Below are 288,358 nucleotides of genomic sequence, written 5' to 3'. Positions count from 1 at the left end.
TTTGGCATGTAAAAACTGACTGCGTGGAAGAGATTTTACCATCGCTCTGGAATGGGCACTATCGTAACTCAAAAGAGTATTTTTAGCTGTTGGCTTAACATAAAGATCAGTAGAGAGCTGGCCATCCTTTAAGGTAATGAGTGTATCAAGGAAATGAATCTGTTCCACAGAGTAGTTGAGAGTAAATTTACTGTAATTGTCAATAGTATTCAAAAATTTAAAAAAATTAGGCCAATTGCAGTTCAGTCCCAGTCCAATTTAAAAAAAATGTCATCTATGTATCGCCACCATCTCAACACATGGTCGGAGTGGGGCGACACATAGATGAAACGGTCCCCTTCAACTGTAAATAAAAATAATCACCAAATAAAAAATAAAATACAATACATGTCAATACCATGTGTAATAATGACAGAAAAAAATCCTGACACCCAGATGAAAAATCCGAATGAATCAATGCTTGTTTGACCACATTGATACCAAATTCATGTCTGATAGATGTGTAAAGACTCGCAATGTCAAACGAGGCCATAAATGCCCGAGAAGGAACATTGACTTCAGATAATTTGTTAAGAAAATCTGTAGTATACTGAATATACGACCTTGCAGAAACTGCATATTTAAGCAATATCTTATCTAAAAACACAAAGACATTACTAAGAAGAGAACCTTTCCCAGACACAATAGGCCTGCCAGGAGGGTCACTCAGATTTTTTTAACCCCCTTCCCAGACAATCTGATTGATCTTACGCTGAAAGTCCCATTTTGGATCACCACTCAGTTTTTTTTAAACCGACTCATCAGACAACTGCCTGTGAGCCTCTGTAATGTATTTGGAAGTGTCCATGACCACAACCGCACCACCCTTATCAGCTAATTTGATGGTGAGGCTGGGGTCATGGACAAGATCACTCAACGCTCGCCATTCCAAAGCAGACATATTGGGATGTCGAAATTGATTATGTTCAACAGTGCCAAGAGCATGTATATATATACACAGACTCAGTTAATAAATCAATGGCGGGGGAAGAAACCACAGGATTAAAATCGCTCTTAGCATATAGATCCACATCACATAAACATAATTCAGATGTTTTTAAATAATCACCCTTGCTGGGTTGTGTAGAAAACCATATATTCAACTTAAGACGTCATCATATAGATCAACCTCTACCTGCAGCCAATCAGTCCGAACATTGGGACAAAAACTTAAACCCTTATATAACAATTTTAACTGCAATGGAGTCAATATATGTGAGGAAATATTTACCACGGTATCAGGTGTGGTTAGTTCTTCTGCTTCTGTACTTTCATGCTGCAAGTTTTCTTGTTGTTGTCGGTGTCTTCTACGTCCCCCTCTCCTAGTTGTTTTTTTTCTTCTATCATGTGTGGCAAGACCCCTTGGGTTAAATGTGGATTTCAGACCTGGCATTTTTGCATAGTCCTTCTTTTAGGTTTATTGTTGCCTTTGGTTCACCTCTTTCTGTATATGGTGCTTTATGTACTAATTATCTTTTTCTTGCTTTTTGTTTTTAGTGTATCTGGATGGTGTGCGGAATTGTGAGCTGCCTGACCAGCATGGATAAACTTTATTCTCGAATTATTCTCTATAGGACAGTGTATATATATTTTTGGAGCAGTTGAACATATTGGGCAGTTGATTTCATGCAAAGTTGCTTCACCTATTCATTATTAATATAATGTTACTCTTTCTTTGAGGGCATGGAGATTGTCTTGGGTCTCATCAATACATTATTTTTATTTTTTCTCCTATTTTCTTTATTACTTCTTCAACGTGTTATGGTGGTTCTTGTGCTGTATATAGAGCATGAACACCTATTAGTGGTTTACAGGTGGTTGCTGACATTTTTCCGCATTACATTAATGGGGAATTGTCGGCTAACTTCACTAATACTTTTATTTTATTTATTTCTTATTCATTGATCGGGCTTTATGGATTTACTCTCAGGTTATATATCCCTTGGTGGGGATGTTGACCTTGGGGGGCGATCCTTTACATGGTGGTGCGCTGTTGCGGGAGCCACATTGTTACCGCCTGGTAAGTCTCATATTTGTTGGGGCCTGTGATATTTCCTATCCCTATCTTTATATGGGGTAGATTTACAATTTTTTAGCGTGGGAGGTTATTTGCATTTGATCAACTGCACCATTGTTAATTTGAATTTTTACATATTGCAACAGCGGTTTGTCTGTCTGTATTAATGGGGATCTCTACATGGTGCGCTGGGGGCGGGGCATCCATTTTATGTGGTGTGAGTCCTTTCCTCCTTTGCACGTAGTAGGGTCCCAGTTGTTACCAACGAGGCGATCAGAGCACTGCAGGCGGCGATTCATACTGAATCTCTATATGCTACTCTGCTTTTGTTTTTGTTTGTATGGTCTCTATGGTGATGGCGATCATGTGCTTTTTTTGATCACATGACCGCTCACCTCACTTACCAGGCACTGATGTTTGCGGTGTTGCTGGGGAGTCAGCATCATGTGATCAGGGGTGTATCACGTGATCGCTCTCTCCTTGTTGGACTTCCTGACATGCACAGTCAGGTTGCCGGGACGCCAAGCCACATGTATTACTCCATGCTGGGCAGGTATGGTTCTGATTTGTTTCCACCAATCCAAGATAATTTTTAATCAACACAGACAATTTTACACATATGTATGCTATTTTCGAATTATGTAATATTAGGTCTATGATTTTGTACCCTTTTTATGGATTTATAATATATATATATATATATATATATATATATATATATATATGATTATCTATAGATTTTTTTATCACTGATGTGCAGTATGAATTAACTATCATATTATTTAATTATGTATGTTGGCAGTATTTATACTTCATGAGTACACCACTGTATTTTTGTTGCTTTAAAAAGGTTCCATTGAGAGGACCAAAACGTCGCACCTGGTGTAATAAACACATCAACAGTTTTTTGGAAGTGCCGTGGCTTTTCTTTTTTTATATTTGATTTGGATGTTGGATCACTTCCGTGACCGCTGGGAGTTTACCTCTTATAGGGTGTACTAGGGATTCCACCCAGAAATAGGGATAGGTATCCGGACGGGGACGCTCCTTGCGGGGCAAGTACCTCGTATAGGCAGGTAGGGTGATTTAGTCCCTGCCTCTTAACCAGGGTGTACTAGAGATTTCTTGCTCCCCGTCTCCTGTCTTTGCTGAGGTTTATACGTTGGCATCTTCTCCGTATGGTAACACATCAATGCAGTCTATCGCATGGAAGGTTGCATCTAGCCAAGTGACTACACCATCCACGTCTACAGCATCTGATAGGTGAGAACGTTCCTTTTGTTTGCTTACTACCTTTGTTACCATTTAGTGCTTGTGTGTCTAGGCCCATTAGGGCTGTCTATTTGTTAGTTTGTCCGAGAGGCTCTCTGGGTTAGTTCTTCACGTTTTTAGATATATTATTAAATGTTAGGTTTTACCCCTTTGTCCCCTAGGGGATCAGTATATTTTGTTACTTATTATTGGGAGTAATTTGTCAAGTCCACTCACTTAGCTTTATAAATTTTTGTACATAAACATAAATCCTCTGCCGTCTGGCAACTAACTACACAACAGTTTTCCCTCTCTATTGGGATCTGGGTCTACCACCCAGCTCCCCAAAACACAACTTAGTGCCTACCCCACACCGGGTCAGAGGGTCCTGGCTTCCACAGGCCTTGGCGCAGCCTGCTTTTTCCCTAGACAGGGAGCCCTGATTGAGGACTTCTTGAAACAATCGCATCATTGTTGTGGCAAGTTGCAAGACCCAACAAAGCCCCATTCATTTTCACTAGTTGTGATGCTGCAGCATTACACTGATCCTTGGACATGTGTTGCAACCAAAGTCACTGTGTAGCCCCAGTCTAAAGCACATTAAAGATTTACAGTAGTTTTACCTTTCTTTTGCTTAACTTTGCCATCTGTTGTGTCATCTTTAGGCTCCAAGGTTAAATAGTCCCAAGCAATATAGACTCCAGATATAGGACATATTCCTTTAATCAGTAAAAAAGACATATGTAATTTGTAAAAGGAATAACAGTTAGGGTTTCTAAATAAAACAAGTGGAATATACATTTTAAGTGGCACTGAATAGTAGTTACAGATTGTAGATGCTAAAGAACCCTGTACCCAGCCTGATTCAGCAGGTATCAGGAACAAACATTAATTGCTTCCTCATCAAAGGAAGTGAGAGCTGCATTCATATGCAGAAATTATCTCTTCTGTATGGGAACGAACGATCGCTGTCACATTCGCCTGTCCCCATACAAGTTCATGATTGTATTTGAACTTGTCAGCTGTTGTGCCAGTTTTTCTGTCTCATGTCCTTTGCATGACGCACATTAAAGTGCATCATCTAAAAGTGTTTACAAAGTGTGGCATTGGTAATTTTTTTTAACATGTTTTGTCTAAACATAATTTGCACTTTGTCTCATCCTAGTCTAATCCATGTCAAGTGACATCTGGTTGTCTAAAATTATACTAGCTCCAAGGTGGTGTAAAAATGGTGTCACATCCTGTTAGCAAGAACTGTTGTGCCTTCTGTCCCATTTACAACACCATGTGGTGCAGTTTGTCACATCTTCCTAACAGACTACCTTATAAATATGACACAGCTTCACAATCTTGGGCACATTTAATAAAATAAACACCTTTTGCCTTTCACTCACAATTTCTGACAACAAAAAACACACAATTCATAAATATGGCACAAAATAAAAATGGAGAAGGCAAAAGAAAACACACTGGTGCAAAAAATAAAATAAAAATTATTACACTTAATGGTAATTGGATTTTCCAGACCCCACGATAGCACCACAGTGAAAGGATCCGCCCCCAGGAACAGGAAATCCGCAGAATAAAAAGGTGGAGCCTCTCTCCAACCTCAGTGGTTTACAGAGCATGAGAGCAACTTCGACCCAGGTTAGTTCATCTAATTATGTGTGTGTTTATATATATATATATATATATATATATATATATATATATATACATATCTATCTATATATATATATATATATATATATATCTCTATATATATATATATATATATATATATATATATTTATTTATTTTTTATTATTATTTTTTATTTTATTTTTATTTTTTTACAGAACACAGGCAAAATTTTGCTGGAGCCAATAGTGACGGTAAAGTAGAAGGAGAAGACCACGTGGCAGCCTTACAGGTTTGCACAATAGAAACATTAGCCTTCCCCTCCCAAGAGGTAGACTGCGCGAGTAGAAAAAGTTTCCCTACCATCTCACTATTGCCTTTGCTGAATGAATATCAACATCTATCTTTCACCTATAATCAACTGGTGTTACAAAAAAATTGTTGGACACCAGGTTGGGTCATTTGTGAAATAATACCTCTGATGCCCATCTAAATACTGCATCTATTTCCCCTGATGAGCCAACTTTACACACTGGGGGAAAAGCGTTGGGATTAAAAGGGACCTACTGTATAAATTAATTGCGATGACCTTTGCAAACTGAAGGTTTTTTGTGCTAATCAGGATAGAATTCGATATTGTAGAAATTGTACTGAGCATCTATTCATCGTTATGTATTGAGCAATGACTCAACTTGATGTATTCAGCACTTTTTTACTCTGATGTACTCAGCATCTATCTATTTTGATGTACTTAGCATTTATTTTAATTTTTTTGTGTACTCAGCGTTTATTATTTTTCGTATTTATAGTAGGGTATCTAATAGACCCACCTTAGGGCACCTTATTTAGGTGCCTTGCATATCTTCAGGGCCTTCCGAGGGCTTGTAGGAGGTTCCTGAATACGGCATCGCTCCCATTGGGGCGGCCATTCCGTTCTATAGGCAGTGAGATAGCATAGGTTGAGAATCAGGGAAAGGTCCCCCATAAGATTATCACCATCCTGCCTAGAAATCTGCCCTAGCCTTTCTTTTAAAGTAATATTTATTTTTTGTTTTGCATATTTTGTGTTGGGTAATTTTAGCACTTTGAAAAAAAGGCTATGTTTTAATTAGGGTGGTACTCTGTGTATACTCTATACTTGACTGTATACTGCCTTGGCATACTAACCCTCTGACAGGCTACTGTCTTAGCTGTGATACCAGAAGATATGTAAGCCAGAGAAAAAATGACCTAAGCTATCTGGCTAGTAAACGCTTCGAGGTCGCCTTACCCTTATTTATGCCAAAAAGGAAACAAAAGCGCGGAGGACTTCTCCAATCCTTAGTTACCCCAGGTAACGTATAAGGCATCTCCGAAAAGTCCGGACAGTGGCAACTTATTCCTTTAGATTCCTGGGCTTATCAGAAGTGTTTGAAAAGTAATGAAAGGTAAGGATACCCAGATGGAAGCATAGGGAATCTAAAAGCTAACTAGAGGTCCGAACTTAAAGAAAAAAGGGTTGGATCAATAACATTCTAGGAATTTTTAATACCAGACATTATACTTAAATCTAGCATAATCGTATAAAATAAATCTCAAATGGGTTTCTCATCAAGTGTTTATTAAAATAATCGTAACAGATTTTAATCGTGAAGATGATTGCTAAACACGGATTCCTTTGGTGCAGAATATATTGCTGATCCAAGATCCACTGGCTGCCACAACTACCAGAAGAACTTTAGACATCAAATATCCTTCCTCGCAATCTGGTATCCATGATGGAAAACTACCGTGGCCTCCATTCCCCGGGGAGCTCACAGGTCTGCCGCCAGAGGTCCACGGAGCACACTGGACCCTTCAGTTTTGTAATTCTAGATCAGCGGCAAGTATTTATAGAGTTTTCTGGTGCACCATACTTCCTGTAGGCCTGTAGGCCATCCAGACTAAATGTTCCAGTCCATCTTATTACTTCCCACCAGGAGCCATATAGGGCTCTGTTGATACACCATTCAAGCAATATGGTCCAGCCCATTTTCTCACTCCTCATCAGGAGTATTATAGTGCTTTGTCGGAGTGCTATGCCTATTGTAGACTATTAAACTACAAATTGACAACCAAACATAGGCACAGAACTAGTTCACCCTGCATGCATAGCCACCAAAATAGACCGTCACAAAGGCCTGGCGGCACCCCAGGCACCGCTAGACACATAGATACTCACTCAGAGCCAAGTTCATTCATCCAGACACTGCTGCATGATCCACTATTTAGAAGATGGCAACAGAAGACACCAGCCATGGAGACACGGCCGCCAGTAGCCGTCCCTCAGGCCGACACAGCCGTAGAAGCTGTCGGCCATGTGGAGCTGTCCGCTGATTAACACACTAGATAAACTCAACAGCAGAAGGAGACAGCAAGAGCCATCATCCCAGCAAGCATAAACACAGAAGCAAACAGCTCCCTACATACATGAAGCCAACCAGGCAAAAACCAAAATGTAGCCAGCCTGCCTGGCATGGATTCCAAAGCAGTTAGCCAGACAGTCACAGATTCCAAGGTAATCAGCCAGACAGTCAAAGACTCAAAAAAAGGCAGTCAACCAGCCAAACAGGTAAAGGCTTAAAGGCAGCCCGCCAGACAGGCACAGTCACAAAGGTAGGCAGGTAGTTAGGCGCAAACTCAATGGCAGCCAGCCAGACAGGCACAGGTTTACCTTCAATCAGCCAGACAGGCATAGGCCCAAAGGCAGCCCTCCAGACCGGCACAGGTTCAAAGGCAGCCAACCAAACAGGCACAGGCTCAAAGGCATCCAGCCATACAGGTATAGGCCCAAAGGCAGCCCTGCAGACAGGCACAGGCTCAATGGCAGCCAGACAAGCACAGGCTCAAAGGCAGCCAGCCATACAGGCCCAAATTCTGCACTCCAGACAGGCACTGGCTTAAAGGCAACCAGCTAGACAAGCACAGTCTCACAGGCATTCAGTCGACCAGGCATAGACTCTACAGGCGTTTAGGTGACCAGGCATAAAAGCTACAGGTATTCAGCCGACCAGTCAGATGCTGTAGGTGCAAGCCAAACACGTACAGACGCAACATGCGTTCATCCCACTCACCGACCCGGCAAAAAGAAGCTAAAGGCGTTCAGCCGACCTACAGGAAAAAATTCAAGACATTCCACCAAGCAGGCATATATGGAAAGACCTTTAGCCATGCAGGCATCAGTAATCAGAAAAACCAACATAAAAGAGACATTCAGGCAAGAAGGCCTGAAGACAGTCATTCAGTCCTCCCAAAGCCAAGAGGCAGACAACCAGGCCCTAAAGCCAAGAGGCAGACCTAAAGCCAAGAGGCAGACCTAAAGCCATGAGTTAGACAAACAGGCCCTAAAGCCATGAGTCAGACAAACAGGCCCTAAAGCCATGAGGCAGGCAGACAGTCCCTAAAGCCATGAGGCAGGCAGACAGTCCCTAAAGCCATGAGGCAGACAGACAGTCCCTAAACGCATGAGGCAGGCAGGCAGTCCCTAAAGCCATGAGGCAGGCAGTCCCTAAAGCCATGAGGCAGGCAGGCAGTCCCTAAAGCCATGAGGCAGGCAGGCAGTCCCTAAAGCCATGAGGCAGGCAGGCAGTCCCTAAAGCCATGAGGCAGGCAGGCAGTCCCTAAAGCCATGAGGCAGGCAGGCAGTCCCTAAAGCCATGAGGCAGGCAGGCAGTCCCTAAAGCCATGAGGCAGGCAGGCAGTCCCTAAAGCCATGAGGCAGGCAGGCAGTCCCTAAAACCATGAAGCAGGCAGGCAGTCCCTAAAGCCATGAAGCAGGCAGACAGGCCCTAAAGCCATAAGGCAGGCAGACAGGCCCTAAATAGCTTGCTGCTTTTTCAAGGCTGCTAATCTAGTGCTGGTCTAATCAAGTGCTGATCTGCAAGTGCATTAGAGATATTCAGGAGAAGAACTTAGTCTAACTCAGAGTTTTTCCACTGTAGCAGAACTTCAGTGGTGTTTCGGGTGGATACGCAGACACTGTTTCACAAGAGGAAAGGAATTTGCTAAACACGGTATCTCTATTGTCTGATTGCAAATGAGCATAGGCGGGTAAGGTGTTAATTTGCTGTTGGGGAGGAGCCTTTGTGGGAGGGTGTGTATATATAGCAACATTGCATTAGCTTGCTAATTATAGCTTGCTGCTTTTTCAAGGCTGCTAATCTAGTGCTGGTCTAATCAAGTGCTGATCTGCAAGTGCATTGGAGATATTCAGGAGATACTCAGGAGGTAATCTGGAGGTGGATACAATCTAAACAAGTAAGATTTGTTTGTTTAAATCCCCCCCCCCCCCCCTTTGCAATGGCAGACCTGGTTCTGTGCAGGAATTGTTGTGCTTTTATTTCAGGTTCCACTCTTCAGAGGTTTGGATACTGTCTGATCTGTAGACAGCTCTCCATAATGCAACAGGAAATTACCTTTTTGAAATATGAGATTTGTAAATTAACCATTAAGCAAACTCAGACTGAGAACATTGCAATGCCACTGCCACAGAGCCCCCCTAGAAATGGAAGATGGGTTACTGTAGGTTCTGGTAGACTGAGAGTTGTGGATAGAAGACATGTCCCACAGTTTGTGGCTCTCCATAATTCATGTGCAGCACTTTCAGAGTGCAAGAGCAACATGGCGGATGGCTCAAGCACAGTGGGTGAGAAACAATCATCTCCCATGCCTAAAGTATGCAAGACTGCAGCCAAAGACAAAAAGGAGAAGGTGAGGACTGATAGTAAGCAACTGTTGGTGGACGATTCCATCATAAGAGGTGTGACGTTTGAGGAGAATGGTGTTGTAAGATGTCTCCCTGGTGCTACCGCTAGCAGGGATAGACGACGGATCCTTAATATCGTTAGGCAAGCAAAACAGGAAAGGGAAGTGGATGTTATTGTCCATCTGGGGACAAACGATCTGGCTTGCAATGAGGTTTCAAAGGTGAAAGAAGCTTTTCATACACTTGGAAAGGATATACTGGAGGTTGCATCAACTGTTTCATTCTCTGCAGTTTTGCCTGTGCATAACCTTCAGCATGACAGGAAGATGTGCATTAAGGGATTCAATGTATGGCTTCGTGAATGGTGTCGGAACCAAGGGTTTGGCTTTGTGTCTCATGTTAGCTCTTGTTGGAATGGAAAAGAACTGTACAAGAAAGATGGTTTGCATCTTTCTCTCAAAGGAACGAATGTCCTCGGTGAACAGTTCCAAGTATTTGCTAAGGAGCATTTAAACTAGGAAAGGGGGGCAAAAGAGTGATAATCCAGCAGTCCGACTGCCCCCCGGAACAATGCCAGAAGATGCCAGTAGCACAAAGGTTAAGAAATGACAAGCTCAGATTCTTATCTATAAATGCTCGTAGTTTAGGGAATAAGATCAATGAACTTGAGGCTATAATGGCAAGTTAGCAAGAACAATTTAGAGTCAGTTTGGGTTACCTTGCAGCTTGATAATCATAAGGTAACTCGTGTAGGTGTGATATATAGACCACCTAGCCAAGTCAAAGAATTAGATGATCTACTAGTTCAGGAAATAGCTAAAATGACATTGAAGGGGGAAGTTATCATTATGGGAGACTTCAATCTTCCTGATGTAAACTGGAAAACCAAAATAGCTAGTTCTGCCAGGAGTACAGATATTCTAAATTCCCTACTGGGATTATCTCTACAACAAGTAGTTGAGGAGCCAACCTGGAAGGAGGCCATTTTAGATTTAGTATTCACAAATGGGAATTTGGTATATGATATTACTGTAGGGGAAAGCTTGGGATCTAGTGATCACCAGTCAGTGTGGTTTACTATAAGTACAGTGACTGAGTCACACCACACAAAAACAAAAGTTTTAGATTTTAGAAAAACTGACTTTTCTAAAATTAGATTAGTGGTATACGAGTCCCTATCAGATTGGAACAGTTTCATTGGAGTCCAGGAAAATGGGACTACTTAAAAGAGGCACTATTGAAGGCAACAGAAAATTGCATTAGGCTTGTCAGTAAAAGCAAAAAAAGGAAAAGACCACTGTGGTACTGAGCAGAAGTGGCCAAAATCATTAAAAACAAAAAGATAGCATTTAGGAATTATATTTAAAAAAAAAAAAACGAGGCTGACAGGCTAATTTACAACATTAGGCAGAGAGAGGCCAAACAAGTTATAAGAGCTTCTAAAGCACAGGCAGAAGAGAAATTAGCTCAGTCAGGGAAAAAAGGCGATAAGGCATTCTTCAGATACATAAATGAAAAAAGGAAACTAAAACAAGGAATTACAAAATTAAAAACAAAAGAAGGAAGGTATATGGAAGAAGATAAAGAACTAGCTGACTGCCTCAATGAATACTTCTGTTCAGTCTTTACGAAGGAAAATGAAGGAAAAGGACCTCAGTTAGGAAAGAAGACTAATTAATCTTTTGATGCATGCGTCTTTACAGAGGAAGAGGTTCTAAGTCAGCTGTCTAAAACCAATACAAATAAGTCACAGGGGCCTGATGGGATACACCCAAAGCTATTAAAAGAGCTCAGCGGTGAACTAGCAAAACCATTAACAGATTTATTTAACCAATCACTGGCAACAGGAGTCGTCCCAGAAGATTGGAAATTAGCAAATGTTGTGCCCATTCACAAGAAAGGTAGTAGGGAGGAATCGGGCAACTATAGGCCAGTAAGCCTGACATCAATAGTGGGGAAATTAATGGAAACCATACTTAAGGAGAGGATTGTGGAACATCTAAAATCCCATGGATTGAAAGATGAAAAACAGCATGGGTTTACTTCAGGGAGATCATGTCAAACTAATCTTATTGATTTTTTTGATTGGGTGACTAAAACAATAGATTGCGGAGGTGCAGTAGACATAGCTTATCTAGACTTCAGTAAGGCTTTCGATACTGTCCCACACAGAAGGCTTATCAATAAATTGCAGTCTTTGGGCTTGGACTCCCATATTGTTGAATGGATTAGGCAGTGGCTGAGGGACAGGCAACAGAGTGTTGTAGTCAATGGAGTATATTCAGACCAAGGTCTTGTTACCAGTGGGGTACCTCAGGGATCTGTTCTGGGACCCATATTGTTTAATATCTTTATCAGCAAAATTGCAGAAGGCCTCGATGGTAAGGTGTCTTTTTGCTGATGACACAAAGATTTGTAACAGGGTTGATGTTCCTGGAGGGATACACCAAATGGAAAAGGATTTAGGAAAACTAGAGGAATGGTAAAAAATCTGGCAACTAAAATTTAATGTGGATAAGTGAAAAATAATGCACCTGGGGTGTAAAAACCCAAGAGCAGAATATAAAATCAGTGATACAGTCCTAACCTCAGTATCTGAGGAAAGGGATTTAGGGGTCATTATTTCAGAAGACTTAAAGGTAGGCAGACAATGTCATAGAGCAGCAGGAAATGCTAGCAGAATGCTTGGGTGTATAGGGAGAGGCATTACTAGTAGAAAGAGGGAGGTGCTCATGCCGCTCTACAGAGCACTAGTGTGACCTAATTTGGAGTATTGTGCTCAGTACTGGAGACCATATCTCCAGAAGGATATTGATACTTTGGAGAGAGTTCAGAGAAGAGCTACTAAACTGGTACATGGATTGCAGGATAAAACTTACCATGAAAGATTAAAGGACCTTAACATGTATAGCTCGGAAGAAAGACGAGACAGAGGGGATATGATAGAAACTTTTAAATACATAAAGGGAATCAACAAGGTAAAAGAGGAGAGAATATTTAAAAGAAGAAAAACTGCTACAAGAGGACATAGTTTTAAATTAGCGGGGCAAAGGTTTAAAAGTAATATCAGGAAGTATTACTTTACTGAGAGAGTAGTGGATGCATGGAATAGCCTTCCTGCAGAAGTGGTAGCTGCAAATACAGTGAAGGAGTTTAAGCATACATGGGATAGGAATAAGGCCATCCTTTCATATAAGATAGGGCCAGGGGCTATCCATAGTACTTAGTATATTGGGCAGACTAGATGGGCCAAATGGTTCTTATCTGCCGACACATTCTATGTTTCTATGAGGCAGGCAACCAGGCCCTAAAGACAAGAGGCAGGTGACCAGGCCCTAAAGCCATGAGGCAGGCAACCAGGCCCTAAAGCCATGAGGCAGACAACCAGGCCCTAAAGCAATGAGGCAGACAACCAGGCCCTAAAGCCATGAGGCAGACAACCAGGCCCTAAAGCCATGAAACAGACAACCAGGCCCTAAAACCATGAAGCAGACAACCAGGCCCTAAAACCATGAGGCAGACAACCAGGCCCCAGTGTAACGTAGTCAGAGTCATTATAAGGAGTACAATTTTTCACAGCCATGGGAGCTGCTTGATCTAGGCTTCTTCCTCGTCTGAGCCGCATGCTGGAGAATGCACCGGAATACATGTTCCCTCCATGGATCCATGCTGCATGCGTTGGAATGCAATACCTCTCTGGGCTGCTTCCTCTTACTCATGGATCTAGGCTTCAAACGTCACGTGGCCTTACTCCACTGATGGGCCCACACACCTGCCGAAAGAACCAGACAGAGGGCCTGGACCCTAATTTCAGAATGATATCACAGGTGAAATCCGTTCTTTCCTTACACACTCCAAGGCCTCTTTCACACAGGCCTCCCGGATTTGCTCCGGATGCATCGCGTGTGCATTGCAGGAAACCCACGCGAGTGTGCACGCAATTTCAGTCAGTTTTGACTGTGATTGCGTTGCATTGTTTAGTTTATATCGCACGGGTGCAATGCGCTTTGCATGCGTGTGATAAAAAACTGAATGTTGTACCCAGACCAGAACCTGGACTTCTTCACTGAAGTTCGGGATTGAGTTAGGTGTCCTGTAGATTTTGTGAAAATTTTATTAGGATGTGTATTTAATATATTGTGTATTGTCATCATGTCTCTCATTGCACCCGTGCAGAACTTTCACCCCTGTAAAAGGGGCCTAAGGGTGCTGGCACACAGTGCAGTTCTGACGTGCATTCAGGATGCAGTTTTTTTTTTGTTGTAGCATGCTGAAATTAACTAAATAATTCCCACTATGGAGAACACCAGGGTTTAATGAGGCTGCCAAACTGGCTACATTGAAAACTGCATCCTGAATGCATGTCAGAACTGCACAGTGTGACAGTACCCTAAGCATCTGTACCACCTTAGGCTAGTTTCACATCTGCAGCAGTGATTTCCAACAGGCTATTCCGGTAGAGAACCGCCTGCTGGAGTTCTCCAAATCCACATTTCCGGATACTACTGCCTTCCTGCTGGACCCATATGACTCTAATGGGGTCCAGCAGAGATCCAGCTGCTAGCCGGCAAATATGCAGAGAATTGGCCGGACAAATTTGTCCGGCTAATTCCCAGCATTATCTGCCGGACCTGCCAGCCGGAACACCCGGCCACAGGTGTGAAAGTAGCCTTAACTCTTTCAGGACACAGCCTATTTTAATTTATTAAATTTTTTCCTCCCTTTTTTCCAAGAGCCATGACTTTGTTTACTTCTTCATTCCCATAGCTGTACGAGGATTTTTTGTTTGTTTGCAGGACAAATAGTATTTTTAAATGGCACCATTTAACCCCTTAGTGACCATCCATACGCATTTTTACGGCGGTCACTAAGGGGCCTTCGACTGCGGCCCAGTCTAAGCACTGCATGGGTCACCCGTGCAGTGGAGAGCGGGGGCCCGGCTCTCACATGAGAGCCACACTCCTGCTCTAACAGCCTGGACCGGCAGGAGTGTCTGCCATCTGTCTCCCATTGGCACCCCGCAAATGCGATTGCAGGGTGCCGATGTGTGTATAGGCTGGCTCTTTTTGTATGCAACCAGCAGCCAAGTTCGCCATATGGGCCCAGTCATAATCTTTTTAAATCAGATAAAGCTTTTTTTGTACTTGTTAAATACATTCAGGGTAAAGCTATACATTCCAGCCAGAAATAAGCGGCAGGCCATGCCCACTTGCTGTCACGGGTGGATGTTGCCAGCCATACTGTATGGCCTAACCCTTGAACTGCTACACACCAGATCCTCACCTCCAATCCATTGCCAAAAGACACTACAGAGCTGAGCTTTGAAATCATTTGACTGGAATTGGTGCAATGACTGGGGAAAAGAAAAGCAAAAACTGCAGTATACGGCCTGACTCAGAACAGAAGGGAACACCTGTTTAAAAAAACAAAAAAAACATTTAATGAGCATTTTGTCATTGCAACATAGATAGAAGATACATGCTTTCCACAAGATCTACTACTAGTTTTCTCAGGAGCCAGTAGGCATAAGTTGTCCACCTTTAAAATATGTGCCTGCTGTTACAAAAGTAAGAACATTGTAGTGCCACATCTTACAAAATCCAACACCTGTTGTCTTCCCCTTGTCCCTACAAGTGTCCTCCTCTGACCCCTAACCAATATCTTAATACACAAGTGAATCTGGATTTACAGTGCCTTTCAAAATGATTCACTCCCCTTGACTTTTTCCGTGTTTTGTTACATTACAGCCTTAAGTTCAATGTTTTGTTAATCTGAATTTTATGTGATGGACCAGAACACAATAGTCTAAGTTGGTGAAGTGAAATGAGAAAAATATATAAATAAAACTATTGTTTAGAAACATAAAACAGAAAATTAGCATGTGCCTATGTATTCACCCCCTTTGTTAAGGAGCCCATAAAAAGCTCTGATGCAACCAATTACCTTCAGAAGTCACATAATTAGTGAAATCATGTCCACCTGTGTGCAATCTAAGTGTCACATGATCTGTCATTACATATACACACCTTTTTTGAAAGGCCCCTGAAGACGAAGGAACTCGCCAAACAAGTAAGGGACCATGTTGTTGAGAGGTACAAGTCAGGGTTAGATTCTAAAAAATAAAAAAAATCTTTGATGATCCCCAGGAGCACCATCAAATCTATCATAACCAAATGGAAAGAACATGGCACAACAGCAAACCTGCCAAAAGAAGGCCACCTACCAAAACTCACGGACCGGGCAAGGAGGGCATTAATCAGAGAGGCAGCACAGAGACTTAAGGTAACCCTGGAGGAGCTGCAGAGTTCCACAGCAGAGAATGGAGTATCTGTACATAGGACGACAATAGGCCGTACGCTCCATAGAGTTGGGCTTTATGGCAGAGTGGTCAGAAGAAAGACATTACTTTGAGCTAAAAACAAAAAGGCACGTTGTGAGTTTGCGAAAAGGCACGTGGGAGACTCCCAAAATGTATGGATGAAGGTGCTCTGGTCTGATGAGACTAAAATTGAACTTTTCGTCCATCAAAGAAAACTTTATGTCTGGCGCAAACCCAACCCATCACATCACCTAAAGAACACCATCCCCACAGTAAAACAAGGTGGTGGCAGCATCATGCGGAGGGATGGGACTGAGAAACTGGTCAGAGTTAGGAAAGATGGATGGTGCTAAATACAGGGGGAATGGCCTAGTCAAAGCTCAGATCTCAATTCAATAGAAAATCTGTGGTCAGACTTAAAGATTGCTGTTTACAAGCGCAAACCATCCAACCTGAAGGAGCTGGACAAGTTTTGCAAGGAGGAATGGGCAAAAATCCCAGTGGTAAGATGTGGCAAGCTCATAGAGACTTATCCAAAGCGACTTGGAGCTGTGATTGCCGCAAAAGGTGGCTCCACAGAGTATTGACTTTCGGGGGGTGAATAGTTATTTAGCACATTTACTTTTTCAGTTATTTTGTCCCATTTGTTTGCTTCACAATAAAAAACTTAAAGAAAACTTCAAAGTTGTGGGCATGTTCTGTAAATTAGATGAGGCACTAAAACACGAAAGAAGTCAAGGGGGTGAATACTTTTGCAAGGCACTGTATATGTTCAAGCTGCCACATGCAGCCAAAACCCTGTCCACCCATGGTGACCAATAAATGCACCGTTTTGCAGTGGACACACATGCTCTCTGCCACTCCACTCTACTCTACTGGGCTGCCAGATATAGCCAAGCACTTGTACTCAGCTATCTCCAGCAGTCATGTAGATTTGAACAGAGCAGCAGCATGCATGTATGTACTCCACTTACATCAATTTATGGGAACACTGACCCCCATTCTAGTCAACACCAGGTACCCCAGAGGTGGAATACTGACTGCTGATCAGACACTGAACTCTGACACCTATCCTGTGAATAAGGAATAGGTTGTTGTAATGGGACAAACCCTTTAAGGCTAGTTTCACACCAGCGCTTTATAGCTCTCTACATTCCAGAATTGTTGGAAGCTACAATGTTGGCGTCCGCCCCAACTGATAACTATAATCAGTAATCAGTATTTAAGCAAGACTTAGGCTACATGCACACGACCGTATGTGTTTTGCGGTCTGCAAATTGCGGATCGAGGACGAGGATATGCAATATTCTACCATTGAGATTTTTGCATAGGCTGAGCAGTAAGGGAGAGAGCTAGGGCTCTTACAGGGCTTACCCTCCTGTTCCTTAGTTTTGGATCAAGTCAGTCGAATCTTCATTTGTGTCTTCTAGTTTTCTGTACACCTTCTGTGACAGCAGCCCTAAGGAGAGCCCGGTACATCACAGGATCTCCTGAAAATGCATTTTTCCTGCATGAGTCAGCGCAGGGCAAAGGTGAGCATCGAAGCATTAAATGCTCCGATGCTAACATCAGGGGGGCTGCCTGGGTGAAAATGGGGATAGGTCCGGGTTCAGCTCTGAACCCGTACAACCCCTTTGATTACTGAAATTGTATTTCTATTAGAAAAATAGCCCTGAAGTAGCCCATTTCTTGCATTAGCAGATCTCCTCGTCTTTTATTTACTGAACTGTGGCAGTCCAGGCTGTCTGCTATAGCCCGCACTGCCTCTCACCTATCCTATATAGCCCTAACACTGACTCTGTATATATATATAGATAGATGGATAGATACAACGCTCATAGCATACACAGGACTAAATTATATGTATATATGTACACACACAGTGTTGGACTGGGATGCATAGGGTCCACCAGTAACACTTATTCTGGGGGCCTACTGTACAGGTACACGCAAATATTTCCTGAAACCCCCCCCCCCCTCCATTCTTAAATCTTTAAAATGGTGCCAACACACTTATTTTCAGCCTAGCTTGTCCCTCAGACAGTTCTATCATGGAGACATTCAGTATGGAAGATTTATCAAAACTGATACAGTACAGTAGAACTGGCTTAGTTGCCTACCGCAACCAATCAGATTCCATCTTTCATTTTCCAAAGGCGCTCTGAAAATTAAAGGTGGAATCTGATTTGTTGTTATGGACAATTGAGCCAGTTTTCCTTTATTCAAGTTTTGATAAATCTTCCCCGTTGTACATTTACACGGGGTAATTATTAGGAAAAAGCACTTTATGTTCATAAACACTCTGACCCTGTCCTATCAGTGTTATAGTCTATCCTATATTGTATTATTTATAAGTGAAATGGTAACGCCAAATTGTCAATGTATTCATATATTCTAGGAATATTGACATAAGTATTGTACAATGACAGAATTTTTTTATTTTTTATTTTTTTAACTAAAATACAGATGCCCGGAATGCCGACAGATCCTCCTAAGGCTACTTTCACATCTGCGTTGTGCTCTCTGGTTTTGAGATCCGGCACAGGCTCTCAAAACCACAGCACAATGCTTTACTTTTGTCCCAATTCATTGTCAACGGGGACAAAACTGAACAAACCAGAAGAGCGTGCACCAGAATGCATTCCATTCCGGTTTGTTGCGTTCCCATGCCGGACACAAAACTGCTGCAAGAAGGAAAAAGAGATAAGAAGATACCACGTGGCGTCTGCGCAGTGTGCACTATCTTACAAACTTTGTGTCACGCCCTGTCCTGTGAGAGGCTTGAGAAGATCTGACAGACTTGCTGCACATGAGTCTATCTGACAGATTGTTCTGTTTCTCTTTGTTGTGGTTTTGGGCAGGATCCCACCTCCCCGCAGGTTCTGCTTATTAGCTATTTAGTGGTGCTATTTATACCCGCCTCTCACTATAGCCCTTGCGGTTTATATTTGTTTCTGGAGTTCTCAGCTGGTGTTTGGTGGATCTCCTGCTCCCCGTCCGTCTTAAGCTAAGTCCTACTCCTTCTCTTTTGTTGTGTGTTCTGGCTAGGCCCCAGGAAGATGCTGGTTCCTGCACCTAGCGCTTGGGACCGGTCTTTTCTCCAGCTCCCTAGCTGAGGGTTTGTTACAGTTTCAGCTAGGCTTAAGTTCCAGCGCTTCTACAGTCTATACATCATTTTGTGGGAGAAGTGAGGGGCCTATTGCAGCTTCGATCCCCCGACATTCTCGCTTCAGTGTTGGACAAATAGACAGCTTGAAGCAAAGGGGATAAGGAACAAGCAGCTTAAAGCAACTACATAAGAAAATCAATCTAGTTACATGAAAGAAAGATATTCACACATCTCTATCATCAGTGACCATGTTCTGGATGAAAGCACAGTCAGTTTAAGACAATGGTGCTGATCTGATATGCCACTAATTTCAGATAGGTGCAGGTCCCACCTCTGTCTTATTTTCTGAGCTCCCACAGAATTAGGCTACTTTCACACTAGCGTTCGGGTGTCCGTTTGTGAGTTCCGTTTGAAGGCTCTCACAAGCGGCCCGAACGCATCCGTCCAGCCCTAATGCGTTCTGAGTGGACGCGGATCCGCTCAGAATGCATCAGTCTGGCAGCGTTCAGCCTCCGCTCCGCTCAGCAGGCGGACACCTGAACGCTGCTTGCAGCTACTTACAATGTAAGTCAATGGGGACGGATCCGTTTGAAGATGACACAATATGGCTCAATCTTCAAACGGATCCGTCCTCCATTGACTTTCAATGTAAAGTTTGGACGGACCTGTTCAGGCTACTTTCACACTTAGAATTTTTTTTAACCTATAATGCAGACGGATCCGTTCTGAACAGATCCAAACGTCTGCATTATAGGAGCGGATCCGTCTGTGCAGACATCAGACGGGCCCGCTCTGAACGCTAGTGTGAAAGTAGCCTTAAATAGAGAGCGCGGGGGAGGGGGGGGTTGCGTTCAGGAGATATGTGCAGGTCCCACACCTATCTGACACTAGTGGCATATCCTAGTCCTAGTACTATGCCACCAATGTCTTAGATGAGACAAAACCCTTTTAATATTATACTGTATTAATAAGTGACTTACAATGCTGTTTCCAGAACATTTTGGGAAATGATAAAGTGGTGAACCTCTTTAAAAGGGTATTCCGGTAAAGTAACTTAATTTTTGAAAAACTGCATCATGGCTGTAAGCGTGACCCACTCAGAACCCATACCTATACATATAACCAGAGTTTTAATTTACCTTGCAATCCATTTGTCTAGCTCCTGTTTGAGCCTGATCTTCCCTCACAAAACTTCAAAGACTACAATCCCCACAATCCCTAGCTTCCCTGCTGAGTGTTGATGATTATTGATTGGCTGCCTGATATACAGTGCAGTCACGCCCCCTCCACCCAGTAATCACCAGCACTTCCTTTGTTTCACAAGACATTTAGCTACAGAGTTGATAGTAACACACTGAGCATGCGCGACCTAACAAAGGCTCAGAACTACAGGTCGATGCCATAGTACTTTATTGATGCCATGGTAATTTATTGATGATGTATTAGTCTAAAACATAAGTTATATTTATGGTAGCCGGAATACCCCTTTAAGTGTTACAACAGTAAATTATAGTTATTTGCATCTTAAATAAATTTCTTTTTGACATCATTAGACTAGTGATACACAAAAGCATCAACAACAGCACGCAGACTTACATTAAGGAAAGCATTCCCATGATATGAGCTTTTACACAAGGCAAGCAGCTGGATGTAGTTCTCTGCAACTCGGCCAAACAGCTTATTCTGGCTCTCTGTATCTGGCTACAAAAAAAAGTCTAATCACACCCTGCATGCCTGCAAGATAACACAACGTTTTACTGAAATACAGTAGTTTCTTTATTATGGTGTTTGAGGAGTAAATAGAAACTTGAAACCGAAATCTTCAACTTTTGTCCACAGTAATAGGGGGTCATTTACTAAGCTGAAATACACCTATATTAGGCATATTTCAGGCGCAGATTGTGGCAACAGCTAGTTGCGACGCAATCTGCGACTTCTGCAATAGATTTGTATTCTCTCATATGAGAGTTTGTAAGAAAAAACATTTTGTGACTACTGACTGTATCAAACAAAATGATCATGATTAGCTTTTAGGGTAAGTCACCATGGGTCAGTTTGGCTGCAAATTTGTAGTAATCTGTTAAGAAAACCTATAAGACAAATCTGTGCCAAATCACACAAATTGCCCCTTTTGTATTTCTTACCAAAAAAAAGCTTTCATACAAAACCATTTTCTAAGAATTTTTTGCTGTTTTTATTTTTCATTTTGGCAGTACTATGCCAAATAAAACATATACAGTATATAACAATAAAATACAAAATATTTGTACTGTAGCAGTCAACACAGAGATAAAGCTCATATATAGCTACGTCATCCATTGTTTAGTTTACTATTGCTGCAAGGGAAATATGTTGTCCGTAAAATAGTAAGTTAGTATAATTTGGATAACAGTAAGACAGCACTATTTTTCTCTTGATAGGCCTAAATAACGATACCCACAGAAGAGCACTACATTTATCAGTGTAATGTGTGATGCTCTAATTGAGTCGCTTTCCCTTTCCTGTCTGGAACAGTGAATGGTCTGACTGAGAAAGTCAAGTGAAGCTGTTTGCCATGAGAAAAATCCAAAGAAAAGAAGTTAAAGGGTTTCTGTCATCAGAATTAGGCCTCGGATTGTGGTCCGCATCCGAGCCGCATTTTTTGCAGCTCGGGTGCGGACCCATTCACTTCAATGGGGCCGCAAAAGATGCGGACAGCACTCCGTGTGCTGTCCGCATCCGTTGCACCGTTCCGTGGCCCCGCCCAAAAAATATAGCATGTCCTATTCTTGTCCGTTTTGTGGACAAGAATAGGCATTTCTACAATGGGCCGCAAATTGCAGAAGGCACACGGGCGGCTTCCATTTTTTGTGATCCGCTGTTTGCGGACCGCAAAAAACGGCACGGTTATGTGCATGTAGCCTTAACCCTATTAAATTAGCTGACATTAGCGATGTGCTAATGTCAGCTGAACCTAACTAGCCTATTCCTACTTGTATCTATACCCCTGTTACGCCAGAAATCTAACTTTTATAGTATGCTAATTAGCCCTAGGGTGTTGCCCCTTCTCCTAGAAGTTCCGTTGTCCCACCTCTGGACGCCCCCCGCTGCACTTGATTTACAGGGACAGGCAGCCTTGGTCTCCTCCTGCTGGCCGTGTCTGCCATGTATCTCGCGCTTGCGCCGTCCCGTTTAGTATTCGGCGCAAACGCAGTTAGTGAAGGACCCTCGTCCTTCACTAACTGTGCCTGCACCAAACACTGAATGGGACGGTGCAGGCTCAAGATACATGGCAAACACGGCCGGCAGGAGGAGACCAAAATCAATATCTGAAGTTATCATGTCTCACGAGACTTCGCAAAGTAATAACTTCTGCTCATCGGAGCCAATACATTCTAATACTGTACAGAGCGCTCGTTCCGTACAGTATTGAAACTATGTTTTATGCGAATCAACTACAGATGTTTCATCCAAAGACTATGAGCTCATCCCTAATCACCATATTCTGACCCCATAACTTTTTTAAAGTTATATCTACTCCGGGACAATCTGTAGTTTTTATTGATACCATTTTGGAGTGTGTGCGACTTTTAGATTCAATTGTATTAAAAAAAAATTGGGTAAGAGAAGCCATGGAAAAAATGGCAAATTGGCCATTTTTACCCTTTTTTCGGTGACTCCATTTGCTGTATTGGGAAAAAAATATTATATCTTAATAATATGGGCATTTTCAGACGCGGTGATGCCCATGATGTTTATATTTTTTGTTATTTATGTATTTATTTATTTTTATTCGGTCATAACGGCCAAGGATAGGACTGTTCTATTAGGGGCCAGCTGTTTTGTTCCGCAAAATATGGAATACACACGGGTGTCATCCATATTTTTTGCAGATCCGTGTTTTGCGGACCACAAAATACATAGGGTCGTGCGCATGAGCCCTTATTGTAAGATACCACACTCTGTTCTGCAGCGAATCTTGCAGAAATATGCAGTGGCATATTATGCACCAAATTGTGTGGATTTTGCTGCAGATTTGGATTTGAAAATGCTGCAGATTAATTGCAGATTTCACATTCTACATAGTCAGTGGCATAGCTATCGGGGAAGCAAGGGAAGCGGCTGCTTCGGAGCCCGAGCTGAGGAGGGGCCCGGGAGCAGCAGCAGGGGGAGGCCATCAGGGCCCTATTAAATTCTTTATTTTTTTTATTTGGCTATTCCAGGGCCGTCTTTAATATTGATTGGACCCTAGGCAACCCCACAGATCACCCCCTCCCACCCCTCTTGTACTTGTTCCGCTGTTCCGCTCCGTAGTTGCGGGTGGCATAGGCACAAGTTCAGTCACTTTGGTGCGCAATCACGGGTCTCAATGGAACACGCGCCGCAGGAAGGGATTGCGCACTGAAGTGACCGAACTCATGCTCACGCAGCTGGCAAGTACAGAGCAGATCAGCGGAACAAGTACAAGGGGGTGGGGGAATGATCTGTGTGGTTGCCTAGGGTCCGACTCCAAACATTAAAGACGGCCCTGGTGCTATTCCACTCTTTCCCTGACGGTGGTGGGGGGTTCCTACGGCGCTGAGACACGTTTGTGAGGCTGCCTGCCTTCTTGCTCAGCCACCCTGCACATTTGAATGGCTGCCCGCCCTACCACCCAGCCATATTGCATGGCCGCCAGCCGCACGTTTGTATGCCCACCAAGCTGCAGCTTTGAATTTCCCTCCAACCACCCACCTCTGAGAACCGCTGCTGCCTGTTGCAAGCCAGAGCCAAGAGTTAGGACCCTCCTGCTTCAGACTCACTGCCAGCTTTGGTGAGTCTGATACCCTGGACTGTGCCCCCCTACACTGGACTGTGCCCCACAAACATACACTGTTGGTGGCGCAGTACTAGGGTATAAGGGGATACACCTGTACTGTGCCTTCTAACCTGTACTATGCCCCCTTATACCCTCCATTGTGCCCTCTTACCATACCTTGTAATGTGCCCTCTAATACTCTATACTGTGCCCCCTTATACCCTATATCCAATCACTGTATAGAGTCGTCATCTAGTCACTGTATAGAGGCATTATCCAGTAACTGTATGGAGGTGCTATACAGTGTATGGCGGCGTTATACAGTCACTGTATGGAGGTGTTATTCAGTCACTGTATGCCGGCGTTGTCCAATCACTGTATGCCGGCATTATTCAGTCACTGTATGGCGGTGTTAATCAGTCACTGTATGGTAGCGTCATTCGGTCATTGTATTGCGTTGTTATCCAATATGGTGGTGTTATCTAGTCACTGTATTTAGACATTATCCAGTCATTGTATGGCGGCCTCATCCAGTCACTGTATGGTGGCGTCATCCAGTCACTGTATGGCAGCGTCATCCGGTCCCTGTATGTAGGTGTTATCCGGTCCCTGTATGTAGGCGTTATCAGGTCATTGTATGGCGGTGTTATTATTTGGTTGGAGGGCTAATATATTCACAGTGTATACTGCAGATTCTAGTATATTATGCGGTAGTGTGGCCTGTATTTCCAAGTAGAGTAAATGAGCCTTGTAGAACACAGTCCACACCACTGACCACCAGGACCAGCCTTTTGTAATATATCATATGTTTATAATAGGGATCTGCAGTTATTGGACCTCCTATTGTATAATCTCAGTGGTCTCAAATTAAATATATGCTGAACTGAGAGTGCCTTTTTGCATTTAAGTTAATATTTAGCTTTTATTAGTGTCATCTAAAATAAATGAGACAATAGAGTGTAGTAAACTCCTGCACTATAGTAGGGAAGGGAGCAAAGAGTCTATAGTTGCAGAATAGGCCTAGTTAGCTTCCTAGTATATAGGGGGGGTATTGGGGAGAAGCCTACTAATGAGGCCAGTAACTCACCCTGAGGGCTCACCCGACTTGGCCTAGTCTAATGAGTGTGAATACCTCAATGGCTGTAGTCGGGGCACTCGTCCTTAGAAGTACGACCCCCAGCCTCAGGAACCTCGGGCCTATACTGTAAAGCCCTATGCTCTTACCTCTCTAGTAGATATCTTCTGTACCATCACCCGACGCGTTTCGCCAGGTAGGGACTAGGCTCTTCAGGGATATTGGTTATCAGGGCACCGGAGGCAGTGGCTGTGCATCTGTTTTCATCTCACGGCAGTGGCAATCTAAACATGCTGTTGCGTCTCTTTTAAACGCGCGCCGCTCCTCCCACATTTTGATTGACCAATGGGTCCTGTGTGTGCGCTGCGCGTTGATTACTCACCCCGCAATTACACGCCAGGTCCAGACGGAGACATACGTCACGAGGTACCGCCTCGTTACAAGTCCGGGCTCGCTGTGCTCCATCAATTTCCTTTTGTAAATGGCAGCCTCCCTTTTCTGCCATGTTGCTCCGCTGTGTACTAATGCTTATGTTGGCACACTTAAGCTGGGTACATCACCTTTTTGCCATGCGTTTAAAATATACAAAAATGTATATCTTAACAAATGACTCAGATTTAAGTCATACAGTGGCATATATAGGATTCCATTGCAAAAGAAAGTACACTTTTTTGCCGGACTCTGCAAGATACAAAAGCGTGGTGTGCTGCGTTTTTGTATCCCATTTTTCCAACGTATATGTCAAACAGATAGTAAAAAAGTGATGTGATCCCACTCTTACGTATGCACACATGCAATGCCAGGATGGTCATGAAGAGGGGGCCCCGTGCAAAAATTAGCTGTGGGGCCCAGTCAGTTCTAGCTACGCCCCTGTACATAAGCAAACGGTGAAATGCAGCAGATATGCAACGGTGCAGCAGATGCTATAAACTGATGTGCTGCAGAATTAAAATCTGCCCTGCCTGTGAAGGTACTGTATGTGCAGACAATCTCTCTAGCGTGTGGATGTGATTTTTAAAAAAAAACTTTTTGTCCACTTTGCTGCTACTGTACTATGCTACAGATTCTCTGTATGCAAATTTGCAATGGCAAATCCGCAGCATCCACACCATGTCAGAACATAAAGAAGGTACTGCAGCTTGTACCTCTGTGACAAATTCTCTTTAGGCTAGTTTCACATCTGTGTTCACCCTAGATAGAGGAACAGCATGCCGGAGTTCAGCATAGCTGGATCTTGCCATTTACCGCCGGACCCCATTGACTATAATGGGATCTGGCCAAATCCAGTAAACGCAGATGTGAAAGTAGCCTTATTAAGGCAGTTCTGTTTGCCTATATAACAGAAGAAAGTGCATTTACAGTCCAACAGACCAGTTGGGATGTATTCCTGAATCCTGAATTTATCCATAAATTTCTAGTAGGAATAACAGATGAACAGCACAGCATTGAGATTGAGTAATAAAAAAAAAGATGCAACTGAATTATTTAATAGGGAATTCAATAATTTACTAAAACAGACATGTCAGGAGTGGTGATAGTTCAGTTTTATATACTTGGCAATTACAGAAGAAAATACTAACTGGTATATTGCATGGGAACAGATTCATACTGTACATATTGTTTGAGACTGTTTCGGTTTTTAACCTGTTTATCTGCATTTCAATTCCAAACCTTACTTTATATCTCTGTAGAAAGAACCACCAATAGCAGTCCAGAAGGATCTTCTGAGCAACGGGAGTAATAAGGAATCGGTACAGTTCCTTAGTGGGGCATATCTGCGGATAAGAAGGCAAATAATGTGTTTGAAACCATTTTTTAGCTTCTCTGGGCACTTAAAACAGATTACTGGCTTATTTATAGTAGTAAAGGAAACCTGCTAGTAGATTCATGCTGCCTGTGCTCCTGACTGGCTCCCTCCTTACAGACAGCTTTGTTTCATTCTGAAATTATATGGCATTTTCCAAGAAAACATAGTTTAAAAACTGGGGTGACAATGGGGAACAGATCCCCGACAGTTTTTCCCTGCCTGGCTCGACTTAGGCTCGATTCAGACGTCCGTAGAATGGGTCCGCATCCGTTCCGCAATTATGCGGAATGGGTGCGGACCAGTTCATTCTCTATGGGGCTGTAAGAGATGCGGACAGCACACAGTGTGCTGTCCGCATCCGCATTTCTGGACCGCGGCCCCGGAAAAAAAATAGAGCATGTCCTATTCTTACAAGAATAGGCATTTCTATGTGGGTGCCGGCCGGGTGTATTGCGGATCCGCAATGCACTACGGACGTCTGAATGGAGCCTTAATCTACTTGTCTTTCCCTATTTATGTGTGGGAAGCATTTCAATGTAAAGTCTGTCTATAAAGAGGGAGCCGGTTGGGAATATCCTAACAGGTTCCTTTTTAAGCATATGGTACATGTGTAGAAAGTAACTTGTAAAGGGGGGACGGGGCTGAGTGCTGAGTCCCCCACTGTTTGATAAAACTAGGAGAAAGAAGCGCTCAGCGCATTTTCTCTCCTCGCTGCTGGAGACAAATGTCCCTTGAGGATTCTATAGACTGGTCTTGATCTCCCTGCACTGGCCTGAGATGCACCTAATTTATTAAGAGGCAGATGTCTCTTTCATATGCAGTTCAGAAAATTCCAAGAAGCTTAAAAAGTCGCAAATTATGGTGCAACTTTTTTACGCCACTATAAAAAACCTTGATAGGTTGCTATCACATGTTAAATAAAGTACAGAGACACTTTATGTATCGGCACTGTGGCTGGTACTGTTGCAGAGGCACTGGTACATGTACACGGGCATTATTATTTGGGTACATGTTCTGGTTTTATGCATTCACTGGTCCACATATACTTATTTGAGTGCACCTAGATTTTGGCACACTTAGGGCTGTTTCACACGAGCGGATGCAGTGCGTGACATCCGCTGCGTGAATGACAGCCAAGACCCGCTGCGGACAGAAGAAGCACGGAGCACTAACATGATTGATAATGCTCCGTGCCTCTCTGTGATCTCTTTACTACAAAATCACGGTGACAACTTTATCTCACTGTGATTTCGTAGTAAAGAGATCACAGAGAGGCACAGAGCATTATCAGTCATGTTAATGCTCCGTGCTTCTGCTGTCCGCAGCGGGTCTTGGCTGTCATTCACGCAGCGGATGTCACGCACGGCATCCGCTCGTGTGAAACAGCTCTTAGATGTGGAAAACGTATCTGTGGTTAGCCCGATAAGGGGGTGTAACAGGAAAGAGGCAGGACTTTATGGGAAAGTGGTGTGGCCTAATATGCAACATTTTGTGCCAAGCTTGTGCCACAATTCTGGTGTAAAATTCTGTCTTAAACTATGCCAACCAATAGTTTATATTAAGCTACACAAACGTGTGTAGCCAGAACCACATGTAACTATAGAATTAGTAAATCTGCCCCCATTGTATGCAATCATTTTTTGGACATGGGAAGTCACTATTCAAAAAAATGTATAGGATATAGTATAGCAGTATGGAATATGGTAGGATATACAGTCTTACCTTTGCCCCAGTATTCTTATGGGCTGACACCACTTTTTCAATAATGGTTCTTGGTGATATCTCATGAGGGAGAGACAAAGGGTCCTGATATGAAAATCCTGGGAAGTGGTATAATTCAACTAGTTTAGGTTTTGGTTTTATTTCCTGATGAAACATGTTAAGAGGACATATTATCAAATTAGAATATTTTTTATTGTATGATTTCTTCAATCTAGCTATCTCACGTACAAAACTGTGTATATTCTGTGACAGAATAGCTGTACTAGCCACAATGTAAGGGATGTAACCCAGGAGCTGGCTTCTTGTCGCCATGCTTTAAATGGTTTCTCCACCTATTAGATATTGATGACCCATCCTCCTGATCTCTCCACTGTGTAATAGCCGTGTTGGCGCACTGCAACTCAACTCCCATTCACCTGAATGGGAGCTAAATTGCAGTAGCAAAGCACAACCACTACACAGTGGACAGAGAATTCTACTTCTGGCTCTGTCCATTATGTTCCGAACGACACAAATAGCTGAAAGGTGGAAAACCCCTTTAAGCCTGATTCGTAGAAGCTGCAGTTATTTCTCTGTAAGAGATAGCAACTTCTCTAGAACGTGAAGAAGGCACAGGACAAGTGATGTATTGAAACTTTGGACTTTACTGCCATATATGCCCCTCATCTACACTGCTTAAAAATGAGGTACGGTATTTAAATAAGAAGATTTTAAGTTAATGTACTCCAATAAACTTGAATTGAGAGGGCAATGCCAAAGTCTGGAAAAAGCAGCAGCTGTGGATTGACCATCAAGGGTCACCAGACCCCTGTTCTCCAAAAAGGTAAGGGTCCTGGAGGTGGAACCCACATTTATCAGGAATTTATAGCATATGCTGAATGTATAGCAGAAACGTCTAAGGTGCCAACACCTCTTCATGTGTCTTGTAAGAGTAGAATACTGTACTTGAACACCATTGAAAGTCAATGGGGGACGGATCCGTTTTCTATTGTGCCATATTGTGTCAGTGAAAAAGGATCCGTCCCCCATTGACTTTCAATGGTGTTCAAGACGGATCCGTTTTGGCTATGTTAAAGATAATACAAACTGATCCGTTCTGAACGGATGCATGCGGTTGTATTAACTGAACAGATGCGTTTGTGCAATCCATGACGGATCCGCACCAAACGCGAGTGTGAAAGTAGCCCCAACTCATATACATGCATAATGAGCGTTTTCTTACTTTCGTGGTACTTTCTTTTGCTTTTGGATATTTTGCAAACTCTGTCTTCGTCATAGACCTGCTTATACCTGTGTGTAAATTTCTGCAGCTCTTTCTTATCATATTCTGCCAATCAAATAAAAGCAAATGTATGAAATCATTAAATCAGTATATCACTATGGTTCGGGTTGCCATTGTTCTTAGAACCATTATAAGAACTACATTTGAATTTGATTACTAATATACCCTCTTAATCCCTGTTATAGTTGTGCCTTCTCCTCATTACCCCTGTAAAAGATAACATCATGTACAACATGGGTGTCAAACATGCGGCCCGCAATGAATATTTTTGCGGCCCGGCAAGTATTTCTGAACATGAGCGCGCTGCTATCGGCGCGCTCATGTTCTCTCAGCAGCACGGGGAGAAGGAAGCTGTCCTCCCTCCCCCTGTGCTGCCGCCGCTGCCACCAATGAGAAGAGAGGGGGGGGGAGGAGGGGCGGGCGCACTGCGCCACCAATGAGAATAGAGGGGGGGAGGAGGGGCGGGCGCACTGCGCCACCAATGAGAATAGAGGGGGGGGGGCGCACTGCGCCACCAATGATTGGACTATTTCCACACAGAGCGGCGCCCAGCACTCACCATTAGTCCTGGGTGCCGCTCCGTTCGCCCGCAGTGCCCCATTACTGTCTCCTCTCCTGCTCCACATGCTGCTAACTATCGGAGCGATGGGAGGAGACATCAGCTTCACTAGTGGGCGTTCCTTCTCCCTGCGCTGCGATTGGACAGCGCTACAGCCAGGAAGAAGGAACGCCCACTAGTGAAGCTGATGTCTCCTCCCATCGCTCCGATAGTAATCAGCAGCATGTGGAGCAATAGAGGAGACAGTAATGGAGCACTGCAGTCGAACGAGCGGCGCCCAGGACTAATGGTGAGTGCTGAGACATCGCTGGGCGCCGCTCTGTGTGGCCTGATAGTGAAAGTAGTTTAACACAATACAGGAGGCGGGTGCCGGCAGCAGAATCGCATTGCCGTCACCCTGCCCCTGACAGGGAGCTGCGATCAGAGGCAGTTAACCCCTTAGGTGCCGCACCTGAGGGGTTAACTGCTGATCTGCCAGTACCCGCCTCCTGTATAAAGGGGTAATTTATCATTGGTGGTGCAGTGTGCCCCCCCCCCTCAACCCCCCCATCCCATTAAAATCATTGGTGGCACAGTGTGCCAGCCCCTCTCAACCCCCCCAGTATTGAAATCATTGGTGGCAGTGGCCACAGGGACCTCTCCCCTCCCCCTCATTGGTGGTGCAGTGGCAGCTTCTGATCGGAGCCCCAGCTGTGTAAGCCTGGGGCTCCGATCAGTTACCATGGCAGCCAGGACGCTACAGAAGCCCTGGTTGCCATGGTAACATCCCTGATAGGGACAGTGTGAAGTCCTATTCACCCTGATAGAGCTGAATAGGACAAGGGATGAAAGATCCCAGGTTCTCGCCCCTAAGGCTACTTTCACACTTGCGTTCAGAGCGGATCCGTCTGAGACGGATCCGCTCATATAATGCAGACGGTGGATCCGTTCAGAACGGATCCGTCTGCATTATATTGTAAAAAAAATTCTAACTGTGAAAGTAGCCTGAACGGATCCGTCCAGACTTTTACATTGAAAGTCAATGGGGGACGGATCCGTTTGAAGATTGAGCCATATTGTGTCATCTTCAAACGGATCAGTCCCCATTGACTTCCATTGTAAGTCTGGACGGATCCGCACGCCTCCGCACGGCCAGGCGTTTTTTTTTTATGCGGCCCACATAAACTTAAATTTTGTTTTTTTGGCCCATGTTAGCCTTTGAGTTTGACATGCTTGATGTACAATAATGTGCAAAAGTTTTAGGCAGATGTGGAAACATGCTTTCAAAAAAATAAATGCTTTAAAAAAATAGATGTGTTAGTTTATTTTTTTTATCAATTAATAAAATTAAAAGTAAATGAACAAAAGAGAAATCAAAATCAATATTTAGTATAACCACCCTTTCCCTTGAAAACAGCAACCTTTCTTCTAGGTACACTTCTATATCATCACTTCCAAAACTCCTTGTTTTTTACACTGAAGATAGTTCTTTATGACATAGGCTTTATGTTTGGCAGTGGAGTACCGTCAATGGAGGCACACCAGGCAGTTGCTAACAGGCCTGACCAGGACACTGTAAAGAGTCCCTGCACTTCTCTAAAGAGTCATGGTTCTGAGGCTCTGCTCTTAGTCCCTGCTCGTCTATATAGTGTCCAGGCTCTCACAAACCTCTATGTATTTAAAACTTTCCTTAACTATTTTTCCAGATCATCTGCCAGGTCTTGAACCCAGGACCTGCTGAATTAGAAATAAAAGGCTTAACTATAGTCAGTGGAAGGATTTTCTCTGACTAAAAACCTTGGGCCAGATTTATCATTACACTTACATCTTACTCCACTTTTACATATGTCCAAAGTCACTTTTGGCTAAGTCAGAGTTATTAATGATCCTTTAATACTGTGATAAATGTGGTTTGACGGTAGCAGTTTATCCGTCAGTAAGCGGCTTTACAAAACTCGCACGTCTTTACGAAAAAGTCGCTTGTTCTATTTAAAAGTCGCATAAGATAAGCATGGTCCGCAATGGAGTGAAATTGCTTTTTTGCGACTTTTTAAATTAGAAAATGTGTGAAATTATTAATTGGGAGGCTGCATTATTGTCATGGAACCATGAACCAGACGTACAACAGAGATAGGTGGAATAAGAAGGCTTTATTGAAAATCAAGCCGTAGCTAAAGTCCAAACGGATGGCTAAACCGAAGCAGGGTCTTGCGTAGACGGAGGTCAGGAACCAGGAGGGTAGTCAGACGTAGCCAGGATCAGGAACCAACGGGGTAGTCAGACGAAGCCAGGATCGGGAACCAACGGGGTAGTCAGACGAGGCCAGGATCAGGAACCAGAAGCAGCAGCAGTCTTTGAAGCATGTGCACACAGGAGGACCAAGCAAGGAACTGAAGCCACAGACCTTCTATATATATGAGCTAGGCATCCAGCTCCTCCCAGTGGGAAGGAGGAGCCGCAGGGTGGGAGGCTACAAGAAACCCAGAAACCAAGATGGCCGCCAGCACATGTCAAACGAAGGAGAACAGTGAGAAGGTAAGACCATGACAGTACCTCCCCCTCAAGGGCCCCTCCTCCGCGGAGTAAGGAACGGTTTCAGAGGGAAGCGTGCGTGGAAGGCTCGGAGCAACGCAGGAGCATGGACATCTGTGGAGGGAACCCAGGAACGCTCCTCTGGACCATAACCACGCCAATGGACCAAAAACTGCAACCGACCGCGGACCAGGCGTGAGTCCAGGATATTGCTCACCTCATATTCCTCACGATTGCCCACTTGGACCGGACGGGGCCGAGGAACCGAGGAAGTGAAACGATTACACACCAATGGCTTCAACAGGGAGACATGAAACACGTTGGAGATCCGCATGCCAGGAGGAAGCGCAAGGGCATAGGCTACCGGGTTTACCCTGTGAAGCACTCGGAAGGGACCAACAAAGCGAGGCGCCAGCTTGGGAGTGGGCACTCGAAGGTTGAGGTTGCGGGTGGACAACCATACACGGTCTCCGACCTGGTAGGAAGGAGCGGGCGCTCGTCTGCGATTAGCCTGGAGTCTCTGGCGTTGCGCAGAGACCTCAAGGGACCTCTGGATCTGTACCCAAGAAGTACGTAGGACGGAAAGGTGATCCTCCACAGCCGGAGTATCCTGGGGAGAGAATACCTCCGGTAACACGGCAGGTTGGAACCCATAATTGGCCATGAAGGGAGACGTCCCAGAGGAAGAGTTCACCGCCGTGTTCCTGGCAAACTCAGCCCAAGGCAGGAGGTCAACCCAATTGTCTTGGTGATCGGAGACATAGCAACGAAGGAATTGCTCCAAGGCCTGATTGGATCGTTCTGCGGCCCCATTGGACTGAGGGTGGTAGGCCGAGGAGAAAGAGAGATGAATCCCCAGGTGTGACCATGGACGCTCCCCGGTGGCTATGGGTTGCAAAAGGCCCAACGGAAGGTGCCGAGGGGACTTACTCTGGGCACAAACGGAGCATGCCGCTACATATGCAGCGATGTCGGAACGTAGAGAAGGCCACCAGAACAGACGTGAAACCGCCCAGGACAGCTGATTCTTTCCAGGGTGCCCCGCGGCCTTGGAGTTATGGTAGGTTCGCAACAACCGAGTGCGCAACTCCTCAGGCACAAAACATCTGCCGTTGGGTCTCCCAGAGGGAGCACCAGATTGAGCCGCCAAAATCTGCTCACCCAGAGGAGAGGTCAGGCTGGTGCGAATAGCAGCCAGGATCTGATTCGGGGGTATGACCGTAGTCGGAATCGACTCCTCCCCGGACAGCTCGGAGTACTGCCGTGATAAGGCATCCGCTCTGATGTTCTTGGAGCCGGGTAGGTAGGAGACCACGTAATTAAAACGTGACAAGAACAGAGCCCATCTGGCCTGACGTGGTGTCAATCTCTTGGCCTCAGAGAGGTAGGTCAGATTCTTGTGGTCCGTCAGGATGAGAACCGGAACCACCGAGCCCTCGAGCAAGTGCCTCCATTCTTTAAGGGCCTGCACGATGGCCAATAACTCCCTGTCACCAATCTGATAGTTGCACTCCGCGGAAGACAGTTTCCGGGAGTAAAACCCACAAGGAAGCAGAGGACCCTCTGGTGTTCTACGCTGAGACAGGAGGGCGCCTACTCCCGTCTCAGACGCGTCCACCTCGAGGACAAAAGGCAACCCAGGGTTGGGATGCGACAGAATCGGAGCCGACACAAAGGCGGACTTTAGAGCCTCAAAAGCTCGGATGGCCTCGAGCGACCAGACCTGAGGATTACTGCCCTTCCTGGTCAGATCCGTGAGAGGCTTGGCTAGCATGGAAAAGTCCCTGATGAACTTCCGATAATAATTGGCGAAGCCCAAAAAGCGCTGCAGGGCACGAAGCCCACTGGGCTGGGGCCACTGTAAGACAGCCGAAACCTTCTCAGGATCCATGGAGAACCCCTCAGCGGAAATGATGTAACCTAAGAAGGTTACCTGGGATCGGTGAAATTCGCATTTCTCAAGCTTACCGAACAGCTTGTTCTCTCGTAAGCGTTGCAACACTCGTCTGACATCCAGAATGTGGGCCTCCATGGATGCAGAATATACCAAGATGTCATCCAAATAGACCACCACACACTGCTGCAACAGGTCACGGAAAACATCGTTGATGAATTCCTGGAAGACTGCGGGCGCATTGCACAACCCAAAGGGCATAACCAAGGATTCATAATGACCGGTCCTGGTGTTAAACGCGGTCTTCCACTCATCGCCCGCCTTGATCCTTACCAGGTTATATGCCGCCCTCAGGTCGAGTTTGGTAAAGACCGTGGCCCCTTTGAGGCGATCGAACAGCTCGGAAATCAAGGGTATCGGGTAAGCGTTCTTGATCGTGATGCGATTGAGACCCCTGTAGTCGATGCAAGGCCTCAACTCACCGCCCTTCTTTTTCACAAAGAAAAATCCAGCCCCTGCCGGGGACGAGGATTTGCGAATGTGTCCGCGTGAAAGCGCCTCCCTCACGTACTCCTCCATGGCCTCATTCTCCGCTACCGACAGTGGATAGACTTTGCCACGAGGAGGAACGGCACCAGATTGTAACTCTATGGCACAATCGTATGGGCGGTGCGGAGGTAGGGCAACCGCGCGCACCTTATCGAATACATCCCGGTACTCCTCGTATTCAGGAGGCAACAGAGAGTCCGAGGAAGTACACAGCAACTTGACAGGCCCATGGATGCAACTAGCCCCACACTGCGGTGACCACGAGAGGATCTCGGCCGATCTCCAATCGAAAGTCGGATTATGCTTCTGGAGCCAGGGGTACCCCAAGACCACCGAGTAGTGTGGAGACGAAATAACCTGGAGACAGACCGACTCTCTGTGAACGGCACCAATGGCCATCCCCACTGGAAGGGTCTCCTGAGTCACGTGTGGCGGCAGAAGGGGTCTGCCGTCTATCGCCTCAAGAGCCAGTGGGGAACCTCGAGGCTGCAGAGGAATGGAATTGGCGGCGGCGAACACACTATCAATGAACAAGCCACCAGCACCAGAGTCCACCAACGCCTGGGTCGTCACCGAGCCCCCGACCCAGGAGAGGACAACAGTAATCAGTGGTTTGTCAACACGGGAAACCGGGGACGAGGAGACTCCACCCAAGATCTGCCCCCGACAGGATCTCAGGTGCGAGCGTTTCCCGGACGGTTCGGGCATGCCAACCGAAAATGCCCACCGAGACCACAGTACATGCATCGGCCCTCGCGTCTCCGGAGTACCCTCTCCCCCTCGGACAGGCGAGCAACCCCCAGCTGCATGGGTTGACCCCCAGACCAGTCATCCCCAGGAGGCGTGGGAGGAGAGGGAGGCACGGGTGGGACGGCAAACGTAGGCGCCAATCTGTTAGAAGGCCTCCGCAGGCTCTCCTTAAAGGAAGGTCTCTCCCTGAGTCTGGTGTCAATCAAAATCAGGAAAGAAATAAGGGACTCGAGCTCCACTGGTAGGTCCTTGGCTGCAATCTCATCCTTCAAGGCATCCGAGAGACCATGAGAGAAAGCAGCGACCAGAGCCTCATTATTCCAGCCCACCTCTGCTGCCAGGGTACGAAACTCAATGGCGTATTCAGCTACGGATCGTGAACCCTGTCTGATGGACATAAGGAGCTTCGCAGCAGAGGCAGCACGAGCCGGCACATCGAATACCTTCCGAAGAGAAGCAACAAAACCGGAAAACTCGGCAACCACCGGATTGTTGTTCTCCCATAAAGGGCTGGCCCAGGCCAAGGCCTTGTCCGAGAGCAGCGAGATCAAGAAGCCCACCTTTGATCTCTCAGTAGGAAAGGCATGTGGCAGCAACTCGAAATAAATGGCCACCTGGTTAAGGAAACCTCGGCACTGAGTTGGCTCTCCCCCAAAGCGCTGTGGAAGGGGGGCAGAACCGGTCATACCCCGAAACACCGCAGGTGCAGCAACAGGTGTCGGGGTAGACTCTGGCGCAACAACCGGAGCGGCAGTAGGAGCGGGCCCAGGAGCGACAACCGACCCATCGGCAACGGAAGCTAAATGAGCCGTGCGTTCAAGCAGGGTTTGTAACGCCACAGCGAACCGACCCAACAGGTGATCCTGCTGATCAAGTCTGGCAACCAGCGTAGGTAGCGAGGATGGCCCTGTACCGTCAGAATTCATGGCTTGGTCCTAATGTCATGGAACCATGAACCAGACGTACAACAGAGATAGGTGGAATAAGAAGGCTTTATTGAAAATCAAGCCGTAGCTAAAGTCCAAACGGATGGCTAAACCGAAGCAGGGTCTTGCGTAGACGGAGGTCAGGAACCAGGAGGGTAGTCAGACGTAGCCAGGATCAGGAACCAACGGGGTAGTCAGACGAAGCCAGGATCGGGAACCAACGGGGTAGTCAGACGAGGCCAGGATCAGGAACCAGAAGCAGCAGCAGTCTTTGAAGCATGTGCACACAGGAGGACCAAGCAAGGAACTGAAGCCACAGACCTTCTATATATATGAGCTAGGCATCCAGCTCCTCCCAGTGGGAAGGAGGAGCCGCAGGGTGGGAGGCTACAAGAAACCCAGAAACCAAGATGGCCGCCAGCACATGTCAAACGAAGGAGAACAGTGAGAAGGTAAGACCATGACAATTATTTGGCAGAGGAAACGTTTTTGACCAACATTTTGAAATCCAACACGTTGACTTAAGCTTAGGTTTTTCCAATGGGAACTGGGTCATATTGGCTAGAATTTACTCAGAAACACATTTAAACTGTTAGTTCTGACCTATCTTTACCTTTGGAGTTAAATGAGGTAAAATATTTCTAATGTGCTTTACATGATGTGTTCATTGTGTCCACTATTCTGAAGAACTGCAGGTGATACTTCTTCATAGCACTGTACCATTTGCCATTTCAGATGAGCCATATTCTGTATTTTTCCACATACACAAGGGACTTTAAATGACCCAAGAAGTAAAAGTCCATAGTTAAAGTGGTATTTAACAGATATGCTTATGTAGTTGCTCACCTCATGTACATCTTCTCCATGCTTTTTCTTTTTTTACCTCTTCAAGACCTTGCGATTCATTGTATTTGCCTATGCGTTTTTTACTCCTTGCCTTCCCAGAGCCATAATTTTTTTAAATGTTCTGTTTTTGTGGGACAAGTTGTACTTTGTACTATTACCATATAATATTGCACACAAGGTAATAGGATGCTGGGAAAAAAAATTCCAAATGGGGTGGAATTGGATAAACAAAATAATTCTGCCATAGTTTTATGGGTTTCTTTTAACCGCTATTTCCTATGTGGTAAAACTGACCTGTTACCTTGATTCTCCGTGTCAGTACAACATTTTTTGGGTGTTTTAATGCTAAAGAAAAAAATTTAAAACTTTTTTTTTTGCCTTGCCATATTCTGACCCCCATAACTTTTTTATAGCTACATCTACGGAGCTATGTAGGGGATCATTTTTTGCAGGATGATCTGTATTTGTTATTAATACAGTTTTGGAGTGTGTATGTGTGTCCTTTGCAGCATTCATCGCACAGGATGAATTTATTTACATTTTAATAGTATGGGCATTTTGGGACGTGGCAGTGCTAATGACCTTTCTTTTTTTACTGTTTACTTATTTTTAAAATGGAGAAAAGGGGGTCATTTGAATTTTTATATTTTTAAAAACTTTTTTCACTTTTTTAAATCCCCTTAGATGGGGACTCCTATAGATTGCAATGAGCTACAGGTTCTCCATTGAACTCTTTTTGAGATATATGTCCACCTTGCGGATTAATATCATTTGCATAATTTTTCTTTTGATCCGTATTTGTGTGTGTATATATATATATATATATATATATATATATATATATAGCATTTTCTTTATATATCCGACATAAAATGGAGGTCCCACCGAGATCGCGCTACTTCTTTGTGCAAATAGTAAAACGTTCCATACTTTTCTTGGCTAATCAGATTGTTCATAAATCTGTGTATAACTTTGTTGTAAGAAAATGAGTGCAGCTGGTAGTGAAGCTGGTACTGATGTTGCAACAGGAGATTGTCCATCTAGCCCGGAGCAGTTAATCCATAACGTTGTTGAATATGTCAATTCACATTTAGATTTGGATCATGATGTGGCTGCATGTATAAGTGAGTTGCAGGCAGAAGCCAAGAGAGAATGTGTGGATATATGGACGCCACTTGGCACAGTCAGGAGACATCTAACTTATCTTGATGTGCTTAAAAATACCGCCAGTAAAAACCAACACCTCTTAAAGATGTTGCCATCAATTCTGTATGCATTATTAGAGGTTAGCATTTTCTCAGAGAGTAGACATATGCATATAACGAAAAGGCAAGCATATATATCCCATATGGAAGAAAGATTAGAATCTGCAAAGGCATCGATCGAGGACTTGATCACAGCCATGCTGCCTATCACAAATTAAAAAGTGATGATAAAAGGTTGGATGGTTCTCCAATTGGATAGCATGGGTGTTAGGAGATGGTTCCCAAACCAGATATATGCAATATATAAAGACTCCTGTACTCCACTTGAGTTTCAGTGCAAAGCTTTTATTTAGTGCGGTTCCAGTCAAGAACGTTTAGTCTGGAGACAGGTCAAGGTCAGGACAGCAAGAGTACTAGCGTATCTGTAAGACAAGTCGGAGGTCAGAACAACTGAAGTAGGGCAATTTGAGAAAAAGGCCAAGGTCAGGGCAGGTGGCTAAAATTCTGAGTTGGTAGTCAAGCTGGAGTATGGTACACGGGTAGTCAGACAGAGAAAACAGCTTTGCTGATTATTAGAGGCTAGGATACCTAAAGCTCAGACACCCTCCAACTGGATAAATGCCCAGGGACATTTGGGCATTTATGGGAAAGGATTTGGAATCATGAGCTGGCCTTTTAAGAGGCCAAGAGCAAGCATGCGCTCTAAGGGACCAGGACAGGAAGGCACATGAAGAAGCATGCAGGCCACAGCCTGCAGAGGAGTGGGATAGGGTAGCCTCGGGATAGTGGGACCGTGACAGGCTTGGACTACAGGCATAACAAATCCTACAAAATCCCTGACTTTGTGTAAGTGTACCTAAAAGAAATGGTTCTATTTGAAGGCAAAGGGTGGTCACACCAAATATCGGTTTGATTTAGATTTTTCTTTTGTGCATTCACTTGGGATTTTGTTAATTGTTGAAAATAAGCTAGTAAAAACTTCTATCTTTTAAAGCAAGCATGTCAAACTCAAAGGCTAACATGGGCCAAAAAAACAAAATTTAAGTTTATGTGGGCCGCATAAAAAAAAAACGCCTGGCCGTGCGGAGGCGTGCGGATCCGTCCAGACTTACAATGGAAGTCAATGGGGACGGATCCGTTTGAAGATGACACAATATGGCTCAATCTTCAAACGGATCCGTCCCCCATTGACTTTCAATGTAAAAGTCTGGACGGATCCGTTCAGGCTACTTTCACAGTCAGAATTTTTTTTACAATATAATGCAGACGGATCCGTTCTGAACGGATCCACCGTCTGCATTATATGAGCGGATCCGTCTCAGACGGATCCGCTCTGAACGCAAGTGTGAAAGTAGCCTTAGGGGCGAGAACCTGGGATCTTTCATCCCTTGTCCTATTCAGCTCTATCAGGGTGAATAGGACTTCACACTGTCCCTATCAGGGATGTTACCATGGCAACCAGGGCTTCTGTAGCGTCCTGGCTGCCATGGTAACTGATCGGAGCCCCAGGCTTACACAGCTGGGGCTCCGATCAGAAGCTGCCACTGCACCACCAATGAGGGGGAGGGGAGAGGTCCCTGTGGCCACTGCCACCAATGATTTCAATACTGGGGGGGTTGAGAGGGGCTGGCACACTGTGCCACCAATGATTTTAATGGGATGGGGGGGTTGAGGGGGGGGGCACACTGCACCACCAATGATAAATTACCCCTTTATACAGGAGGCGGGTACTGGCAGATCAGCAGTTAACCCCTCAGGTGCGGCACCTAAGGGGTTAACTGCCTCTGATCGCAGCTCCCTGTCAGGGGCAGGGTGACGGCAATGCGATTCTGCTGCCGGCACCCGCCTCCTGTATTGTGTTAAACTACTTTCACTATCAGGCCACACAGAGCGGCGCCCAGCGATGTCTCAGCACTCACCATTAGTCCTGGGCGCCGCTCGTTCGACTGCAGTGCTCCATTACTGTCTCCTCTATTGCTCCACATGCTGCTGATTACTATCGGAGCGATGGGAGGAGACATCAGCTTCACTAGTGGGCGTTCCTTCTTCCTGGCTGTAGCGCTGTCCAATCGCAGCGCAGGGAGAAGGAACGCCCACTAGTGAAGCTGATGTCTCCTCCCATCGCTCCGATAGTAAGCAGCATGTGGAGCAGGAGAGGAGACAGTAATGGGGCACTGCGGGCGAACGGAGCGGCACCCAGGACTAATGGTGAGTGCTGGGCGCCGCTCTGTGTGGAAATAGTCCAATCATTGGTGGCGCAGTGCGCCCCCCCCCCCTCTATTCTCATTGGTGGCGCAGTGCGCCCGCCCCTCCTCCCCCCCTCTATTCTCATTGGTGGCGCAGTGCGCCCGCCCCTCCTCCCCCCCCCTCTCTTCTCATTGGTGGCAGCGGCGGCAGCACAGGGGGAGGGAGGACAGCTTCCTTCTCCCCGTGCTGCTGAGAGAACATGAGCGCGCCGATAGCAGCGCGCTCATGTTCAGAAATACTTGCCGGGCCGCAAAAATATTCATTGCGGGCCGCATGCGGCCCGCGGGCCGCATGTTTGACACCCATGTTTTAAAGCATTCTTACTTTGCACCATTTTTTTCACAAAAACTTTTGCACATTACTGTACATCCAGCACGTGAATGTATCTCTTAATAGCAACTCCCACAGTATACAGTACATTATCAATCACAAGCTGTGCACTTGGCTACTGAGCTGATGCTCTTGCAGCTGCAACACATTCTGAGTGAGCAGCCCAGTGAAATGCTACATCCAAGCATGTGCTTTAGCTTGAACCTCTGTAGCTCTGACTCACTTCTGAATTGCAGTGTATCTTTATTTATTCCCACATTATAGAAAATGTGTGATGCATTTCGCCTCTCGTCTGAACCTTCCCCAAACATGTGAATCCCATAGTGCACACAAAACATTGAAACAGTCCACCCGGAATCCATTAATGATGTCACATTGTAATGGTAACCTATAAACAATTCATACAGAGTCCTCTAGTAGTCTCTCAGTGTCCATTTTGTATGCATTATGAGAGTCACATGTTTGAAGAAGGCTCAGACTAGAACCGAAACGCGCCTCATGTTTTCTATTATGTGGCAATGAATGAAGATACACTGCAATTCAGAAGTGTGTGCCGGTCTTTTCTTCTCATTGGATACGAGACGCCTCCCCTAGACACTAGCATCACGCTAGCTAAATAACCGGAGTGCCAACTTATCTATATACATACATATAAAACAGTCCAGTGCAATTAGAAGAGCATGGATTTATGTCTAAAAAACTAAAATTATAAAAAGCACTGGATATCACAAGCTTAGAGGGATATTTCCATCTAGGATATTTATGCCAGATCGATAGGATATGTAATAAATGTCTGCTAAGTGTGACACCCCCACATCCTCAACTCTGGGACCTGTCTCAACAACTGGGTCCTAAAGTAAATGGAGAGCAAGCTGCACATGGTGACCAACATTCATGCACTACCATAGGACTTCTAAAAACAGGCAAGCACCAGGGACATACACAGATCACATAGGGCCCCCATCGATATGCGATATATCTCCCAGACAGGATAACCCATTTAATACAGGGTGAGATCTTCCATACCGCACATAAAATACCTTTACTGCACATACAATACCTTTAGACTTTTTATCAAATTGTACCCTTTGTTCCTTAGGATTATACCATGGCGTAAAACATGCAGAATGGGGTAATGTCCCATATATATCTGGAGATTTATTCACCTGCATTATTGAAGTAATGGGAAACATAAAATGGAAAGAAGTTTTGACACATAAAATAATCAACCATTAAACTACTTTTTAAAGTACCTTTATTAGCATCCTTCAGGCGACTTTCACACTCTCGTTTGGTGCAGATCCGGAATGGATCTGCACAGACGGATCCGCACAGATAATACAACCGCATGCATCCGTTCAGAACGGATCTGTTTGTATTATCTTTAACATTGCTGAAACGTTTTCTATTGTGTCAGTGAAAATGGATCCGTCCCCATTGACTTACATTGTGTCTCAGGACAGAACCGTTTGCCTCCGCATCATCAGGCGGACACTAAAACTCTGCAAGCATCTTTTTGGTGTCCACCTCCAGAGCGGCATGGAGGCGGAACGGAGGCAAACTGATGCATTCTGAACGGATCCTTAGCATTAGGGCAAAACTGATCCGTTTTGGACCGCTTGTGAGAGCCCTGAACGGATCTCACAAACGGAAACCAAAACGCGAGTGTGAAAGTAGCCTAAGTTATAAGCCAACAACTGCTGTTTCATGAAACTCGCTTACATTTCACCTACAGATGTAACAGGGTTAACACACAAATATTAACCCAAATTTCGCATTATCTTGAAAAAAAAACCCATTGAAAAGCAATTTAAGTTATTTGCTTAACGCATTTAGTTTACATAACACGTCTCATAAAGCATGTGTGTTAACTCTACTATATCTGTAAATACAGTAAAGGACAAATATTACATTAACAGGTAACTATACTATAGCTTCTTACCTGTGTAGTAGTGAAATCAACAAGCCTGAAATCAACAATCAAAACCCTGTCTTTGGCCTCATGCACATGGCTGTTGCCCAGCCGTGGCCGTATTGCGGCCTGTAAACAGTGGGTCCGCAATATGCGGGCACCGGCCGTGTGCTTCCCGCATCACGAACCATGGACGCGGATCCATTCACTTTAATGGGTTCGCAATCTGGAGTTGCGGGGCGGAACTGAGGCACGGAAACCCACGGAAGCACTACGGAGTGCTTCCATGGTGTTTATGTCCGTGCCTCCGCACCGCAAAAAGATGTTCTATTTTTTTGCAGTGCGGACGGATCACGGAACCATTCAAGTTGAAAGGGTCTCGATCCGTCTTGCCCGCCACACAGACGTTGCACGTGCATTGGGGATCGCAAATTGCGGTCCCCAATGCACAGAAAAACCGCACAAAGGCCGTGTGCATGCAGCCTTAAAGGGGTTGTCTACCATCACCATCTCCCAAGAGCTCCAATGCTGGACTACCACTCCTTCATCCATTTGCCATCATCATTCTGTTCTTGTCATCTCTCAGGGAGTTTATTTCTGTATATTTGTGCAGTGGCCGGGTTTGGGGTGGCCTAAACACTATGCTGTTTCCCCCGGACATCTTCGAGGTGTCACCAATAGAGATGGCCTTGCGGTTCGCCCAGCGGTCGTTTCGCGTCAAACTTTGCGTGTTCGCAATTTGCTGAACATATGGAGAAATTTGCGCCCACCATATTCTTTTACATTATGAAGAACTTTGACCCATGACACATCCATCAGGAGGTACAGGACAGCCAATTGAGACATTTCAGCACATGGACCTACCCCCTACCTTATAAATAAACCTGATCTGGCCGCCATTTTACATTCAGTGTTTTGCCCATGTAGGGAGAGGTTGCTGTGTGGAGCAGGGGCAGGATGTAGGGACACCAAACGCTAGCTAATGGGGTCACAAAAGTCATGTTTAGGACTGGTATAGGTGTGCTATCAATAGGTGTGATACACAGAGGGGTGCGATATACTTTTATAATGAGTCAAAAACACATCGATCTATATAGTGATCACCTGGAAGTCAGAGGGGTAGGGGCTTACTAGCGCCATTTTTATATAGGGTAAGGTTCCGGACAGGTCTGTGGTTAGGCTATCAGGGCCAGAATAGCACCCCCTTGTAGGGCAATATCAGGGTCAGTTCTTTGCCCACCCTGTCCTTCAATACCACATCATCATCTAGCCCAGGGATAGATGGTTTTTGCTTTCCCTCCTGGATTCATGGATGTGCACTGGAACCCCCCGGATTGTGGTAGGACATATGGTTTCTGATTTGGTGCCGCCGAGCACCTGATTTAGTGCCGCTGAGCACTTGTTATTGCCTACCACATCTATGCTTTTTGCTTAAAGGGGTTCTGCACTTTGTTTTAACTGATGATCTATCCTCTGGATAGATCATCAGCATCTGATCGGTGGGGGTCCGACACCTGGGACCCCCGCCGATCAACTGTTTGAGAAGGCAGCGACGCTTTAGCAGCGCCACGGCCTTCTCGCTGTTTACCGCTGGCCCAGTGACGTCACGACTAGTATCAACTAGCGTGGGCGGGGCTAAGCTCTGTTCACTTGAATTGACTGGGCCAGCGGTAAACAGTGAGAAGTCCGCGCCGCTGCTGGAGCGCCGCTGCCTTCTCAAACAGCTGATCAGCAGGGGTCCTGGGTGTCGGACCCCCGCCGATCAGATGCTGATGATCTACGCAATTGCAGACAAGATTAGGCATTTTCTATTATCGTGCCGGCGATGTGCGGTCCACAAATTGCAGAATGCACATTGCCAGTGTCCATGTTTTGCGGATCTGCAAAACACTTACGGACGTGTGAATGGACCCTCATAGTCAAATTATTAAAGGTTACGTTTTATCTATATGTATAGTTTAATGGATTGCCTTCCTTGTACAATGTTATAATATACTTTCTATGTTAGAAAGTATATTATAGTGTATTTGTTTTGTGCGGCAGTTGTGTGCGGTTCTGCTGCGTTACTGCAGGTATATAGAGGGACAAGCGTTATTGTAACAAATATTTTCTACTGGTGTGATATACCAAAAAAACTGATTGAAGCGGAGTGTTATATACTTTCTTTATAGTGCATTTGGGTACTGTATAGTGCATTGGCGCATGCGCGTACACAAAAATTATATTACCGATATTTCGCATTGAAAAAAATAATAAATGGAGATCGCAAATTTGAATAATACATCTGGTATGTCACTGTCCATGTTGTGGGACTATTTGTGCAGTCCCGGCAGATGTTCATCCATCACTAGTCACCAATTAGGGCTGAAATGATTACTCGATTTAATTGAGTAACTCGACACAAAAAAAAAATCCTCAATGCTAATTTTTGGGATCAAGGATTTGCTTGTGTCATATGACCATGGAGCACGAGTGAAGCGTTTGCTACTACTCACCACTTCGTAGTTACCCACCGGCCTATATTCACCAGCCTGTCTGACGTCAGGGCGACAGTGCAGCGCACAGGGAAGAAGATGCTCCTACAGGAGTGGTAAGTATTCTATTTCACTGGACCTGGGGACATGGCAAGGAGGGGGAGATGGTGGCACTGGGGGGAAAGCTGATGGCACTGTAGGGGCAGCTGTTGACACTGAGGGAGAACCTGATGGCACTGGGGGAGAACCTGATGGCACTGGTGGGAAGCTGATGGCACTGGGGGGGGGGGGGCTCATGGCATGGGGGAACCTGATGGCATGGGGGGAGCTAATGGCACGGGGTGAGGGGGGGGGGGCTGATGAGTTTTTATAAAGAAAAATGTTCTTTTAATTAGTTTTTTGTTATTAGAGTACTTGATTAATCGTTCGAGTAATCAATACAATACTCAATTACAAAAATAGTTGATAGCTGCAGCCCTGTCACCAAGTGTTGCTGCTCTCCAGAAGGAATGGTAAGTCATGGTACATCCCAAAAGGAAATAAGTCCAGAGAGTCAGGGTCTGCAGTAAACCAGTGCGCTTCTTTACTGGAGAAATTCAGGTACAGTGGGAGGGGTGGAGTGGAGAAGTTCAGCACAAACAATTATAAAGTTATCATTCCCGTCAGTCATAGACTTACATTAGAGTTCAAATGATACTCAATGGCAATGCCACAGCAGTTTTTCCAGACAAAAACAAGTTTCCAGACATAACAACAGAGCTAAACCAGACATTCAAAAGGTCAGTATGTCTGGTTTTGACTGTAAACAAGTCTGGCTTTTCCCCTCCAAAACATGCTCTTCTTCAATCCGTAGGATACCAGCGTCGTAACTGTACTGCACTGCAGACTGTGACTTAAATCCTGCTGTACAGCTACTGCGCTCTGATCGGGCGGGTGAAGTAGCTGCACCCCCCCCCCCCGATCAGCAGCAGGGGTCCGGCTGTTCCTGTTAGACGTGCCCCTGTTGTATGCGCCAGCATATGTGTTTTCACCGATGCCGGCGCATTAACTCTAGATGTACTGTGGTCAGTGCTGACCATGGCATGTACAATGTGTGTGGAGGGAGGGAGCTCCCTCCCCGTCCCCATCAGGTTCCCGCACTGCAGATGTATTGTAATGGATTGAAGAGGCGATCAGACACCCAAAGATTGAAGTCCCATAGTGGGAAAAATAATAAAGTAAAAAAAAGTTGAAAAAAGTGTTTTACATAATAATAAAAAACGTCTTTTTCCCATTAAAAATAAATTGAAATAAAAATAGGGAAAAATATTAAAAGTAGACATATTAGGTATCGCCGCGTCCGTATCGACCGGCTCTATAAAAATATCACATGACCCACCCTATGTAATACCAAGTGATCAAAAAGTCGTATGTACTCCAAAATTGTAACAATCAAACCGTCATCTCATCCCACAAAAAATGAGACCCTACATAAGACAATTGCTCAAAAAATAAAAATAAAGAACGTGGCTCTCAGAAAATGGCAACACAAAAACAAGATATTTTTCTTTTTAAAAATGTTTTTACTGCCTAAAACTTAAAAAAATAATATTAATAGACACATTGGGTATCGCCGTGTCCATAACAACCTGCTCTATAAAAATATCACATGATATTCCCCCTCAGGCGAATACTGTAAAAAGCTAAAAACACAAGCCAAAACAGCCATTTTTTTTTATCACTTTGCTTCACAAAAAGTTTAATACCAACTGTAGGAAGGCACAAGGGTCCGTCATTGACGGAAGATATGTGTCACCGAGATTCCTGGCCTCGGTGAGGTAAGAGCCGGTAATTTTAAGTGTCAGCGGCAGTTAGTGCTGACTGACACTATTTGTTATTTAGTATGGCTGTAGAGCCGATTTGGGCTGGCTCTTACTGGGAGCAGCCAAAGTGAAGGGCCAGTGGCTGCTCCCCATGTTCCAGGCCGGGTTTTTCTTTGGGATATAAAAACCAAGTCAGCAGTCTCAGCTGAGTGGATTATCCTCCACTTCACAGTGAAGCTGTGGAGACAGTGTGGTTTTGGGATCTGCATGAGGTGTGCAATGCTAAAGGGCTGAGAGCCGCATTGCTGGAAAACAGGCCCCCTAAAGTCTGCAGTGGATGGCTGATGAAAAACTGCTAACCAGGTGAACGTTTGTTTTCTGTGGACTTTCCATGGTGTGAACATACACCAATACTGTGAACTGTTATTTTGTTTTGCCTTTTGTGTGAAAAAAACCCTGAACTATTTAAAGGGGTTGTCCGGGTTCAAAGCTGAACTCGGACATCCCTCCATTTCCCCCCCGGCAGCCCCCCTGACATGAGCATCGGAGTTTATGCAGGGCAAAGGCATTTACGTACCGGGGCTCTCCATGGGGCCGCCAGGAACTCTGGTGACATCACCGGCACTGATGGGCGGGATTTAGCGCTGCACTAGCCAGTAAAACGGCTAGGGCAGCGCTAAAGCCCGCCCATCAGAGCCGGTGACGTCACCGAACACACTGCTGGGTGGAAGTCTCCGCTCGGCAGTGTGTTATTCAAAACAAAAGAGACCTTGCCCTGCACAACCCCTTTAAGTTAAAGACTTTGTGATTGCCTCTATACTGCGTCCGCTAAGCTGCCCACCAGAGCAAATCCCAACACAAGTGATCAAAAAGTTGTATGTACTCCAAAATGGTACCAATCAAACAGTCATCTCATCCCACAAAAAAATGAGACTCTACATAAGAAATTCACTCAAAAAAATAAATAAAAATACCGTGGCTTTTAGAAAATGGCAACACAAAAGCAAGGTATTTTTCTTTTCAAAAATGTTTTTACTGTGTAAAACTTAAAAAATAAAAATAAATAATAGACACATTGGGTATCGCCGTGTCCGTAACAACCTGCTCTATAATAATATCACAGGATATGCCCCCTTAGGTGAATACTGTAAAAAGCTAAAAATAAAAACAGTGCCAAAACAGCCATTTTTTTGCATTTGCTTGACAAAAAGTGTAATACCAAGTGATCAAAAAGTCATATGTACTCCAAAATGAAACCAATAAAACCGTCATGTCATCCCACAAAAAATAAGATCCTACCTAAGACAATCACCAGAAAAATAATTAAAAAATGGCCTTCAGAACATGGCAACACAAAAACAAGATTTTATATGCTATTCAAAAATGCTTTCACTGTGTAAAACTTCACAAAAAATTAAAAATAATAGACACATTGGGTATTGCCGAGTATGTAAGAAACTGCTCTATAAAAATATCGCATGATATGACCCCTCAAGTGAACGCTGTAAAAAAATAAAAGTTAAATCTGTGCCATTTTTTTGTCACCTTGCTTCACAACTAATACCAAGTGATCAAAAAGTTGTATGTACTCCAAAATGGTACCAACCAAACATCATCTCATCACACAAAAAAATTAGACCCTACCTAAGACAATCGCCCCAAAAAATTGGCAGCACAAAAATAAGATTTTATTCTGTTCAAAAATGCTTTTTAAACATAATAGACACATTAGGCATTGCTGCGAATGTAACAACTTGCTCTATAAAAATTATATACTCACATGATATACTCTGTTAGGTGAACACTGTAAAAATAAAATAAATAAAAACTATGCCAGAACAGTCATTTTTTTGTTACCACGCCTTACAAAATGCATAATATCGAGTGATCAAAATTCATATACACCCCAAAATGGCACAAATGAAAACATCACCCCATCCTGCAAAAGATGAACGCCCACATAAGACAATCACTCAAAAAATAAAAACAAATAAACCAATTAACAAACCCATAAACCAATCCATCAAAATCTGCGCTGCAAAAGCCATATGTCACTCCTTCTTTTCTGAGTCCTGCCATGTGCCCCCACAACAGTTTAATACCACATATGGGGTGTTGCCATATTCAGGAGAAAATGTGTAGTAAATTATGGGGTGCTTTTTCTCCTGTTACCCCTTGTGAAAATGAAAAATTTGGGGCTAAAACAAAATTTTATTGGAAGAAATTAAACTTTTCATTTTTACAGCCAAGTGTTTCCAAATTCCGTAAAAAGCTTATGGGGTCAAAGTGCTCAGTGCACCGCTTAAAATATTCTTTGAGGGGTGTAGTTTGCAAAATAGCGTCACTTTATGAGGGTTTTGACTGTAGGGGTACGTCAGGGTCTTTTCAAATACAAAATGGTGCCCAAAAAACATTCTAGCATAATCTACCTCCAAAAACCATATGGTGCTCCTTTCCTTCTGACCATGTGCCCGTACAGCAGTTTACCACAACATATGGGGTATTTCTGTAAACTGCAGAATCAGAGTAATGTATATTGAGGTTTATTTTGCTGTTAACCCTTGCTGTGTTGCAAGAAAAAAAATGAACAGATTTTTTTTATAATTTGAGGGGTGTAGTTTCTAAAATGGAGTCATTGATGGGTGGTTTCCATTATGTAAGCCCCTCTAAATCACTTTATAGCTGAGCTGGTGCTTCTACAATTCTAAGCCTTCTAACATCCTAAAAAATTAAATGACATTTACAAAATGAAGCCAACATAAAAGTAGACATATGGAAAATGTAAAGTAATAACTATTTTGTCTGGTATCACTATCTGCCATAAAAGCAGAGAATGGGACTTCCGGTTCCGATGCGTACATGAAGAGATGAAGAAAGAGAGCGCTCCGGGGCCCACAGCCCTTAAATCTATTAGAAGCTGGTCACAGGGGCGACTAACCCCTTCGATTACACCCCTAAAGCCGACAGGGTGCTATATGGAGAAGTATCTACAGAAATACGGCTCCTCCGACGCGACCCATTCGCTCTCACAGAGAGACGACTGGCAGCTGCAGGGCAAGATGGCGGCGGTACAGGAGAAGTCTCAGAGGCTTACCAGATCAGCCTCGCAACCTCCCCAGAGGCACGAAGAATCGATGAACACCAATGTGCTGTCCGCATCCGTAAGTCCGTAACCCCACCAAAAAAGATAGAACATGTCCTATTCTTGTCCGTTTTGCGGACAAGGATAGGCATTGTTACAATGGATCCGCAAAGAAAACAGATGACATACGGATGTCATCAGTTTTTTTTGCAGATCCGCAATTTGCGGACCGCAAAACACATACGGTCATGTGCATGTAATGTGCATGTAGCCTAAGGCAACATGCACACGGCCGTATGTGCTTTGCGGTTCGCAAAGAAAAACGGATGACATCCGTAGGCACACGGTGTGCTGTCCGCATATTTGGCGGACCCATTGAAATAAATGGGTCCGCATCCTATCCGCAAAAAAAAAAACGGAACGGACATGGAAACAAAAACGTTTGTGTGCATGTAGCCTAAATCGTATTGTAAGAAACAGTTGGCATCCCTGGGGGATCCAAACAGGCTTACATGGTTTGAAGCCTTAGTGGGTAAAGACAAGTCGATATTTTCTTTATCGGACTTGTACCACAGGATCCAAAATATATCCTCCATAAGTTTAGTCAAAGGAGCATTTGTAAAATGGGAAAAAGAACTAAAAGATGGTGATCTGGCCCGTAAGATGAGGGAAGGCCTGGAACATATAAGACAGGCAGTCAGCAGTGAACAATGAACAATGGCGAGAAACACAGTTAAGACTTATGCACAAGGCCACGTATGCATTTGATCTTTTCTATAAAGATGCGCCCGCTCATTATCTAAGGCAATGTCCTAAATGCACTCTTCCAAAGGCAGGTCTTTTGCATGGATTATGGGACAGTCCAAGTCTGAAATCATTCATCAAAAATTATATGCGAGGGCCTGTAGGTGAGCTGACGCTGTAAAAGACTTTAGGTGAGGGCCTGCAAGTGAGCTGACGCTGTAAAAGATTGTAGGTGAAGGCCTGCAGGTGAGCTGACCCTCTAAAACATTATATGTGAGGGCCTGCAGCTGAGCTGACCCTGTAAAAAAGATTGTAGGTGAGGGCCTGCTGGTGAGCTGACCCTCTAAAAAATTATATGCGAGGGCCTGCAGCTGAGCTGGCTCTCTACAAAAATTATATGCGAGGGCCTGCAGCTGAGCTGACTCTCTACAAAAATTATATGCGAGGGCCTGCGGGTGAGCTGACCCTGTAAAAGATTGTAGGTGAGGGACTGCTGGTGAGCTGACCCTCTAAAAAATTATATGCAAAGGCATTCAGGTGAGCTGACCCTGTAAAAGATTTTATGTGCGAGCCTGCTGGTGAGCTGACCCTGTAAAAGATTTTAGGTGCGGGCCTGCTGGTGAGCTGACCCTCTAAAAAATTATATGCGAGGGCCTGCAGCTGAGCTAACGGTCTACAAAAATTATATGCGAGGGCCTGCAGGTGAGCTGACCCTGTAAAAGATTGTAGGTGAAGGACTGCTGGTGAGCTGACCCTCTAAAAAATTATATGCAAAGGCATTCAGGTGAGCTGACCCTGTAAAAGATTGTAGGTGTATGCCTGCTGGTTAGCTGATCCTGTAAAAGATTTTAGGTGCGGGCCTGCTGGTGAGCTGACCCTGTAAAAGATTTTAGGTGCGGGCCTGCTGGTGAGCTGACCCTCTAAAAAATTATATGCGAGGGCCTGCAGCTGAGCTAACGGTCTACAAAAATTATATGCGAGGGGTTGCAGGTGAGCTGACCCTGTAAAAGATTGTAGGTGAGGGCCTGCTGGTGAGCGGATCCTCTAATAAATTATATGCGAGGGCCTGCAGCTGAGCTGACCCTCCTATAATCCTTATATGCAAAGGGCATATATGCGACAAATATGTATGTTGATATGATGAAAGAGGAGGAGGAAGATGAGAAAAGGAAGATTCAACCATGTACCCGTGTTTGTGGTGGAAGGGGTGCATGGGAATACAGTGTATTCAGTACATTATAAACAACACATTTAAAGTGCCTTTATGTTCAGGCGCATTCCTCTGGTGGAGTTGAGAAGTCATGGTCAATCCAGGCCTTGTTCATTTTTATAAGAATCAACCTGTCAGCATTTTCAGTTGACAGGCAGATACGCTTATCTGTTATAATGCCACCACCAGCACTAAATACCCACTCAGACAAAACAGATGGAATTAACCTTGCATGAGTACTAACCTCTGTAGCAGAGGCAACCGTCTCCTGCTCCTCTTCATTGTTCAATTCGCACTGAGAAGACGAACATGCAAAGCGTCTGCCTTAATTGTGAGCAGCGAGCGTTTGAGTAGACACAGAAGTGGGATAATAGCGTTATCGCCGCTCACCATCTGTGTTGATTCCTCAAAGTTTCTTAAAACCTCACAGAGGTCAGACATCCATCCCCACTCCTCGCTTGTGAATAGCGGAAGCTGACTGGAAAGGTGACGACCATGTTGCAGCTAGTATTCCACTACTGCTCTCTGCTGCTCACAAAGCCTGGCCAACATGTAGAACGTGGAGTTCCAGCGCGTGCTCACGTCACACAACAGCCGGTGAGCTGGCAATTTCCAGGCAGGACTGCTGCAGCATTGACAGACCGGCTGAAACTGTTGATGACTTGCAGAAATGTGCACACATGTGGCGCACCTTCACCAGTAGCTTAGGCAAATTGGGGTAGGTTTTGAGAAACCGCTGAACCACTAAGTTTAAGACGTGGGCTAGGCATGGGATGTGTGTGAGCTTGACGAGCTCCAAAGCCGCCACCAAGTTACGGCCATTATCAGACACAACCATGCTTGATTCGAGGTTGAGTGGCGAGAGCCACAGCTCAGTCTGGTCTCTTATCCCCTGCCACAGCTCTGCCGGTGGTGTGCTGTTTGTCACCTAAGCAGATCAGCTTCAGCAAGGCCTGTTGACGCTTCCCCACTGCAGTGCTACACTGCTACCAGCTACCGACTGATGGCTGACTGGTGCTGCAATAGGATAATTCTGAGGTGGAAGTGGAGGAGGAGGTGGAGGAGAAGTGGGGGTTGGAGCCACTAATGTAGGTGGTGGCGGAAACCCTGATGGAATTAGGGCCCGCAATCCTTGGCATCAGTAGCACCTGTGCCATCCCAGGGTACGACTCTCTCCCGGCCTCTACAACGTTCACCCAGTGTGCGGTCTGGGAAATGTAGCGTCCCTGGTCGAATGCACTTCTCCATGTGTCCGTGGTTAAGTGGACCTTCCCAGTAACTGCATTGGTCACGGCACGTGTGATGTTATAGGACACATGTTGGTGTAAGGCGGGCACGACACACCTTCAAAAATAGTGGTGGCTGGGGACTGCTTAATGCAGGACGGCCACCGACATCAGGCTGTGGAAGGCCTCAGTGTCCACAAGCCTAAATGGCAACATTTCCAGGGCCAGTAATTTGGAAAGTTCAAATGCCTGGGGTAAGGACATTTGTACGCTGCACTGGGACACGGAAGTGGATGTGGTCGCGGATGGTGCTTGCGAAGGTCTAGGTGCTGGGTGGGAGGCATTTGGACCTGCGCCTTCGACAGGGGATTGGCCAGAACATAACACAGGGGAAGAGGAGGCAGTGGTTTGACCTGCAGACACAGACTGTGGACCCAGGCGTTCATCCCACTTATTACGGTGCTGGGATGCCATGTGGCGGATAATGCTGGTGGTGGTGAGGTTGCCAGTGTTCACTCCCCGTCTCATTTTGGCACGGAACAGGTTGCAAACGACTATTCTTTTGTCGTCCGCACTTTCCTAAAAAAAGCGCCATACTGCGGAACACCTACCCCTTGGCAAGGGAGATTTCTGCAAGAGGGTGCCCCGTGGAACAGTTGCGGGCCTGTTTGGTGTGGCCCGCCCTCTGCCTTTTGCCACCCCACTGCCTCTTCCAGCCTGTTACGGTGCAGCAGATCCCTCCCCCTCTGTACTGCTGTCCTTGCTCGGCTTTCCATCTTCCCAGGTTGGGTCAGTGACTTCATCGTCCACCACCTCCTCACTCTGCTCATCCTCCTGATTTGTTGCGCTAACCACAACCTCAGTGATTGACAACTGTGTCTCATCCTCTTCATCAACCTCTTGAGCAGGGCCGGCTCCAGGTTCATGTGGGCCCTTGGGCGATAAATCCCAGTGGGCCCCCATGAGGCATTTTTTTACATTGACATGTCCCCCTGTGGCTCCTACACGGTATAATGACCCCCAGTGGCCCCTATACAGTATAATGACTACTAGTGGCCCTTCACACAGTATAATGACTACTAGTGGCCCTTCACACAGTATAATGAACCCCCAATTCCCCCCCCCCCCTGTATTATGACCACCTGTGGCCCTGCATTCAGAATAATAACCCCCAGTCGCACCCATTCAGAATAATGACCCCCCAGTAGCCCCCACTGGAGGAATACTGTATGGAGGGGGCTCTGGGGGTCATTATACTAAATGGGGGACACTGGGGGTCATTATACTATGTAAAGGGCCCTCACAGTATAATGACCCCACAGTGACCCTCCATTCAGAATAATGACCCCCAATCGCCCCCACACTGGGGGTTATACTGTATGGAGGGGGCACGAGGGGTTATTATATTTAATGGGGGCTCTGGTGGTCATTATGCTAAATGGAGGGTCAATGGGGATCATTATACTAAATGGGGGGCACTGGAAGTCATTATACTGTGTAAGGGGCCCTCACAGTGTGGTGAATGACCCCCCAGTGGCCCCCTCACATACCTATCATTGCTGGAGAGCAGGGGAGCTGGTGGTCCTGTCATTCACTAACCGCAGCTCCCTGCGCTCTTTCTCTCCTCCGGCCCACTGCAGCAGTGAGCCAGGCCTGGAGGAGAGAAGGAGATGTGCAGTGATGTAGCTAGAACTGACAGGGCCCCACAGCAAATTTTAGTACGCCCCTCTCCCCCCCCATCACGTTTTTCCTATCGGTTTGATGTATACAAATGTGCAGCACTCCACGTTTTTGTATCCTGCAGAGTCAAGTAAAAAATGCATACGTTAACGTATATGTTTTTTTACAATGGAACTGTATGGTGAACGGACGCCACTGTACGGCATCAGTCTGAGGCATCTGGTAACGCATACATTTTTGGTATACATTAAATGGATGGCACAAATGGGATGTGAACCCAGCCCCAGTGTCAGAATAAGCCCCAGTTCACAGCGGAGCAGCGTGGCGGAGAGGGAGGCCGCCATGTACTGACAGAGCGCTGCCTGGTCCTGGTGGTCAGGGGTGAGGACTGTGTTTCCCAAGGATCATTTTCTACTGGGAAATACAGGGCACAGTATAATACACTAGAATCTATATACTATAAAGATATTAGCCCTACCCCCGAATAATAATACAATTAGGGGGTCATTTATTATATAGAAATACGTCTATGTTAGGCTACTTTCACACTAGCGTTCGGGGCTCCGCTTGTGAGTTCCGTTTGAAGGCTCTCACAAGCGGCCCCAAACGGATCCGTACAGCCCTAATGCATTCTGAGTGAACGCGGATCCGCTCAGAATGCATCAGTCTGGCAGCGTTTGTCCTCAGCCCCACTCAGCAGGCGGACACCCGAACGCTGCTTGAAGCGTTCGGGTGTCCGCCTGGCCGTGCGGAGGCAAACGGATCCGTCCAGACTTACAATGTAAGTCAATGGGGACGGATCCGTTTGAAGTTGACACAATATGGCTCAATTTTCAAATGGATCCGTCCCCCATTGACTTTCAATGTAAAGTCTTAACGGATCCGTTTGCATCATCATGCAAACGTATCCGTTCTGAACGGATGTAAGCGTTTGCATTATAGGTGCGGATCCGTCTGTGCAGATACCAGACGGATCCGCACCTAAACGCAGGTGTGAAAGTAGCCTTAGGCGTATTTCTGACACAGATTGTGGCACAAAGGTCCTTAGCACCACAATCTGTATCTTTTCCCGCTCATGCCAGGTCTAAAAAAGGATGGCGTGGGCAGGGAAGGGGATACAGTTATGGCCATGCAGTTATTGGATACCACCGCCATATAGTGATAACACCGCCATACAATGATAAAACCGGACCGGATAAAAGGGTATAAGAGGGCACAGTACAGGGAATGACTACGGGCACTGCACAGGGTGTGGTAAGAGGGCAGAATGCAGGGTATAAGTGGGCACAGTACGGGGTGGGGGGCACAGTCACATGACCCTGTGACGTTAGAAGGTCCTTATGGTGAATGCTGTTCAGATGCCACCATAATGAGAGGCAGAGGAGTGAGACAGGGGCCCTGGATGGACAGGAGGGGTGGACACAGCAAGTAGGTTGAAGGGGCTCTGAGGGGGATTCATACAAGAAGTAGGGGCAGGAGGTCTGTGCAGGGCAGCAACAGGAGATAGGGGGTGAAACAGGAGCTCTGGATACATGAGGGAGGAAAGGAGACAGCAGGGGCCCCATGAGGATAAGATAGGACAGGATATGGGGGGGGGGGGGGGGCAGGTATCATGGAGGCAAACTGCTTAATGAAACAGTAACACAACTAAATAGAATGAAGCAGCAGCCAATCAAAGAGACCCCCCCCCTTCTGTCCCACAGACAAGAAACAGTCACAGTGCAGACTCACTCACAGCTCCAGCCCTCCAGTCTCTCTCCTCAGGCAGCATGTTTCCTGTGTAGAGGGGGCGTGTTCTGAGTCTCTGCAGCTCAGAGGGCCCCACCAAAGGGGTACTGCGTAACTGAAATGACAGCAGTGAGAGCTCCATCTGTATTGATGGAAGTGCTCATAGCAGCTCAGTGGGCCCCCCCAGGAGCATTGGGCCCCGGCACTTGCCCGGGGATGCCGGGTTATGACGCCGGCCCTGCTCTTGAGACAGTAATTGCCGTTGACTTATTGGCAACTGTGTCTCATCATCATCCACATCATTAAACAGTAATTGCCGTTCCCCACCGTCATCTTCTTGTGATTGGGGATGCTAAAGAGTTTTGGGAATCAGGGCACAAGATCTGTCCCTCTTCAAGCGTGCTTGGCGAGAGGGCCAAATCAAGGAATGGTTCAGAAAATAGCTCCTCGGAATATCCAAGTGTGGGATCACTTGTTTGCCTAGATTCTCCATGGTGAGAGGAAGGAGGATCAGGGTGAGGATTGTGTTGAGCAGACTCTTGGCTACCAGGACTGGACTTGGTGGAAGACAGGGTGGTGCTTAAGCGACTGGAAGCATTATCTGCTGCAATCCAACCGACCACCTGTTCACACTGGTCTGACTTCAAGAGTTGTCCTGCTCTGCCCTGCAAACTGGGATATGAAGCTAGGTATCGTGGATGATCGTTTTTCTTGTGCTCTGGCAGCAGGCACAGTTTCAACGCACCCTCTGCGTGCACCATCAAAATCAGGGCCACTTCCCCGTCCCTTACTGCTCGCCTTCTTCATATTAAATGTTATATATGCTTGAAAGTATGTCACACGTATAGTAGCGTAGGATTTGGAAGTGTATGCACAAAAAAATTTAAAAAGGTATTTGGGATGTGAAAACGTCACACAGGAGATATCCCGCAGAAAATTTCAATGCGGTCACCAGCGGCTAATAAAAAATTACAGGGAATGTCACAGGTATTTGGGATGAGGAAACGTACAGGAGAGGTACCACTGGTAATGTTACTGTCCAAAGCGTCTACATAAAAAGTACACTGCATGTCACAGATAAAAAAAATGTAAGCGCACGTTACACTGGAGATGTGCCACTGGTAATGTCACTGTCAGAAGCGGACACCGTCTATTAAAAAAGTACACTGGATGTCACAGATATTTTTGGGATGCGCACACTTTACACTGGAAATGTGGAGCAGCTAATGTCGCTGTCTGCAGCGGCCTAACTATTGTACGCTATTTAGCGTAGGATGTGCTCAGTGGCGACTCTAGGAACAATATATAGGGGGGGCACAAAGATACCACAGTCAAAAATGGGGGGGCAAAAACAAAATAAGTATATAGAAATAAGATTACAAAATACGAGAGAGTTGCGGTCTGCAGGGATACAGTTATAATAAAACAATTTACTTACAAAAGAAGCTATTGAGTCATCTGCTGTGCCATCCTCTGCTTGCTTCCACGGATTCGTTCCCCTTCTTTCTGTCTCTCGTCAGTGCACAGGCGCACTGTTATGGTGGATCTGTGGAAGACACACTGTTATGGGGGATCTGTGGATGGCACATTATGCCTCTCATTAGCCCTCATTATGCCTCTCATTAGCCCCCATATCAGCCCTTATGCCTCATTAGCCCCCATTATAAGCCCTTATGCCCCATTAGCCCCCATTATGCCTCATTAGCCCCCATTATGCCTCATTAGCCCACATTATGCCTCTAATTAGCCCCATTATGCCTATAATTAGCCCCCATTATGCCTATAATTAGCTCCATATGCCTCCAATTAGCCCCCATATGCCTTCAATTAGCCCCCATATGCCTCCTATTAGCCCCCATATGCCTCCTATTAGCCCCATATGCCTCCTATTAGCCCCCATATGCCTCCAATTAACCCCATATGCCTCCAATTAGCCCCATAGACCCCATATGCCTCCAATTAGCCCCCATATGCCTCCAATTAGCCCCCATATGCCTCCAATTAGCCCCCATATGCCTCCAATTAGCCCCCAATTAGCCCCTATATGCCTCCAATTAGCCCCTATATGCCTCCAATTAGCCCCCATATGCCTCCTATTAGCCCCCATATGCCTCCAATTAACCCCATATGCCTCCAATTGGCCCCATAGACCCCATATGCCTCCAATTAGCCCCCATATGTCTCCATTTAGCCCCCATATGCCTCCAATTAGCCCCCATATGCCTCCTATTAGCCCCCATATGCCTCAAATTAACCCCATATGCCTCCAATTAGCCCCATAGACCCCATATGCCTCCAATTAGCCCCCAAATGCCACCAATTAGCCCCCAATTAGCCCCCATATGCCTTCAACTAGCCCCATAGACCCAATATGCCTCCAATTAGCCCCCATATGCCTCCTATTAGCCCCATATGCCTCCTATTAGCCCCCATATGCCTCCAAATAGCCCCATATGCCTCCAAATAGCCCCATATGCCTCCTATTAGCCCCATATGCCTCCTATTATCCCCATATGCCTCCTATTAGCCCCCAAATATGCCTCCAATTAGCCCCCAAATATGCCTCCAAATGCCCCCATATGCCTCCAATTAGCCCCCAAATATGCCTCCAATTAGCCCCATATGCCTCCAAATGCCCCCATATGCCTCCTATTAGCCCCCATATGCCTCCTATTAGCCCCCATAATGCCCCCAGCAGCCACATTTTTTATAAAATAAAATAAAAAAACACTTACCTCTCCTGCTCCTGGACGGACGCCGCCTGCCATTTTCTCCCTCCTCAGTCGACTGTGCTCTAAACTGGCGCGCACAGCGTGAGGTCACAGAGCGACCTCACGCTGTGCGCAGCCCTGCACAGCCGACAGCCGAGGACCAGGAAGTGGTGAGTACAGAGCGTTCACCACTTCCTGGTCCTTCTGTACTAATGAGCGCTTCCATAATGGAAGCGCTCATTAGTATTCACTCGGGGGAATCAGCGGGGGGGCACCTGGGGGGGCAAGGAACAACATAGGGGGGGCAATTGCCCCCCCTCGCCCCCCTCTAGCGACGCCACTAGATGTGCTAAAAATAGATATTGCTGCAACACACAATAGTCCCTAGAAGGACTTTTGGATCTGTAAAGTTTTAGCTATTTAGCACAGTTTGCGCCAAAAAAAATTGAAGATATTCCTGCTGCCACACACAATAGTCCTTAAAAGGACTTTTGGGTCTCTGAAAAGTTTTGGTGGTAAAAATATTCTTAAATCACTCCTTACACTGTGTGTCCCTTTCTTAGCACAGCTCTCTGACTAAGAATGAACCGAACATGCGTCATATATAGCAACCGATGATACATTCCGGCCAGCCAATCACTGTAATGCCAGCAGCCAACATGGCTACGGCATTACAGTGAGGGCAGTACTTATCTGCACGTTTATTGGCTGAGTAGCAGCCCAAAAACGTGCGGGGCGGAGACTCGAGCATTGCACTCGAGTACATGCGGTATTTGGCCGAATATGCCCAGCATTGAGATGCTCGAGCCGAACTGGTGTTCGGCCGAGCATGCTCGATGACCACTTCTTAGTGTTCATTAACCCTTTCCACATTGCCTCGCAAATATAGTACAAATGAATAATATATATATATCACATGTGGGGATTAGCTCTGGTAGGCAGGGTAAGCGGACGCAGTACAGAGGCAAAAACAAAGTTGTAAAGCAAAGTTCAGTGTTTCACACATAGAAAAAAACAAGCCAAAAGTAACGGTATTCAGTTTTGGTGCCTGTTCACACCACACAAAGTCCACAGTGCAAAAAGCCTTCACCTGGTCAGCAGATTTCCACCCACAGTCCACAGCAGGCTTTAGAGGCCTGTTTCCCCAGCATGCGGCTCTCACACATAGATGGCCTCAGTGTCTCAAGACACAGACTCCACAGCTTCTCTGTCATGGTGTCACCACCAGATCTTTGAGAAGTTCTGATAGACGCTCTTCAGTACCTCCTGCATGATCTTCTTTTGTTTTGCTTTCATTTTGAAATCTCTCCTCCCTCTCCCAGCTGTCATCTATTAGCAGTGATTGCCTCCCTATATATCTCCTCCCCATACTACCTCACCTTGCGGTTTATACAACTTCCTGGAGTGTGCTCATGCTGCAAACTGCAACTGATGCTTCTACAGATAAGTCTGTTAATTTATTTGTGTTTTCCTGTTGCCTTGATCCTAGGTGACCCTGACTCCCTCTGTATTAAGTGTAGGGAGCCGGTGGTCGTGTCCCCTCACTATTATAGGGTGTTCAGGTGTCATACAGTCGAGGCACGAGGGCATGCAATTTTCTATCATAGAGATCTTTGCATGGGCTAACAGCTGAAGTGTCAGACTGCAACTGAAAAACTGACACTTCAGGGAAACACCCTGTTCTTACCTCACTGAGGCCAGGGACCTCGGTGACATGTATCTTCCGTCAATGACGGCCCCTTGTTCCTTCTTACACACAACATACATATAAAACACAGTTAGACAGTATTACACAGTGCACGCTAACCATTTCCAGTGAAATAAATGAAGACGTTTATAACTTTGCATAGGAGAAATGGGCCAATATCCAAACTTCAAAGTACCCCTGCTCCAGGGCACTACATTTGTATCTGCCAGTGTTCATATGTGCCCTATAATATTATTGCAACAGTTTTTGTCCTACAGTTCAGCCCTACGGTAAATCCTGAGGGTATCTGATTAATGGGAGACACAGTTAGTACCCAGATAAGGAGACTTCTGTAGGTAAAATCCAGTTCTGCAATCTTTGGAACAACTAAGGTCATTACACTATTTTAGATTTTATGGCATATACACAGGACATTACATAAATGTCTAATAGATGTGGGTCCCAGAAGTCCCTCCCAGAGAATGAATTAAGGGGTGGCTGTTTTCAGAGTGTGTGGCCTACACTCTCATCTTGAGACCGGGTCGGTAAGACTCCCATTCTGGAGAAAGGTGATAGTCGCAGGCACCCACAATTATCTTGGGGATATGACCTAAATGTGTAAGATGGGAATATCCTTTAATAATACTCTCTAAAGCAGTGGTGCATAACTTTTTTTGGCCCGAAGGCCAAATTTCCATACTAATCCAAGCCAGACTAAAAAAAGAAAGATTTATTATCACCTGAGACATTGAAAGTATAAGCCCCAATTGTATGCAAGGTGGAACTCATGGAAGCAGAACTGGCATTCTGGCAATAATGGGCCCCATTTGAACTCAAAAGTATTGAGTTCAAATGCATAAATGCAGCTCTTTGCATTGTGAGTTTCACTGCTCCAATAAAACTACAATGAAGATAGCCAGATTCAGGCATGATCACCTCTCCACTTCATCTACCCCTTTCTGTAGTGCCACACAAGTTGGTGGTGGTTGAGGGTCACACAGACAGGCATCACGGTTGTGCACCACTACACCAAGGTAAATTAAAGGGGTTGTCTCACCTAAGACATTTGTGACATATCACTAGGATATGCCACCAATGTCAAATAGGTGCGGGTCCCATCTTTGGGACCCACTTCTTTCTCCAGAACTGAACCCCTGAAGTGAATAGAAAGCAGCAGCCCATGCACGCCCACCCTCCGTTGATTTCTATGAGAGTTCCGAAAATAGCCAAGCGATCACTTGGATATTTCTGGCAGTGTCATAAAGAGGAGAATAGAGTGGTGGCTGCGTTTATGCGCTGCCCTCTCCATTAATTTCTATGGGATTTCCGAAAATAGCAGAGTGGGCTCGCTTGGCTATTTCTGGGACTCCCATTGAAATTGCGCATTGTGCGCTCCTTCAGTTCCTCAGACTCATTCTCTAAATAGGTCAATGTCTGAGGTTATACAATCTCTTTAAGAAAAATAAACTGCTGAGTCTTTGTGTTAGGCCTCATGCACACGGCCGTGCTCCATCCCGGCCAGGTTTCCACGGTCCGCTCTCGGCCGCGGAACACGGCCGTGTGCATGAGGCCTTAGTCTACACTATAACCGGTGCCTTAATCAGCCTTACCAGATCATCATTGAAAACATTCTTTAACTGCTGCTCCAGATGTGCAACCTTTTGGCTCACTGATTCCATAGACCCAACAAGAAAAGCTGACAAGTACATTAAGAATAACAAATTCCTTGGATTCTACATTAAAGGGAGTCTGTCACCTCCTTTTCACCAATATATCGAAGATTACTGCCCCACAGAAGATTGCAGACACATTCCACGCATACCTGTGTGCACTTTGTGTCTGTATGCCATGTCCAGGAAAAGCACTTTTAAGGACCATTCACACGTCCGCAAAATGGGTCCGCATCGTTCCGCAATTTTGCGGAATGGGTGCAGACCCATTCATTTTCAATGGGGCCGGAATATGCTGTCCGCATCCGCATTTGCGGATCCGCACTTCAGCATCCTTGCTTCCGTTTCCGCAAAAAAATAGAACATGTCCTATTCTTGTGGACAAGATTAGGCATTTTCTATTATAGCGATGTGCGGTCCGCAAATTGCAGAATGCACATTGTCAGTGTCCGTGTTTTGCGGATCGCAATTTTCACGTACGGTCAGCTCCCAAGTGCCCAAAGCAAACCAGACTTAAGAGGGGAGGGCTGCTTTAGCTGCTTATATCTTAGGATTGGTACTAGCTGACCTTGTTTGAAAGCTGGCATTCCAACCTTTCAAGCGATACCATGCACAGCATTATATCCACTATATCAGAAGATATAGCCATTAGAAATCGAGTCAGGAGTGAAAGCCGTTTTTACTTTCACTTTCAGTTATGCACTTGGGAGCGTTTTTCAGGAGAATAAGGCCTCATGCACACAACAGTTGCGGAATCATTTTTTTTTTGGAGGATCCGTTTTTTCCACAGATCCCTTATAATAAATGCCTATCCTTGTCCGCAAATGTGAAAAGTAGGACATGCACAATTTTTTTTGCTGAAGGGAAACACGGACAACGGACGCGGAACACAAACGGATGAACTATCAGCATTTTTTGCTGACCCATTGAAATGAATGACTCCCCATCCTATCCGCAAAAAAAAAACGGAACGGAGGCTGAGAAAAACAATGGTCGTGTGCATGAGGCCTAAAAGTGCTTTTCCCGGACATGGAATACAGACACAAAGTGCACACAGGTATGCTTGGGATGTGTCTGCAATCTTCTATGGGACAGTGTTGTTAGTTATATTGGTGAAAATGAGGTGACAGACTCCATTTAAAGAGGACCTTTCATGGATCCAGACATTATAAAATAAGTAGCAGGTTATGTAGGGCATAGAGCAGGGATCTAAGAGCGCTTACTATTTTCTGGGTGCCGCTCCGCTCGCCAGCTGTGCCCCTGTTGAATTCTCCCGCCTGGTATGCTGATGAATAGCATCAGTACAGGGAGGAGGAGACTGCCCTGTTTCTCAATGGGCGTCTCCTTCTCCCTGGCTCTAGCGCTGTCCAATCACAAAGGAGAGCGTCGCGGCCAGGGAGAAGGTGAGCTTTATTTTCTTCCTGGCTATGACGCTCTCCTTTGTGATTGGACAGCGCTACAGCCAGGGAGAAAGAGAAGCCCATTGAGAAAACCTGGCGTCTCCTCCTCCCTGTACCGATGCTAATCATCAGCATACCAGGCGGGAGAATTCAAGTGGGCAAACGGAGTGGCACCCAGAAAATAGTAAGTGCTCTTAGATCCCTGCTCTATGCCCTACATAACCTGATACTTATTTTATAATGTCTGGACCCATGAAAGGTCCTCTTTAATGTTTTTTGCCAAGTTGTGGTTCATAAGTATGCAGTATAAGTAATCACACTGCCTGTAGATGCTATCAGTATGAATGAATCAAGATGTTGGTCTGTGGTCTGAATAAAGGGCTGGACTGGGTCCTGGGGTCTGTTCTGTGGTCTATCTTTTATTTATGGGCCTGTCTGTGTTTATTTAGGTATGTGGACTGCGTCTATTTGGAAGGGGGGGGGGGGGTGCTGAACGAGGTCACATGAAATCATGAAATGGAATAGGTTGGGGGAATGTTTGAATCCTACATTTCAAATCATGCCTGGCTTTGCAGAGAAAAAGGGGAGCCATGACAAGTCAGTGACAGACACTGGGTCTCCATGCATTTATATATGATGTAGTATAAGCCTGTCTGCCCTCTCATCTCTCTTTTCCCTGTCAGCTCTTCCATGCAGGAGGCAGGGAGACCAGTGTGAAGCTACATCTCACTGAACTACACTGGAGAGTGAGCACATACAGATAGTACAGGCAATGTGAGTGAGTAAGATTATATAACTGCAGCTAATCACTGTATACACTCGCCTGCTATACATCTGTACTCCTGCTCCTTTAGATAGGGGAGACATTATATCTTTAACAGAATACAGGAATATACAGCGGAGTGAGGGAAACAGCCTGAGAGCTGGCAGAAAGGATTTGAGTGGTGATGGTGTCATCCTGTAGTTCACAGGAAGTCAGACACATTGGGGAGACCTGTTTCACATTAGAGCAAGCAGTCAGGTAATATGACCAGGTATCCTTAATGAAAAGGTGTGGATGACACTGAGTTAGGGTGTAACAAATTAAACTGCTAGAATACTGTTGGTGAGTTAGTAATATATGTGAAATACCAAAAAATTGTGCTTCTTTAAGTTTTAGAATAGTATTGCTCTTTGCTGTTTGAATATTTGGGTTTGGGGTTCTGAGGGTTTGAGACAACAGGGGTTGTCCACTTTGCACAATCTCTCATTTGTTAAACTAGTCATTGACAATATCTTGATCAGAGGGTCTTCTGCTGGTCAGAGCCCCATCACAGCTGTAACATGTGAGGGAACCTGGTAGGGAAAATTAAGTATTATGCAGTTCTAACTGACAGCTCAGCTCCTGCTCTCCTTCAGGCCAGCGCACTGAATGGTGAAGCAGGGAGCCTTTGTGCTCCCTGCTCCACCATTTAGCCTTCAGACACAGATCGCGCTGCTGGCCCGTGTGGGAGGAGCCTGCAGCCCGGGAATCTGCCTGTGCTTCTCCCACAGAGTGCTGCAGAGCGATCTGTGCCTGCAGGGGAGAGCTGGATATCACCTTCAGCAACGGAACAAGGTGAGTAGTTACTGGTTTTTTGTTTTTGTTTTATTAACACAAAGGGGGCACAGAGGGCTTTACTACTATGAAGTGGGCACAGACAGGCTCGGACTGCTCCACAAGGGGAACAGGTGAATCCCCCAGAGGGTCCCTGAGCAAGTTGGGCCCCTAGTCCCCCACCCCATGGACAAGTGGCACATAACACAGTAGACTTAATGCAATACATACATATATTCAATGTACAGCACCTCAACCAGCCTATGTTCATGTAAAAAACTTGATAAATTACTAAAGAAACTCCCCAGTTTATTATTATTAGAGACACGATCAGAGCTGAGATGACTTCTAGGTAAAGAGGAAAGCTAGCCAGTATCCTCTTTTCCCCAGGACCTACCTTCTCAAAATTGCTGCACGGACCCCCATATTCAATCATCTGGTAGCATCTTGCTGATGTGTGAGCAGGTAATATTTGAATGTATCCATACAGTGGGCACCCCAGTCCGACACTGGGCACAGAGGGCAATACTACTTTGAAGGGGGCACAGAGAGAATTACTAGTACAAAGAGGCACAGAGGGTATTACTATTAAGGGGGCTCAATGGGCATTATTACTGTAAAGGGGCACAGAAGGCAATACCACTATAAAGGGGGCACAGAGGGCATTACTACTACAAAGGGACACAGAGGGCATTACTACTACAAAGGGGCACAGAAAGGGCATAACTACTGTGAGGGGGGCACAGAGGACAATACTACTATGAAGGGGGCACGGAGGGCATTACTACTACAAAGGGGCACAGAGAGGGCATAACTACTGTGAATGTTGTATAATGAGGGCATACATATTGTGAGGGAGCACAGTATGGGCATAAATATTGTAAGGGAGAACAATATGGGCATAACTACTGTGAGGGGCATAATGTGGATATTATTAGGGGGCACATATCTGGACATAACTACTGTGAAGGTTGCACAATGAGGGCAATACTACTGTGAGGTGGCACCATTTTTAAAAGTATTGGGGAGGGGGGGGTGCCAGAGAAAGGACTCGCCCGGGTGCCAAACACCTTAGGTACGCCACTGCCGCTGTATGAACAGACCCTCAGGGTGCTACCACAGGTTTTTTTTTTTTTTAAAGCAGTTTTTAAAGCCAAAACCAGGAGTGGATAAAAAAAAAAAAGTGAAGTAGTATATATCCTAATACTTTTTCTTTTTTTATGATCCACTTCTGATTCGGGCTTCAAAAACTGCATGAAGAAACCTGAACGTGTGGCCGTACTCTTAGGCTGAAGGCCTGAATGAGAATAATTTAATAAGGAATGAATGTTGCTACAAGTATCTATTTCTTTTTTTTAAGGATACAAGCCGGGGATTCTCTCACTGTTTTTTGTGCAATTTCCCTTCTTCTCTCCAGCTCCAAAGGATGTTCTGTCAAGTCCTCCACATACAGAGCCATAGGGGAATTCAGACGATTGATGGAATCCATCATTTACCTGAAATATGGATATTAAACAAATATAATGGTTTCATTGTTTAACCACTTCACTACCGAGCTACTTTTCAGCTTCCTTAAATCCCAGGCCGATTTTTGCAAATCTGACATGAGTCACTTTATGTGGTAATAACTTTGGAACACTTTTTCTTATCCAAGCCATTCTGACACTGTTTTCTCATGACACATTGTACTTCATGACAGTGGTAAATTTCAGTGGATATATTTCACTTTTTTTTTTTTTTATTAACCCCTTTGTCACATATTGTACTTCATAACACTGGTAAAATGAAGTTAAAAAAAATGAATTTTAATTTATAAAAAAAGACCAAATTTACCCAATTTTTTAAAAAAATTGCAAATTTCCAAGTTTCAATTTCTCTACTTCTATAATACATAGTAATACCTCCAAAAATAGTTATTACTTTACATTCCCCATATGTCTACTTCATGTTTGAATCATTTTAGGAATTATATTTTATTTTTTGGGGATGTTACAAGGCTTAGAAGTTTAGAAGCAAATCTTGAAATTTTCCAGAAATAAAAAAAATTAAAAAATTTTAGGGACCAGTTCAGGTCTGAAGTCACTTTGCGAGGCTTACATAATAGAAACCACCCAAAAATTACCCCATTATAGAAACTACACCTCTCAAGGTATTCAAAACTGATTTTACAAACGTTGTTAACCCTTTAGGTGTTCCACAAGAATTAATGAATAATAGATATAATTTCAAAATTTCACTTTTTTGGCAGATTTTCCATTTAATTTTTTTTTTATTCCAGTTACAAATCAAGGGTTAACAGCCAAACAAAGCTCAATATTTATGGCCCTGATTCTGTAGTTTACAGAAACACCCCATATGTGGTCATGAACTGCTGTACTGGCACACGGCAGGGTGCAGAAGGAAAGGAATGCCATACGGTTTTTGGAAGGCAGGTTTTGCTGGACAGTTTTTTTTTTTTTTACACCATGTCCCATTTGAAGCCCCCCTGATACACCCCTAGAGTAGAAACTCCATAAAAGTGACCCCATCAAAGAAACTACACCCCTCAAGGTATTCAAAACTGATTTTACAAACTTTTTTAACCCTTTAGGTGTTCCACAAGAATAAATGGAAAATAGAGATACAATTTCAAAATTTCACTTTTTTGGCAGATTTTCCATTTTAATATTTTTTTCCAGCTACAAAGCAAGGGTTAACAGCCAAACAAAACTCAATATTTATGGCCCTGATTCTGTAGTTTACAGAAACACCTCATATGTGTTTGTAAACTGCTGTACGGGCACACAGTAGGGCGCAGAAGGAAAGGAATGCCATACGGTTTTTGGAAGGCAGTTTTTGCTGGACATTTTTTTTTTAAACCATGTCCCATTTGAAGCCCCCCTGATGCACCCCTAGAGTAGAAACTCCATAAAAGTGACCCCATTTTAGAAACTACGGGATAGGGTGGAAGTTTTGTTGGTACTAGATTAGGGTACATATGATTTTTGGTTGCTCTATATTACACTTTTTGTGAGGCAAGGTCACAAGAAATAGCTGTTTTGTCACCGTTTTTATTTTTTGTTATTTACAACATTCATCTGAGATCATGTGGTATTTTTATAGACCAGGTTGTCACGGACACGGCGATACCTAATATGTATAAATTTTTGTAATTTATGTAAGTTTTACACAATGATTTATTTTTTGAAACAAAAATATCATGTTTTAGTGTTTTCATAATTCTTTTCAGTTTTTGGGGGATTACCTTGGGTATGGTATGATTTTTGCAGGGTGAGATGACGGTTTTATTGGCACTATTTTGGGGTGCGTGTGACTTTTTGATCACTTGCTATTACACTTTTTGTGATGTAAGGTGACAAAAAATGGTTCATTTAGAACAGTTTTTATTTTAATTTTTTTTACAGTGTTCATCTGAGGGGTTAAAGTACATATGTATGGCGCTAGGTTTCCACAGGCAGGCTTTTCACTCACAGGAAGATTCTATGGAGATTCCATGATGTTACTGGCACATCTCCAATAACAATCCCGATACCGACCAGAAAAGGTTTTTTCCTCCAATCCCTCCATCTGAGGGGTTAGGTCATGTGATATTTTTATAGAGCCGGTCGATACGGATGCGGCGATACCATATATATATATATATATATATATATATATACTTTTTTTTATTTATGCAAGTTTTACACAATAATATCATTTTTGAAACAAAAAAAATAATCATGTTTTAGTGTCTCCATATTCTGAGAGCCATGTTTTTTTCAGTTTTTGGGCGATTATCTTAGGTAATGCCTTCCTTAGGCATCGCGCTGCCTTCCATGCCATCGGGTCCCCCCCTACAGCCGCATGGGGACCCAATGGCACCGCCGCCAGCCGCCGCAACCACAGGTTAAAGCCGCAAACCGCAGGTCTGAATTGACGGGACCCCCTCGCGCATTTAGCGAAGGTGCCTGTGGTGGTGATCGGAACTATACATGACGTACCGGTACGTCATGTGTCCTTAAGTACCAGGGCAACATGATGTACCGGTACGTCATGTGTCCTGAAGAGGTTAAAAAGCCCCCAAATTACAGAAATTTTGGAAAAATTCACTATTTTCTAAATATGAATTTCTCTGCTTTTATGGCAGAAAGTGATACCTCACAAAGTAGTTATTACTTTACATTTTCCCTATGACTACTTCGTGTTGGCTTCATTTTGTAAATGTCATTTCATTTATTTAGGACGTTAGAAAGCTTACAATTTTAGATGCAATTTTTTCAAGATTTTAACAAAATTTCCATAACCATTTTTTTAAACACCAATTCAATTATAAAGTGATTTTCAGGGGCTTATGTAATGGAAACCACCAACAAATGACCTCATTTTGGAAACCACACCCATAAAATTATTCAAAACGGATATTACAAACTTTGTTAACCCTTAGGCCTCTTTCACACTACAGTATGTTGAATTCAGTGTTTTGCGTTCCGTTTTTCACGGATCCGTTGTTCCGTTTTTTGCTTCCGTTGTGGTTCCGTTTCCGTTCCGTTGTTCCGTTCCGTTTTTCCGTATGGCATATACAGTATACAGTAATTACATAGAAAAAATTGGGCTGGGCATAACATTTTCAATTGATGGTTCCGGATACGGAAGACATACGGATGCATTTCCGTATGTGTTCCGTTTTTTTTGCGAACCCATTGACTTGAATGGAGCCACGGACTGTGATTTGCGGCCAAATATAGGACATGTTCTATCTTTTCAACGGAACGGAAAAACGGAAATACGGAAACGGAATGCATACGGAACACATTCCGTTTTTTTGCGGAACCATTGAAATGAATGGTTCCGTATACGGACCGTATACGGAACGCAAAAAACGGACCGCAAAACGGAAAAAAAACGGTAGTGTGAAAGAGGCCTTAAGGTGTTCCACAAGAATGAACGGGAAATTGAGTTAAAATATCTAAATTTCAATAACAAAAAAATCTGATTTTCCATTTTCTTCCATTTTTGCTGTAACATAGCAAGGGTTAAAAGTAAAATAAACCTCATTATTTATTACCCTGATTGTCCAGTTTACAAACCATCCAAAAAATGCTCAAAAACAGTCGTATGAGCGCATGGCAGAAGGGAAGTAGCGCCATAGGGCTTTTGGAGGACAGATTTTGCAGGATTGGCTTTTAAGAGCTATGTCTCATATGAAGACACCCTGAGGTACCCCTACAGTGGAAACCCCCAAAAAATGACCCTATTTCGGAAACTGGACCCCATAAGGAGTATTTTAAGGTGTATAGTGAGCACTTTGACCCATCAGGCGTTTCACAGAATTAGGAAACACTTGCCTGTGAAAATGAAAAATGAAAAATCTTTTTCAGAAAAAGTTCCCAAGAAGTGACCCCATTTTGGAATGAGCAACCCTATATAAACATTTTAAGGTGTAGGGGGGGGGGGGGGGGGCACTTTTGACCTAACAGGTGTTTCACAGAAATGAATATGTAGTGGTTGGTGAAAAGTGGATATGTAAACCATGCGGACTAAATCAAGGATGAAATTAAATTATTACTCCGTGGATGAGTGGTAGATTCTGAAACAATGCTTGATGCACAGGCCAGGTTTTTCTGGGCAGGTTTCGCAGTTGTAAATTGTGTCTTTCCTTATCCCCCTTTTGGAACATACCCTGCATCTTTTTTGGGTCCTTTTCTTCCTCACTGTTTGGGGGACTTCACCTGGGGTCTCTATTACTTGTTTTGGAAAAATGAGGGCCTTTATCACCATCTCTTGAAATTGTAGGAATGTTCTTGTCTGGCCTCTAGATCTAAATAGCGCGTACGCATTGTACAGCTCCATCTGTACAATGTGCATGGCCAGCTTTTTGTACCACACTTTTGTTTTTCGTGTGACACTGTGGGGCTTCAGAACTTGATCTGAAAGATCAACCCCTCCCATGTGCCTATTGTAGTACAGGATGCAGTCTGGTTTGGGGACGGTGGTAGCAGGACCATGTACAGGGGCAGGGGAGCTGGTGTTACTGTGAATGGTGGTCAGCAAAAGGACATACCTCTTGTCCTTATACTTAACCACCAACATGTTCTCATTGAGGAGAGCACGGCTGTCTCCTTTTCTTAGTGGTTGCCCAACCAGGGATCAAGGAAGGTCTCTGATTTTTGTGCCACACACCACAGTACCTCTGGAACTTAGTGACCGGAACACTGGTAGACTTGTGTAGTAATTATCCACGTATAGTTGGTAACTTTTATCGAGCAGTGGGTGCAGTAAGTCCAACACTATCTTCCCACTAACTCCTAGGATGGGGGGGGCATTCTGGGGGTTCAATCCGGGTGTCCCTCCCTTCATAAACCCGGAACTTGTGAGTGTACCCAGAGCTACTCTCACAGTTTTTATACAGTTTTATGCCATACCTTGCCCGCTTGCTGGGCAGGTACTGGCAAAATCTTACCCTCCCTTTGAAAAGTTATAGTGATTCATCTATGCAGACATTTTGTTCTGCGGTGTACACTTCTGAAAACTTTGCATTGAAGTGGTCAAGGACAGGCCTAATTTTGAACAGAAGGTCAAATGCGGCGTCATTCTGGGGTGGGCACTGTGCATTATCGTTGTAATGCAAAAACTTAAGTATTGATTGGAATCGATTACGGGCCATGGTATTACTGTAAATTGGAGTGTGGTACAAGACATCCACACTCCAATACTGATTAATCTTAGTTTTTTTTAATAACGCCCATATGCAGCAAGAAACCCCAAAAGGTCATCATCTGGGGTCCAACCTTGGGGTCTAGCATATGGCATTGTGGGGTTCTGGGAAATAAATTGCTGGGCGTATAAATTTGTTTGGGTTACCATCAAATTTAAAAAATCTTCAGAGAAAAAGATTTAAAAAAGATCAATTTCTGTAAAGCCCGCACAAGCTATCTGAATTCCTGAGTTGCCCACAAACTCAGGAATTTGGGGCTGATAATTCTCAGGGGGTGGGGTCCATGTGGGCTCACTCTTGGGGGCTGCCTCAGCTGTTATTCTGGGGTGCCTTCTAGAGGGTCCCTCATCAGCGGACGATGATAATAAGGGGGTAGAGGAGTAGAGGAAAGTGGCATCCTCTTCTCCCTCACTGCAGACCCAGTATAGGAGGCAAGCATGGCGTATGCCTCTTCAGCTGAGTATTGGGATGGATGGGCCAATTTCTATTGGGGTGTGATGTGTGAAATGTGTAGACAGGGACAGGGATGGAGGGTGGTTTAGGGATCTGGAACTGCTGCAAATGAAAAAATAAAATAAAATCAGTGCAGCAATTCCAGATGTTCTTCTTTTCTTCTTTCAGCAACAAAAGGTGAAATCGCAGTTGTGGTGCACCACAAGTACCAGCAAGCCAACAAGCAGCACAGAGAAGGAGAGAACATCTCTGCACGCAGTCACCAGCTAGAATGGCTGCCTGCAGACAGGTTCAACCCTTCCCTGTGCTGCTATAGCGCTGCCATTGTTGGTTCTGCTGTCTCTCATCTTCCTCTTGACAATACCCCCCAAATATTCATAGATAGTTTGCTGGCCAGTCAAGAACAGTGATACCATCATTACTAAACCAGGTATTGGTACTTTTGGCAGTGTGGGCAGGTGCCAAGTCCTGCTGAAAAATAAAGCAGGACTTGGCACCTTGAACTTGATGACACTGTGAAAGAAAGACAAATCCTTTCATAATATGAAGGCAGGGTTTCTAGTGAATACCCCCCTAGGTCTGCCATCTTAGTTACTCCTATTAAGCCCTGCCAGGCTACAGGAACAATACTCTGCATAGCATAGCAGTGAATGGAGGGGGGCCGTGCACGCCTGGTGTTCTTTCCTCTCACGGTTATGGGACATCCAAAAATAACGGAGCATGCTTGCCTGTGCTGCAGTGATAATGTCTGGTATATCGCTGCTTCCTTATTGCCAGCCTTAGATTCTGCAGAGAGAGACTTTGCAGAGAGAGATCAAAGTAGTACTACAACCCCCAACCTTGCTTATATGTCTATACATTGCTATATGAGCAATGAGTTGTTTGTAACGGTGTTTTACACCTTTGGATCTACTACAACTCTCATTCTGCACTTTAGTAAAGAGAGATCTAACTATTTTTCAGCACCATTCGCCGGCTACACACTTACATCTCCTGCCTTGTGTCTGTACAAAACTCATAACACCAAGGACACCCCAACAACCATCAGGCAGAAGCCCCAAAATCAGGGTGTGCCTCAAGAGAAGAGAGGGTGCACCCTCCAGTCACTGCCCAGCCCTAGGGATAATCGTGTGACGATTACCACTATGAATAACTGCTGCAGCAGAACCACTACCACTCTCATCCTCCCCTCCTCTGGGGTTTGAGGCACATACAAAACCCAGACATAAATTAGGCGCATCCACTGGCAGCGAAGGGGCTATCAAAGACTGGTGTAAAACACTGGTGTTTGATAAATGACCCCTAGAGTGCACATCGAAATCTGCAGCATGTCAATTTACATTATGGGCATTTGCGGCGGATTTTACTCTTTGCAATGCAGAGGATGAGATCTGTGGCAAACCCGCAACATTTTGCTATTATGGTGCAGAATTAGCCTTTCCAGAATGCTGGGATATTGAGCTGTGGAAAATCTGCAGTGGACGCCCCTGGGGTATAGCTACATGGTATGGCCGTGAAGCCAAGTAGTGCGTGGCCATGCAAGCCGCAGGGAGATCGTATTAACTGATTAGATCTGAATTGAGTTTTTTATATCTATAAATAAATATATATATATATATATATATATATATATATATTTGTGTGAGGCACTTACGGTAGTACAGTGAAGAACCTAGGAAATCAGGGAATAAGCGTAGTCGGTTGTGGTGTGCCGAAACCGAGGATGAGGTAGGCCTGAGAAAGAAGAGGGCCCACCCAAGGAAAGAGATGTGGAAGAAATGAGTTTGTTAAATGAGTGGAGTGGTGGGAGGGTCAAAGTTCAGACCTCGGACGGTGCAGGAGTCAGGTAGAGGGGTGCCCTAAATAGGCTGGAGGCGGACCTCAGCCCCTCCCACAAATCCAGGCCAAAGCCTTCACACTTGTGTGAGGCACTTACGGTAGTACAGTGAAGAACCTAGGAAATCAGGGAATAAGCGTAGTCGGTTGTGGTGTGCCGAAACCGAGGATGAGGTAGGCCTGAGAAAGAAGAGGGCAAAAATGAGATAAACCGTTTATTGTATTCGATATACAGGAAAACTCAACCCGACATGTTTTGGAAAGCATTCCTTAACTCCCGTGTTGGATTGGGGATGTAACGTGCGAAAGCGGACGACTTCCAGCGCCCCAATCTCTTAATGACATGAGCCGGGATGTTGGCACTGGAGGCCGTGGACGCGGCCCCGATCCGAAAGGAGTGCCCAGAGTAGTTGGATGCGTTGAGGCCTAGTTGAGTGAGGGATGACCTGACATAGGTCATGAAGGTGGTGGTGGTGAGTACAGACCCACGCAGTTGAAGTAGTGGCTGACAGGGTAGGAACTTGTGATGCTGTTTGTATGCGTCCAGAACCCCGACTGGGCACCATCTGTTCTGCGTAGGGTAGTATGGAATGTTCACGGGTGAGAGCTGACTGCTTTTGGAGTGAGGTAAGGTTAGGATATAATGATCCCCGTGTTTCGTCAAGTGGGAGGCTAGCAGACAATGTGTAGTTTGGGTCGCCGAGGTCGTGGTGAATTCCCCGGGCCTCAGGAATCCGTAGAAGGCCAGGTACATCGCTGTTTTGATGATGGAGTTGGTATCAGCTTCAAAAGGACTGGAGTCTAATAAGTCGGATAGTGCTTTGAAAATGTGACTGTTAATGGGCAGTCTCTGTGTCGGCCGTGCGGGTTCTGTCTTCTGAATGCCCTTGAGTATGGTTTTGATCTGGTGTGAGGCCATGAAACTGATGTTGTTGGGGTGTATGATTAGCATGTGATGTTGGATACCGGTGAGATAGAGCTTGATGGTGTTGTATGACAGTTTGAGCTTGAGGTGGCAAAAAGAAGCAAATCCTAGCAGGGAAGTCATGACAAATGGGTGCGTGATGCTGTGTTCCAACAGGAATTTGTTAAACAGTGCGAATGCTCTGTTGTATGACCTGCGTGTGTTGTCTGATAGTGCAGAGTGGGATAATGACTGGCTATGGCGCATGATGACATCTAATCCAGAATGAGCTGGTGAAATGACGGGGTGATGGAGGCCGTGGGTGACGCTGACGGGAGAGCCTGATGAAACGCCTGAAATTGGAAACGAGACAGATTGTCAGCTGCCGTATTGCACCTTCCCGGGACGTGGAAGCAGTGTATGAAGAAATTGTTGCAAGCTGCCAACCAAGTAAGCTTGCGCAGGAACCTCATGATTGTGAGGGATTTGGACCGACCCTTGTTAATGATCTGGCAGGTCGCCTGGTTGTCTGAGTAGCATCGGACCGACCTGTTTGCCCATGAATGACCCCACGCCACGGCGGCCGCCACGATAGGGTAGATCTCGAACAGAGCCGAGGTAGTGGAGAATCCTTCCAAACCCTGGACCGCAGGAGGCCAGCTACCCCACAGCCAATCGTTCCCACAAATGGCCGCGAAGCCTGTGGTGGATGCCGCATCCGACCAGACAGATGGGGAAGAGTCCGATAGCTGAGGGAGGAACATGCTCCTGCCGTTCCAGGCGGACAGAAATCTCCTCCACATACCCAGATCTGCAGTGGCGTGGGCATCCAGGGGCAGCCTGTGAGAGTCGTGAAGAAAAAGGGGGAAAAGGTGCAGAAGCCGTGAAATGAACGAGCGACCCTGGGGAATGATGCGCATGGCAAAGTTCAGGGACCCCAATAGGGACTGTAACTCCTTGCGGTTGCAGTTGCCGAGTTGAAGGTAATTGTCTATGTGGTTGAGAATAACCTGGATCTTCCCGAGTGGCAAACTGGCTTGCATGGAGGCCGAATCCAACTGAATGCCCAAGAAGGTGATGAATGTGTCCGGCCCTTCTGTTTTCTTGGAGGAGATGGGTACCCCAAGTTCCCCGAACAGCTTGATGGTGGCCCTGAGGCTGGCGGGAGGGGAGCTGTTTTCCTCCACGAGTAGAAAGTCATCAAGGTAATGCAAGACCATCGGGCATCTTGCTACGTTCAAGAGCAACCAGCATAGTGCCTCCGCGAATGTGTCAAAAATGGCCGGGCTACTCTTGGATCCGAAGGTCAACCGGGAGAAAAAATAATAGTTTCCGGACCACTTGATGCCATGAAGGTGCCACAGTGACGGGTGGATTGGTAGCAATTTGAACGCATTGGCGATGTCGGTTTTGCTGAGCCATGCTCCGACCCCTGCTTGCTTGATGGCGGTGATGGCGTGATCTATGGTGGTGTATTGGAGTGAGAATTCTTCCGATGGAATGAGGGAGTTTAGACTGGGGTCGGCTGAACCGTGTGGTGCCGATAAATCGATGATTAGCCTCTGCTTCTGGGAAGACTTCCCGGTGACGATGCCAATGGGATTGGTGCGCCATGTGGTGAATGGGGGTGTCTTGAATGGTCCTAGCACGAAGCCCTCTGCGACTTCCAGGGCTATGAGGGCGTCAATTGCGGTGGGGTTGCCTTGGGCGGATAGGAGATTTGGACATTCCAGGGTACCTGTCGGCATGTGCAGGATGCCCGTGTGGAAGCCTTCGGTCAGACCTGACACCAGGAAATCCGTGAGATGTCTGGATGGGTGCTGAGACATGAATGCTGTAAAAACCGGCATATTTATGGTCGATAGATACTGTTTGGAAAACATTTTATTTGGACACATTGATTTAGCATGTGCCCGGAAACAATTGGTACAAATGTGCAACAACTTACACCCGCTGTAATTGCAGGATCCCATATTGAAATTGTTGCAGATCTGGGACTTGCCCAGAAACTTGATTGGCCGCCCCAGCTTGTCCCGGGTTGATTTCTCCGTGACCCCGGAGGGGCCGGCCGTTTGAGAGGGGGCTTGTCTGTCCGCCGCATTCGGACAGAAATTGGTGGTGTGGGCCGTGGAGGAGCAGTGCACGCAAGCTGGCGTCCTCAGGCCTGCGAAGTGTCGGCAAAAAATGACGGTGTCGATTCTGGCCCAGTTGGAGCGGACTCCGTACTGGGAGAAAGCCCCCGCCACTTTTGCCGAAAAAGATCTATGGTAGTCATAGAATGCCGACCCTCCATATTTGTTGCCCAGGTCCACCAGCTTGTGCATGTAGAGGTCGAGCTCCTCCCTTCTGTTGGGGTAGACCGTGCAGATGACCTCCCTGTAGATGCCGAAAGCCAACACAAATTCTGGAATAGACAATTTCCTATTGAGGCGGGCATCCCTAGCTTTGACCACAACCGAGACATCGTCGTAGGCATACGTTTTGTTCTCGACAATGTCTTGAGAGGCAATTAGGAGGGAGGCCAGGTTCACACCCTTACCTTCCAGAATGTCCCTTTTCAAGTGCTCCGGTATCATGTGCGCCGGGCTGACTTCTTGGTCATCTGGGTTGATGGATGGCACGGCCACTGGCAACCCGGCTGGTGCCGGTGGCGCCGCCGGTGGTGGCACTGCCAAGGAGAGGGATGTGGTGACCGACTCCAGCTTCTCTAACCTGTCGTTGACCCTGGACATGGACGTCATCAAAGAGGCCAGCATGGCGTGCATGTCCCCCGTGCTGGACTGGCTGGGTCCTTCCCCTGCCTCCGCGTTACTGGCTGACGTGCGCAGTAGACGGAAAAGCTCCGCTTTCCTTGCCGTGGCGGGGAAGGGAATCTGCCGTCTCCTCAATTCTGTCGTGATACGCGGAACTGTCCAGGATCTGATGGCTGCTGGGCTGGAAAGATCGTCTCCCTGGGCTAAGGTGATGGATCTGGCCGGAGTGCCAGGAAGGGAAAAGTTCTCACTTCCTTCCAGAGACATGCTAAAACAGAATAGTTTGTTAGTGTGGGGAAACACAGGATCGTGCTGGCAAGCTAGCTATGCCGGATGGCGAAATAATTAAGCCTAAGATGGTGACAGATGAGGCCCTGCTACTTGCCGAGCGGCTTGAGAGGCACTATCTATGAGTTGGCGCGAGGGGTTGATGAGGCCACTGACGTGGTGGCAGGAGTGTGAGGCCTCTCGGTGACTTGTAAGACAGGACTAGGGAAAGGGAGTGACAGGTGAGGCCCTCTCTATGCAACAGCGAGGCGGCTTACTAACGAGTGGCGCGATGGGTGGCTGCCTCCGAGCGTGTGAGGCGGGGTGTTGGCCTCGCGGACCACTGACTGATGGCGGAGCCAAGAGGGGGATACTCTAGTGGGATTCCGATACCCCTAATGCCAGCACGCTGACCCTAACGGGATGGAGTGAAATGTAGGAAAAATAGACGATTGAGCAGGTGTACGTACCTGGTAGCCAGAAAATCACAGGATACGTGCAGCGTAAATAAGAATGAGCTTGACCGCCTAAAAGAGGGGTAGACAGAAGTGTTATGACGAGAGTTTGACAGCGGTCTGGACGTTAGCATGACCTGAGAGGATTGCGCCGTGAGTTGCCATGGTGACCCGGTATGGTGGATGTGGTGTGAAATGTAGAAAAGAAGCCGGGGGTAGTTTGACTGTGATGATTCCTTTTATTTATTTTCCATATGGCGGGTTTTTTTTTTTTTTTTTTTTTGGCGGGTTTAAAAATTGTGATGATTCCTTTTATTTGTTTTCCATATTGGGTTTTTTTTTTTTTTTTTTTTTTCCCTGTGGCGGGGTTTTGTTTTCCCATATGGCGGGTTTTTTTTATTTTTTTTTTCAAGTGGCGTTTTTTTTTATTTTTTTTTTCCATGTGGCGGTTTTTTTTTTTTTTTTTTTTATGTGGCGGGTTTTCTGTTTTCCATATGGGTTTTTTTTTTTTTTTTTTTGTTATGTGGCGGGTTTCTGTTTTCCCATATGGCGAGTTTATATATTGGTTTTGTTTTTGTTTTCCTCTATTTTCCCATGCGGGTGTTCTGGTGCTTTGTGTGAACGTTTGAGGTTTGAGGATGTGGCGCCCCCCTCCTGAAGGTGCTGGCTGATGGAGGGGAGCGGTAGCCGAATCTTGAGGTGCCTGGTGCAGGGGTGTATGTGCGGCACCCCTCGGCTCCCCCTCCCCCCCGCACAGCGCACGTGCGCGGCATCCGGCCGGCCGCCGGTCACTGCGCATGCGCCGCGGCCGCGCACGCGCCGCGCCCCCGCCGCGCACGCGCAAACCGGGCGTCGGGACGCGGCGGACGCCATTGGCAGCGCGGCAGGAGGACGGAGATGCGGGGAAGAGAGGAACCGCGGCGCTGGTGTGGTGTGTGGAGGGGGAGCATGGAGCGGTCGGGTTGCGGTGAGCCACTGGTGACTGTGGGAGGGCGGGCGTGCCGCTGAGCTGGGCGAGGGGAGCGACTTATCCAGCAAAAGTAACAGAATGGTCCCCGCAAGTGACAGCATGATACATGTACATATTTGTGTGTGAGGGGAAGGAAAGTGTGGGATGATGGTGAGGAGGGGAACGGCGTTGGAGGCTGCCATGGGAGCCCGGTACAACGTGTTTTGGCAGCGCTGGGAGTGGGGATGTGGTGTGGTGACCGTGTGCATGCATGATCGGAAAACGTAGCAAACATGAAACCGTGACTGGAGTGAAACTGTGACATGGTTTGACAATGAAAAGGTGAAATGAACGAGCTGGTACAGGGGCAGCCGTGAGGCCCTGTGCTGTACCGTATGACAAGACTCACAGTTTAACGGGCAAAACGGGACCCGCAAGGAACCAGGTGAAGTCGGACGGATGGAACCGGAAAGCTCCAAATCCTGGACCCGCAAGCAATGAACCTCAGAAGAAAAACAGCAACTCGTAAGCAACTTCTCAGTTAACTCCACAAGTAACTCTCTCTCTCTCTCTCTCAAAGTTCAGACCTCGGACGGTGCAGGAGTCAGGTAGAGGGGTGCCCTAAATAGGCTGGAGGCGGACCTCAGCCCCTCCCACAAATCCAGGCCAAAGCCTTCACACATATATATATATATATACACACACACAGTGATGCCCATAATTATTCATACCCCTGGCAAATTTTGACTTAAAGTTACTTTTATTCAACCAGTAAGTAATTTTTTGACAGAAAATGACATAGGCGTCTCCCAAAAGATAATAAGACGATGTGAGCTGTTGTCACGGGGGGAAATTGGGGAGCTTATGCGCCCGTTCAAGCTGACCAAATGGTACCTGGAAGCGCAACTGGCTAATAAGTTGGGATTACTGGAGGCTTAAACCGGAAAATATGTGATAAGATAGGCTTTTTCATGTAAGGCAATCAAATCAGTGTTTTTGGGGTTGGGGGGATGGGGGGGGGTTCAGGGATGGGGAGGGGAGAAAAGTTAAAATGAGTGGAATGGAAAAATGTTGTGAGACGATCAATGTTTCTTGCTTGTGCAATGTATCTTACTTCTTTGGACATCAACGTCTGTATGATATGTATTGTCTGCATTTTTCCACTTCAATAAAAAGAAGTTTAAAAATAAAAATAAAAATAAAATAAGACGATGTGCAAGAGGCATTATTGTGGGGAAAAAAAACATTTCTCAGCTTTTATTTACATTTGAGCAAATAATGAGGCAGCACTCATTTCAGTTAGTGTCAGTTTAGAATTTTGCACAAATGCACCATCTGCATACGTGCATTTTGCAACCACTGAGCACCGATCACTGGTGTCCATTACTGATCGTGTCTGCTCAGTTTGCACTGCAAGTTATTTTTTTTTTGTGCAGAAAAAAAGTATTTTTGCAGAAAATACTTTTTTTACCACTTTTTTTTCTCTTTTTTTCCTTTTAAATTTAATTTCAAATGTATTACAAGCCCCTTCACATGTGAAAAAACAACATATACACCCCTCACACAAAATAAAGGTTTACACATTTCACACGTCCCAATAAAAAAAAAATGGCCGTCCATCCCAACAATGGCCGTCCATCATTGACCACTTTAACACCAAGTCTGCTGAGGTGTACAACCCCAATAAAAATGTATGTATAGATGAGTCCCTCCTACTAAAATCAGATTCCGCCAGTACCTGCCTAGCAAACAGACAAAGTATGGGATAAAGTTATACAAACTTTGTGAGAGTAGCTCCGGGTACACCCACAAATTCCGCATTTACGAAGGGAAAGATTCCCAGATAGAACCACCAGAATTCGCCCCCATACTAGGAGTTAGGGATCATGCACACGACTGTGTGCTGGCCGGGCTCATGCTGTGGACCGCAATTTGTGGTCCGCAATGCACGGGCATGACCGCAGGGCAGCCACATGCGGATTGCGGACCCATTCACTTGAATGGGGTCCGCGATCCGCATCCGAGTGCATGCACTACTTTTTTCTGGTGCAGAGGCACAGCCAGAAACACCACGGAAGCACTCTGTAGTATTTCCGTGGGGTTCCAATCCGTGCCTCCGTTCCGCATCTCTGTGATTGTGGACCCATTGAAGTGAATAGGTCTGCGATCCGTGGTACCGGGTGCACGCGGCCGATGCCCGTGTATTGCAGACCCCCTGTATGTGGCCCGCAATACGGCCGGGCAACGGTCGTGTGCATGGGGCCCTTAGTGGCAAGATCATGTGAGACTTACTGCACCCACTGCTGGATACGGGTTATCACCTCTATGTGGATAATTATTATATAACAGCATACCCCTATTCATGTCCCTAACTGCCAGAGGTACTGTGGCTTGCAGCACAGTGCGCAAAAATCTGAGAGGCCTCCCTAGATCCCTGGAAGGGCAACCACTCAGAATAGGATGAGAACATGCGGGTGGTTAAGTACAAGGCCAAGCCCAAATTGATAGTGTGGGATACAATGAAAGCTTTCTTGAGAGGGTTATTAATAGCTGACATTAATAAAAAGAAAAATGAATCTAGGTTTACTGTACGTAATTAATGGCAGAAGAGGAGTACATTGTTTCTCCGGATGTAACAATGGAAAAAAAAAATGGCGGGAGGCTCAGCAAAAATTGAATGACAATCTATTACTAACTGCGCAAAACAAAAGTTTTTTTCAGAAACAATCTTACTATGAGGAGGGAGAGAGGGCAGGTAGATTGTTAGCGATAAGTTCTAAAGCCCAACAACAAACAACGTACATAGCGGCCCTTAGAGATAGAGAGGGGAACATACCCACTTCACCGGAGCATATACTGAGACTCATGCACTCATTTTACTCTTCCCTATATGAGGTCAAGACGCGTGCATCAGATGAGGATTTGCAGGGGTTCTTATGCCCGTTACATTTGAATATCCTCTCTGTAGAACAAAGGAACATGCTTGATGGGCCTATAACAATAAAAGAAATGGAACTAGCTCTAAGTGACATGTCCAACAATAAAGCTCCAGGCAAAGATGGGTTACCGGTAGAAATATATAAATCCTATGCTTCAACGCTTCTGCCTCAGTTGTTGGAGGTGTGTGAGGAGGCTAAAGATTCAGGCAGACTACCGCCATCCATGAATGAGGCCATAACTATATTGCTACCAAAACCAGGTAAAGACATTTTAGAAGCTGACTCTTATAGGCCTATATCTTTGCTTCCAGTTGATGTAAAAATATTAGCAAAAGTGCTGGCAAATTGCCTAAATACGGTAATTGCGTCTCTCATACATACTGACCAGGCTGGATTTATGCCAAATATGTCCACAGCAGTGAATGTTAGACGCTTGTTTTTAAATATCCAGGCGGGCCAGGTTCACACCTTGAATGCGGCGATCGCATCTCTTGATGCGGCCAAAGCATTTGACAGTGTGGAATGGCGGTATTTATGGGCTGTACTACGGAAAATGGGCTTTGGCGCTGAGTTCATAAAATGGGTACAATTATTAGATGCTAGTCCCAGGGCATCAGTGAGAGTGAACGGTAATATATCGGACTCATTTCGCATTTATAGGGGGACTAGACAAGGGTGCCCCTTGTCACCATTACTTTTTGCGGTAGCGATAGAGCCACTAGCTGAAGCCCTTAGAATTGAGGACCAAGTACAAGGCTTTAAATATGGGAATCTTATTGAAAAAGTCGCATTGTATGCGGATGACCTACTGTTATTTTTAGAGGATTGGGAAACATCTCTTCCGGAAGCCATTAGGGTTGTAAATGATTTTGGCCAACTGTCTGGATTAACCATAAATTGGTCAAAATCCGTTATAATGCCCCTGTCTAAAATTGAGAATTCTTCTCCGCTAGGGACACCAGAACTCAGAGTTGTTTCTTCTTTTAAGTACTTGGGGGTGACAATATCTACGGATACTCGAGAATGTGGAGATCTGAACCTGGTGCCTTTACTTGAAAAGTTTAGAAGCAAAATGCAAGCGTGGACTAAGTTACCTCTTACGCTGATTGGTAGAGCCAACCTTATTAAAATGATCCTCATGTCTCAACTGTTATATCTTGTCCATAATGCACCAACATGGATCCCACTTCGATTTTTCCATAAGGTTAATGCGATCTTTAGAGATCTGATATGGAAAATGGTTTTCCCATGCATAAAATTAAGTACTCTACAGAGGCCTAAAACGCACGGGGGATTAGCAGTACCGGACCCATGGGTATATTATGTTGCGGCCCAACTGCAGCACATAAGGGGTTGGGGTGATAGTGAAAACCTGAACAAGACGGGGAAAATAGTAAAGCATCTTATAGGAAAACAATGCCTGCTATCAGCCTTAGGCCTCATGCACACGACCGTTTTTTTTTAAGGTCCGCAAAAAAGGGGTCCGTAGGTCCGTGATCTGTGACCGTTTTTCCGTCCGTGGGTCTTCCTTGTTTTTTGGAGGATCCACGGACATGAAAAATGAAAAAAAAATCTAAGTCAAGTTTGCCATTGAAATGATAGGAAAAAACGGACACTGATCACGGACGCGGATGACAATCTTGTGTGCATCCGTGATTTTTCACGGACCCATTGACTTGAATGGGTCCGTGAACCGTTGGCCGTGAAAAAAATAGGACAGGTCCTATTTTTTTCACGGCCAGGAAACACGGATCACGGATGCGGCTGCCAAACAGTGCATTTTCAAAGTCAATGGGTCCGCGAAAAAAAACGGAAAACGGCACAACGGCCACGGATGCACACAACGGTCGTGTGCATGAGGCCTTAGAGGAATGTACTTTTTATGACAGAGGCAAGCAATATCAGTTATTAGGAGTGATACACAAAATTTGGTGGAAAGCCAGGCATATAGCTAAAATAACAGGTTATACAGCATATACACCAATATGGCCAAATTACATGTACAAAGAAATAGGTAAAGTGTCAGAGACGAGGATGTGGGAGAGGTATGGTCTTAATAGAATGACTCAACTATTCTCTAATAATACTCTAAAAGAATTTGCACAGCTGCAACAAGAATTTAATATACCGCATAATTTATTTTATCTTTATTTACAGCTCAGGCATGCAATTCAAACACAAGTAAAACAAGAAAGTATTGCTCAGGCACCAAAACATAGTATTCTAGATCTCACCTCAACACAGGGGAGCACACATGGGGTAATATCTCTTCATTACATGACACTGATGGAAAGGCAATATAAAAATAAACCATTGGAATTGTATGGGAAATGGAAGTCTGATATTGGGGAGTTGACTGAGGAGTTATGGGATGAAGTAATGCAGAACTTTCAAGTAATAGCAGTGAGCGAAGCACAACGGGTATCACAATTGTACTTGATGCACAGGGTGTACAGAACCCCAGTTATTTAAAAAAGGTGGGATATAGAATAGATGACTGCTGCCCGAGATGTAATCGGCATAACGCAGACTTAATCCATTTAATGTGGAATTGCCCGAAACTTAGGAGATATTGGACAGATATTGTGGAATTGATAAATACAGTGTTCCAAACAAATATGGATGCTACGCCAGTAACTTGTGTTTTAGGATGTGTCAAAGTGCAGCCAGGAATGGCTAAGAAAAAAACGGCTATTATGCGTATTTTATATCAGGCTAGAAAAAATATTGCACAACACTGGATAGATTCACAACCGCCAACACTGCAAGAACTAGTAAACAGGGTGAATACCTTGATAAAGCTAGAAAGATACGTGTATCAAAAGAGAGGATCGGTCAAAAAATGTGAGGTGATATGGTTCTCGTGGTTAAGCTATTACAACATTATCTAAAAGTAAAGGGGATAGAAAAAGCTAATAATATTGTTTGCTAGAGTAATCAGTGTCTGTTGGTAACTATAGATGACGTCTTCATGCTTGAGGGGTGGAAGGTGATTATGAGGGCTGTTGTGGATGGAGTGTGACATGGGGATCGCATGAGACGTGGAAGAGGACATGTTGATGGTGTATGGTAGAGTGAAGAACAACGCAGAGTTGTCGCTGGACTTTCATTGGTTGCAGGACTGAGAAAGAGGGGGGGTTGGGAGGGGGGGTGAAAGGGGTTGTTTTATTTTTGAAAAACCTCAATAAAAAATATCTGATGTAGGCCAAGAGAGACGTCCTTGTACTGACCACCATTCACACTAACGCCAGCCCCCCTGCTCCTGTACAAGGTACCACAACCACTACCCCCAATCCAGTTTGTATCCTGGACTACAACAGGCACATGGGAGGGGTGGATCTTTCAGATCAACTTCTGAAGCCCCAGAGTGCCACAGAAACTGAAAGTGTGGTACAAAAAGCTGGCCGTACACATTGTACAGATGGCAATGTGCAATGCGTACGTGCTATTTCAATCTGCAGGCCACACATGAACTTTCCTTCAGTTCCAAGAGGTGGTTATCAAGGCCCAAATTTTTCAAAGCCAGGCCGGGGAGGGTCCCAGTACTTTTGGAAGTCATGGTGCCCGTGTTGTACCAGGGCAAGATTTTCCAAGTCAAGTCCCCCAGAGAGCAATGAAGGGAAGGACCCAGGGGCGGACTGACCGATTGGGTACTTTGGACATGGTCCGAGGGCCCAGCAAGGATGGGGGCCTGCTGCAGCCGTACACATAACATAATGTTAAAGTTATTCACCCGGGCCCGGCTATCGGGGCCCAGCGGCTGGCGCAGTGTTGCTAATCTTACCTATAGTATTCCGGACGCAGGCGGTTGCGATAGCGTCATTACGCGCCTGTGCTGGGACGCAGCACAGTGACGTGCGCCGCGCACCTGCCTATCTACGAGAGAGCGCCAGGACACAGGTAAGTATTGGCTTTTACTTTATTTTTTTGTGTGCCAAGCCAACTGTGGGGGACATTACTGGGGGGCACAGGAGGCAAGGATACATATTACTGAAGGGATAATGGGGGGCAAATTACTACATGGGGAGCAAACTACTACATGGGGTATCTGTAAAGAATAAATCAAGGCAACTGGACTTACTGTAGATTTCTTGAAAACGTTTCACTCGTTCTTCCAACGAGCTTTCTCAATTCTGAGTGATTGTACAAAAAGTCTGGGAATAAATATGTAACTGAATCAACACAATTATACCCAGCATGGGGTCAAAGGTGTTGATTCCATTGTCCTAATTGGAGTCAGTAGGTGATAATGACCTCCCAGAAAAAGGTGTCAAGCAACTTTTTTGTGAAACAAATGCTATATTTCTTTTTCACTCTTTTTTGACCTTTGAGGTAAAAGTGCTCACTACACACCTTAAAAGATTCCTTGAGGGGTGTAGTTTACAACAGTCACTTTTCGGGGATTTCCACTGTAGGGCCACCTCAGGGTGTCTTCATATGCAATATAGCTCCCAATTACCATTCCAGCTAATTCTGCTCTCAAAAAGCCCTATGGTGCTCCTTCCACTCTGAAGCTTGTTGTGTGCCCATGCATCATTTTGTGAGCACACATGGGGTGTTCCCGTATTCGGAAGGAAATGGGGAACAAAATCTGGGGTGCATTTCGTCCTGTTACTCTTTGGGAAAGTAAAAAAAATGTGGGTGTAAAGCAACTTTTTGGGGAAATAAATGCAATTTGTCTTTTTTACTGCCAAGTGTTTCCTAATTCTAAGAAACACCTTTAAGGTCAAAGTGCTCACTACACACCTTGAAAGATTCCTTGAGGGGTGTAGTTTCCAAAATGAGGTCATGTTTTGGGGATTCCCACTGTAGGGTCATCTAAAGGGTTAACAAAGTTTGTAAAATCAGCTTTGAATAGCTTGAGGGGTGTTGTTTCTAAAATGGGGTTGTTTCTACAATGTAAGCCTCACAAAGTGACTTCATAACTGAACTGGTCCTTAAAAAATTGGGTTTTGGAAATTTTCTTCAAAATTTTAAGATTTGCTTCTAAGCCTTCTAACGTCCTTCTAAAATGGAATTTTCTAAATGATCCAAACATGAAGTAGACATATGGGAAATGTAAAGTAATAACTATTTCGGGAATTATTACTATCTATTATAAAAGTAGAGAAATTGAAATTTGGAAATTTGTAAATTTTTCCAAAAATTTTCTTATTATTTTTATAAATAAAAATTTAAAATTTTGACTCAACACTGTCATGAAGTACAATATGTGACGAGAAAACAATCTACGAATGGCCTGGATAAGTAAAAGCGTTTTAAAGTTAACACCACATAAAGTGACACATGTCAGATTTGCTAAAAATGGCCTGGTCCTTAGCGTAGGGCTACACGGCGATAAGTCGCACGACACATAGGGTACAACTACACGGCAACATATGTTGCGCGACAATTTTTGTAATGATAGTCTATGGTGTTGCAAGAAAAATCCATTTTGGATGGGTTTTTTTAGACTGTCATGTCGCAGTCGCAGCATGTCGGATGTCGCAATGCGACACCATAGCCTATCATTATAAAAATTGTGTGACAAAATGTCGGCATCAAATGTCGTCATGTAGCCCTAGCTAAATAGCAGGGCCCTGAAGGGGTTAATGACCTTCGGTTTACGGGGGCTGCAGTGTGTGGCCATACCTTAGGGAAGCAACCAGCAAACAGCCACTGACCTTTGAAGCTTGCTCAGCACCATAGTTGTAGCAGCCCCCAGAACTGTATCAGTACCAGCAGCAGGCAGCCCAGGGGCAGATTGGCCATAGACATTACTGGGAAATTTCCCGGAGGGCCGATGCCCAGGGGGCTGCCTGGGCCCTCCTCACGGCCGGCCAGTGGAAGTTTTTGAAGAAGTATTTTGTGATGGATTCCGGTATAATGTATAACCCTATGGTGTTGCTGGCCTCGCCTTTTATCAATTTAGACCCAACTACAGAACAGGGCCACTGTCAGTATTTTTTCCAGGGCCACTTAAGTTCCCAGTCCGCCCCTGCTGCCCCCTACTGGACAAGGTAATTATCGCGCCTCTAGCACAGAGGAGAGGTCATATTACAGCGTTCTACAGGCGGCATATATGTTCTATCCCAGTAAGACATGGCACCATTACCTACAAGCTGCAGTCCACCCTTGCCATCTGGCGTCCCTGGCTGCCAAGGAGACCTGGTGGACTGTACCATGCATGATAAATACGTTGCAGATTTCAGTCTTAGACCCGTACGTGCACATGGTAACACAGCATTTCCTATCGTGTACATATGCAGAGTAAGTATGTTACAGTCCTTTTCTCAGCATTAGTGTCATCAGTGGTATTAGATGTTGTATCCCTACTTATCTAAAATGGTGTAGTCCAAAGAGAAGGACGGTTGAGCCTAAACACGTTGTTATAGCAACGAAAGCTTGGGATCCAACCATTTATTCAAGGGTGGGTCGAACTACATTCAGCTAAGCGTTCGTATTGTAAGTGAATAAGAATTCTGGGCGTAGAAGCAATTCTTGTACTCTATTGGATGAATGAATGATTGTGAAGTCTGAGAAAGCAGTACCACTAAGCTGCAGTCAGCGTGACAATATTCCGTCCACCCCCATTTTCTACAGTCGTCGGTTCCAGCACCGTGTGCGCGTGCGCAGTGTGTATCCTACAGAACTCTGGTTACAGTAGTCGTTATTGAGAGCTGGGACCCGGAGATCGCGGCTGCTCTGCTCGTGGACAGGTATTCGTGGCATTACTACTGTATCGGGCTGTGTTACTAATGCAGCCTCAACTTGTTCCATTCGGACCTTTTCTATCTGTCTTGACTGCTTTTTGAATGATGCTCGTATGCAATCCAAAATAGTGACAAATATGTTGCTAATTAGTATTATACAACTTTATTTGTAAAGTAATTGTAGACACAAAGGTTTGGACAGAGGCAGACTGTGGCCCTGGAAAAAAATGGCTAAAAGTGGCCCCGTGTTGTAGGCATATCCAAATTGACAGAAGGCAGGGCAGAAATGCCTTAGTGCAGCACAAAATGCCGACCCGGTAGAACCAAATGTTACAGAACATTGCCGCCACCTCCACTGCAGTATTCAACTGTACAACCGTCCTGAGGACGGCAATATGGTCGAATTCCGGATCGCTCCAGCGGCCCCCAGGCAGGTGCATAAGTACCCGATGCTCGAGAGCATCAGATCGTTATGTAACTGGCCGGCGGCCATGATGAGGGCTCAAGCACCCCCATGGGCATCGGCCCACCGCAAAATTTCCCTGTAGGGTCTATGGCCAATCCGCCCCTGGGTTTGGAAGATTGTATGAGGTGGTCCCATAGATTTTGCAGAGGTTCTGTGACCTCTAGGACATGATAACTTTAGCGGTGCAGCATCTAGGCACATGACCAAACATGTATGTGGGACTTGTGGTCGTGGGTCTTTTTCATGGTGCAGTTTGGCTTTGGTTTAGGATTTACAACACCCATTAGACAATATTAAAATGAACTGCAGATATATCGCAAGTGAGCCGCAGTCACACACAACTAAGGCTACTTTTACACTGGCGATATGGCTTTCCATTTGTGAGATCTGTTCAGGGCTCTCACAAGCGGTCCAAAACGGATCAGTTTGCATTCTGAATGGAAAAGGATCCGCTCCGAATGCATCAGTTCCGTCTCCATAAGCAATGGGGAGAATACCCCTGTACATATGGAATCCAATGGCATGCTGCAAATTTGGAGTCCCGTGGAAGTACAGTGAAGAGGACACGCACTTTAGGCTGGGTTCACAAATGACTAAAAATCCAGAAGAATCTTCCGCAGCAAAAACTGCAACTAAACCACATGTATCACGTGCATTTTTTTTCTGCAGAAAAGCCATCAGACTTTAACGTCTCCATTGTAAAGGGTGAAATCCACAATCGGCCGTACAAATTGACATGCTGCGGATTTCAAATGCGCAATTCCGCATCTTTGCCACTTGTTTTTTTATGCAGTGTGTGGATGAGAATTAAGAAATTTTCATCCACTTTGCTGGTATTGTACAACACTGTGGATTTGCAGCAAGGGAAATCCGCCACGTGTGACCCTGGCCTTGAAGAGCATCTGTCACCATGATCAACTCCTTAGAACCAGGCATACCTCCTGGTAGGGTTAATCATGGTAACTGAAATAAACCCTTTCTCCTCACTGCTGCAATGCCTGACCCTCAAATCTTGTGCACGTGCGGGTGCGGGTGCAGTGATGATCTCTTGCATTCGCTCTTCTATAGTCACTTCGCCCATGATACTGCCACCAGTGCATGCACAAGATTTCAGGGCCATGCATTGTGCAATACACTGGCCCTCAGGGAAAGCGTGGCAGTGCTGTTGGAGATGATGATGGTGGTGGTAGTAGTTGTCATGGTGGCTATTCCTGCTCCAGTACTCCCACATGCTGCGCCTGCAGTGAGTGTAGGGCGGAGGGGGGGGGGGGGGGCACCATTCTTACCCACGGGGCACAACCTGGAATTTAGGGTCTCCTGCCTGGTGGTGGCTGGGGTGCCCTTGATGGTGAGCGGGTAACAGAGTGCAAGGCAGGAGGGCAGATACGGGGCTGGCAGATGGTAGTCGCAATGAACCTCTCAATTGACACAAAGGCGGACAAGTCCCTTTTAAAATATATCTGTAGTTATAAACTACAGGGTGCAGTCCTAGAACAGATGGCCAGTCCATCTCAGTAGTGGGGGTGTATCGGGAGCATTTGACAATAACCATGGGCAGTGAAGTCCAAAGCCATATACATGCATTACCTTGCATGGTCCTCAACCATCTGCAGAAGTTCAGTTCTTCCCCTCGAAGAGGTTATTTAGCATAGTACAGGGATGGTGTTTCCCTGGATAAATTCAGCTCACTAGTCAGCAGCCACTACACACATCCTTGCTTTGGCCTGTTAACCAGAAGACTACCTAAGCAGGCGGGCAGACCAGCCCACCACCTGGCAAGTATATCAATCATTAGTACCACTGAAAGAACATAGCATTTATTAAAGGGGTTTTCCAACACTTCAGGATCTGTTTGAGGAGGTCATTGAAGTAAATAGGGCTATGCTGCGATACCAAGCACCGCGTACCCTTACGTTGAAATCACACGTTCAGTTTTTTATATCTTTTTTTTTTTTTTTAAGCAAAATCAAGTGGACTCCAAAAGGAAGGAAAAATATACATAAAAAATTACAGGTTTCCTCTTGTAAACTGCAAGTGTGACTCAAGGCTCAAAGTGGTATTCCAGTATCAAGAAGTTATCTTCTACTCACTGAATAGGGGGATAACTGCGAGCCCCATTGATTACATGGACATGGGCCAGCTTCCAGCATGGGCAGCACTGCTTCATGAGAGTCTGTAGAACCACTGGTGCTGTACTTCGCTGCCTTCTGCCGTCTCATAGACTTGGAATTGGACTCTGATGGAAGTGTGCAAAGAGCCTAAACCCAGTTATGAGGAGGACGTTCCTTTATCAGAACTAATTATTTGTATCTTATTCTCTTGTAGGAAAGTATAGGCTGTAAACATAACCACTCTGGAATCCACGTGGAAACTAGGCAAGATGCCCCTCTTTGGGAACACCTTCAGCCCGAAGAAAACGCCGCCCAGAAAATCGGCATCACTTTCTAACTTGCATGCGGTATGTGTTGTACTGGTTTTCTCTTCTCCTTAGTTGGCCATATATGTTATACAGTGTCTAAGCTTGAATAAATAGGAAGCTGTATAGTTGAGGACATTACCATCAGTCATGTGACATCTTAAAAATGGGGTATTATGTGGTCATTAAATGGTGATATGATTTGAACCCGGTACATCTATGGAGGAGGGTTTATTCCTATTTCAGACATATGACAGAAAAAGATGATCCATATAAACTGAAAATAAAAATGACTCGCACATAAACAACTATTCGGCTAAAGACACACTACTGTAAGTGTTTTTCGGTCCGCAAAACACAGATATCGTATGGGTGCACGCCTCATCACGGCGTGGTCTGCATGTTGCAGCAATATATAGGACATGTCATATCTTTTGCAGCACAGATGCAATTGACACAATTGGTCCTAGCCAGATACTGCCCTTCACTGCTGGACCCCATTGACTATACTGGGATTCGGACGGCTTCCGGCATGAGTGCCAGGTTTCAGCAAGACAAAAACCTAGAGGTCAACTTATTCACACATTACAGGGTGCATGCACACGCCGCGGATATTGTTGCAGAATTTTCTGCAACTGAAACTCAGTTCCATTCACCTGAAGGGGGCTTGCAGAAATCCATTTACTTGTTGCCCCACTGAAAGGAATGGAGCTAAAAGATTCTCTAGGTTCTAAAGTGGAAATCGGTTGTTTCATGGAAAATGCGTTATAGGTGTTAGGGGAGATGACAGGTTCTCTATTATACATATATTTTTTTTTTAATCAGATATTTTTTATTAATACAGTTTTTCCATTGTAAAGCAAATTGCACATCAAAATCATACGACCCAGTACAATTTGGAGCCACAGGAATGTCTCAGAGACAAACCAATCACAGTTAGTCAAACAGTAATTTGTGAGTGCGTTCCCTCAACAGTTCCTTCCCCCTTGAGACGGATAACAGATCATTCTGCATAAGCCCAGACATAAGCAGCAGTAGTACTGAATGGTATTCAGCGATGGCAGACCTTCAACATCACACATCCACCCAGCATTCAACCAATTATACTTCCCAAGCTTCTATGAAGAGCCAGCCAAGGACTGCACACTCCGGATCTATCTGTCCATAGGCCCCAAATAGCCTCAAATTTCGAGAGACCGTTTCTTTTAAGATAAACCCCCTTTTCCAACCGAATCGCTACTTTCAATCTTACAATAAACTCTGCTACGACTGGAGGAAGAGGCTGAATCCGCCTCGCCGCGGTATAGCATTCTATTTATTCCTGTAATAGCAGCTGACTGCAAGTGATCTGTATCAAAAATGCCAAGCAGGCTCATTTTGGGATCAGGAGAGAAATTTGCACCATATACAGTATTTATCTAATGTATTATGTCATGCCAGTAAGCTCTCAAGGCGCTCCAGCTCCATAGCATGTGAAATAGATCGGCCTCCGCCCCCCACACTTCGGACAGCAGAAATATTGGAGTCTTTGTATCATGAACAGCTGAGACAGTCGAGGTTTGGAGTTAGTGCTGACGTTTCTTCCCATTGGGTATCAGTTATTACCCCAACACCCTTTTCCCATTTCATTTTAACCTTAAAGGGAACCTGTCACCTCTACTATGCTCCCCTCACTGAGCGTTTCTAAATGTTCATTGTGTTACCCTAAACATATAAATTACACTTTTAATTTCATTTGCAGACTAATTCAATAAGTATTATGCCTTTTTGTACTTCCCACCTTTTATGCAAATTAACATAAAAGAGTCATATCTCACTTGTGTGACCAGAGAAGAGTCATATTTTCAAGCTCTGACTCATCTCAGGTTAATTTGCATATGCATCAAATAGTTTTTTTTTTTTTACACAATAAAAGCACACAGAGCTATGGGGACTGGGTATTGCGGATGTGCTAGTGACCATCTAGCAACCCATGTCCTCAGCTCTATACAGAAAATCCAGGTGACAGGTTCCCTTTAAAGGGGTTGTCCGGGTTCAGAGCATATCCTTATTTTCACCCAGGCAGCCCCACTGATGTTGGAATCAGAGCATCTCATGCTCCGAAGCGCTCCCTTGCCCTGCGCTACATCGTGCAGGGCACGGGCTCTTTTGTTTGCAATAACACACTGCCAGGCGGAAGCTTCCGCCCGGCAGTGTGTTCGGTGACGTCACCAGCTCAGATGAGCGTGCTTTAGCGCTGTCCTAGACGTTTTACTGGCTAGGGCAGCACTAAAGCCCGCCCATCAGTGCTGGTGATGTCACCGGGCTTACTCGCAGCCTGCTTCATCACCGGAACTCTTGAAAATTCCCTTGCCCTGCGTGATTTAGTGCAGGGCAAAGGAGAGCATCGGACCATGAACTGCTCCAATGCTCAAGTCAGGGGGGCTGCCTGGGTGAAAATGGAGGTATACCCCTTTAATCAGGATTTTTTTCCGGAATTCCTCATGTAATGACCGGTAGACTTTTGCCACCATAGTATCAAGCATCTGATTAGTTGTGTACTTTAGCGACGATAATTTGGATTGTGCATCCAGTGCGCGCCTCACCTGCAAGTATTAATAGAAGTGAGTGGAAGGGAGGTCAGACTCCGAGCACAGCTGCTGACACTGGTTTAGGAGTCCCTGAGAATATAACTGCCCAATATTCCAAATTCCTCTTTTTTCACATTGGGAAAACCCAGTTAATCGGGACAGCTCTGGTAGGGCAGGATTGTTCCATATAGGAGAGATATTTAACAATCCTGAAACATCCAAAACCTCTTTGGCCTTTGCCCACACCCTCCTCATAAAGCCCTACAATCGGTGCAGATTTTATTCCAGAAATCACATCCCCCTCCACAACCGCCAATGGTTTAGAATATCCCGTTGCCCATTTAACCAGCTCTCCCCCCCCACCTTGCTCCATCCCTTGGAGTGTTGCAGCTGGGCTGATAGGAAGTATATTAAGGGGTTAGGCAGTGCAAGGCCGCCCGCATCCTTGCCTCTTTGCAGAGTTTCATATTTGATTCTACGCCTCTTATTTTTCCAGAGCAAAAGTCTAAAGATTTGTTGTACTTTATAGAAGTAGTGCATGGGTATCCATACTGGTGAATTATGGAACACATATAGAAGATGCGGCATTGCCACCATTTTAATCAAATTGCCCCTACCTACCAGGGATATGGGCAGCTTATGCCAGGAGGCAGCCTTAAGTGTGAACATGGCCAGTAACGGTACTATATTGTCTGGTATGTACCTTTTGAGGATCGGTGGATATTTTAACCCCTAGATATTTAAAGGAGGTCACTACCCTAAATTTATTAAATTATAAAGTAATTGCACCCATTTTATAAATACAGGGCTAAAACCCATTTTTGACATGACCCCCCCACAGGTAGTCCCACTCCACGCTGTCAAACGCCTTGGCAGTGTCGAGTGAGATCACAGCCCTGCATCCATCCCCATCCCCCCCCCCATCCAACTGAAGATTCAACTATATTAGTGCCATCTCACTGCCTGAAGCCTTTATTGAGACAAACAAAAAACAAACTTTTATAATATGCTAATTAGCCTCTGGGGGGGTTGCACCTGCTCCTAGAGGCTCTGTTTGCCCTTTCTTCGCCATTCTTCTCTAGATTGACAAGGCCAGGACAGCGCTGCTCTCCTCCTGCCGGCCGTGTCTACTGCGAAAATCCTGCGCCGTTCAGTATTCGGCGCAGGTGCAGTGAGGGAAGGAAGTTCGGCGGCTGCTGGCTTCCTCACCTGCGTCTGTGCCGAATACTGAACGGCGCGAGATTATACCCTGCAGACACGGCCAGCGGGAGGAAAGCAGCGCTGCCCTGGCCCTGTCAATCAGGAACAGAAGGGGCGTGAAAAGAGGTGGGGAAACAGAGCCTCTAGGAGCAGGTGCAACACTCCCCGCTCCTAGAGGCTAATTAGCATATTATAAAAGTTAAAGGGAACCTGTCACCAGGATTTTGTGTATAGAGCTGAGGATATGGGTTGCTAGATGGCCGCTAGCACGTCCGCAATACCCAGTCCCCATAGCTCTCTGTGCTTTTATTGTGCTTTTAACCGTTTTGATCCATATGCAAATGAACCTGATATTAGTCCTGTGTCCGGAGATGAGTCCAATTTTCTGAGCGCAGCACCGCCCCGCGTCCTCCGAATCTCCTCCTTGCTGGCTGACGTCACAAAGCTGGAGCGCCGAAATCTCGCGATGCGCGAGCTAGCATATGCGTAGTTCGTTCCCTGTGCTGATGCCAGCACAGGGAATGAACATGATGCCGACACTGCTCATGCGCTAGCTCGCGCATCGCGAGATTTCGGCGCTTTAGCTCTGTGACATCAGCCAGCAAGGAGGAGATTCGGAGGACGCGGGGTGGTGCTGCGCTCAGAAAATTGGACTCCTCTCCGGACACAGGACTCATATCAGGTTCATTTGCATATAGATCAAATAGGTTTTTTTAACACAATAAAAGCACACAGAGCTATGGGGAACTGGGTATTGCGGATGTGCTAGCGGCGATCTAGCAACCCATGTCCCCAGCTCTATGCACAAAATCCTGGTGACAGGTTCCCTTTCAGTTTTCTCAATAAAGGCTTCAGGCAGTGAGATGGCACTAATATAGTTATGTTCAGCTGACATTGGCACATCGCTAATGTCAGACAGCCTAATACCCATTTTTCAGGTGACAGAAACCCTTTAAACTGTCACGGCCAAGGATCGAAGGGGCACTCTTCAATTAACCCTCCACCCATTCTCATAGCAACGTTAACTCAGCAAGGATATAACTGAGGAGCTAGTACATGTCCCTTTGGTCCTCAGCGACTCAGACGACCTTCAGATACTATGTATATGACAGTCTTTTTTTTTTCAGGTGTTGCCACGTAGATCCTTCTCGTGTGCATCCAGCCATTGACACGCTGCATCTGGATTGTCGAACATATGCGTCTTCCCTTTCGCCACCACTCTCAATCTGGCAGGATATATCATTGAGTAGGGTAGTTGTAGGGCTCTCAGCCGTTTCTTTACGTCTAAGAAATGTGCTCTCCTTTTCTGGACGTCCGCAGAGAAGTCAGGAAACGGGGAAATGAGATTTCCATTTATAGTAAGATCTGCACAGTCTCTTGTGCCTTTTAAAATTGCATCTCGATCTCTAAAATGCAGGATTTTAATCAGCAAAGGCCTTGGCGGTGCCCCTGGTGGTGGCGGGAGGAATGGTACGTTGTGGGCCCTCTTAATAGCGAAAAGCAGAGACAATTTTTCTTTTACCAATTTTCTCAGAAAGCGGACATTATTACGCCTTAGCCTGTTTTCCAGATCATCAGATTTGGATATGATTAATGTGATTTTATGTATTACACGCTGCAGATCCCTCTTCACTGGTGGCATTTGATCCTCCACAGTGCTAATTCGACTTTCCATTTCACCCATACGCTCCTTCACTTGCCTTATAAGTAAAACATCCTCTTTGAGGCTTCCCATGTGGGTATTTAATGAGGTGAGCGCTGTATTGCACTGCGCCACCGCTGAATACACATCCTTAATGGTGGGTCCCGCCTCTGAAGTAGCCCCTCCATCCATTAGTGCACTAACCTCCTTCTCCGCTACTGGTGCCAAGCATGGGCTAACCGTTCTAGAGGCCCCTTGAGAGTCTATGGCTTTGGCATCATCTGGGTCCAGAGCGGTTACTGGGGGAGTTGAAGAGCGGGCAAATTTCTCCAGCCGCACGGCCACATCAGATAGCTTTGCAGCTTGCACAGCGCCATTTTGTGTAACCGGCGTAGCGAGACCACACTCCTTCCCCTCCTTGTTCTTCTGGCACGTCATTCAGCTGCTGAAAGATGGCGATTTGCAAAGGGAACAACTTCTCTCACTGGAATGGTAGGTTGCTCACCAACACAGCAGGGATTTAAGGATATCACAGGAGATTTGGCCAGGAGCTCTGCGCTGCGCGTCTGTTCACATCCCTGGTCAGGCCATGCCCCCTATTATACACATTATTGAGGTAGTACATTTTTATTAACTATAGTTAGTAAAAACTTGATAAATCTGTGTCTTTGTGGTTCAGAGTCCCATCTCTGCAAGTGAACATTGAGCAGGTAAATGTATTGCTGCTGGCGTCTATATCATATTGGGTTTTGTACCGCTTGCTCTAATTCCATTTACAGTTCTCAGCTAACATCCTATGTTCTATATATTAAAATAAATGAAGGAACTTCATGTTCAGTCATAGATAAAGAGGTTCTACGGTTATTTTAAACTGATTATCTATCCTCTGGGTAGATCATCAGCATCTGATCGGCGCGCGGGGGTTCGACACCTATGACAATACACACTATGATATTCAGTCTATTTGCTTACTAGATTTGTCTTCTCACCAGTTTTTTGTTCTTTCTCTTCTAGCTGGACCGGACAACAAAAGAGGTAGAGCTGGGTTTGGAATATGGTGCCCCTAGTATCAGTATTGCAGGACAAAGTCTTAAATTTGAAAATGGCCACTGGATAGCAGGTAGGTTGTTTTGCAGGCCAAAGTACAGACCCCACAGATCTAATAGTTATCCTCCATCCTGTGGATAGGGGTTAAATTTTAACAACCGGAATACCCCTTTAAAGAGGACCTTTCACCGATTATGACACTGTGAACTAAGTATACAGACATGTAGAGCGGCGCCCGGGGATCTCACTGCACTTACTATTATCCCTGGGCGCCGCTCCGTTCTCCTGCTATGCCCTCCGGTATCTCCGCTCACTAAGTTATAGTAGGCGGAGATTTCAGTCACTAAGTTATGGTAGGCGGAGTCTGCCCTTGTTCTTCTCTAGCGCTGGCCAATCGCAGCGCAGAGCTCACAGCCTGGGAGGTTATTTTCTCCCAGGCTGTGAGCTCTGCAATGCGATTGGCCAGCGCTACAGAAGAACAAGGGCAGACTCCGCCTACTATAACTTAGAGAGCGGATATACCGGAGGGCATAGCAGGAGAACGGAGCGGCGCCCAGGGATAATAGTAAGTGCAGTGAGATCCGCGGGCGCCGCTCTACATGTCTGTATACTTAGTTCACAGTGTAATAATCGGTGAAAGGTCCTCTTTAAGTCAAATACTGGATGACAGTAGTGTAAAAAAGACGTATATTATTCTTATGTATGTGTTACATTCTTTATTGTTGTATATTAATTGACATTACTTCTGATAGAATCGGGTGGCACTGGATCTCAGAAGGATCTCCAACGTCTTCGAAAGAGAAATCAGCAGTTGGAGGAGGAGAATAACTTGCTTCGTCTGAAAGTAGAAATCCTGCTGGACATGGTAAAAGACTTGACTTCATTCGTAGTCATAAAGTTGGTGTGACAGTATGAAAGTGGCTGAACCTTTCTTAAAGACTCTGCTCAGTACCTAAAAATGTGGGTGTGACAGTTAAACTCAGTTTTCCGCTCCCTGCGTTACACAAGGGTCCAAGAAGGTGAGAGAGAATTTGGAGTGGTCTGCATTCTGCTGACCTGTTTTATATCAATACAGCTCAAAAAGGTCTGGCTACATTGCAGCACCATTTTACACCGGAAATTTGGCACGGACTCCATGCCAAACAGCTGGCGACAGTTGCACCGTATGCGCCACTCTTGTTGTTTTCAGTAGGAGTCCACATGGCTGAACAGTGGTTTATAGCTGCAACTATGCCAAGCTAGGACACGGCAGTCGCAGCTATAAATCGTTAGTTAATTGAATGGCCATGCGGCCCACGGCAGCTTTGTTGTGTGGAATCTTTGCCAGATTTTCCAGGGTCCAAAGACGCTATGTGAATGGGGCTTTTTAAACATATAATCTACATTAAAGAGGACCTGTCACCGCTCCTGGCACGCCTGCTTTAATAGCTTCATGCATTCTCCATGTAATAAGAATTCTGGAGCATCTATTCGTATGGCTGTATGTTGTGCCATCCCTTTATTATTTTTACTAGAAGTTCTGAATGAATTGCTTGCAGTTTGCAGTAAGGGTACAGAGGGGAGTAACCAGTTGGGGGGGGGGGGGTACCCTGCACAGCCTCAAGAATAAATGATCCAGGATTGTTACTACACTGGGGATGCATGAAGCTATTAAAACAGGTGTGTGAGGAGTGGTGACAGGCCCTCTTTGAAAATTAGCAATTTTTTAATATATTTCATTACTTTTCTGGCACCGGTCATGGGTGACAGTTTTGCCAGTTGTCACTGGAAAACAAGAACATTCAACCGACTGTATTTATGTGGAACGGATGCGGACCCATTCATTTCAATGGGGCCACAAAAGATGCGAACAGCACACTTTGTGTTGTCCGCATCCGTAGTTCCGTTCATCAGCCTTGCAAACAAGATAGAGCATGTCCTATTCTTGTCAGCAATGACAGATCCATGTTAGTATCCATGTTTTGCGGACTTAAAAACGCATACGGTTGTCTGAATGAGCCCCTATTGAGACCCTCCCCTAGTGGCTCACCAGAGCTCCTGTAATACAGTGGCAAAGTTACTGTTAGGTTTAAGGTTAGAGTTCTTTTTTTCCCACGTCCGGTTCCTGTACGATGGGTAAGGTAGACTGCATTTGCTGGAGAGACTGAGCCAGTAAGCAGATTGCAGCTCTTGCAGAATTGTGACCGTAACCCTTAAAGGCTATAGAGATCTTTAGGGGAAGCTATGTTTTTTTTATACATCACTATATATTCTACCCATTTTGGGCTAAAATAATTATTTTCATTTGGCCTATATTAACGTTTTCAACAGCTTTCAGTTTCACAGCATCTGCTGCTCTCACAGCTCCATCTATAGCTCTTTTCTCTGAACTCCTGACAGTTCATAAAGACTTATTATAGCTGAATTATTAGCACTTTCATAAAGAAATTAGCTTAAAAGGGTTGTGTGGTGGCATAATATTGATGCCTTATCCTCAGGGTCGCTCATTAATATCAGATCACTTGAGTGGGACAAGCATTTGTAATTACATTGCACTGCCGCTACAAGTGAGACAACGTGCAGGTAATTATTGAAGAGGATGCATTGTTCGCACTAGCGCCGTGACCCCGTCAAACAGCTGATCAGCGGGACCTACCTATTCAGGTCATCCATATTAGGCCACTGCACAATCTCTTTAAGTTAGTATTTTTGAGAAAGGTGCGCCAATCATACTGTGTATTATATGTGATTTATTTTTATTTATTTTTTCACTCTTCCTTTATAATAATAGCTCTCTGAAGCAACAGCAGAATCCCACCTAAAGGATAAGGAGCTTGAGGAAATGAAGAGCTTGAGTGGGCGAAGAAAATGAACGAAATCTATAAAAAGGAAACCCGGATGAGCCAGGAACAGCTCATGAATTAATACCTGCGTCATACAGAAGACTGATAATGCTCCTCTCCTAATCAAAGCTCATTGAGGCTTTTATCTTCTTATGAACATTTTTTCCCAATTCACTTCCGCAGTGACAGGCAGCAGGGGTGTAGTAGCCGCCCCCGCATCATTCCATAGTGGACTAGATCAGTTATTTATTTGTTACACTTGTAAGACTCACCTTTCATAAGGAGCCTTTTATCAGATATATGTTGGAGGACTTGCAATATATACCTTCAGTGGAAGGGCTACAACATATTCTGCTGTACAGCCAGCAGTGGGATATATCGCCCATGTACAGTTATCACTGAAGCTTCCCCCGGCAGCTGGAGTCCTCCGACAGCTCTCTGAATTCGGATGCTCTGACCATAGACTTGGAGGGAGATGGGGAAGCTGGTAGCATCCACAGTGAAGTAACACTTGGTGAAATTGCAGGTACAATGTAACCCAAACCTCATATTTAGGTTTTGTGACATTTAAATATGAAAACGCTGTTTATAACAAATGCTGAGAATATTACATTTTGTAACACTTTTTTTTTTATATATATATAAATTTGAATAAAACATTACTTGTTTGAAGTACTTTTGCTTTACTTTCTTATATATTGTTGTGTGTTCTTTTTGTAATTGTAGGTGAAAGAACAAACCACGTCCTATTGGATTTCTGGTTTCACACACCGGGTATTTGGTGAAAAATTCCAGTCTGAAGTTTCCCAACAATATACAGTATTGGAGTTTGGCGTATTTATGTTTTAAGATTTTACCCACTGCAACGCAATTTGTGAAATCCGCAGCCTAATTTGCATCAAACTCTGTATATACAACAATCAGCCATACGGCATGTGCCATTCCCCTTTCTTTTTGCGGACCGATTAACTTTAATGGGTCAGTGAACCAGAATAGGGCACGTGCGATAAAAGAACGGACATACGGATGTGAACACACAGACAATTAGGAAATTCATTGCTGCCTAGTCACATTTTTATTGTTTTCTTTTTTGCTCACCCTTGAAAAAGGACAATTGGTGCTCGTTTGCATTGGCCTATTAGGGCTGTTTCACATGAGCGAGTCCATTGCAGGAATCATGCTTCGTGTGTGAGCTTGATCCTCCATTATGGACTTTCAGGAGCGCACAGCTTTAGGCCTCTTTCACACCACTGTATTGGTTCCGTTCCGTGCATTGGGGACTGCAATTTGCTATCCAGCTCTGGTCTCCCTTTATGTTAGATGGTGTAAATGAATGATGGATGTCTGTTATATAGGGATATACGATCAAACCTTACCCACTTACAATGGGAACCCTTATAAAAAGGGCCAAAATGGACACCATCAATTCACCATTAGGGATCACACCACAGTGCATTACACCTAGGGAGCTGTGGCGCTATTACACATCCTTTCGAGGAGTAGTACTATCATTCTCTCAGTGGATCTACAGTATCGTTCACTTGATACCTAACAGATTGCTAGCAAGTGACAGCAACCATATCAAGACATATAGTATTTCACTCAAGCTCAATTTTTAAACCACCTTTCAGTAATGTTCTCTCTGAGTAATAATTTTAAAAAGTAAACAATAAAGTTTGAAATATATATCATTACCCCTAAAAGGATTGGTTGGTTGGTCAGCTGACCGTATTTTGATTTTTGTTAAAGTATGCTGAGAGCCCTATAGGGACAAAACCTGGTTTTATCATGCGGAATGCACACGGCCGGTGCCCCATGTATTACGGAACAGCCGTATGTGGCCCGCTATACAGCCACGGGAGCACTACGGCCGTGTGAAAGAGGCCTTATACTGATTTATATGCCATGTGCCTCTGACCTTACTTCTACAAGATAATAGTGACCTAAAGCTGTCTATAAGATCCTATAGAAGTGAGGTCACACAGGGGCACATAGTATTATAAATCATAATAATGCCGTGTGCTCCTGCAAGTCCAGAATGGAAGATCACGCTCATACACGGAGTGTGATTCCTACAATGGATCTGCTCTTTACACCAACTGATACAAAGTGAATGGGGAGGAATCGTTAATTTCTAGCGATTAATTTGTTTTCCCTTAGTCCTAACAGTGGCACAAATTGGGTATTCTGCCCCTGTGGACTGGTTAGGACAGGTGGAACTTTTAATAAATTAAAACTAAATGAACATACGCCCTCCCTCCCCCAATAAAAGAGGGGGTGTCACCCCCAGGCCCTTGTGTAGTTGCAAGAAGAAAAAAGAGAAAAAAACAACAGCTTTAAAGTATAACTAAGGGGGGGATATTTGTGTGCCACTGTTAGGACTAAGGGAAAACAAATTATTGTTAGAAATTAACGATTCCCTTACGTCCTAACCAGTGGCACAAATGGGGATTAAGCAAGAAGAAACCCCCATAGGAGGGTCCTCAAGCCTCGTGGAAGCTAATACTGTCCAGCCAAATGAGGAATAGCTATGTATTCTACAATCCACTCTATAGTGTGAGATAAAGGTGGAGTGAGAACTCCAAGAAGCTGACTTACAGATCACATCCAATGGAATCGAGCTTCTCTCTGCAAAAGAAGTAGCCACTGCCCATGTAGAGTGGGCCCTTACAAACTCAGGAGGCTCCGAACCCTGAGAGATATAGGACTCCTGAATTGCCTCTTTAATCCATTAACTGATGGAGGGCTTAGAGGCTTTCCTCCCCTTGTGGCTACCGGAAAAGAGGATAAGGAGGTTCTCATCTCTCCTAATACCTTGGAGCGTTCCAGGTAAATCCTAAGACATCTCGAAATGTCGAGGGGAGTGGAGCCAAAGTCAGAAGGGAAATCACCTGGTTAATGTTGTTTAAAAGAAGGCACCTTTGGAATAAAGGTAGGCAAGAATCTAAGTAGCACCCGGTCTTGCAGGAACTTAGTGTATGGCTCAAAAGCGGAAAATGCCTGGAGCTCCCCAACTTGCTTTGCAGAGGTAATTGCCAACAAAAAGGTGATCTTCCAGGTAAGGAACCTGAATCCCACCTTCTCTAGGGGCTCAAAGGGGGGAGATGATAACCCCCTGAGCACGACCGTTAAATCCCAAACAGGGACAGGTCTAATTACTGTTGAGACAGGCTGAAATCGCTGAAACCTGCACTTTGAGGGTAGAAGGTGACAACCCCTTGTCCAGACCATCTTGCCGAAACTGAAGAATGACCGGTATGAAAGCCTCAGTGGATGTGTGATGATGCATAGAACACCAAGATGAATTTTTTTTCAAAATTCTTGAGTAGGACTTGATAGTAGCTTCCGATCTAGAGTGCTCTAAGGTTCTCAAGACAGACCCCGATAGCCCTTCTATCCTTGGAAGGGACTGATCAACCTCCAGGCCGTCAGGTTGAACATTTGAAGATTTGAGGAGATCTGAGTGTCCCCCGACACCAGTACTCTCTTTGGGGGAAGCCTCCAAAATTGACCCCGACTCATCTGGAAGTTGGGTAAACCAAGCTCTCTTTGGCCAGTATGGAATGATGGCGATGACTGAAGCTTAGTCCTGCCTGATTTTCATCAAGACCCTCGGTACCAAGGAAATTGGAGGGAAGATGTAGGCCAGCCTGAACCTCCACGGCATTGACAGTGCATCTATTGCCACCTGGTTGTCTTCCCTGTAAAGGGAGCAATACCTCTCCACCTTGGTGTTGAACCTCGTTGCCATGAGATCGATCTCTGGCATGCCCCACCTGAGCGTTATCTCCTTGAAGACCTCTGGATGAAGTGACCATTCTCTGGTTGGAAGACCTCGGCTTGGACGATCCGTGATCACATTGTGAACTCTGCGAATGTGAACGGCTGATAGGTGGGTGAGGTTCAGTTCTGCCCAATCCAATATCACCCCTATCTCTCTCAGGAGACTTTGTGACCCGTGCATCCCTGCTTGTTGATGTACAGTACAGCGGTCATGCTGTCTGAATGTACCTTCACTGCCTTTCCTCGAATGAAGGGAGCAAAATGAAAAAGAGCGAATATGATCTCTCTGATCTCCAGGAGATTCGATGACAGGAGATTTCTCCTTTGGTGTCCAAGATCCTTGGACTGTCTTGTCCAGAAGATGAGCTCCCCAACCTACTAGGGATGCATCTGAAGTAAGTATGATCAATGAGGGCTGGATCAGGGACTTGCCGTCCTCCAGTTGAGACCACCATCTTAGGGAGGATCGGGCATGGTAAGACAGGGAGTGCATGGCATTGAGTCCCACCGGACTGTGATTCCACTTGACTAGTACCTCCGACTGAAGCGGACACAGATGCCATAATGCCCAAGGCACCGCCTCTGCAGTTGAAGACATTAGTCCCAACATCTTCATCAATGTACAGATCGTTACTTCCCGTGGTATTGAGAGAGAATGGGCTGTCTGCTGAACGGATCGCCTTCTCTCAGGAGTGAGATAATTAGTAATCTTTACTTAATCCACCACGAACCCCAGGAACCTTACCGAGGTGGCTGGCAGAAGTTGGGACTTGTCCCAGTTGATTATCCATCCTAGCTGATGAAGGAAGGCAACAGCCCGTTGAATGTGTTGGGACAGGATCACTTGGGAAGGGGCTCTGAGGAGCCAATCGTCCAGGTAAGGAACTATGCTCAGACCCTGAAGCCTTAGAGCGGCCACCACGGACACCACCACCTTGGTAAAAGTGTGTGGGGCTGAAGAAATCCCAAACAGGAGGGCCACAAACTGGAAATGTTTTAGGACCCCCCCATCTGTGCCGCGATCCTTAAGAATCTTCTGGACCCAGGATGGATAGGAATATGGAGATAAGCATCCTTGAGGTCCAAGGTTGCCAAGAAATCCCCCAGCAAAAGAAGATTGGTCACTGACTGGATAGTTTCCATATGGAACTTCTTTCGTTTGATGAATCGATTGAAGTACCTCAAATCTATAATCATCCTCCACCCTCCGGTACTCTTGGGTAACAGAAAAACTGGGGAATAGATCCCTGCTCCCCTCTCTTGGACAGGGACCTCCTCTAAAGCCCCCTTCTGAAGATATTCTAGAACATAGTTCTCTAGAACTCTTTGCTTGCTGCAGGGAAGTAGCCTTGTCTGGACGATCTTGTGGTAGCCTTGTGAAATGATGCGAAGGACCTATTGGTCCTGGATATAATCCTGCCAAAAATATAGAAAATGTTGTAGGCGACCGCCTACGGGAATGTGGGGAGCAGGGAGCACTGAACATCCAGTCAGACCGGCTAGATACCAAGAGCCTCAATCAGAGCGTCGAGGAATTCTTGGGGGGCTAGATCCCCTAGAGGATCTTCCTCCTCTCTGGGAACCCCAATCTCTCTGGGCTCTGGGTTAAGGTTCCGGCCTGGAACCATACCTTTTGCTCCGACCACGAAAGGACTGTTGAGGAAGGGACTTGCCCTTCTTGTCCGACAGCCCTTCCATTAATTGGTCCAGCTCTGCCCCAAAAATCTTGCCGGGTTCGTAAGCCATAGCGCAAAGGTTGTGCTTGGACATAGTGTCCGCTTCCCAACCGTCGTCCAATGGAATTAAGGTCCTCTTTGACAATTTAGAAATGGCCATGTCCACCTTCGAGACAGGCCCCCAAGATGACACCTGATCCTCTTTCAAAGGAAAAAACGACTTGAACCTCTTGGTCAATACAGGACCCTTCTCCGGTTTCTTCCACTCTGTCTTCATTAATGACAAGTGGGAACTATCTGCTTTAAAGGCCCTGGGCCCCTTAGAGGCAGAAGATGAGGCTTCCCCCGGATCAATGTCCTGGTCCCCCGACCGGATGGATCTAGACAGCCGCTGGGCTTTCTCAGGAGGAAAAAAATAAGAAAAACCATCTTCATCCTCAGAGGAGGAAGAGACTGATCCCTCTCTTAAATCCTGAGCCCCCGACACCTCCATGGCCCGATGAGGAGAGGAATGTCGTCGGCATTTGGACACCAAAGCATGTTTCAATTCTTCTATGGAAGAGTTCATTTGGCTTATGTTCGATTCCATGTAGCCCTTCACCCAGTCTACCACCTCATGGACCATCGGTTCCTGCTGGGGGAGTGCTTTGGCCCTACAGGGCGGGCATCGGGAAAACACATTAGAATCTCGTGATGATCACGGCACTCTATCTTTTACTGACTGGTTCGGGTGCACGTTTCGGTATGTTCCTGGCTCCACCTCTTGGAACGTGTAAATATTCAACAATAATAGACAGCACTCTCATAAAACAGCACTCTAATAAAATCAATTAACCAAATTTGGAGTGCTGTCTAAATTGTTGAATCGGGAAAACACATAGTTGTCTTCCAGCACAATCTGGCAATCATGGCATTGTAGGTGATGTCTTTTGCCAGTATTCTTTCTGCTGGGCTCCCGATCACCGTCCCCGGTAGAAGACATGGCTGCAATACAAGAAAAAATAATCAACCGCAAAATTTGGAGAAAAAAAAACAATTATAAAAAAACCTGAATTGCTAACCGCAAGAAACAAGAACTTGCAAGCAAAACTGCAACTGCAACAAATTCAAGATAAATCTGCGCTCCAGGAGACCGAACTGGGAGAAACCCCAGCTTTAAATAGACCTAACTGGCGCCAAAAGCTCAAGCTCTGCCCCAGAAGGGGCGGGGCTCCATACACAGACCGACATCTACTATCGGCCGGGCAGAAGGGGGAAGTGACATCACGTGACGACACTTCCCCAAGATCGCGGCGCCCAGCTGCACACGCGGGATGCCGCTACCGCATGGGGAAAGCGCCGAGTGAGGCACTCCTGCAGAGGTGAGTGCCTAGAGCAAGAGACCACCCCCGGCCTCAGCACAGTCAGGACGCAACCGAGCGTCCCGACCAGAACGGCGGCAAAGCTCTCTCCCCGCTAAAAGAAGCAAAAGGAAGACAATTATACAAAAAAAATAATAAGCAAAGAAACGGAGGAGAGGGGACCAACCATCCTAGCTGTCCAGAGGACAGAAAAAAAACACAAGAGCCTGGGGGTGATGCCCCCTCTTTTATTGGGGAAGGGGGGGGCATATGTTCATTTAGTTTTAATTTATTAAAAGTTCCACCTGTCCTAACCAGTCCACAGGGGCATACCCCATTTGTGCCACTGGTTAGGACGTAAGACAATGATCACTACTACAGTCTTTCCTCTGTCATTCAGTTCTATTGATTATTGGCAGCACCTCCCTGAGAACAGGGTGATGTGCTGATGAAAGTGGTCAGAGCCCTGTCTGCACAGCCAATGGATTGGGACAAGCCAGGGCTGTGCTCCTTTCTCCAAAATCCTGAGAACCCATAACACCCTCATTGGCTGCCTCTATGTCAGGGATCAGCAACTTTAGGCACTCCAGCTGTTGTGAAAGTACAACTCCCAGCATGCTCCTTCTGTGGGAGTTCCGCAAACAGCCAAGCAAGTGTGCATGATGGGAGATGTGGTATCACAACACCTGGAGTGCCGGAGGTTGCTGACCCTTGCTCTATGTCAGGGTTTCTCAACTCCGGTCCTCGGGACCCACCTACCAGTCTGGATTTGAGACTATCCCACAGAATGAATACCTGTGGTAAGTCCTGATGCATTGACACTAATTATATCACCTGCTCAATACTAAGGAAATCCTGAAAACATGACTGGTAGGTGGGTCCCGAGGACCGGAGTTGAGAAACCCTGCTCTATGTTATGGTCACTCCAGCCTTAAAGGGAACGTCCACCTGAGGACATTGTTTTCTATTACAGCATATGACATTAAAAATGAACAACATATTGTGCCTACAGTTACTATGTATGATTTTGTTTCCATGGTAACGGACTACAACCTGTGTAGTGGGATACCAAAATCATAATCACTTATCTCTTCCCTAATTGTTGCTAACATACATTATAATAAGAAGGAATCTAGTCACTTGGTGAGGCAGTTCCATTTTGCTGCAGTATTGATAGAATTCCTCTGAACCGCACTTCTGAAACACACCACTAGGTGGCACTCGCTATTTTAGCGCTCACACCGCTCCGCTCTATGTTTTTTGCCGGTAGTTTCCGGTTACGGACTTCCGGCGGTGTGACCCCTGAGTGTTCCCGCACGTTGAGAAGACATGTCGTCTCCATCTGAGCTGCCCCTGGAAACCTCTCTCAGCGGAGCCAGGAACCCGGACGAAGAGGAGGACGACGATGACGAGGAGGTGATTGATATGGCGTCCACTGTCCAGGGTGCCCAGCCATAATAACGTGCCAGTCACTGGGCACCTGGTCGCCCTCGTCACGTGACAGCTGGTTGTCTCCATGCCCAGGTGTCACCGGGGCCCTGGAATGATCACTGATCACATCGATGGCTCCATAATGATTCTCTGATTAATCTGCTCCATCCCCCTCATTGCTCCAAAGTGTCACCTGTCATGTGTGTGCCCTCCTGGCACTGATTACTATAGAGACCCGCCCTCTTGGAGCACATATATGGCCATATATATGCAGCATCCTTCTCCAGGCTGTGATAGGGAACTAGGTAGCATTCAGCAGATCAGGGAGCGCAGCACTGGAACCATTGCCCCTCATCTGCCCATAATGCACCTGGCTTCCTAAAGACGTCAATTTACCAACCTGAAGGACACTGCATCGTCCCAAGAGTGGCACCGTATATGTAAAAGAGATGCAAGCAAATCCTAACCAGGGCTCTACTTTATGAATAACTGGTATTGGTGTATGGAGGATCTTCTCTTAACCCCTTCACAAGCGGACAATTTTCCAGTTTTGCGTTTTCATTTTTTTCTCCCAGTTAGGGCAACAGCTATCGATTATTTTAGTAATCAAGTATTCTATCAATTAATCCAACGATTAATTGTGTACTCTAATAAGAAAAAACTAATTAAAATAACATTTTCCTTTATAAAAACTCATCAGTCCTCAGTGCCATCAGTCCTCTCTGCTATCAGCCCCCCCCCCCCCCCCAATGCCAGTCCTCTTTGCCATCAGCCCTCTATGCCCCCCCCCCCCCCCCCCCCCCCCCGTAATACTTACCTTTCCTGCTTTCCTGGAAGGGTGCGCGGCTGTCCGGTATGGAGTCCGCAGGAGAAGGACCGCAGTGTCTTCTTCCCAACATGCACTGGGACCTGACGTCATACAGCGTCAGGCAGTGCATACTGACGGTGTGCACCCCAGGCCCATGTCAGTGCAGCGCAGTGCCGACAGGAGACCACGGAGCGGTGAGTGATAGGCTTCACTTCACTCACGCTTCGTGGTCACGTGATCAAAACGAATCCTTGATGTAGAAAAACTGCATCAAGGATTTTTTGGTGTCGATTACATGGATTAATCTTTGCAGCACTCCTCCCAGCATGCCCAGAGTCATACATTTAGTATTCTTCTGTTCACACAGCCATATGAGAGCCTGTTTTTTTAGAACAAGTTGTACTTTCTGATTTCCTCATTTAATATTGTATACAAAATAGTAGGAAGCTGGAAAACGATTCCAAATGGGGTGGAATTGAGGGGAAAAAAACACATTTCCTCAGTGCGGTAACAGCACAATTACAGCACACCACAGTTATATACCGTATTTTTCGCCCTATGAGACACACTTTGGTTTTAGAGGAAAATAAGAAAAACATATTTTTCATCAGACCTCAGCTCAGACCCCCAATGTTAATAAGTCCCCCAATCAGACAGACCCAGTGTGAATGACCCCCAATCAGAACACCGTTCAGACTCCCATGATCAGAGAAAATAAATAAATCAACTGATCTCTCTTGTTCTGGATGTCACCGCCGCTTCTGAGGCACAGCGCTCCTCCTGGTTTTCCTTCCGTGCTGTGCTGAGACCCAATGTTACAAAGTGCCGCGGTCGTCACGCTGTGCACAGTCCCAGCGTAGCTAGCGGCCAAGGAAGCTGTGAGCACAGAGCCCATGGGGCGCTGCATTCACTGCTTCCCGGTCCAATTGTAATGGAAACAGTCATTATTTGCCCCATAAGACGCACTGACTATAGTAACTTGAATTGTGTAAGGGCCCATTTTTTTATATTTTTTTTTTTGTGTGGGCGATCTATAGTTTTTAAGGCCCCTTTCACACGAGCGCGTATTCAGCGCGGATGCGCTGCGTGAGTTGAACTCATTGCACCCACATGGAATACCGACCCATTCTTTTCTATGGGGCTGTTCACATGAGCGGTGATTTTCACGCATCACTTATGCGTTGCGTGAAAATCGCAGCATGCTTCTCTTAGTGCGTTGCGGTGCAATAATCCACGCAACGCAAGCCCCATTGAAGTGAATGGGGTTGCGTGAAAATTGCAAGCATCCACAAGCAAGTGCGGATGCGGTGCGATTTTCACACACGGTTGCTAGGAGACGATCGGGATGGAGACCCGATCATTATTATTTTCCCTTATAACATAGTTATAAGGGTAAATAATAGCATTCTGAATACAGAATGCATAGTAAAATTCTTCTGTGAAGAAGTTCGGGTTTGGGTACCAAACACGCGTGATTTTTCTCACGCGAGTGCAAAACGCATTACAATGTTTTGCACTCGCGCTGAAAAATCACGGGTGTTCCCGCAACGCACCCGCACATTTTCCCGCAACGCCCGTCTGAAAGGGGCCTTAATGATACCAGTTTGGAGTGTGCATGGCTTTTTCATCAGTTATTTTTCAAATGTTTTTGGGAGTCAAACCCACAATCAAAATGGCCAATTTGAGATGTGTGTGTGTGTGTGTGTGTGTGTTTTTTAAATCTGTGACCTCAACACTTAAACTTGACTTCCTTTACCAACTACAATCCAGTGGCGCTGCTCCATTCTCCTTCCAAGTCTGTGGCCAGTGACATATTGTTGTGGCTGCAGTGGTGATGCTCAGTATACGGCTACAAGCACACGACCGTATGTGTTTTGCGGTCCGTTATATTGTTTTTGCGGGGCTACAGAACGGACATACTGATGCAGACAGCACAGAGTGTGCTGTCCACATTTTTTTGTGGACCCATTGAAATGAATGAGTCCGCATCCTATCCGCAAAAAATAAATAAATGGAATGGACACGGAAACAAAATAAGTTTGTGTGCATGAGGCCTACTACTGCAGCCAATCTCTGGTCTTGTGCCATACACGATAGAGGCCGGTGACAGGCTGCAGGAGTATACAAGATGTCACTGGCTGCAGCAGTGGCAGCACTGGATCTGGAGCGCAGAAAGGTAAGTTTAAGAGTTTGGATTCTTTTACCAGGCTCCCAACAGTGACATAAAAAGTACAATGTACAGTGTAGTGTTAGTGTATGGTGTGTACACACACAGAATATAGGAGAAGCAATCACTGTGACGTTCAACAACCATTCAGAGAGTATTATCATTATCTCTACTTTTTTTGATAAATGAGGCCCACTGTGTATAATTGTTTAAAAGGATTTTCAAATTCTTGGCCTATCCTCAGGATAGGTCATCAGTGTGAGATCGACGGGGGTCTGACATTCAGTACTCCCACCAGTTGGCTGTATGATGAGGCCGTAGAACTCACCAGTCCCCTTGGCCTCCTCACAGCTTACCAAGCACAGCACCAGCAACTGGATAATGACCATTCCTGGTATTACAGCTTGGCCCCATTCACTTGAATGGGACTGAGCTACATCTAGGGCCATGTGGCTGATGAACATTACATCACTGGCCTAGGAAGAGGCCAAAGCACTCATGGACTGCTGCAACCTCTTATAGCTGATCAGCAGGGATGCCAGAAGTTGGACCCCCACCAATCTCCATTGATGACCTGTCCTGATAATAGGCCATCAATAGAAAAATCCTTTAATACATTTCCTAGTAGGTGTGGTTGTTAGAAAAACATTTTTCATTCATGTGTGTTCCTTTATCCAGCTGGATGAGACGTTATCGGAAAGGTTATGGGGTCTGACAGAGATGTTTCCAGACAGTCTACGGAGTGCTGCTGGAGTGACACTTGACTTCTCCGTTGGCGCTGCCAAAAAATGTTATAGGTAGGTGACTTGCCTGGATTCAGTTTTTTCTAAGGTAGATGGTCTTTTTCTCTTGTCAGCTGATCTTTACGCAGATATTTAAGTGTACAACCTTTCTTTCAGCTAGATACCGGTGTAGGCACTCTCTGATGTGAATGGGAAATGCATAAACAGCCTAGTGCACTTAACCCTCCGTTCATAAGATGCACACAGCTTTTAGCTTACACGTTCTGTCTAAGCCCAGGTTCACACAAGTGTAATACAAATGTATTTTACAGTTGCAAGAAAAAGTATGTGAACCCTTTGGAATGATATGGATTTCTGCACAAATTGGTCATAAAATGTGATCTGATCTTCATCTAAGTCACAACAATAGACAATCACAGCCTGCTTAAACTAATAACACACAAAGAATTAAATGTTACCATGTTTTTATTGAACACACCATGTAAACATTTACAGTGCAGGTGGAAAAAGTATGTGAACCCCTAGACTAATTACATCTCCAAGAGCTAATTGGAGTGAGGTGTCAGTCAACTGGAGTCCAATCAATGAGATGAGATTGGAGGTGTTGGTTACAGCTGCTCTGCCCTATAAAAAAACACACACCAGTTCTGGGTTTGCTTTTCACAAGAAGCATTGCCTGATGTGAATGATGCCTCGCACAAAAGAGCTCCCAGAAGACCTACTATTAAGAATTGTTGACTTGAATAAAGCTGGAAAGGGTTATAAAAGTATCTCCAAAAGTCTTGCAGTTCATGAGTCCACGGTAAGACAAATTGTCTATAAATGGAGAAAGTTCAGCTCTGCTGCTACTCTCCCTAGGAGTGGCCGTCCTGTAAAGATGACTGCAAGAGCACAGCACAGACTGCTCAATGAGGTGAAGAAGAATCCTAGAGAGTCAGCTAAAGACTTACAAAAGTCTCTAGCATATGCCAACATCCCTGTTAGAGAATCTACGATACGTAACACACTATACAAGAATGGATTTCATGGGATGATACCACAGAGGAAGCCACTGCTGTCCAAAAAAAAATTGCACGTTTACAGTTTGCACAAGAGCACCTGGATGTTCCACAGCAGTACTGGCAAAATATTCTGTGGACAGATGAAACCAAAGTTGAGTTGTTTGGAAGAAACACACAACACTATGTGTGGAGAAAAAGAGGCACAGCACACCAACATCAAAACCTCATCCCAACTGTGAAGTATGGTGGTGGGGGCATCATGGTTTGGGGCTGCTTTGCTGCATCAGGGCCTGGACGGATTGCTATCATCGAAGGAAAAATGAATTCCCAAGTTTATCAATACATTTTGCAGGAGAATTTAAGGCCTTCTGTCCACCAGCTGAAGCTCAACAGAAGATCGGTGTTGCAACAGGACAACGACCCAAAGCTTAGAAGTAAATCAACAACAGAATGGCTTAAACCAGACATGTCCAAGCTGTGGCCCTCCAGCTGTCCCAAAACTACAACTCCCAGCATGCCTGGATAGCTTACAGCTATTAGAGCATGCTGGGAGTTGTAGTTTTGAAACAGCTGGAGGGCCGCAGTTTGGACATGCCTGGCTTAAACAGAAGAAAATACTCCTTCTGGAGTGGCCCAGTAAGAGTCCTGACCTCAACCCGATTGAGATACTGTGGCATGACCTCAAGAAAGCGATTCACACCAGACATTCCAAGAATATTGCTGAACTGAAACAGTTCTGTAAAGAGGAATGGTCAAGAATTACTCCTGACCGTTGTGCACGTCTGATCTGTAACTACAGGAAACGTTTGGTTGAAGTTATTGCTGCCAAAGGAGGTTCAACCAGTTATTAATTCCAAGGGTTCACATACTTTTTCCACCTGCACTGTGAATGTTTACATGGGGTGTTCAATAAAAACATGGTAACATTTAATTCTTTGTGTGTTATTAGTTTAAGCAGACTGTGATTGTCTATTGTTGTGACTTAGATGAATCATGATCAGATCACATTTTATGACCAATTTGTGCAGAAATCCATATCATTCCAAGGGGTTCACATACTTTTTCTTGCAACTGTACATCTGTATTTTGGACTTGGGAACCTGGCCCAACCGTGGGTTTACGGGCCCAAACAGCAGCATCATAGGGATCTGTAATGCTGTGAGTTTGAGTTAGGTAAACTGCTTATTGGGCCTGGTCACATATCCAAAATAGGCAAACAAGCCCTCGTGTGTGAACCTGGCCTTGGGTTGAAGAACATGGAGATGACAATGCGTTTGGTGGGCTTGTTTGCCTAGTAATTCCTGCGTTCTCTCCACAGCTTTTCACGCTCTGCGCTATGGATAGGAACCACCTCATTCATGATTCTAGTATTACCAGTGGTGTTTGAGATAGAGAAGCTGCAGATGGAGCAGCAGCAACAGCTACAACAGAGACAGGTAAGATATAAAATGGCAAGCTGCAATCGTATCTTCCATTACAACACTTCTGTAATCATTTGTAACATGCTGTGGGTCCGGTGGAAAGGAAAATGCAGGATGCGTATGGCTGATATCGATGTCTTGCGGATCTGCGATTTGTGGACCACAAAAACACATAAGGTTGTGTGCATGAGGCCTTAGGGTTATAATAAGCTACTGCATCAAAAGGCCAAACTCAAATTTTTTGTGCCGGACTATTACTATTGTTCTTCACATGGAATACTGGCAGACTTACACATGAGAAAGAACTGTGGGGGAATTTATCAAACCCTGTCATCAAAAAAAGTTGCAATATGGCTTTGCAACATTTCTGAGTTATTTGCGTAAATATTTTGATGTTATACATTTTTCTCAAGTCGCTCCAGTTTTAAAAACATGGGAAGAAAGGTGGGAGCGGTTTAACCTGCTGAGCTGTTTTAAAGGCGTTGGGGGGGGGGGGGGGGGGGCTGGGGAGGTGGGGTGCAACTTGGCCTTTGGGGAGACCTGTAAAGGGAAGGTTACTTATCTGCTTCCTGACACTGGCTTCCCTCTACCCCTCCTGGGCCTGCAATGCTCTGCTGGACTCCTCCGACACCGCCTGCAGTCAATAACTGGCAGAGAAGGAGCCTTCTCTTTACAGGTGTGGCAAAGGGAGGGGGAATTTGCCAAAACCTCCCATTCTTGCACCAGCGGAGAAAGCGGGGTAACATTACCAGACAGAAGTGTAAAACATTGTGCAACATATGATAGACTTGATGCAAATTACAGCAACTCAGACTCCTGACTTTTGATTCCTCTCATGATAAAACTTGGTCCATGCTTTACAACAAGCTGGGCGCCAGATAGTGCTCCCAGCTCCCCTCTGGCTTCTCCTTGCCTGGCTTGATTCTGCAACATGCCCTTGTTTCCGCACATATTTCTTTACACTATGCGTGGATGGTGTTTTCATAATCTCATCCACACATTTCATTGTGTAAATTTCTGCTGATTTACAGAGTAGAGTGCGTGTTGCAAAGCTGCAGCAATACTGTTAAGTGTAAATATGGTTTGATTCCTTGGGGCACAGGATTTTCTCTGCGTGCATTTTTATCATTTTGTCCTTTGTTCTTCAAAAATTATTTTGTTCTTTGTCCTGAGACTGAAGTTGCTGGGCAGGGGCCTTTTAAGATGCTAAAGAATATAACCAGACAATGTGGAAAGTTTGCCATTACATTTGAACATTTATGTTTTATTTTCACTGTTTTCTAATGTGTTTTTTTATTCTTTTCACTTAGATTCTTCTAGGACCGTCCGCAGGGATGTCTGGTTCTCTCCCACCGCTCCCTGGGAAAGTATAATTTCCACAACTTTAGTCATTTTGAGATTATTATTTTTTTCCCTTTCCTTTTGATAACTGAGAAAAAGAAAGTAAAAGAAGACTGATTTCTCCTCAGCCATCCGCCTCTTTTGGTGCTCTGCATGGCCTCTGTTCACCAGCCTAGAGCGCCATCATCTGAGAAAATGAAGATCTACAGTTCTTGGTCATGCCTGTAATTGAGAAATGTTGGGGGAACTTTTCGTAGCATGACATGCCATACTTGGGGATTTTTTTGTAACTGTTGCACTCCAATGTAGTCATTCCTTTATGCAACATTTATGTCATGAAAGGTCATATGCTGTATATAGATTTTATGAAGGTGCCTTTCACTTCTTCAAGGCGTAAATATTTTATTGTTTTTCCCTCAAATCATCTGTATTAGAATGGAACATAAATGTGAAAAACAATTTGGCAACAGGCAGTGTTGTCCCCGACATACGACTGTACAATGACATGTATTCTGTGCCTGCTGACAACTAAATCTCCCGTGGTTTGTTCTGTCCAAGTGCTTATCCCATCACAACAGGCCCACAAAGAGAGGAGGTTAAAGCCACTAGTGTATAACTGCAGTAACATCTTCAGTCTGCAGGAGTTTTACCTGGAGAGACCATTTTGTTATAATTTCATGCTTTTGTGTTTTCAGTTTTATTTTTGACTATATTAAATCTAAAAAGGATAAGTATATCTTTGTTTTTATTGGAGTTGTAAAATCACTGAAAGAAAGTGGCCTAAAAGGGAGGAAATGCTCAAAAACCCCAAGCACTGTAGCGTGTTTATAACCGGGGGAGCAATTCCTCCGCATGTGATCCGTTGCTAGCGGCAATCCCCAGCAAAAAATGCATCTTGTGTAGGATGCCCTTGTCGTGCATGTGGTCTGCTGCCGACCTCCTCCATTGTATGCATTTTTTTGCTGGGCATTGCTGCTAGCAACAGATCACATGCGGAGGAAATGCTCCCCCGTTTATAAGGCCACTTTATTTTTGTGATTTCTCGTTCTATGTATGGAATGTGCCATTGCGCAATGCTGGTAGCATTCTGTGGCACATGGCCTGTTATAGGTGGGGCTTACAGCCTTGTCTCTCCCACTGCATGAGTGATCTCACTATGGAGGTATGTGAGAGCTTGGCTGTAAGTTGTATCTTGGCACCTCTCAGACCGTGTTCACACACACCATAGGTAGTCTAGTGGTTGGACCCATGCCACACGAGATACCTTGACAGTGGTGCAAAGGGGCTCCGTTGTGTTCCTGACTGGAATACATTGGCTAAAGTCTCAGGTTTTAACATCAGCCTGAGGGATTAGCCAGTATTGTCAGTTGCATATCATTGTGGTGCACCTTTTGCAGTGATTTATATATTGGAGTTGTAGCCTAAAACTATTAAAGGGGTTCTATTGTTACAATTTACGTTAATTTCATAAGAGAGAAGGATTTTGGTGTCCTTGTAGATCAGGGCTCGACAAATCCCAGGTCGCCATGGTGATCAGGAATTTTGTCCTGGCGCCTGGGTATTTGTCCTCACATGCCTGCCCCCCAGTAATCCAGGGCACTCCCAGTTTCCCTACCCTTGTCGCTTTCGGCAGCATCGGACATGACGTGAGGAGGTGTGCCGCGCAGGCGCACAACGACAGGGTAGGGAAATTTCACAGCAGAGTTAGCTGGACACCGGCCGACACTGCACATGTGCTGGGAGCCTCACCAGCGGCTAGGGAAGGGAAAAATTACGGGCCAGTGCTTTTTCCCTACCCTAACTGCTGGTGAGGCTCCCAGCACATGCGCAGTGTCGGCCGGTGTCCAGCTGAGAACATCCATCCGATCACCGCCCCTGCACACTGGCCCGTAATTTTTCCCTACCCTAACTGCTGGTGAGGCTCCCAGCGCATGCGCAGTGTCGGCCGGTGTCCAGCTAACTCTGCTGTGAAATTTCCCTAACCCGTCGTTGTGCGCCTGCGCGGCACGGCACACTTCCTCACGTCTTGTCCAGTGTGGCCAGGGAAATCTAACGGAACACCGGCACTCTGCCGCCTCTACGTAGACTTCTTGGACAGTCTGGCAGGGAAGGAGCGGTGTGACCCGCGGGCGGAGAGCGGGGTGGACAGGTTGGCATCGGGGGAGCGGAGGAGATAGGTAGGACGCAGTGGGTCCGCATCATGTGTCCCAGGGCGACTGACAGTGTGGACGTGTGTGCGACTCTGTACACTGCCACTGTATCTGTTGTTAATGCCCATGTTGTTTGGTTCTAGACTTCTTTATATGTTAATTTAAGAGGGGTTCTTTTTGTCGCTGAAAATAAGGCTTTATAAGGTGAAAAAACTTTTTAGCTGGCTCCTAGATTCCAAGGAAAAATGTCAAGCCCTGTTTTAGATTATAGATTGAATAACAGCAAAAAATGTCAATCGGCTGCTTCTAAGGCCACCCGGATATTGTCATGCACTAAATGAGGCATGGACTCACGCGGCAGGGATGTAATATTACCACTTTACAAAGCGCTGGTGCGGCCTTATCTGGAATACACAGTCCAGTTCTGGGCACCAGTCCATAGAAAGCACACACTGCAACTGAAAAAAGTAGAGTAGAGCGACTAAACTGATAAGGGGCATGGAGGGTCTTAGTTATGAAGAAAGATTAAAATAATTTAATTTATTTATTCTTGAGAAGAGACGTCTAAGGCGATATGATTAAAGGGGTTGTCTGGGTTCAGAGCTGAACCCGGAACTACCCATAATTTCACCCCGGCAGCCTCCCTGACTTGAGCATCGAAGCAGTTCATGCTCCGATGCTCTCCTTTGCCCTGCGCTAGATCGCGCAGGGCAAGGGCTCTTTTGTTTACAATCACACAGTGCCAGGTGGAAGCTTCTGCCCGGCAGTGTATTCGGTGATGTCACAGACTCAGGTGGGTGTGCTTTAGCGCCTTCAAATCTCTGATCAATGGGATAACAGGACTCAGACTCCTGCTAATTTGATATTGAAGACCTATCCTGAGCATAGGTTATCAATATATACCCACTGCACAACCCCTTTAATACAAAATGGAGGTGACATTTAAAAAGTTCACCATGTTTGCAGATAAAAAATTTTCTTCTGTAAAATATCAGGTGTTAAAGAAATGAAATGTATTACCCTGGTCCTGTAATCTTTCGAAATACCCCATATATGGCCCTAGTGTACAGCTAGACTCAAGAAGCACTCCTAGAAAACACCACATTTGGCTTGGAAGGAGGCCTGATTTATCATTTCCTTTTATTTATTTTTTTTTTTTTTTTTTTTAATAATCCATCCTACAGAGGTGAAAGTCTGTAAAATTTAGATCTTGAAGTAGTTGATTCAACAAGGGAGAGAATATGACATTGTTCCAGGTATGAGGAGAGGGCGTTTGCTGAACTCTTGCACCAGGGCCCATGAGCATTTAGCTTCACCCCTGGCTGTGGATGCCACTGTTATAGGGGCTCTGTGGATGGCACTAAGTGATACGGCAGTAACTGCACCATCAGCAACTTGGCCAGGTGGGAGATCAGATTGCTGGGTGAGTCGAGTTGTTTTTTGGCCACACATTACGTTATGGATTACTAACGACAAAGCTGAGGAGGAGTAACTGGCGATGACAAGGACACTGCACTGCATTGAAGGACAGTCCTGTCCAATTGTTAGCCAGTTCTATTTTTTGATGCTGCCTGTAAAAGGAGATATTAATTATTAATATTTTGGGTTAATATCAATAATCATAAAGTTGTCTATTGATGACTCTGCCTATTTATACTATAAATACAATCTACCTGTTGCTATACCTTTCTGTGAACTACGTGCAATGGATTGTTAAGGCGATAAAAGACTATAAACTATTATAACAAAGTTGATTATATATATCAATAGTATATAAATATATACATGCATTATATTGTTAAAATATTTCTAAGTGTGAAAATAGCCTCAGACGGATCCGTCCAGACTTTCAATGTAAAGTCAATGGGGGACGGATCCGTTTGAATCGGATCCGTCCCCATTGACTTACATTGTAAGTCTGGACGGATCCGCACGGCCAGGCAGACACCCGAACGCTGCAAGCAGCGTTCAAGTGTCCGCCTGCTGAGCGGAGCGGAGGCTGAACGCTGCCAGACTGATGCACTCTGAGCGGATCCGCGTCCACTCAGAATACATTAGTGCTGGACGGAAGCGTTCGGGTCCGCTTGTGAGCCCCTTCAAACAGAGCTCACAAGCGGACACCTGAACGCTAGTGTGAAAGTAGCCTAATATATATTTATAAAAAATTATAATTTATATATATACATACACACACAAACAAACGAGCAATCAATATATCAAGTATACATTTTTTCAATAAAAGTGCATAATTTCCTTTTTCAAGTTCAAACCTGAGGGATATCTTGTATTTAGGCCTCATGCACATGACCGTGCCGTTTTTTGGGGTCCGCAAACCGCGGATCCACAAAAAACGGAAGCCGCCCGTGTGCCTTCCGCAATTTGAGGAACAGAACAGGCGGCCCATTGTAGACATGCCTATTCTTGTCTGCAAAACGGACAAGAATAGGACATGCTATTTTTTTTTTTTTTTTTGCGGGGCCTCGGAACGGAGCAACAGATGCGGACAGCACACGGAGTGCTGTCTGCATCTTTTGCGGCCCCATTGAAGTGAATGGGTCCGCACCCGAGTCGCAAAAACTGAGGTTCGGATGCGGACCCCGAAAAACGGTTGTGTGTATGAGGCCTTAATCTAAAAAATCCAGAAGGCTTCTCTTAAAAAGGATACACTTTTTTATGATCCCCCTCCTTTTGGGGGAAGCCTCACCTTTTCTATTCCAAATCCCCGGAACGTTCCTACTGCACGATTATGTGTTTGAATAAAGTGTTTCGCTTCGTTGCAGATATTAGTGAGAGGGATTGACAATATAGTTGAGATGCTCCAAAATCCTATTTTTAAACTTCCTCGATGTGTTGCCCACATACATGATTAGATCACATGCAACACACTAAATGATATACAGTCGTGGCCAAAAGTTTTGAGAATTACATAAATATTGGAAAAGTTGATGCTTAAGTTTTTATAATAGAAATTTGCATATACTCCAGAATGTTATGAAAAGTGATCAGATGAATTGCATAGTCCTTCTTTGCCATGAAAATTAACAATCCCAAAAAAAACCTTTCCACTGCATTTCATTGCTGTCATTAAAGGACCTGCTGAGATCATTTCAGTAATCGTCTTGTTAACTCAGGTGAGAATGTTGACGAGCACAAGGCTGGAGATCATTATGTCAGGCTGATTGGGTTAAAATGGCAGACTTGACCTGTTAAAAGGAGGGTGATGCTTGAAATCATTGTTCTTCCATTGTTAACCATGATGACCTGCAAAGAAACGTGTGCAGCCATAAAAATGGCTTCACAGGCAAGGATATTGTGGCTACTAAAATTGCACCTCAGTCAACAATTTATAGGATCATCAAGAACTTCAAGGAAAGAGGTTCAATTCTTGTTAAGAAGGCTTCAGCGTGTCCAAGAAAGGATTCAGCTGCGGGATCGGAGTGCCACCAGTGCAGAGCTTGCTCAGGAATGGCAGCAGGCAGGTGTGAGCGCATCTGCACGCACAGTGAGGCGAAGACTTTAGGAAGATGGCCTGGTGTCAAGAAGGGCAGCAAAGAAGCCACTTCTCTCCTAAAAAAAAAAAACATCAGGGACAGATTGATCTTCTGCAGAAAATATGGTGAATGGACTGCTGAGGACTGGGGCAAAGTCATATTCTCCGATTAAGCCTCTTTCTGATTGTTTGGGGCATCAGAAAAAAGGCTTGTCAGGAGAAGAAAAGGTGAGCGCTACTATCAGTCCTGTGTCATGCCAACAGTAAATAATCCTGAGACCATTCATGTGTGGGGTTGCTTCTCATCCAAGAGAGTGGGCTCACTCACAATTTTGCCCAAAAACACAGCCATGAATAAAGAATGGTACCAAAACACCCTCCAACAGCAACTTCTTCCAACAACAGTTTGGTGAAAAACAATGCATTTTCCAGCACAATGGAGCACCGTGCCATAAGGCAAAAGTGATAACCAAGTGGCTCGGGGACCAAAACGTTGACATTTTGGATCCATGGCCTGGAAACTCCCCAGATCTTAATCCCATTGAGAACTTGTGGTCAATCCTCAAGAGGCTGGTGGACAAACAAAAACCCACTAATTCTGACCAACTCCAAGAAGTGATTATGAAAGAATGGGTTGCTATCAGTCAGGAATTGGCCCAGAAGTTGATTGAGTGCATGCCCAGTCGAATTGCAGAGGTCCTGAAAAAGAAGGGCCTGTAAATATTGACTCTTTGCATAAATGTCATGTAATTGTCGATAAAAGCCTTTGAAACGTATGAAGTGCGTGTAATTATATTTCACTACATCACAGAAACAACTGAAACAAAGATCTAAAAGCAATTTAGCAGCAAACTTTGTGAAAACTAATATTTGTTTCATTCTCAAAACTTTGACTGTACATGATACCCATAGTGTTGCAGTTAATATAGGTTTTGATAGGAAAAGAAGCAGAGTGGTCCACATTATGAAAGGTCTTAGTACACAACACATAGCTACAGGCTTTATGAGTGGGGGAGAAGAGATCATCTCCAGTCTTCTCCAAAGTCAATTCTGAAAGGTGATAGAAAATCCAAAAAGAGACATAAAACGCAATACAAATCGCAATGAGGGGGCTGAACCGAGAAGTCATGCTTTCTCACTGCTCTGCACCAAGGAACACAATCCATCAGCATCCACTCTGCACCTTGGAGTATTTTGCTACTGTTCCCATCCAATACTATTGGGTATATACCCAGCTACGTTTTAATCCGTCCAGGACGCTTCTAGCACTTACAGGGGCGAAGATACTTTTGGGGCCTACCGACCACGCCAGTCCACGGCCTAAATTTGAGACGCAGACCCAGACAGTCAACAGACTATATTACAACCGACGGCATGACAAGTCAGAGTCTGGCTCTTCACAGAGATCGATGGAGGAGCTGAGCAGCAGGATCGTGCAATCGGACCGCCAGATATCCTGCCCGGGTCGTTCTGCTGACTCCAAATCGGTCCTGTAGCCCGGCCGCATCATTTCGCCGGCTCCACATCAGGGACCAGTCTGGAGTAAACACCGTAGGATCTCCTGCACAGCGCTCTTCAGGACAGTGAGTAATGGCCATTGTCTGTGCAACCCCAGACTGGCAGAGATCTCTGAAATCTGCAGGGGGACTACTGTTCCACCGTGACAGTCCTCATTTACCTAACTGGCCTTCATCACCCCCTCATTCCAGGCACATACTAAAATAAACAGGGATGACACAGGCCCCCAGCACAAAAAGTTTTCAGGTTTGTATCGCTGGTCTACAGTAGACCATTTCTGTGTATTCAGCACTTCTATGTACTCAGCATCTCCTATCAGACATTCGCATTGTACTCATCACCTCCTATCTGTATAATTGCACTTATTAACAATTTTTCCGGACTGCATCGCCGGTCTATTGTAATTATTTTCTCTGTACTCAGCACCTGATGATTTTTAAAAATACAAAAGCCATAAGAGAGAGGTGCACACCTTCTGTATTTAAAATACTGGATTTTAGTCCACTCCCCTCAATATGGTTAAAGTGGGCAAATCAGAAGCATCAACCATTCCAAAGCAGAAGCAATCTCAACAAGACATGGAGAAGTTTATGCACAAGAACTTCTCTCACTCCAGGCCTAATCACCCCAGAGCACTGAGACCCAAACCCAGAGAGGGAGATCCTCCCAGGGACATTATCTGTCGAATTCTCCTTTCACAGCATAGAGATGCAATCCTGAAAGCTGCCAGAGAGACAAGGGAGATCATGTTTGAAGGCGCTAAAATCTACTTTCAAGACCTGTCCCCGGTCACACTAAACAAGAGGAGGCAGTTGAAACCTGTCACTGATGCTCTACGTGCAAAAGGAATAAAGTACAGATGGCCGTTTCCCTTCGGTATTTCCTTTGTACTACAGGGGTCTACCAAATTTATCAGAAGGCCAGATGACCTAATCCCTCTCTGTAAAGCCATTGATCTACCAAGATTCCATCTTGGCTGCAAATTACAGACCTAAAGTATCTCATACCACTTTCAGAGGCCGCACCATAGAAACATACTAAAAGATGCCCTACTGCTGAGGACTGAGTGGATTCTCAATGCTCTTGTCTGTCATGTACTGATAGACAAATCATCATTGCCTACTCCTTAGATAGTATGAACTCTATTGTGGTTTAAATGCATCTAAGGGACTGGTCTCCGCAGTCTACCCCAGATATTATGGTAATCACAAATTTGTGGTTTAGCTTGTTCCATACACTTTAGGGCCTGACACCGGAATGTCTAGGGATCTTTCTTCCATCTTTCTACGATCACTTCAGGCGGAAGTGGTGATCATACAAGAAACACATTTCAAGCTAGGTAAGACCCCTGCCTAGCCTCAGACATACTTCACGCAATGGTTCCACTCCTGTTGTAGTGAATCACGGTCCAGAGGTGTAACCATTGCAATCAAGAAAAATATTCCATTTACACTCCAATCTAGTCTGACAGACCCAGAGGGAAGGTTCATTTTCCTAAAAGGCATGATAGCAAAACACAGCAGTTACTATCGCCGGCCTATATGCTCCGAACCTAGATCAAGGTGCATGGCTCGCCAATGCATTGGGGAAGCTGAAATCCTTTGGGACTGGGGTATATATTGTAGGAGGGGACCTTAAATTTAGTTTTAAAACCCACAATGGACTCCACCTCGAAACGATTAAGGCTACTTTCACACTTGCGTTCGGAGCGGATCCGCCTGGTGTCTGCACAGACGAATCCGCTCCTATAATGCAAACAATGGTATCCGTTCAGAGCAAATCCGTCTGCATAACATTTTTTTTCATATCTGATTTTTCACTTCGTTCCGACAGTATATTCTAACACAGAGGCGTTCCCATGGTGATGAGGACGCTTCAAGTTAGAATATACTAAAAGAACTATGTACATGACTGCCCCCTGCTGCCTGGCAGCACCCGATCTCTTACAGGGGGCTGTGATCCGCACAATTAACCCCTCAGGTGCCGCACCTGAGGGGTTAATTGTGCTCATCATAGCCCCCTGTAAGAGATCAGGTGCTGCCGGGCAGCAGGGGCCAGACCAGGCCCCAGTTTTAAATTCATTGTTGGCCAGTGCGGCCCCCCTCCCCAGTATTATATTCATTGGTGGCCAGTGCGGCCCCCCGCCCCAGTATTATATTCATTGGTGGCCAGTGCGGGGGTCTGCCCCCTGCTGCCTGGCAGTACCTGATCTCTTACAGGGGCTATGATATGCACAATTAACTCCTCAGGTGCGGCACCTGAGGGGTTAATTGTGCTGATCACAGCCCCCTGTAAGAGATCAGGTGCTGCCAGGCAGCAGGGGGCAGTTATTACACAGTTCTCAGTATATTCTAACTTGAAGCGTCCCCATCACTATGGGAACACCTCTGTGTTAGAATATACTGTAGGATCTGAGTTTCACGATCTAACTCAAATCCGATGGTATAGTCTAACATAGAGGCGTTCCCATGGTGATGGGGACGCTTCAAGTTAAAATATACCATCGGATTGGAGAAAACGCCGATCCGATGGTATATTAATAGGGACTCCTAACTTTACATTGAAAGTCAATGGGGGACGGATCAGTTTGCAATTGCACCATATTGTGTCAACGTCAAACGAATCCGTCCCCATTGACTTGCATTGTAAGTCTGGACGGATCAGTGTGGCTCCGCACGGCCAGACGGACACCCGAATGCTGCAAGCTGCGTTCGGGTGTCCGCCTGATGAGCGGAACGAAGGCCAAACGGTGCCAGACTGATGCATTCTGAGCAGATCCGCATCCACTCAGAATGCATTGGGGCTGTACGGATCCGTTCGGGGCCGCTTGTGAGAGTCTTCAAACGGAATTCACAAGCGGAACCCTGAACGCAAGTGTGAAAGTAGCCTAAATATATCACAAAAGAAACTTGCAGCCTTAAGTAAGTCTTTGGCCTTGCTGCGGCTGCAAGATACTCAAGTGTCAAATCACCAACCATCAGCCAGAGCTAGAGAAGGTCCAGTGAGTTATGTGTCAGTATCGGTCTCATCACTAAGTGCAACGGAGAATTCAGAGGAGTGAAGCTATTCAGAGAGAGGACTCCACCTATGGTCAAAGCTATCGCCCTGTTCATGCAAAAGTGCCATCAGTTCTTCCATTCTCAGTAAATACCCAAGTTCCTTGGCCCATTCACAAAGAGAAGGTAATCTGACAGATTTCAAGTGTCTCGGGATCATCATGCGAGCTGCTATGAGGAAGAATCTTAGCGTGTACTGTTTTTCTTTATTTGCGCCAAAGAGTCGGGCACCAGCAAAAGAAGAGTAATTTTAGGAGTATTTTAAACTTCTTTCCCAGAGAAATTCCTGTAAACCCCTAGCACCTTGTCCCAGAATCTCTTGATCATTGGTCAGGCCCACCAAATATGTAACAAAGTGCCTTCCTCTGTCTTGCATCTCCAGCATAAATCGGAGGCGGAAGGAAACATTTTATGAAGGATTGATGGACAATAGTACCATCTAGAAAGTATCTTAAAGTTTTTTTCTGAAGTTGCTATGGACAATCCATTAGAGAACGTACACATTTTGGCAATCTCTTCGGGTAAGGACAGTCGGAGATCCATTTCCCATTTCTGGAAATAAGGCGCTAAATCATCATTGCATCGTTTTAGTAAGATTTTGTAAAGCTGTGAAAGCAGTTTTTAGTGTAGGTCGGGTTTGAGGAAGAAGGAATCAAAATCTGACACTGGACATGAGGAGTGTACAAAAAGTAAAATGCTCAGTTGAAAGCTAAAAATGCTTTCAACTGAGCATATTCGAGCCAGCTACTCCCTTGTCTCACATCAGAGGGCACCAAAGCATCAAACCGAGTTAGTTTAGAGTCAGTCAGGACATCCCTAACTCTCGGGCACGTGGTCTGGGACCATTTCAGAAATGTATTCACTTGACAACTCGGGGGAAAAAGCAGGGTTGCCCATAAGAGGAGTCATTGTACCTGGTCTATGTGATAATTGAGAGTTTTGGAGCCAGCTATCCCATTGAGTGAGGGTATGTCATACTAAAAAGGGCCATTCCTCCATCGGGGGTCTATCTGCAACCCTCACCCAGGGAGCTGTCTAAGTCCAAGAGAGAGATCAAGCTCCATTTGGACCCAGAGCTTCGCACCTGGCCCTTCAGATCAATTCAGGATCTGCATGAGTAATGCCAATGCATGAAAAAGTTTCAGGTCTGGCATACCCATGTCTCCTCTGTGCTTGTCTTTAGACAATGTCCGATTGCTAAATCTACACTTGCTAGAACCCCATACGAAACGTGTCATAGCTTTGGTCAGGGTGGTGAAAAATATCCCAGGTATACAAATGGAAATGGTTTGGAAGAGATAAAGGAATCTTGGAAGTATATCAAATCACTTATTCTACCAAACCACGATAGGGTCCTAAGAGAATATTGTGCAGGGATTTGTAGACCCAAGTATGTAATGCTCGTGGTCTGCCATTTGAAAGAGAAGCTGGACTGTAAAAGTAAGGCCTCGCATTCTGGTAGCGTGATCTTCAACATTTCACTTTTATTGAGATGGAGCTTAAAATTACTAAAACGTCCAAATTGTTGAAATTCTTTTAACACAGATGGGAGAAACATGATGATTCTAAATATACATACAAGTAGATCATCCGCATATAACGCTAACTTGTGCTGATGACCTTTCGTATCGATCCCTAAGATATCCTGGTTATTTCTCAAAGTATTGGCTAAATGTTATATAACCAGAACATAAAGTATGGGGGGCAACCTTGTCGGGTGCCATTTCGGATCTCGAAGGTCGGAGCAAGAATGTCGTTGGTTCTGACCCTAGCTGAGGGATGCGAGTAAAGGGCACAGATCTGATTACCAAGCTGGTGCCTAATCAGACTTACTGCAAGGAAGCTACCATAAAACCCCCAATGTGCCCTATCGAACGCCTTTTCCGTGTCAACCGATAAGAGACATAAGGAAAGCTTAAGGCGTCTGGCTGTTGCTATCAGGTTGATGGTCCTAATGGTATTATCCCTAGCCTCCCTCCCAAGTATAAAGCCCACCTGATCTCCATGAATGATCTCTGGGATCACTGTGTTAAATTGTACTCCGGCCCCATATTTGGGAGTACAATTTAATGTTGCAGCTAATTAATGAAATAGGGCGATAGTTACTGCAGACTGATGCATCTTTGTTGGGTTTCGGGATCAATACGATATGAGCTTCTAAAGCCTGTTTAGGGAAGGGACATGTGGGAGAGATACTAATAAATACCTTCACCAAAAAAGGTACAAAGAGATCTTAAATGTCTTAAAAAAGGGTACTGTGAAGCCATCCGGCCCAGGGCCTAAACCCCCTTTTAGCTTAGATAAGATCTCCCTAATTTCAGTGTCTGAGAACTCGTCCTCCAATTTAGTAGCCGTTGCTGGAGATATCGTTGGGAGTGCCGTGTTTTGTACATATTGATTGATCTGGTTTTCGAGATCAGTCGCCAGCATATCTGCTAGTTGCCCCCTAATGTTATAAAGTGATTCAAAGTAAGTTTTGAAAGTCTCAGCAATCTGGTTGGGATGATGGATCAGGAAACCTGACATATCTTTAATGTTCGGGATGTAACTCGTTTGTAGCCAGGGATAAAAGTAGTCTCGCTAAGGCCCTACCTGATTTGCCAGAATTTTCAAAAAAGGTAGCTATAGAATCTTTCAGTCAGTATCCACTGAAGCTGTACCCTGAGCGAAGCAAGTTCAATGAGGGTTTGTGGATCTAGGGACCTTTTGTGGGACTGTTCTAAAGTAGCCACTTGTGACTATAAACAAGAGATTTTGGCAGCTTTCTCATTTTTAAGCCTGGATCCATGTTTGATCAGAATACCTCATATGACACACTTTAGAGCTTCCCATTGTACAGGGAGAGCTGTGTTGTATGAAGTGTGGATCTCTAGGAATTCTCTTATGCTGGATTCAATGTCTGCCTTACAAACACTATCTCTAAGCAATGCCTCATTTAGTCTCCAAGTCCATTCCTTAGCTATTAAACACGGCAGTTCTAGAGAGAGTAACACCGCAGAATGATCCGACCATATACGGGCAGGGGAGGACATATCGCCGGTGCAGCTGCACAGGGGCCCGGCGTGTGAGGGGGCCCATTCATACTAGTGAGCGCTTCTGGAAGCGTTCACTAGTATCATACTAGCAAGCGCATCCAGAAGCGCTCACTAGTATGCAAGAGATCTGCGCTTGCTTACTTACCCCTCCAGCGCTGGTCTCCTCCAGCCTGACTGCGTACAGCGCGCACTATGACCTGCTGTACGCGGGCTGTTGGAGACAGGACAGGGAGAGCAGGAGAGGTAAGTTTTAATTATTTATTTTAGTCTGATCTGAGGTCCGATATCATGGGGCCCTGGGGTCTGTCACATCATGGGGGCCTGAAATAAGCAAATGGGGGTGCCTGATTCTGGGGGTCCAACTTCTGACTGAGCGGGGCGGGCGGGGGGGGGGCCTAAATGAGCATATGGGGGGGGGCTTAAATAAATAACTGATATTGGGGGGGGGGGGGGTCCTCCTGAGTAACTGATATGGGGGGGGGGGTCCCCGGCAACTCAACTGACATAAGGGAGGGGGGGGGGCTGAATAAATAAACTGATATTGGGGGGGTTCCTCCTGGTCATGTGGGGGGGGGGGGGTCTGAGCAACTGATATGGGGGCGTGAATGGGCATCTGATAGGGAGGGTCCTAAGCAACAAATATAGGGGCCTATCTGAGCAAGTGACATATGGGGGGGGGGGGGCTTGCCTATTTTATATACTGTAATATGCAAAATAATTGTTTTATATACCGGCAAACATGGGGGGGGGCGCACTATGGAGGGGGAGGAGCACTATGGGGGGGGGCGCTATCTTGTATACTGGCACACATGGGGGGCATTATGGAGGGGGGAGCAATAGGGGGCCCTATCTTATATACTGGAACACATGGGGGCACTATGGAGAGGGGGGACACTATGGAGACCCTCCTATATACTGGAACACATGGGGGCACTATGGAGAAGGGGGAAAGGAGCACTATTGGGGCATTTTCTGGGGCCCTATCTTATATACTGGCAGACATGGGGGCACAATGGAGGGGAGGAGCACTTTGAGGACCCTATCTTATATACTAGCACACATGGGGGGCACTAAGGAGAAGGGGGAGCACTATGGGGGCATCTACTGGGGACCCTATCATATACTGGCACACATGGGGGGGCACTATGGAGAGGAGCACTATTGGGGTCATTATATAGGGAAATTATACTGGCACACATTATGGGGGTATTTTATACTGGCACATTGTCAGGCACCATGGGGATAAGGGGAGCCGCACTATTGGGGCACTATATAGGAGTATTTTATACTGGCTCAAATTATAGGGCACTATGGGGGACCTTTTCTCAACTGGGGGCACTAAAAGGTTTTTTGGGCACACAGTAAGGGGCAATGGCACACATTATGAGGGTACTATGGGGAAATTGGCTCTACAGGGGGCACTAAGAGGAGGTATTTTTTTTATACTGCCACACAACAGGGCACTTTTATTTTTACTGTAACACATTATAAAGAGAATTATTACTACCGGGGGCATTATGGTGGGCTTTATTACAGTTGAGGGACATGAATACTAGTATGAGCACTATGGAAGTATTATTACTTCTGGGACACAGTGGGGAAATTATTACTATGTGCTGTCTGGTAGATAATTATTTCTATTGGTGGGACTTTGGGGAGCAGTATTCCAGTGGGGGCGCCCTGGCACAGTATCAGCTTAGCACAATTATTTTTGGGAAACATTATGTTTACACCATTAGTGTCAGGGACACTGTTTCCTGGGCACAGTTTTTTTTAGGACACTGTGTGCCAGTTATTGAAGGGGAACTATCTGTGTGTAACCTGTATAGGGAGCACAGCTGGCACAGTATTGGGGGTGGCAGGATCGGATGTTCAGAAGGTGGGAGGATGATGGAAAAGTAGGAAACTAAGATGTCTGTCTTTCAAACTCTGCAGAGAGAAGAGATGGCTGAAAAATCATCATGGCGGTCTGGTCTGAAAGGAGAAGATGAGGACAGAGAACATCTACATCAAAGGAGACGTCACTGGATGGAAGAGGTATGTGGTGCTGTATTAGGCTACCTTCACATCTGCGTTAGTGATTCTGGCAGGCTGTTCCAGCAGAGAACAGCCGGATGGAATTCACTGGATCCGGCACTGCTGGATGCAGAGAGAATGCCCGCCGCCCCCATTCACTATAATGGGGAACGGCAGAGATCCGGCCACAATCTGGCAAGAATGCAGAGAAGCAGTGGGACCGCATGCTGCGGTTTGTGTCCGGCTGATTTCTTGCATTTTCAGCCGGATCAGGTGGCCGGAACGTAGTGTCGCAGGTGTGAAAGTAGCCTTACCCTGTATGTTTTGTATTGCCCTAAGTAATGTTATGTTTACAGATTCCCGATAGTGTACATTCTCTCACGGATCTTTAACTTCAAGAACAGGAATCTCCCGCGAGGATCCGTCAAAAGAATAAGGGAGAAATTCATGCAATGCAATGGAAATCCCTTTTGATTTTGCTTCCGGGTTGGTGCTATGGGCCCAGTAATTGAAATGCCTGGATGAATTCCCAGGGACATGGCCTGTTCTAAAATGAGTTTCTTGCAAAAGAAGAATCTGTACCCTCTCTCTATGCATATCATACAGGATCTTAGAGCGTGTCTCCGAAACATTAAAACCTCTGACATTCAATGAGGCAAGTTTGACACTAGGTGGTGCCATCGCTCCAGCACTCAATAGGCCTGTAAAGTACTGCAGCCTAGCTAAAAAGGGATGTTAAGCAAAGCACTAAACTGCTGGAAATAGTCAATATATTCCAGGGCAATATAGACACAGATGCTCAGGAGGCAAGGATTTGGGAAAGCTAGTTAGAACAGACCCAGCTACAGTATCTGAAGAGACCCAGACCGAAGTATACTAAAAAGGTAAACAATAGAAGCCTCAGCACAGGTTTGATAGTCTGAAGGGGAGGGAAGAGGGGAGTGAAAGGCACACTAGGGCTAAGGGAACGTATACGTTAAGAAAGGAAAAAAGGCAGAAAAAGAACAAGGTAGGACAATAAAACCCTAAGGTAGCAAACATGCACTTCTACAAGTTAAACAAAGGCCATTTATGAGCAAGGATCAATTTGTCCTAGCAGGGCAGGGCAGAATGCCCCAGCAGGGCCAAGAAGCCACAACAGTCTCTCTTTAATTTGTAAGCAATAGGACCACCCAATCCTAAAAATAACCATCAAGGTGATGGATCCTCTTTAGAACACTCTGATTGCCCAACAAGGGTACACCACAGCTATGAGTTTCATGCATACGACCTAAAATGAACGCATCTTTTCAAGAAATATAGGTACAGATGACTGGGTGGAGCTTCCTCACAGCGCCTCAACCGTCTCCATTTCTTCTGAGTGGAGGACGGGAAGGAAGAGAAGGAATACTGTGCCATTCCAGCAGTTGCAGGAGGCAGTTCTAGAGCTTTAAGGAAGGAATCCAGGTCTTCGTAGTTCAAGGTGACGACCATCTCTGTGCATCAGTTGGAACAGGAACCCCCAGAAAAAAGGGATATTGCTAGCTCTCAGAAGATCCAGCAATGGTTTAAGAGCTCTCCTCTGAGCAAGTGTAGCGAGAGAGAGAGATCATGTATGATTATCAGAGAGGCACCATCAACGTCAATGGGAGGCGAGATTACGGGCTTTCCGCATGATCTCTTCCTTTGCAGAATAGTAGTGAAGAAGACAAATAACCCCAATAATTTTTTTTTATAAAAAAAGTGATCAAAAAGTCACACACACTTCTTCAAATTGGTATTAGTAAAAAGAAACAATCATCCCATAAAAAAAATGAGCCCTCACACAGCCCTGTACACATAATTACCAAAAAGTTATAGGGGGTCAGAATATGGTTATAAAATGTATTTATTTTTTCCCCTCAAAGGTTTAAATTTTTTCCCCAGTAATTAATCGCAAGAAGAATTATACAAGTGTGGCATCGTTGTAACTGTACTGACCTGGAGAATGAAGACAACAGATCAATTTTACTGCAGTGTACAGTGTAAAAAATAAAAACCTTTATCAGAATGGCGTTTTTTCACATTTTTTAATGCAAATTTAATCTGGATTTTAATTCCTGCTCATAATAATGGAAACCGATTCCACACTGAATCTGCATCAAGAATAGACAGGTCACTTATTTTTTTACCGCATTATAGTTTTTAAAACTACAGGCAGAAAAAAAAAAAAAAAAAAGAGGGTGACCTGCATGCGATTTAGGCAAGGAATATGCATATAAAAAATAAAAAAACTCCATGTGAACATAACATAAAATCAATCAAAGGCGCAACAAAAAGTTAGTGTAACTGTAGAATAAAAGGTGCAGAATTTGCACAACGTTGTACTAATGGTTTCAGCAGCACTATAGTGGTCTTGCCACAAAAATCTATGGAAAGGATAAACACGCCAGTGGTAAATTCTTACTTTATTTTATATTTGGATAACAAAATACATTTTCTCTGTAAACAAATAGCACAGAAAATAGCATAAAAAATTTCAACCATTTTATATTTTCTGCTTCTGCTCTCCATTTTCAGACTCCATAGAAAATGAACTTCAGAAAACTTTTACAGTCTAAATCATACATGCTGTAAACCATTTGCCAGTAAGGGCTGGCCTCCATAAAAACTCACAAGAATCGTGCTTTACAATTAAATATTCTGAAGGGACGGGGCATGAAATTGTATGTTTTTTTTATTTTGTGACCACATGTACCCACATAATTATTAAGGATGATAAAGCAGTGTGATCTACCGCAATCACAAAGCGTGATAACTGCTGCAATAAGAAGATAACAACGCAGCCTGGGCCCAAGTCAGTTTTTTTTTAGATCTATTTGGGGGTACATATAAATCAGTGAACTACTCTAACACACCAGTTCCTGCAACAAGAAAACAAAAACGTATCACGGGACCTGGCAGCTTGGAGGTACTTTATTGCAACCTATGCTGCAGCTACAGAATTTCAGCATATAATAACAAACATAAAAGTACAACAAACAAAATGGGTGAGCCACCATTACAATAGTAATGCTATCCCCAATTTAAAAACATTGGCGATAGAGACCTTGCTTCTCAGTAACCACAGCCTGTGGTACAAGGTCAAACGCAATTGTCCAAAATTCATCAACTGTTTCATCAAATCGTTTCCTTTTGCTTGATAAATAGCAGCACTGAAGGGCATCTTTCTAAAATCATGTGTGCCCACAGCATCTTATCAAGTAAACTAACCAATAACTGAATACCATTTTCAGCTATTTTGCAAGAACTGGTGTGTGTGGTAATACAGGGGGAAAGAATACAGAAGCACGGGTGCTGTAACCAGGAAAACCAATTAAAGCCCTTCTGTTTGTTTCAACAGGCAGAAAATTTAGCGTTGACAGCAGTTCCCTCCTCCAAAATGTGATGAGCATACAGCATTAGTCATCAATGAAGATCCCAAATCCTCTTTTCCTTTATTAAAAAAAATATATATAATAAAATTTGCAAATCTTCATAGTGTTTTTTATTACTACTGTTGCCCCAAAGCATCAAAATAAATAAAAAAACGTTATAAGTTTTGTGTGCATAGCTCCTATGCAGACCCATGTATGGTTACAGACTATAGACCAACAGTGATACCGCAGTCATGTGTCGGGGTCCCGTCACACTGTCTGTAATGAGTAGCAATCGATATGCTAGCAAGCTGTTGAGATTTGCATTACTGCCCATTATACGTTACAATAACTGGGCATTTTGTTTGTGGGACCTCTCGTCTTTCCGCCTCTAATGCTTCTTGCATTACACGCGATGCACATTTACAAGAATGGCTGTACAGCAATAAATGCTTATTTCTTGTCAACATAAGGTGCCACAACTTTTTTGGGTGCCATTTTTTAAAATTCCTTTTCCATGCCAAAAAAGCCCAACGTTCATTTCAATGGGAGGCCCAACTTACTATTTTCTTTTACACGGAAAAAAAACTGCATGGAAACAAAGTGGCAGCGCGGAATCTGCACCGATTCTCCTATTGAAATGAATGGGAAGCTGAAAAAAATAAAATAAAAAGCTACAAAAACAGCATAGAAAATAAGTGATTCCACGCTGATGTTTTTCACCGTGTTTTGAAAATCCGTCGTGTGATAATGTCCCACGTGGCAGCCACTGAACGGTTGAGCCACAGATCCATGTGCGTTGCTAACGAAAGAGTTTCTAATTACTTTCTGCAGTATGTTAATGGAGGCACTGATCGCCATGTTTTCGATCACATCGCAGCTATGTCTCTGTCGTGCAGTTACCACTATGTGGGCTAAACTCACTGAAAGGCGCATAAAAAGTGACAGACCTACTGATTTCAATGGTCTATAACTCATGAGCTAATATTAAAAGGGGCTGTGTCACTTCAGCAAATAGCATTTATCATGTAGAGAAAGTTACTACGAGGCACTTACTAATGTATTGTGATTGTCCATATTGCTTCCTTTGCTGGCTGGATTCATTTTTCCATCACATTATACACAGCTCGTTTCCATGGTTATGACCACAATGTAATCCAGCAGCAGGGACTGTGCTTGCATACTATATATAAAATAAAAAGCACCAGTATATGTGAGCTCCCACTGTCCCGGCCACCAGACAGGCATTTTTTTCCATGTGAGTGCAAGCACGGCCACTGCTGCTGGATTGCAGGATGGATGGTCGTAACCATGGAAACGAGCAGTGTATAATTTGATGGAAAAATTAATCCAGCCAGCAAAGGAAGCAATATGGACAATCTTAATAGATTAGTAAGTGCTTTGTATTAACTTCCTCTACATGATAAATGGCACTTGCTTAAGTGACAAAACCCTTTTCATGGTTGACGGGAACTAATGTTATAATCACTGCAGACCGGGCCTGGAAGAGTCAGGGTTATTCACAAGCTGCTAATCTCCTTGTCCACCTGCAGATGACTGGCGTTTTATCTCCCAAGGAGAAATCCGGCAATCATTGGCGACTGGGTGGGGACAGCAGGGGCTAATGAATACCCATGACTCTTATCAGGCAGTACATAACTCTTTTCCAGGACTAGGCTGCAAGGATTAGAATGTTGGTTCTCAAACAACAAATATTACCCCATTAGTGACAAACTTCTGAAAACACCATCTGTCACTACAAGTTGATGACAGGATCCCTTTAACAATTTAATTAACGACAAATGTACAAGTTGTCTCTCTCTATTCAATCACCTAACATTTACACTGGCCAGTGACTGGGAACCATCATTTGGCCGATTATTGCCCAGTGTATACTTTACCCAACAGGTATCAGAAGATGGAAGAAATACACAAATGACTGCAGGATCAGACTACAAACAAGGTTTCTTTGTAGTGTGTGACCAAGACACGTTATGCATATGCACTATATACACAAATCACGAGAAGATTAAGACAAGTTGCAAAGGTACCATATTTTTCGCTTTATAAGATGCAAAATGGTTGTACGTCTTATAAAGCGAATACTAGTGAGCGCTTCCATTATGGAAGCGCTCACTAGTACGCGTTAGGTGCCGGGAGCAGGGAAGAAGCGCTGCAAGCGCTAGACTTCTTTGCTGCGACTGACGCTACACTGTCCTGACCTCAGGTGACAGAGCAGCACGGGCCGGAAAAGACAGGGGAGCGCAACTTCTGCCGGAGATGAAGAGGAGCCGCGGCGCAGGAGTGATGAGGGGTCAGAAATAAAGGGATGATCTGAGGGATGATGGGAGTCTTATGTGATGTCCTGATATTTATGGGGGTCTGATGTAATGTCCTGATATTTATGGGGGTCTGATGTAATGTCCTGATATTTATGGGGGTCTGATGTAATGTCCTGATATTTATGGGGGTCTGATGTAATGTCCTGATATTTATGGGGGTCTGATGTAATGTCCTGATATTTATGGGGGTCTGATGTAATGTCCTGATATTTATGGGGGTCTGATGTAATGTCCTGATATTTATGGGGGTCTGATGTAATGTCCTGATATTTATGGGGGTCTGATGTAATGTCCTGATATTTATGGGGGTCTCATATGAGGTCTGATGAAAAATATTTTCTTCGTATTTTCCTCCTCTAAAATCTGGGGTGCGTCTTATAAAGCGAAAAATACAGTACTTCATTTTCTATATCTTAAAGCCATTGGACCAATTTTTTTTTTTAAAGTAGCAAAAACATATATACACCCCTTAAACTCTGCCAACCCTTACCCACAGAATACTGGTTTCAAAGATGAGCATTGCTTTCTTGTAACAGAACTCGCTTTGGTCAAAATCTCATTTTATGGACAAAATCCAGCCACTCTGAGCTCCAAAGCTTGGATATGTAACACTTAGGCAAAATTTCCTACATATGATATAATACACAGATATGTCAATTAAGTAGGTCTTATAAAAAGGCAGCATACCAAATCACAAGTGATGCGGACTGGCTAGTCATGGTGCAAGCAAAAGCAACAAGTGTCTCTTGATGCAACAACTGTACACAGACAGAACGGAGGACCCCCATATGTTCCACATCTCCCCCTCGTATACAGGACACTAATGCTGGCTTCAATGCACAAGCCGCTGTCATGGAGCAGTTATTAGATGGGTACCTGTAAAAAACAAAAAGCTTACTTTTGTCTTCCGTTACTGTATACCATTTTATTAGGATTTTTATAAAACATGTTTAAGTATCTGGCGTATTTTGGCGGCACATGTAAACTCCTGATTGAAGCAATAATTCTGTCCTGACATGGATAATGTCTGCATATATGGGTCTGTGTACACACCAAGTCATGTCTGCATTTTCATTTTTCTTTAAAAAAAAGAGCACCTAATAGTCAAGAACAACTTAGGCATTTAGATGGCGTGCATACAGTAGGATGGCTCAGCTTCTTTATAGGGTTGTAGAAGTTTCATAGATTCAAAAATATATCATGTTTTCTGCTAGGCCTGTTAACAATTGAGAGCACACCGTTGCCTTGTAAAATGTACAGCATAAATCCATAACGTTGAAAAAATATAATAAAGATTGTACTGTAATGGGCTTATTCTTTGTCATCACACGTTCTTATCTTTTACTATGGGCATGTTGTATTCATTGCACTTTCTTGCTTTAGAAAATACTGAGATGAAACAGCCTCTTCTGGCGCCTGTATAGACAAGTGAATGGAGCCTCTAGGTTACTCCTGGGCAGTACACCGTCACATACAAAAGGAAAATGCCCATAGGCTCATCTGAATCTTTTACTTGAAGGAGACCAAAAACTCCACCCTTAACAGAGATTGTCAACAACAGGTAAGAAAACTGTAGTGAATGCGAGATCAAAATATTGATAATAATATTAACAATTAGAAGGAAAAAAAAGTAGGTCTTTTTTTTTACAGATCAGTCCGCCAACTCTGATGAACTTCAACCTCTTCTGGCACCACCAACAGCAGCTCACAGTTTTTGCCCCTTAGTTGCTGATGTAAAAATTTTCTACAAAAAAGAGAGAGAATCGTTAGTTACATTTTAGTAAAAAGGTGAAAGCTTGTTTATTTAAAGAAATAGATAAAAATTAACAGGGTTGTCCGAGATGTTGACATTGATGACCAATACTCAGAATAGGTCATCAATAACTGATCAGCAGTAGTCTTGGCTCCTCCGCCGATCAGCTGTTTGAAGAGACCACAGTAGCATCTTTCTAGACCAGTGACGTCACATTCGGCGTCACTTGGCCTAGTTGCAACTCAGTTCCATTCAATAAAATGGCTTTGAGCTGCAGTACCAACACAGCCTCTATACAATGTGCTTGCCATGGCGGTCAGAGGTCTCTTTAAACAGGTGATCGGCAGGGATGCGGGGAGTCGGACCCCCGTAGATCATATATTGATCCTATCCAGGGGACAGGCCATCAATATCAACATTTCAGACTACCCCATTAAAGTTGCAGTACATTTCTTCACAGCACTTCACTAAATAAGCTTAAAGGCTATGGACACCTTTGTGCACTAAAAATCAATAACCCCATATCTCACCGTAATGTAGCACATAATAAAATTGCACTTGTTAGTTTACTGGTATCAGCTTTGCTTCACATGCATTCAGAAATGCTCCGATACGAGACAATGGCGGATCCAGAGCCTGGTCTCGGGAGGGGCACTTTCAGATTATTTTCTGTCCGCCGCCACAAAACAATGGTGCTTATAGAACAGACTCCACAGTGTAGGCTATATGTGTATAACAAACATATTTCACATGAAAACTTACAGTTACTTGGCTTGGCCCTTGGGGATCTCGGACACCACTTCCACACTTTGGCCGGGGGCTCGGCGGAGCTGATGTTGTGTTTTATCCTAATGAGAAAGATTTCAAAAAATACCCCCTTGTAATGCCCCCAGTTGAGCTAATGTCCCCATAATGTGCCAGTATAAAATACCCCTATATAGTGCCCATAGTAAATGACCCCATAGTGCTCCACACCCTCCTTCCTCCTAGTGCCCCCCATAATGTACCAGTATAAAATGCTCCAGTAGATGCCCTCAGTGTCCCCCATAATTTGCAAGTATAAAATACCCCTTCTTAGTGCCCCCCGTAGATGACCCCATAGTACTCCTCTCCCCCTTCCCCATAGTACCCACCATAATGTGTCCCAGTATAAAATTGTACTGTACAGAGAGCCCATATAAAATACCTCTTCTTTGTGGCCTCAGTAGATGCCCCTATAGTGCCCCAATCATGTGCCAGTATTAACAGCCCCCCCTTTGCCAGTAATAACAGCCCCCCCCCTTTGCCAGTAATAACAGCCCCCCCCCCCTTGCCAGTAATAACAGCCCCCCCCCCCCTTGCCAGTAATAACAGCCCCCCCCCTTTGCCAGTAATAACAGCCCCCCCCCCTTTGCCAGTAATAACAGCCCCCCCCTTTGCCAGTAATAACAGCCCCCCCCCCTTTGCCAGTAATAACAGCCCCCCCCTTTGCCAGTAATAACAGCCCCCCCCCCTTTGCCAGTAATAACAGCCCCCCCCCCTTTGCCAGTAATAACAGCCCCCCGCCAGGTATTGTATATAATAAAATAAAATAAAAAAAAACACATACTTACCTCCATGTCAGTGATGCGATGCAGGCCTCTTCTGGCCTGTGTCCCACGCTGTGTGTCTCAGGCGGTGTGTGTCTCCTGAGGACGGCGATACAGATGACTGGAGATGAGCGCTTCCACAATGGAAGCGCTCATCTCCCTGTGCCCAGCCGCCACCGCTGCCTGCCGCCCCGTTGCCCCCCCCCCCCCCGGATCCGCCACTGATACGAGATTCACTTCACTGTTTCTCATGATTCCTCAGCATTGTGGGTGTTCCTGTGGATTTCACATGCACCAGCACAAGCTCTGCTGCCCCGCCCCCACATCCTGTTAAATAGTTAATAGCTGCACAGCTAGCAGCCACTTCCATACAGACTGCCTGTAATCAGCAGATCTAGTTCTCACTTTCCATTCTGTAGAAAGTGCAATATTTGTAGACACAATAGAAATGTCTGCTGATAACATTAATGCAACAATCTACAGTCAGAACCATGGTGTTATAAGGCCCCTTGCAGACGAGCGTTTATCATGCTGCGAGTCCGCAGCAGTGTAGCTCTCGGCCTGACCTCCCAGCACTAACGGGGAACGATAGCATTATAAAATCAATATAATGCTATGTAACCCTTACAGTTCTGGAATGCATTGGATAACACCGACATAATGCTGCCAGTGCTATCCAATACATTCCAGAACAGTAAGGGTTACATAGCATCATAAAATCAATATAATGCTATGTGACCAGTCAGTGCTGGGAGGTCAGGCTAGGAGATCCTCTGCGGACTCGCAGCCGTGACAAACGCTCATCTGCAAGGGGCCTAAGCCTGATATAGATCTCCTTACTGACAGCTCTCACTACCATGCACTTTGTTCTGAATACAGTATTGTGTGCAGTCTGAAAAGTGAGCAGTCACTATTCCCACACAGATTTGTACAGTGTGACTACACACAATGCTATGTACACATAGAAGTAGAAGTGTGGCCCCCCCTCCCTCCCCAGTATTAAAAGCATTGGTGGCAGTGGCCACAGGCTAACAACACCCCCCCCCCCCCCCCAATCATTGGTGGCAGCGGAGCAGCATTTCCGATAGGAGTCACAGTTTAATCGCTGTGTCTTCGATCGGTTACCATGGCAGCCAGGATGCTACTGCAGTCCTGGCTTCCATGGTTACCTAGCTTATACTTACCTGCGCTGTCTGTGGCCGCCGGCGCTCCTCCTACTGGTAAGTGACAGGTCTGTGCGGCGCACCGCACAGACCTGTCACTTACCGGTAGAAGGGGCGCCAGCCGGCCACAGACAGCGCAGCTAAGTATAAGGTAAGTAACCATGGCAGCCAGGACTGCAGTAGCGTCCTGGCTGCCATGGTAACCGATCAAAGCCGGAGCCCCAGCGATTAAACTGCAACTCCGATCGGAAATGCCGCTCCGCTGCCACCAATGATGGGGGGGGGGGGGAGCAGGGTTGTTAGGCTGTGGCCACTGCCACCAATGCTTTTAATACTTGGGAGGGAGGGGGGGCCGCACTGACCACCAATGCTTTTAATACTGGGGAGGGACGAGGGGGGGGGGGGGGCGGACTGGACAACAATGCTTTTAATACTGGGGAGGGAAGGGCATCTGGCCCCTGCTGCCTGGCAGCACCCGATCAGGGGGCTGAGATCCGCACAATTAATCCCTCAGGTGAAAGCTCAGATCTGAAAAAGCTGTTATGCAGACGGATCTGCACTGAACGGATACCATAGTTTGCATGTATAGGTGTAAATATTTTTTTCAACAAAGGTGTCCATATCCTTTAAAGGTGTTATCCAGTATATATGACGATGACCTATCCTCAGATCGGCGGGGGGCCAAGTCCCAGCACCCCGCCAATTAGCTGTTACGGGAAGCTGCCTTGCTCACCGGAGCTCTGGTTCCCGGCATCTCTCCGAAGCACAGTGCCGTACATTGTATAGCAGATGTCCTTGGAATTGCAGCCCAGCCCTATTCACTTCAATGGGGCTGAGCTGCTCCTAGGCCATGTGACTGATGTCCAGGTGGTCACATGGCCTAGGAAGAGGCCGCGGCACTCCCAAACACAGGGTCGAAGTGCAAAGACTAAAAACAAAAATGTTTTTTTTCTAAATAGTATAAAACCATTACATGAACCCAAAATGCATTTTTCATACGGTTATGTGTTTCACAGTATACAAGTTTCACCACAAAAAAAACAAACAAAAAACCTTCAGATTTCATTTTCTGTTCCCGTATCAACCAGCCACGTCAAAACAGTACCAGAGAAGCTTGAAATGTAGAAATCATGGGACAGTTAGTAGGCAAAATGTTCCAATTTTATCAGTGATACCAGAAGTCATGACTCAGAGTGTGAAATTGAGCCACTGAGGGAATGTTTGATGACATAATTTCTTTTTTCTTAAGAGGTAACCATGCAGGAACCAGCTCCAGTCAATACACAATGGACAGAACTGTGTAGGTTTGGCACCGGAGCTACTCCACAGCAGCTGATGGAGGGGTGGGGGAGAAGGGATTATCTCCACCTTTCAATTAACGATGGCCTATCCTGAGGATAGGTCATCAATAGTAAAAATCCTGTAATAACTAAGCAATGATTCTTGTTTCTTCGATTATTATTAGTGTTTTAACCCCTTAATGACCAGCCACTTCCATTGCAATTCAGTTCGTGTAGTGCTTTAACGGCTCTCATTTTATTTTTATTCGCTAGGCTACCAAAATAATTTTTGTAACTTTTTTAGTTATGTTTTTAGAGATTTTTTTTTCTTTTTAGTTTCATTAGGAGAAAACTTAATTTTTTTTATTTTTTATTATTGTTTAAAAGGGTGTAAAAGTATCGCCTTGCTTTCAGGGGGTCCCAACCACATACCTCTTCAGGACACCAGGATTTACACGTTCAGGACCTTGGACTAGAATGCTCGTCCTAAGTTGCAGGTACTTGACGCACTAGGACGAGCATTCTCGTCCTAGGGTTAAAGCGCTGCCCCACAACTGCTGCCGCAGCGATCAGCAGAAAGGGGCCCGGCTGATACTGACAGCCGGGCCCCTGCTGTATCTGCCAGCATCGGTGAAAAACACTGATGCCAGCGGATTAACCCCCTGTATGCCGCGGTCACGCTGACCGAAGCATACAGGGAGTTTGCGGCAGCTTGTACATCCCCATCGGGTCCCTGTGCTGCGATGACGGGGAACAGAGGGTTGCTATGGCAGCCCCAATGCCTTGAACAGGCATTGGGACTGCCAGCTACGGAAGCCCAGGAGATCTAGCCCCAGGGCTGGGTCACCTAGGCAACTGTTAGGCCCCTTTCACACGGGCGAGTATTTCGCGCGGGTGCAATGCATGATGTGAACGCATTGCACCCGCACCGAATCTGGACCCATTCATTTCTATGGGGCTGTGCACACGAGCGGTGATTTTCACGCATCACTTATGCGTTGCGTGAAAATCGCAACAAGCTCTATATTGTGTGTTGCGGTGCGATAATCCACGCAACGCAGGCCCCATAGAAGTGAATGGGGTTGCGTGAAAATCACAAGCATCCGCAAGCAAGTGTGGATGCTGTGCGATTTTCACGCACGGTTGCTAGGAGACGATCGGGATGGAGACCCGATCATTATTATTTTCCCTTATAACATGGTTATAAGGGGAAATAATAGCAGTCTGAATACAGAATGCTAAGTAAAAATAGCGCTGGAGGGGTTAAAAAAAAATAGAAAATAATTTAACTCACCTTAATCCACTTGCTCGCATAGCCGGCATCTCTCCTGTCTCTTTCTTTGCTGATTGTAGTCAAAGGACCTGTGGTGACGTCACTCCGGTCATCACATGATCCATCACCATGGTAAAAGATCATGTGACGGACCATGTGATGACCGGAGTGACGTCACCACAGGTCCTTTGACTATAATCAGCAAAGAAAGACAGGAGAGATGCCGGCTACGCGAGCAAGTGGATTAAAGGTGCGTTAAATTATTTTCTATTTTCTTTAACCCCTCCAGCGCTATTTTACTTAGCATTCTGTATTCAGAATGCTATTATTTTCCCTTATAACCATGTTATAAGGGAAAATAATAATGATCGGGTCTCCAGCGCCATTTTACTATGCATTCAGAATGCAATTAGTTTCCCTTATAACCATGTTATAAGGAAAAATTATACAATCTACAGAACACCGATCCCAAACATGCGCGATTTTTCTCACGTGTGTGCAAAACGCATGACACACCTCTTATCCGGACAAAAATATGACGCCCGTGTGAAAGAGGCTGTACAGTGTAAGACACTGACAGTTCAATACAGCACAATACAGATGTATTGTGCTGTATTGAAACAGGGATCAGACCCTAAAAGAAGGTTTTACAAAGAAATAAAAATAGTGCCCTTTTACCAAAATAAAGTATATATTTTTTTAAATTGGGAAAAAAAGAAAAAGTAGACATATTAGGTATAGATGCGTTTGTATCAACCGGCTCTATAAAAATATATGATCTAACCCCTCAGGTGAAGACTGTAATATATATATATATATATATATATATATATATATGTCTGTGCTAAAAAAAAAAAATGTTTTGTCACCTTACATCAGTGCAACACCAAGCGATCAAAAAGTCGTATGACCCCCAAAACAGTACCGATCTAATCATACCTCATCCAGAAAAAAAATTAGCCCTTTTACCTAAGACAATCGCCCCAAAAAATAAAAAATAAACTATGGCTCTCAGCCTGTGGAGACACTAAAACATGATTATTTTTTTCGGTTTCAAAAATGCTTATATTTTGTTAAATGTAAAAATAAATACATTTAAAAAGTAGACATATTAGGTATCGCTGCGTCCGTAACAACCTGCTCTATAAAAATACCACATGACCTAACCCCTAAGGTGAACACCGTAAAAAATTAAAACGGTGTAGAAAAAGCCATTTTTTGTCACCTTACATCATAAAGTGTAATAGCAAGTGGTCAAAGAGTCATACGCACCCCAAAATAGTGCCGATCAAACAGTCATCTCATCCCTCAAAAATGATACCCTACCTAAGACAATCGGCCCCCCCCCCAAAAAATAAATAAATAAATAAATAAATAAATAAATGAATATGGCTCTCAGACTATGGATACACTAAAACATTATTTTCTTTTTTGTTTATTGTGTGTATATATATATATATATATATATATATATATATATATATATATATATATATATATATACATACACACACACATATACATATACATATATATACACACACACACACATACACACACACAGAAAAAAATGTTACTGGCAGCACCACCTTGTGAGCAATTGCAGGTGGGTGCAAAGTCCAAGTACGGTAACTGGATCTTACCCACTTCAAAATAGTAGAGAAAATTGGACTGCACTCCAGACGGTTCCTTTAGTAAAACAAGTGAAGTTTTATTCACACATGTGATAGCAGCAAAGAAGCGACATTTCACTTTTTCAAAAGGCTCATGCTGAGCCGAAACGTCGCTTCTTTGCTATCACATGTGTGAATAAAACTTCACTTGTTTTACTAAAGGAACCGTCTGGAGTGCAGTCCAATTTTCTCTAATATATATATATATATATATATATATATATATATATATATATATATATATATATATATTTATTTATTTATTTTTTAACAACCTGCTCTATAAAAATATCAAATGACCTAACCCCTCAGGTTAACACCATAAAAAAGTAAAATAAAAACTGCAAAAAAAAATTTTTGGGCACTTTACATCACAAAAAGTGCAATAGCAAGCGATCAAAAAGTCATATGCACCCTAAAATAGTACCAGTCATCTCATACCGAAAAAAAATGAGCCCCTACATAAGACAGTCGCCCAAAAAATAAAAAACGATGGCTTTCAGAATATGGAGACACAAATCTAATTACACAATTACAATTATATAAAACTGAAACAAACAACCCAAAAAAGTTGTCATATTTGGTATTGTCGCGTCCGTAACAACCTGCTCTATAAAAATACCACGGCTTCTGGTTCCGGCGCCGACATGACAAGCCGCAAGTGAGCTGAGCTCCGGCTACCCTCACCTGTATCCACGGCAAATCCCCGCTGAATCGACTACTAGCTGGGCGATTATACCCGCGAACATCCTACAAGGTCCTATGGATCGTTTTGTCAGCACTATGGGGAGCAGATCAAAGGCTAAAGCCCAGATGAAAAGTAGAAAAGCGGACGCACAGAATTCAAAGATGGCGGAGGGAGAGAGCGCGCCACCGGAGGAAAACGTACTCACAGACCACTCCAGATTCTCCTGGCTCCGCAACTGGCGAGACCCCTCCGCACATAGATTATGTTAGGCTGGCACTGGAGGTAGCAAATCGCATCTTGCCAGACCTGCAGGTGTCTGACAACCATGGTGTCGGCCTCCTTCATTGCCCTGCAAGGGGAAGTGGCGCGAATATCTGAACGCATGGACATATGCGATAACAAAATGCAAACCATGGAAATTGACATTTCCAATGCCCATGGGCAACTAAAAGGATCTTATAGCCGAAAACAAACGGCTCTGGGACAAAGTAGACGATTTGGAAAATCGCTCAAGACGAAGCAATATGCGAATCGTGGGCCTGTCCGAAAGCATACCGGCCAAAGAGTTGCACATGATATGTGAACGGGAGATTTCGAAAGCACTGGGTCTCCCCCAAGCCTGCAAGGTCGAGCGTGCTCACAGGGTAGGCCCGATGAAACAGATCAACCCCGCACGAATGAGGGAAGCGGATGCAGCCAAGACCCAGACATAATGCGACACTATAAAATCAAATCTACAGCCTTAGTACATCACCAGAAACTTCTCTTGTTCAGTGACTTTTCAGCGGAGGTGACCAGACACCGGAAGGCTTTCGCCCCGTTATGTACATCGTTGCATAATCAAAATGTAAAATTATTCCTGATGTACCCAGCCACGCTGAAAATATTCTGCCCGGATGGGACCTTCACAGACCCAGCAGAAGTGGAGGCCTCTCAAACATCAGCGGATGGAGAACACAGCATAATACCTGCCTGAGACAGGAAACGTTCATCGTCTCCAATACTGCCAGCAGATGGGCTCGAGAAAAGAGACCAATACAGGGGACAAAGAGGACTCTCGCATTCACAAAAGGACACTTGATCGCTCCACATCACCAGGAGGGCAAGTAACTGGTTTGCCATTTTTAAAAAATGCTTTGCTGGCGGGTGACGGAATACACCAGACCATAACCCACTGAAAACAAGCCGGGTCTATAACATGCAATGTCCGGGCACGAGTTCCACCTTTCTCTTTTCCCTTTTCCTTTCCTTTTATCGTATATTGTAGCCTGTTATAGCTCTGATTATTATATGTGGGGGCATTACATTGCGATAGCTTTGGGACTTATCTAAAATATCTCGTCAATGCCTACACGACCTGATGTTATGTTGGGAAGAAGTGAAGCACGGAATTCAGACTTAAGTTTCCACTGTTGGCCTTATGTTCAGCCATATTCATTGGCTGGAGATTTGAAGTTGAAGCACATGTCCGACAAAACACTGCTACAGGGTTAATCCTCATTGGTGACTTATCCCGTCGATCTCTAACCGTACAGGCTATTATATATAGGTCTGATCCATATAAAGCCGCATTAAGATCTCCTTAATGGTACGAGTAATATCATGGAACATCAAGGGGCTCAGATCTCCCCAGAAACGGTCAATGATATTACATCACCTAGCTAGGTTGCATGCAGATCTATCGCTCCTCTAGGAGAAACACTTGGAGGAGAAGGATTTCCCCAGAATGAGGAAGTTTTGGGTAGGAGAGGTGCATGGCTCCCCATCATTAGGTAGTAAAGCGGGAGTGTTAATCCTGATGAAGAAAAAAAACATACCCTATTCCTTAGTCTCTTGCTCTAAAGATGAGGGAAGAATGGTACACCTGATACTTCAACACCAAGGGAAACAACTGAGTATATACAATCTTTATGGCCCGAATGATGCAAATGATCGCCTCTTCCAGACAGCGACAACTGCCATATTGGCAGACACAATACAGGACAAAGTAGTTGGGGGAGACATGAATACGGTTATAGATGAGGCAGAAGACCGCAAATCAGATGATAAACATTCACGTTCCACAACCACAAAACGTTCCACCAGTGTCCTCGGTGACTTTATGGCAGCAACTCAATTGATCGATATATGGAGAATGTGTAATCCAGAGGAACGGGAATTTACTTTTTATTCCCAGCCCCATAAATCCTGGTCTCGCATTGACTACTTGTTGATTACTCGCTCCCTCTTCAATAGATGCCTAGATATTGACATTGAGGACTTTTTCATATCGGATCATTCACCAATAGCATTAACGTTGCGTGACATGGCCCCCCGCGGGTCGGATTACTTATGGCAATTCTCCTCGAACTTGAATGAGAACGACGAGTTTTGTGACTTGCTGAGAGGGTGGTGGGACGAATATATAAACCTAAATAACATGCCAGATAATGTCCAATTAACGTGGAGTGCAGGGAAGGCAACGATAAGGGGCAATCTGATCTCATATAAAGCGGGCCTAAAAAGGAAGACTCAAGAGCAGCTTGACAAATTTAGCACAACACTGAGACTAACATACAAGGCCTTCAAAGATAATCCCACAATAATCTCCGAAATGGCGTGGAAGACAGCTAAACAAAATTATTAACAATGGGCACAAAAAAAAAGGAGCAAATGTTTCGTTCAAGGTCGGATGCGCATTTTTATAAACATGGCAACAAAGCAGGTAAACTTCTAGGGAACCTAGCGAGAGGCTTCAAACCAGGGTCCCCCACTCTAGCCCTGCGAGATGCTATGGGTATAATACAGCATGATCCGATAGCTGTATGCCTCCCTTTACGCGAGAGACAGGTCTCAAAATGGGTCGGACGAGACCTGCCCCGAAAACATGGGCATCCCACAGATACCCATAGATGATCTAAATAGACTTGACGCAACGATAGCCAATTTTGAAGTTCAAGCGGCCATAGCTGGCTTGTCACTGGGAAAGGCCCCTGGCCCAGACGGATATACGGGGGAGTTCTATAAAATACTGGGAGACAGAGTGTCAACACTCCTTACTCCACTCTATAACCAATACCTAGCAGGCACCCCCCTTCCCCAGGAGTCAAAAGTGGCATACATAAAAGTGTTACCTAAGAAAGATAAAGACCCTCATCAAGCATCGTCGTACCGGCCTATATCTTTAATAGATGTTGATGTCAAATTGATATAAAAAAATATAATGACAGATAGATTAGGGACCATCATGCCCAAATGAATAGCCAACCCACAAGTAGGATTCATAAAAGGCAGATCTGCAGTGTTAGACGTCAAAATGAGACCAAACCTCCACCCAGCTCCAGCTCTCATTAGCATCGATGCTGAAAAAGCTTTCGACAATGAGCTGGGGATGGCTGGAAAAAGTGCTTGACAAATTGGGACTACAGGGACAATTCAGACATTTTATTTCTGTGCTATATGATAAACCAACTGCAAAAATTAGCACACCTGGCTTCTTGTCTCATCACTTTGAGCTGTTTAAAGGGACCAGGCAAGGCTGCCCCTTGTCACCCTTATTATTTAACCTAACCTTAGAACCTCTGTCGCGCTTTTTAACGTCCACGTCAAATGTAGAGGGGATAAGAGTAGGTGCAGCGGAAATAAAACATGCATTATTCGCGGATGACCTTTAAATCTTCCTTGAAAGCCCACATAGGGACCTAAAGCCTCTCCTACAACACTTACAAACCTTTGGTAAATGGTCGGGATTTAAGATTAACATGGACAAGAGCGAACTACTACTAAAAATAAGCAACACTATACCTCAATGCTGACACAGAACATTCCAGTTAAAGGTCTCCTTCACAAGCATAAAATATCTAGGAATTAATATAGGACAAACCCCTGAGTCAATATATAACCTAAACTATCCACCGCTGATCAAAAAGCTTCTAAAAGAGAGAGATTGACAATTGGATTAACTTGCCGCTGTCCTTAATGGGTCGTAGTCATCTGTTAACCAGTACAGGACCGCGTCTTTGCGGCGGCCCTGTTATTCCTCCTGGACTCGCCGGGGCGTTATCTCGCGAGACGCGAGATTTCCTGTGAAGCGCGCACACAGGCGCGCGCGTTCACAGGAACTGCAGGTAAACTAGCTGATCTACAGCCTGCCAGCGGAGATCGTTCGCTGGCAGGCTGTAGATGCGATTTTTTTAACCCCTAAAAAGGTATATTAGATGCCGTTTTGATAACAGCGTCTAATATAACTGCTACCTGGTCCTCTGGTGGTCCCTTTTGCTTGGATCGACCACCAGAGGACACCGGCAGCTCTGTAAAGTAGCACCAAACTCCACTACACTACACCCCCCCCCCCCGTCACTTATTAACCCCTTATTAACCCCCTGATCACCCCATATAGACTCCCCGATCACCCCCCTGTCATTTATTACCCCCCTGGAAGGCTCCATTCAGATGTCTGTATGTGTTTTGTGGATCTGCGGTGTCCGTGTTTTGCAGATCCACAAAACACATACGGACCTCTGAATGGAGCCTTACAGGGGGGTAATCACCCCTCCTGTCATTGATCATCTCCCTGTAAGGCTCCATTCAGAGGTCCGTATGTGTTTTGCGGATCCGCAAAACACGGACACCGGCAATGTGCTTTCCGCATTTTGCGGATCCGCACATTGCCAGAACTATATAGAAAATGCCTTTTCTTGTTTTCTTGTTTTCTTCGGAAAAGAATAGGACATGTTCTATAGGCTCTACAAAAAAAACACTTGCGTTCAGTCCGCCCCACCGCAGTGATAGAAATATTTATTTTTCTGATCACTGCAAAAACACCGTAAAATCGCCGCGGCGCTATAAAAAGATCACTTTTGAGGGGCATGGCAAGTCTCATTTTCCACTAACTTGTGACAAAAAATAAAATCTCACATGAACTCACCATACCCCTCACGGAATCCAAATGCGTAAATTTTTTTAGACATTTGTATTACTGTATAGTAGACTTCTTCTCATGCTTTAGGGCCCCTAAAATGCCAGGGCAGTATAAATACCCCACATGTGCCCCCATTTCGTAAAGAAGACACCCCAAGGTATTCGCTGAGGGGCATATTGAGTCCATGAAAGATTGAACTTTGTCACAAGGTAGTTTGTCATCAATTTCCGCTAACTTGTGCCAAAAATAAAATTCGATGAACTCGCCATGCCCCTCACGGAATACCTTGGGGTGTCTTCTTTCCAAAATGGGGGTCACTTGTGGGGTATTTATACTGCCCTGACATTTTAGGGGCCCTAATGCGTGAGAAGTAGTTTGAAAGAGATATTTCTCTCACCCAGCATGGGTATATGTAAAAAGACACCCCAAAACACATTCCCCAACTTCTACTGAGTACGTCGATACCACATGTGTGACACTTTTTTGCAGCCTAGGTGGGCAAAGGGGCCCAAATTCCAAAAGAGCACGTTTAGGATTTCACAGGACATTTTTTTTTTTTTTTTTTTTACACATTTGAATTTCAAACTACTTCTCACGCATTAGGGCCCCTAAAATGCCAGGGCAGTATAACTACGGTACCCCACAAGTGACCCCATTTTGGAAAGAAGACACCCCAAGGTATTTCGTGATAGGCATAGTGAGTTCATGTAAGTTTTCATTTTTTGTCACAAGTTAGTGGAATATGAGACTTTGTAATAAAAAAAATAAATAAAAATAAAACAAACAACATTTCCAACTAACTTGTGACAAAAAATAAACTCACTATGCCCATCAGTGAATACCTTAGGGTGTCTACTTTCCGAAATGGGGTCATTTGTGGGGGTTTTCTACTGTCCTGGCATTGTAGAACCTCAGGAAACATGACAGGTGCTCAGAAAGTCAGAGCTGCTTCAAAATGCGGAAATTTACGTTTTTGTACCATAGTTTGTAAACGCTATAACGTTTACCCAAACCAATAAATATACACTTATTGCATTTTTTTTTAAATCCAAGACATGTAGAACAATAAATTTAGAGAAAAATTTATATAGAAATGTAGTTTAAAAAATAAAATAAAAATTACAACTGAAAGTAAAAAATATCATTTTTTTGGCAAAAATTTCGGGAAATTTCGATTAATAACAAAAAAAAAGTTAAACTGGCAGCAGCAATGAAATACCAAAATCAAGAATAGCACTCCGTAAACTTCAACTCCCGAGAGATGAGGGTGGCCTGAACTTTCCGGATCTGCGTAAATATAATCTAGCGAGCCTTTTTCGACACTGCATTGACTAGGTGTCCAATTCCAATCATTACTCCAACTTAACCATAGAAACACAATTGGCGCGCCCATGGTTGCTAACAGCTTTACTACATACCAAATTCGCCCATTTACCCACTCAGTTAAAGAATAGTGTCTTGTTAAAGGACACTATTGCCTCATGGAAAGCGATTCGTAAGGAATATGGCCTCCCTTTCTCTCTGTCAAAACATATGCCACTTTAGCATCATTCAGAATTTACCCCTGGGATGAACAATCCGCAATTCGCAGTTTGGAAGTCTAAAGGGATTAATATGACTGGGGACATGTGGAACAAAACAGATATTTTAGATTTTCAGAGCTCTGTTCTCCGCTTGGTCTCGCCTCCAGCCACTTGGCATATCATCAAGTAACCCGTTTCCTTAATCGCCGGGTCCGTGATCTCCCCAGGGAATTTCCCTCAAACAAATTTGACAATATGTGCAACGCACGAGATGTTGGCCTGTCACTTTCAGAAATCACTAGCCTGCTGAGAGATAACACGCTAAAGGCCTCATCTAGTAAAATAGGAAGGGCCTGGGAGAGGTCGCTTGGAGTCCCTAATATACAGGAGGGAATGCTTAGGGGGTGGATGGCTGTGAGACAAGCAGTGCCAAATGAGGTATGGAGGGAGACCCAATACAAGGTAATGCATAAAGCCATATATGGTTTCTATGGCTCACAAAATCTCACACGCAGTGATCACATAAGCAGATGCCCGAATTGTGATGAACCTAATGCAGATTTATACCACGGCTTGTGGACCTGCCCAAAAGTTGGGGAGTTTTGGGAGACCTTCATTCAGTGGCACAGTAGAGTCATGAAGAAGGATTCACCTCTACCACACGAGGCAATCCTGCTTCACTATAAACCTGACAATGGTAGCTTGTCACAAGCCACACACGTTAGTATCTTGGCAGCCAAACGCTGTCTTTTACGACACTGGCTTCAGCCAAACACTCCGAAATGAAAAGAGATCTTGGACCAGGTGAAGGGATGCGCTAAGGATGGATTTTTTGGTAGCTCAATATAAGAAGGAAAAATTAATAGGTGGGCTTATGAAAAAAATGGAGGAACATCATTACACGAGTGCTTAATGGAGATGAGTTACAAGACCTAATCCGTCCATATCGATTGACTTCATGTATCTGAGAGAACAGCTTAAGGGCACACTAGGCAGCCTGGGAGGTGGCAACGTTAACATCTGACTTATGGACAGTATAAGGGATAGGAGAGGAATGTCGCAATAAGGGAATGCGGACATGTGCAAATTTGTTTTTGTTATGTATTTTATGTTTAACTGCACTTTACTTTTTTGACTTATTTCACACTCTTGCATATCAATGTACAGACACAGCCATCTTTGATATTGTGAACACCTTTGTGAAAACGTATATCAACTGTGATTATGTCAACATTATAAGAAACAATAAAATTGTGTTTAAAAAAAAAAAAAAAAAAAATACCACATGATGTAACCTGTCAGATAAACATTGTAAATGACAAATGAACTGTGCCAACAGCTATTTGCTTCCTTGCCTCACAAGTGTAATATAGAGCAACCAAAAATCATATGTACCCTAAAATAGTACCAACAAAACTGCCACCTTATTCCGTAGTTTACAAAATGGGGTCTTTTTTTGGAGTTTCTACTCTAGGGGTGCATCAGGGGGGCTTCAAATGCGACATGGCAGCTTAAAACTATGCCAGTGAAATCTGCCTTCCAAAAACCATATCCCGTTCCTTTCCTTCTGCGCAATGTCGTGTGCCCGTACAGCAGTTTACAAACACATATGGGGTATTTCTGTAAACTACAGAATCAGGGCAATAAATATTGAGTTTTGTTTGGCTGTTAACCCTTGCTCTGTTAGTGGATAAAAACTGATTAGAATGGAAAATCTGCCAAAAAAGTGAAATTATGAAATTTCATTTCCATTTTCCATTAATTCTTGTGGAACACCTAAAGAGTAAACAAAGTTAGTAAAATCAGTTTTGAATACCTTGAGGGGTGTAGTTTCTAAGAAGGGGTCTTTTTTGGTGGTTTCTAATATGCATGTCTCCCAAAGTTACTTCAGACCTCAACTGGTCCTTAAAAAGGTGGTTTTGGACATTTTCCAAAAAATTTCAAGATTTGCTTCTAAACTTCTAAGCCTTCTAACGTCTCCAAAAAATAAAATGGCATTCACAAAATAATCCAAACATGAAGTGGACATATGGGAAATGTAAAGTAATAAATATTTTTGGTGTTATTACAATCTATTATAAAAGTCGAGAAATTGAAATTTGCTAATTATTCCAAATTTATGACATCAGGACCGCCAAACAGTATAGCAGCCCCCAGGCTGTAACTACACCATGCACAGTTCCACCCCCGGAAGAGATTCTGCTACTGTCACTACCAGAGCTTTGAGATGTTCTCACAGCTCTGTTTCTCCACCCCTGTGATGATGTCACTACTAAAGCTTGGAGGAGTTCCCTCTGCCCTGTTTCTCCGCCCCTGTGATGAGGTCTTTACTTTCTGTTTCCTTCCTCCCAGCTGTCCCTCCTGTGTTTGATTTCGCTGCCTTTAAATCACCCCTCCTCCTTTGTAGAGGTGCGGATTATACTTTTCATTTGAGCTGTATCTCTCGCTTGAGTATCTTCACCTGTGTGATATCTTTTCACTGGATCTGTGTTCTGCTGAAGCAAGTACTTCGAATATTGTCTGCTGACTTTGGATCTGTTTTCACTGCAGCTGCAGCTCCTTCAGTTAAGTGTTCAGACATTGTGTGTTTCTGTTTCTTTGCTGACTGGATCCGAGGCGACCCCGGTTCCGTCTATATACTGAGCAGGGCACCGGTGGCCGTGCCCCTTCCACTATTGTAGGGTTTCAGTGGTCATCAGCCTTAGGTACGCAGGCATGTCTCGATCCACCATCTGGATCCGGACATGTTATTAGCACTTCAGGGAGAGCTTTTAGGGTCTAACAGGGGTCACCCTTTATCCTCCTTAGTTTGGGTCTGGTCAGTTGCTATTCACTGTGTAGGCTCTTGTTGCTCACTTACAGCCGTGACAGCTACACAGCCTCTTGGCCCCTCAGCCCTGCTAGCTGAGACCACACAGAGCTTTGCAGGCCTCTGTTACAGGATCACACTCTTTCCCCAGACTGACATACTGGGAGGTGCTTTATGCCAGCCTGATTACAGCAGGCCTCACCTGTGATCACCTCAGATAGAAGGGAATACCTGTCCTGGAAGGATGTGGATTGGCAGAGGCCGGATGTGGGCCCATTCACTTGAATGGGTCCGCAAACCCTGATATACGGTGCGGAAGCACAGATTGTAACCCCACGTAAACTCTACAGCGTGCTTCTGTGGTGTTTTCTGGCCGTGCCTCCGCACCGCCAAAAAGGGGTTAAAAAATAATAATAATAATAATTTAACTCACCTTAGTCCACTTGATCGCGAACCCGACATCTCCTTCTGTCTTCATCCTAGCTGTGTGGAGGAACAGGACCTGTGGTGATGTCACTCCGGTCATCACATGATACATCACCATGGTAAAAGATCATGTGATGGCCCATGTGATGGCCCATGTGATGACCGGAGTGACGTCACCACAGGTCCTGTTCCTCCACACAGCTAGGATGAAGACAGAAGGAGATGCCGGCTTCGCGATCAAGTGGACTAAGGAGAGTTAAAAAAAAAATTTTTATATTTTTTTAACCCCTCCAGCGCTATTTTACCATGCATTCTGTATTCAGAATGCTATTATTTTATAAGGGAAAATAATACAATCTACAGAACACCGATCCCAAGCCCGGACTTCTGTGAAGAAGTTCGGGTTTGGGTACGAAACATGCATGATTTCTCACGCGAGTGCAAAACGCATTACAATGTTTTGCACTCGCACGTGTTCCCGCAACGTCCGTGTGAAAGAGGCCTAAGGGCTACAAATCGAGCAGTCGATGAGAAGTAGAGAGAACAGAATCTGCAGAATCAGCAAAAAAACAGAACCAAAAAAACCGAAGGCTACAAAAGGACAGATAGTAGAACAATTGTAATAAAGAACAATTAGAAAAGTGCTTTTTAGCCCAAAATAAAAACAATGCAATAATTTAAAAAATGCCCCTAAAAAGGTGTCCATAGTCTTTAATTTTCCCACGATTCCAGATGTCTTCGGTACAATAGTTTGAATGTGGTTCAACAATACTGGAACAATTAAAGGGGTTGTGCCACTAACACTAATCCTCTATCCACAGTGATCACAAGAACAGAGGTTTGCATATGGGCCTGCCAAGTACAGTGCTTGCAGGAGCTCCAGAGAAGTGAATGGAGTGGAAGACACACATGCTCATGGGGCAGTTAACCCCTTCACTACAGAGTCACTTGTCACCTTAAATCCCACGCCGATTTGACAACTTTTCAAATTTCTATTTCTCTGCTTTTAAAAACAGATAGTGATTCCTCATAATAGTTATTACCTTACATTCCCCATATGTCTACTTTGTGTTTGGATCATTTTGTGAATGCCATTTTATTTTTGGGGGACGTTAGAAGGCTTTAGAAGCAAATCTTGAAGCTTTTCAGAAAATTTCCAAAACCAAATTTTTAAGGACCAGTTTAGGTCTGAAGTCACTTTGTGAGACTTACATAATAGAAACCACCCAATTTTAGAAAAAAACAAAACAAAAAAAAAAAACATTTTTTAGTGTCTCCATATTCTGAAAGCCACATTTTTTTTTTGGGGCGACTGTCTTATGTAGGGGTTCATTTTTTTTCAGTATAAGACGGTTTGATTAGTACTATTTTACGGTGCATATGACTTTTTGATTGCCTAGTATTAAACTTTTTGTGATGTAAGGTGACAGTTTTTTTTTTATGGTGTTTACCTGATATTTTTATAGAGAAGGTAGTTACGGACATGGGAGTTCTGAGAAGAGCAAGTATGCATGCTGGGAGTTGTAGTTTCACAACAGCTGGAGTGCCGGAGGTTGCCTACCCCTGGCCTAGTAGATAACCTGTGCCCATCACCTATTGTAAATGGTGGATCCCATTTTATCTCTACAGAGGTGATATCTAATTGTAATCCTGCCTGTAATGATAAAGAGATGACTGATGAAAAGTGATCTGTACAGAATAGGATACATCGGCCTATTATTAGGCTTAGTGGCCAGTTTGCGAAACCTGTAAATCACAGTGGTAACAAAAAAAAAAAAAAAAAAAAAAAAAAAAAAAGGAAAAGATAGACCCCAGCCAGACTAAGACTAAGCCCCATAAGACGCAAAAGGGTTGGGAAAGTTTTTGGGTGCCGTTATGGGTTTCAAGAAAAAAAATTACCGGTAAGCAATTTATGTTTTCCCCTCACCCATGACAGAACCGAAGAACTTAGAATTAGGGGGTGACCACAGCTTGCAGTACCTTCCTCCCAAAGGCAGCATCAGAGTCCTTGCGTGCGCACTCGCGCAGGTTTCCCGCAACGCATCCGGACCTCTTCCATGACGCCTGTGTGAAAATGGCCTAAGGCCTCTTTCACACGGGCGTCATATTTTTGGCCCGGATAAGAGGCGGGTGCATTGCGGGAACACGCGCGAGTGCAAAACATTGTAATGTGCCATTTTTCTCACGCGAGTGCAAAACGCATGTTTGGTACCCAACCCCGAACTTCACAGAAGTTCGGGCTTGGGATTGATGTTCTGAAGATTGTATTATTTTCCCTTATAACATGGTTATAAGGGAAAATAATAGCATTCTGAATACAGAATGCATAGTATAATAGTGCTGGAGGGGTTAAAAAATAAATAAATAAACTCACCTTCTCCTCTTGATTGCGTAGTTCCCGGTCTCTTCTTTACTTAATAATGAGCTGTGGGCTAAATGACCTGTGGCGACGTCAGATCACATGCTCCATCACCGTGGTGATGGAGCATGTGATCTGACGTCACCATAGGTCCTTTATCCCACAGCTCATCATTAAAAGAAGTAAAGAAGAGACCGGGAACTACACGTAAAGAAGAGACCGGGAACTATCAAGAGGAGAAGGCGAGTTAATTAAACCCCTCCAGCACTATTATACTATGCATTCTGTATTCAGAATGCTATTATTTTCCCTTATAACCATGTTATAAGGGAAAATAATACAGTGAATAGACTGTCACCTAGAAACCATGCGTGAAAATCGCACCGCATCCGCACTTGCTTGCGATTTTCACGCAACCCCATTCATTTCTATGGGGCCTGCGTTACGTGAAAAACGCAGAATATAGAACATGCTGCGATTTTCACGCAACGCATAAGTGATGCGTGAAAATCACAGCTCATGTGCACAGCCCCATAGAAATTAATGGGTCTGGATTCAGTGCGGGTGCAATGCGTTCAACTCACGCATCGCACCCGCGCGGAATACTCGCCCGTGTGAAAGGGGCCTTAGAGTTGTACTTTTTTGATTATTGTCCAGACCTGCTAGTGCCTGCAAGGGGTCAGGAGACCTTCCGAAAAAATTTGTGAAAGTATCCCAAACTTTAACATACTTTTTAGCCATGACTTCTTTCCTACTTGCCAGTAAAGTGGAAACTACCTCATTCGACAAGCCCCACCTAGCCCATATTATCCTTTCAAATTCCAGGCTGCTAGTTGAAGTAGATCTGGTTTGGAGTGACAGACTGGACCCTGATGCAGAAGGATGTCCCACACTGGAAGCATCCATGAGGGTTCCACCGCTAGGTTTCGTAACATTGAGAACCAAGCTCTTTTGGGCCATGGGAATGAGTAAATACGGAGGGAAGCCAGGGAATTGTCCTTCGCTCTGAGGTGAACTGCTCTGAGAATGGACTGGTTCCTTTCTATAATCTGAAAAATCTCCTGGGATAACAGCAACAGATCTCTTATTCTCGTGCCCCCATGGTGATTTAGATGAGACACTGCTGTTGTATTGTCTGAATATATTAGTACATTCTTTCTGCCAATGTCGATGGGATTTTTACTATAGCTTCTTTTATTGCCCTTAGGCTACTTTCACACCTGCGTTAGGTGCGGATCCGTCTTGTATCTGCACAGACAGATCCGCACCTATAATGTAAGCGATTGTATCAGTTCAGAACAGATCAGTTTGCATTACCATGAACAAAAAACAACAAAAAAAAAAAAAGGCCTCCAGAGCTAAAGAGAAGGGGGGGTGTGGTTCCCAGGCCAGGGAAGGTGAAAGAGAGACTTGAGCCCAGACTTTTGCAGCAGCTCCCCATGGAGACTTACGCTGCCCGGGGTAACCCTCCTCACAGCATCAATTGCCGGGGCCCCCGCAGCTAACTAAACAGTGGATCAGATTCTCTCCTGCCTAGGACAGAACTGGAGGTAGACGGGAGGATCCCTCTTTTAAAAAGGTGGTTCTGGTTCCCGCTTCCTGTCCGGAGGAGGAGGCGGTCTCTCCAGGGTGCTGTCGTAGATCCTATTTGGAGCTGCCTTTGAAGCCCATCACTTGCCACTAGGGCTGTGATAGCGAACCTCCGGCACTCCAGCTGTGGTAAAACTAGGACTCCATAGAAATAAATGGAACATGCTGGGAGTCGAAGATTCTCCACGGCTGGAGTGCCAGAGATTAGCCATCACTGCACTAGGGTCTCTGTTTTTGAATCAAAAACTATTAGAATTTATTGATGATATACGGCTTCAGATTCAAGAATAATTTCTTCAGGGGGGTCCAAGGAACCCCAGTCCAACGTTGCTCCAAGCAATCAATCGCAGCAGAGCTTTTATTTTGTATTGTGATCTTGAATAGAGAAAGCTGCACATCTGCTCCATTTCTGTACTTTTCTTGATAAAGGACACTACAAGGTTAAAAAGCTTGCAGCTTTGGATTACGCTTCGTTAACCGACTTCGTGCATTGAAGAGCTGCGGAGGAAGGGATTTTTCTTGGTACGTAGCTTGGCTGGAACAAACCTGCCCATCCCGACTCCATTTACACCCATGTAACTTTTCTACAGCTGTGCTGTCCACCCTCCACAACATTGAACAGGTCGGCCACTTTGGACAATCACTACTTAAAAGGGGTTGTCCAGGTTCAGAGCTGAACCTGGACATACCTCCATTTTCACCCAGGCAGCCCCCCTGACATGAGCATCGGAGCAGTTCATGCTCCGATGCTCTCCTTTGCCCTGCGCTAAATTGCACAGGGCAAAGGCATTTTTCTGAGTTCCGGTGACGTACCGGGGCTCTCTATGGGGCTGACAGGAAGCCCGGTGACGTCACCGGCACCGATGGGAGGGATTTGGCTCTGCCCTAGCCAGTAAAACGGCTAGGGCAGAGCTAAAGCCCGCCCCTCAGAGCCGGTGACGTCACCGAACACACCGCTGGGCGGAAGTTACCGCCCGGCAGTGTGTTATTGAAAACACAAGAGCCTGTGCCCTGCGCAATCTAGCGCAGGGCACGGGAGCGCATCGGAGCATGAGATGCTCCGATGCTAGGCTCAGGGGGGCTGCCGGGGTGAAAATAAGGGTATGTCCGGGTTCAGCTCTGAACCCGGACAACCCCTTTAAATGGTTTCCTGACATACGTCTAATCACAAGGACCCATAGATAAAAAGCACCTACCTCTAGTAGTCATCATGTCTACCTAGCAGCGAACTACTCATCCAGCTTACCTAAGGTCATCGTCATTTCCAATCCGTGCAGGCCTCTTTAATTTAGAGTCCAGGTTGAAATAAGTGCCACCGACCTCACGCACGCAGATCCAGTGCTGCCTCTTAAGTGGCAGCTTAAGGGGTCCCCAAGACAGACTAGATGGAAGATTCATAATGAATCCAGTAACATTAGAGAGTGAAATCAGGCCAACATCCCTAAAGAAAGGTTGAGAAGCAATGTTAGGAAAAAAAATAATAAGGTAACAGAACATATCAAAATAAAAAAACTGAAGAAGCAGAAAGGTCACATCACCATGAAATGCAGCACAATCTGCAGGCAGTAGGTTATAGAGCAGGAGGAGCTGAGCAGAGTGATGTATGGTTTTATGGGAAACATAGAATGTGTCGGCAGATAAGAACCATTTGGCCCATCTAGTCTGCCCAATATACTAAATACCATGGATAGCCCCTGGCCCTATCTTATATGAAGGATGGCCTTATGCCTATCTCATGCATGCTTAAACTCCTTTACTGTATTTGCAGCTACCACTTCTGCAGGAAGGCTATTCCATGCATCCACTACTCTCTCAGTAAAGTAATACTTCCTGATATTACTTTTAAACCTTTGCCCCTCTAATTTAAAACTATGTCCTCTTGTAGCAGTTTTTCTTCTTTTAAATATTCTCTCCTCTTTTACCTTGTTGATTCCCTTTATGTATTTAAAAGTTTCTATCATACGTCCTCTGTCTCTTCTTTCTTCCAAGCTATACATGTTAAGGTCCTTTTAATCTTTCCTGGTAAGTTTTATCCTGCAATCCATGTACCAGTTTAGTAGCTCTTCTCTGAACTCTCTCCAAAGTATCAATATCCTTCTGGAGATATGGTCTCCAGTACTGAGCACAATACTCCAAATGAGGTCTCACTAGTGCTCTGTAGAGCGGCATGAGCACCTCCCTCTTTCTACTGGTAATGCCTCTCCCTATACACCCAAGCATTCTGCTAGCATTTCCTGCTGCTCTATGCAGGGCTGTGGAGTCGGTAGATAAATGCTCCGACTCCGACTCCGACTCCTCAGTTTTTTGTACTTCCGACTCCGACTCCGACTCCTCTGTATTTAATATGCAAATGTATTTTATACATTCCTTGAAGGAAAGAAAGAAGTTCTTCTAAGCTCTTCTAGCACAAAGAGGTAGTTGGGCAGAAGCTGCTGCCTTCTCCTTTGTGTGCTGATCTTCTGCTGAAGATAGGGCAGTGGGAGGATCCAGGAAGGGACATTTATTTTAAAACATGATTTCCCTAGAAGAATCCCATAGTCATGTTTAAAGTTTAAGATAACATTCTGAGTTTACACGTTTTATAGCCTTAGGCCCCATGCACACGGCCGTGTTTCACGGCCGTGTGCGGGCCGTGGAACCGCGGCCTGGATCCCTCCTGAGAGCAGGAGCGCACGGCGTCACTGGTTGCTATGACGCCGTGCGCTCCCTGCTGCTGGCACAGTACAGTAATACGCACGGCGAGCGCACGGCGTCATAGCAACCAGTGACGCCGTGCGCTCCTGCTCTCAGGAGGGATCCAGGCCGCGGTTCCACGGCCCGCACACGGCCGTGAAACACGGCCGGGTGCATGGGGCCTTAGCTGAATGACAGCAGTTTTTCCAATGGTTTACAGCTTCAGTCTTGAACTATTGACCCTCCATTCCCTTCACTTATACAAGTGTCTCTAGTCCTGCAAAACACATATTTACTTAATCCCTTATCAGTGAGAGGCGAGGTAAACCATGGGCATTGTGTTCCCTGTAACATCAGAACACAACACAATGGAAAGTATATGTATTGCCACTCCAAATTGTGCATTGCGTGCCATATAGTGAAGCATATGAAAAGCATGCTTCTTCACATCACTGAACGCGTTTGTTTTGCGGTTACGTGAGGCACTGCATGCATTGGCCTTTATTCTTACAGTAGAGAAGTCATTAATTATAACTGTTTATGAATTCGGACATTTAAACTTGCTTTTTTTTTTTTATTCCAATTTAAATTTAGTAGGAGTCGGAGTCGGAGTCGGTTCATTTTTTGCCGACTCCGACTCCAGGTACCCAAAATTGACTCCGACTCCTCGACTCCGACTCCGACTCCACAGCCCTGGCTCTATGACATTGTCTGCCTACCTTTAAGTCTTCTGAAATAATGATCCCTAAATCCCTTTCCTCAGATACTGAGGTTAGGACTGTATCACTGATTTTATATTCTGCTCTTGGGTTTTTACGCCCCAGGGTCATTATCTTGCACTTATCAACATTACATTTTAGTTGCCAGATTTTTCACCATTCCTCTAGTTTTCCTCTCCTTTTCCATTTGGTGTATCCCTCCAGGAACATCAACCCTGTTACAAATCTTCAGCAAAAAGACACACCTTACCATTGAGGCCTTCTGCAATTTCGCTTATAAAGATACTAAACAATATGGGTCCCAGAACAGATCCCTGAGGTACCCCACTGGTAACAAGACCTTGGTCTGAATATACTCCATTGACTACAACCCTCTGTTGTCTGTCCCTCAGCCACTGCCTAATCCATTCAACAATATGGGAGTCCAAGCCCAAAGACTGCAATTTATTGATAAGCCTTCTGTGTGGGACAGTATCAAAAGCCTTACTAAAGTCTAGATAAGCAATGTCTACTGCACCTCCGCCATCTATTATTGTAGTCACCCAATCAAAAAAAAAAAAAAAAAAAAAAAAAAAAAAACACACCAGAAACCTCTGCTCTTTTTATGTATCAGAGTCATGTGGGCAGGGCCCCTCTGACAGCCTTCCCTGTATGCTCATCATGCAGAGTTAGGGTACTTTCACACTAGCATTAATGTGTTCCGGCAGGCAGTTCCGTCGTCGGACATGCGTGCCGGATCCGCCGATCAGTGTGACAACCGACAGCCTTTGTAGACGGATCCGGGTGAGGATCTGTCTACAGATGCATTGCAAGAACGGATCCATCTCTCCACTTGTCTGCGTATGCATCCATCCTTCAGTTGTTTTGCAACGCCAGATCCAGCACTAATGCAACTCAATGATCCGGCATTTTGGATGGACATAATACCGCAGCATGCTGCGGTATTATATCCGGCCAAAACGCCTGACAGTGACTGAACGGAAAGCATACTGATGCAAACTGAACGGATTACTCTCCATTCAGAATGCATTGGGATTTGCCTGATAAAGTTATTTTCCGGTATAGAGCCCTTCTGACGGAACTCTAGGCCGGAAATGAATAACGCTAGTGTGAAAGTACCCTTAGCTGTCAATCACTGAGTGGTACTGCCCCCTAGGGTTGCACCGGGTATCGAATTAGCTGTACCCAATCAATACTTTTGTACTGGTATCAATTCGATACCGGGATTTGACATTTACCAATACTAGGCTGCGCTACTGCACAGCCCAGTATCAGAACATGGGGCATGCTGCTCTCAGCGCAGGAGAGGAGTCTCTCCCTCCCTCTGTGCCTCTGCTGCCAATAAGAAGAGAGACGGGTGGAGGGGAGGGGCTGTGGCCACTGTGACACCAATGAAGATAAGTGATCTTTTAATACAAATACAGGAGGCAGAATCACATAGCCGGCACCCGACCTCTATGACAGGGTGCTGCGCTCCGCAGTGCCCCGTCATGGATGCCGGCTATGTGATTCTGCCTCCGGTACTTGTATTTTTCAGAACGGAATTCATTTCCCAGACCCATTCATTTCTATGGGGCTGCCCGGATACTAAATTGCACACCCGCACTTCCGGGTCCACAATTCCGTTCCCGAAAAAAAAATAGAACATGTCCTATTCTATTAGTATTATTCACCGTAATAGAGCTCTACAAGGTTGAATAGGACAAGGGATTAAAATATCCCAGGTTCTAGGGCCAATAGTTATTAAATAAAATAAAAAATAAATAAATAAAAAAATTATAATTTATATATTTTTTTTAAATATTTTATCTTCTATGCGGTGAACACCATAAAAAAAAAAAAAAAAAAGCGCAATTCGCCATTTTTTGTGATGTTGTCCTCCCCCAAAAAATGGGATCGAACGTTACATAAAATGCGGAATACACACAGCTTTTTTTTTTTTTTTTTTGGGTGTGGTATCGAGTATCGCAATACTTTTTTATGGTATCGAAATCGAATCACAATTTTGGCATCGTGACAACCCTACTGCCCACAAGACTGATGCATAAAAAGAGCAAGTTTTCTCACACAACTGCATATCAATCTGCTCAGCTCCTCCTGCTCTATAACATGCTGGATGCAGACTGCATTGCATTTCATGGCGACAGGTTCCCTTTAAAATACAAATTAATCTGGAGGAAGCAGGTTAAGCCCAATTCACATGTCAGGCCTTGTTCACATTTCCGTGTCACATCTGTGAAAAAACAAAAGCGTACGTGTTTCATCAGTGAAGATGTCTGTGAAGTCTGTGTCTCATCCATAATTCACTGATGTTGCTCAGCTGAAAATGTATTAGTCTTCAGTGAAAAACGGACACAACATTGACATAATAGTGATTTTCACGGACCCGTAGACCTCAATGGGCATGCTTGATACCGCATTATGGATCAAAGTATTTAGTGCATGTCTCTGATTTTTTTTTTTTTTTACTGACCCATGGTCAGTAAAAAATAAAATACTGAAATGTAAATAGACCCATTTTGCTGTCCGTGAAAATGCAAGCAGCACACATCAGTGAAAATCGGGAATGTGAACAAGGCCTCAGTGTTTTGGTCGGCGAGTTCCATCAGTGACTGAGCAAATACCAGGATTGGAGCCTCCACAGACATAAGGTATAAGGGAAAGATCTGCCCCTGGTTTAGGCTCAAAAATCACTGATGATAATTACTCCTTACACTGGAGCTGGAAAAAATAAAAAAATAAAATAAAATAAAAAATAAATAAAAATAAAATCACAGGATTTTTTTTTTTTTTTTTTTTAGCAGACCTTAACTCTACCATTCGTATGGTTATTGATGGCCCCCTTACTGCACAATAATAACTTTTATGATATGCAGGGGGGCTCCTGCTCTAGAGGCTCCGTTCTCCCACCTCATGTCCCGCCCTGCCGTCCTTGATTGACAGGGCCAGGCCGCGTTAGTCTCCTCCTGCCGGCCCTGTCCCTTTAACACTGTAATGTAGCCCATAACTGCTTTCCTCCTGGTCGCAATAAATGAACTACATCCAGACTCCCACATACCCGGATCTATCAATGTGCAATAACTCCATAAGGATGCAGCCTATCTGGACAGGAAATGTTTTGGTGTTGTGTTTTTTACTTTATTTAATGACTATTCGCCCCCTTATGGGGCTAGAACCTGGGATCTTTTCATAGAGATCTATTAGGGTGCATAGGATCTCACACTGTCCCTGCTGCCCTGTGCTTTGTGCACATGGCAGCAGGGAGATTACCATGGCAGCCATGGATGGCTTCAGTAACGTCCTGGCTGCCATGGTAACCGATCAGAGCCCTGAAATTTCACTACTGAGGCTCTGATCACAAGCTACCACTGCACCACCAATGAAGATGGGAGGGGACCCTGTGGCCACTGCCACCGTGATTATGACACTGGGGGACTTGGGTGCACTGCGCCACCAATGATTATAATTTATAATACTGGGGCATGGAGGGGCCTACTGCACCACCAATGAATGTAATTAATCCCATAATACAAATATATAGACTGCGGGTGCCAGCCAAATCCCACAGCCGGCATTCTGCCTCAATGACAGGGATCCCACCGAACTGGGCAAATTAACCCCTCATGTGCCACATTTGAGGGGTAAATTGCCTCAGTTCGTGGGATCGCCGCTTTCAGTCATTGAGAACGGATGCTGGGTATGTGATACGGCCGGCACCCGCAGTCTATATTTGTATTGACGGTAATTCTCATTGGTGGCGCAGTGGCCACAGCCCCTCCCCTCCTCCTCACTATTACCTTCTCATTGGTGGCGCAGCGGCAGCCGGATCACAGTGGGGAGGGACTCTCTCTTCTCCACTATGCCGGCTGTGCATTCAGCACTGTGACGTGTGTCTGCCCCTATAACTTCACTAAAATACTGCGGTAATTAAGAAATTGTGATATCGCCATTTCTTAATAACACGGTATATAGTTGATACCGGTTTATTGCCCAACCCTAGGGCGTCCTCTAACAATATGACCCCAATGTCCCAGATGGGAATACCCCTTTATCGCTCAGCACTAAGCCCAAAAATAAAGATTCTCTCACACCAACAAGGGAAGTCAATCTCTGTTTTCGTTCACAAAATACTTCTAGATTGTTATGGTGTAAAGAATGCTTAGGCGCGTCTTCTCTCACTGACGTCTGGAAATTCCATCACAGTGAGTCACCTCATACAAAAACAGGGACACGTGACGCAGGGAAATGAAGGAAATCCCTTTCTACATATTTACTACTGCTTTACTGGGTAAATGCAAAGACAGCGTGTATTCTATCGTGTGCCTGCTTAAAGAGGACCCGGCACCTCTCCGACATGTGCTTCAGTAACTACTTGCATCTCCATCTAATAACAATTCTGGAGCATCTTTTCATAGAATTCCATGTTGTGTTATTCCTCTATTATTCCTACTAAAGCTTCAAAAGGACTTGTCACTTCTCCAGATGTGCTTTAACTACTTGCGCTCCCCTGCTAATAACTATCCCGGGGCATCTTTTTATATAAACGCCAACCCTGACACCGATTAGACGGGGTCAGACTGTGCAGGGTCAGACTGTGCAGGGTCAGACTGTGCAGGGTCAGACTGTGCAGGGTCAGACTGTGCAGGGTCAGACTGTGCAGGGACACCCCCCCCCCCAACTGGTAACACCCAGGTACAGACTGTCAGGAAAGAAAAAACGTCATAGATAATATCATATGCAAAGTCAGAACCAATGATGCCGACAGAAAAGCAGCCAAAGCTTGAGCCTCCATACGTCACCATGAAAACTATACTGGTATGACATGTTCACACACAGCAGATCTGTTGACATTTCTGCGACTGAAATCCAGTTCCTTATATCTAAAAGGGGTTGTACCTGCAGCATGTCCAGATGAATATAGCAGTGGCAGAAATGTATGTGCAAGATCTGTTAGATGACAATATTAGAAGTCACCATATGAGGTGAGAGTTTATATTACCTTCTCTTATCCCACCATACGGCCTCATAACCCTTTGTCTGCAACGCAGCCATTATAACATTTACATCATAGTTTCCATTTCCCAGCATGTTCTTCTTGTGTGGGGTCACCAATGTATTGGGGGACAACCTGCAAAAAATAAAATCACAGACAGAAGGAAAATTGTTTAATGCAAATGATAAACCTATAAAAGTGATCAAAAGCTTAAATGAGAAATGAATGCAGAAATACAGAGTAAAGGCTCATGCACATAGCCATATTACAGCTCCTACACATTTAGGCCCAATGATGGGATTGGATCGAGTCCTGTGAGATAGACTTTCTGGGGGAGTCCCCTGATCTCCCACAACAGTGATTGGATCCTGCGTGAAGCATGAGCTACAAGGGGCCACAGACATTTGTCAGAAAGACCAGGCAATTAAGGTAGAAACTGCAGATAATCTAATATTCGAAGGAATCTAATGACGTCCATCAATCAGCACAATCAAGCGGACAAGGCACTGGAGCCAGTTGTCACGGTAGGTAAGATAAGGGAAGGAAACAGAACACGACAAGGCAAACAAAACAACTGACTAGGCCCCAAATGCTAGGGAACAAAGGGGTCACCTCCTAGCAATCCCTAACCTAAGTTGCTATGCCCATGTGCACATCTCGATGGTAGATATGCACATGCCCATATACCTAAGACTATAACACACTGAACCAAACCCTCAGCTGTAGGGAAAAGGGAAAGAGACACCCAGCTCCTTCAACAACCGTAGGAGCTAGCGTCACCCTAGAGGCCTAGTAAAAACAGACACAGAAGGAAAAAGGGAAAAGGACTTCTCTAGAGATGTGTTGGAGCACACAATCCACCAAACTTCCAGAGCTCACACAAGGCAGAACTATAACCCGCAAAGGCTATAGGGAGAGGGAGGAATAAATAGCCTCACCAGTTACCTAAATAACAAAACACCTGGGAGGAGGTGGGATTCAGTTCAAACCCACAACAAAAACTGTCAGATCGAGTCACGTGCAGCAATTCTGACAGATCTCCTCAGAACACCCATAGAGCAGGGCGTGACACCAGTGCTATACCCTAACCATTATTTACACAGGCAATACAAAGAGCTGGACCTGGTACGACAGGTTGTTCCATTCACTAAGGACAGGCCATCAGTATTTAATGAGGACCTGTCGTCTCTCCTGACATAGCTGTTGATCTGTTGTAGTAACTACTTGCATTCTCCTTGTAACAGTTCTGGGGCATTTTTGTTACATGTGCAATTCCTCTATAACTCCTACTAGAATTTTATAAACAAATTGCCAGCAGTCTATAATATAGGCCCCAAAACGTAGATATAGAAGGATACAACTATCCATCAGACAGCGGTTGTGTGGTTTGTTCTTTGACCAGGTTGATTTTTTGTTCTCTTAGGCCCCTTTCACACGGGCGAGTATTCTGAGCGGATGCGTTGTGCGAGTTGAACGCATTGCACCCGCACTGAATCCTGACCCATTCATTTCTATGGGGCTGTGCACACGAGCAGTGATTTTCACGCATCACTTGTGCGTTGCGTGAAAATCGCAGCATGCTCCTCTTTGTGCGTTTTTCACATAACGCAGGCCCCATAGAAATTAATGGGGCTGCGTGAAAATCACAAGCAAGTGCGGATACGGTGCGATTTTCACGCATGGTTGCTAGGAGACGATCGGGGTGGAGACCCGATCATTATTTTCCCTTATAACATGGTTATAAGGGAAAAGAAATGCATTCTGTATTCAGAATGCATATCACAATAGCGCTGGAGGGGTTAAAAAAAATAAAATAAAAAATATTAACTCACCTTAATCCACTTGATCGGGCAGCCCGGCTTCTCTTCCGTCTTCTTTTTTGCTGTGTGCAGGAAATGGACCTGTGGTGACGTCACTCCGGTCATCACATGATCTTTTACCATGGTGATGGCCCATGTGATGACCGGAGTGACGTCACCACAGGTCCTTTTACAGCAAAATAGAAGACAGAAGAGAAGCCGGGCTGCGCGATCAAGTGGATTAAGGAGAGTTAAATTATTATTATTTTTTTAACCCCTCCAGCGCTATTGTACTATGCATTCTGTATTCAAAATGCTATTATTTTCCCTTATAACCATCTACAGAACACTGATCCCAAGCCCGAACTTCCGTGAAGAAGTTCGGGTTTGGGTACCAAACATGCCGATTTTTCTCACGTGCGTTCAAAACACATTACAATGTTTCGCACTCATGCGGAAAAAAAAAAAAAAAAAAAAACAACACACTCACACCGCACCTTTTCCCACAACGCCCGTGTGAAAGAGGCCTTATAGTATACTTTTCTTGTGGTTCTAGCAGTAAAAGATGAAATCTAATGCAGTGGTCTTCAATCTGTGGCTCTCCTGTGGTTGTGAAGCTAGTTAATTGTGGTTTTACAACTGCAGGAGAGCCACAGGTTGAAGTCATTGAAGAGGCTGTTGCATTGAAGTACTCCACAAAAAATGTATTCTGTCACTTGTTAGAAATATACTAGACGTAAATTGTAGTGAAGGTGATCTTCTTACCAATGTCTTAAGCCTCGTGCAGACATCCGTGGAACACGGTCCATGAGATACCGGACTGGCATTGCAGGAGTGCACGGCGTCATTGGCTGCTATGCTATGCGCCGTGCGCTTTGTGCCGCCACAGTACAGTAATACACTCATATAGATCATACGAGTGTATTGCTGTACAACAGCGGCTGCACGAAGCACACGGTGTCATAGCAACCAATGACGCCATGCGCTCCTGCAATGCCGGTCCAGGATCTCACGGACCATGTTCCACAGATGTCTGCATGAGGCTTTAATTTGTGAGTTATCTCCTCCCTTCTGATTCTCAGCTGTGTCATGTGACTAACACTGACTTTCCAAATAACACAGCATCTGATGTGTGGACAAGAAGTCAGATTCTCTATGTCTTCCTATGGGAGCCTCAACGGCAGTCCCTTAGGAATAGAAAAGTAACTGAGGATCAGAAGGGAGGGTATACAGTCACCGGGGAAAAGAATACCTTCAATACATTTTATAGATCTTGCATCAGTTTTGTGATCTCTTGGGGGTCTTAAAGGGGTTGGCCAGTTTATTTTATTAGCTGCACATGCTGGTAACCGCACATACATGCAGCTAGTAATAAGAATTATTAAACTATCGACGCTGATAGTTTACACAAAATACCCTTTACCTGCAGGCTGGCACTGTGCTGAGAACATGGCCGCGTAGGGACAGAACCCCATTTTAATTTACACTGGGAACTAACTGGGAAACTAGTGCACGTGCAGTCCATCTCCAGTGTAAATAAATGGAGGCCGCTGATGGACGGAATCCTCCATGAGCGGCCATGTTCCTCATCCAAAAGGTGGGGGGGGGGGCAGGAGATCATGAATAACCTCGACTCTTCTGAGGTATCCGTGACTCTTCTTCAGGCCCGAGCTGTGATGATTACAAAGCTGGTTCTCAGTAACCACTTCCTTTTAGCTCAAATCAGCGCGTCTGTCACTACTTTATGCCGCCATCCATGAGGGCAGCATAAAGTAGATAACAAGTTCCCTTTAAGAAATCTCATCCACAGGCTGTAAAAAGAAGGAAATCCAGTGTAAATTGACCTGTGGTGTGGATTTTTTATTCAGAATATGTCTATTTATGCTGCGTGGATTTCACCCTTTGCAATGCGTACGGTAAAATCTGCGGCAACTCCATAGCAAAATCTGCAACAGAAATACCTCTGTAATTGATGCAAAATCCGCAGCTGACATTCTGTGGAGTATTCGCCCTGTGTGGCAACATTTTCTGCAACAAAGTCCACACGTAGGGATTTTTCAAAGTTGCAGATTTTGTGTGTGAATAACGTGGCAGTTTTCTGTGCAGATTACATCCATTCAACTGTATTTTGTGACGTGTATTTTTGGGGGTGTATTTTGTGACGTAACGGGACCCTTACATGTAATTTCAAGAACCTCTCTGCTGCTCATTGCGTCCAAGATTTCTACCGTACATCCCTTACCGTATGCAACTTGCTACCCCCCCCCCCCCCAACATCACACTCCGCCCCCCCATCCTTAAAACCTTCAAAGAAAGCACTTCCCCAGATTGTCACACCAATACTACAGAGTTCCTTCAGATCGTGGGCAATACACGACTTAATATTTTGAGCAAACCCTTATCACATTACTTTGAGCACAGTGACACTTTGAACCTATATTGATTTCGATGCACGTTCACATTTCTTTCAGCCTTATACAATTTATGGCTGGACTTAGATTTTTTTCATTATTAGTGTTTTTTGGACTTTGATTTTTTCACTTCTAGGTGGTAGGATTTTGTTGGATCTACACGCATTCAGTCACTATAGTGTATTGCAATAGGAGCATCTATCCACCTGCTCCAATCTGAGAATTGGATGGACTCTGCCTAGGCTGTAATATCCGCAATATCTACCTGGCCCCAGTAGCTATTCCATCTAGTATACAATAACCAGTACTGTATTGTATTGTTTATTTACAGGCCTGACAATTTTATTTAGACGTCTTGCTAATTTTAATCTTTATTGGAGATATTAGTACGGCTATTGATTCTGACTTGGATTGTGTACTATATACAGGCTTTATGCTCTGTATTTTACTATCATATGCATCAATAAATGTAGATGGTGTTATTACACTAAATCTGTGTGTGTCTGGATATAAGAGTGCCCATTCACCTTCTTTGCACAATTTTTCTTGGTGATCAGAGTGCGACACTAGTTTGGAGCACCTTCCTATCCCCAATCAGAGGAGAAGCCGTCCTATATCCCTCCTCCCAACCCCAAATGATAACCTATTGGATACAGTCACCTGTCACCTCCCCTGACACGTCTGGTTTAGTAACTATTTGCTTCCATGTAGTAACAATTCTAGAGCATCTGATCCTACGACTCTACATTGTGCCAGCCCTTTATTATTCCCGATAGCAATTATGAATAAATTATTAGCAGTTTGCAATGAAAATCAAGATGGGCGTTACCAGTTGTGCGGGGGTGGGGCCCTGCACAGTCTGACACCAGCAGCACTGACTGTCCCTGTACAGTCTGACATGATGCAATCATGGAATCCTATGAACAGATGCTCCAGAATTCTTATTGCAAGGGGGTTTCAGAACAGACTACTTGTCCTTTTAAAAGGCAGCCCGTCATCAAATTAGTGCAGCATGAAGGAGTGACAGCATAAGGCTATGCACACGAACGTTGTTTGTTTGCGTGTCAGTTTCGTTTTTTGGGGGATAGGATGCGGACCCATTCATTTCAATAGGTAAGCAAAAAATGCGGACAGCACACCGTGTGCTGTCCACATCAGGATGTCCGTTCCGTAGCCCCGCCAAAAAAATAGCCCTATTGTTGTCCGTTTTAGGCATTGTTACAATGGATCTGCAAAACAATTAAATAAAAAAAATTAAATAAAAACACTAAAAAACATACGGTAGTGTGCATGTAGCTTAAGGGGTCATGCACACGACAGTATTTTGCGTTCAGTATACTGCTCGTTTTTTTAGTTCAGTATGCAGTACATATACTGAACCATTCATTTCAATGGTTCAGCAAAAAAATATAAAAAAAATAAACACATACGAAAATGCATCTGTATGTCTTCCATTTTTGTGGAACTATTTATTGAAAATGTTATGCCCAGCCCAATTTTTTCTATGTAATTACTGTATAATGTATATGGCATACGGAAAAACGGAAAGGAAACACAACAGAAACAAAAAACGGAACAACGGATCCATAAAAAAAACGGACCGTAAAACACTGAACAACCCATACGGTCGTGTGCATGAACCCTAAAGTAGTGACAGACGCGCTGATTTCAGTGGTGTGCTGCTCATATGTTAAAAGTAAGTGGTTGTCAAGAACCAGCATCATAATTATTGCAGCGCAGTCCTGGAAGAGTCATGGCTGCCTGAGAAGGTTCATGGTTATTCCTCATCTCCTCCTCATGATAGAGTCCTTTCCTTCATTTTCTCAGTAGGAGAGAACTGCCAATAATCAGCAGGTGACGGGGACAGCCAGCAAGAGACCATGAGTAGCCACCACTGTTCTCAGGCAGCCGTGACCCTTTTCCAGGCAGATTGTGCCATCTATACAGACCTCTGCTGAGACCGAGCAATTCCAGTAGCTTGCCCTGAACACGGGGGAGGCGATTGCTGCACACAGCTTTCCGTCACTGATGAGCAGGCAGTTACAGGGAAGGAGCAGTCCCTTCCCAATAATTGCTTGCTTGGTCGGCACCAAAAAGTGCCTGTATGGATTTAGGGAGAAGGAGAAGCAACAGTCTGCAGATGCAGTGTAACTGAAAGCTATAGAGCAGGGGTGCACAACCTGCAGCCCGGGGGCCACATGCAGCCCTTGATATCATTCTGTGCGGCCCCCAACTATCTGGTGACAGACATGTATGTCTGTCTTGTGGCTGCTCACATGTATTTTTCCTGTATTCTCCCATTAGATGGGAGTCCTGGAACTGGAACTAGACATTAATGGTATATAATATGTGTTCAATATGCCATAAATACAGTATTTCAGTTATTAAAAGGGTTGTCTCACTTCAGTAAGTGGCATTTATCATGTAGAGAAAGTTAAGACAAGACACTTACTAATGTATTGTTATTATCCATATGGTGGCTGGATTCATTTTTTCCATCACATTATACACTGCTCGTTTCCATGGTTACAAACCATCCTGCAATCCATCAGTGGTGGTTGTGCTTGCACAATATAGAAGAAAGCACTAGCCTATGGTCCTGGCCACCAGAGAGGCTGACGCTATTTCCTATCGTGTGCAAGCATGACTACCACTAAGGCCTCTTTCACATGGGCGTCATGTTTTTTTGCCCGGATAAGATGCGGGTGCGTTGCGGGAAAATGCACGATTTTTCCACGCGAGTGCAAAACATTGTAATGCGTTTTGCACGCGCTTGAGAAAAATCGACATTTTTGGTCCCCAGCTTGGTGTTGTGTAGATTTGATTATTTTCCCTTATAACATGGTTATAAAAAGGGAAAATAATAGAATTCTGAATACATATAATGTGATGGAAAAATGAATCCAACCAGCAAAGGAGGCAATATGGACAATTACAATACATTAGTAAGTGCCTTGTTTTAACTTTCTCTACATGATAAATGTCATTTGCTGAAGCGAGACAACCCCTTTAATATTTCTTCAGTCTGACAATGTGGCCCCCAACCAGAAAAGGTTGTGCACCCCTGCTATAGAGGAAAATGATGATTACGGATTTTCCTGACCCCACGACAGCACCACTGAGAGATGGCTCCGCCTCCATGGACAGGAAACCTGTAGCATAAAAAAGGTGGAGCCACTCTCCCACCTCAGTGGGTTTACAGAGCATGAGAGGGACTCCCCTTTAGGTTAACACAATATATACATCCTTTTTTTTTTTTTGCATCACACCACGTGAATCTTTGCACCAACCACCACCTTAGGGAGGGAATTAGACGGGTGCTGTCGTGGGGTCAGGAAAATCCGATTACCGGTAAGTGTAATCATCATTTTTCCCCTCCCCCACGACAGCACCACAGAGAGATTACGTAGAATTCAAGGGAGAATGACCACCTCTAACACCTTAGTACCAAAAAGGAGGTCAGAAACAGAGTCGAGCTGAAGCCTATAGTTCCTATAGAAAGTAGAGGGAGAAGCCCACGTGGCCGCCCTGCAGATCTGGTCAATAGAGACGTTAGACCTCTCTGCCCAGGAGGTAGACATCGCCCTAGTAGAGTGAGCCTTCAAGGACAGTGGAGGAGAAAGACCAGAACAAGAGTAGGCTAAGGAAATAAGCTCTCGTATCCACCTAGCGATGGTACTTTTAGAGGCCGCATTACCTTTTCGATCCCTAGCGTATAATACTAACAAGGAAGAGGATTTTCTCCAATCCTTTGATCTCTCTAGGTACCGGATCAGGCACCTTCTTACGTACAATAAGTGCCATCTATCTTCCTCCTCAGATTTTGGGTCTGGAAAAAAGACTGGCAAGAATATTTCCTGCAACCTGTTAGTTTTAGAAGGTACCTTGGGAATGAATTTTGGATCTGGTCTAAGAATTACTCTATCCTCACGTATGGACATAAATGGGGAATTAATAGACAGTGCCTGAAGCTCGCTAACTCTACGTGCTGAAGTTAATGCTATCAATATAACCAACTTCAATGTAAGATTTTTAATAGAACACTCCTCAATGGGCTCAAAGGGGAGACTGGTCAAAGCTTTTAAGACTAGGTTTAAGTCCCAGGGGGGAAATCTGGGGCCCCTAACAGGTGCAACCCTATCAACTGCCTTGAAGAACCTGACTATCCAGGGATCCATGGCCAAGCTTCTACCACTTAAGCCTGAGAGGGCCGAAACCTGAACTTTCAGAGTGCTTTTGGCCAATCCTAAGGACAGACCCCTTTGTAAAAATTCTAAGACCTGTCTGGTGGAAATACTCTCTGGCCAAACATCGGTGTCCAGACCTGAAAAGGAAAGGAATTTCTTCCATATTCTTGCATAAATAGTATTAGTCACCTTCTTTCTGCTACTAAGAATGTTGGAGGTCAGGGCTTCCGAGAAGCCTTTCCTAATCAAGTGCACCCTCTCAATCTCCATGCCGTAAGATGTAAGGATCCTATTTCTAGGTGCATTACCGGACCCTGCCTCAGGAGGTTCGGAATCTCGGGAAGAACCCACGGCTCCGCAATTGACATGGACCTGAGAAGAGAGAACCAAGCTCTCCTTGTCCAAAAGGGGGCGATGACTATCATGTCTGACCTTTCTTCTCTTATCTTTCTGAGAACTCTGGGCAGGAGCTGAAGAGGAGGAAAGGCATATCCCAGATGGAATTTCCATTCCAGGAGGAAGGCATCCACCCCATATGGGGATTCGAAGGGACTGCGGGAGCAAAATCTCCCTACCTGCCTGTTCTCCCTGGTGGCAAATAGATCTATTTCCGGTACACCCCATAGATCCACAATTTTTGCAAATATAGACGGGTCTAGGGACCACTTCCCCTGTTTCAAACGATGACGGCTTAGGAAGTCGGCCTGGACATTTTCTCTCCCCCTTATGTGTAGAGTGGATATGTGGGATAATTTTTTCTCGAACTCCGAGAATATCATCTCTGCCTCCCTCATTAAAGATGGGGATCTGGTACCTTCCTGGCGGTTCAGGTACGATACCACCGTTCTGTTGTCCGACATGACCATGACATGCTGGTGCTGGAGTTCTGGAAGGGCTGTCCGTAAAGCCAACAATACTGCTCTCAATTCTTTCCTGTTGGACGAGAACTGTCTCTGCAACGGGGACCAGACTCCCTGCCTCAACTGACCTCGGAAGTGTGCACCCCATCCCCAAGGGCTGGCGTCTGTAGTAATCACTACTCGATCGGGGTAATTCCACGGGATACCCTGGTCTAAGTTTTCTACCTCCAACCACCAATTGAGGGAGATCAGAGTCTTTTGGCTGAGACATATCTGAGAGTCTAAGGTTATCTCCCTTTGTTTTGTCCAATTCAAAATTTCCCACTGTAATATTCTCGAATGAAATTGAGCCCAGCGGACTGCTGGAATGCAGGCAGTCATTAACCCTAGCAAGGACATTGCCTTTCGGACTGACATCCTCGGGTTCTCCTGGGCCCTCCGGGCTTCGTTCTGGATTTTTACTATCTTCTCTGTTGGAAGAAAAGTCTTTTGTCGCACAGAGTCCAACCGAAGTCCCAGAAATATCTGGTTTTTACTGGGTTCCAACCTGGATTTTTTCACATTGATCATCCAACCCAGATGCTCCAGGATCTGAATCACCGTTTGGACCGATTTTTTGACATGTTTCCTGCGACTTTGCAATAATCAAGAGGTCGTCCAGATAAGGTAGGAACAAGATATCCTCCCTTCGAATGAAGGACGCTACCTCCGCCATCACCTTGGTAAAAGGTTCTCGGAGCTGTAGATAGGCCGAAGGGCATAGCCTGAAACTGAAGGTGTCTGATACCATTGCCCTCTGCAACCGCTACCCTTAGGAATTTTTGAAAAAGAGGATGCATCAGGATATGTAGATATGCATCTTTTAGATCCACCACCGCCATGAAGCAACCCTGAAAAACTAAAATGAGTCGCAGATTTTATGGTCTCCATCTTGAACTTCTTTATCACTAGATATTTGTTCAAATGTTTCAAATTTATAATCGTTCGGTAGGATCCGTCCGGCTTTTTGACCAAGAACAGAGTAGAGTAGAAGCCCACTCCCTGTTCTGCCCTTGGTACCGGAACTAGCACTCTTTTTCCTAACAGCTGATCTACCTCCTCTGAGGTCACCACGAACCTCTGAGGACAATGACTCCGGAACTGCAGCCTTAAGCCCTCTGTTACAATGTTGGTTACCCACTTTCCAGCGACCTCTCTCCAGGCAGAGGGGAAGAACCTTAGTCTCCCTCCTACCTGTAGTCTGGCGTCATTTTTTTGATAGTTTGTCCTTCTGAGAGGAGGAGGAACTTCCAAACATGAAACCTCTACCTCCTGACCCCCTGGGCCTGGGAAACTGATCTCTATCTCCCGGCTGTCTCCTTCCCTGAGATCTGGGGACATTCTGAAAGGGACGTCTGTAAGGTCTAAACTGTGAAAAAGAAGATTCCTGAGGCATTCTCTTTTTCCTATCTGCTGCCTTCTCTAACAGGGCATCTAATTCTGGTCCGAACAAGAACTGTCCCTGACAGGGGATGCTACATAATCGTTGTTTAGAGGCTATGTCGCCTCCCTTCCAGTTCTTAAGCCAAAGGGCTCTACGGACGGAATTGGAGGTGGAAGCAGATCTGGCTGCTAGTCGAACTGCCTCCACAGAAGCATCTGACAGAAAATCCACGGCTTTCTGTAGGGTCGGCAGAGAATTTAAGATCTGATCTCTAGGGCACTTATCCCTTAACTGACCTTCTAACCTTTCTAGCCATAAGCCTAAGGATCTAGCTGTAACGGTTGCTGCTATATTGGGCCTGAAGGAGGAAGTAGATGCTTCCCAAGTATTCTTGAGGCAAGAGTCTATCATTTTGTCCAGAGGGTCCTTCAAAAATCCCATATCGTCGAATGGTAATGAAGATCTTCTAGACACTTTAGAAATGGCCACATCCAATTTTGGTGCCTTATCCCATGAAGTAGTAGCCTCTTCCTCAAAGGGGTATTTTCTCTTAAAATTTTTACTAACGAAGGCTTTCTTGTCAGGCTTCTTCCACTCCCTTTCTATCAGGGCCGATACGCTCTTATGTAAGGGAAAACATCTTCTTTTTTTCACGTAGTCCCTCAAAGACTGCGTCTGCCACAGACCTATCTTCCCTGACGTCCTCCAGCTCTAACGTAGCTCTAGTTGTCTTTAGCAACTTTTCCGTATCGGACACAGGGAACAAGATTTTTTTCTCCTGTTCTTCCTCCGCGAAGGATGAATCCTCTGACCTGTCGTCCCTATCATCCTCGCTAATAGACTCTGGCTCTGAATCCGTTCTGTCTAACGATCTTTTTGATTTCTTTGATGTTTTAAGGGACTCCTTAACCTCTGCCTTAATCAGACTTCTAATGTCCCTCATAAAATTAGGGGATTCCTCCGCCAGGGTCTTCTCAATACAATCCTGGCATAACTTTTTGTTATAGGAAGTGGACAAGGGGCATCTACACAATGCGCACTCCTTATTCTTCTTGGATGTGGCTTTCTTAGCTGCCATCTAAAACCAATATAGAAACGAAGGGACACATCAGTGATTTCATAAAAGCTCTGTGTCTTACCCCATCAGAAGCATCTTCTATACCGGCTGCTTTTCTGATTCCGTTTCCTCTGGTCTTTTCTCCTCCTCCATGATATTCCTGGAGGCATAGAGGATAAAGAAATCAATATGCCGCAGGGAACAGCACCTCTCTTCTGAGAGTTCCACATGTTCCCTGGGAGCGCCATCTAGATGCAGCGATCTTCTCTCACCGTCTTCTAAAAAAAGAGACTGTGGAAAAACTTTGCCGTCCAGAGCCCCAGATGGGAGCACAGCCACCTCCGCGTTCTCCTCTGACTGTGTTCCGGGTGCTGGAACGCATAAGGTACCTTATATTTCCGGCCTGGACCGGAAGTAGTCAGTGGAACGCACGTCTTAACCGACGTCATTCCTGCAACTTCCGGTTTGGCGCTCAGACGCGCTCCACTGCACCAGCATCCGCCCGCAGTCCTCACCGGGTGCGCGTCTGGGATGGCCGCCCTCTGGCACGTTTCCCCCTGCCGCCCTGCGTCGCGGCAACATCCGGGCCTCTCCTTTGAGGGACCGGTGTCTTCAGCCCTAGGACCGGCAGCTGGCCCGGACCAACCACCGTCCCTCAGGTGACATACCCGGTAAGGCTGGCGTGACCCATGGCTCTCTAGGCTTTTCTAGGATTTCCAAGCCATGGGTCCCTGTAAGAAAAGCACAGCTACACGTCTCCTGCTCCAGGGACTGGAAACCTCACTGAGGTGGGAGAGTGGCTCCACCTTTTTTATGCTACAGGTTTCCTGTCCATGGAGGCGGAGCCATCTCTCAGTGGTGCTGTCGTGGGGGAGGGGAAAAAGACTGCATAAGATTGTTAATAAAGACTAATGGGCCCTTTACACAGGCTGAGAATCGGTCACAAACATTTGTAGGAACACTTGTTAGTGATTATCTGGCAGTGTAAAAGTGCCGCTGATCTTTCATGCAGTCATCTAAATTGTGGTTTGCCGGGAGCAGATTGTGCCGTCTAAACATGCTCTGCTGACATTTATTAAGATTATGGGAGAAGTGGATAAAATGACTTGGGGGGGAGTGGGTTATAGGAGGAGCGATATAGAAACTTTTTTTTTTTTGGTCTCTCTCCTCATCCTTCCTTCCCGGGAGAGGAGAAAGCATCAGGGAAATAGGGAGGGATGGATGTTCAGGAATAAATAAATTGGATGTAAAACGAATTTGCTATAAAAGAAAAAGGGAACTGATATAATTTGTTGTATGATATATATGAAGGACTAAATAAAGAAATATTAGAAAGAGAAAGGGGGTGTACAGATACAGAATTAGCAAAAAAGAGCTGAAACAGTGTCACACCTGTCAGTGGGCCGTGTCTGGTAGTGCAGCTCATCATAGAAATGAATAGGGCTGAGCTGCAATACCACATACCACCTGTGTGTCTGTCTAATTCTGAACAAACCCTTTAAGGATGGCATAAATAACAAAAAAAAAATATAAAATATAAATATATAAAAAAAAAAAAAAAAAAAAAAAAAATGCTCTCCTGCCAGCAAACTATGATTCTGCATGGGGACATGCAATGGCATTAGTGTTTGCTTCTCGCCAAACTGTGGAGGAGATCTCTAAATGTAAATTGTCCAGCGTAAAAAGACCTTAAAGGGATTCTGTCACCAGATTTCACCCTATTAAGCTAGCTGACATTAGTGATGTGCTGATGTCAGCTAAACCTAACCAGCCTATTCCTACTTTTATCTATGCCCCCGCTACGCCATAAATCTAACTTTTATAATATGCTAATTAGCCTCTAGGAGCGGGGCGGGGGGGTTGTTCCTGCTCCTAGAGGCTCCGTTCTCCCACCTTTGTTGCCTCCCTCCAAGTCCTGATTGACAGAGCCAGGCAGCACTCGCATCTGTCAGCCCTGTGGTCTGGTGAAATCTCAAGCCGATCAGCATTTGGCGCAGGCGCAGTGAGGGAAAGACGCTCGCAGGCTGCCAGCTTCCTCACCGCGCCTGCGCTGAATACTCAACGGCATGAGATTTCACCAGAGCACAGGGCTGGCAGACAGATGAGAGCGCTGCCTGGCCCTGTCAATCAGGACTTGAAGGGAGGCAACAAAGGTGGGAGAACGGAGCCTCTAGGAGCAGGAACAATGCCCCCCCCCCCCCTTGCTCCTAGAGGCTAATTAGCATATTATAAAAGTTCGATTTCTGGTGTAACGGGGGCATAGATAAAAGTAGGAATAGGCTAGTTAGGTTTAGCTGACATCAGCAGATCACTAATGTCAGCTAGCTTAATAGGGTAAAATCTGGTGACAGAATTCCTTTAAAAGCTATGTACTCCTTTGGGACAATTTTTTTTTATTGTTGCATTGTATTTTTTTTTAGATAATCATTTTTTCAATTGGTCCTTATTAAAAAGCTCTAGCTCTACTAGCTGCCTGTAGATTTGTTTGTCTTTTCCATCATCTGAGGAGTAGACGGACTCCTTATCTCTGCTTTCTTACATTATAAACACTCATTACGCTACTGATAAGAATGTGGCTTAAATAAGTGTTTATAGCCTCTCAGTAATCCAGAGATAAGGGTTATAAGATGACCGGCACAAAGTGAAAGTACCAGTCACACAGTTAGAAAAACAGTTAATCCTTTGTGACAGAACAGCTCAATATTTTTAATTATGTCCAATTGAAAATATAATTTTTAGCCAAAAATAAGTAAAATGCAATTCTAAACAAAAATTGCCTCCAAAAGGTGTACTTCGCCTTTAACTAATTATATATATATATATATATATATACACACACACACACGCCCCAAAAGGTGTCCATTGGCCTTTAAAATCCCCACCGCAGATTTTTCATCAGCATGTGAATTAAGTAAGAATCTCGTCAAGTCGACACTTTCCAACAATCCTACATACACGTCATCTAGTGTCCATAAGCTCCTCACCTCTGGAATATTTCCTGAAGGGCTTCCCGAGTGAATGCTCCAGCATCCTGGAAGACATTGTTCAAGGCATGGAGGGCGCAGAGCTCCCGGCGCTGCTTTTCGTGGTAGATATGTGCTGGCAGAGGCTCCTGAAACTCACTTTCAGATTTTGCCTTTTCCCCTTTCCATGGTACACAGCTCATGGCTGTAAATAAAAGTTAGGTCCAAACCACAATAATCGTGACAACGTCCACGAAAAGCCTTTAGAGTGACTGTTTACACAAGGTCCTAGTGTGGCTCATGTGATTTATGTCCCAGGCTCCTTCACAAAAACAGTGTCGTGTTCTTTTAGGAAAGTGCCTGGGAGCAGGATTCCTTGTGAAGTGCGAGAATAGAAACACCAGGTTTTTAAGCCTACAAGTAAGACAGGAATCTCTCTCCACATCTCTCTTTCTCCTCCATGCCACCGCGAGCTTTGAGCTGGCACAATCACAATGACTTCTCACATGAGTTCTCTAATCTGGTGAGAAAAAAAAAATGGTCAAAAGGGGTTATGCCACAGAGAATATTGTTTGTAGTTAAACCAAGACCATAATTAATAATTTTAAGTTTTTACACTATTTTTTATAATGCTTTTAGCCCCAGATATTCAAGAATTAATGTTATTACATCGCCACCTGCTGTTTCTATTGAATGGCCTTGGTGCGTCCACCAAAGGTCCCGAGGTGGACAGACAAACCCAGTCTTGATTCTCTCTTCCACCAGGTAAGTGGAGGGATCCTTGGTGTGGTGAGCCTGCTGCTTCTGAAGATGCACCATCACGTGCGTCCACCTAAGCACATTTACCAAGGTGGACAGAAAGGCTGTTCAACAGCAACAGCAGGTTGTGCTAATGTTACTCTGCAAATGTCTGGGGATTTAATTTTTTAAAAAATTTTTTATTGTAAATACAAAAGCTACAATAATTAGGGGTTGGATTTCATGATAAATAATATTTTTCCTGGGTCAAGACCATACTATATAAGGGTATATACACACACTCAGCTTTGTAGCACAAGTTTCTGAGTTTCCCCATTCACGTGCATATGACTTGCAGAAATAACCCCATCTCAATGCATGGAACTGGTTTTCAGTTGCAAAATTTCTACAACAAATTTGCTACATGTGAATGGCTCCCAATACAGGGAGCAACTGACAAGTCTTTAAAAGTAAATCTTCTCCGACGTCAACGCGCTCACCACATGATGAGCGCAATTACGTCATCAAAGGTCCTTTTGCAGGTCCTGAAAAAAGATAGAAGATGATTCCAGCTGTGCGAACAGGTTGAGGAGAGTTATTTATTTATTTTTAACACCTAAAGCCACATTTTAGTAAGCCTTCTGTATTAAGAATGCTATTACTTTCCTTTATAACCATGTTATAAGGGAAAATAATACAGTAAATTGACTTATCAATTTACTTACATCATCTCCTAGCAACCATGCGTGAAAATCCCCCCACATCCACACTTTCTTGCAATTTTTACGCAGACCCATTCATTTATATGGGGCCTGCGTTGCGTAAAAAATGCTGAATATAGAGCATGCTGCGATTTTCACGCAAAGCACAAGTGATGGGCGAAAATCATCGCTCATCTGCACAGCCTCATAGAAATGAATGGGTCCGGACTCAGTGCGGGTGCAATGCGTTCACTTCACGCATTAAACCTGCATGGAATTCTCGCCTGTGTGAAAGAGGCCTTACACTTTCCTCTGGGTGCAGCAGTGTCCTCCCAAATTACAAGAACTAGGGACTGTAAACTGTGCCAGAAGAGGAGAAACAAGATGAGGAGCCCCAATGTGAACTGCGGCCAGAAAACAGACCCTCATGGAAATAGGATTTATTCTGTAACAATACAGGGTCTATGAGCCTCAGACAGAACACGGTCTTCAGTACGGCCAAGAGCCGAATATGGGGCAGTACCTCTGTACAGACCGTGGAAGGAGGCGTTGTTAAATAACCCTGAAATACTGAGCGTTACCCAAAGACATGGCTTCCCACTTAGGAAAGGTCCCAGAATGGTAGAATCCTAGGTATTGGGGTCAGTTATGGAGCAAGTACTACTAGAGGGGGTTGTCAGGAAAGGGATACAAGGGAAGTTGTCAGGAGGAAGTATCCACAACAATAGAAACTTGTCCGATTGTGGAGAAGGCTCTGCTGTAAGGGAGGTGTGCCTGCTCCTGCACAGGACCGTGTACCCACAGACAGTACTGCTGGCCTATGTCTTACCCTCTTATATGCAGTACCATGCCTGGCTACCCACTCACCTACTGCAGCCGAACCCCTGAGAGCCTCGATCTCCACGGCCGTACAAGTTCACATCCTTCCCCGGTTACCAGCCGCCGCTACAACCGTTCCCGTGCAGCTCAGCAGCGGCGTGACGTCACTGGTCCCAGCATTTCAACAGAACCAGTCCCATGGCTTTGGTTCCTTGCGCTGATTGGAGGTGTGATGACGTCACGCGAGTTCCACGCCTCGCTTTCGATGTGTAACCTAATTGGCTCAGTGCTTCCTGAGGTGGGTGGAGTCTGGGAAACTGCTAACTACTTGGAAGTTTCAACTTCCGCTTTCGTGCGTTTTCTTTTCCCCGAATTTTTAACTTTAGAGCCAACACGGGCGTTATTGGCGATGACTAGGGTCACGTGACTCACGTCAGAACAATCGTCGTGCATTTAGCCCAAGTTCACACTTGGTGTTTCGATGCATGTTTTTCTCTTTGCAGTATCCAGGCTTTACAGATGAATGACGTCTGTATGGCTATGGCACAGGGCAGGCTGTGCAGGGGTGGACTGGGAACTTAAAGTGGCCCTGGTAAAAAATAATAAAAGTGGCCCTATTTTATAGTCGGTCCAAATTGATGGAAGGCAGGGCCAACACATGTAGGCGGGCCAGCAATACAATACCACAGTGCATCCCCATAAACAGCCCCAGGAAATTCCCCTGTACGGTCTATGACCCTGGTGTGCAGCCATATAGAACCAATGGTTTATTCAGTGTTCGTTACTAATGCTTCTGTAATAGCCCCATCAGTGCCAAATGTGCAGAGACAGTTTCTGGTGGGATGGGGCCGTTCCTATGGATGGAACTTAGGCTACTTTCACACCTGCCGGATCCAGCAAAAACGCTTCCGTTACTGATAATCCAACCATCTGCATCCGTTATGAACGGATCCGGTTGTATTATCTTTAACATTGCCAAGACGGATCCGTCATGAACACTATTGGAAGTCAATGGAGGACGGATCAGTTTTCTATTGTGTCAGAGAAAACGGATCCGTCCCCAATGACTTGTGTTGTGGGCCTTGCTCCACATCCCAGGACAGAAAGCAGACAGCAGAATGCTGCAGTTTGCTCTCCGGTATGAGAACGGATGCATTTTGGAGCATTTCGTTCTGTTATGTTTTGTCCACATTAACAATAAATAGGGACAAAATTAAAGCGTTTTTTTCCGGTATTGAGACCCTATGATGGATCTCAATACCGGAAATTGAAACGCTAGTGTGAAAGTAGCCTTACATGCCCTGAATTTACCAACTAAAATGTTAGTAAGTACGTAACCCACAAAACCGCGCAACTGTTAATCCGTGAACACAGAATAAACAATCCCCTTCTAATCTATACATTTTATCCCTATGGAGCTTGCTTGGCCGTGCCGTGTAGTCATACCCTAAGGCCCCTTTCACACAAGCGACTTTTCCGCACACTGAATCCTGCGTGTTTTTTTTTTCACGCATCACTTCTGCGTTGCATGAAAAATGCTGAATGTTCTATATTCTGTGTTTTTCACGCAGCCCTGGCCCCATAGAAGTGAATAGGGCTTCAGTGAAAAACACATTGCATCCGGAAGCAAGTGCGGCTGTGATGCGTTTTTCACTGATGGTTGCTAAGAGATGTTTGTAAACCTTCAGTTTTTTAGCAAGCGCGTGAAAAACGCATTGCACCCACACCGAAAAAACGAAACAACTGAGCGCAATCGCAGACAAAACTGACTGAACTTTCTTGCAAAATGGTGCGAGTTTCACTGAACGCAACCGGACCTAATCCGTCGCGCTCGTGTGAAAGAGGCGTAAGGGCTCATGCACACAAACTGATTTTTTTTCTGCATTTGGTGTGGGTTGGATGCGGACCCATTCACTTCAATGGGTCCACAAAAGATGAGGACAACACACTGTTTGCATAGTCACGTCCGTTCCACAGCACCCTCAAAAAATTCAGAGCATATCCTATTCTTGTCCATTTTACAGACAATCATAGAACTGTTCTATAAAGTTCCTTTTCTTCTGCGCCCTGCCATGTGCTCACACAGCAGTTTATGACCACATGTGGGGTGTTTCTGCAAACCTCAGAATCTGGGAATAAATATTGACCTATTGACTTAGCAATAGTAGAAGCATCATACTTACCTGCTGTCTGTGACCATCCGGGAGCTCCTCCTACTGGTAAGTGACAGATCATTAAGCAATGCGCCGCACAGACCTGTCACTTACCAGTAGGAGGAGCTCCCGGCCGGACACAGACATCGCAGCAGCCAGAAGGCAAGTATGATGCTTCTACTATTGCTAAGTAACCATGGCAACCAGGACTGCAGTAGCGTCCTGGTTGCCATGGTTACCGATCGGAGCCCCAGCGATTAAACTGAGACTCCGATCGGAACTCCGCTGCCACCAATGATGGGGGTGGGGGGGGGGGGGGAGAGGGGAGGCAGCACACTGGCCACCAATGTTATTATTACAATAGAGGGAGGGAGGGGGGGCCGGGGGAGGCCGCACACTGTGCCACCAATGTTATTAATACAATAGCGGGAGGGGGGCCGGGGGAGGCCGCACACTGGCCACCAATGTTATAAATACAATAGAGGGAGGGGGGGGGCCGCACTGGCCACCAATGATATTCAAACTGGGGAGGGGGGTCTGCCCCCTGCTGCCTGGCAGCCCTGATCCCTTACAGGGGGCTATGATACGCATAATTAACCCCTTCAGGTGCGGCACCTGAGGGGTTAATTGTGCTGATCACGGCCCCCTGTAAGAGATCAGGGCTGCCAGGGGGCAGTCATGTACACAGTTTGTAGTATATTCTAACTAGAAGCGTCCCCATCACCATGGGAACGCCTCTGTGTTAGAATATACTGTCGGATATGAGTTCTCACGATGTAACTCAAATCCGATGGTATATTCTAACATAGAGGCGTTCCCATGGTGATGGGGAAGCTTCAAGTTAAAATATACCATCGGATTGGAGAAAACTCCGATCCGATGGTATAAAAGGGACTCCTGACTTTACATTGAAAGTCAATGGGGACGGATCCGTTTACAATTGCACCATATTGTGTCAACGTCAAACAGATCCGTCCCCATTGACTTGCATTGTAATTCAGGACGGATCCGTTTGGCTCCACACGGCCAGGCAGACACCAAAACTTTTTTTTCATGTCCGTGGATCCTCCAAAAATCAAGGAAGACCCACGGACGAAAAAACGGTCACGGATCAACGGAACCCCGTTTTGCGGACAGTGAAAAAATACTGTTGTGTGCATGAGGCCTTTATCTCTGGTGAAACAACTGAAGACTTACCTGAATGCTGGATCTGGCATTTTTCCCCATAGGAATGTATTAATGCCGGATCCAGCATTCAAAATACCGGTAAAATAGATACAAGACGGATCCGTCTGCCCGCATGACAAGCGGAGAGACGGATCCGTTCTTGCAATGCATTTGTGATACGGATCCACATCCGGATGCGTCTCACAAATGTTTTCAGTCACATCCAGATCGGCGGGCAGTTCCGACGATGGCACTGCCCGCCGGATCACACTGCCGCAAGTGTGAACGTAGCCTAAGTAGGCTGCACAATAACTGATGGAAAAACCATAGATTGAAAGCCCTCACGGGCAGGGCCCTCTCTCCTTCTGTGCCAGTTGTAACTCGTCTTGTTCATGCTTAGTGCCATTGTCTGTATTACATATACCTCTTCTCATATGTACAGCGCTATGTAATGAATGGTGCTTTAGTAATGGAAATAACTGACCAAATAACTGGTGTGAACTTGGCCTAATGGAGGGGGTTTGAGAAGACCCAAGCAGAACTTTTGCATTAGGGCCCAGGGCCTGTGCTAGCTCTGTATGGAGGGCAGGCAGCACATTACATGGTCGCTAGTGGCTCGGCTCTCCCCGCTCTGAAGGAGTCACTGACATCAGACTGCTTATTATTAATGAGCCGCGTGAAGTCTTATTTACACCGCCCACACAAGGGGCGTGTCCTGTTTAGCGGTCCTAATCTATGAACCGTCTGGTAGTAGGCGTGTCTTACTATATGTCTATTTTGTCGGTCTCGCGCTGCAGCAGCCAATCAGAAACCACAATGAGATAAAAGAGGCGTGCCTCTCGCAAGTCTAGGGTAATGAGCTGCGGGAAGGTAAGCAGTGTTTCCAAGATGGCGTCTCCATCAGCATCGCTAGCGGAGCCGAGTCTATGCGAGTCTCCGGTCCCGGCTTCAATGTTCTCTCCGGAGCCTGATGCGGACGATTCGGATTGCAGTTTGGACGGGGAGCCTTTGAGGAACGGAGAGTCCGAACTAGACCTGACGAGTAAAGTAAGCGCTGCTCTGTGACAGCAGGCCCCCGGCTAAGTGTAGGGGCAAGTGGACGTGTCACTTAGGAGAGGGCGGGGATACGGGGCCTCGGTCTGTGCGGATACTGGGCTGCCTCCATTCATCTCAGTCCACCCTGTGCCCCACAGCCCGGTGTAGAGTGCCCACCTGTCACCTGGCCCTCTGGCGCTTCTTCTGTGGAGGATATGCAACTTTTAGACTTTTTTTTTTTTTTTTTTTTTTTTTTTTCCTAGTACATTTTGGGTCCTTGTAATGAGCACACAAAGTTCAGTAGAGCCTAGTTCACACAAGGAAGGTGTCCGCTTCCTTCTCCATGTCACACCGCTCTTATGGTACTTCTACACTGTGACATTTGTCGTATCACTATAGTCAGTGGTGCCGCGCTGCGACTGGATGGGTCTTTGTGCGACTGTCATGTCACAGCGCAACACTATTGCCTATTATCATTACAAAGATTGCCGTGCACTGCGACAAATTGTGTGTAGACGTACCCTTATACTCCCCATACCGCAGACAAATTGTGTGTAGACGTACCCTTATACTCCCCATACCGCAGACAAATTGTGTGTAGACGTACCCTTATACTCCCCATACCGCAGACAAATTGTGTGTAGACGTACCCTTATACTCCCCATACCGCAGACAAATTGTGTGTAGACGTACCCTTATACTCCCCATACCGCAGACAAATTGTGTGTAGACGTACCCTTATACTCCCCATACCATACCGCAGACAAATTGTGTGTAGACGTACCCTTATACTCCCCATACCGCAGACAAATTGTGTGTAGACGTACCCTTATACTCCCCATACCGCAGACAAATTGTGTGTAGACGTACCCTTATACTCCCCATACCGCAGACAAATTGTGTGTAGACGTACCCTTATACCCCCCCATACCGCAGTCAGTGTTAGGCTTTCTCCATGAAGTGTCCCCGATGGCATCACCTCTTGTAGGTTGACTGGTCGCAGATGCATCGCGGAGATCTACCACGGTTTTGTGAACAGCCCCAAGTTGTACAGGCTACTCTTCTGGAAATAACATTAGTTTATCGGATTGCGCCATTTGTAGAAATGTCTGATAAAGTTGCAGGATGGAGTCTAACATGTGATGTCAAACATAAACAGCCTCCTGGTGTTTAGTTTTCTGGTAACCTGTACATAGCCCGTGACGCTGCCACATAATGAGCTGACAGCGGCTTCTTCTATGAATGGGCTGCAGCAGACATGGGTCTAGAACCCGTCATTTCTCCTGATCCATGCACATTCCCATGATATCGCTCTGCTGCAGGCCGCTGTCTGGATGTGACAGACAATCTGGTATCATTTACTAGAGCTGATGAAACGTGGAGGCAACAGAATGAGCCCGGTGGGTGGAGTAGTGATTACATTCCTCCCGGCAACTTAGTTTCTAAACAAACCAAACCTGGTAGAAAATGTCCACTCACAGGATATGGGTCACACCGGGCTGTATGTACAGTGTGGATCTATTAATAGTAAAGTGTAACATGTGATGACTGAGCCCAATATATCCAAACAGGAATCGGGACTATATATGACTGCAACTGTGGTCTCTGCCTGCTTGGAACCTACACCAGGCGTCCTAGCCAGGCCGAGGAGCCCGCTCCAATGTTACAGGGGGGACCGAACCCCACAGAAAAGAGGCTGACGGCTGCAAATGTTAGAAAATCTAAATAAGCATTACTAGCCTGCTCAGACCCCGGCGGCTTCAGTCCTCTCGGTGGTCCTTGTTCCCTGCAGGAATGACATACCAGTGAATGATTATCTGCAGACGTTACGGGAAGTAGTCGCCTACTGACTGCATGCGGCCAGCTGTACGGTGGGTCGCACTCAAACAGAAGGGACCCCCAAGTGCTGCAGAGTAACAGGCCATAGCGGCATAAAATGCTCATGGGGCGCTTTGGGAGCCCAAAGCCTTAGGCACCTGACCGTATGTATTTTGCAATCCGCAAATTCTGGATTCCATCCATGTCATTCCTTCCACATTTTTTGTGGACCTGTTGACAGTGGGTTTGTGGTCCACATTCTGCAGCCATGTATAGGACAGGCTTTATATTTTTGCTGGACGACATACGGATAGCACATGGATCTGTACGTGTGTCTGTCACAAAATGTGGATCATGGACCCATTAAAGTCAGTGTGTCCACACAAAAAAAATTGCGTCACAGACAATGCTCATTGTATTTTGTTGATTGCGTTACAGACAGAGGGAAGGGGATTTTGTGTACAATTGCTGGGAAGGTTTGAATACTGTAAATGCATGTGATTTGGCTGCTTTTTACAAAACCCTGTGGGTAGTAACCTTGTTGGAAGATGTGTATAAATCAATGCTGTGTGTTCAAATAAAGTGTTCCTGTTTTACCCTTTACCAAGTTGAGGCTGGTGTTTGGGTAACTGATCGACAATGGGGGATTGCTATACCCTGAAGATTTGCTATACAGGTCCTTCTAAAAAAATTAGCATATTGTGATAAAGTTCATTCTTTTCTGTAATGTACTGATAAACATTAGACTTTCATATATTTTAGATTCATTACACACAACTGAAGTAGTTCAAGCCTTTTATTGTTTTAATATTGATGATTTTGGCATACAGCTCATGAAAACCCAAAATCCCTATCTAAAAAAATTAGCATATTTCATCCGACCAATAAAAGAAAAGTGTTTTTAATACAAAAAAAAGTCAACCTTCAAATAATTATGTTCAGTTATGCCCTCAATACTTGGTCGGGAATCCTTTTGCAGAAATCACTGCTTCAATGCGGCGTGGCATGGAGGCAATCAGCCTGTGGCACTGCTGAGGTGTTATGGAGGCCCAGGATGCTTCGATAGCGGCCTTAAGCTCATCCAGAGTGTTGGGTCTTGCGTCTCAACTTTCTCTTCCCAATATCCCACAGATTCTCTATGTGGTTCAGGTCAGGAGAGTTGGCAGGCCAATTGAGCACAGTAATACCATGGTCAGTAAACCATTTACCAGTGGTTTTGGCACGGTGAGCAGGTGCCAGGTCGTGCTGAAAAATGAAATCTTCATCTCCATAAAGCTTTTCAGCAGATGGAAGCATGAAGTGCTCCAAAATCTCCTGATAGCTAGCTGCATTGACCCTGCCCTTGATAAAACACAGTGGACCAACACCAGCAGCTGACATGGCAGCCCAGACCATCACTGACTGTGGGTACTTGACACTGGACTTCAGGCATTTTGGCATTTCCCTCTCCCCAGTCTTCCTCCAGACTCTGGCACCTTGATTTCCGAATGACATGCAAAACTTGCTTTCATCCAAAAAAAGTACTTTGGACCACTGAGCAACAGTCCAGTGCTGCTTCTCTGTAGCCCAGGTCAGGCGCTTCTGCCGCTGTTTCTGGTTCAAAAGTGGCTTGACCTGGGGAATGCGGCACCTGTAGCCCATTTCCTGCACACGCCTGTACACGGTGGCTCTGGATGTTTCTACTCCAGACTCAGTCCACTGCTTCCGCAGGTCCCCCAAGGTCTGGAATCTGTCCTTCTCCACAATCTTCCTCAGGGTCCGGTCACCTCTTCTCGTTGTGCAGCGTTTTCTGCCACACTTTTTCCTTCCCACAGACTTCCCACTGAGGGGCCTTGATACAGCACTCTGGGAACAGCCTATTCGTTCAGAAATTTCTTTGTGTCTTACCCTCTTGCTTGAGGGTGTCAATGATGGCCTTCTGGACAGCAGTCAGGTCGGCAGTCTTACCTATGATTGCAGTTTTGAGTAATGAACCAGGCTGGGAGTTTTTAAAAGCCTCAGGAATCTTTTGCAGGTGTTTAGATTAGTTGATTCAGATGATTAGGTTAATAGCTCGTTTAGAGAACCTTTTCATGATATGCTAATTTTTTTTAGATAGGAATTTGGGGTTTTCATGAGCTGTATGCCAAAATCATCAATATTAAAACAATAAAAGGCTTGAACTACTTCAGTTGGTGTGTAATGAATCTAAAATATATGAAAGTCTAATGTTTATCAGTACATTACAGAAAATAATGAACTTTATCACAATATGCTAATTTTTTTTTAGAAGGACCTGTACTCTCCTGGCATAACTACTAGCTCTTGTAAGAGCTGTTCCTGCTCTCTGGTTCTAGGAGAGGTTCACCCACTGGAGCCTAGTCATAGGTCCAGGGTGGGTAGGAGACGGTGCGACCTCAACCAAATTTCGACAGTTCGTGGGGTCTGCAGTGCATATGGTGTCGAGTGGAGTGCTTGGAGTCCTCGGGAAGCGCTAGGAGCATCTATCGACTGTGGTACCCGGTCGGGGTGCCAGGAGATCCGTTACAGAGGGTTACCCCTAGCAGGGTGGTTCTCCTCTAGGGGCCACTGCAGAAGTCTGGGCTCCCTTTCCTGTCCTTACCCCTTCCATCCTGCGATGATCTGCATGTACATCCGGGTTGCGGCGGTGGGAGGAAGCTAACTCGCTGCCATGCTGAGTGAAGAAGCGTGGCAGTTCCTCCATTCAGGCTGTTTGCTGTATGAAACATGGCGCAGGCTCAGCGCGCTGATCCTACTGAGACCACCAATCCACCAATGATACATTGGTAGCATGGTGGGGTATTATTTATCTTGATGCTTATGGGGTCATTTTCTGTTGCCTAAATTTCAAAGGAGTATTTTAGGAAGGCTTCTAGAGTAAAGGAGAAGGGATGTTTGTGTGTGTGTGTGTGTGTGTGTGTGTGTGAGAAGCTTCCTTCTTCCTGGGCAAAACCCCTATGTGAGGGGTGTATTGGCAAATTAATGGAAGAGGAAGCTCCATCTTTTATAGGCAGCATAAAATAGATGATACGTACATCGGTCGGAGTCGGTTAGCGGTCTAAGAAAGCACTGCCCCAGTACTTCCAAAGCTGCTGCAAAAGACTACCCCTCCAGTGATGGTGAGATACTTTCTGGTCTGGAAGAAGGAGAGTGGGGATCAACAGATGAGTCTTCTGAGGACAAGACTGCAGGGAGACCACTAATTCATGTGGAAAATACTAATTCCCTAGTAAAGGCGGTTCGGGCGACTATGGGGTTGGACGATCAGTTTATTTTAAAGAAAAGTTGGGAAGCCTTTGCAGCAGCTGTTGAACCTGCTATTGCCGCTACGTCTGTTGACAAATCACTAAAAGTGTGGATGGGGGAGTTAGAAGCACACTAAAGGGGGTACCCTTAGGGAGCAGTTATTGTCTTCCTTCCCTGTTATAAGTAATGTCTTGGATTTCTTACCTGACGCTTCTGCGGATACCTTAAAGGATAACACATGGGTCACATTTAGACCCTAATTTAAATTTTCATATATGTAGATACTAATACCATGATATTCCAGAATCAGTTACTATTAGTCTGACTTACCCCATATTTAATAAGTTTCAGCCCTTGGCAACCAGTCTGCATAAAACTGCAATTTCACTATTCAGTTAAGATGGCCGCCACTGCCCTCACCCTGAGGCTAATCCTGCCTGCCCTCACTAGCCAGTAACAATAGCCCCCAAAAGTGTCAGTAACCAGAGCCCTCCCCCCTAAAGGGTTAATCTCCTGCAGCACAAAGGGGTCCTCTTACCACATGTTGCTTTCATTTATACACTGAGCAGATGGCAGATCTCCCTTCCCTGGTCTGCGCTGCTTCAACTCTGCCTTCTCCAGCTCTGCTGAGTGAGGGAGCGTCTGCCAAGCGCAGGGACAGGGAGAAGTGCACACAGCCCAGGCACTGTTATCAGCTGCTGGGGAGGACCTGGCTTTAATCATTTACTTACAGTCCCTGGCTGTCAGTAATGTGACCCTGCACGCTGCGTCCTCCGTCCTTCAACACATAGACGGACCATGCCTAGCAACTCTATTTTAAGCAGAGGTAAAAGTAGGCAGTACAGGGAACAAAAATGTGGGGTTAAGGGGTAATTGAATACACAGTGAAAAGTTGAAATAGGGCCACCAAGGTGATATTAATCACCACAATCCAATACTCTCAAAAAAAAAAACAACAACAAAAAAAACTGTTATCCTTTAAGCTTTTCTGCTAGGGCTTCTACCTTATCCAACTCTGCCTGCCGGGCTGTTTGGTTGAAAAGCTGGAATGGGGAAGCTAGTTCCAAGGCAAAACTTTGTGCTATCCCTTGTCAAGGAGATAGACCCGTCCTTGACTTACTAGAAAAGGCCTCGGACACAAAGAAGGGCTTTCCCTATGTTAGTCAGGCATCCAGGAAGACTTTCCTTCCCAGATTTAATAAGGGGAGCTTTAGGGGCAAAGAGAGAGCAAATTTGTAGGTCCTAATAAGAAAAGTAAGTGATTTTCTTTTTTTCCATGTCAGACTAGGTTTGGGCGATAACAAAAAATATTCCCACGATAACTATATTAAGAATTTTATCACGATGTATATTGCGATAATTGCCCATTTAGAAGATTAAAACACTTGGGGCCACAAGGAGACGTTGTATACTGTACGGGGGCAGGCAGTGGGCCACAAGAGTCACTATACTGCATGTGAGCCACTAAGACACTATACTGTCTGAACTTAGGAACTATACTGTAAGGGGGCCACAAGGTGACATTATACTGTATGGGACAACAATTTGTAACCCCCTCCTCCATCAGTATAATGTCTTGTGGCCCCCATACAGTAATTGTCGTCTTGTTGCTTCTGTATGGGGGCAACAGGTAGACATTATGGATTATTAAAGGGGTTGTCCGGGTTCAGAGCATACCCTTATTTTCACCCAGGCAGCCCCCCTGAGGCTAGCATTGGAGCATATCCTGCTCTGATGCGCTCCCTTGCCCTGCCCTAGATTGCGCAGGGCAAGGTTTATTTTGTTTCACTTTCTAGGGCAGCGCTAAATCCTGCCCATCAGTGCCGGTGACGGCAGCCCCATGGAGAGCCCCGGTATGTCACCGGATCTCCCAAAAAGTAGAACTGCTCCGATGCTCATGTCAGGGGGGCTGCCGGGGTGAAAATGGAGGCATGTCCAGCTTCAGCTCTGAACCCAGACAACCCCTTTAAGTGCCATCACCACATGCAGTGCAGCTTGCAGGCAGGGCCAGGGCCGCAGAAGACAGACAGTACAACCTTTATTTCCATAGCATCATCTCCACGGCATACAAGGAGATTGACCCCCTGACCTCTTTAGGGGCAGGAACAGAGGTTAACCCCCCCCCCCCCCCACCAACACCAGTGTTTCCTGTCCCTACAGAGGACAGGGCAGGGAGATGAAGCTAGGAACCAGGACGCTTTTTTTGTTTTTACCTTTGGAAATCGCTGGCATCATGCATGGCGCCCCCCTGCCCTCCCGCGGTCCCAGTACTAACGCTGGGCAGGGGTGTGTGGAGTATACTCGATCCGGGGCCTGGTCCCAGGGCGACAACTCCCTACTGAGGCTTCAGCAGGGTTGCATGCCCGGCGCCTGGGGCGCATATGTGTGACATCACTTCCGGCGCTCCGAAAGTGACGTAAGCTGCGTTCGAGTCCAGCTCAAAACTGAGGCCTGGACATTCAGTGGATGCTCCTGAAGAATCTGGGTGCCCCTCACCTATCCTTCGGCTGAAGAGGGTGACAGCATCCGACCACAATGTCTGGGACAGAGCAATCCCCCTAGAGAGCCTGAACTGCCGCCATCCGTGAGTCCCCTCCAGGGGCAGTGCTCCAGACAAAAAAAAAAATACCTGGTAGCCATTGGCTCCTGAACTGAAAAATTTAGGAGCCAAATCAAATTTTTAGTCGCCAAATCGAAACCGAATCAAAATTTTGGTATCGTGACAACGCTACGCAGATCAGATCGGCATAGGGTTGTTTTGATACCAAAATTTTGATTCGCTTTCGTCACCATAAAGTATTGCGATACTCAATACCGCGCAAAAAAAAAAAAAAAAGCTGCGTGCATTTCGCATATTATGAAATGTTCGGCCCATAATAGAGCATTCGGCCCAAAATGGTGAATGCTCACCGCATAGGAGATATTAAATTATTAAAAAATAGTTTGGACAGCGCTATGTAATATGTTTATTTGTTCTTTATATATTTTATATGTAAAATTGGGAAAGGGGGGATTTAAACTTAATATTTTAGGGTACTTTCACACTAGTGTTTTTCTTTTCCGGCATGGAGTTCCGTCCTAGGGGCTCAATATCGGAAAAGAACTGATCAGGCATATCCCCATGCATTCTGAATAGAGAGTAATCCGTTTAGTTTGCATCAGGATGTCTTCAGTTCAGTCATTTTTACTGATCAGGCAAAAGAGAAAACTGCAGCATGCTACGGTTATATCTCCGGCGAAAAAAACCTGAAGATTTGCCTGAATGCCGGATCCAGCATTTTTTCCCATAGGAATGTATTAGTGCTGGATCTGGCATTCAAAATACCGGAATGCACCCGCACTAAATCCGGACCCATTCACTTCTATGGGGCTGTGCACATGAGGGGTGATTTTCACACATCACTTGTGCGTTGTGTGAAAATCGCAGCATGCTCTATGTTGTGCGTTTTTCACGCAACGCAGGCCCCATAGAAGCTAATGGGGCTGCGTGAAAATCGCAAGCAAGTGCGGATGCGGTGCGATTTTTCACTCATGGTTGCTAGGATGAAAGTCTATTCACTGTATTATTTTCCCTCATAACATGGTTCTAAGGGAAAATAATAGCATTCTTTAACCTCCTCCCGTCACACTAACGCCGAAAGGCGTCAATGCTGCGGCGCTCCCAGGTCACACTAACGCCAATAGGCGTCATCTCGCGAGACGCGAGATTTCCTGTGAACGCGTGCACACAGGCGCGCGCGCTCACAGGAACGGAAGGTAAGCGAGTGGATCTCCAGCCTGCCAGCGGCGATCGCTCGCTGGCAGGCTGGAGATCTGAATTTTTTAACCCCTAACAGGTATATTAGACGCTGTTTTCATAACAGCGTCTAATATACCTCCTACCTGGTCCTCTGGTGGTCCCTTTTGTTAGGATCGACCACCAGAGGACTCAGGTAGGTCAGTACAGTCGCACCAAACACCACACTACACTACACTACACCCCCCCCCCCCCGTCACTTATTAACCCCTTATAAACCCCTGATCACCCATGATCACCCCATATAAACTCCCTGATCACCCACCTGTCATTGATCACCCCCCTGTCAGGCTCCGTTCAGACGTCCGTATGATTTTTACGGATCCACGGATACATGGATCGGATCCGCAAAACACATGCGGACGTCTGAATGGAGCCTTACAGGGGGTGATCAATGACAGGCGGGTGATCACCCATATACACTCCCTGATCACCCCCCTGTCATTGATAACCCCCCTGTAAGGCTCCATTCAGACGTCCGCATGCGTTTTGTGGATCCGATCCATGGATCCGTAAAAAATCATGCGGATGTCTGAATGGAGCCTTACAGGGGGGGTGATCAGTGACAGGGGGGTGATTACCCTGATCACCCCCTGTCATTGATAACCCCCCTGTAAGGCTCCATTCAGACGTCCGCATAGGTTTTGTGGATCCGATCCATGGATCCGTAAAAAATCATGCGCATGTCTGATTGGAGCCTTACAGGGGGGGTGATCAGTGACAGGGGGGTGATTACCCTGATCACCCCCTGTCATTGATGACCCCCCTGTAAGGATCCATTCAGACGTCTGCATGCGTTCTGTGGATCCGATCCATGTATCCATGGATCCGTAAAAAATCATGCGGATGTCTGAATGGAGCCTTACAGGGGGGGGGTGATCAGTGACAGGGGGGTGATCACCCTGATCACCCCTGTCATTGATAACCCCCCTGTAAGGCTCCATTCAGACGTCCGCATGCGTTTTGTGGATCCGATCCATGATCCATGGATCCGTAAAAAATCATGCGGATGTCTGAATGGAGCCTTACAGGGGGGGTGATCAGTGACAGGGGGGTGATTACCCTGATCACCCCCTGTCATTGATAACCCCCCTGTAAGGCTCCATTCAGACGTCCGCATGCGTTTTGTGGATCCGATCCATGGATCCGTAAAAAATCATGCGGATGTCTGAATGGAGCCCTACAGGGGGGGTGATCAGTGACAGGGGGGTGATTACCCTGATCACCCCCTGTCATTGATAACCCCCCTGTAAGGCTCCATTCAGACGTCCGCATGCGTTTTGTGGATCCGATCCATGGATCCGTAAAAAATCATGCGGATGTCTGAATGGAGCCTTACAGGGAGGGTGATCAGTGACAGGGGGGTGATCAGGGAGTCTATATGGGTGATCACCCCCCTGTCATTGATCACCCCCCCCCCCCCCCCTTCTTGGTAAGGCTCCATTCAGACATTTTTTTTGGCACAAGTTAGCGGAAATTTTTGTTTGTTTTGTTTTTTCTTACTAAGTCTCATATTCCACTAACTTGTGTCAAAAAATAAAATCTCACATGGACGCACCATACCCCTCACGGAATCCAAATGCGTAAACATTTTTAGACATTTATATTCCAGACTTCTTCTCACGCTTTAGGGCCCCTAAAAAGCCAGGGCAGTATAAATACCCCACATGTGACCCCATTTCGGAAAGAAGACACCCCAAGGTATTCCGTGAGGGGCATATTGAGTCCATGAAAGATTGAAATTTTTGTCCTAAGTTAGCGGAAAGTGAGACTTTGTGAGAAAAAAACAAAAAAAAATCAATATCCGCTAACTTATGCAAAAAAAAAAAAAATTCTAGGAACTCGCCATGCCCCTCATTGAATACCTTGGGGTGTCTTCTTTCCAAAGTGGGGTCACATGTGGGGTATTTATACTGCCCTGGCTTTTTAGGGGCCCGAAAGTGAGAAGAAGTCTGGGATCCAAATGTCTAAAAATGCCCTCCTAAAAGGAATTTGGGCCCCTTTGCGCATCTAGGCTGCAAAAAAGTGTCACACATGTGGTATCGCCGTACTCAGGAGAAGTTGGGGAATGTGTTTTGGGGTGTCATTTTACATATACCCATGCTGGGTGAGAAAAATATCTTGGTCAAATGCCAACTTTGTATAAAAAAATGGGAAAAGTTGTCTTTTGCCAAGATATTTCTCACCCAGCATGGGTATATGTAAAATGACACCCCAAAACACATTGCCCAACTTCTCCTGAGTACGGCGATACCACATGTGTGACACTTTTTTGATGCCAAGGTGGGCAAAGGGGCGCATATTCCAAAGTGCACCTTTCGTATTTTACCGGCCATTTTTTACACATTTTGATTGCAAGGTACTTCTTACACATTTGGGCCCCTAAATTGCCAGGGCAGTATAACTACGCCACAAGTGACCCCATTTTGGAAAGAAGACACCCCAAGGTATTCCGTGAGGGGCATGGCGAGTTCCTAGAATTTTTTATTTTTTGTCGCAAGTTAGTGGAATATGAGACTTTGTAAGGAAAAAAGATAAAAAAAAAAAAATCATCATTTTCCGCTAACTTGTGACAAAAAATAAAAAATTCTAGGAACTTGCCATGCCCCTCACGGAATACCTTGGGGTGTCTTCTTTCCAAAATGGGGTCACTTGTGGGGTAGTTATACTGCCCTGGCAATTTAGGGGCCCAAATGTGTGAGAAGTACCTTGCAATCAAAATGTGTAAAAAATGGCCTGCAAAATCTGAAAGGTGCACTTTGGAATATGTGCCCCTTTGCCCACCTTGGCAGCAAAAAAGTGTGACACATCTGGTATCGCCGTACTCAGGAGAAGTTGGGGAATGTGTTTTGGGGTGTCATTTTACATATACCCATGCTGGGTGAGAGAAATATCTTGGCAAAAGACAACTTTTCCCATTTTTTTTTTTTTTTATACAAAGTTGGCATTTGACCAAGATATTTTTCTCACCCAGCATGGGTATATGTAAAATGACACCCCAAAACACATTCCCCAACTTCTCCTGAGTACGGCGATACCAGATGTGTCACACTTTTTTGCTGCCAAGGTGGGCAAAGGGGCACATATTCCAAAGTGCACCTTTTGGATTTCACCGGTCATTTTTTACACATTTTGATTGCAAAGTACTTCTCACACATTTGGGCCCCTAAATTGCCAGGGCAGTATAACTACCCCACAAGTGACCCCATTTTGGAAAGAAGACACCCCAAGGTATTCCGTGAGGGGCATGGCAAGTTTTTAGAATTTTTTATTTTTTGTCGCAAGTTAGTGGAATATGAGACTTTGTAAGAAAAAATAAAAAAATAAAATCATCATCATTTTCCGCTAACTTGTGACAAAAAATAAAAAGTTCTATGAACTCACTATGCCCATCAGCGAATACCTTAGGGTGTCTACTTTCCGAAATGGGGTCATTTGTGGGGGTTTTCTACTGTTTGGGCATTGTAGAACCTCAGGAATCATGACAGGTGCTCAGAAAGTCAGAGCTGTTTCAAAAAGCGGAAATTCACATTTTTGTACCATAGTTTGCAAATGCTATAACTTTTACCCAAACCATTTTTTTTTTGCCCAAACATTTTTTTTTTATCAAAGACATGTAGAACAATAAATTTGGCGAAAAATCTATATATGGATGTCGTTTTTTTGCAAAATTTTACAGCTGAAAGTGAAAAATGTCATTTTTTTGCAAAAAAATCGTTAAATTTCGATTAATAACAAAAAAAGTAAAAATGTCAGCGGCAATGAAATACCACCAAATGAAAGCTCTATTAGTGAGAAGAAAAGGAGGTAAAATTCATTTGGGTGGTAAGTTGCATGACCGAGCAATAAACCGCTAAAGTTGTGGAGTGCCGATTTGTAAAAAAGGGCCTGGTCACTAGGGGGGTATAAACCTGTGGTTAATACAGAATGCTTAGTAGAAGGTCAATATAATAAACATTGGTGGCGCAGTGTGCCCCACCAACACCCCAGTATAATAAACATTGGTGGCGCAGTGTGCTTCCCCAATATAATAAACATTGGTGGCGTAGTGCGCCCCCCAATATAAGAAACATTGGTGGCGCAGTGCGCACCCCCCCCAACACCCCAGTATAATAAACATTGGTGGCGCAGTGTGCTTCCCCAATACAATAAACATTGGTGGCGTAGTGCGCCCCCCCCCCAACACCCCAGTTTGATAAACATTGGTGGCGCAGTGCGCCCCCCCAATATAAGAAACATTGGTGGCGCAGTGCGCACCCCCCAACACCCCAGTATAATAAACATTGGTGGCGCAGTGTGCACCCAACACCCCAGTATAATAAACATTGGTGGTGCAGTGCGCCCCCCCCCCCTCAATATAATGAACATTGGCGCAGTGGGCAGTGCCAATGAGGGTTAAAAAATAAAAAAAATAATTAACTCACCTCCTCCAATTGATCGTCTCCTGTTCTTTCTTCAGGACCTGTCAAAGGACCTGTGGTGACATCACTGTGCTCATCACATGATACATCACATGATTCATCACCATGGTAATGGACCATGTGATGAGCTCAGTGACACCACCACAGGTCCTGAAGAAAGAACAGGAGACCGGCAGCTACGCAATCAACTGGAGGAGGTGAGTTAATTTTTTTAAATTATTTTTTAACCCTCATTGGCACTTCCCACTGTGCCACCAATGTTTCTTATAAGGGGGGGGGGCACACTGTGCCACCAATGTTTCTTATACTGGGGTGTTGGGGGGGGGCACACTGTGCCACCAATGTTTCTTATACTGGGGTGTTGGGGGGGGGGGGGGCACACTGTACAGGGAGTCTAAGAAAGAATCGAATGAGTCACTAAGTAAGTCAGCTCTTTAGTTCTTTTCACCTGTGACTCATTCGATTCGCCTCCCTGTACTTGTCAGTGACTCAGAGCTGCTAGTGCTTGCCTTGCCTCAGCTCTGGTTGGTTGGTGGGCGGGGAGGGGAGGGGCTGGCAGAAGCAGCTTCCACTCTAGGATCAGATTACACTCCTCCCAGCCCCTCCCCCCTCCCTGCTGCCAGCGTCTCCGCTGTTGTCTGTGTGCTGTGACTCACTGACTGAGACTGAGGAGAACATCGGCGGCGGCAGAGAACTATCAGCTCCTGTGCCCGTCGCTGTTCTACTGCAGAGCTGCCGCGGAGGGTCTAGTCGCAAATGGCCCCTCTCCATCTCTTGGGAGGTCGTCGTTCCCCCCCCCCCCCATTTTTCCATTTCCGCTGTTCATTCCCTTATAGCTACCTTCCCCTCCTTTTTAGGTGTCTAAAAAAAAAAAAAAAAAGATTGAGATCCCTCAGATGTATCCCCTGTAGTGGCAAACTTCCTGACAATTATCCCAAGAAGCTATGCAAAAATTGTATATCTAATATTGTACGTGACGAAGCACCCTCTCCTGAAGGAAGAACTCAAATCTGATACAGGAGGAAATTCGTTCTTCTCTAGCCCCCCTATCTGCTAAGGGGCGAGTCTGGTCGGGGGGTTCTGCCTCTCCTCTTCAGATTCTGAAGGCCTGATGCTAGCACCTCTCGGGGTAGAGGTCCCCTAGCTGTCCCCGATGCCTTTTTCCCTGTATCTTTTGGCCGCGGTATCATGGGGGGCCGACGCCGCTTCTTCCGGTTGGGAGCTCTGGGATCGGCTGCGGCTCCTGCGCTCCTCCTGCTCGGCGTGCAGATCATGTGACCGGAAGAAGATGGCGGCTCCCAGGGAACGCTAAACCCGGTATGGCGGTAGCATGCAGGGGGGGGTTGACTCTTCGTTTGAATGAGTTTTTTAATGCAGCACAATTCAGCTAATGAACTTTCTCTCTTCCTATGTAGGTAGAGAGAGACTCTACAGTTAAAGCTCTGGGAGAACCAAAAAAGAAAGCCAGAAGATGGGCTTTATGTTCAAAGAAATTGCCAGTCCTATAAAAAAGCCTTATGTAGGCTTTTTTTATATGACTGGCAATTTCTTTGAACATAAAGCACATCTTTTGGCTCTCCCAGAGCTTTAACTGTGAGATAGGAGAGATGATTGCTCCTCTGTCTGGCGAAGATGCTCAGAGGAGCAATCATCTCTCCTATCATACTTGAGAGTGATTGTGAAAAAGGAGATCCAGGCGGCCAGTTCCAGTATGGTTCAGAGACCCTGTGCTGGTTCACCTCCCCAAAAAGACCCAGAGTACTAAGGGAGTCAGAGTTTGAAGAAGAGGGATTATATCTTTCAGAAGAGATGGATGATCGGGTTTCGTTTTATATGGCTGATCAGAAGAGATCTTTTTTCACAAGATTTAGATCCCCTTCTGTCGGCTGTAAAGCAGACAATGGATATTGAGGAGGAGAAGCAGACTCGCTCAGTGCAGGATGAAATGTTCGGCGGGTTAAAAGCAAAGAAAAAGTTGTTTCCGGTGAACGAGAACTTAAAGGATTTAGTGATTGACGAGTAGGCTGATGCTGATAAGAAGTTATATATACCTCATGAATTTAAAAATGGATTGCTGTTCAACCCTGAGGATACAAAACTGTGGGATGTGGTCCCTAAGGTGGATATCCAGGTAGCAAAAGTGGTTTGGAGAACCACACTACCATTTGAAGATTCGGCCCAATTAAAAGAGCCAATGGATAGAAAAATTGACTGATTTCTCAAAAGGGCATGGGAGGTTTCAGCCAATACTAACATTGCTGCTACCTCTGTAGCCAGATCTATGTATTTATGGGTAAATCAGCTGGAGGAACATCTTAAGCAAGACACCCCTAGGGAAGAAATCCTGGGGATCGTTACATCTATTTAAAATGGCCGCATCCTTTATGGCAGACGCCTCTGCGGAGTCCATAAGATTTGCAGCAAAAGCAGATTCCCTAACTAATACGGCTAGGAGAGCATTGTGGCTAAAATCCTGGTATGGGGATATAGCCTCTAAAAATAAGCTTTGCGCTATACCCCACCTCTTTGGGCCGGTACTAGATGAAATTCTGGAAAAGACAGCGGACAAAAAGAAAGGGTTCCCGGGGGAGAAAAGCAAGAAACCTTTGCACTTTCGTAAGCCGGCCAGCAGTTTCCAGAACGCTCCCAGAAGTAAAGGGAAGACGGAGAGGTGGAGCTACCCAAAAGGAGGAAGAGGCCGAGGGTTTCTCTTTAATACCAAGGCAGAGACAGACGCCAGGCCAGTAGGGGGCCGACTCCAGTTCTTCTGGGAAAATTGGATCCAAATAACCAAGAATCGGTATATTCTGGAATCCATCCAGAAGGGGTTTAGAATAGAGTTCCACCTTCCTCCTCCACAACTGTTTCAGACTACAGTTTTCCAGTCTGCTTCACTTCAGGATCAGCGTCTGGCGGATGTCCAAAAGGTAGTAAAATTGGGTGCAATAGTGCAGGTCCCTCCCTCAGAGGAATTCAAGGGTCACTATTCAAAACTGTTTCTCATAACAAAACCAGACAGATCCAAAAGGACCATCATAAACCTGAAATTCTTAAACAGATGGATAATGCATTACCATTTCTAGATGGAGTCAATAAAATCTACGATCCCGCTGATAGGTCCAGGGGCTTTTCTGTGCACCCTGGATCTAAAGACTCCTATTACCACATCCCCATTCACCATCAGTTTCAGCAATACTTGAGATTTGCAATCAAGAAAAAACGGGAAGATATTGCATTACCAATTCCAGTGCCTTCCGTTTGGAATATCATCAGCCCCGCTTAGGTTCACAAAGGTAGTGGCAGAGATAGTAGCCTACCTAAGACAGAGGCAGGTAACTATAATTCCTTGCCTAGACGACTTTCTTCTTGTAGCAAACTCAGAAGAGGAGTTAGAGTCCTTCCTTTGTGAAGCTCTATCTTTGCTCACAAGTCTAGGATGGAAGATAAACCTGGAGAAGTCGGATTTGCAGCCAGCAACACAAAAGTTCCTGGGAACTCTCTTCGATTCGGTAACTCTGCATTCTTTCCTTCCTCAGGACGAACAAGTCAACATAAGGGAAATAATAAAAATTCAGGTTAAAGAAAAAGCGGACACTACGAGAGGCCATGCAGATCCTAGGCCTAATGACCTCGTGCATCATGACAGTTCCTTGGGCCCAGTTCCATTCAAGAACTCTCCAGGCGGAGGTCCTCTCATCTTGGGACAAAGACCACTCCTTTAAACTCCAGGATAGCTCTCTCGGCCAGAGCAGTAGACTCCCTCTCCTGGTGGTTAGTAACAGAGAACCTGTCGAGGGGTTTCCTGGAACATGATACCACTCAAGACAATAACCACAGACGCAAGCAGCCGGGGTTGGGGTGCTCACTTAGAAGATCAGTTCTTTCAGGGCAGTTGGTCCAGTACAGACGTCCTAAGTTCCTCAAACTACAAGCGGTTTGGGAGTCCCTGAAAGCCGCGAAACATCTCCTCACAGGCCATCATATCCGAGTATTATCGGACAATATAACACCAGTCTGTTATATAAAAAGACAAGGAGGGACTTCCGGTTCCGGCGCTCGCATGTGAGGCAGCAGGAGAGGAGAGCTCCGTGCCAGTGAACCGACCACAGGACCGCTAGCCTTGACAAAGGGGTGTAATCCCCGTTCACCTGCTGTATACCTCCTCCGGAGTGGATGGAGAAATATCTGACCAGGAGCGGCACAAGTGTGGGAAGCCCGGCACTTCGTAAACACGCAAAGGCCGCAGCGGAGGACGACAAGATGGCGGGCGCTGCAGACCGTTTCATGCGCTCCGCCAGGTCCTCGTCCCAACCCCCTCCCGCCACCTTGAAGGCCACCGAGCAAGAGTCTGATCCGGAGACACTCGACCAGGAGCCTGAGGTATTGAGAGGTTTGGGGGTTGGATGTATAGCCCTGGCAGTCGAGGTCGCTAAACTTTTGGCCCCGGACATCAAAGCGGCGCTGGAGGCTGCAGTGGAGACCACGCTAACACAGCTTCAGGCGGATGTCTCTAAGAATTCGTCCCAGATTTTGGAGATGGCGGACAATATTAACTCGCTAGAGACTGATTTAAGCCAGGCTCAGATAGAGCTACAGGCGGTGCTCAGATCTACGGCTGGTATGCGGGACAAACTGGAAGATTTAGAAAATCGATCTTGGCGCAGTAATGTGCGGATTATTGGACTACCAGAGTCTGTACCTGCCAGTCAGCTGGTCTCGATCTGCTCGGTGGACATTCCTAAAGCCCTAGGGATCCGCAGCCCTTGCGTAGTGGAGCGGGCGCATCGGGTGGGCCCAGTGCGGCTGGAGCAAAATGGCGACCGCAGTAACGATCAACCTGTGAGGCCCCGTCCTGTTATTGTCAAATACCTGAACTACGCAGAGAAAGCGGATATCTTGGGACATTTCAAGAAAAGAGGAAAGCCGATCGATGTTAGAGGCTATAAAGTTCTGCTGTTTGGTGATTACAGTGCGGAAGTCTCGAGAAGAAGGAGGGCTTTCTCGGTGATATGCTCAAGTCTTGTAAGAAAGAAACGAAAGTTTGCTCTAATATACCCGGCGGTATTGAAAGTTTTTAAAGAGGATGGTTCGTCTGAGACTTTTGAGACACCAGAGGAGGCCGAGAAGTGCATGGACATGTTAACTTTACAAGACAATGCAGAAAGATCCCCTGCACGGATCACATCGTCAGGAAGAACCCCGTCGCCACAGAGGGACAGACCCGCCTCACAAAGGCCGCGATCACCGCGCCGGCGAGGGAATGGGAATAGAGGTCATGAGGATCGACGTGCCAGAAGGGACTAAAGTGATAACTATCGGGTCTGAGGGACTTTTTTGATTCTACGCGAGATGGTAGCTATGTTCAGTATCTGTAACATGTGCTGCGGTTGGTCTATTTGAAGTTTAACTAATGGTTTGTCATACTGGATTTCCGTGACCCTCATGGACGCGTTTTAGTCGGCTTTGGAGTTGACTCGTCTTCGTGGGTGTCTCGGAAATACAAACGGAGTGTATACATAAGGGCTGAGTAGAAGACCTATATTATGTTTGCTCAGCAAAAGGTTCTAAAGGGGGACGGAGGAAGTTATTATATGTTCTGGTGAATAGGAATATAAGAGATAAAGAGATAGCGAAGTCTCTAAATAGGCGAGAAAAAAGTGAAGTCAGAAATTCATAAGTTCGCGTTCACCTTTGGTGATACAGTAGTTATTGGGTTTTCTGTTCAGTTGGGAAGGGAGGGGGTTGGGATCTTATAGCACTACAGATAATCTGAATATCAGTGGCAAGAGTACTAGGGAGGTATCAATATGGTCAATATAGTTACATGGAATGTTAAAGGTCTACGCTCTCCACATAAGAGAATGATGGTTCTGCGGCATCTGAAAAAATTACATGCTGATATTGCCCTGCTGCAAGAGACGCATCTGGAGGCGACAGATTTCCAGAGAATGCGGAAATTATGGGTGGGAGAAGTGGTAGGATCCCCATCGGAGGGAAAGAAGGCAGGAGTACTTATACTGCTGCATAAAAAATTGCAGTATAAAATTCTGGCACAGGAGGCAGATGGTAGTGGACGACTAGTCAACCTGACCGTTGAAACCCCTGCAGGGACACTGTCAATCTATAATGTCTATGCCCCCAATGCACACGCAGGTCCTTTTATTGGGAATTTAGGAAAGACAGATCTTGCAAGACCCCAATAGCTTAGTGCTGGTAGGTGGGGACTTGAACATGGTACATTCGGTCCTGGAGGATAGAAAGCGGACAAAGGTTGGCACAAAAGATAAACAGAATGTGCTTTCCATACTGCCAAATATGATGGAAGTCACTAAATTAACGGATATCTGGAGGCACTGCAACCCCTCTGAGCGGGCATATACTCACTTCTCTCACTCTCAATGTGCGTGGTCGAGGATTGATTACTTCTTAGGCTCCAGTCTACTGACTTCCAAGGTATGTGAGGTGAAGATTGAAGAAATGGTGATTTCTGATCACTCGCCGGTATCATTGAGACTGAGAGAGGTTAGTGCAAAGGGGCAGGATATTCTGTGGAGGTTGTCGGGATATTTAGCCATGGATGAAACCTTTAAGGCCAAACTATTAGGGTGGTGGTGGGAATATAAAGACACGAATGGGCAACACCAGGACAATCCCCCCCTTTTTTGGGACACGGCTAAGGCTGTATTACGGGGAAAGATCATTTCCTACACTTTAGCCCAAAAGAGGGATTTGCGTTCTAAATTGTTAGAAGCCACAAACAATTTAAGGTCGCTATATACGGAGTTTCAACTAAATCCCACAGAGACCAATAAAACTAAATGGGTCACGGCCAAACATAATTACGACCATTATGCAGAAAAAGTGGAAAGGGTCCATGCTGACCACTCATCGGCTTATTTTTTTAAATTTGGTAATAAGTCGGGTAGATTACTGGCTAGGCTTGCACAAGGGAGAAGAACACAGATACCGCCTCCCAAATTACGAACAGAAAAGGGGGACATATCTAGTGACCCTAAGGTCACACTGGAGATTTTTAAACAATATTATGAGCAGTTATATGCCCAAGACCCTTGCAATATTCCGGAAGGGCGCGCCTTCCTAGACTCAGTCTCTCTGCCGTCTGTTGAGGAGTCGGATTTGTTGATGTTGAATGGTCCGATTACGGAACAAGAAATTAGCTTAGTGATAAAATCCCTACATAATGGGAAGGCCCCGGGACCCGATGGTTTCCCAGCGGAATTTTATAAATCTATGGGCCCGGAGATAGTCCCCAGCCTGATGAAACTATTTGACTCTATTATTCAAACTCGTACGGTGATGCCCTCAGGAAATTTGGCACATATTAAATTGATACCCAAACCAGATAAGGACCCCACTCTTCCGGGTTCCTATAGACCCATATCTTTGATAAATCAGGATTTGAAAATCCTAGCAAAACTAATGGCGAACAGACTGGCTAACATCTTGCCAAAAATAATTGGATCACATCAAGTAGGGTTTGTTAAAGGTCGGTCAGCCACAATTCACATTACGAACTGTTCTGGCAGTGCAGGACGGGCTCCTCAGGAGGCGGCAGACAGGTGAGATGGGAAGAGAAGCTCTCTTGGCTTTAGATGCCGAAAAAGCCTTTGACAATGTGAATTGGCAGTGGCTGGATTTAGTATTGGATAAAATAGGAATTCAGGGGCCTTTCCGGGCCTTTGTTCAGGCGATTTATACCTCACCGCAGGCAAGAATTTGTGTTCCTGGCTGGTTGTCTGCTCAATTCCAGTTGCAGAAGGGCACGAGACAGGGATGCCCGCTTTCCCCACTTTTGTTCAACATTGCTCTGGAACCACTGGCCAGATACTTGTTGAGCTCCGGGGTGTATGCAGGAATAAAGGTGGGGAATAAGGAGATTAAACTGACATGCTTCGCGGATGATATGCTTTTGTTTTTACATGATCCCACTACAGACCTGCCTAAGGTCCTAGAGGCCCTTGATAGAGTGCGAACTTTTATGGGGTATAAAATCAATGTGGCTAAGTGTCAGTTGTTGCACATTGGGAGAGGAATAGGAGTGAAGTTTGATGATGGTCTGATTACTATAGCGCGAGACCATATAAAGTATCTGGGTATTAAAATAGGCAAGTCCCCGACCAAAATGTATAAGTTGAATTACGACCCCTTGATAACTAAAATTATTCAAGAATTAAAGAAATGGCAGGAACTCCCATTCACATTGTTAGGGAGAGCGAGCCTTATTAAAATGACGAGTTTTGCCAGGCTCTTATACCCGTTGCAGACGGTGCCGCTTTTATTGAAACACACGGATGTGCACAAATTGCAATCCGCGTTTGTAACTTTCCTCTGGAAGGGAAAAAGACCCCGTATTGCGTACAGGAAACTTTGCCTTTTAAAATGGGAAGGGGGTTTGCAACTGCCTGATATATGGGGTTATAACTTGGCTGCACTATGGCGGTATGTACGGGATTCGGTGGGGGGAACCTCACATTACGCTGATGGGGCTTTGGAACAGGAGCTGGTGTCGCCACTTGACCTACGTGCTCTACTACACACAAAACTTCCATTACTACCACAGGAAGTCAAGCAGGCTTTGATAGTGAGGGATACTATAGTGGCGTGGAAGCATGTCAGAAAATTATACAAACTACCAATCTATATCTCATCCTACATGCCACTGTGGTCTCTCCCATCTTTTCCGCAGGGAAGTTCTAATAGATTATTCCAGGAATGGCGTAGGAAAAATGTGAGGACCCTGGGCGACCTTTTGACGGCCAATGGACTAAAGTTACTGTCTTGGGAGGAAGTGCGAGCCAAACATTCCATATTACCAAATCAGTATTTACAATATTTGCAGATACAGACATTCTGCGCAGCCCAGTCGAGAACTCTTGGTACTGAAACCTCTGTTATTAGGTTTGCTAGTTTGATGAATAAAGGGGACACTATGGATAATATCTCCACGCTATATCGGAGATTGATGAATGTCAAGCTCGAAGGGGTTGCGCAGACAGTGTTCAAGGAATGGGAGAAACAGATAGTGGATGGTAAACTTACCTTTAAGATACGGGAGGGGATGGATAAGGTTAGAGGTGCTATTAGTAGCGAGCACTGGAGAGAATCCCAATTCAGGATAATCCATAGGGCTACATATGCCTATAACTTGTCTTATGAGAATGCACCAGCACACTACTTGAGAAACTGCCCCAAATGTGACCTGTACAAAGCTGACCTTCTACACGGGATTTGGGGGTGCTCTAAACTTAGAGCGTATTGGGAGCAAATCTGCGGATATGTCCATGACGTCTGGAAGATTGAAGTCAAGGATACACCTCAACAATGTGTCTTTCAATTCATTCCCAGGGTCCAAGAGGAAGTGGATTCACCCATAGTGGGCACCAAGGGGCCTCATGTAATATTGCTTGCAGCAAAGAAGTGCATTCTGAGGAAATGGCTTCAACCCCAGGTGCCCACTTTGGAGGAAGTCATAGGCACGGTGAAAGTGCTCCTGTATATGGATAGATTGGATGCGGAGCGCAACAAGGAAGTATCCATCAAATCCTTTGTCCATAAATGGAGGCCGTTTATTGAGAAGTCGTTAACAATGTACGAAAATAAGGAAGTTATTAAGCCATTTGTGGACACGACCTGGTACATGAAAGCGAGGTTGGCAGGTAGTTTGGGTGATCTATTGATATGACTCAGGATAGATACCTTAGATTATCGGTAGTGCTATTCTACATTTTGGTTGGTTAATTGAGAGGAAGGGTTATAGTTGTCGAGACCACATAAGTCTGAATCTGATGGTGAAATCTATGTCAACATGTCGCTCGGGTCTCGATTGGTTTTTGTTTTCTTGGAGGGGAGGGGGGTTGGGAGGGTTGAAAATTGAAAATGAGATCTAGGCCGATCCTTCTCTGGTATGCTGTGATCAATGTGAACCTTACATTTTGTGACATATATATGTCATTTCTTTTGTATGATGTACACCATGGAAGGTATTGTGATTTTCTTCTGTACATTTCTACCAAATGCCAGATCTGAATAAAAATTAAAAAAAAAAAAAAAAAGACAAGGAGGGACAAAAAACCCTCAACTCCAGGGGTTAGCGAATCTCTTCTTCAAGTGGTCAGAAAAGAAAGTCTTGTCCATTACAGCCACACACCTGAAGGGGTCTCAACTCCACAGCGGTATTCCTCAGTCGACAGTGTCTAACCAGGGGAGTGGAAATTGAACCAAGAAGTATTCCAGATGATTTGTCAGAAATGGGGGGGGGGGGGGGGGTGGATTTATTTGCGTCCAGCAGAAATACTCAGCTGGACTACTTCTTCTTGCTAGACTCAAGAGGGAGACCTCTAGCGGTAGATGCTCTTTCCCAGAAGTGGGACATGAGTCTAGCTTATGCCTTTCTTCCACTTCCCCTCATACCTCTTTTTTAATCTTGAAGACATTGAGAGTTCAACCACGCTGATTTTGGTGGCACCAACTTGGCCCAAGAGAGCCTGGTTTTCAGTTCTAAAGATCATGTCCATCAGAGAACCGATGACCCTTCCAAGAAGACAGGATCTCCTGTCACAAGGACCGCTTTTTTTTTTTTTTTTTTTTTTTTTTTTTTTTTTTTAATCCCAATATGGACAAACTGAATCTTACAGCTTGGAGGCAGACCTTAAGAAACAAGGGGCTCTCGGATAAGGTAATCTCAACTCTACAGGGCTGCCGCAAACCCGTCACGAGAGCTATATATTATAAAATATGGAAGAAATTTTCATCCTGGTCGTCGCAAAATCACGCGGATACCAGATCTCTTTCGGTGGGTTGCATATTAGAATTTCTTCAGGAGGGGTTTGATGCAGGACTAAAACCCAGCACACTTAAAGTACAGATCTCGGCACTCAGATGTTGTTTAGATACACCCCTTGTAGATCATAGATGGATTAGGAGTTTCCAAAGGGCAGCTTCTAGGTTGAGACCCACCTTGAGACAGTCTATTTCCCCCATGGAGTCTAAATGTAGTCTTAAAAGGTTTATCTGGACCCCCCCACCCCCTTCGAGTGTGTCTCTCTCTCACTCTCACACTCACACTCACTCACTCTCTCAACCATACTTAAGGATTCTGGATGATCGCATAATCTTGAAGCTAGATCCAGCCTTTTTACCTAAGGTGGTCTCAACCTTTCATAGAGAGCAAGAGTTAACACTCCCTTCATTTTGTTCCTCTCCCAAAAATATACAGAAGAGATTCCAGTGTCTGGATGTTAGAACAATTCTAGCCTATCTTGACAGGCCAAGTACCTGGAGAAAATCAAGTAATTTATTAATCCAATTTGGTGGGAAGAATAGAGGCCTGAAAGCTTCAAAACAGACGTTGGTACAGTGGATTAAAGACACCATTAAAGAAACATACAGACTTCAGGAGAAGACCTGTCCTTTAAACTTGAAGGTGCATTCTACTAGAGCCATGGCAACTATCTGGGCAGAGGAGGCAGATGCTACAATTGACCAGATTTGCAGGGCAGCAACCTGGTCTAACTTCCTGACTTTTGCCAGACATTACAGACTAGATGTGTTGGCCTGCCAGGACTTGGCTTTCAGGCGGAAAGTCTTTCAAAAGTATTAAAGATATGGTTCTAGAAGAATGGGCAGCCCCTGAAAGACGTCTGGGAGTCTCTACTTATTTAAAAAATAGATTGCTATTTGATTCTTAGGAATCCAAGATTTTCAACGAGATCCCCAAGATAGACGTTCAAGTTGCTAAAGTGAACAAGACATCCCTTCCATTTGAGGATGCCTCCCAACTCAAAGATTTGGCTGACACGAATGTATCGCCGGCCGCTATGCTGCACAGCGCGGCCGGCGATACATCAGTTACTGTGCGGGGAGGGAGGAGGTGCTGGAGGCAAGTCGTTATTTTAATGAACAAATGTTCTTCTATTTATTTTATTTCTGTGCAGTGCTATTAAGAAAATGGCAAGTTTTGTATTTTGTACTTTTTGCAGTAATGCAAATATGTTATTTTAGTAAAAGATGTTTTATTTTGAAAAACACTGCATTTCAGTTCTTGAGTTAAGCATAACTACATTTCAGCATTATCAGTAATTTCGGTGTGCTTTTGCCTTGAAAATCCAAGCAAATAGACCTCTAGCACACTTCCCTTTAAAATATTGCATTGCATATCGTTATCGCAATTTTTAGGGCCCTAATCGCAATTGCACAAAATTCCCATATCGTGCAGCCCTAACCAGGATATAGCTAGTCATCGTTAGATCAGAAGATTCATTAGAGCAGCTACCAGACTCCGTCCAACAATCACCTCCGGTGTCCCCTCCTGGGATTTAAATATTGTTCTTACAGGTCTCACTCTACCACCATTTGAACCAATTTCTGATTGTTCAATTTAAATTATTGTCCTTTAAAGACTGCCTTCCTAACTGCAATAACCCCAGCCCCAGATTAGGTGAATTGCAGGCTCTATCCGTTAGGGAACCCTACATCCGTGTCCTAGATGATAGAATCATTCTCCGACTTGATCACGGTTTTCTCCCTAAAGTTGTATCCAGCTTTTATCAGAGCCAGGAAATTTACCCTGCCTTCCTCTTGTCAGCACCCCGCTAATGACAGAATCTTCCTTCCACTCTCTGTTAGATGGGCAGTTCTAGACTATTTTTCTGCTACTGGAAAGTTTAGAAAATCCAACAACTTGCTAGTTCTCTTTGGAGGAAGGTACAAGGGCCAGAAAGCCTCCCGTTCTATAGCTAGATGGATCAAGGAAACTATTTGCCTGTGTTACCAAATTCAAAATCTTCCATGTCCAGTCAACATTAGGGCCCATTCCACTAGGGCCATGTCTTCCTCTCAGGCAGAGAGAGCTGGGGCATCCCTGGAAGAAACATGTCTAGCTGCAACTTGGTCCAGCATCCATACATTTTATAAGACCCTACAGCCTGGATCTTTCCCGATCCTCTGATCTGTCCTTCGGACTGAAAGTCCTCCATGCCGTCGTGATGATGCTATGGAAAAACCAGAATTGGACTTACCGGTAATTCGGTTTCCATGAGATCATCATGACTGCACGTTATTACCTCCCTACATATCTTTCAAAATTTTAACTTTGGAGGGTCTCCAGAAGGTATGAAGCAATACCATTTTCAGTGTTTATTTTTAACCACCGGGTTACTATTGTGATTTTTGGAAACACTGGTGGTGGGAGGGGGGTATTTAACCTTTCTCTGCCCCTGCCCCTACAGAGGTCAGGGGTCAATATTGTATGCCGTCGTGATGATCTCATGGAAACAGAGTTACCGGCAAGTCTAATTCCGGTTTTTCTGACACCTGGGCCATTAGGGTTTCTCACTCCTCCTCTTTCCCCCACCTTGACTTGGACACGGACCGCTGACTGACTTTGCGTGCCTTGCTCCTGTGCTCTGCCGGTGGGCGGAGACTTGAATATGGGAGCGAGGAGGAGCCGGGAGTGGCCGCTGCAGGACAATGCAGGGGTGGGCTGACACAGATTTAGGAGCGTCCCAATGATGCCAGAGCACCTGTCTGAGGTCGTCTGTCTCTTTCTGCACCTTGGTGGCAGAAGATCTCGAACAGCCCTTGGATACATTGTGATTGGGGAGGGCCCAAAAAATTTAGGGTTTTTCCAGTAGGGAGATTTGTAATTACAGATTACTGTTCAGATCCCACAAAACAATCTGCCATCATCGCAGAAGTTTTTTCCCTAAAAGAAAAACGGGTGCTGGTAAGAGTCCCAGAGCAGGAATTGACAGAGGGGTTTATTCAACTTATTTTTTATTTTTATTTTTTTTCTGGTCAAAAAACCAAATGGCTCATTTCGGACTATAATAAACTTTAAGTGTTTGAACCAATTTCTGCAGTACGAGAAATTTCGTATGGAGTCCAAGTTGGCAGTGAACAATCTATTCCCGTTGTTTTTCTTTATGGCCACAGTAGACCTGAGGTATGTGTACTACTATGTCCCCATTCATCCCAGCCACCAGAGGTTCCCGAGGGTAGCAGTTCGGTTAGAAAGGGGGATTCTGCATCTTCAATTCAGAGCATTACCCTTCGGCCTCGCTCAAGCTCCGAGGGGTTTCACAAAGATTGTTTCGGAAATGATGGCCCACGTCCGGGAGAAGGAGATCCTCATTCTACCTTACCTAGACTATTTTCTGTTGGTGGCCCGGTTAAGTCAAATTCTTCAGGGTCAGATAGTCTGGTTGAGAGAAGTTCTAGAGAAGCTGGGATAGGAGATAAACATAGAAAATTCCAGCTTATGCCCAAGCCAGAGATGCAGTTTCCTAGGAATGATTTTTGGACTCAAGTTCCCAGAAGTGCCTGCTACCTCTGCAAAAAGCTTTACTAATCGGATCAAGAGTTCAGCTTCTTCTCTTGTATCCGTCGGTCACTATAAGAGAGGCCATGTCGGTACTAGGTCTCATGACCGCCACTATTCCAGGGGTGGAATGGGCCCAGTACCATTTTAAGGCTTCAGATCCTGTGAGATTGGGACAGAGGTCTCCCCTCTCTGGACTCGGATATCTCTATCCTCCCAGACCTTAGATTCCTTGGGGTGGTGGATGGATCTACAAAATCTAGAAAGAGGAGTTCCTTGTACTAAGGAGGCGGTTCTCCCCTTAACCACAAATGCACGCTTATGTGGGGTCTCTGCTATTGCTGTCCCAAATCCCCTGCAAATCTGTCCCATTTTCACAATTTCAGGGAATTGGATGCAGTCAGGATAGCCTTAGTACAGAGTCTCCCGACCATCAGAGGCAGAAATTTAAGGGTCTATTCAGTCAACACAACGGCAGTGGCCTATATCAACTGTCAGGGAGGTACAAGAGCTCGGGGCCTAATGTCTCTCTCCCATCAGATTTTCAGCCTAGCAGAAGCTTCTCTATTATTTTTCTGCAGTACATCTAAGGGGTTAGGACAGTGTTAAAGCGGGCTTCCTCAGTTATCAACTATTCCAGGGAGAGTGGTCCTTAGATCAGGAGGTTTTAAATCAGGTGGCAGCATTGTGGGGGACTCCAGAGATAGATCTTTTTGCCACCAGGGCAAGCAGGAAGGTAGAAGTATATTCCCTTTCTCTGGTGGAGCATCCCCACTAAAAATGCTACCAAGAGTACTCAAGAAAATCAGAGAGAAGGAGGCCACTGTAATAGTTATAGCTCCTTTTTGTCCAAGAAGGGTGTGGTTTTCCTGGCTCCGCAGGATGTCGATAGAAACACTGTGGGTGCTTCCAGAATTTCAGGAGCTTCTGTCCCAGGGTCCAGTTTTTCACCCAGAGGTAACGAATCTACACCTGACTGCTTGGTTATGAGAGGGAGATTTTAAAGAAAAGAGGTCTCTCCGAGCATTTAGTTGGCACTCTCTTGGCCAGTCAGAAGGAGGCAATTACTTCGGCTAGAAGAGTTAGTGAGATTTCTGTTCTATTTACCCCTCCCTATTTGGTGAACCTGGAAGATCGAGTACGGTTTTGTTTCCTGAACCTTTTTTTTTTTTGGCTTAAGTCTCTTCACAGGTTCACTGTTCTCAGGAGATGGTGTTAGCTTCCTTCTGTGCTTCCCCTAAAAATAAAAAGGAATCGGCGTACCACTGTCTAGATGTTAAGATGTATTTTGTAATACCTGCTGATCACTCCAAGCCTTGGAGATCCTCCTCACGTCTGCTGATTTGGTTTGTGAGCAAAGAAGGGATCTGCAGCCTCTTCTCGCACTATTGCTAGGTGGATTAGACAGGCCATTTCCTTAGCCTAATCTTCTAAGGGGATTGATCCACCCTCGGGGTTTGGGGCCCACTCTGAGATCAGTTTCCACGTCTTGGGCAGAGAGGGCTTCTGCCGCTATTGAGCTGATTTGTAAGGCAGCTAACTGGGGATCTCCATATGTGTGTGTGTGTGTGTGTAGCCAGGTCGTTAAAAAAAATTGTTGTGCCAACTAGAAACCCTTTTGAAGGACAATACCCCCTTTTGATTCTCTTAAAGACTTTTTTTCCATTAGTCATGAAAGCTGTTGAGTTCGTCAGGATGACCGCTAGCACTAACAGTTTCAGCTAGGAGACCTCTCTGGATGAAATCTGGGGCAGGAGATTTGTCATCTAAAAGGAAATTATGTAACATCCTATTCCATGGCGAGATGCTGTTTGGTAAGGATCTTGAAGAAAAAAAAAAATCCTGGAAAAAGCCTCAGATACTAAAAATGTTTTCCCTTGAGAAAGGGGGGGGGGGGGGAATTTCCTTTTTGTAAATATAAAAGGGGAAGTTTCTTTCAATCCAAGAAAACGGGCAAAAATAAGAACCAGAATTCCGGAAAAGTAGAGTTTCTGTTCAACACCAAAACCACTGAGTCTTCTAAGCAATGATGCCAAATATGCAGAGGGTGGGGTGTTAACCACCTCAGCTCCCCTAGCTTAAACACCCTTAATGACCAGACCACTCTTTACAATTCTGCACTACACTACTTTCACTGTTTATTGCTTACATACAACTTACCACCCAAATTTTTCCTCCTTTTCTTCTCGCTAATAGAGCTTTCATTTGGTGGTATTTCATTGCTGCTGACATTTTTACTTTTTTATTAATCGAAATTTACAAATTTTTCAAATAAAACTACATTTTCTATATACATTTTTATCTAAATTTATTGTTTTACATGTCTTTTGATAAAAAAACAACCTGGGGTCCCTGGCTCCACAACCCTAATTACTCACCCTAAATTTTAGGATAGCTATGTACTACTCCAAAGCTGTTGGACAATACCAAATATTACTTTAAGATCCTTTCTTCTCTCCCCGCCCCCCCCCCCTGTTCCCCTTGATTTGTTATGGTCTTTTTGTTGCAGACCTTTAATGTACTTTGTTCTTACTATGCAAATCGGCTACATATTACGCTGTGCTATGAGCAAGCCTATTGTATAAGCGTTTACAAATGCTATTTCGGTCAAGAATTTTTAGAAATATGGCTTATTCTTTATGCTTTACTGAAATGCCAATAAAAATTATTTACAAAAAAAAAAAATGCAATAAGTGTATATTTATTGTTTGGGTAAAAGTTAGAGTTTACAAACTATGGTACAAAAATGTGAATTTCCGCATTTTGAAGCAGCTCTGACTTTCTGAGCACCTGTCATGTTTCCTGAGGTTCTACAATGCCCAGACAGTAGAAAACCCCACAAATGACCCCATTTCGGAAAGTAGACACTAAGGTATTCGCTGATGGGCATAGTGAGTTCATAAACTTTTTTTATTTTTTGTCACAAGTTAGCGGAAAATGATTTTTTTTTATTTATTTACAAAGTCTCATATTCCACTAACTTGTGACAAAAAATAAAAACTTCCATGAACTCACTATGCCCATCACGAAATACCTTGGGGTGTCTTCTTTCCAAAATGGGGTCACTTGTGGGGTAGTTATACTGCCCTGGCATTTTAGGGGCCCTAATGCGTGAGAAGTAGTTAGAAATTCAAATGTGTAAATTTCCTGTGACATCCTAAAGGTGCTCTTTAGACTGTGGGCCCCTTTGCCCACCTAGGCTGCAAAAAAGTGTCACACACGTGGTATCGCCGTACTCAGAAGTAGGGCAATGTGTTTTGGGGTGTATTTTTACATATACCCATGATGGGTGAGAGAAATATCTCTAAAAGTCAACTTCCCTTTTCCTTTTTTTTTTTTTTTATACAAAGTTGTCACTTGACACAGATATTTCTCTCACCCATCATGGGTATATGTAAAAATACACCCCAAAACACATTGATCTACTTCTGAGTACGGCGATACCACATGTGTGACACTTTTTTTTTTGCAGCCTAGATTCGCAAAGTGGCCCAAATTCCTTTTTAGGAGGGCATTTTTAGGAATTTGGATTCCAGACTTCTTCTCACGCTTTAGGGACCCTAAAATGTCAGGGCAGTATAAATACCCCACTTTGGAAAGAAGACACCCCAAGGTATTCCATGAGGGGCATGGCGAGTTCATAGTGTGTGTGTGTGTGTGTGTGTGTGTGTGTGTGTGTTTTTCCGCATCGATCAATGTGGATGAAAAAAAAATCTCTGCCCAAAAAAAAGAGGGGAAAGGCGTCTGCAAGGACATAGGAGCTCCACCCAACATCCATACCCACGTAGCTCGTATGCCCTGGCAAACCCGATTTCTCCATTCACATCAATCGATGTGGATGAAAAAAAATCATTATATATATATATATATATATATATATATATATACACACACACACAGTGTTTGCTTGCCAAAGCATATGAACACCGCCGCCCCCTTAGCTCATAAGCCTCAGGCAAACTTTTTTTTTTTTTTACTGCAGAGGAGAAATCTCATCTTGCAGCGCCGCATACACCGAGTTTTGTGTAATCTGACAGCAGCGCAGTGCTGCAGCTGGTTCATTGGTTGTTCCACCTATAAGGTAAAAAAACAGGTCGCAACGCAATACATTTATTAACGTGAACTTTATAATAACATTTGAACAGAACATTAACTTTATTGAACTTTTGGAACAGATCATTAAATTTGCTCCTGGATACAGGAGGTTCTCGATGATCTCTTCCTGAAATTTGAGGAAGTATCCTGTTCTCCCAGCCTTACTGTAGAGAACAAAACTTTTATATACAGACACCTTATACCAGCGTCTGGTGCGGCGGGACACTAAACAATGACCAGATGTTGGCTCCTTAAAGTCCACCCCTCCATGAGCAAATTATAGTCGTGGACCGAGAGGGGCTTTTCAATGATACTGGTTGCTCGTTCTATTCGGATTGTCGTGTCTGCGTAAATGGAGGTGAGCATGTAAACGTCACGCTTGTCTCTCCATTTCAGCGCGAGCAGTTCTTCGTTACACAAGGCAGCCCTCTCTCCCCCCCCCCCCCCCCTTGCAAGACGGGTGGTAACGAGCCGTTGGGGGAAGCCCTGGCGACTAGCTCGAGTGGTGCCACAGCAGCCAATCTGTTCTAGGAACAAATGCCTGAAGAGGGGCACACTTGTGTAGAAATTGTCCACATAAAGATGGTACCCCTTGCCAAATAAGGGTGACACCAAGTCCCAGACTGTCTTCCCACTGCTCCCCAGGTAGTCGGGGCAACCGACCGGCTCCAGGGTCTGATCTTTACCCTCATGGACTTGAAATTTGTGCGTATAGCCTGTGGCCCTTTCACAGAGCTTATACAATTTGACCCCATACCGGGCGCGCTTGCTTGGGATGTATTGTTTTGAAGCCAAGGCGCCCGGTAAAATGTATAAGGGACTTGTCTATGCAGATGTTTTGCTCAGGGGTATACAAATCTGCAAATTTGGTGTTAAGGTGGTCTATGAGGGGCCGAATTTTGTGGAGCCGGTCAAAAGCTGGGTGGCCTCTGGGACGAGAGGTGCTGTTGTCACTGAAGTGCAGGAAACGCAGGATGGCCTCAAATCGTGCCCTGGACATGGCAGCAGAGAACATGGGCATGTGGCGAATTGGATTCGTGGACCAATATGACTGCAATTCATGCTTTTTTGTTAGGCCCATGTTGAGGAGAAGGCCCAGAATTTTTTTAAATTCGGAAACTTGGACGGGTTTCCACCGGAAAGACTGGGCATAATAACTTCCCGGGTTATAAATTGAGTGGCATAACGATTTTGTTTCTACCACGACTAAGTCCAAGAGCTCCGCAGTCAAGAACAGCTCAAAAAAATCCCAGTGCCGAACCGATCTGAGCTGTCTCGACCCGAACTCCAGACAATAAAAACTCCTCCCTCCTTAAATCAAAAAGAGCTCTGGGCTGTCTGGGAGGCACTAAAAATCTGGTTGGATGTACTATTGGGCAAAGATGCTCAGATCAGACACCACCTCTGTTGTTGCTTAACTAAATCAATAGGGGGGTACAAGAAGCAGGGCTTTTTTTTTTCCTCTCTGTCTCCTTCCCCCCCCCCCCCCCTCTGGGTAGAAACAAATCTGAGGTCCCTGTCAGCGGTTCATCGAAAGCGGCATTTGAGCTCCAAAAGCGGATTTTCTCAGCAGGATTCAGTTGCTTACACCAGGAAGTGTTCTACCAGATCTGCGTGAAATGGGGATTTCCTCAGATCTGTTTGCAAACCATCTAAACGCAAAACTTCCGAGATTCTTTTCCCTATACCCAAGAGACGGGAATGTAGGAGTGGATGCCATCTCGCAGACATGTGACTTCTCCCTACATAGTAACATAGTATATAAGGCCGAAAAAAGACATTTGTCCATCCAGTTCAGCCTGTCATCCTGCAAGTTGATCCAGAGGAAGGCAAAAAACCCCTGTGAGGTAGAAGCCAATTTTCCTCACTTTAGGGGAATAAAAATTCCTTCCCGACTCCAATCAGGCAATCGGAATAAATCCCTGGATCAACGATCTCTCTCTAGTAGCTATAGCCTGTAATATTATTACGCTCCAGAAATACATCCAGGCCCCTCTTGAATTCCTTTATTGTACTCCCCATCACCACCTCCTCAGGCAGAGAGCTCCATAGTCTCACTGCTCTTACCGTAAAGAATCCTCTTCTATGTTTGTGTACAAACCTTCTTTCCTCCAGACGCAGAGGATGTCCCCTCGTCACAGTCACCGTCCTGGGAATGAATAGATGATGGGATAGATCTCTGTACTGACCCCTAATATATTTATACATATTAATTAGATCTCCCCTCAGTCGTCTTTTTTCTAAAGTGAATAACCCTAATTTTGATAATCTTTCAGGGTACTGTAGTTGCCCCATTCCAGTTATTACTTTAGATGCCCTCCTCTGGACCTTCTCCAGCTCTGCTATGTCTGCCTTGTTTACAGGAGCCCAGAACTGTACACAGTACTCCATGTGTGGTCTGACTAGCGATTTGTAAAGTGGTAGGACTATGTTCTCATCACGGGCATCTATGCCCCTTCTGACATTATCTTATTGGCCTTGGCAGCAGTTGCCTGACACTGTTTTTTGCAGCTTAGTTTGCTGTTTATTAAAATTCCTAGATCCTTTTCCATGTCGGTGTTACTGAGTGTTTTACCATTTAATAAGTACGGGTGACTTGCATTATTCCTTCCCATGTGCATAACTTTACATTTGTCAGTGTTAAACCTTATCTGCCCAAGCCTCCAGTCTATCCAGATCGCTCTGTAGTAGTATACTGTCCTCATAGGCTAGGCGTTTCCTCCCTTCCCCCTAATCCCAAGGGTGTTGAGGAAAATGTCTGGGTGATCTTGATTTGCTCCCCTGTGGCCAAATAAGTCCTGGTTTCCGTAAAAAAAAAAAAAAAAAATAATCATGTCAGAGAGCAGCCCCTGGGTTCTCCCTTGGAGGAATGATCTCCTGAACAAGGGTCCGGTTTTCCATCAGATTCTGCGATAAACATAATGGCTGCTAGCAGAAAGGAGATCACTTCGGAAATTTACTTTAAGTTTAAAAACTTTTTTCTCCTGGTGATGTTAAGAGTCTAAGTTATGTCTTACTGTCTGTTTCTATCTAAACAGTTTTGGGGTTCCTTCAGGCTGGGTTTTCGTCCCAACACTTTGAGAGTCCATATCGCAGCCTTAAGCTCCAGGTTTGATGTCAAAATAGCTGACCATCTGTGGATAATCGGGTTTCTCAGAGGAGCAGACAGACTTTGTCCCACACTAGGACATATAGTGCCCCCTTGGACCTACCAGTAAATCTAGTTCTGTCAGGCCTCACAGAATCCCTGTTTGAACCTCTAAGGCCTCTCTTCCTTTGGTTACACTCAAGGCTATTTTTTTTTGTAGCCATCACCTTAGCCTGTAGAGTCAGTGAAATCCAGGCTTTAAAAATGATTAAGCCATTTTGCAGGGTTTTCCCCTGACAAAATAGTATTCTGCTTGGTACTTCCCTTTTTTTTTTTTTTTTTTTTTTTTTTTTTTTTTTTTTTTTCAAAAAGTGGTGTCCAAATTCCATAGACACGAGGAGAGTCTGCATTCCCCCCCCCTTTTTGTGAGAATCGTAGATCCTCTGGGGAATGTAGTTTTCACTCCCTTGATGTGAAACGGGCAGTACTCCAGTACTTAGAATCTACAGGTCCCTTTAGAAAGTTTTGATTTCCTTTTTATCCAGTTCCAGGGTGGGGAAAAAAGCTACTAAATGGTCTATTTCCACATGGGTAAAATCCTCCATTTCTAAAGGCATACAAAACTTTGGTAAAAGATTCACCAGGTTTCCTCAAAGCTCACTCTACCAAACAAGTGGCAGCTTCATGGGAACTAGAATAGGTATTTATAGATAAGTTTGGTTGTGGGGTAAAATAAGGTTTTGTGTGTGTGTGTGTGTGTGTGTGTGTGTGTGTGTGTGGTTCCCCCCCCCCCCTCTCCCCAATGTTTGTTATTTCTTGTGTCACAAGCCTAGTAAACCTGTTCAGTTAGTGCACTATCATCTCTGGGATATGAAGCGGGTTGTGTAGTATCAAAGTACATGGGATGGGCAGGGGCCTGGAACTTTTATTCAGTTCAACAACCTATTTGGATTATATGTTCAAAGCTTTCTTCAGGCGTGAAGGGACTCTGTCATGTTAAACATGGTGTCTGATGTCTAGGCAGTGCGTTTATAGAGCAGGAGGAGCTGAGCAGATTGATATATAGTATTGTAGGAAAAGATTCAGTATAAGGTTGATTGCACACGGTCTGTGGTTTTCTGGCCTGGCATCCTGCTGAGAGCAGGAGCGCACGGTGTCATTGTTTGCTATGACGCCGTGCGCTTTGTGCCGCAGCTGCAGTACAGTAATACTCGTATAGATCATACGAGTGTATTACTGTACTGCGGCAGCACGAAAAGCACGGCGTCATGGCAAACAATGACGCTGTGTGCTCCTGATCTCAGTAGGATGCTAGGCCGGGATACCACGGACCGATCACGTCCGTGTTCCAGGGTCGTTTGCATTCGGCCTAAGGATCGATTCGCACCTCCGCAGTGTGGTGTGTTTTTTAATTTAAATTTTTTTAGGATTTTGCGGACCCGTTCATTTTCAATGGGGCCGGAACGGATGCTATTTGCTGTCTGCATCCGCATTTCTGAATCCTCTATTCCGTTCCCGAAAAACAGGGGAAAAAAAAGAGCATTTTCTATTATAGTGCCAGCGATGTGCGGTCTGCGGAACGCACATTGCCGGTGTCCGTGTTTTGCGGATACGCAAAACACTTACGTACGTGTGAATGGACCCTAGGGCCACTTCCACACAAGCGTATTTGCCCTGGATTTTATGTACCAGAATCCGCTGCTAATGTTAATGATTGGAGCTATTCACATGCGTATAACTTCCGTCAGTGCTCGAAGTGCGCAGCACATTTCAGTTTTGTGCGTATTTGTTTCCAAATACGCCTATTACAGTCTACGGGAGTGCATCAAAAATGCAGGGAGAAAGGAATATACATGTAAATGATGGTATATCATCTGGAATTCATGCCTAAAGCCTCATGCACACGGACATTGATTCCGCATACGAGCCACATTTTTTTCCCGTGGCCCTGCAAAACAAATGGAACATGTCCTATTCTTGTCTGTATCATGGACAAGGATAGGACTGGTCTATTGAGGGCCAGACCTTCTGTTCCGTAAAACACATCCAGTATCTGCGATATCTTTGCCTTCTAATGCAACTTTCCAATAAGTCTAAATTTAAAATGGCCCTATAATTTTGTTTCTCCAGCTCCCTTGCAGACCATGCATTGCCATGGTAACCGAGGCAAACACATTCTGTGTAGTGTCCTCCTGTGGTCTTGGCGTTAGAGAAGTAGCTTTAGAGAAGTAGCTTTGTTTCATGTGTCTGTGCACACTGGGGAAACATATTTGATGTATATACAGTTGTGTTAAAAATAATAGCAGTCAGACATCACTAACCTGATCAATGTTTTTGGTAGAAATGATATTTCTACATGGCAAATTATTTACTAGCAGGTGTAGTAGAGTAATATAAACCCAACAGCCATGCATGCTGCTGATTCTCTGTTCAAAATAATAGCAGTGTGGAGCTCAATAAGTGAGATAACTCATTCTTTGAAAAGACAGGTGGCAATTATTGCCTTTATTTAAGGAAGGCAACAAATGTTGTACATGCTGGTTACAGTGCATGTCTCTCTGAAATTCTGAGGAAAATGGGTCGTTCCAGACATTGTTCAGAAGAAAAGCGCACCTTGATTAAAAAGTTCATTGTAGAGGGGAAAACATATAAAAAGTGCAGAAAATGATAGGCTGTTCAGCTAAAACGATTGCAAATGCTTTAAAATGGCAACCAAAACCTGAAAGACGTGGAAGAAAGTGAAAAACTACCATTTGAATGGATAGAAGAATAGCCAAAATGGCAAGGACTTGGCCAACAATCTGCTCCAGGAAGGTCAAAGAAGGTCTAAAGTTACCTGTGAGTACTGTTACAATTAGAAGACGCCTATGTGAAGCCAAGCTATCTGCAAGAAGCCCCCGCAAAGTCCCACTGTTGAAAAAAAGGCATGTGCCGAAGAGGTTACAATTTGCCAAAGAGCACATTGACTGGCCTAAAGAGACATTTTGTGGACTGATGAAAGTAAGACTGTTGTTTTGGGTCTAGTGGCCGGAGACAGTTTGTCAGACGACCCCGAAACACTGAATTCAAGCCACAGTACACTGTGAAGACAGTGAAGCATGGTGGCGCAAGCATCATGATATGGGGATGTTTCTCATACTACTGTGTTGGGCCTATTTATCGCATACCAGGGATCTTGGATCAGTTTGAATACCTCAGAATACTTGAAGCGGTCATGCTACCTTAGGCTACGTCTACACGACTACATTTGTCGCGCGACAATTTTTATAATAGCAGTCTGTCACACTGCAACATGCTGCGACTGCAATGCAACAGTCGCAGAAAATACATTTGAGATGGATTTTTCTGCAACTGTTGCGTCGCAGCATGTTGCAGTGCGACACCATAGACCATTATGAAAATTGTCACGCGACATTAGTGCAACAAAATGTTGCGCTACAAATGTTGCAGTGTAGTTGTGCCCTATCTGTCGCACGACTTATTGTCGTTGTGTAGACGTAGCCTTAGGCTGAAGAGGAAATGCCCTTGAAATGGGTGTTCCAACAAGACAACGACTCCCAACACGCCAGTAAACGTGCAACATCTTGGTTCCAGACCAACAAGATTGATGTTATGGAGTGGCCAGCCCAATCCCCGGATCTTAATCCAATAGAAAACTTGTGGGGTGACATAAAAAAATGCAGTTTCTGAGGCAAAACCAAGAAATAGAGAAGAACTGTGGAATGTAGTCCAATCATCCTGGGCTGGAATACCTGTTCACAGGGGCCAGAAGTTGGTTGACTCCATGCAACACAGATGTACAGCAGTTCTCAGAAACAGTGGTTATACAACTAAATATTAGTTAAGTGATTCAAAGGAAAGCTAAATCTTTAAACATTTTTCAGTTTATATAGTAAATGTTTGAGTTTGTAAAGAAGAATACAAACACAATTTTTTTGAACAGTCTATCTAATATTAACTTTTCTTTAAAAAAAAAAAACTTTGAGGAACAACACAAATTTTGATATATTCTTTTTTTATTTGGAATAGAATGTATAGTGTTCCCAATGCATTTGTGTGTATGGAAATAAAAGCTATTAGAAGGATTTTGAGCTTTATTCAATTTAAGCACACTATTTTGAACACAACTGTACATACATTAAATCTGTAAACCTACAGGGCCTTCCATTGATTCATCAGGTCTTGCACATCAGACAGAGCTCTTATTGGGTATGTTTTGGGCATTGCTTTTGGTGTGGAAGGGTCCTGTCCATATTGATTTTCCTTCTGCCCTGGAAACCTCAGTAAAGTCCTTACCGGGCCCTGGCTGTAATAATACACTGATTCCTTATCAGCACTTCTAGTATTTTAAAGGGAGTCTGTCAGCAGTTTTCGAAGTTGATATTTTCAGCATTACATCCACTATAGCCAAAGACACTCCCCGCTCCTATCAGCAGTTTTAAATTGCGAAAAGGGTGACAGACTCCCTATATTATTTATCTGATAGAGAAGATGCTGTGGGGCAGCGGGTACATAAGATTGTATCTTCAATTCTTAGTCATGTTAAAGACCTGCCATAAAATTCTGAAAACGGGATACATTTTGGGGTTCACTCATTGTAACTCCGTTTGTTTGCAGCATGTATTGGTGAGCCCCAGCGCAGAGCAGTATGACAGCCTACTACATCAGCTACGAGATCGGATGGATGAGGGAAGGGGGGAGACGATATACGTCATAGGACAAGGGTCCGGTAAGTTACTGAACCTTAGTAATGATTCTTCTATCCAATGAAGTTGCTTTCCAAAGTATCAACACATAGTTGCCCAACAGTTTCGAACTTGTGGGAACTGTTCCTCACTTTCAGACAGTCCCTGCAAAATTTGGGCTCTCCTGGGCCAAAAATGGGGGATGGGGAGGGGGAGCCTTATGTAATCACTGCCCATAAATGGGTAGTCCCACACAGTATGGGGGTGTTCCTGGGGCAGGGTCTCTTTGACCCAAATGTACCCACGAAAAAGTTGGTAAGTATGCTAATGTAATAGAAAAACCTAACTTTGTGTGTATAGCTGTAACTTGGGGAGAAACTGCTCATATAAATGATAGAATAAGGCCACAAACCGTTATCTGAACTGTCTGAAAGAAAATGCGGTCTTTGTTACCAGTAACAACCAATCGCAGCACAGCTTTCGTTTCTTAAACTGATCTGGTAAAACGAAAGCCACACGGTGATTGGTTGCCATGGGCAACAAAGATGGCTTTCCTTTTAGACAGTCTTAATAAATCTGCCCCAATGGTGCCACCAGATAAAGGCCAAAGAATTGATAATGTATATTTACATGTTGTCGGGAAGAGGAAATGGGATGTATGGAGAAGAGGAAAGGGGTTGCACTGTTCAGCATGGAGGCATTCCGGGTATCCAGACTTCTCCTATCTGGACGCAGTAAAGCTTGGAGTTGTCTTTCTTATGAGTACACTGGATCTGACATGGGGTGATCTGAAAAAATCTGTATTGTTGGGCTGTGAAAGGACTATTTAATCAAGCAGTCCCATTGTTTGTTGAATTGTATTATTAAAGGGGGTTATTCCAGGATTGATGTAAAAAAATAAAAATAAAGAAAAATGACCAACCTCTTTCTAACAAAGCTAGGACCAGCCTTATACCTCACATGGAACCAGAGATCTCCCCACTCATTGCACCAGTCGCTCTGCTGGATTTATTTCAAGTTGTCGGCTGAGGGAGTGTGTCCTTTCTGCTCCTCATCTTCCCCTGTAACTGCCACAGCTTGTAACAGAAGTTATGGCAGTTGCTGATTTAGGGTCCATTCACATGTCCGTAAGTGTTCTGCGGATCCACAAACTCATTTTGCGGATGTGTGAATGGACCCTTAAACTGAGTGCGTGTGCCAAATCACCAAAGTGATTTCAACAATGAAATAAGTATAAGAACAAACAGCAGGGGGGCGCTATACAGATAAATTTTATTGAACAAATCAGTAGCTATATAAAATTTTTAATTACATGCAATTAGTTGGTTTGAAAACTGTAAAGTAGTATTTATGGCACAACCTTTTTAAGTGTCTGTCTAATAGGGTGCACTGTAGTAGAAAGATCAATATCTCTAACCTAATTGTGTGGTCTGCATCCAGATGGATAGACCTTGGTACAGTACCATAGTTCCTGTAGAGATTAAGCAACGTATGCATACTTCTCCGCAAAAAAATTAGACCCTGAACTACTAGAACGGCGACTCTGCTCCTTGTATTCCTCTGCACTAAGCCTGCCTAGGGCTGAAGCACTTAGAAGTCTGCTTCATTATAATTGCAGAGCTTTATGCGTCCGCTGTATGCATTAGCATATGGAGCATGGACCCTTTGTGGGGGAAGGTAAGTAGGTAGAGATAGCAATAGTTAAAGGGCTTGTCAGAGCTGAACCCGAATATCCCTCCATTCTTGCCCCCGGCAGCCCCCCTGACATGAGCATCGAAGCAGTTAATGCTCCAATGCTCTCCTTTGCCCTGAGCTAAATCGCGCATGGCGAAGGCATTTTTTGGGAGATCCGGTGACGTCCCGGGGCTCTCCAAAACGGCTAAAGCCGCCCAGATGCTCTGATGCCAACATCTGGGAGGCTGCTGGGGTAAAGAGAAGGGTATGAACCCGGACAACCCCTTTTAAGGGGGGCTTTCCATGGTTCCCTTTAAAGAAGAGGGCCACTCTCACTTTTATAATATCCATTTTCCTGGCATGTAGTGTATTGTCTTGGCTCCTACATTTGTTGCTGAATTTTGCTACTCTTTTCGCTCTTTGCAATGCAAACAGTATTTCTCCAGATCTGCAAGTGTATTTTATAGCAAAATCATTGGAGAAAATTTCCACTGCATCTATTCTGATCCTTTCCTCCTTCAAAGGAATTTTTTCATTGCATGGAAATTTAATTTGTTAGTGCATAACAGCAAATGAGACAAGTTGTGAAACTCCTACTCCCTGTAGACATCAATTGTAGTCGCCCAGTTGTAGCCCTCTGATGCAACTTCATCATATGCAAAGTGGAGCTCTGCGCTTTCTTGCGGATGTGTCTGTGACATGATCTCCTAGATCAGTCTCGCTAGAAATCTACAGATATAGCATACTGTATCTTCATATGACGGCTACCACCTGATACATTGTAGTTGCCGCTCTTGCTGTAGCTGGTGATCTACAAGTCATTGATGGTTCTTTCGCTTATAACTTCCTAATAGTACGTTCAGACTTGTCCCCATATCTGTGACCCTTGTTTCTTACATAATTACAAGGCCGTGACTTCTAATCTCTGTGACCGTGTAGGGTGGGTCCTGCTGACCTTGTCGTCTTGACAGCTTGTGTTGGGAGGTGATAAAGCCACAAAGTGCATGTCCTTGAAATATTCAGTCCATTTTATTTTCCTATTCCTTATATGTAACTGGAGCTTTGTATTCAGAAGTACTGTTAAAAAGCTCAGAACAGGCATCAGAACCGGCATATCTGTTAATTGTTATTGGGGCATAACCTGCTGGCCGCCATCTTGTGTATTCTCAGCTTCAGTAGTTGATACTCCCCAACCCATTGAAAAAGGGAATATTCTTGTATTCTGGGACTTGGTATTTGAGTCATATGTCTACTTTATTATACTTCCCTCTACACTCTTTGACATGATTGAATGTGGTGTAAACCTAGTCTGACACCTTAAGGGCACATTGAGATGGCCGTATGTGTTTTGCGGTCTGCCAGCCCGTGTGCGTTCCGCACTTTGCGGGCCACACATGGTCGGCACTATGATAAATGCCTATTCTTGTCTACAATTGCATGCTCTATCTTTTTTGCTGGGCCGCAGAATGGAACTACGGATGTGGACCCATTTATACGGTCATCTAAATGAGCCCTAAAAGTAATAAAGTATCCATACTGCACCCATAGGTGTATCAGTTTGGAAAACTTGCATCCGTATTTTTCATGTAATTGTAGGCCTTGAATACAGCTGTATGGTTGGCACTGTCTCATTTCCATAATAACTTGCCGCTTATGATTACTTTACTTACAATATGTTCTCATAGCACATTGTGGAGCAATTGTAGGTAAAACTGACCACCTCAGGCATGCCCTATTGATTTAATTGCTATTAAGTCCGCGTTTCATGTCAAGTGTTCCTTCACATAATGATTTAATCCTCGGTTTAGATGGGACAGAATATGGTCTTAATGAAGCGGATATGGAGGCATCTGTTGCTACAGTTACCAGCATGGCGGAGCAAATTGGTGCTGATATGATCCTCCTGCGGGAGCACCAGGAGGCTGGAGGAAAAGTTCGAGACTATTTGGTCCGCAAATGTGTAGGAGATAATGACTTCTTGGAAGTAAGGTAAGCTTCATATGTGCGGTTAACCTTTCCCTTTACCCCCCCCCCCCCCCCCCTTTGAAATTACGGGGGAGGGGGGGACAATTATTTATTATTGTCTATTTTATTATATTTAATTTGGCAGATATTGTTTCAAAATCTGCAACTTTTTGCTACTCACTCCACTTTTACTTAGTGCCGAGGAAAGAGGGCGCCAGCTTTTGGTGTAGAAAATTACTTAAATCTACGTCAGCAAAAAAGCTGGTGTAGATTTTAGTATGTCGCACGGCCTACTGAAGGAAGTGCTAAAGTAGAGGCCTGTGCCTCTACGTAACTTTGGCGCATTCACCGGCAGCGCAGAGGGACTAAGACGGCATCTAAATTGGCAGTCTTAAATGTCCCCCTACATGTTTGTGGCTTTGGTTGGATTTACATATCCCTGTTCTGAATGCATTATAGGTCCGTATTACTTGACTGTGTCACGGCCTAACTGTGGGTTTAACTAACCTGAACTCGCAGCATGGTAAGGATCCATACTGTGAGTTCAGTTCAGTTAAACACACAGGGCCAGATTTATCATTAGCTCAGGTCAGAATAATGGAGTGAAAAAGTCCCAAACGCTAAAACTGCGCACAAATTTGCGACTTTTTTCTGCTCTGCACTATGCTTGCCAGCTTTCTGAAAGTGGATGTGTTTTCTTATGTAAATGAATCTCTAGACAGATTTACTATTGGGACTATTTAAAAAGTCGCAATTTCACTCCAGTGAGGACCATGCTTATTCTTATGAGACTTTTTAATAGAACATGCGACTTTTTCGTAAAGATGTGCAACTTTTGTAAAGCTGCTTACTGACTGATAAACTGCTACCGTCAAACCACATTTTTTACAGTCTTAAAGGGCTGATCATAAATCTGACTTTAGCCATATGTTAAAGTGGAGTGAGCTGTCAGTCATGATAAATCTGGCCCACAGTTTCAGAGCAACATGTTCGATCCATGAAGCATGGTCTGTGTGATGAATGTATTTCCCAGACTGGCCGTGGCTTGGCTGACCTGAACCTACTGTATCATACTGATAATGTGAGTATGGGACAATAGACCCGCAGTTGGGCTGGAATTCACAGCATCATAGATAGCTACAATAAAGTAAAGGTCACCTGAGCTCTGGTCAGTCTGGGAAATGTCTGTCACAAAGACCATATTTCATACAGTCCTGTTCAAAAGTTTAAGACAACTTGAAAAATGGCAAAAAATCATATTTAGCATGGCTGGATCTTAACAAGGTTCCAAGTAGAGCTTCAACATGCAACAAGAAGAAATGGGAGTGAGACAAAACATTTTTTGAGCATTAAATTTAATGAAAACAACGAATAAACTGAAACAGGCTTCCAACTTCCAAACATGAACTCAGTAATGAGTAGCTCCGCCGTTATTGCTTATCACTTCAAAAATTTGTTTCGGCATGCTTGAGGCATGAAGACAGCCGCACGAATGCAATCTACTGTCTGGAACTGTTGTCCATTTTTGTAAACTTCACTTGCCATCCATCCCCAAAGGTTGTCGATTGGATTTAGATCAGGGGAACACGCAGGATGGGCCAAAAGAGTGATGTTATTCTCCTGGAAGAAGTCCCTTGTCCTGCGGGCATTGTGTACTGTAGCGTTGTCCTGTTGAAAAACCCAGTTGTTACCACACAGACTAGGGCCCTCAGTCATGAGGAATGCTCTCTGCAACATCTGGACATAGCCAGCAGCTGTTTGACGCCCCTGCACTTCCTGAAGCTCCATTGTACCACTGAAGGAAAAGGCACCCCAGACCATTATGGCGCCTCCTCCACTGTGGCGTGTAGAAAAGATCTCAGGTCGCATCTGCTTGTCATGCCAGTAACGTTGGAAACCATCAGGACCAGCAAGGTAAAAAAAAAAATTCTCATCAGAGAATAAAACTTTCTTCCACCTTTTGAATGTCCCATGTTTGGTGCTCTCTTGCAAAGTCCAAACGAAGACTTTTTTTGTTTTTGAAGCCCTTCAGTCTCAGATGCCGTCTGATGGTTATGGGGCTGCAGTCAGCACCAGTAAGGGCCTTTAATTTGGGTCGAGGATCGTCCAGTGTCTTGACGGACAGCCAATTGGATCCTCCGGCTCAGTGCTGATCTTCCACTTGACTTTTTTGTTCCATAACCCTCAGGATCATTTAAGAAATTCCAAATGACTGTCTTACTGCGTCCCATCTCGGCAGCGATGGCACTCTGTGAGAAACCCTGCTTATGTAGTTTAACAACCCGACCACGTTCGAAAAGGGAGGTTTATTTGTTTGTTTTTTTGCCATCACAAAGTGTGACTACCTGACCAGAAAATTACAATGTATCCACATCTTTGCAGAGATTTGGCCTTTTAAATGGCATGTGGTCCTAAACTTTTGATCAGCTGAAAAACAGCCTGTTTCAGTTTATTTGTCGTTTTCATTAAATTTAATGCTCAAAAAATGTTTTGTCTCACTCCCATTTCTTCTTGTTGCATGTTGAAGCTCTACTTGGAACCTTGTTAAGATCCAACAATGTAAAATGTTTTTTTTTTTTGCCATTTTTCAAGTGGTCTTAAACTTTTGATCAGGACTGTATATTGAAGCTCTAAACCTGGCCTTAAAGGGGTATTCTGAGATCTATATATTTATATATATTTTTTTTTTTGTTTGTTTACTGACAACCTATCCTCCGCCCAGGCCACTGATTCTAGTCATGACATTACTGGGCCTGCAGGAAATGGCAGGAAGGCCGCATTGCTACTGCCAGCACCACTGCCTTCTGAAATAGCCGAAACACGAGCCCACGCCGATCAGGTTGATCAGAAGTATAGATTATCAGTTAGCAAAAGCTACAGAACCCCCCCCCCCCCCCCCCCTTCAGTAATGTTGTGGTATAATATAGTGATAGGATTAGCCCTTTAACTTTGGATCAAAGATGTCAGTTCAATGTAATATCTAATAGTCAGTGTTTTCATTTTTACTTCATGTACTAGTTTGATTACTAGTAATGTTTTTATTTTCTTTGTGTTCTCTTATAGGGTTGCTGTAGTAGGTAATGTGGATGCTGGAAAAAGCACACTCTTGGGAGTTTTGACTCATGGAGAACTTGATAATGGTCGTGGCTTTGCCAGGCAGAAACTCTTTCGGCACAAGCATGAGATCGAGTCAGGTCGCACTAGTAGTGTAGGCAATGACATCTTAGGGTTTGATAGCCATGGTCTTGTTGTCAATAAGCCAGACAGTCATGGTGGAAGTTTGGAGTGGACCAAGATATGCGAGAAATCTTCAAAGATAATTACTTTCATTGATCTAGCTGGTCATGAAAAATACTTGAAGACAACGGTGTTTGGAATGACTGGTCATCTACCAGACTTCTGTATGCTCATGGTGAGAAAATAATAGGTTATTGGGTGTGTGCTGTTTAGTGTGCATTCATTTATTTTATTTATTTTACTGAAATGTTTTTACATGGATAAAGTCTTTGGGCAGTCTCCTCTATTGAGCGTAAAAAAAAAAAAAACTTGAGAGCATAAGCTGATGCCTTATGTTTGGACATCCTTCCTGTCCTATCACCCGTAATTAGACCTTTTTCTAACCTGCCTGATTTGACATATTAAAAGGGTTATCCAGTCTTTTCATAAGTTCCTAGCATTTTATGACCCGAGATAGGTTCGTCAGTCTCTGTGCCATCTCTACTTTGCTCAGACTGGCTGCAGGTTCTTCCACATGATCCCAACTGTATGTGATCAGGAGTCTTCCTGTCTATCTGCACATGCAGGATTTTATGAAAAGCCCGGAGAACACCTTTAACTTCAATTTGCCATTGACTTCATGAGTAGAACTCCTCTAGTAAGACATTGCCTTTTATAATTGTTGCCTGTAAAGTAGCAATATGTTGTTCCTTCCATAGGTGGGCAGTAATGCTGGTATCGTTGGCATGACAAAAGAGCACCTGGGTTTGGCGCTGGCTTTGAACGTCCCAGTTTTTGTGGTGGTAACAAAGATTGACATGTGTCCAGCAAACATATTGCAAGGTGAGATGTAGTAACCTTTTCCTTATCATACGTGAATTTACAGGTGCTTAGGTGACATTAGTTTTCAAGCATTACATAGGAAATCTACGTAAGACTGTATATTCGTATGAACATTTTTATTTTATTTTTTTCAAACTAGCAATGCTGTCCTGTAAGGCCTTATTCAGACATGGCAGATTTCAGTTGCTTTATAAAAACTTTGGGTTGTTTAACTTTTTAGAAACTCTGAAGCTGCTGCAGAGGCTACTTAAGTCTCCTGGTTGCAGAAAGATCCCAGTCTTGGTTCAAAACAAAGATGATGTTATTGTCACTGCTTCCAACTTCAGCTCAGAAAGGTACAAGTCTCCAATATAAATGGAATTTCTGGTTATGTTAAAATTAGAACGGCCATGTGTGATGATGAACATGTGGACACCATTGGTCTCTATTCACATGAGCTCTAGTATCCATTCTATTGAGTTGATGGCAAGGATGCAGTAGTTTGCGGTGATATAAAAAAAAAAAAAAGCCTTGATATTAATGTGAACTGAGCTAAAGGATCTGATGAGGATGATGATTAAATGAAAGATTTAAGTGTTTAAAAAAAGTAAGAACCTAAAAATGTATTAATTTTGTCTAATAGCTTATTGGTGCTCTGACTTTCTTCACAGGATGTGTCCGATCTTTCAGATCTCAAATGTAACAGGGGAAAATCTGGATCTCCTTAAGATGTTCCTTAATCTGCTGTCGCCCCGTACTAGCTCCAGGGAGGAGGAACCTGCAGAGTTTCAGATTGACGATACTTACTCAGTACCGGTAAGGCTGGGAATTTTTTCTTCATATTGTCGAACAAGGACACTAAGGCAGGGTTCTCCCAGGACTTTTTGTGGATGGTTTTTAATGACATTTCTCTTTAGGGTGTGGGCACAGTGGTTTCTGGAACTACCTTAAGGGGTCTGATTAAGCTTAACGATCTGCTGCTACTAGGACCAGACCCTCTGGGCAACTTTACATCAATTGCAGTAAAGTCAATACATCGCAAGCGTATGCCGGTCAAAGAAGTGCGAGGTGGCCAGACAGCATCTTTTGCTTTGAAGAAGGTAAATGTCTGTTAGGAAGAAAAAAAACACACTTTGGAAGGCAAACAGTCCAGAGCAGCAAATATGTTAATTAGTGGACAGTATAATTTTTGCTACAAACCTTTCATAATGTGTTCCATCTTCAGATCAAACGTTCATCTATCAGGAAGGGCATGGTGATGGTTTCCCCACGCCTGAATCCTCAGGCATCCTGGGAGTTTGAAGCAGAGATCTTGGTGCTGCATCATCCAACCACAATCAGCCCGCGATACCAGGCAATGGGTACTATGCTTCTATTTCTAAAATTTGAAGGTCGTTCAGGCCAAGTAGTCTGTACTTAAATGCAAAGTATGCAGTCATTTTAACTGCTCATGCATAAGTAAGTCACTGGATCTCCTCAATATATTTCTTATGATATACGTCCCTAATATCACAATCTATAGCTGAATGGAACGTTAAAAATAAAAAATAATAAATCTTGATTACATACGTATATTTGTTAAAACAGAGAAGCAAGGAGCTCACTTATATTACCTAATCAGACTAACAGGTATGACCTCATGGGGGATGGGATTTAGAAGGCGGAGACCGTATGGATGTTTGCCTCCACCTATCGTCTCTCAATGATGTGCTTTGATCTCCTCTACTAAATATACACCCCTCATCCTAAGGCTCCTTTCACACGAGAGAGTATTCATTTCAATGGGGCTTTGTACATGAACATGCTGCGTGAAAACCAACGCTCTATATTCTGTTTATTTATTTTTTCATACAACGGTGGCACCATAGAAGTAAATAAAGCTGCGTGAAAATCTCATCCGCAAGCAAGTGCGGATGCAATGCGCTTTTCACTGATGGTTGCTAGGAGATGTTGTTTGTAAACATTCAGTTTATCACTCGCGTGCAATAAACTTCCGAAGTCGCGCATTTTTCACTGAACGCATCCGGACATAATCTGCTCATGCTCGTCTGCAAGGGGCCTAAGGCTTTACAACTGAGATTTCCAACGGTGCCTATTAATTATAGTGCCACCATTCTTTAAAGTCTCAGCACTTCAATCAATCATTCAGAATGCATTGGGGCTAGCCTGATCCATTTTGAACTGTTTGAGATCCCCGAAACTGATCTCCCAAATGGAATTCAAAACGCCAGTGTGAAAGTAGCCTTATACCTATTAAACATGCTATTCCCACTTAACAATAACCTACTCTACGCATTTCCATGCGGTGCTGAACCTGCATTTCATCAGGAGCAGGTAAGTAATAGAAGTAAATAGCAAATATACACGCTGCACATGGTGGTGCACAGCGCAACAGCATCCCAGCTCTATGATGGCCAAACACGCTGATCAGCTGTTTGAGAAGGCAGCAGCGCTGCGGCATTCTCACGGTTTACCGCTGGCCCAGTGACGTCACGACTAGTATCACTGGCCTGGGCGGGGCTAAGCTCTGTTCACTTGAATGGAGATTACCCCGCCCAGGCCAGTTGATACTAGTCGTGACGTCACTGGGCCAGTGGTAAACAGTGAGAAGGCCACGGCGCTGCTGGAGCACCGGTGCCTTCTCAAACAGCTAATCAGCAGGGGTACCAGGTGTCAGACTCCCGCCGATCTGACAAACTCCAAGAAGTGATTATGAAAGAATGGGTTGCTATCAGTCAGGAATTGGCCCAGAAGTTGATTGAGAGCATGCGCAGTCGAATTGCAGAGGTCCTGAAAAAGAAGGGCCAAAACTGCAAATACTGACTCTTTGCATAAATGTCATGTAATTGTCGATAAAAGCTTTTGAAACGTATGAAGTGCGTGTAATTATATTTCACTAAATAACAGAAACAACTGAAACAAAGATCTAAAAGCAGTTTAGCAGCAAACTTTGTGAAAACTAATAGTTGTGTCATTCTCGAAACTTTTGGCCACGACTGTATTAGGGCAGCAGAATAGTATTTTAATCATGATCTATGACACAATCTATGGACGGCTGGCAAGTGAAGCACCCCCATTATGTGGAAACACGTTGTTGTGATGTGTCAATTTGTTTTATGTAAAGCCGCCGTATAGTAGCCGCCCTGGATACAGTAGGTGCTACAGTAAGCACTTCTCCGTCATCGTCATGATGCAATGGAGGTCGGCATCCAGCAATGGGAGGAGCTGGTGTGCGCACACACCCCGCTGCATGCTGGTGACTGTGCATGCTGGGGGTGGAGCTTGAGCTATACAATGCCGTAGCGTGTTCGGCAACGTACGGCGATCATAGCGCCGGGATGCTGTTGCGCTGTGCAGCGTGTATATTTGCTATTTACTTCTATTACTTACCTGCTAGTTTCTACCTGCTCCTGATGAAATGCGGGTTCCCCACCACATGGAAACCCGTAGAGTAGGTTATTAAGTGGGAATAGCCTGTCGAAGGGGTAGAACCTACACGCTAAGCATACAGCTGTGTAATTGAAGTGCTGAGACTTTTGAGAATGGTGGCACTATAATTGATATATTTCCAACAGTGCCTATCTCAGTTGTAAAGCCTTAGGGTGAGGGGAGTATATTCAGTGCTTTGATCTCCTCTACATCATTATTGAGAGATAATAAGTGAGCTCCTTGCCTCTTTTTTGTTTCATCAAATATATGTAATAAAGATTTATTTTATTTTTAACGTTTCATGCATTAGTAAGCCCTGAGTTCTATGGCCCATATCCTTTCATGTCTAGAAGGGTCGAAAGGTTCCCATTCACCTTCAATAGCCGTTGGCTCAACTATTAGCTGTTTCTCTCCAAATTCTCCCATACATACACCTGCTCAGCCCATCTGGGAGTGTGCGTGTGTTTTTATTGGGGAAGAGAGGAGAAAGCGGCTGCTAGGACCTCTGGTGGCAGCTGATCTACCAAGATACCAAAAGGATAAGGTGTAGAAATATAACTTGCCTGATTCTAGGTGCCTTTCGTTCCCTTCATATGGGTATGTTCAGATGCAGTATTATGGAGGTGATGAGGTGCCTTTCAGAGCCACAATACAGCAGCCTATAGAAGGCTTAGTCTTGGTATGCCACTGCACAGGCTCAATGTGCTTTTTAGATTTTTTATTTTTAAAAATGTCTTTGCCTAGAATTAAAGGGGTTGTTTTGCAACCCGTATTGGCAACCTATCCTCAGGATAGGTCATCAGATCAGCGGCACCCTCGCTGATCCTCTGATAGAACGCAGTACTCCTACCAGAGCTGCATTATCTTCATTATTTACCTGCTTGCCATCGACATTGAGGTGGCAAGCAGTGTAATCACAGCTCCTCCGTCCCATTCACTTGAATGGGACGCATTTTAATTTCAACTGGTCCTTCCCATTCAAGTAAAGAGGACGGGGGAGTTGTAATTACACTACTCACTGCTGCAGTGCTGACAGTGAGCAGGTAAACGATGAAGAGAAGGCAGCGCTAGTATGAACGCTCTTCTCTTCAAACGCTGATTGGCGGGGTGCTGCCGTTCTGATATTGATGATCTATCCTGAGGATAGGTCATTAATATCAGAACTCTAACAACTCCTTTAATCATATGTAATAAAGATAATAAGTTTTCTTGTGTGGGTTATCATTTTTTTTCTTTAGAATTTGAGAACATGGCTTAGGAATGAGTTAAATGTGGTGACGGTGTAGCATGTGTTCAGATTTTGGTCTTGCAAACATTCATTTATTGTCTTCCAATACTATAAATTATTCAGTTGCAAATTAAAAGATGCAGTTACATTTCTCTATATATTTGACACTACTTGGGGTCTACACTTGCATTGTTCTGATATATTTGCGCACACAATCCTGATAGAGATATCTCTATATCTCTATATCTGTTCTCTAATCTCTCCAAGCACATCCAAAGTCACAGGTGCACATCCATAAAGCTAGCATGCAGACTGCAAACAAATGTATGGCAGCACATCATTGAACTTGCAAACAATAGAACTAGGGATTATTCTGGATTAAAGTGGTACTATGCATAGAAAATAGAAGCTCTTTGCGCACATTTTTATCAAACTGCATCAAGGTGGCTTCCGCAGATGGATACCTAACACTAACAGAACTGCCTCTCCTGGGCCTAATCTAACCTTACAATGTTCAGGGCGGTGTAGGAACCAGCTACATTTATACTCTGCTCAGAAGCCCTGGGCAGATGGGCGGGGAGTGCTCAATCTAAAGGAGGGGGCTACCCTCCAAACATACTGCAAGAAAATTTAGACTAGCACATCCAAAGGTTCAGCATAGCATTATATAATTAATTTGTCTGTATCGTCTTACATTCCTATTTTCATGGCTGGTTATTCTTATGAGAGAGCTGCTAGCCAAAGGTTAAGTCAGTGGGTATGTCTCATACAGCTTTCCCCCCTCATATTTAAAAGAAGGGCTGACCCAGAAGTGATGTGTACACACATGCCACTTCCAGTGATATGCGCTCCACAATGGAATGCACAGTGGTGTTTTATAATAAATAAAAAAAACTCTTAAATGGCGTCAAGTAAAATGACCTACATATGAATTCCCCCTAATTGCAAGTCTATATGTGGGACTATATATATAATATATATCTGTTCTACCAATTAGCTTTGCTAAACCCGGACGACGTGACATCCTTCCCTTCAATATTTCATACTCCTTATACGTTTTTCCATCTCTCTTCTATGACATCTACTATCCACCTTCCTGGCGCCCAGTCACTTTATATATTCTGGGTATACACCCTTAATATATACTCTGAAGTTCAAACCTCTTTGTTCATTTCATTTTTTTCTTGCGCAACCTTCTGACGACACACTAAGCTCCATGTCCACTCCCGTTTGAGAACATCCTGCTTGAAGCCTCGCAATGGTGAGGTACTGTTGATCAATTGTTAGGTGTTCTTTTGGTCTTATGATAAAATGTGAACAGCATGATGAGGAGGACTGTTTAAATACCCGTTCTTATTGAAACAAGAAATGTATTGGGCGATTCCTAGACCAAACACCTGTTATGAATTTTTCATTTTGTCCAACAGTTGGACATATGCACTCAAACGTTTAGAGAAAGTCACATTAAGTTCAAGTGCATTTTAGCTTCATCCTGAAATTTCACCCACAAGCCAAATATCCCTAACTTTTTGTGAGTAGTGTATCTTGGTAAAGGTGGGAGGGATGTAAACTGGTGCTAGATATCTCTAGCGGTGACTTCTCGCCTTTAAAGAACAAAATGATCAGGAGTGTTTTAAACAGCAGAATCATTATTTCCATCAACATCCACCTTTTGGGTGAGTTTAGAGGCCCCCAAGCACATTAGATGTGTTTTATTCCTTTAATTTGCTTCACTAATTTTCTCTCCATTCATTATTATGAGTTGGGGGTAGACTGGATATCTTGAATGGACTCTTCCTCATATTTGGCTAGTGACGTGTCAACACTTACTTTAGCATTATAGTTTTCATGTTTAATTCTAAATCTTCTGATTTTCTGATGTCAATGAAATACTCTCTTTTAGTACACTGTGGAAGTATTCGCCAAACTGCCACCATCTTGAGCATGAGCCGTGACTGCCTACGTACTGGTGATAAAGCTACAGTTCACTTCAGATTCATTAAGACTCCTGAGTACTTGCATATAGACCAAAGGCTGGTTTTTAGAGAGGGACGAACCAAAGCTGTGGGCACCATAACAAAGGTAGAGTAGTCCTCGCTGAGAGAATGTTTGAGATTGTCAGACTATTTTAAGACTAAAATGACTGATCATTGTCTCCTCCTTATCGATTACCCATGTGTGTCCATTCCTCTAGCCCTAAAATAAATGCATCTGTCTAAGCACTAAAGAATACATTTGCTGAATAATCATGGCAACTCTAGTATTCACACACGTCAGATATTGAAGTTGCACTTTTCAAATTTCATTGTATATAATGATATAGATAGAAATGGAGAGTAAGAATTGTAATTACTGTGTAATCTCCAGTTATTACAGAGCACAAACAACTTGCCAATGAACTCAAAGCCACAACAGGTAAAGATGCAGTCCACCAAAAAAGGTCCACTTGGAAAGAAGGAAGAACCGAGCCCAGGGACAGCAGTAACAGATGAGGTTTCCCCCACAGCTAATGCTGCCGCCTCAGGAGCATCCCCACTGCAAACACAGGTACAGATGAAATCAAAATAACTTTTCGAATTTTAAAGTGTCAGTTAGAAAAGCAAACTTGCAATATAAAATATTCAGGTGGCAGATCTCATGGAAAAACATGTTTCAACTAGGTAGAAAATCAATCTTCCATGATCAACAAACTTTGTAAAATAACTTGGAGCTAATTGACAGAAATCCCTAGATCAGGCATCCTCAAACTGCGGCCCTCCAGCTGTTGTAGTTTTACAACTCCCACAATGCCCTGCTGTAGGCTTATCCCTGTAGGCTGTTTGGGCATGCTGGGAGTTGTAGTTTTGTAACAGCTGAAGGGCCGCAGTTTGAGGATGCCTGCTAGAGTATAAAAAAATGTAAGGCTAGTCAGCTCACCACTCAGTGACCAGAAAGAAGCTAGTCTCCTTGAAGCTTCCCCCTCCCCCGAGTACACAGTCCAGACATGGTGCTCACCTCACTAGTCCCACAGAATTTTAGATTCTCCATGGCTTCGGCATCTAGGGAAACGATGCACGCTTCCTCTACACCTTCCGTATGGATAGCACACAAAGCCAGTTTACCTTTTGTGTGTCTGCCTAATCAGCATTATGTTCACCAGTGCTCTTTCCTGAGAGGTGAGGGATTTGGCACAGGGGGAGGAGAAAACGCGTACTGGGTGGAATCCACTAAAATCTGTAATTGCTGTGCTCATTTTATTACTATATACGTATTATATACTTACAAACGAACGGGTTTGACAAATAGCATGACAATTCACTATAAAAGTTGGTACTCGACAGATTTTTGCCATTTTATCAGGGTGTACAAATCTTTCCTTAACCCCATAGCGACCACCCATACGTCTTTTTACTGCAGTTACAAAGAGGCTTTAGGCTGGGTCTCCCGTGCAGCTGAGAGAAGGGGTTTGGCCCTCTCATAAGAGCTGGGCTGTGCCGATCCGGGCTGTTTAACTACTAACATGCCGTAGTGGCCATTGTCCTTGGCATGTAAGTGGATATAGAGGAGCCTATTCCTTCTGTATCGGCACCCCACAAAAAAAGAAAATGAAAAAAAAAATTGTACAAAAATCTAGTTTTCTCATCCGTATCATTGGGGGACACAGTCTTGACCTTGGGACGTTCCAGAGCAGTCCCCGGGGTGGGTCATGTCCTGCCAATCTGAGGACTGTTTTCTGCAAAACTCTACGCCCCAGAGAAGAGTCAGAAGATGCAAAGGTGTGTACTCTGTAAAACTTGGAAAAGTGTGCCCAGATGACAAGGCAGCCACCCTGCACCCCTGAAAGGCCGAAACCCCATGATGTACTGCCCGAGCAAAATGAGCAGTAACCCGGAAGGGTGGAGCCTGGCCACTGATGCGGTACGCTTCCACAATAGCCAAACAAATCCGTCGGGAAATGGAAACTTTGGAGATGGCCAGCCCTCATCTGTCCCTCCGGAATGACTAATAATGAATCAGTCTGTCGAAAAGAGGACGTCTCAAACGGATAGATGCAAATCCAAACCAGATGCCCACATGATGAAGGGCGACCGACCGACAAGAGCCGCTAGATCCGACACCCTACAGATGGAAGATTGCCACCAAAAATACCACTTTGCAGGACAGGAAGCGAAGGGATTCCTGCTGCAGAGGTTCAAACTGAGGACTGGAGAGCGCTGAGCACCAGATTAAGGTCCCAAGGATTCAACGGAAGCCGGTAAGGGGCCGCAGTGTGCGTCGTCCGTCTGTCCCCCCCCCCCTGCACAAAGGTTCGAACCACAGAAAGGGAAGCTAAATTCCGCTGAAAAATAATGGTCTGAATATCAAGGGCCAAAGAACTGCAGATGTGACAAAACTTGCCCCCCCATGGGGGAGGAAGTAGGGACGCCTGAAGGCAGAGGCCCCACACACCATACCGGCCTGCCAGAATAGAACACTCCAGCGGGACCATGACTAACAAGTCGGGGCTAGAGAACCTGGACCAGCACCACTCGTGCAGGCACCCCACAGCAGAAAGGGTGCATACGAGCCCCCAATGGCTATGAACACTAGCCAAGCAGGCAGTAACAGTATGTGGAGAAAGTGCAACTACTTGCCCTACGAAAGTAGAGAAGGCTGATGCGACTCAGTAGGGAACCAGCATCTAGGGGTGACTACAAGGACAGTACGACCGCTCTAACCGGGGAGAGGAGCCATGCAAACAATACACATAGGCAAACTGAATAAGTGCATACCCAAAACCACTCTGAAGCAACGCTGATGCTGTCACCGTAGTAGAAGGTAGAGGCAATGCAAAGGCTCAAAGCCCGCGCCCTAGAAATCGGTAGGTTTATACCATGCATCGAAAGTTGTACTAATACCCATGAGAAGTGAGCAAACCCACCAGCTGAAACCTGTGATGGTATTGGCAGATGACAGCACTATAGGGAATAAGAGTACCTGTCAGCCAGCGCCTCAGGAACACCATACATATAAGGCCTGGAGGATCTATCGCACCTGGTGATGGCAGAACATGAGCACAGTGATAAGGAAATGTAGGCACAATCGCAGCTACAACTAGTGAGAAGGTTCCACCCCTATAAGGGAGACTATGAACAGAAATACTCCCCTGGGACGGAGTCCCACAGTAGAGGCACGGAACAAGAGTAGCCATAAAATCTGTGGCCAGCGCAAGGCTACCTCATAGGGTGGAGGCCATAGCCCAACTATGGTTTCCAGGACCAGAGGAGAGGCTCCCCCTGAGAATGAGGCTAAACGGCAGTAAACACCCAGAATATGGTGCTAGCGCCATCCTCCACTTGAGCAAGGAAACTGACAAGCAGTGCATCTGATCCACCTACTGACAGAGAATGCATGTCGATCGTGTTGAGTCCACAGCCTGTCGGCTACCGTCCCACCTAAGAGACTGAAAATGCGATAGAGCATTACTCCACTGTCTAAAGAGGGAAACCTGGCACAATGTATCGGGTCCACGGGTAGTGTAAGCACTACTGGTTGTGCAACTACTCCACCAATAGAAGGAAGGTAATGCTACTGGATCTACAGTATGCAATTGTGGTGCATGACAACCAGTATTGGGGCAGTTACTCCGCCTGCGGAGGGGTAATGCAACAGGACGTATGGTATCCAGCAGAAGTGCAGTTACCCGCCCAATGAAGGAGAGTAATGCAATAGCCTGTATAGGAACCAGTGGTAGAGCAACTACTCTATACAAAGAGGGTAATACCACAAAATGTACAGTATAAGGAGTAAGTGCAAATACTCATATTACGGAAGGAGAGGAATGCTAGCAGAAGCATAGGATCCAGTGATGGTGCAACTACTCTGCCCTTGGGAGGATGGAAAAGCTACCGGCTGTACCGTGTCCAGAGTTGGTGGCACTACTCCGCCTATGTAAAGAGCATAATGGAATGGACTGTACGGTACCCCATGGAAGAGCTATTACCCTGTCTATGGAAGAAGGGTAATGGTACAGGCTATACAGTACCCAATGGAAGTGCAAGTACTTCACCTAGGAAGGAAGTGTAATGCTACCGATTTGTATGGTATCCAGTGCAAATGCAAATTACTCCGCCTATGAAAGGAGTGTAATGCAATAGGCAGTACAGCATCCAATGTAAGTGTGTAATTACTCCACCTATGGAAGGAGGGTGATGCTACAGGCAGCATCGAGTTTAAGTGCAATTACTCTGCCTCTGGAAGGAGGTAATCCTAAAGGCAGCACAGCACCCAGTAAGTGCAATTACTCCACCTATGGAAGGCAAGTAATGCTATAAGCTGCCCAGTATCCACTGCACGTATAATTACTCAGTCTATGGAAGGAGGGTAATGCTGCAAAATGTACAGTATCCTACTCCGCCTTTTATGGAAGGAGGGTAATGCCAGGGGCGTAGCTATAGGGGGTGCAGAGGTAGCAGTCGCTACCGAGCCCAGGAGCCTGAAGGGGCCCAAAGACCCTTGTGCTGCATAAGACACACAAAGCACTGAGGGAAGGGGGGCCCAAGCTGAACTCTTGCACCGGGGCCCATGAGCCTTTAGTTACGCCCCTGGGTAATGCTATAGGGTGCACAGCATCCAGAGCATGTGCAATTACTCCGCCTATAGAAGAAGGGCCTATGGAAGCAGGGTATGCTACTATGTAACTACTCCGCCTATAGAAAGAGGGCAAGCTACAGGGAGTGCAGTATCCAGCAGTAGCGCCATAGGACATATCTACCTCCAGCAGAAGGGTAAAGAAATTCTGCAGGTTTTTCTTTTTTTTTTTTTTTTTTTATATAGCTCAATTCTAACCAAACAGACCTACACCCACTTCCATCTGTACTAATAACCAGCACTGCAAGCCTCAGCAGAGAGCCCAGAAGCACTTTCTTCAGCACAGTAGCACTGAGGCAAGGAAGGGGTTAAGCAGAAGGCAGGGGCGGAGCTTTATTGGCAGCTGGTGGGGCTAGAGCAATTACTACACCAGGTTGGACTCTCAACAACACATCCTGCTTAAGCCACTTTCACACTTGCGGCAGAGTGATCCGGTAAGAATTTCCGTCGCTGGAACTGCTTGCCGATCCGGCAAAACGTACGCCAACTGACTGCATTTGTAAGACTGATCAGAATCCTGATCATTCTTAAAAATGCCTGATCAGTCAGAAAAAATGCATTGAAATGCCGGTCTTTCCGGTGTCGTCCGGCAAAACGGCTGCGACATTCCAGACGGGACAGGACAGATCCGGCATTCCAGTATTTTGAATGCTGGATCCGGCACGAATACATTCCTATGGAAAAAAGATAAATGACTGCATTCAGGCGAGTCTTCAAGGATAACTGTCACATTTTAGACCCTAATTTCAGTTTTCATATCTGTAGTTACTAATAACATGATATTCCAGAATCAGTTACTATTAGACTGACTTACCACATATTTAATAAGATTCAGCCCTTAGCAATCAGTCTGCATAAAACTGCAATCTCACTATTCAGTTAAGATGGCCGCCACTGCCCTCACCCTGAGGCTAACCCAGCCTGCCCTCACTAGCCAGTAACAATAGCCCCCCAAAAGTGTCAGTAACCAGAGCCCTCTCCCTAAAGGGTTAATCTCCTGCAGCACAAAGGGGTCCTCTTACCACATGTTGCTGTCATTTATACACTGAGTAGATGGCAGATCTCCCTTCCCTGCTATGCACTGCTTCAACTCTGCTTCTCCAGCTCTGCTGAGTGACGCTGGGTTCAGACTGGGTTCACAATGAGCTATTAGAGAAAGTCTGGGAATAGGCAGAATTCTCCCCAACCCCTGGGGAGGGGGCACCTGCCAAAACTGAGGCCTCAGGAGGAATGGGGGCCTTGGGGACTGAGAATACTCACCCGTCTGGCGTTTTTCTGGCTCCAGCTGGGTCACCAGCTTCGGTGTGTTACCCCTTGGTAAGGGTAGCTACATCGGTAACAGAGGGGACTTTGGTGGAGTCCGGACCTGGTGACCCGAAAGCTGTCAGGATACAGAGGTTTTTACAGGAATCTCTGGTCATCCTTGCCTTCTGGAGACCGGGAACGTGCAGCGGGCTTGAGGACCCCCTGGACTACGGTCTCCTGGGTGGGAACGCAGGCAGACCCTCAGCCCAGCTAAAGGGGGAAAAAAAGAGGAAAATGTTAAAAAAATTTATACAGATAATTCAGCAGACCTGGAAAAAAAAAAAAAAAAAAAAAAAAAAAAACAAGGCGTCCTGCACACAAAGTCCTCACACGGCTCCGTAGAAAGAAAAAAAAATATATACTGGTCTTGGGATGCAGCGATGCAAAAAGATTTTCTTCTTTAAAAAAAAAAAAGGGGGGGGGGTTATTGTGCAAAGGTAGTAAAACGTAAAAAACAAAAAAAAAACACTAAACTGTATTTGGTATCCCTGTAATCGTACTGATAAAGTTTTATGCTGAAAAATGAATGCTGCTAAATTTATAACAAACTCGTAGCGTGTTTTTTTTTTTTTTTTTTTTTTTTTTTTTTTCCTATCCCCATCCCAGAAAGTTAAATATGTGTACCCCAAAATGGCACCATACATATTTACCACAGATTTCACCGTACACATTAAAAAAAGGTGAATGCTGCAGCAACTCCAAATCATTCCCGTTAGTATACCAAGGGGGTAAACGCCAACATGTACAGTCCCTGATTCGGGCAAGCTGTCACTATATACATGAGACTGTTCATGGGATCCACTTGCACAAATCATATTCCTGGTGAACTGAATGTTAACAATCAATGGTGGTTTTCTCAATACATAACTTTTATTTTAATTTTTTGTGTGTGTGTTCACAGCCCAAGACGGGAGGAGGAGGAAGACGTCGCGGTGGACAGAGGCATAAAGTGAAGTCTCAAGGGACATGTGCCCCAGCAGGGGGTTGTTAAACATGGCTGCTCAACTACTTTCTCCTTCCAACAGCTTGTGTGCCCCAATTACTGTTTAATGGAAAGAAGCGGACACTCCCAGCTATCCTGCAGTTCCATACACTTCAGCCAGTGGAGCCCTAAACTATTGTCAATGGCTACTTGAATAGCCACTGCTTAATAGTAATTCAATCGCCTTTGTGTCAAGACTTGCTGTTGACCGGCTTAAGGATGATAAAGAGCAAATTTATTTAATGAACAGCCGGATTGTAGCTGTAACTCCTATAAATTTAATTGGATTTTAAGGAATGATTTTATTTTTATTTTTTTATCTTGAGAAGCGGATTACAGTAATCGTCCTGTGTAAACCTGGGAGGGAGAAGCCTAATGTGACACATGAATTACTCTATTTTTGTTTTAATAGCAGTTTATACTTTAAGATCCATTACTCCGCTTCTGGCATGTCGTACCACAGCAGCTTGTATAACTTAGTAATTTGTGTACCAGTTCCTGTGAACTTTCAGACTGAATTGTGAGAACTGTTCATTCTTAAGCCTTGGTCAGTAAAGCTATATTTATTTTTCATCTGTTGCATTGTAGATAGGAGGCAATCATGCCGTATTCAATTATTGTGTTACCAAAATCCATGCTGTAATCTGTATACTGTGGGACCCTCTGTGTTCCTGAGAATGGAGGAGCCACAGTGCCAGCTAAGTACTAGAGATCCCCCTGCACAGCAGCCTCAGCCACCCACTGTACAGACAACGGCAACACAACCGATTAAGGCCTCATGCACACTGGCCGTTCCGTGCATTGGGGACTGCAATTTGCGGTCCCCCAATGTACGGGCAACGTCCGTGATCCGTCCACACTGCAAAAAAAAATAGAACATGTTCTATATCTTTGCGGTGTGGAGGCACTCTGTAGTGAATGAGTCTGCATCCGTGATGCAGGGCACATACGGCCAGTGCCCACATATTGCAGACCTGCTGTTTGCATGTGGCCTAACTCAAATGGAACAGTGTTGCAGTTCCCTGGGTAGCAAGAGGTCAGAAACACAGGGAAACTTTCATCCCTTAGTCCTTTGGACCGTTGGAGCCCCCTCGCTGTTTATAATGTTGTGGCATATCCCAGCAACATGCTGTAACAGTACTAAAAGATGGGGCTGCCTTTTTAAGAATCGCTTGCATAACTCGTGTATCCTCTACTTGAGATCCTCGTCTATTGGCCAGAGCTTAGAGTGACTACAAAGACCGGTGCTCACTCTGGAGGACCTGCCAGATCTATGGAACGCTTTTATATCTAGTGGGTGCTGTAGGGAAATTGAACACCACCTGTTAATTTCCCCACTCTTTTCTTTCTTTCTTTCTTTCTTTCTTTCTTTCTTTCTTTCTTTCTTTCTTTCTTTCTTTCTTTCTTTCTTTCTTTCTTTCTTTCTTTCTTTCTTTCTTTCTTTCTTTCTTTCTTTCTTTCTTTCTTTCTTTCTTTCTTTCTTTCTTTCTTTCTATTGCATTTGATATAAAATGCATTGATGCAGCTTTTTGTTACTAGGCTGTACAAGGCAGTATGTGACCTCTGGCAAATACAGGTTATTACATTTTTCTCTTAACAGTACAGTATTAAAAAATTTAGCCGGCTTCTTCCAGAAATGGCAACACACAGTTGTCCATGGGTTGTATCCGGTATTGCAGCTCTGCTCCAGTGGAGTAATAGGGCTAAGCTGCCTTACCACATACAAACCACATACAGCCCGTGGACAGTCATGGTACTGTTTGGGGGGGGGGGGGGGGTTAATTATTTTAATTTTTTTTTGGGGGGGAATACCTTTTTCTTTTTTTTTTTTTTTTTTTATTCCCCCCCCCCCCCTAATCCTTTCCAACCCCCTCTAATTTGCTTGTTTCCACATGTTGTTCTCCCCAGCAGTCAGATTTACTGCTGTGTCGTTCTCTTCTTAAAAGGGTTGTATGAGATTAGAGAAATATTTTTTTTTTTTTATTATTTTTTTTTCTCTAATCTCATACAACCCTTTTAAGAAGAGAACGACACAGAGCAGTAAATCTGACTGCTGGGGGGGGGGGGGGGAAGAACATGTGGAAACAAGCAATTTACTTTAAAGGGGGTTGGAAGAGATTAGGAAAGAGGAAAAAAAAAACGTATTTCTCTTCTTTTTTTTTTCTTTCCAGAAACGGCACTACAATGTGCCATGGGCTTTGCCTGGTAATACAGCATGGTGCCATTTCTGGGTTTAAAATAAATAATGGGGGTCATTTACTAAAGACATTTCACACACTGGTTTTTGTAAAAAATAAAAAAACCTCACTAGAATGCCACGTGTTGGTAACCCTAACTCCCCCTGCTCATACCTCACCCACTCTATGGAAAAGTTGCTTGAGTGTCAGAAATAGCTAAAAAGTTGAACATTTGTCACAAAACTGCTCTAGCATAGAATGTTAGTACTTGACCCCCAACGTTTTCTGTGTCTCATACAATTTCTTAAAAGGTAATGGTAATTAATTTCAAATACACAAATTTTGTCATTTTTACATTCACCGGGTTGTCTGATGCACCTCTTTTCACTTTGTGGCTATTTAGGGTCTGGAAGGGTCTTTTTGTGTTGAAGCAGCTCATTGTTAAGCAGGGAGAACCGTTAAATATTTTTGTATATATCTATGTTTGCACTAGTGTTCTGTCCCTGTGGGTCTATGTATCTTGATCCCAAGACCTAAAATTTGCTGTGTAAAACATGGGATCTTATAATTTGCCTCATTATAGGTAGTCGCTGGTAAAATTGATGTTTGTGTCCAGCATTAGACACTTTCCTATAGCCACACTTGGCAATGAGTTTATCTTGAATCCAGACTGAAAAATCTAAATTTTTGCTAACTGGGTTTGCAGCTGGCTGGTTTCTCAGATCCTACTTAATTAGTGGCAGGTATGGGTCCTTAAAGAGGACCTCCACCACTCCTGACATGCCTGTTTTAATAGCTTCATGCTTTCCCCATGTAATAACAATTCAGGAGCATCTATTCTTATAGCTCTCTGTAGTGCCATTCCTTTTATTTTAGAAGTTATGAATTTAATTATGCGGCTAGATCACCGCTAGCATGTAGGTCTGTGTTCTTTTTTTTATTTTCATAAAAAAAATATTTTAGAGAGATGTAAATGAGCCTTGTAAGGTGTCCAAGGGGCTGTACTAACTTTCCTGGTGCACAGCCATGCCCCCCCTGTGAAGGAGCCCAGCATCGCCTATGTCCTTCGAATCTCCTTCTTTCGTCACAGTTAGATTGCCGTAATCTCTCGATGCGCAGTGCCAGTATAGTGTTCCTTCCCTGTGCTGGCATCAGCCTCAGCGCAGGAACTGCGCATGCGCGAGCTCACGCATCGCAAGATTACGGCAATCTAACTGACAAAAGGAGGAGATTCGGAGGATGTTAGGCGGTGCTGGGCTCCTTCACAGGGGGGCCTGGCTGAGCACCAAGAAGGTTAGTACAGCCGCATGGGCACCTTACAAGGCTCATTTACGTATCTCTAAAATCATTTAATGAAAATAAAAAGGACTCAGCCCTATAGGACCAGTATATTGCGGACATGCTAGCGGCGATCTAGCCGTGCATGTCCGCTGCTCTATAACCTAAAACGAGATGACAGATTCCCGTTTAAATAATACAGTAGATGCTCCAGAACTGTTATTACATGGGGAATGCATGAATCTATTAAAACAGGCGTGTCAGCAGTGGTGGAGGTCCTCTTTCTTTAAAGAGGTTGTCCAGAAGAGAGCGAGAGAGATTGATTGTGTGTGTGGTGTTTTTTTTTATTATCCCAGGAACTGTCAATCCATGGACTGTCTGATCCTGAGCAACCCCTCTTTTTCATCCAAAGTGCTCTTGTAACACAATAACGTTAACATTAGGTTGTTTTAAACCATGTATGCTGTTTTAATCTGTGGTTACATTAAGTATGTGGGTGGTGGTTGTTTTTTTTTTTTTTTTTTTTTAAATACTAATTTAGTTACTTTAAATATTTATATTCAATAATATTATTTTGGCAGCCATTTTTTTGCCCATCTCTTACTAAACATGTTATGGAAAAGAATCCTTTATCAAAAATGCTTTAAACAGTTGTGATCATTAAATCTGTTTCTTAAGAAAGTTTGACTGGCCATATCCTCCTTCCTACTTTCTGGTTGAAAGGGTTTTGTAAATGTTTTATAAACTAAGATGGCCATCTGCTGTCCAGGAAGACTTATCTGTTTAACGGTCACATTTCCTGAGTGACCATGGCTCGTCTGCCCTTTTTTTTTTTTTTTTTTAAAAAAAGGGGTTTTCTTAGCTATATGCCCCCTTTGTCTCAGATACCCCTCTAACTCATGACATCATAGTGGGATCCGGCCTGCAGATCTGCTCGATTATACTCAAATGTTGCTGTCAGTTCAGTAATTCCACAGTCGGGCAGGAATTTGCAGCATCATAAATCTTTGAGTTTGTGTCACACGAGCCATGGTCTGCCCAAGAACAGCTGTTTCAAAGTAGCCTAAGGCTATGTTCGTATCTGCATTGAAGGCTCTATTCATAGCTTGTGTTGCTTTTGATAAATGTTAGACCCTATTAGTCCATAGGGTCAGTGGATATTGGTGATTATAAACGAAAGCCACAACACAAATGTTAACTTAGCCCAAAGTGGCCCCCAAGAGCTGACTACTACAGTTATGCTTGTATAGGCAAGGGGACTTTTATATGTAAAACTTAAATTTAAAATTAAACATTTTTGTCTACACTGAAATGCTCCCCAGATGAGCATGGCTATAGTGTAGGTATATAATGAAATTGTTACTGAGACTGGATCCTGACGTTTGGCTGTCTGAGTGCATGCAGTGTCAACTCAAGTCATGAAACATTGAAAACCCATTTAATGCCCCCCCCCCCCACCACACACACACACACACACTCTCTCTCTCTCTCTCTCTCTCTCTCTCTCTCTCTCTCTCTCTCTCTCTCTCTCTCTCTCTCTCTCTCTCTCTCTCTCTCTCTCTCTCTCTCTCTCTCTCTCGGCTTTACTGTATTGTTTTCTTAGATTTTTATGTTGTCCGATTTCAAAAATATCACAACGCTTCCCATTGCATTTCCATCTGTAATTCTGCAGTCTATTGTGCCATAATATGTAATGTAAATGTGCAGCATTGAAACAGTGCCTGCGGATCATCATCAAAAGCTTTGCTGCACTCTTAAGATTATGGTAGGTGGACGGCTGGCGAATGTCTTGGCTTCTCTAGCAGACTGTTTAACAGCATGGAATATTGAGAAATAAAGAAATTTTGTTCACTCGTTTTGTCTATTACATTCCAACGTACTAATGAACTGGGGGGGGGGGACTTTTTTCCCCCTCCACAATGCCACCACCTGGGGGATATCTCGCCTTCTCAGGGACAGAAAACAACTGTGAAATCAGCCAATAAAGGGCCCCCTCCCTCTTACCTTCTCCAGTTTCCTGTCCCTCTGAATGCAGGATCGTGGATAAGCATGATGTGCAGGGCTTTTAGGTTTGTTAAGCCTGGTTTGACTGGAGGGCTGCTGCAGGAGAAGGGGCGTGGAGCAAGGTGATTCGCTCCTCTTGGTATAAGTCTGGCGTGTGCTGGCAATCGGTGCTTTTCTGCATTCCTGGGAAGGAACTGTTGAGGCACTAGTAAGGGGGCGTTCATATGGGCCAGGGAGCGCTCCCGTATGCTTGGGCACGGTGAAATCATGCCGCAGTGTCGGTGTCAGGACGTCGGCATACGGTGCGCTTACGTCATTGCGCCAACCATGAAGTAGGATTAAGTAGGGAGAACGCCGGTTCCCACATGTTCTCCCTTCCATGGTGGACACAACGTGACTCCTGCTGACAACATGTCTACAGGGGCAGAGTGATGAGGAAAATGTTTTATAGTCACTTATCCTCCCTTCGGTGCACAATCTTCCTCTGGGTGACAGTTCTCAGAGCTACAATAAATTTGGAAGAACCCAGAGAATCTTTCGGTCCAGGACCAAATGTTTGTGGGGCTGGTGGACAGAAAGAAACATGTTTTTCCTATTCACAGCAACATTAAGACTCTTATACTTAATAGGGGGAGAGACCCTGAGACGAGGCAATCGGTATCCAGAATGCTTAAAAGAAAATATATACGTTTGCTGAGGAAGATTCTGTTTCTTGGGACAAAGCTCCTAAGGTCGATGCTCCGGTGGCGAGGATTTCTATGAAATCCTCTCTACCGTTTGAAGATCTAGGGCTACTTAAAGACCCTATGGATAAAAAAATTTAGTTTCTCCTTAAACCTGGGAGTCATCAATGGCCATGTTATGACCAGGAATATCGGCCACCTACACAGCTAGGACTCCCAGGGATGACATCCTAGCTTCCATCCCTATTCTTAAGCAAGCCTCTAACTTTCTGGCAGACGCCTCATCTGATGTTGTGAAGCTATCGGCAAGGACAGCGGCTCTATCCAATGCCTGCTGCAGAGCAATTTGGTTGAGGTCATGGTCGGGAGAAACTGAGTCTAAAAATAGATTGTTCCTTACAATGTGTAGGAGATAGTGTTTTTGGCACTGCATTAGACTACATCCTGGAGAAAGACTCTGATAGAAAAAAAAGTGGTTTCCTACAGAGTCAAAATTCTTCCACTAAAGACGCTCCTTTTGGCCTCAAAGACGTACTAAGTTTGACCAGAAGTAAAAAAAGAACCCAATATTTCCTTGCAGTTGCCTAAAGGGAAAATAAAGGCTTCTTGTTTAACCCTGAACAGACCACACATCCTCCCAATGACGCCTGAAGTCCGGTGGGGTGGAAGGCTGAAACACTTTCATTTAGCCTGGGATAGAATTCATGGCTCTCCTTGGGTGTTCTCGTCCATCAGGGAAGGTTACCGTTTGGAATTCCTGCAAATCCCTCCAGACAAATATCTGGAAAACTCTAAATTAATCGGAGAGGATTGGAAGCGATGGACCAGCAGATCGCTTTGCTTTTACAGAAAAAGGCCGTAATGCAAGTCCCATTAGAGCAGGCATGCTCAGCCTGTGGCCCTCCAGCTGTTGAAAAACTACAACTCCCAGCATGCCCGAACAGCTATCAGCCTACAGCAGGGCATTGTGGGAGTTGTAGTTTTACAACAGCTGGAGGGCCGCAGGTTGAGCATGTCTGCGTTAGAGGAACAAGGGAAGGGATTTTACTCTTCAATCTTCGTAGTCAAGAAACCAAACTGTTCCTTTCGGGCGATAATAAATCTGAAGAATCTGTAAAGGTACACTGTATAAAAGAGATTCAAGATGGAATTGGTAAAGTCTGTAATCTGCTATCAAGAGTGCTTTATAGGGGGGCGGAGCCTGGATGCTGTGGTGGAGGGCTGTGTGAAGCTTCAGCTCCTCCACACCCAAGCGTCTGAGACCACTTTCACTAGCAGTGGCCTGTTTCATGATGGGCAAATTCAACATGGAAAGGGGGGGTCAGGACCCCCAGACACCCTGAAAAAGACAGCCAGACATCCAAACACAGCGCGCAGGGGCCAAGATGGCGGAGGCAGCAGCGTGCACTGTTGATGATGAGGAATCTGAGGAGGAGAGCATCCAGGGAGAGGAAACAGAGGCCTGCGACAGCTCGCCGGTATCAGTCTTTTTTAACCAAAGTACTGGGACAATCTCTTGAAAGGGCAATCGGACCAGTCCTTACAGAACTATCGGACATTAAGTCTGAGCTCATACATATCTGGCAGCGGGTAGAGGCCACAACTCAAGGGATTATATCTGATTTGGAGGGCTTGGAGACGCACACTATAGAGGTAAACAAGGCGTTGATCATGCTAGAGGACCAAGAAAAACCTGGGCAGCGGAATCGCTGCGAAAAAAGTGGGACTTGAAATATTCGCTGACCTCTTGGGCCCAGAAGCGGCGCATACATAAAGCGCTGAGGCCTGCTCCGAAGCCAACAGAAAGACCAAGAGATGTTATATGTGGTATCCTCTCTTTTGTAGACACCGCCCGCATTCTAACTGCGGCCAGAGCAAGGGGCCAGCTGTCGTACGCGGGAGTGCGCATTGCTATATATATCAGGACATCGCTGCATCTACCTTTTAAACAAGCACCGCATTGTGAAGCCTCTCCTGGAGGTCCTGAGGACTCATAAACTGCCATATTCACGGCTATACCACTTCGGTATCTCTGTCCTCCAAAAATGGGAAAAGTATTGCCATACACACACCGGAAGACCTAGAAAAAGCATGGTCAGTTCTAGAAATCGCTCCTATAAAGGTCTCCACGTGTATGCCAGTAGTGCACCCGACCCCATGGCCACGACTCCCGCGAGAGGCCTCATGGAGAAAGGTGCAGGAAATCCATCATGCCAAGATGACAAGGAACAGACAAGGAATGCCACCACTTGCATGAGCCTGGGGCTCCCCGCCATCATAAGAGACGCTGACAATTCACCACTACTCCGTATTGTTGATTTGCATTAAGTTGTCCTCGATGCTATAGACAGCTGTGCACCCCCTTCTACCCTCCATGGTGTCCTCGAATGCGATATTGTTTACCTATTGCATAGCTAATGTTTCACGATTTGCTCAATTTGTACTCGTCCAACTACTTACAGCCTCCCTCTTCATCTTCTTTCTTTCTTCTTTCTCTTCTTTTTCAGTTTCTTCTTTTTTTTCTCCTTAGGGAGGATCTGCGTCAGAACAGCTCTGTCTTTCATCCCAATTACTTAGAACTAGCTTTTCTTTAAAGGGTATATAACCTTTTTGGCCTAGTTGTCCAATTGGGACACCTTCTATTTCTGAGCAATAAGCCTATTTTATTATAGTTTAATAATATAGCTGGGACTGTTACTTTGTTAATTTAGTTCAATTAGTACATTGTGCTAAATCCACAGTTATCGAACGGTCTAGCTCTGATCACCGATCAGGCCACAAGGCCTGTCCAGGATCACTGGATCACAACTCTTCTCCTCCTAACTCCTTTCTCCTATATAGACAAGCCCCCTCCCCCCTACATTTTCTATCTCTCCTTGTCTGTGACGCACTTGCAAGGTTTAGGCGACTACACGCCCCGAATTCTGCTGTCTTGCACTTTTCTGTTGTGTAAGTTGTATTGAGACAATATATCGCAGCATGAGTGATATTAAGATCACCACATTCAATGTAAAAGGCATGAACTCGCCAAGTGATGCTTAGTGCGCAAACTAAACTCAGAAATAGTGTTTTTACAAGAAACGCATTCCCACTCTGGCAGGATACCAAAACTGCCAACACATCCATATAAGCAATGGTTCATTTGTAAGCATCCATCCTCTGCATCTAAGGGAGTGTCTATAGCTATTCACAATACAGTACCATTCATATTAGAGCAACAACTATCGGATGCAGAGGGTAGAATGCTCCTGTTGAAAGGGGAACTTGCGCTTCGCAAATTCACACTGGTGAATCTCTACGCACCGAACACCTCTACAGTACAGTGGCTTGTAAAGGCGTTTGATAAGATCAAACTTTTTGCTGAAGGGACCATTATTGTTGGTACAGATCTTAACTTAGTCCTTAATCCTACAGTTAACTCCTACCACCAGGTCGCATATAGCGCAAAAACATTAGCCGCTTGCACAGTAAACTTCAAGAGCTTCAGCTAATAGATGTGTAAAGATCTCTCAATCTGACAGTGAAGGATTATTCCTTCTATTCCAACCCCTATAAATCCTATCAGAGGTTGGATTATATTTTAACATCTGTCCCTCTCTTGCCCTCTTTCAGCACAGCTGGGATAGGAAGCATCACCGTTTCCTATCACGCTCCGTGCACTGCAGCCTTTGCCTTGGACTCCATGACCAGGAGGGACAGGAGCTGGAGACTCAACGAATCACTTTTGAACAACAGGTCAGATCTCAGAGATATTTTTTTATAGTAACTCTTCCCCACACAGTGGGCATCCCATCATTTGGGAAGCCCATAAGGGGAAAATTCATTGCTTTAAGCACCAAAGTAAAAAAAAAAAATCGGTAAAAGATGATCGACTCCCTCAAAAAAAACAAGAGCATGACACACATAACCAAGGTGAAGGGACGGGATGGAGCTGTACACAAGGACACTCCAGCGATAGCTAAAACATTCCAGAGTTTCTATACAGCATTATAAAATTTTATATCTAAATGAAAGCCCAGAGCAGGGAGATTGTAGAAAACAAAATATCGGCAAGTATTTAGATGCACTTCAGCTCCCTGCGGTATCACCTGAAATGGCTTCCTACCTGACTATTCCTGGCACCCATTCGGAAATGAAATAAATATTATACAGCTTTCCTCCGGGTAAAAGTCCAGGCCCTGATAGGCTCCCCCTTCCCTACTATAAAAAGTTTCAAGAAATACTTATCTCTAAAGTCACAGCAGTGTGTAATGCACTTCTAGAGGGTTACACGCTCCCTAGGCAAACACAAGAATCTCATGTAACCTTGATACACGAAGAAGGCAAGGACCCGCAAAATTGTGGCAGCTATAGACCAATATCATTATTGAACCTGGATCTGAAGATTTGGGCGAAATTGTTCGCTACCAGACTGAGTAAGGTACTTCCCTCATTAATATAATGTGAACAGTCAGGATTTGTCAAAGGGAGGGAAGGAAAGGATAACTCCCACAGAATATTCCACTCCATACACATAGCCCACACTAGGAAAATACCTCTAGTACTTTTGGGTATCGATGCCGAAAAGGCGATCGATAGGGTCAATTGGAGTTATATGAAATTGGTTCTGGAGAAATTTGCCATACAAGACTCATTCATAGAATCCGTATTTACCCTATATGAACAGCCCCACGCAAGACTGAAAGTCAATGGCACACTATCTCAGCCATTTGAAATTTCGAATGGGACCAGACAGGGATGCCCCCTATCTCCATCCTTATTTATCCTGGTTGCAGGAACCCTATTGCAGTCAGTGAGAAAAGCACAGGACATATCGGGAGTTAAATACGGAACTAGAGAACTTAAATGCACAACATTTGCAGACTACCTATTATTTCTCGTCAAGAATCCCGAAAATGGACTGAGTGCATTGGAGAGACAAATGGATGACTTCGGCAGAGTATCAGACTTTAAAATCACACTAAATCTAAAACTCTTCAGGATTCCCAGGTAACTTTGTTGCGGTCATCGTTGCCTTTTCACTGGTCCCTTGGCCCCATAAAATATCTTGGTATACAAATTCCGAGACACCTGGAAGACCTATTCAAATACAATTACACTCCCCTCGCAGAAAACCTAAAACAGCTATTACAGAAGTACAACATCCCTTTTTTTTTTAATCATACTACCCAAGATCCTATATATGTTGCAAATGGTCCCTATTAGTCTCCCGCCTAGTTTCTTTGTGACCATAAAAATATGTTCTCCAGGTATCTTTGGAATGGAAAAAGGCCTAGACTCTCCTATAGAGTATTGACTAGATGTAGAGAAAATGGTGGCCTGGGCTTCCCAGACATAGAGAAATATTATCAAGCTATACAATTATTAAACAGGTGGTTGGAACTCGCAGAACCTAAGAGACAAGCTGATGTGAGAGATATCTGTGAGTAAAGTGTGGGTTCTTCGTTCCTGAAATACCTTTTGGCTGCCTTTTATAAACGTAAGGAAGAGACATCAGACTTGGATCCAATGGTTAGAAGTGTCTGCGAAGTATGGAAGATGCTAGGGGAACGGATAGCTCCCACCCTGTCCTCTGACCCATGGTCCCTCCTCCCATACCTGGTGGACATGGCAGGCCAAAATGCCCCTGAGGTATGGAGATCCTTGTCACAAATTAGTACACAGTAATTACTGATGGACACAGAGGCCTCTCTGGGGGCAGTATTCCCAAAATCACTTAGGCATTCATCAACATTTTTCTTAAAGGAATCTCAGATGCATTCTGTGTGCAGGAGAGTGAAAACTAAGTATAGATTTCTTAGACCTTTGACTGAGTTTGAAAAACTGTTGCATACCCCAATAAGTAAGAAAAGTCTCCAGGCTCTACTCCCTTCTTGGAGAATAGGGAGAGAACTTGAAAACGACATACTTGCTGGATTGGGCAAAAATGATGAAAATAGTACTCACACAACAAGAAACAAAAAAGCCGTGTGACGTTGCTAACAGATTTTCGCAATGCGTGAAGCTTCAGGAAAGCCATTTCAAATTGCTCACTAGATGGTATAGAACGCCAGAGTTCCTTTTCAATAGGGGATTGGTGCCTACCCAGAGGTGCTGGAGGTGTGAGAGCGAGACTGGGTCACTTTCCCATATTTGGTGGACTTGTACTCAGATACAGGCATATTGGAGGGAGATCACTGAAGAGATTAGACAGCTTACCTCACATGATTTTTCAGATCACGTTAGAAATGGTAGTCTTCTCAAAACGAAACAGTCAGTATACCCCAGCTAAGAATAATTTGGTGACACATCTTATCGCAGCTGCAAAATCCTTGATACCTTTACATTGGCTTGACAAAACTCCCCCCACGGTCCTGGAGTGGAGGGCAAAAGTGAATCAGATCTCTCAATTTGAAGAGATGACTAGTTAGCTGAATAGATCCCATGACAAATACTTTAAAATTTGGGACAAGTGGAACGCATCAGGATAAACCCGTACGTTAACGTCGATAGAGGGAGTATGCATGTATATAGGTGCATGTGTATAAACAAATACACTTGGTTTGCTGGGAAAGGTAATGTAGACTGGGAGAGAGATTGGGGACTTAGGACCTCCAAGACTGGAAATCTGGTCTGGCTCTTGACTCCTCCAGCACCTCCACCCCCCCCCCCCCCCTAAATTCCTGTGTTACCATGTTTGTTACTTGTCGAGCCTATTTGGGGTGCGATAGACGTGTTGTATAATTCTCACCGTGATATGGTTTTGCTGAAATGTCGCTTTAGAAGTCTCATATATGCTGTATCTTTATTTTGCTCGTTGGAATATGTATGATAAAAAATAAAGAATATTCAACAAAAGAGTGCTTTATGATCACAATAGACCTCTCAGATGCCTATTGCCATGTTTCAATTTCACAGGAACTATCAGAAATACTTAAGAATGGCAGTATGGTTTTGGGGAAGATTACATCATTCCCAATTTCAGGTTCTCCTCTTCGGCCTATGTTCGGCACCAAGAATCTTTCACGAAGATTATGGCAGAGGTAGCACAATTCTTTCATCTGGCAGGAATCTTACTGATACCTTACTTGGACGACTTCCTAACTGCGGCACCAACAGAGAATCACCTGCAGCCTCATTTTCAGACCGTATCAGACACCCTTTCAGATCTAGGCTGCATTATAAACTTAGAGAAATCTTGTCTTCTTCCCTCACAGAAAAGAATAGTTCTCGGAGTATTGCTAGACTCCCGTCAGATGTCTTCGTTTCTTCCAGACCAGAAACGAGAAGATTTAATCCGGAGGATTCAAAAATTTCATCGGCTAAGGGTATGCCCAATCGGGGAGATAATGACAGTGCTAGGTCTTATGACTTCCACCATTCCATCAATGACTTGGTCATAAGCCCACTCGAGGTTCCTTAAGTCGTTCCTGTTGAAAACATGGGACAAAAAGCAAATCTCTTTAAACAAAAGAGTAAAAATTTTGACAGAGGTGACGTTCTTTGTCATGGTGGACAAAACAGAAAAATCTATCCCGGCGAGTAGAGCAAGTAGAGTTGGGGAGCACACATAGGGACTACAATGAAGCAGGGCCTATGGCAGGCAGACCTGGAACGGGCATCCTCCAATACGTGAGAACTGAGTGCAGTTTGGCAGGCAGTAAAATCCTTTGCTCCCTCGGTTCGGTTGAAACATGTAAAAATTCTTTCAGACACCACCACCACCACGGTAGCATATCTGAACAAACCAGGGGGGATGAGGAGCCGATCTGTCTCGCTCTCATAGCAAGGAAGATCTTTGTTTGGGCTGAGGCAAACCTATTGTCTGTTTCAGCCATCCATATGAAAGGAAAATCGGGTGGCAGACTTCTTGAGCAGACAACGGCTAAAAGAAGGGGAATGGAGTCTGAATCCAAAGAAATAATTCCTCAAAATCCAGCGATTACCTACAGAAGGCTCAGAATATTAAAGAAAAATTGGTACACAGTCATTTTTATTACGGGAAATAAAACAACCTACAAGTACATAGCTAGCTACAAAAGAATCCTATCCACGTGGGGACTGCATTTTTTGTCAGAAGATGACAGCAAGGAAGGACTTTGAGAATCCGGTGGAAAATAATAAAAAAAATACCAAATAAAGGAGTATATAAACTGTAAATCCACAGGTGTCATATATGCCATACAATGCAGCGGCCCTAAATTATATATAGGAAAAACTATACAGGAACTTCAAGACGTATATCCAAACATCTTAGTTGTATTACCACAGATTCTGACACCACTCTGTCTAGACATGTACAAACTATATATAATGGAAACAGCCATTGCCTCAAATTTTGGGGAATTCAAAAAAAATGACATTAGGCCCCAGAATGGGCAATTTGGATAGAAGATTACAACAGAATGAAGGAAGATGGATTTACCGTCTAAAAAGCCTAGCCCCATATGGATTGAATGAGGGCTTTACCTATGCATCATTTCTCTGAGATCGGAAGCCCGACTAGATTAACAAATCTATAGAAACATAGAATGTGTCGGCAGATAAGAACCATTTGGCCCATCTAGTCTGCCCAATATACTGAATACTATGAAGGGCCAGGGGCTATATCTTATATGAAGGATGGCCTTATGCCTATCCCATGCATGCTTAAACTCTTTCACTGTATTTGCAGCTACCACTTCTTCAGGAAAGCTATTTCATGCATCCACTACTCTCTCAGTAAAGTAATACTTTCTGATATTACTTTTAAACCTTTGTCCCTCTAATTTAAAACCATGTCCTCTTGTAGCAGTTTTTCTTCTTTTAAATATTCTCTCCTCTTTTACTTTGTTGATTCCATTTATGTATTTAAATGTTTCTATCATACCCCCTCTGTCTCTTCTTTCTTCCAAGCTATACATGTTAAGGTCCTTTAATCTTTCCTGGTAAGTTTTATCCTGCAATCCATGTTCCAGTTTAGTAGCTCTTCTCTGAACTCTCTCCAAAGTATCAATATCCTTCTGGAGATATGGTCTCCAGTACTGCGCACAATACTCCAAATGAGGTCTCACTAGTGCTCTGTAGAGCGGCATGTGCACCTCCCTCTTTCTACTGGTAATGCCTCTCCCTATACACCCACGCATTCTGCTATCATTTCCTGCTGCTCTATGACATGGTCTGCCTACCTTTTTAAGTCTTCTGAAATAATGACCCCTAAATCCCTTTCCTCAGATACTGAGGTTAGGACTGTATCACAGATTTTATATTCTTCTCTTGGGTTTTTACACCCCAGGTGCATTATCTTGCACTTATCAACATTACATTTTAGTCACTAGATTTTTGACCATTCCTCTAGTTTTCCTAAATCTTTTTTAATTTGGTGTATCCCTCCAGGAACATCAACCCTGTTACAAATCTTTGTGTCATCAGCAAAAAGACACACCTTACCATCGAGGCCTTCTGCAATTTCGCTGATAAAGATACTAAACAATATGGGTCTCAGAACAGATCCCTGAGGTACCCCACTGGTAACAAGACCATGGTCTGAATATACTCCATTGACTACAACCCTCTGTTGTCTGTCCCTCAGCCACTGCTTAATCCATTCAACCATATGGGAGTCCAAGCCCAAAGACTGCAATTTATTGATAAGCCTTCTGTGTGGGACAGTATCAAGAGCCTTACTAAAGTCTAGATAAGTGATGTCTACTGCACCTCCGCCATCTATTATTTTAGTCACCCAATCAAAAAAATCAATAAGATTAGTTTGACATGATCTCCATGAAGTAAACCCATGCTGTTTTTCATCTTTCAATCCATGGGATTTTAGATGTTCCACAATCCGCTCCTTAAAGGGACACTGACAGGCCCAATAACCATAATTAGCTGTACATATGCATGCACAGGTCTTCTAATATGCATTACAAACATATAAGTATAACCCCTGTCCACATTATGAATACAGTAAACTCATGTTTTATAACCTGAAGTAATCGCTTTTCTTTCTCCCCAAAGGGGTGGGGTTTCAGCTCCACTTGCGCCCAGCCAGCATCAGCCCAACCGCCGTTTTGAAGCGCCGCCCAGCTCATCAATATTCACTTCGCTGGGCGGCTTCTGTTGTCCCTGACCTTCCGAGATCCGGCGCATGCCCAATAGAAAGCTATGGGCATCGGACTCTCTTTCGGCTTCTGCACGGGTTTATTGGTTACAAGGTTATAAACCTATATAAGTAAATAAACACAATGATACATGCAAATAAATATAACATTGATATAAAGCATTACAAGCTTAACAATACATGTGAGTGGAAATAACTTGTCACATTATAACCAAGCTATTATTAGGTTAGGATATCAAAGTAGGTACATAAGTTATACACATTACTTCTGTTCAGAGAAAACCTCATGATATCAAGATGGGCATGTCTAATTCTAGACATCAATATAGAATGCTAAATACATTCTGCCCCTTCTAACCAACTACACATCACATGACTTCAAGATGGGCAAATCCATTCAAGGATATATAATCTCACTTCTGCTCCTAGGAAAGCTGGATGGTCCATCATAGCGCGTCTCACCATGGCTTTCATCTTGATAGACCCCTCTAGAGAGCTTAACTTCTCTTTCTCCTCTCCTCTTTCTTGTCTGTGTCTTTCCTTCTCTCCCCTGTGTATGGTTTATGATCACAAACTTATCAGTTAGACACACCTTCCTAGTTTGGAACTTTCCAATCATTGTCGGATGGGTGTGACTATTAATAAGAAATATGACATCATAACCTTACCCAGAATTCACTTTTGCTACTGTTGTAATGTCACCTACTGATACCTAGGTGGCACTGCTGTGTAAGCTATTTACATCATAGTATAAAGGGTTAACTTATGTAAGTCTGAATAAAATGTATTCTATACATTTTGACCTTAAAAGCTTTAATTCAAAGCTATAGGGATTATTTCTGACACTTGTAGCAATTAGAGACAGACCTCTAGGCGTCTCTGAATGTTTCTCACACTGTTGATTTGTGCATCATAAATAACTTCAATGGCCTTGTTTTCTCAGAGATATCAGTACCTCCTGTCATACCAAAGAGGTGAATAATTGTTACAAAACGCACATCTTCACAGACACTCTTTTAGAGACAAAGATTCTCCTAATGAGAAATATATATATTATACTGGATACATGTTGTCTTCATAACATATAACAGTATAATATATATATGTTCTACTGATTGTCTTATGCTAAGGACTAAGGCTCATTAAATGAATACATACATATTATATATTTTGCTTCATTAATAAATACCTAATTGTATAGGTAATTATCACCAGCTGCATAGAGCTTATCTTTATCTCCCGTCATAAATTTAAAAGTAGACAAGGAGGATTTTTCTCAGACTGGTACATTCATGAGAAGAATAACACTAAAGAGTGGAACCTTTGTGCGACCTTACTTTGGCTTACTCAAGACATACAAAATTGTAACTATAGTCGAGCATGGCTCTTAAAGGCAATGAACATTCATCTTGACTAGAATGAATTGGATATCAATGTATTTACCTATGAAAAGGCACAACATATGTTATGAAGACATGTATCCAGTATATCTTATATATTTCTCATTAGGAGAATACTCATCTCTAAAAGAGTGTCTGTGAAGATGTGTGTTTTGTAACAATTATTCACATCTTTGGTATGACAGGAGGTACTGATATCTCTGTTAGAAAACAAGGCCATTGAAGTTATTTATGATCCACAAATCAACAGTGTGAGAAACATTCAGAGACGCCTAGAGGTCTGTCTCTAATTGCTACAAGTGTCAGAAGCTTTAATTCAAAGCTATAGGGATTCATTCTAAGGTCAAAATGTATAGAATAAGTTTTATTCAGACTTACATAAGTTAACCCTTTATACTATGATGCAAATTGCTTATACAGCAGTGCCACCTAGGTATCAGTAGGTGACATTACAATAATAACAAAAGTGCATTCTGGGTAAGGCTATGATGTCACATTTTTTATCAATGGTCACGCCAATCCGACAATGATTGGAAAGTTCCAAACTAGGAAGGTGTGTCTAACTGATAAGTTTGGGATCATAAATCATACACAGAAGGTAGGAGGACACAAACAAGAGGAGAGAGAGAGAGAGAGAGAGGAGACAAGTGGAGCTCTCTAGAGGGGTCTATCAAGATGAAAGCCATGGTGAGGTGCGCTATGATGGACCACCCAGCTTTCCTAGAAGCAGAAGTGAGATTTCTACTAGGACTTGGTAAGAGACACAGAAAAAGATATTTCATTTTATTAAGACTAATTAGATGGGGGCGTGTCTAGCAGAGGATGTGAGCAGACGTGCTAAGCAGAGCTCCCGCACCATCTCGTCAGTTTATCCTGTATAGAACCCCCTAAATCTGAACTTAACTTGCCTAAGTTGAAGCCTTGGTGCTGCTGACGTCTGCCTGCTCAAGTTTGAGACTTTTTCGGCTGTTTTGTGAGCTGCGATGGGCCCGAAGAAAGCATGGGGGAGAGATACCTTTGGGAAGGAGACTTTGACCCCTCTCTTTGCTGTCGAAAGGGCTTATAGGGTTCCTACTATTCCGTTACCACCAGGCGCTCCACCGAGACTGGTTCTTATGAAGATTTTGCAAAGATAGATAGATATATACTCCTGCGAAAAGCCCGCAAACAACCTGATCTCTCCATTGGCGGTCAAAGGGTGTCGCTGTTTCCAGATTATTCTATGAGGTCCAGAAGCGGAGGTCGCGGTTCCTGGATATAAAGAGGCGGCTGCGCGGCCTGAATGTCCTCTACTCGATGTTGTTTCCAGCGCGACTACGGATAGTCGCTTTAGGCAGAACAAACTTCTTTGCAGATCCTAAGGAGGCTCTCCGATGGGTGTCAGTCATGAAAATCACTTGAGGAATGCTGATCCACAGGCGGAGGATGGTTGAAGGGCGATTTACTGTGGTTCAGTGTGCATGACTGAATGTATGGAGCGTATGAGATTCTGTGTCTATGAGATGCGGCAGTCATGTGCACAGGGTTAGCGGTCATATTATCAGATGTTTACTGTTCTAATATGTTTTATGCTAACGTGATTTGTGAACACCACTTATATAATGGGTTTGTTAAGTATTAGGAGGTTTATCGAAGAGATAATGCGAGGAGCAGGAAGCAAGTGTATTGTATATTTAGGTGGGCAGTGCATAGCTTTGATAACCAGACTAAGCCACGCCTCACCACTAAAAGTCTCACCTGTACCGAAGAGCTGGTGGTTCTGACACGGTTAACTCTTTGAACCTGCAGTCCCTTTGGGAGAAAGAGCAGGGACCTGTCGGACACACCGGTGACCTTGTCCTAGACTACTTAAGTGCAGGACTGTTTTTTGTGTTTTTCTCTATTCTCTTGTCTTGTTTTTGTTTCTTTTGTCTTTGTTCTAATGTTGGGGGATGATGTTAGTTTAGAAGTCAGGAGGTGCAGGAATATTCAACCACCCACTATGCTAGTGGGACAGGAAATGCAGCTTAGACATGTTGATGGGTTAGGTCAGATTCAGATCCGCCTCACTTATAGACGGTCGCTTTGGTCTAATGGCTAGTAGGGTGACTTTTTTCAGTTGCAACGTTAGGTGGATTAAGGAGTCCAACAAGAGACATAATCTCCCATCAGCCGGTAGAACAGTAGTGTGGGATACAATGAAGGAATTCCTGCGGGGGGTGCTAGCTGCAAAAAGTAATGGTTGGAAAAAGGAGAATAGTGCTCTAACCAGAAAGTTACTTTTGGCGGTAGAGGCAGCAGAGAACAGTTATGTAGAAAACCCTATACCAGAGCATAAATCTCAGTGGAGGGAGGCGCAGCAACAGTTGGATGACCGCTTACTCCGTAATGCCCGTAATAGACGTTTTTTCTTGAAGCAAACGTATTATGAGGAAGAGGAAAAGGCGATCAGGTTGTTGGCTCTGATTACTAGGGCGCAACAGAAGTCTAATTACTTGGCGGCGCTGCGCGATACGGTTGGTATGGTGCAAGTAACCACTGAAAAAATATCCCAGGTATTGTCAGGGTTTTATCAGAACCTATATTCTTCTAAAACTGTAGCCACGGAAACTGACATCAAAAATTTCCTCCATCCCATATGAATGCCCATTCTAGATCAGGATTAGAGAGCACTCCTAGACAGCCCCTTTACTTTGAAAGAATTGGAAGTAGCGCTGGGAGATATGGCTAACAATAAGGCCCCAGGGAGTGATGGCCTACCTGCCGAAATTTATAAACAATTTGCCCCAATCCTATTGCCCCAGTTACTGGAAGTATTTAATGAAGCCCAGCTGCTGGGGAAGCTGCCTGAAACAATGAATGAGGCGATTATAGTTGTTATACCAAAACCGGGTAAGGATCCGATGGAGGCGGAATCATATAAGCCTATCTCATTGTTGCAGGCGGATGTCAAGTTGCTGGCTAAGATATTGGCTAATCGACTTAACTCAGTCATTGCCTAACTTATAAACAAAGATCAGGCAGGATTTATGCCAAACATGTCGACCGCGGTAAATATCAGAAGATTACACTTAAATGTTCAGGTGGGCCAGGTTCACTCCTTGAATGCGGCGGTCACGTCTCTTGACACGGCCAAAGCATTCGACAGTGTGGAATGGCAGTACTTGTTCCTGGTATTTGGAAAAGATGGGGGTGGGATCAGTCTTTATTGATTGGATCAAAATGCTGTACGCATGCCTTACGGCTAGAATACAGGTGAACGGATACATCTCTGACTCATTTAAACTGCAGAGGGGTACCCGACAGGGTTGCCCATTGTCGCCGTTATTGTTTGTGGAGGCCATACGTTCATCCACGGTGGTTAAGGGATTTCGATACGGGTCGGTAACCGAAAAAGTAGCTTTTATACACAGATGTTCTGCTCATGTTTTTAGATGACTGGGAGACATCCCTGCCAGCTGCAATGGAGATTATTAACAGTTATGGACACATATCGGGCCTATGAATAAACTGGACAAAATCGGTCCTGTTGCCGCTTGCTGGGGATGGTTCGGTAGATCCTGTCATGACCGGAGGGCTACAGATCGTGTTGAATTTCAAATATTTGAGGATACAAATCTCCAGAAATAGTGGGGACTTTATAGACCTGAACGTGATGCCGTTACTGGATAAGTTCAGGAAGAAAGTACAGCCGTGGTCTGTTACCTCTATCTATTGTTGGCCGAACAAACCTGCTTAGGCTACTTTCACACTAGCGTTCGGGCGGATCCGTTCTGAACGGATCCGCTCATAATAATGCAGACGGAGGCTCCGTTCAGAACGGATCCGTCTGCATTATTTTTAGCATAGAACAGCTAAGTGTGAAAATAGCCTAGTACGGATCCGTCCAGACTTTCAATGTAAAGTCAATGGGGGACGGATCCGCTTGAAGATTGAGCCACATTGTGGCATCTTCAAACGGATCCGTCCCCATTGACTTACATTGAAAGTCTGGACGGATCCGCACGCCTCCGCACGGCCAGGCGGACACCCGAACGCTGCAAGCAGCGTTCAGCTGTCCGCCTGTCCGTGCGGAGGCGAGCGGAGCGGAGGCTGAACTGCCGCCAGACTGATGCAGTCTGAGCGGATCCGCCTCCATTCAGACTGCATCAGGGCTGGACGGCTGCGTTCGGGTCCGCTCGTGAGCTCCTTCAAACGGAGCTCACGAGCGGACCAGCGAACGCTAGTGTGAAAGCAGCCTTAAAATGATTCTTATGCCCCAACTTCTTTATGTGCTGCATAACACTCCCATATGGATTCCACTGAATATGTTCTACACTGTCAATGCAATCTTTAGGGGCCTAATTTGGAAGAAGGGGATTCCTCGTATAAAACTGAGTACCCTGTGTAGACCCAAGACTCAAGGAGGACTGAGCGTCCCTGATCCATTGGTTTAATATTTGGCAGCCCAAATGCAGCACATGAGGGGTTGGGGTGAGGAGGAACAGGTTAATAAGACAGGTAGGATAGTAAAACACTTGCTCAACAGAGGATGCCTCCTGTCAGCGCTAGAGGATGGCACTTTTAAAGAAGTAGGGAGAATATACGGGATGTTGGGTATGATACATATGGTGTGGTGGAAGACCAGAAAAATGGCAGGTATCGCGGGGTATACGAAATTTACTTCAATATGGCCGAATATCATGTATGATGAACTAAATAAGGTCTCCAGCGCTAGGACATGGAGGAAATTTGGTCTGGACAGACTGTCAGTTATTCGAAGGCACTTCCCTTAAAGAATTTACTACTTTGCAACAGGAGTTTAGCCTGCCTAAATCTCTTTTCTATGTATATTTGCAAGTGAAACATGCCATACAAGTGCAGGAGCGGCGGGAGAGGCTCGGGGGGAGTGATATCGCTGCATTATCTCAGCCTAATGGAAGCCATACATAAAAAAAAATCTATTGCAACTGTTTGAAAAATGGGAAAGAGATATACCAGAATTGAAGGGAGACCAATGGGAAAAAGTGCTTGCTGACTTCCCTGATATAGCGGTAAGTGAGGCTCACAGGGTCTCGCAATTGCTGTTGCTTCACAGGGTATATAGAACCCCGAAAATGTTACATAAAATAGCGTTTCGTGCCGACGATAAATGCCCAAGATGCGGAGTCACGTCTGCTGATCTCATACACTTAATGTGGAACTGTCCGCGCTTGCGCAGATCTTGGAATGATGTGGCTGACCTCATTGTGAAGGTTTATGGGGTCACGGTTGAACGTTCTCCTTTATTATGCATACTGGGATATGTTGGTGGAATATCGGGGCTTAAAGAGGTTAAGTTGGCAAGTCAACTTATCTTATACCAGGCCAGAAAGCGGATAGCGTCCCGATGTATTGCTTCAGATCCACCAGAGGTGCACAAATTAGTGAAGGCAATACACACTTTGGTGCAACTTGAGGGTTATGTGTATCAAAAGAGAGGGAATAACAAAAAGTTTAATAAAATCTGGTATGCATGGATTGAACATTTCCATCTTGTTGTTTAGGATAGGGGTCTAGGGTTAGAGTAGGATGGGACAGTCATGGGTATTATGGCAATCTGGATATAGCGTACCTAAAAGAGTTGTGTGCGTATGAGCAGGAGTGCTTGTAGTGCGACTGTGGGTTGGATCGCATCCTGGACTCTGCTGTAAGCTATTTCTAAGATGAACTGCACCTGCACCTGGACTCTGGGGCTGTGGGTGGGGGGGGGGGAGGTTGGGAAGGGTTTCTCTGTGTTTGTTCTCTATGTCCATATGAAAAATTGATTTCAAATAAAAAGACTAATTAGATAGTGTGGGTGAAATTATACCATCTAGATTGGTGAATAAATACATTAATTGATCATCTTCCGTATTGAGATGTAGTTTTAGGATATTGTGAGGCTTCATTCTAGCTGCAGAAGAATCTAGACTCAATCTAGCAAAGCATAAAATAATTGCATATATATATATATTTATCAGTAATTGAACAATAAAAGGCCACATGAGGTCTTGGGACCTCCCTTGTATTGTCATGGTAGAGGTAGATGCAATATGGTACCACCAGAAAGAGAGACTGGCTTTGGCTGCGGTGCAGATGCTGCAGCTTGAGAAAGTAGAGCAGAAGCAAAGAGCCATATAGCCTAGGTAAGGGCTGGCCAAACTGCGGCTCTCCAGCTGTTGCAAAACTACAAGTCCCAGCATGCCCAGTCTGCCTACAGCTATTAGCCTACAGCAGGGAAAAAAAACCAGGAGGATCAAGATACACCAGTGTGTGGTCCCAAAGGTGATAGGTAGAATCCTAGTCAGTGGACAAGCCAAGAATGGGACAGGCAGAGCACATTCCATTTGATAAACAAGTGAAAGGTCGAGGCAGACAGGTGAGTATGATAAACGGGCACAGGTCAGGGAAGGCATTACCGTAAGAAGGTTACCATTTACTGGGGACAGATTAGGATACATGAGTACTGGCCCTTTTAAGAACTGCAAGCAAGTAGCTGAAATGGCAGACTGGCCTAGCCTGAAGCAAGTAGAATCTCCAATGGCTGTGCCCATTGGGATGGAGCCGTAAGATGCCAGATGCACGGACCGCCAGTGCAGGCAACAAACAGTGAGTATTCCAGCAGCCGTGTCCACTGGTAGCAGGGAGATGCCAGAGGGCCTGGACTGCTGAAGCCACATTGCCCATGCTGCAAGCTTATCTAGATCTTTTTGTAATATTTTACAGTTAAGCTGTATCCGACACAATTTTGTTTCATTAGCAAAAATGACACTTTACGCACAATCCGATCCAAAAGGTCATTAATACAAAGATTATTTAAAAAAATTGGACCCAACACAGATCCTTGTGGCCTATTTGGAGTATATACTATTTACAATAATTTACCACAGGTTATTTTTTTATTTTTTTATCATTATACCATATGCATATATTGTGTCATTTAGTCTCTGCATCTGTACCATCACTGATGACTAACTTTTTACATACCTTTGCATAAGGCCTCCTTCACATATCTGTGTCCATTTGATGAAAAATCCATCCATGTTTTATCCGTGAAGATGTCCGTGAAGGATTCATGTTTGGTCCATGTGTCCTTTTTTTTTTTTTTGCGTGTGTCATCCATATTCCGTGGACACTGCTCAGCTGAAAACTCCAGACCATGTCCTAGCAGTAGTCAGTGAAAAACAGACCGTGTTTGGTCCGCAGCACAGAACAAGTAGTGCATGTCTGTGATTTAGTTTTTTCTAAGGGCTCATTCACAAGACCATATGTATTTTGTGGTCCGCAAAACAAGGATCCGTAAAAAAAATACGGATGAAATCTGTGTGCATTCCATATTTTGCAGAACGGAACATCTGGCCCCTAATAGAACAGTCCTATCCTAGTTTGTAATGCAGACAATAATAGGACATGTTAAAAAAAAATTCGGAACATGGACATAGCGAATGCACACGGAGTAACTTCTGGTTTTTTTTTGTGACCCCACTGAAAATGGTTCTGCATATGGTGTGCAAAAAAAGTGGAACAGCCACGGAAAGAAAATGTTTGTGTGCATGAGCCCTAACCCACGGTCAGTGAAAAACTACTGATGATTGAGAAAACACATTAAGGCCTCTTGCACACGAACGTATTTTCTTTCTGTGTCCTGTCTGTTTTTTTGCGGACTGTATACGGAACCACTCATTTCAGTGGGTCTGCAAAAAAAAACGGAAGGTACTCAATGTGCATTCTGTTTCTGTATTTCTGTATATACATTCCTTTAAAAGATAGAACTTGTCCTATTCTTCTCCGCATTACGTACAAGGATAGTACTGTTCTATTAGGGGCCAGCTGTTCCGTCATCCATATATTTTGTGGATCTGTTTTTTTGCGGACCGCAAAATACAAACGGTCGTGTGCAAGAGGCGAAAAGGAAATTATTTTTTTCTGCTAGGTAACACCAAATAGGAACACACCATTTTTTTTCTAATCTGTTTTTATTTTCTGATTGCAGATTTATTTATTCTATTTCCTTATTCTGTTTTCATGATTATGGGGCAGCCATCTTGCTTAAACTGTTCTTAACAGCATTTAGAAGCATTAAGAAAATTGCAGTTGATGGGAGAGATGTGGGAGAACTTCAAACTAAAGATCTAGTATACAGTGGACATATACACATGGACCAAACCTGCTAAAAATGGCAAAAATAGTGTTATTCCTCCTGTACACATACTGTACTATTGATTAATGCAAAGTTTGTTGAAAGGTTAGGCATTGTTTAAATAAAAGACCCTTCTGTGGTGTATGAAATTCCTTTGCTTAAATCTAGATATATCACACTAGCCACATGACCAACATTCAGATTTGCACTTTATCAAAGAAACCAAAAATGTTGGCTAGCTTTGAGCAGTTTTTTTTATGAATCCATGCTGGCTATTAGTTTTTCACCTCTATATACTTTTGCAGTGTAAGCCGTGTATCGGGGGTGGGCTCCCCAGGATACAGCGAAGTCACAGACAAGAAAAGCGACACTGACACCAGCTTTATATGCAAGAACAGAAACTTTACTTTAACAATAGTGAGCACACAACAATATAAGTATACACCGACTAAATTATACCCCAGGCCCACAGTCACCGTCCCTATCCGAGGGACAGACCTAGCCGGTGGCGGACGCAGCAGAGCCTGCAAGTCTTGCTGTGCCGCTGTCCAGTACAGTAAGGCCTAGCAAAACATGTAACCCTAACTACGATAAGGCCTAGGCTCGTCTCTGTTACTTCAAGCGCCACACAGTAACATAGTACATAAGGCCGAAAAAAGACATTTGTCCATCCAGTTCGGCCTGTTATCCTGCAAGTTGATCCAGAGGAAGGCAAGAAAAAAAACCTGTGAGGTAGAAGCCAATTTTCCCCACTTTAGGGGAATAAATAAATCCTTCCTGACTCCAATCAGGCAATCAGAATAACTCCCTGGATCAACGACCCTTCTCTAGTAGCTATAGCCTGTAATATTATTAAGCTCCAGAAATACATCCAGGCCCCTCTTGAATTCCTTTATTGTACTCACCATCACCACCTCCTCAGGCAGAGAGTTCCAGAGTCTCACTTCTCTTACCGTAAAGAATCCTCTTCTATGTTTGTGTACAAACCTTCTTTCCTCCAGACGCAGAGGATGTCCCCTCGTCACAGTCACAGTCCTGGGGATAAATAGCTGATGGGAGAGATCTCTGTACTGACCCCTGATATATTTATACATATTAATTAGATCTCCCCTCAGTTGTCTTTTTTCTAAAGTGAATAACCCTAATTTTGATAATCTTTCAGGGTACTGTAGTTGCCCCATTCCAGTTATTACTTTAGATGCCCTCCTCTGGACCTTCTCCAGCTCTGCTATGGCTGCCTTGTTTACAGGAGCCCAGAACTGTACACAGTACTCCATGTGTGGTCTGACTAGCGATTTGTAAAGTGGTAGGACTATGTTCTTATCACGGGAATCTATGCCCCTTCTGATGCAACCCATTATCTTGTTGGCCTTGGCAGCAGCTGCCTGACACTGGTTTTTGCAGCTTAGTTTGCTGTTTATTAAAATTCCTAGATCCTTTTCCATGTCAGTGTTACCGAGTGTTTTACCATTTAGTATGTACGGGTGACTTGCATTTTTCCTTCCCATGTGCATAACTTTACATTTATCAGTGTTAAACCTCATCTGCCACTTATCTGCCCAATCCTCCAATCTATCCAGATCCCTCTGTAGTAGTATACTGTCCTCATCAGTGTAAATTACTTTACACAGTTTAGTGTCATCTGCGAAAATTTATACTTTACTATGCAAGCCATCGGTAACCAGGTGTACTGACCTGCGTCCGTTCGGGCCCCAAGGATGCCGCTTTCCCGGGATGGCCACTACCCTCTCGGCAACAGTGCGGCCTTGCTTGATAAAAAAACTTCTGCCCACACTCTGTACACTGTCTTCCTGGAACAATCTCTTTCAAAGAGCCAGATCCAGTAAGGGGGCAACAGATAATCTCCTTCCTCTGCGTGTCCATTCACTCCCGGACTTCCGCAAGCCACGATGGAATCGGATTCAGTCCCTCAAAGAGCAGCGCTTCCACAAGGTTTTCAGAAGCAGGAAGCATGAGTCATCATCTGCTTTACATATGCAGATCCCAGAGTGTGCTGACTGTGCTGCAAAACAGTGGCCTCTAGTGCCCGGAATGCCAAATGACAGTTCCAATACAAATTAAACATGAACATTATACAGGCAGAGTTTATCCACAATCTCACAGCAGCTCAACTGTTTTAGATACCACAGATGTCAAACCTACCGGCACTGGCATACATGCAGGGGTCGCAGTTGCGACCGGGCCCGGCACTCCAGAGGGCCCAGCCACCTGTGGACCCCTGGCCCCTCCGGCCCACCCTGCAGTAGTGCTGTGTACCGTAGTGTCCGGGGCCCGCCGCCCAGAGTGCTGCTCGTTTCCGCGCAGCCTGCTGCCCTCCCCTTTAATATACTTACCCTCCCCTTTAATATACTTACCCTCCCCTCCCCAGCCACCGCTTCACTGTCAGGTGACAGTGCAGCACCGGCTGGGAAGACAGAGAGAGGAGCGTAGCGCGACTTCTGCCAGAGGCCCGAAGAGGAAGAGTAGCCCCGCAGCGCAGAACAGGTAAGTATTGGGGCCTGTGGGAATGGGGATCACTCTGGTCTGTCGCCGCTGATTGATCTGATCCGATGGGGGATAAGTGGGGGTCTTTGGGCTGATCTGAGGTCTGATGGGGACTGACTGGGGGACCTGGGGGTCTTTGGGCTAATCTGAGTTCTGATGGGGGCTGAGTGAGGGTCTTTGGGCTGATCTGAGGTCTGATGGGGGCTTAGTGGGGGGTCTGCTGCTGATGATGGGGGGTCTTTGGGCTGATCTGAGGTCTCATGGGGGCTGAGTGGGGGTCTTTGGGCTGATCTGAGGTCTGATGGGGGCTGAGTTGGCTGATATGAGGTCTCTCTACAGTGGTAGAGAGACTCACTGAGGCCAGCAGCAGCCATTTTAGTCAGATTACAGCCACTCTGCAGCTGTGGATCTAATCTGACTGAAATGGCTGCTGCTAGTCTCAGTCTCTCTGCCACTGCTGCTCTTAGGGTGGTTTTTAGACTCCTGGTCTGGCGCAAGGCCATGATGGACAGCCAGAAGTACCCCTTTTTGTTGTTGTTATAGATGATGGGACGGCGGGTCTGGCTCAGGCATGGTCACTTTAAGTACCAATGGCAGGGGGCAGGGCCTGGCAGCATCGCACTGCGCACTTACGTGACGTCACAAAGTTATCAGCGCCTCAGGTCTGGCAGGAACAGAGGAGCGCGGGAGCCACTGCTAGTCTGCCACTGCCCACTTGCCCAGTAGTCTGACTCTATACTACAGTTACTCACCCCATCTCGCCTCGTTCTCTCTCTCTCTCTGCCAGACATTTCTGCCAGCCTGAGCCAGGCCCAGGAGCAGCACTCATTCAGCCAGCCAGAGCCCACACTGAGTCCAGCCAGCCTCCAGCATTCAGCCTTGCCAGTTGCTTCAGCAGCTTTCAGCCTCAGCCAGCCCAGGTAATAGTTACTATCTGGCCTTGGTATGTTCGGTATATTATTATATGTGAGGTGGCCTGGTATAAGGTATAAATCTTCTGGTATATTAAGATGTATGACTTATACCAGCCGTACATATATAATCATATAAGGAGATACCAGGTTATACCAGCATGCTCCATATCACTATATACAAGAAGGTGTATTAGTCACGGATGGTGTTGCAGAAAACAAGAAGTAACAAATAAAGATCCGACTGACTTGATCCCAAACTAAGGAACAAAAGGGTGAGCCCTATAAAAGCCCTAGAGCTCTCCCTGACTGCTCAGCCCATGCAAAGATCTCTGTGATAGAAAGTTGCATGTCCATGTGCCTAGACTGAGTGACACCTGAATACCCTATAATAGTGAGGGGACATGACCACCGGCTCCCTGCACTAAATACAGAGGGAGTCAGGGTCACCTAGAATCAAGCCAACAGGAAAACACAAATAACGGGATAGACTTATCTGAGAAACCAGCAGTAGCAAACGTCTAGCACTGAGCTCAATCCAGGAAGTAGTATAAACCGCAAAGTGAGGCAGTATGAGAGGGAATATAAAGGGAGGCAATCACTGCTAATAGATGACAGCTGAAAGAGGGAGAAGAGATGTCAAAGCGAAACCAAAACAAAAGAACATCATGTAGGAAGTACTGAAGAACGTCTGTCAGAAATTCTCAGAGACCTGGAGGTGACAGTATAACTTATACCAGCTGTACATATATAATTATATACAGGAGATACCCAGGTTATATCATCAGCGTGGTCCACTATATAACTATACACAAGATGAAGTTATACCATATATGATCCTCTTGTATATAGCGATATACAGTATATACAGGGAGTGCAGAATTATTAGGCAAGTTGTATTTTTGAGGATTAATTTTATTATTGAACAACAACCATGTTCTCAATGAACCCAAAAAACTCATTAATATCAAAGCTGAATATTTTTGGAAGTAGTTTTTAGTTTGTTTTTAGTTTTAGCTATTTTAGGGGGATATCTGTGTGTGCAGGTGACTATTACTGTACATAATTATTAGGCAACTTAACAAAAAACAAATATATACCCATTTCAATTATTTATTTTTACCAGTGAAACCAATATAACATCTCAACATTCACAAATATACATTTCTGACATTCAAAAACAAAACAAAAACAAATCAGTGACCAATATAGCCACCTTTCTTTGCAAGGACACTCAAAAGCCTGCCATCCATGGATTCTGTCAGAGTTTTGATCTGTTCACCATCAACATTGCGTGCAGCAGCAACCACAGCCTCCCAGACACTGTTCAGAGAGGTGTACTGTTTTCCCTCCTTGTAAATCTCACATTTGATGATGGACCACAGGTTCTCAATGGGGTTCAGATCAGGTGAACAAGGAGGCCATGTCATTAGATTTTCTTCTTTTATACCCTTTCTTGCCAGCCACGCTGTGGAGTACTTGGACGCGTGTGATTGAGCATTGTCCTGCATGAAAATCATGTTTTTCTTACCTTGCAGACTTCTTCCTGTACCACTGCTTGAAGAAGGTGTCTTCCAGAAACTGGCAGTAGGACTGGGAGTTGAGCTTGACTCCATCCTCAACCCAAAAAGGCCCCACAAGCTCATCTTTGATGATACCAGCCCAAACCAGTACTCCACCTCCACCTTGCTGGCGTCTGAGTCGGACTGGAGCTCTCTGCCCTTTACCAATCCAGCCATCTGGCCCATCAAGACTCACTCTCATTTCATCAGTCCATAAAACCTTTGAAAAATCAGTCTTGAGATATTTCTTGGCCCAGTCTTGACGTTTCAGCTTGTGTGTCTTGTTCAGTGGTGGTCGTCTTTCAGCCTTTCTTACCTTGGCCATGTCTCTGAGTATTGCACACCTTGTGCTTTTGGGCACTCCAGTGATGTTGCAGCTCTGAAATATGGCCAAACTGGTGGCAAGTGGCATCTTGGCAGCTGCACGCTTGACTTTTCTCCGTTCATGGGCAGTTATTTTGCGCCTTGGTTTTTCCACACGCTTCTTGCGACCCTGTTGACTATTTTGAATGAAACGCTTGATTGTTCGATGATCAAGCTTCAGAAGCTTTGCAATTTTAAGAGTGCTGCATCCCTCTGCAAGATATCTCACTATTTTTGACTTTTCTGAGCCTGTCAAGTCCTTCTTTTGACCCATTTTGCCAAAGGAAAGGAAGTTGCCTAATAATTATGCACACCTGATATAGGGTGTTGATGTCATTAGACCACACCCCTTCTCATTACAGAGATGCACATCACCTAATATGCTTAATTGGTAGTAGGCTTTCGAGCCTATACAGCTTGGAGTAAGACAACATGCATAAAGAGGATGATGTGGTCAAAATACTCATTTGCCTAATAATTCTGCACGTAGTGTAATATATATACATATATACGCGCGCGGAGGGGTGAAGGCAGGTTGGGGGCAGCGACGGGCCCCATGGATCAGTTTCCAACCAGGGCCCCATGGCTTGTGTGTACACCACTGCCTACCGGACAGTTTTTTATGTTGGTTCCAACTTTTTACCTTTATTACATTTTGGTACAACATCAGCCGTCCTCCAGTCCTGTGGTACTGACCCTGTTATGAGAGTCTAGGAAGATGCAATACATACCTGTAGTCCTATCAAATACTGAGCTCAAATAGTAAATAGCACTGCGCATTTGCAGAGTGAAGTAACCTTCATTGGTATACTCTCAATATAAACAAGGCTTGTCACGGTTGATCTCATCTGCTTCTCCTTCCTTCTGGTACAGCCGCTCCACGATCCCTATATTAGGAAAAATGGTGCGGCACCTAAAATAATGAAGCATTGCAGTGGCAATCGGCTTCTAACACGCTTTTATTATACTCACAGAAATACTTTAAATAAATGGTACCCCCTTACAAGAGTATTGCACTCATTGTACAACCTTCAGTAGTTTTGTCCAGATATGTGCCCCTTCATGATAGTTATGCCCACACAGTGCCCTCTCACAATTTTTTTTGCCCCTCATTGTACAACTTTCACAGTAGCTATGCCCACATTGTGCCCCCCCCCCCCCCCCCCACACACACACAGTAGTTATGTCCTCTCTGTGCTCCTTTCACAGTAGTAATTCCCTATATGTGCCCCCATTTACAGTTGTAATGCCCACTCTGGGCCCCATAGGTTATGCCACCCCTTCACAGGAGCAATGCTCTCTGTGCCCCCTTCACAGTATTAAAGGGAACCTGTCACCGGGATTTTGGGTATAGAGCTGAGGACATGGGTTGCTAGATGGCCGCTAGCACATCCACAATATCCAGTCCCCAAAGCTCTGTGTGCTTTTATTGTGTAAAAAAAACTGATTTGACACATATGCAAATTAACCTGAGATGAGTCCTGTCCCTGACTCATCTCACATACAGGACTCATCTCAGGTTAATTTGCATATGTATCAAATCGGTTTTTTTACACAATAAAAGCACACAGAGCTATGGGGACTGGATATTGCGGATGTGCTAGCGGCCATCTAGCAACCCATGCCCTCAGCTCTATACACAAAATCCCGGTGACAGGTTCCCTTTAATGCCCATTGTGTCCCTTCATAATAGTAATTCCCTCTGTGCCCCCTTCACAGTAGTAATGCCCATTGTGCAGCTCTCCCCTGCAGACACAGATCGCTCTGCAGCACTGTGTGGGAGGAGCACAGGCAGATTCCCGGGCTGCAGGCTCCTCCCACACAGGCTGGCTGCGCGATCTGTGCCTGAATGATGGAGCAGGAAGAAGTCTTCCTGCTTCACCATTCAGGACAGGATAGATGGAGCTCAGGGAGCTGAGTGAGAGGACCGCAGCTCCCGCCATTCCAGCAATGATCGCTTTCATCTGTATTGATGGAAGCACTCATTGCTTCTGGGCTCTGTCACCCCTCTGAGAGCGGGCAACTGGGGTGGACCGGCTTCCCCCTTAGCACGCCACTGGTCCATAGGATAGGTCAACAATATCTGACACCCGGTACGTTCACTGTTGCAACCGCAGAAGTCAGCAGGCGTAGTTACAAGAAGTCGTCCCATTCACTTCAATGGGTCGGCTCTGTAGTATACACTTGAATTGGAACGAGCCGTCCCATAGAAGTGAATGGGACGGCTACTTGTAGTTACACCTGCTCATCGCTGCAGTTGCGACGGCGAGCAGGTAAAGAATGGTGTGCAGCCCTCTCTTCAAACAGCTGATCGGCGGGATTGCTGGGTGTCAGATCCCTGACGCCCTGATACTGATGACCTATTCTAAGGATAGGTCATCAATAAAAACAACTTGGAGAGCCCCTTTAGGATAATGATATTTGACTGAGGACCTTGATTACTGTCCCATGAATGACAACTGGTCCTGGCAGCTTGCTGGTGAACACAGATGAAAGCTTAATATCTCTGCCTTTCCTTTGTCCATTACTGTTATATTCCTATGGCTATCGTCCAGAGGGTCAATGTTATTACATTTTTCATTTTGGGGTATTTACATATTTATAAAATGTTGGAGATTATGCTAATGTCATTAGCAATTAGTTTTTATGTGGCTAATTAAATTAAAGGGTTTTTCTGACTTTTTGTTATATAGCTGACCTATCCTCTGGATAGGTCATCAGTATCTGAGTGGTGGGGGTCTGACATCCGCTTACAGGAGCACTATGGCCTTTTCGCAGCTTACCCTACATGGCCTAGGCACAGGCAGCTCGGTCCCATTCAAGTGAATGGGGCTGAGCTGAGGTGCCAACATAGCCGCTATACAATGTACAGCGCTGTGCTGCGTGAGCTGCAAGGAGCTCAGGTGAGCGCCGAGTCATCCTCAAACAGCTGATCGGTGGGGGTGCCAGGTGTTGGACACCAATCATATACTAATGACCTATCCTGAGGATAGATCATCAGTAGGGTTTGAGCGAATTAGGTTCAGATGTATCCGAACCCGAATCTTTTAAAAACGACAGAATATCGGCTCCTTCCTACTGTAAAATATATTGCGTCTGCGGAGGTCTTTCCAAAGGTTCAGCAAATATCCCGAGACTTACTTTGCCTCGTCTCTATCACCTGTCAATTAGTTTATTCACAAATTACTGAACTCAGCTTTGTTAATGAGGCACAAAGCCGAGTTTGGCTTCATATTTTGATACAGTAATTTATGCAAATATATGCAAAATCTATCATTTTCCTTATGCCTCTTTTTTGCCATAGAAAATACTGTGGATTTGCGACTTTTCACATTTATATTGCTGAGACATGGCTTAAATGTGTCATCCTGTGCCATAAGATGCACCCAAAATTTGGTGCATTTTTGGAGTAAAATTAAACCAACAAATTGGTGGTGTAAAGTTAGACTAGGCCGTCTAAAAGATTTATCATCCAGCATCAGCCATTGTGATAAATCTGGCACAGTTTAAGGGCTCATGCACACAGCTGTTGCCGTTTTTGTGGTTTGCAAATTGCAGATCCGCAAAACACGGAAATCGGATGTTTGCTGCGGAACAGAACATCCTGCCCAAAATAGAACTGTCCTATCCTTGTCTGCAAAACATGTTCTATTTTTTGCGGGGCTGTGGAACGGTCCTACGGATGCGGGGTCTGCATCTTTTACAGTTCCATTGAAGTTAATAGGTCCGCCTCCGACCTACAAAAAATGCGGATCGGGTGTGGACTAAAACCAGCCATGTGCATGAGCCCTAAGACTGTCTTAGTATACACTGTGACAGTATAAGTAAGGGGGCCTTCACACACACAAGGTTTTGTTGCAGAAATGTCTGCAACTGAAAATGAGTTCCATTCATGTGAATAGGACTGTGCTTCCTGCCAAAACAACCCCAAACAGAGGACTGGGTGTGAATGCACCCTAAATCTGCCCCAGTGATTTAAGTGACAGTAACTTTAAATCACACTAGGTGGCACTCTAACATCAATTGGATTTCTGCTTTAGAAATTTCAATGCAGAGTCAGGTGACAAAAACTAACTTTTTTTGTTTTATTTTCTTGTAAACTTGCCTTTAAACTCTTAGTCATTCAGCAGCAATACAGTAAATACTCATGGGCATGATAAAAGTATGGGTTGCTTTATAAAATAATTGAACTCCTTGAGGATGGTAGGTAATATGATTGTAGGTGATCCTTGCAACAGCTATTATTAAAGCAAAAAACACTGTGCGCCGAGCTGACATGTGCCGAGACCACCAGCCGGCCTAAGATTTGTGGCCATCATACAGGTGCAAAATGGCTGTATGACAGTAGCATTAGGCTAGTTTGTGTTGTGTACACTGGGAAAGCTCTGGGTATACACGCCATGTGTTCATTGGTTACACTGACCAGGTGCAAGGATATTTGCAGTGCAAATATATTGATAACCTATCCTAAGATACATCATCGATATTAGATTGAATCCGATCTGAATTTGAAGAGGTTGCGGTGCTCCTGCGAGCGCTGCTTCTGCTTCATAAATACCTGTGTGTCATCTTGCTTGTAGGGGCAGTGCAGCGTCATTACA

General features: G+C 44.7%; 4 protein-coding genes across 5 annotated transcripts; 3 read left to right on the top strand and 1 right to left on the bottom strand.

Moving 5' to 3' along the window:
- The first annotated feature begins 90,336 nt into the window (after positions 1 to 90,336).
- CBY1 (chibby family member 1, beta catenin antagonist) lies at positions 90,337 to 103,414 on the top strand. Of its 2 annotated transcripts, XR_006390896.1 has the most exons (6): positions 90,337 to 90,408; positions 93,194 to 93,326; positions 99,711 to 99,816; positions 100,496 to 100,608; positions 102,514 to 103,091; positions 103,292 to 103,414. XR_006390896.1 is itself a non-coding variant. In XM_044301884.1 (5 exons), the coding sequence occupies exons 2-5, from the start codon at positions 93,249 to 93,251 to the stop codon at positions 102,592 to 102,594; spliced, it is 378 nt and encodes a 125-aa protein (XP_044157819.1). In that variant the 5' UTR covers positions 90,337 to 90,408; positions 93,194 to 93,248; the 3' UTR covers positions 102,595 to 103,170. The 2 variants fall into 2 exon arrangements, 1 of the variants encoding a protein (XP_044157819.1); XM_044301884.1 differs by lacking the exon at positions 103,292 to 103,414 and having other exon boundaries at positions 102,514 to 103,170.
- A 7,235-nt stretch (positions 103,415 to 110,649) lies between these two features.
- On the top strand, positions 110,650 to 119,010 carry TOMM22 (translocase of outer mitochondrial membrane 22). Its single transcript, XM_044301462.1, has 4 exons — positions 110,650 to 110,780; positions 114,449 to 114,567; positions 116,833 to 116,950; positions 118,246 to 119,010. Exons 1-4 carry the CDS (start codon positions 110,694 to 110,696, stop codon positions 118,306 to 118,308), a joined length of 387 nt encoding a protein of 128 aa, XP_044157397.1. The 5' UTR covers positions 110,650 to 110,693; the 3' UTR covers positions 118,309 to 119,010.
- Positions 119,011 to 139,541: 20,531 nt separating this feature from the next.
- Positions 139,542 to 187,846, bottom strand: JOSD1 (Josephin domain containing 1). Its single transcript, XM_044301284.1, has 5 exons — positions 187,654 to 187,846; positions 185,369 to 185,867; positions 170,654 to 170,782; positions 163,509 to 163,703; positions 139,542 to 141,001 (listed from the first exon to the last, which is right to left on the bottom strand). The coding sequence occupies exons 2-5, from the start codon at positions 185,548 to 185,550 to the stop codon at positions 140,902 to 140,904; spliced, it is 606 nt and encodes a 201-aa protein (XP_044157219.1). The 5' UTR covers positions 185,551 to 185,867; positions 187,654 to 187,846; the 3' UTR covers positions 139,542 to 140,901.
- Positions 187,847 to 191,795: 3,949 nt separating this feature from the next.
- On the top strand, positions 191,796 to 253,248 carry GTPBP1 (GTP binding protein 1). Its single transcript, XM_044302087.1, has 12 exons — positions 191,796 to 191,972; positions 231,380 to 231,491; positions 234,930 to 235,110; positions 238,150 to 238,498; positions 239,022 to 239,145; positions 239,366 to 239,480; positions 239,796 to 239,940; positions 240,042 to 240,224; positions 240,350 to 240,485; positions 245,685 to 245,863; positions 246,149 to 246,328; positions 252,597 to 253,248. The coding sequence occupies exons 1-12, from the start codon at positions 191,814 to 191,816 to the stop codon at positions 252,684 to 252,686; spliced, it is 1,953 nt and encodes a 650-aa protein (XP_044158022.1). The 5' UTR covers positions 191,796 to 191,813; the 3' UTR covers positions 252,687 to 253,248.
- The last annotated feature ends 35,110 nt before the right edge of the window (positions 253,249 to 288,358 follow it).

The sequence above is a fragment of the Bufo gargarizans genome, chromosome 7, assembly GCF_014858855.1.
Source record: "Bufo gargarizans isolate SCDJY-AF-19 chromosome 7, ASM1485885v1, whole genome shotgun sequence".
NCBI classification, from domain to species: Eukaryota; Metazoa; Chordata; class Amphibia; order Anura; family Bufonidae; genus Bufo; species Bufo gargarizans.
The sequence above is the reverse complement of the archived record's forward strand: the minus strand, read 5'-3'. Positions and strand labels throughout refer to the sequence as shown.

Coding starts and splice junctions, on each gene's coding strand:
- CBY1 (XM_044301884.1), top strand. CDS start 93,249: ATGCCCCTCTTTGGGAACACCTTCAGCCCGAAGAAAACGCCGCCCAGA. Junction 99,817..100,495: donor AAATGGCCACTGGATAGCAG/GTAGGTTGTTTT, acceptor TACTTCTGATAG/AATCGGGTGGCACTGGATCT. Junction 100,609..102,513: donor TAGAAATCCTGCTGGACATG/GTAAAAGACTTG, acceptor TTATAATAATAG/CTCTCTGAAGCAACAGCAGA.
- TOMM22 (XM_044301462.1), top strand. CDS start 110,694: ATGTCGTCTCCATCTGAGCTGCCCCTGGAAACCTCTCTCAGCGGAGCC. Junction 114,568..116,832: donor GCTGCCAAAAAATGTTATAG/GTAGGTGACTTG, acceptor TTCTCTCCACAG/CTTTTCACGCTCTGCGCTAT. Junction 116,951..118,245: donor AACAGCTACAACAGAGACAG/GTAAGATATAAA, acceptor CTTTTCACTTAG/ATTCTTCTAGGACCGTCCGC.
- GTPBP1 (XM_044302087.1), top strand. CDS start 191,814: ATGGCGTCTCCATCAGCATCGCTAGCGGAGCCGAGTCTATGCGAGTCT. Junction 239,146..239,365: donor TCCAGCAAACATATTGCAAG/GTGAGATGTAGT, acceptor TTAACTTTTTAG/AAACTCTGAAGCTGCTGCAG. Junction 246,329..252,596: donor CATCCCCACTGCAAACACAG/GTACAGATGAAA, acceptor GTGTGTTCACAG/CCCAAGACGGGAGGAGGAGG.
- JOSD1 (XM_044301284.1), bottom strand. CDS start 185,550: ATGAGCTGTGTACCATGGAAAGGGGAAAAGGCAAAATCTGAAAGTGAG. Junction 163,704..170,653: donor GTATGGTGGGATAAGAGAAG/GTAATATAAACT, acceptor ACCTTTCTTTAG/GGATGTTGGCCTGATTTCAC. Junction 141,002..163,508: donor GGAAATGACGATGACCTTAG/GTAAGCTGGATG, acceptor TCTTTTTTGTAG/AAAATTTTTACATCAGCAAC.